The sequence below is a fragment of the Lepidothrix coronata genome, unplaced genomic scaffold (assembly GCF_001604755.1).
Source record: "Lepidothrix coronata isolate B3197 unplaced genomic scaffold, Lepidothrix_coronata-1.0 Scaffold10, whole genome shotgun sequence".
Taxonomy (NCBI): domain Eukaryota; kingdom Metazoa; phylum Chordata; class Aves; order Passeriformes; family Pipridae; genus Lepidothrix; species Lepidothrix coronata.
The window spans coordinates 7,323,007-7,582,766 of NW_016690190.1; the positions used below are offsets into that span (position 1 = coordinate 7,323,007).

At 43.7% G+C, this 259,760-nt stretch overlaps 5 protein-coding genes and 1 long non-coding RNA gene across 24 annotated transcripts in view; 4 read left to right on the forward strand and 2 right to left on the reverse strand.

Annotated features, from left to right (window-relative positions):
* ERC1 (ELKS/RAB6-interacting/CAST family member 1) overlaps nt 1-98,153 on the forward strand; it is a 289,654-nt gene extending 191,501 nt beyond the window's left edge. For 12 of the 14 annotated variants that reach the window (XM_017804631.1, XM_017804640.1, XM_017804634.1 and 9 more), the window contains 4 exons: nt 41,328-41,472; nt 64,266-64,367; nt 81,130-81,318; nt 92,944-98,153. In XM_017804631.1, the coding sequence (XP_017660120.1) occupies nt 41,328-41,472; nt 64,266-64,367; nt 81,130-81,318; nt 92,944-93,081 (574 nt within the window). In that variant the 3' untranslated portion in view covers nt 93,082-98,153. Of the gene's footprint in view, nt 1-41,327; nt 41,473-64,265; nt 64,368-65,927; nt 65,995-81,129; nt 81,319-92,943 lie in introns of those variants that run through there. The other 2 variants (XM_017804644.1, XM_017804645.1) reach the window with 1 other exon arrangement.
* Nucleotides 98,154-115,332: 17,179 nt separating this feature from the next.
* On the forward strand, nt 115,333-172,665 carry LOC108492441. Its single transcript, XR_001873108.1, has 3 exons — nt 115,333-115,372; nt 129,298-129,503; nt 172,637-172,665. It is a non-coding gene; the product is annotated as an uncharacterized LOC108492441 (long non-coding RNA).
* On the reverse strand, nt 147,873-150,923 carry FBXL14 (F-box and leucine rich repeat protein 14). Its single transcript, XM_017804793.1, has one exon. The coding sequence runs from the start codon at nt 150,883-150,885 to the stop codon at nt 149,683-149,685; it is 1,203 nt and encodes a 400-aa protein (XP_017660282.1). The 5' UTR covers nt 150,886-150,923; the 3' UTR covers nt 147,873-149,682.
* A 7-nt stretch (nt 172,666-172,672) lies between the features above and the next one.
* Nucleotides 172,673-189,816, forward strand: WNT5B (Wnt family member 5B). Its single transcript, XM_017804794.1, has 4 exons — nt 172,673-172,767; nt 173,473-173,720; nt 179,867-180,159; nt 188,137-189,816. Exons 1-4 carry the CDS (start codon nt 172,688-172,690, stop codon nt 188,593-188,595), a joined length of 1,080 nt encoding a protein of 359 aa, XP_017660283.1. The 5' UTR covers nt 172,673-172,687; the 3' UTR covers nt 188,596-189,816.
* A 7,860-nt stretch (nt 189,817-197,676) lies between these two features.
* On the forward strand, nt 197,677-242,852 carry ADIPOR2 (adiponectin receptor 2). 6 transcript variants are annotated; one of them, XM_017804776.1, is made up of 9 exons: nt 197,701-197,734; nt 202,605-202,770; nt 219,454-219,692; nt 232,984-233,103; nt 234,941-235,112; nt 235,757-235,943; nt 237,015-237,202; nt 238,399-238,592; nt 240,133-242,852. In XM_017804776.1, exons 3-9 carry the CDS (start codon nt 219,522-219,524, stop codon nt 240,262-240,264), a joined length of 1,164 nt encoding a protein of 387 aa, XP_017660265.1. In that variant the 5' UTR covers nt 197,701-197,734; nt 202,605-202,770; nt 219,454-219,521; the 3' UTR covers nt 240,265-242,852. The 6 variants fall into 6 exon arrangements, with proteins under 6 accessions (XP_017660266.1, XP_017660265.1, XP_017660270.1 ...); XM_017804777.1 differs by lacking the exon at nt 202,605-202,770 and having other exon boundaries at nt 197,677-197,734; nt 240,133-240,828; XM_017804781.1 differs by lacking the exons at nt 197,701-197,734; nt 202,605-202,770 and adding an exon at nt 198,030-198,111 and having other exon boundaries at nt 240,133-240,828.
* An 8,435-nt stretch (nt 242,853-251,287) lies between these two features.
* CACNA2D4 (calcium voltage-gated channel auxiliary subunit alpha2delta 4) overlaps nt 251,288-259,760 on the reverse strand; it is a 130,575-nt gene continuing 122,102 nt past the window's right edge. Inside the window, exons 35-38 of the mRNA XM_017804608.1 lie at nt 255,174-255,291; nt 252,267-252,379; nt 251,877-251,959; nt 251,288-251,433 (exon numbers count right to left, since the gene is read on the reverse strand). Coding sequence (XP_017660097.1) covers nt 251,347-251,433; nt 251,877-251,959; nt 252,267-252,379; nt 255,174-255,291 — 401 coding nt within the window. The 3' untranslated portion in view covers nt 251,288-251,346. The remainder of the gene's footprint in view (nt 251,434-251,876; nt 251,960-252,266; nt 252,380-255,173; nt 255,292-259,760) is intronic.

A 259,760-nucleotide genomic window follows, 5' to 3' on the forward strand; every position in this document is an offset into this window, starting at 1 on the left:
ACTCATGCAATTGCCAAATCTGGAGCAGCGGACACTGCACTTATAGGGAAGGGGAACAGACACTGTGTCTGCATGGAGAGAGGGAATTTTTTATTTTTTTTATTTTTTTTTACTAGACAGGGCTTTTGTTATGGTCAGAAGGACCAGAAGGTTCTTCCTAATCATCTGCTTTAGGATTGAAAAGTCCCAGTTGGAGCATTTCTCAATCTGTTCTTTCAGACCTGGAAAACTGTCCAACAGCCCTTTCCTGAATTATGCCTTCTCTTGCTAATTGCAATTGCTGCTAGCCCTATAATTCAAGGTATGCAGACTTACATAATGTAGTTGGCGCTTCAGAGTTGAATCCTTCATCCTGCTGGCTCACAACAGAAAGATTATTACTTGTCTGAGAATAATTTACTGTCCTCTTGTTTCTTGAAAAATAATCAAGGATATTACAGATGAATAAATTGTTATAATAGAAAATAATTCATGTTTCAAAACCAAGCTGTCAAAAAACATCGTTTGATTTCTTTCGTGACTGTACTTGAGTGGTTTTCTGAATATTTATCACAGTAGTTTCTAATTACATGAATTCATCCCACAGATAGTGTTTCGTTTGATACAGAGTGTAGGCGGCGATCAGAGAGGAACCAGGCCTGTGTAGCTTAATGAGGCTGTTTATTGTATGCCTCCCTTTTTTCATCTCGGACTTGGAAGGCCTGCTGAGAGCTACAGGAGGGCTGCTAATAAAAATAAGATGCCAACCTAGGCAGTGCTATGCAGGAAGACTGTTCACCCGTATCTCTGCTACAGTTTTCTTGCATGATATGACTTACAAGTATCTGGTAGATGGTTGATAAGTCCACGTGTTCATTTTCTGGCTATCAGATGAGAAAAATACAAACACGCACACTCAACACTCACAACTGAAATTAAGTCAGTGGAAGCTGAGGTTGTTTATCTTCTGAAAAGTTCATCTCCTCAGCAATAAAGCAGCATTGTCTGGAGGTATGAAGTTGAAATTGAAAGTAGTCCAAAAGAAACTGATTAATTGACACAGTTTATTTGCCAGAAAAGTCATTTCAGTTGATCCAAGATGAGGTGTGAAGTAATTTCAAACCCTGCAAACAGTTTAACCAAACAAAAATATTTCAGGTTGCATGCACCCGTGGTGAACAGAACCAGAAAAAAAAAGTATCAATAACCATCCAACAATAACTTGTCAGCTCATCAGCAGTTGTCTTCTTGGAAATTAAAGAATTTTTTTTTTGTCATTAAAGAGGTTGTGGTTTATGCATATGGTTTAACAACAGTTCTCCAGAGCAGAAGTGATTCCTGGTTGCAGAAGTGCTTGTATGTTCTATAACAACTATGAACAGTTGTCTCTGTGGTTGGAAATCACTGCATTTGTTGTCAGTGCCACAGAGCAGTAACATGTTAACCTTGCATCTGCAAGGTATGGCTTTCTAGGCCCAACACAAGCTCTTTGTCATACTGAACTGGACTTAAAAGGTCTGTGGTCACTTGGTGTATCAGACCATCACGTGATTGCAGCAGTGGTACCAAAACATCTCCTGTAATTACTTTGTGTGAAATTAAATAAGCTGAAGTCCCACAGGGGGCACTCCGTGTCCATAGGATTCACTGTCTGGGGCAGAGCTGAACAAGTGCATCTGCATCAGTCCCTTTTTTTCTTCTGTTAGCTTAGGTGTTTTCTTTTTTTAAAACTCTTTTGCAGGGCACACAGTGAAAATGAACACACTAATATCCTACTGCTGTTGTTTTGTCCTTTTTAATTTTCAAGCATAAGATATTTAATTACATATGTTTGTTTTAATTCTGTATCATCACCCAGTTAAATTGTTAAAACTTCAGTTGCACTAGTCTGAAATGTTAAAAATAGTAAATTTCTAATTAAGGAACAATACAGACATCACACTTAAATAATTTGAAATAAACTGACCTTGGAACTGCTGTTAATCTCAAATTCTCGCAGAATCCAATAGGAAAGCTGAAATACAGCATGTAGATGTTGTGTGTCTTCTAAGGTTAAAGTTTACTTAAAGACCATAATTTTTATTTTTTTTTTTTGCTAACTCCTCAGTTTTCACTGCAATGAAACATTAGGCTTTTCATAAATGTAGTTGTAGGTCTTGGTTAACCCTCAAATTTGGTGTCTTCTGCTATTATTTTTTTTAATTCAGGTGAATATGTGAGAGAAAGTGTAATCTCCTTTGCACTTTTTTTCTCTTGGCAATTAAGGAATGAAGCCTTTCTGTCAGGAAGGAATTATCCCTTCTGTCCTCCTGCGCTGTCAGTGAGCCTTTGAGCGCTCCGGGACGAGAGTGTTGTGGCAGCATTAGAGACAGCCTGGCATTTCATTTTCAGTGCAACTGATAGTAGAGAGCCTGAATCAGGGAAATAAGCAGAAAAGTTTAACCCATTTTCAGTCAACAGCACTAAACTGGTCGATCAAATGATTCACATAGGTGAGAGAACTGTTGAACTTGAATCTCGAAGTTTCACAGAAAGATGAAACTGCAAAGCAAAGACATGAACCTTTAGCAAAGCCTGTGTAAATAAAGTGCCCCATATGAGCACGCATAGAATTAGGTTGTTGTGGTTTACTCTGATTCTTTAAGTATTGGGAAGTTATATTTATCTTTTATAACTGGTTTGTTGTTACTCTTCACCTGCCTTGAAAAACGTTTTCTTCTGTGGCTTTCTCAGATACTAAAACCTTGGCATGATATGTCACAGTCCTGTTCTGTCTTGTGATAAAACCTCCAGATCTCATTTTATCTCAGATTCTGTGGTCCCTGAGAACAGCCTTGCAGAGAGAAAGTACTATACTATCTTAATGAGCCATGACAGGCCTGGAAGCAAGACCAACTGCTGAAAAGTACACCAGGTGGTGTTAAAGCAGTTTGCTCCACTCTGTAATTTCGAAGTCTATTGATGTTGTAGGGAGGAGTTGGGAACACGAGGTACACTATGCTCTTGTTTCCATGCCTTTACATAGGAGATTTTTTTTTTTCTGGATATGTTTTCCAAGGACTGATTTAAGTGTAAGTGATCCCTTTGGTAGCCTAGTTTTCTAGATGGTGAAAGGAAATTAGACCTCTTTCAAGTGAGAATGTGAAAAATATAGCATGTAGACTCAGTGTTAATAATGCAGAGGTTTTGTCATGTTTTTCTTTTCTTTTAATAGATTGCAGCATTCTCACAGAAATTGCCATGAAAAATATCATCAATAGAGATCTTGGCATATGTACCCAGACTACTAAAATGTATGATTTTTTTTTTAGGCTTACACACTCCTGACACCAGTGAATTAATACCTTTCTTGTCTTTTCTCAGTTTGCTAGTTCCTTACTGCAAACAGTCTTAGAGAGCAGGTGCAGCACAAGATAAAATTTCTTCATGTTCTTTACTACTCAAAGGGTGTTGGTTTGGGAAAAGTTTGTTTTCACCATAACCTGCATGCAGATCATCTTATCTAAAAGAATAAGAAAAATTATGGGTTTTTTTCTAGATCTAATTACTCAGTTAACTCAGTGTTAAACTGGTAGAGGAATAAAGAGCAATGGTTTTATTTTGACTAGTATATAGGACAGTGTGCTTGTAAGATAGCTCTAAGGGCACCAATATACTGTCTTCTGCTAGCTAATTCTGTATGCCTTTACTTTGTATAACTAAATACACTCAGAAGTTCTGTCAGAAGTGAAACTTGATCCGTTCAAGAAAATCTGTGTATTTTTCCCTTGGAATTATGAATCCTCCAGTCCACATTTCTAGAACAACACTTGACAAAAGTAGATTTCCAGGCCATTTTAATTGTTTCTTATATATACTTCTTATGTGCAAGAAGCATAAATATGACTGTGATTTTTGTTTTAAAATATGCAGCCGTATTTTGGCTCACGGTTCATAGCAGTAGTGCATTGCCTATTGCTGGCTGTTCCAGCTGCATCAGTGATTCCTGTCGCCATCCCTAATCCAGCTATAAGATTCTGGGGCTTCCAGGGGTGTTACTGAGCTAAACCAAATCAGGCACTTTTTACTTTCTGTTAAAGTCAAAAGAACCATGAGTTCCTCAGGGTGCTTTTTCCTCTTTTATGAACGTGAACTGTAAGTAGTAATGCATATAAATCAACTCTGTGAGCACTACATATTTCATTAAATAAAGTCAAGTTGTGGGTTAATAGAAGTTGCAAGTGAAAATATTATGGTATCTCATTGCATATATTGTGGATTTAATGTAGTGTGAACAATAGTAGCTTTGAGCCATTGTAAATCCCATCCGGACATCGTCAACATAGTTCAGAATACAAGGAGGGAAATCTCAAAGGTTAGATGTGCTCATATGGCCACTGCATATGCAAGTCATTCTTTTATTGTTTTTAAAATAACACTGTAGCTTTGCAGGATGTAGGTAAGGCAAAGACTAACTTCAGTCTGTTTTCTGGAGTGGAACAGAAATTCTTCTTTTGAAAGTCAGGTCAATTTGCTTTAATCACAGGAATAACCTCTGAAGCAAGTAATTGCTTCCCTACTATCCTGAAGGACAAGTGGGAGTTGGGTAAGAAAAATTGGAAAAAGTTAGTCAAGTTGTGGCATTCCCTACATTCTTTGTCTTTATACTGTATGGAAATATTAATTTTATCTTTTTTTGTTTTTCACCCTCTCCAAACAATACTTTTGAGTTCTTTTAGGCAAAATAAAAAACTATCTTCAAGTCTGTGGAATTTATGCGAAAACTCCATAGCAAGAGGATTTGGGACTTGTTGGTTTGGGTTTGTCTGATGATATCTTGTGTGCAGTGCAACTGCTCACATGGAACCAGAGTTAAAACCATGAAAAATGACCAGAATTGTTTACTTAGAAATCCTAAAAGATGACATTAAGCACTGTAAGTGTCTTTCTTTAAGATGTGATGCTGTCATAGCTATTAAGTCACTTCTCCCCAGTTTATGCAGATTACAGGATAAAGAGAACTGTTTTCCTGGCAGCAGGAGCTGGTACATATAGAATTGTAGGGAAGACTGAAAAATCATTTGACACAATGTTATATTTGGTGTTCCCCAAAGCCCCTTTTATAGCCCTTCCTCAAGCACTAAATATATGGCTATAGCTTTCTGTAGACCTCTAGCACTTTTTCAGTCCTCTGACATTTTCCAGCTTTAAAATTGATGTTGAGTTGAAAAAATAAAGGCTCACACTAGTTTATTTCCAGTATGTAATCTAGGAATCAAGCTTTGCATATGAGATTAAGCTGAATTATATAATTTGTATTTGCTATACAACCTAAGAATCGACTAGTTTGATGATTTAGTTTAATTTCATGAATAAAGATTTAAGGCCACTGATACTGTTATGAAGAGATGACAACTGCAGGTAGCTTTGAGTAGCCAGGGATCATCAGCCAACTTGCAGTTACTAGAAAGGGATTGGAGTAAATGGTCAAAAATATTATTCATAAATGCTTAGAAAATAGTTAAGTGTTAACAGAGAACTTGTTGAGACTAAGTCATGACAAATCAATCAGGTAATACAGTAGTTTTGATCTCAGGAGGATTTTGTAATTGTCTCACAGAACTGTCTCATCAACACAGTAGGGATTATGTTCCAAATTAAATCACTGAAAAGTGAATAAGCAGGTAGCTGGAAAAGAACAATTAGTAATTCCTTGTTGAAATGGAAACCTGTGTTACATGATGTTCTTAGAGGTCTCTCCCAGCTCTGCTGCTGTTCAAATTGTCCATAAATGAAGCAGATGGCAAGGCAAAGCCAAAGGGTGTGTATTGCCAAAATACTATGGTGAGTGTTCAGGCATTTTGGAGAACAAGGTGAAAATTCAAAATTATCTCAATAAAGTGAAGAGGGATTCTAGAGAAGTTTTTACAGACAAACGTATCACAAATACCTGAAATACAGTTGATCATGCTTTAGGGGTAGTTTAGATTAAGTTGAGGATGGAGAGTGTGTTATCTTGCAAGTTTTTGTGATTCTTCAGCACAGGTCGTATACTTTCCTTAATGAACGTCTGCAAGAACCAAAAATGTGTCTTGTAAAAATATATTATATGCTTGAGCTTGTTCTAAGTGTAGTGTGGGTTTGTTTCTCTCTTAATACCATCTTTGGCTTGCAGATTCAATTTCTAAAGAGATATTTTGCTTTTGTAGGTAATTCATGTTGAGTATTCTTCATGCAAAGGAAACTTTTTCTTTATTGCAAGAAATAAACATCATTCAATTTGTTGATTCAAAGTAGCTGCAATGTTCTTCTGCCTTTCAAGCCCTCAGTAGGCAGGAAACCTGAAAGGATTAGGTCTGGTTACATTATAAAGAATGAGAAGGATATCTTCTGTTCTGGAAAAAGGCTTTATGAACTCAGCTAGCTACATTTTCTTCAAAAATAATGCAATCATTAATAGTACTTTGCAGAACTAGTTCTTTTCATTGAAGGATCTTTCATTTTAAAGCCTTCTTTTTTATAAAAATTGAGAAATGCTATTGTTGTTCCTCAAAGAAGTAAACTGAAATGAAAAACATGAAGTGACTCGTTCATCCACGGCCACAGAACTTCAGTGGTGTCAGGAATTAAAATCTGAAGATACTGGTTTGTAGATTTTTTTGTTGTCTTAACTGAGACACAAATGTTTAATAGGAGATGTTGTGCATGTAAGATACATACTTCATTTATTTCTATCTTCTGTCATGTTCCCATACAGATCCTTTCTACATCCTCATTTTTTTCTTTATAATGCTATGTCTATACCTAAAGTTGAGTATTCATTTCTTATCACTTTAGTGCTGTAATTGGAGAGAACCAGTCTGTTCCTTTTTTCTAAGCTGATCTTTGGATTTGTCTTGCTCACTAGTCTCACTGTTACTGAGGGCTTTGGTTTTGACTTTGAAAAACTAGATTAATTTAGCCAGGAGATGTTAATTTAGAAGAAAAACAAATACATTTTTGCCCTGCCTTTAAAAATACGAAACTGGCTTTGGACTGCAATTTCATAGGTTTTATGACAAATGAGGCAAGAAATAAGTTGGCAAACCCCCTATGTCCAAAGTACAGTGGTACAGTGTTGCTCTCTAATTCCCAGCCCCGAAGATCTCAGTAAAGGTCACAAATTAGACAAAGTCAAAATTAATCAACTCTACAATCAAAATACTATTATTAAAACTTTCACTTACTACAAAGAAGCAGTTGTGAAAGAGGCACTGGAGCAAGTTCTTTTGTGCAGTAAGGGAAAATCAACAGCAAGGTGTCAAACAGAAAAATGAAACCCTGCAGGTGAGGCTGTCTTTGGAGCCAGAAGAAACCAGCACTTATGCAGAAATGCAAGTAAGCTGTTGGAGAATGGAAAAGGTGTTTGGTGCTGAGCTGCAGAGTGTGTCAGTGTGGCATTTGGCCCAAACAGAAGAAGCCTGTGGACTAGAGCGATGCACTGGGGTCATGCACAGCCCCTTTGAGCAATGTCTCACCAAGGCTTCACTCCAGTGCTCTCAACTGCTGCAGCTTTGCAACATGGAGCATGGGAGTAGCACTTCCTCTGTGTGGGAAGTTGAGAAGTACAGTCAGGGATGCCTAGAGACACTACAGCTGACAGTGCCTTTATCTTATACATTTTGTGCCCTTGTTTTGGGGAGACAGGGTGCTCCACATGACTTTGTGACATGTATGGATACATCCCAATTGTCTAAAGTACATAATTTATACAGATACTGAATTTCTTGTTTCATTTTATAGGCAAATATGATCTCAATGCAACTTATATACAGTTAAGTGTAAGAAATGCATCTTTTGTTACNTTGTAGACCTTTAACGAAACTAATTTTAGAGGGACAGAAATTGCACTGGGCAACCATATGATTTTCATCTCAGCGGTACAAAAACCATAAAAGCTTTATTCCCACATATGGGAGATGCACTGTCTTTCTTAAGAGATCTCTATTCTACTTTCATTTTCTTTTTACTAACTTAAAATAGTAATGTGGAATTAATATGTAAATTGCATAAAGTTATGTCTTGTGCTTTTTAATGTACACCTACCTTAGCATAGTTCTGGTTACACATTCTTCTGGTACAGAAACTCACATGGGTGCAACGGGCATGAATCACTTGTGTTTTTTGATCTGCCTAGAGTATGGGTCATTTTTATTTTTAAAATAAGTATAATTAATTTTCTGTGGACTCTGATAAGCTCTATAAGTTTCTTAGCAGATTAGGGATTTAATGAAAATTTGATGTATTTGCAAGGTAGGAATACTTGTTTAAGAGCTGTCAGGTTATAGTCTGAGGTGTGAAATAAACCCCTCAACTCTTCTTTCAGAGTTGCTCTACCCCCTGTTCCCACTGCCAAGTCAGTTTTGAAGCAGTTGTGCATAAATCAGCAGACCATCATCAGGAAATGCCTGCCTGGTAAAGGTGGAAAATTTGACTCCTCATGACCGACAGTCACAGATTCTCAGTTAAACTTCCATTCCCATCTTCTGTACTGATACGGTGGGTCTGGAGCACGAACTGTAAAGGGCAAAATCTGCCTTTTTCAGTTGTGCTATTCCCAAGGAAATCCTACAGGTCTTAGAAAAAGTCTTTTTAAAATATTAACTGAAGGAACACAAAAAAAAGGTCACATTCCTCTTTGGAATTCATGCACTGCAAATTTTTCTATTTTATGTCTTAGCTGTGTGTTTTGATTTGAGGTAAGAGTTAGGATAGCCTAGTGGAAGTATTTCATTACCTAACTTCCAGCTGAGGTTGGTGGCAGTCTGCTGGGATTTGGAAATACACACCTACATCTTTAATGAACAAGAGGAGTTTGCTGATCCAAATGGGTTACAATAACTTGTCTCCACATGACCTTAAGATCCTTCTAGGAATAGATTTTTTTTTTTTAATTATGCAGCCTTCTGTAGTTTCAATTTATGCTCTGGTCCTCAGTTCTCATTATAATACTTCACATTGCATAACACTTTCCACCTATGAATGTTAAAGCAGTTACAAATAGCATGCTAATTTTCAAAATATTCCTCTGAAAAAAAATAAGTGTTTATCTTATTTAGGGATAAGGGAAACTCAGCACAGAAAAATTTAAATGGCATGAAAAAATCATCTGGGTTGTTTGTTGTGGAGTGACTTATAGACCATGCTCAAGTCATTTGATGATGGGAACTGTATCTTGCACTGTAATACAAGAGTTCATTTGCTAGGAAATGAGGTAATTTTTTTTTGGCCATAAATACAGTTTATATTCCATTGCAAATTAATAAAGGGCAGTTATTAAAATATTGTTTAAAGGGCAATGTTAAAATTAATTTTCTTGTTCATGAAAGAAAATTGTTTTGAATAGGACAGAGACCAGGAGATACACAATTAGGTTCTTTCTCATCTTCTTGGTTTCTCAAGTCTTCATTTTCTTCTCTTTGGTTGGTTTGTCTTCAGAATCTTGATCTCTGCCTACCAGTGATGATCTCTGATTTACCTTTGACTCCAAGAAACATTTTTTAAGACTTCCACCATTCTACACACAGGATATATGTTGGATAAGAAAGGAGCTCGTTTCCAGCTCTGAGACACATGTTGATGATTTCGTTGTTGGTTCCAAGGAGAATAGCACTGTGTTGTCTAAACCTAGGAGTCTATTGCCACTTCTGGTGCACTAGATTATCCCAGTGGGCTTCCAAGTGCCTCTTTCAGAGAGGCATGGATCTTCCATATATTCTGTGTCACACTGCTGGCCTCCTGTATTTTGTATCCTAGGACAGCTCATGTGGCATTAGATACCATTATTTGGGCAATGGAATCCCAGAGCAGGCACCAAGAACAACTGAATCGTCACAGTTCCCATCATCATCAGAGAGACAAGCCTTCAGTCTGGTCAGGGAGCTTCTCAGCATCACTTCAGCATCACTCAGCATACATTCAGCATCACTTCAAGATGACTTCTTATCTCTCAAAATTTGACACTGTAAATACACTCTGCGCTGTAAGACCTCATAGTTTACGTTGAACTTCTGGCTCTAAAGAGTCATATTCTCAGTCAAGGTCCTCTGCTTCTTATTCAGGAACACAGTGCTTCCCAGGCTCGTTGGGATTAGGAGTCATTGTCTCCATGACGTTTCAGATCATGTACTTTCCTATAAGCATTGAAATGATTAGTTCCAAAACACTTGCAGTTGAGCCAATTCCACACCATAGGTTAGTCATAATCACTGAGGCTGAAAGGATCTTAATAATGAGTTGTTTCTTTTTCATATTGAATAATTTATTCCTAAAACATTGCTAGTTTCTAACTCTTTCACTGTCTACTTTGAGGATACTGCAGTGTCTTTGATAGTTCATTCCATGGCCGAATTATGTACTTGAAAAAAACCCAACAAAAAACTCCACAGCAATGTTTTGTCCTTATGTAATTTAAGTATGTTTTTATTTAGCAAAGAGCAATAGATTCCTAATGTAATTCTAATATTTTTTTTCTGGTTTTGCTAGATAATTTTGCTGTCCTTGATTGTCTTCTAACTGAAAATTCAGAAAATTATAACAGCCACATGCACAAATATTTTGCAACTCTGTTTCACAGTTACAATAAACTCAGCTGTTTTTGTCTTTTTGACTGTTACTGTTGTCGTCCTTAAGTAAAAGCTGGCTTTGAATGAGTTTTTCAATAATTGCTAAACTTTTTAGTTGTCCTTAGAGGTGTTTGGGAGTGACTTCTGGTTTCATTGGCCAATTGCCAAAACAGTCTTTCTCTGGCTCACACAAGGCTGGCTGTTCTGTTATTTCATACCACCATCTAATCCTGCAAATTTTGGTCTGTGTTATCTAAGGAGCAAAATTGTAAATTTTAACAAATGAGAAGTGGAAAGCCAGTTCTGTGAAGGAAGATGTGCACTAAATGCATTGTGTTAGTTAATAATTGGGCTGTTATTATATGTATTCCTCATTTATAACTGTTAAAGTTGTCAGTTACAAATGTAAATGTAAAAACTTGGAGAGATTTGTCCTAAAATTTGTGTGTATGGCTTATAAATGAAAAAACAAAATGCTAAAAGAAGGGCACACTTTTCTTGTCAAAGATGCAAGGACAGGATGGTGTTTATACTGTTTAATCAAGCATAATTGTAAAGTGGTAAAACTATTTTTTTTAAAGCTTTGTTTTTCGTATCATGCTTATCAACCTTTCCTGGGTTCAGGAAACTGGTTTTGTGTAGGTCCTGGGGTAAACAGGAGGTATTGTTTACATAATACAGAGCAAGATGCTAATTGACTTTCATTTCTCTTCTTTATTATCTTGCTCCTTACAAGATTTTATATGCATCTAGAAAAGGCACAGAAGAGAGAAGCTGCAATCACACAAGTAAGACTTCTGAGGTTAAAATAACCTGGTTGAGAGGAGAATGATTAAGCTGCATTGATGCTCCTAAATTTATACCATGTGCTAATCAGAGCCACCATTTCAGAATTTTTCGCAAGCTTACACTTTGGTTTTGCAGATGCACTATCATTTTGTTACTACTCTTTGACTTTGTTCCTGTTTGTCTTTCCTTTTTTAAAAGTAAGATGCTACAGAATGGCAAGACTGAAAGTAGTTGTTCCGAATGGCATTTGTAATTTTTTCTGGGTGTGTAATTTTACCTTAGCCAAGTCACTTTATAAAGTTTCCAAACTCTAAAATTAATATACAACTACTTTTTCTTGCATATTTTTCTCATAACTCAATGAAAGTTTTCTTTAAGCCTATAAGTATGTAAAACTATTTGAGAGGCCAGAGCACTATAATGCTGTTTCTTTGTTTGTGTCTTCTTATAGCAGGAATACAAAATCATGCAGACAATCTAAAAAAAAAGTCATTCTCTTTAAAATGTACTCAGCTGTTGTCTACCCAGTTGTTAGGTCTTATTGAAATAGATGAATATGAAAATAACAGAAGAGTTCCTCTTGATATTATGATTCAGTAAAATCCCCTTTAAGAAGCATTTTAAGCTTCTCAGGGAATTTCTGGTTCTACCTGAGTGTATGAGTGAAACTGTGCTCTGCAATCTGCAGGCAAAGACTGAACATACATTCTTGGGTACATGAGGAGCTGTGGTCTGACTGCAGAGCAGGCTGAGGTACCAACCCATCTGGTCCTGCTCCCCTCTCCCAGGTCCTCCTTATGCTGTATCTGGCGATCACAGAACTCCACTGAACTAATTCAGGACACTAACCTAGCAATAAAATGTTCACATTTTTCTGAAGTTAGTTTTCTGCTGGCTTAGTGCACTGAGGTGGCAATCCATAAGTCTCAGACAACACAAGGCAAGGTTTGAAACTTATGTCTGGTGTTCTGGGAAGGAGATGACTGTGACAGTAAGCTGTTAGATTGGCCTGAACTACAACTTTAGTTGCAAAACCAAAAGCCACCCTTGCCTTCTGGTCTTCATTCATACCTTGGGTAATGTGATGAAATCTTAATGTTTAACAAACTTGCCCTTACTTTACAATCCGTTCCCCTTCAGCTTTCCCTCTTTGATAGAAGGTCTGTCCTACTCCTAATGTGAGAGTCCCACAGCCTTTGGCCTGCTGCCTCCCTTATCAGCAGAGCATCTGAGATGCACAGTGGTGTTTTCTGTTAAGGATCTGAGCTGCAATCCCCCTATCATTCTGTGTCTTGTCAGTCATTCCTTGTTCTGAGTTGAGTGGGTTGATTAGACTGATTAAAGTAAGTGTCTGGATTGAGAGGGTTAAAGAGCATCCATCTGTTCTGGATTTACTGCTGCTTCGGTGGAGGCGGGAGGGCCAGGAATTAGTGAGTGGCTTAGTCCAGTTCTCTCTGCTGGCAGCTGACAGGAGCACTGATGAGGTGATAATGAACTAAAAAGTCTGCCCTGTTGGCTGGGTGGGAAAAGGACCCAGACTGGGCAAGTCTAACCCCCATCCTTGCCAAGATTTTCACATTTTAATAGAATCCATCTAAGGCAAAATTAACAGGTATACGTTCCTGGACAAATTTCAGTGTCGTAACTTATCGCCGGTAGATGCGAAAGAAATATGTATTGTGATACTTGCAGCAGGGCAGCTCTTTAGGGTTCAGGCACAAGACAGCCCAGTCAAATAGTGATAGTGGCAGAAACAAGAATGTTTATCAAATGCACAATAAGATGTAACTTCTTTTAAAATACTTTCTGAAGTTCTGCAGAACATACCTCGTCTATTTTAGTTCTGACCTTTGGTGGCACTTATTAACATTTTTGACCCTAACAATTAATCCTTGAAATATTCAAATCGGGATTTGAGATACATCCTAAGGGCGTTGTTTCGTGTTTTCCTTCATTGCTTCAGGTGCTACAAAGCATTATTTTACTTACTTCTTCTTTAAACCTCTGTCTTTCATCAGAAAATATTCCAGATTCCCTGTAACCTCACAATATTTTACTTTTGACGCAAGTCCAGCTAATGCCAAGCATGAGTGTTCATTATATGTATGTGCTAACACAGTATGGATATACTAGCATGTCAAGGTGTAAGAAGCACTTCAAGCTGGTTGGATAGCTGAGGAATACAGTGTAGGCACTCAATGGGCTTCTTAAACTGACATATGGTGTTCTTCTCAACTTACTTGTTGCTGACAGACTTAATAAAGGTTCGAGATTTTACAGGCCTTTAATTTGTAAAGAGTCTGCAGAGAGTATGAAATATCTTAGCAAGAGTTTGTCGGTTTTGTGGAAAACAATACAGAGTTTTGCAAGCTGGGTTAGAAGCTGTTTATTCCGCAGTCGAAGTGTTTGGAAGGCAGCTTCACTCATAGAGGGGAAACCTCTCTGACCTTTGTGCAGAACATTGAGGGGGAAGATCATGACCCCAGAGTCTCCAGTGGCTGTTGATTGAAACCTTGTGTTTCAAGAAATAAATGTTTAAGAACACTTCCTTGTAAGGCCTGGGCTGCATACACAGCCTTTTTTTTTTATAGCATTTTAACTGTTTTGGTAAAAGGTGTTTCTTCCCCTACCCCCCTTCTGGTCCTAACAAAAAGGGCTAAGTCAGCACAATCGTTAGGGAGACCCTTAGACTGAATGCAATTTTGTCATTATAACTATGACTTAAATTGATACAGATTCTTTTCCTGAGCCCATAGGCCCAAACTGTCTCTGCATAAGTATGTCTGTGTGACTATAACAATGTCTGCATTCATGGGGGTGCCTACGTCAATTGCAGTGATATATTTTGGAGGTACAAACCAATCCAGAAAGGAAAAATTAGTAAATTCAGCCTTCACAACTGCAATGGGTGGGATTGGATGTGTCAGGGATGTTGGGGACCATGTAAAAACCTTATAAAAGCTTAATTTGCTTGTTTAATTGTTAGCAGTCAGAAGGATTGAAGCAAATATTTTCGTACCATTTATTTGATGTCTCTACATGTGCTTCTATTCACAGGAAGAAGTTCAGGAATTTCTGAAAGTCTTACTTCATCTGCATTGTTCACATAGACTTTTAGCAATGTTAGGAAAACATGGGAATGCAAATAATCCTGCTTATACAGTCAGAGCAACTAACCACTTTCAGATTACATCTGTCCTTTCTTAATTGGCAAACTGTTCTTCTTTGTTGGTTGTCCCAGGGCCCATCATATGGTATAGTCTGGGCTCTAACAACTTTCTTTGCTGCTGAAGGAATCCCTCATTTCACAGTGGCTGGTTCGGAAGGTGAGTGTTGTGATTCACGAGAGGAAGGAATTATTTTTAATCTGATATATCTGGACTAGGTACCAAGCAGTTGGCATAATGGGCTGTTATTTATGACCAGCAAAAAACAGAAATTAGTCCCTTTTATGCACATTACGGTTGTAGTTCATAGTTTTCAAATTAATTAAAATTAATATATCTGTTTTCTCATTCTTTTATTTTGGGAGATAGGGTATTTGTTCAAAATGTACCCCATTTAGGATAAAATGAGATGTGGTTGATAACTGCCCAGTGATAAATCTCAAAAAGTAATCTGTCCACTTGAACCCCTTCCTCAAGAGTCTTGCTCAAATAAACCCATTTGCTTGTTGGTGATCTATACCTATTATTCATGTCTAAAATACAAACCATTTTGATACAGAGGACACAAAAGAAATTTTTGCCATAGTAAATCAACTGTTCCTGTACATTTCGAAACGATACTGATGTCATCTTGATCGCATTATCTTTATGAGTCTTGTCTTCTCCCTTTTCTCATGTTGTCTTTGGAGAAGCAGACTCTGGAAACTGGAACAACTACATAAAAAAATCAAAAGTGATCTCCAGATTTCTTCTATGGGCATAAAGACAATCAGTTTTATCTTCTATCTAGTGTCTCTTTCTGTTTTCAGTATTTTGTGGGTTTATAGCCTTCAGGTAAGGTCTTCTAATTTTGGGGAGAATTAGGAGAGTTGTATATTATAACAAAAAATTTAAGTACAAAACCGATCTTGATTAAAAGTATCTCTTAGCATTCTAGGTAGCAAGTTATATTGATGAGTACTCCCAAACTTTCACAGCCCAGATTTAGCTTCCCATATTTTTTCTCTCAAGGAAACCTGAATGCACTGGTTTTAAACTTGATTATGCATTAGAAAATAACAAGTGATTATCTACCCAGAAATCATTTTTCATTCAGTCCTTTTTTTTTTCCCCACCCTTGCCTTTTTTTGTTGACTATACTCACAAGTCAGGGTGTGTCAGAGTTGCTAATCCTGCACAGTAACCATTCTAATCTGCTCTGGTTTCCTACTGCTGTTTCATGGATGTTTCTCTCCTGGAAGATCATCCTCAAAAACCAAGGTGGCTGCTTGTCCACAGGAAGTACATGAATAGTGTGAGAGCATATTTCGTGGCATCATGTAGAGCTAAAGGGAAGCACTTTAGCCTAGGGAACGTTTCCTTTCAAACAAGGCTGTACAGAAACTTATTTGGCTCTTCCAGGGCTTTATTGATATTGCTGCCATTGTGATTAAGTTTCTTGGTGTGGCTGATTATAGTGATGGCCCAGAGCCAAAATCAGTGTTGCTTTTGGCTGAGTAGGAAAAAAGCATGGAAATATTTTTGGCAGAAAAAAAAAAAAAGGAGTACTTGTTAGAACTGAAAAGTTGATTGTTGTGTCCTTGTGTCATATTAGAAATGAAGCTAATTTTTTAACACCATTGTCTTCAGTATGTTTCATGGCAGAGGTGCTGGGTGAGGCAGCATTTAGAGAATAACATTTCCTTGCTGAATACATAGAGGGGGTAAAAAGTAAACTGTCTGATTGCACTTCCCTGCTTTGGCTCATTGCTTCTTGGAAGTTTCATTTTGGAGAGCAGGTGCCTCTGATCTTCCTTGCGGGATCAGCTGCATCTTGCTTGATCCAAGTGCAGTTCTCCTTCTCTGACAGGGTGCATGGTGACAGTTCTTTCCCTTCTTCACCTTCCATGATGCTCATGACTGCAGTCAGTCTCTTTTTATAAAAGCTGATCCTTTTCTCCTCCAACCTGAAAAGTTAAGGAAGTCCACTTCTGAGCCCCAGTTCATAGCTAGAACCAACAGCTTTAAATGCCACCTCTGGGATGTGACTGTGCAAGCTTACTTCCACTGAGACTTTACCTTCTCATATTAAAACTATATTTCTAAGCTAGTCTTGGAACATAAAAAACATGTCTATGGTGGGCTATCTTTGGCTAAGGGCCAAACTCCCACCCAGCTGCTCATTCATTCACCCTCCTTGATACAACAGGAGAAGAAAATAGGATGAGAAGGCTTATGCATCATGATAAAGACAGGGAGATTGCTGACTGCTTACTGTCATGGGCAAAACAAACTCACCTTGGGGAAAATTATTGTATTGCCAATTGGAAAAGGTTTGGGTAGTGAGAAACTAAGTCAAACAATAAAACAGCACCTTTCCAGGTTTTGCCCTTTCTAAAATATGTTTTCCCAGGGATGACAGCAGCTTGGCTGAGGGGCTGAGCTGTGTCTTGCAGTGGATCCATTGGAACCATCAAGAACTGGCTGTGTCCAGCACAGGGCAGCCCTGGTCTCTTCTCCCAGAGGCGCCTGCAATTCCTCCACTGACAACACCTCATCATGGACACTCAATAGAGCATCAAAATTTTTTTTTTTATTATTTCTTCATGGGGGATGTTATGACAGCATAACAATGCTTACTAATGCACTACTGTGCCACTTACTGAGTGAAAAAGAATGTTTTCTTCATGGGAAGAAGGAATTTATTCATCACGTTGGGTTTTAACTCTTGCACAGATGTGGACCAGGCTGCTGGTACAGGAGGTCAGGACTACATGAGGAGGCTGTACTCTTCTGCTAAGTGTAGTATATATAAAACATGTTTAAAACACGTAAAAGCACTTCTTCATGCAGCAGGTACTGAGGCGTTGTGGCCACAGAGAAGTCTGTGCTGTAGAGACGGTGTCAGCAGGATCAAATGTGGCTTAAACAGATTCATGGACAATAGGTCCATAAGTGGATATTAGAATGAGATTAGACAGGGATGTGCTCTATAATGTCCTTAATACTATAATTCTCAGTGCTGGCAGAATATGAGGTGAACAGACCAATAGGCTGCAGTATAGATTATAATAGAACTGAAAAAGTGCAATCAAGAGAAAACATGGCAGTGAGGTGTGAAAGGCTGCAATTCCAAAATGTATTCTGGAGAACACTGGGGAATTTTAAAAGACTGTGTTTTTCAAAAACAAAATCATTATATGTTTTCTCTTTTTGGTGCCCAGATTAACTAACACCAATATAAAGAATGCCAAAAATATCTAAAGAGGAATATAACAGATGAGAAGAGAACCAGAGATGCAGGTAATGAGGGAAAATCAACCTGTTTAAGGAACAGGAACTGAATATTAGTCAGCAGAATAGTTTTAGACTGTGAAAGAAAATGTCGTGTTACATGATGTGAAGTTAACAAATACAAAGAGACCAAATTCATGGGACAGCTGGAGTTACATCCCTGTACTGAAATTAAGGAGGCAGCATTGAGCCCAAATGAATTTGGAGTCAGTGACATGGTTCAAGGAAGATGCTGAGAAAATCCTGGAGTGATTTTCTGAAAAGACAAGTGGCAGAATTCTCTTTCTCCCATAGGTGAGTGTGGGATAACACTAAAAATCTACAAATATTTTTGTCATATGGCTTTAATCTTTTTTCTCTTAATGCCTCTTTCTACAATGCTTCTGTATATTATCAAGTGTCAAAGTGGATCAGATCTAAGTGGTTAGTTGGAGTTGAGATTGCTTCAATTACCCTGATTGCTAGTGAAAACAGCAAGATTTGATTGGAGGAAGCAGATTTGGAGTTGTTTCATAAGTGCCTACAAACAGCTTTTAAGAAGTTTGATCACACAGGGATTCTTTGCAAGCTAAAAATTATGTTTGCTTCAGGTTTCCCTATAATGGAAATATCTGTTTGATTGCCTTTTGCTACAATTGCAATCACTGTTTTCATTCCTCATTATTGTAACTTTATCGTGCTTTACCTCAGATTTTTCCATTAATTTCAGGAAATAAGAGCCTCACATGGTAATGCTTGTGAGTGAAGCCTGGTCCTTGGAATCCTGATGTTTGAACTTTATGGATTAGAATTGTTGACTCACAGCAATCAGGTTCACTCTTGTTGTGTCTGACGGGGAACAGAGGGGACTAAGCCAAAACCAGAGCCCCCACAGTAAGGGCATTAGTCCTGTCTTTTCCAAAGTGAATGGTTTCCCTTCTAAACAGTCTCTGGAAAGAAGCTTAGTAATTCCTTAGGGAGGCAAGTTATAAAACTTGAGATGCAGATATTTAAATCCTATGAGCCAGCCAGCAGTAGTGGAATTGGCTGTCAGAACTTGTAAAAATCTCAACCAATCTCTTTTATTGTCTTGTGGCTACAGCATTGAGGCATCTCAGCTTTTGCAGGGTGAACTTTCCCCACTGTATCCTGTTTGCTACTGTTTATGTGTATGCAAAAGACAATGTGAGTTATGTCTAAAAGCAGCATCTTTAGGGTGATGAAGTTTATCACAGACGTCCTTTCATCTGCTGAAATGTAATAACATGAGAATTTATATCCGTGACACCAGAGGGGCTACAGAATTGACTCGAACCCAACCTTGGATTTATTCAATTTTAATCCTTAAAATAAGTGGTGCTGCAGGCAGTATTTCAGATGCTTATATACAGTATTTTGAGCTGTGTAATTTTCACTGAAAGTTGTTGAACATATGGAAGAATTTCCATTTGCATGCCAGTTAAGAGTTCTAGAGTGTTTGGGAAGTATTACCTCTCTGGTAGCATATGAAACTAGATTATTCAAGAAGTTCATAAGAAAAGTTCTCCTACCTGCTGTTCCCCATCTTATGCATGATGTTACCACAACTTGGAGTATAATATGACACTAACTAGAAATATCCTTCCTAATCACAAACTGAAACTCAAGGAGAGTAGTTCTAAACTGGTAAAACTCCCTATCTTGTGCATCAAGCCTCAGAAAATCTTTTTCCATTCAAACTATGGATGCTAGTCTGGTTCTAGTTAGAATTCTGTTGTCTTAGACAGCAGACTAATTTCTGGAAGTCTTCTGATAGCCACAGTGGGTTGAATAGGAATTTGTACTGCACTTGAAAGTGATTATTTGGTTGTATGTGATGGCAAGGGAGTGAACTTGGTGAACTTATTAAAGAAGAGTAAGAAAGGAATAGACAGAAAAATCAGTATGGGTGGCAGCCATTTTGATGATAAGATATCAATTCAATCATTCATGTGGTCCACCTTTTCATGCAGTAACCAGGATATCCCTAGAGAGCCACTTGAAGTATCTTGTTATTTGTTTTGAGATACACAAAAATCCTGAATACTGTAGTTTCTTGGCATGTAATATAAGGTCTTGATCTGATTGTGTCTGCATTATATAAATGTATTTGATTTTGGAACATTAAACCCGTAGCCCTCAGCTCCTATGCCAGTTCAGGAATCAGTTGTAGACTTTCAATTTCACACATATTGGTGTTATTATCGATGATGGAAACGATGTTACCCTGGTAACTTCAGTTAAGTTTGGAACTTCATATAGAAGGAGGCAGAATGATAAGTTTTAATAGTGTTGTTACCCCTTGATTCAAGAAGAAAAATGTTTGCATGCAGGTTAGCTGGAAGAAAAACAAATTCTAGCACAGAAATCAACATGTTAGACTATTGTTCTTCAAAATGTCCTCAAAACTATCTGATTCTGTATTTATAACTGGATCAATTTCTTCTGTTGAGTTGCACTTGCAGTACAGAGTCTCCTGTCCTATTGCAAAAATGTCCTTTGTCATTTACAAAGTCCTCTACACTGACTGATAAGTTGACTGCCCTTCAGGTCTTCCATCTTTACAGTGCCATTAGCTCCAAATTTTGTCAGTGCCTGGTTTTGCTCATCACAACAGTCCAGGCTCACCTATGTGGTATTTCAGAGGCCATTCATGATCCCTCTGGAACTGGATGGAACAGCTTGCATTATCCAGTTGTGGTCACCGTGGTTTGAGACAAATGAGGAAGTTGAAGGCTTAATCCTTAAGAATCAATCGATAAAACAATGTTTAATCTAGAAAATAATCCTGAGGAACAGGATATTTCCGGTGGCAATTCCTTGTATCTGATGTATTTGTTTTCACAGTGCAGAGGACTAACTTTCAAACCTCACCTTTGGTTGGACGTGCAAAGGAGATTTTGCAGAAGTTCACTTGTGCTTTTACCTTTTTTTAAATGCAAAACTGTCTTCTGTACTTTCTTAAAGTGGAAAGCATTTTGTTGACCTGATATGAGCTTGTTTAATGACATAAAGATCATAAAGGCAGCATTAAGAGAAAAAAAAAACAAAATACTTAAAATAGGTTAACATGACATGAGGAACTTTGTTGAGTATTGCCAGTAAAGATCCTCAGTTTTATATTTCCTTCTGCATAGGTAATGAAAAGTCAACCTAGAATACATCATATAGCCTGATTACTCCCGTAGCTGTCCTACAGTGTGGGTTTGAAGGTTCTGAGACTGAAAATTTCACCGTTCCTGGGCATCGTTATAGAAGATTGATTGCTGTCAATACAGTGATCATTACCCTGTCCTCCCTCTGTCGTCATTCAGTTCTCACACTGTACAAGCTGCTGCAGTCAGTTGTGTGCAATTGCCTGCTTTAGATGTGCATCCTCAGGAGCATTTGTGGGCTGTGGTTCCCACTTCTACAGGTAGATCATTTCACGGCCATAGTTTTAATTCCTGAAAGTGGGAACAGAACAAATTCTCTCCTGCTCTCCTGCTGATTCATGTGTTCCTCCATTTTGTTGCCCAGCACTGATTCCATTATAAGGTGCATGGCTTTCCTCATTAGCTGCGAAGGGAACCTGTGCGTGTCATTCTGGGTGGTGAATTCTACTTAAGGAGCAAGTGCCTGGTTTGAGGCAATGCTGAGAGTTATAGCATAAATAAGTGCCTTTTCAAGTGGCCAGAGAGCTTGCTGAAGGCCTTTGACATGATGTCTGCTCCACAGGTGCATTCCCAGAGTGCTGTATAATGACCATTAGCTTGAAAGAAATACTGTAACAGTATTAGCTTTGTATTTTTCAGGGTGTTGTAAAAAATCATTAAATTAGTTAATCAGTATTAAGTCTCAGAACTTGTTACATCATCCCAGTGCATTCTTAGAATTTTTATTAAAATCACTTCAATGCTGAAGCTTTGTTACCAATTTAATACTTTTTCCTAAATGGTCATGAAATGTTATTACTTATTGTTTGTACTATTTGAGCTATCCCTGTAATTAACCCTTGTCATACCCTCTGTAGTCTTTAGATGTATCAGTTACTGCTAAAATAAGTAGGTGCACTCTAGTAGGGACATGTGCTGCACTGGATTTAACAAAGTGTTTGGTTTTAGTTAAGACATTTAATGTACATTTTAAGACTTCACAATTAACCTTTGTCAAATATAATAATAATAGTAATAATTGAAGGCATTTCTGGTTTGAGAAAAACAAAAATATCTTAAATGCTTGCAGAGGGTTTTTTGTAAAAATGCTTATATGAAGGTGCCTGGGAAATGAGGAGCAACAGAGCCCCACTTCTCCATGTTTCAGCCTGAAGAGAAGTTTGATGGCAAAATTCCAAACCCCTAAAACCCTGGGACTTCAAGTAAGCGTTGACATTGATGTAACCTGAGCAGTACAAATGAAGTTGCTTTAATACTGTGGATGTTCAGGAGCAATGAATGCTAATGGAAAATACAGAAGTGCAGATAATGTACAGGAAGAGCCATTATGGATTTGCTTCACCAAGTCCTTCCTAAAGGGGTCTGTAAGGGGCTGCTGTGGTCCTTGATGACTTATATCTGCATTGACTTCTTAACCACGCTGTAGAGGTAGGAAGTTGTAAGTCACAGCCTAAACATACAACTAATGCCTTCTGCCACTTTAAAGGTCTGCAAAGAGTTTCTTTAATTGCAAAAGATGGCTGAAGCCTCTCTCTGCTACATGCCCCTAATTTCCTTCCTTTTTCCCTCATGCCAACTCCACGTGCTATCCCCCTCTCCCAGCCCCGACACTTCTGTGTGCGGCTTCGTGTGAGAAGTGTTTTTATAGAGTTCACATGCTCAGGTGTCTGGAACCTGCACAGGCTCAGCCTGTGTACAGATCCAGTGGATGATCTCATGATGTGGTTTGAATAGGCTCTGTGTGGTCAGAGCTGCTGCCGACACCTGAGGGAACCGGATCTGTCTGTCCACATTACCTACACAGAGCAGTCTGGATTTAGAATTGGCATGATGTGTGAAGATGGAGCTTCTCAAAGCTCTTGTGCATGGGAGAAGCCTCAGAAGCTCACTGAGATAGCACTGGGTGCAGGGTGTACTGAAAGAGAGACATTTCTGTGGCATGGGAATGGTGTCACTGCGTTGACAACCACACTCAAGGCACAGCTGAGCCACATTCTGTACTGATAACACCTCTGTGTTTGGTTCTTGAACTGATTCATGTTCCTTGCATGAATGGTAATAACTCCTTCCTAGTGCCTACTTCCCTTTCAAGGACAGGAATTCTCTTTGAGAAATTAAATGCTCTCAAGAGCATTTTAATGAAATCCAAGTTTTGTCTCTGAGTCATCAATTTTGCTCTGTCTCTCAGCCATCATCCTTATACTCCTCCCCAGAAACCCACTAACTAATCAACTTAGCATTGGGCATTCTGAAATGTTTGCTGAGAAAACAGCTCTGTTTTGACAGACAGCAATTATAGCACCTGGGCTATAGGCAGACTTTACAGCTCTTCTGGGGATCTCTTATGAATAGTCACCATGAGGCCAGCACAGCCCTGTGCAAACAAGCTTTGTAACCAAATTGAACTGAAAACCCCCCTTCTTTTCTACCCTCACCCTCCCCTCCCAAAAATAATGAATAGCATGAACATTCCTCTATTACTTATTCTGAATCTGAAAAAGTTCTTACACTTTATAAGAAAATGCTGTTTAGATTTAGGGGGGGTTACTGTCTTAATCAGATGTGCTTGTTTGAAGTCCCATATATGGAGGGGGGTGTGTCATACAAACTCATTTTACATTGTTGGATTTGAATTTGTTTTTTCGTAATTGGAGAACTCTGCAGAATGGATGAGAGCTCAGAGTGATTCAAGAACATGAAAAATTAAGAAGAGTGTGTTAATATAAACACAGCTTTTGTCTGTGTCCTTTGGGGAGGCAAATTGTCTGACACTGTTTCTCATGGTTAAATTGCTCATCATTCATAAATCATGTTTTTTAAGTAAGCAATGCACTGTCTGAGGTCACACAGTCAGTCCTCTGAGTCTGCCCCATTTGAGTCTGTCTTGGAGAACCTGGGGTATCTTCTCAACTGCCATTTTTTTTTTCTTCCATTGCTTTGGTTTATGCCTACATCACTCATTGCTCTGAAAGGGTTTAATAGAAACTAAAAGTTCTCCTGTAGGTAGCATTCTTTCACTCTTTTCAGCAGTCTGCACTAGAGAAAAAGGAAAAGTCTACAACTAGGTAGCTAATTCAAGACATCAAAAATAGTAAAATGCTAATTTAAACAAAATAATATTGACTAGCTGTATTAATGAAAAACTGCCATTAACTTAAATGTTGTAAAGCTGTTATGGTGTGAGAGCCTTCTGGGTCTAAAACATTCTTTTTTCCCAGAGAGGCTTTTGGGCCATTACTCTCAGAAGTATTTTCTGTAGGCTGGAGTAGGTTATATTTAGTGTGTCTACTTTATTGGTGCTTCGAGAGCCAACTCTCCTGCTCTATTTTTAAACGAACTGCTTCAAAATCTTTTGCAGCGAGGTGTACAAGACCGAAAATGTAAATGACTGACTTTGCTGTGAAGAAGGTGTCTGTTCCAGTCAGGTTGTTATTGCTTTCCTCCCCTCAGAGTGACCTCTTCTATGAACATGCACTGGCCTCTGTCACCGTGCTGACGGGGAAGAGGGGCTTTCATCCCTGTCTGAACACACTGTTCCCTTTGCAGCCAGACGAAAAGGCGCTGATCTCTCTGAGGGGCACAGTGACAGCTCTGGAGCCACATGAAAGTTAGAGGTGTTAATCCCCTCACCATGGCTTGTGGTAGACTTTGGTTACCATGCTACGCCTCAGGTAACGCTTTCACAGGATGTGCTTGTCTGGAGGGGAGCAAAAAAAGGTTCCCTTGGTATTTGCTGTAACCTAAAAGCATCACCTGGCAAAGCTGGAGTTTGGCACATTACTGGGCTTTTCATGGCATCCCTGGCATGTTGCACAAACGAGCTCTCGGGTCTGGATACCACAAATGGATGTCTTGATGGGCACAGGTGTGATACAGTTAGCTTTAAATAGAAGATTATATAGAATAGCACCTTCAAGTGGAGAGGACAGAGATGTTTCTCATTTCTACAGTATTCTGCTTAGTTACCTGTGTCTTTCTTTTGTCCCTATCATACCAGTAAGTAAAAAAAGCAAGATGCGTGAGAGGAAAAAAGAAAGGCTTATATTTGCTTTTGCTTCTTTACTTTGTTTGGCATTGAAATCATGTTAATGGAACATTACTTGTCAGATTTTTTGAAATAGGATTCTAGTTGAAACCTAAAAATCAAAACTTGCTTTTTCACTCCACCCTTGAAGCCACTCTATGTCACAGTTAAGCACTTTGCTACAAATAATTAGCCAAAAATTCTTAGGGAACTGCCAATGCTAATTTCTGTTTTATCTGAAGATAATTTTGCTAAGCAACTTAATGTGCTGTCCTGCTGTAGTCCCTGAATGTCTTGAGGTCTTGAAGGTCTTGAAGATGAAATGAAATAGGGGTTCTTTGACCAAACCTATATATGTTCATTTAATAGAAGACCAAGAGAGCATAAAGCATCCCCACAAGGAGATAGGGTTATAACTACATTTCTCAACCTCTGGAAATTTCACTTTGCAACCTTAAAATGTTTGGAGTTTTTTTATTAAGGATGATTTTATGTGTCCTTTTAGGTAGATAGATGAAATGTTGAAAGTTTTTTGGAAATATTCGTTAAATATTTAAAGCCATTTAGAAGGAAGTGGGAATCTTAATACAGCTCTTACTGTATGAAGTCAATGGGAATTTTGTCTTTGGCTTCAGAGAGGATACCATTTGTATTTGCTAAGGTGGTGAAATGACCTCTGTTTTTTTCTTAATGCTAGCATTCAAATTATTAAAAACTTGTTCAATTATAAAAAAATTGCTGTTTTCTATTGATAGAAAAATAGCCACCGTAATTAGAACTACTAGAAAAACAAAGTCAAGCAAGACCTATTCCTTTCTTTTTTCTTCAGTTCATTGAGCCACTTGAGGTATTTTCAGCATGCCTAAAATAGTTTTACTGGTTTGTGACATCCTTGATTATTAATTTTGATCACACAGGATTTGAGCAGAAATGGTTTTGCCTTTATTCTTAGCAAGTCACTGTGACATTCCACATCTCTCTTTACAATGTAAGAAACTGCTGGAGAAGTTATCCATGTGTTGGGGGTGGCACACCAAGGTTTCTGATATCTAAGAACACTAAGAGAAATTGACTGAAGGGAATTTTGGCTCTGTGAAAGTTTAATAAATACTGGAATTCTGGTGAAATTCTAGAAGTTATGGAAATGCTAAAGTTCTGGAAGTGTTGCAGAATAACAGGCAGGATGGCTAACGTGCTATGAATTGATTAACTGTTACAGTTCATGAGCAGAGTGATGAATAAGCTGATAAATTTCTCTGATAACATAAAGAATAGGCTTTTAATTAATACCAGTCAAATGTGTATGTGTAAGATGTGTAATGTCAAAAACATGTTTATATGATTCCTTGATTGTCTCTAAAGTTTGGTTAAAACAAAAAAACCTTGTTAAGTATAAGTAATTTCTTGCATTAAGTATAATTAGTCTTCTGTAAACGACAAATTCCCAACATTATCATAGAATGGTTTGGGTTGGATCCCTGAACGATCATCTGGTTCCAACCCCTCTGCCATGGACAGGAACACCTTCCACTAGACCAGGTTGCTCAGAGCCCCATCTGACCTGGCCTTGAACACTTCCAGGGATGGGGCATCCACAACTGGGCAACCTGTTCCAGTGCCTCACCACCCTCACAGTCAAGAATTTCTTCCTAATCTCTAATCTAATTCAATCCTCTTTCAGTTTAAAGCCATTCCCCCCTTGTCCTATCAATACGTGCCTTTGTCAAAAGTCCCTCAATGTTACGTATTAACACTGTATAGACAGTGTGCTTAAAGTGAGCATTATGTGTGAGCATTTTCCAGTCACAGTTAAAACTGAACTGTGATAATTATTTTTGTGCTTAGTAGATTTTGGTGCTTGGCTTGATGCTAATAATCGTTTTGTCAATGAGCTGGAAGAAGTATGAAATGACAGTGAATGGAACCTGCAGGTGATACAGAAAATGGCACGGTGTTCCCTAATGGTGAGAGCAGACGTGTAGGGCAATTTAAATTGCTTCCTAATATGAACTCATTTACACTAAGTGCGTCTGAACATTAAGCATATAAATCAGAACAATATGGAATCTATTGTACACTATTTTGAAAGGAGTGACTTGGAAAAGATTTAGCAATGTTATGGAAAAAAGTGGTGTGATGTTGGCCACAGAAGGACTTTGGCTACGTAAAAATAGGATTAATGTGCACGAATAGAATGAGGGGTTTACTTCTGTTTTATAGGATAATTGATACAGTTGTCACAAGACTGTATAGTTCTAATATCTAGAAAATGAAATAATAGTAATATTAAAACACTTTATTCCAGTAGAGACAGTCATAACAAGGATCATTATCCAGAAACTGAGGACAGAAAAGTTAGAATTAGAAAGATGTATGACTGTGGCAGGGAAAATTATTAACCACAGGGACAGACTCACAAGGATAGCAGCCAGTTCCTCATGGCTTTCAGTCACAAGTAGATGTCCTTTCCTGAGCCCCCCTGAATAAATTATTGGCTTCAATGGGAACAACTGGATACAATATAAGTATTTGTTCTGTACAGAAAATCAGACTGGATAAAATCAATAAACCTTGACGCTGCCTGCTGTAGGCTCTGAAACAATCCACAAAAGTGGAGATCCTCTAAGTAGCATAAAACAAAAAAAAATTAGCAGGTGGAAGAAGTTACTTTCCACATAACTGTTTTTACTTGTAGGAAAAGTAATCATGAAACAAATAGCTTCAGGAGGGTTCATCCTGGATAAATCTCTGGGTTAACTGCTACTTACATCTGTTTTACCAATCCTTTTCTTTTCCTCTTTCCTTATCTAGATTTTTTTTTTTTTACTTTGGACAGTTCAATAGCATTCTTAACTTCAAGTGTTTGATGAATTCTCACGTAAATTTTCCTCAAACTTGCTCTCCTTCATCTCTTTCTCATATGTTCTTGTCCTCTGAACTTCTTTCAGGTGTGTCTGTGTTTTCCACGAAGCAGCTTCCAAAGGACATGCTACCTTATTATGGCTGTAGTTTATTGCTATAGTTTTGAGATTTGAAAGAACTTTGAAGAGTGAAAATAATCAGGATTGCTTCCACTGTTTGCAGAATGATTGTACAGAATGACTTATTGTCAGCAAAGTTGTAGGAAAGTCTTCCCTTCTGCCAGTAAATGCTCAAAATGAAGCTTCCTTCCCTTTTCTTATTCATGCTTGTCGTTGTTGACTGATACATACTGAAAAAAATACATACCCAAGTGAAACTTTTGTTTTGGTGATCCATTATGGGTCTGAAGGAGGCAAAGCAAGTTTTTCTTTTGTCCTGTTTTGTGTGAACATGGGAAGCCTCCATTTGAAGAGTGTCCTGTTGCTTCCAAGGAGAACAGCAGAAGTGCAGTCAGCACATGCCTCACCTTTACCTGAGGGACAACTAGAATAGCAGGCAGTCATGGCAGGTTGTGTTCCTCTACAGCCTGGAAGGTCTGTGTGATGTAAGTGTTTAGAGAGATAAGATTCCCAGAGTATTTAGAGCAGAAAAGACCCACTGCTTTGTTTCATGGCTTAAAATGAGTTCTCTTTTGTTCTTTCTCCTGAAAACATAACCTGTGGTGTAAGAGCAACATTACTTTTAGCTGAGTGAGAGTTCTCAGGAGTCTAACAATGCCGTCATCTCTGTCACCACCTCAGTTTCTTTCCAGATGCCAAACCCAAAACTCAGATCACAGTCCTTGATCACAGTGAGAACATCCATATTACAGCCTAAATTGCATGTCAGTTTCTTCAGCTTGGGAAAAAAAAAAAAAAGGCAAAAAAACCTGTTTTTGGTGAAGGATCTGCTTGCAGACAGAGAAACCAATGAGTTCCCTTTCAACTCCCGCGTTGCCTTAACGTTTCGAGTCAAACATTTACAGCACAGGAGAGACCTAAAAGCTAAAATGGAACGAAAAACAACAGATGGAGAATATTTATTTCTTGGGTGGGGAGCTATGGCTGAAGAATAGGATTATATGAGTATGCTGCCTGCGTGGTGTTGTCAGTGCAGTAATGTGTTGCAGAAGGAGGGTTTCTGAGGGTGGTATTTGGCGTTAAAGGCAGCAGGGCCCGGGCAGCGCGGGCCCTCGAGGAGAGGCGGCGGTGGGGCCGAGGCCTATTGTTTCTGTAAGCGGTTGCAGGGCTGTCCAGGTGTCCTGATTTAAAGGCTGCTCCTTGAGACAGGAAATTGTATCTTGTTCTGAGGTTTACTGTAATAAAGTACATAGTCCTGGGGGAATGTGCTGCTGGGCCCATGAATCACTTTATGGGCTGGCTGTTCTGACCTCAGCCCTGTGATTTATTCACGCCATACCGCAGCAGGAATGGCAAAAATGTAACCGGCGCATGGTCTTCCCAGCCTCCCCCTTTCCAGCCCAGATGGGCCTTTAACTGGGAGGCTGCCATAAATCCATAAATGCAGGTTTGCTCAGGGCTGGCAGCTCCACTTGTCCTGCCCGAGAGCTCTCTGCTGTGCGTCTGCTGGGCATTTGGTGGTAGGGGAATCCTCTCGCTCCTCAGGTGTTTCCTTTGTAGTTTTGTGGCCTCATAGTTTCTTGTGTGTAGAAGTGAAGAGTCTCAGTGTACATTTGGTGCTCCTAGCAAAAATAAGGCATCTTGAACTGTGCAAGTTTTTGGTAATCCCTTTTTTTCCTTTAAGCTAAAAATAAACAACAAAAAAAAAGGATACCCTACTGTTTTCAGCTCAGGATGTCACTCTTTTACGGTGACAGACTTGCCAGATGTACCCTTAAGTAAATAGTAGCATTTGCATTTACAGAGGCAGTTAAATGATGTGCTTTTGTTTGAACCACAAATGACAGGCATGAAGAGTAGATCCTGACTCTCAACTCCACTAAGCCATGTTTCTATTTCAATTGACAGTGTTCATTTACATGTTTTGCATTTAGCAGTTGTTAGTTTTAAAAATCTAACACTTTTCTTTGGTGGTGGTCTTTCCATCTCAGTCTTTAAAACATTTATTCTGCATGAAGCATCCTTATGTTTTCCTGACGTTGTGCAAAATACCTATTTCTTTTGGATAGTTTTAGGATTAAAAGTTGTCCACGTCACTCATGTTCACGCTGCCTCACAGTTATTTTCTGCCCCTCTTCCCTGTGAATATCCATACAATTAAGTGTAAGTCTCTACTGTATACTCTTCCCGTGAATTTGTCTGGTTTAATCTAATTGTTTTAAATAGTTTAGACATTATAGGGAACTGACAGAAAGAACCTTTAATTTTTCTTTTAATTAGTTTGTAAATAGTACTGTTAGCTGTAACCTGTTTAGCAGTCCTCTTCCTTGCAACACGCTTAAATTTTTGCCTTGACCTTCTCATCCTGAAGTCAGCCAGGGAAAATATGCACAATTTTTCCATCAAGTAGATAAAATTTAAACATCTTGAAATTTAGCAAGAAACTTTTTTGCACACAAGTCTCAACAACTAAGTAGATGCCAAATGATACTTCTTAACAATTAAAGGGCAACTATACCAAAATAAGCAAGAGATTACTTAGAAGAAGGTAGGAGAACTTCCACTGATCTATAGTATAGGCAGGTTTTCATGAGAGCCGTTTTTTTGTATGATACAAACTGGTTTAAGTCTGTTTCTTCTGTTTCATATCCTTGAAATTGGAGAGGTTTTACTTTTTCTGAGATTAGAGTTATATCTGTAAATTTACGTGTGATCATGTTTCTTCAATAAAGCAGTTTACTTGGCATTTTTGTTTAAACTACAGGATAAACACAGCTTCAAATTTGCTCAGTTGAAGAGGTGTTGGTAGCTAGAATGTGCTAAAATGAGGTTTTTCCAATTCCCTCACATATGAATGACTTCCTCTCTCACCTTCTATGTGTTTCTTAAGGTTCACGCACCCTGGGTCTCATTACAAAACAGACAATGACAGCTTACTTTGAGATTGTTGAGTTTCTCTTTATTTTAATAAAACTCTTTGAATCTCTGCAAGAAAAAGGCTTTGCATACCATTATGTTTAGCAGGGATCTGATAATAAAGGGTTGTCAAGGGTCTGTTTGCATGGTTTAGATCAGACTTAAAAGTGCTTGCTCTGGAGCAACTGAATGTTTTGAAGCATACAGCTCTGGTTTCATCTCAAGAAGAACAGGGACTGGATAGAGATAAAAACAGAAAAGAAGGCAGTAGGATGCTCCTTACTTACTGTAGAATGCCAGTTCCTTCAAACATCTGGAAAATTATCTTCAGAGCTTATCAGAAAATACTGTAGTGCCCATTCAAACAAATCTTCTGTACTCAGAGGCTGCAAGTAGCTACACCTGCTTTCAGACCCGGATTTGAAAAAGGAAATTAAAGGAAACGTCTCAGGCCCCTTCTGCCACAATTACCGAACTAAATATATCCAAATTTTATCCATAGCCCCTGACACCTGCTCCATTCCTGTCCTCAACCCTTTCAACAACTCCTACTTGCTAAGAAACACTTTTTTGGCACTACTTAAGTAGCAGTCATTGGAGCTACCAGGATCAGGAGGCAGAGCAATGCCTCAGTGTTTAAGGAAGCTGCATCCAGCCTCTTTTCCCCCTGATGCTGCTATTCCTGTCATTATCCAGACACTTGGCATTTCTTATGCTCTCCTTTTAATCCATCTCCTGGGCAGCAGCAGCAACCAGAGAAGACTGAAATACAGGTAGTAAGCATCAGGGTTAGGATAGAATAGAGATCAGCATTAGTGCTGCTGTTTTACTACCACTGTCTTTGCAGAATTAATGTAAACAGTCCCATATACTGTGTCTGACTTTATAAGAAATATATCTCTTTAGAAATCAGACAGAGTGGTTCTAGAAGAGAGGCTTGGACAATCGTACTAAAGAACCCTCAGAGAAGAGAGAGTAGGAACTCTCTCTTAGGTGAGACACATCCAGGCTGGTAATTAGATAGACAATAAATGATTAAAGCAATCCATAACTCCAGCAAGAAAAATTGTTGAAATGCAGAGGAAAATTGAGATGTTTGTAAAAGAACAACAAAATGAAGTAGCTCTACGCATTTGGTGTGTAACATGAAACCAGATGTCACAGGGATAACAGCAGTTAAGGGGAAATAGAATAATATTCACAGCTGGAATGTGGGTACAAGTGGTTCAGGAAGGCTAAAAATGAAAGTACAGCTGGTGTATGTTAATGATACTAGAGATTCTGAGGAAATAAAAAAGTGATAGCATAAATTATAGCATTGCTTTGAGTGAAAATAACATAAGGATAATAAAAGGGGTTATACAAAGAGAATGGATGGTATCCTGCTATGGATTTTAGGTGTAGAGTTGTGGTAGATGTAAATAATAATGGAGAAATGTGGTTTTGTAGGAGATGTCTATTTATTGGATACAAATCAGAGAAACTGCTGGGCTTGTTAACTCAATAATTACTAGATCACCACAGGGTAATGTTGGTGTAAGACTTCAGGACTGTAATAAGTGTTGATGATACTAGAGAAGAAGTCATCACCAAAACCAACTTCAACTGTAGTGACCACAAATTAAGAAAACTTATATTTAAATAAAAAAACTATGCTAAAAAAGTAAAGTTTTCAGTTTCAAAGTAATACACTGAAAAATTGAGACTATTAGGTGGCAAGTAAATTGGACAGAAGGACTCAGATTCAAGTGTAGAGAAAGTAGGGAATTTATTTAAATCAAAAGTCCAAAACTATAAGGACTTTGCATCCAAAACAAAGGGAGAAAAGTTTAAGAAAGAGTTACAAAGCCGTGTATCTGCGTCCAAAAGGGAATTAGCAGCAACCTTAAAAAGTGGTCAAGAAAAAGAGACATTTCTGGGAAGCAGATATTACAGGAATAAAGTGAGAATTAGAGCTTCCAAAAGAAATAAAAATAAATAATAAACATTTTATAGCCACTGATACAATCCCTGATCAGGAAAAGAAGTGGAATCACAATATACTGAGGATAGGAATAGTATGAATATGGCCCCAGAATTAAATAAATGCCTTTGCCTTGGTTTCCGATGGGCAGTAGATAAAATATAAATAAAGGCAAGTATAATCACCTGTCAGAATGACTCTGTCAAGCATCGAAATGAGGCAGATGCAGAAGTTAGATAAATTATACTAACCAGAAATAAAAGTCATAATAGTCATTTAGAGGGAGGTAGATTGTCAGTTTGATTTGAGTATAAATATTGGATAGTTTTCATAAAACAACTATGTTACAAATCGTGACTTGAGTTTTTACACGATGAGGAACCACAATAAGACTGCACTATTGCTGTCATCATTTTGGTGATGTAACTGAAATTTCTTTCTGCCGTCCTTCACCTGGGTCTGATTCACAAAGGCATAAAGACAATTGTTTTCCCTCTAGTAATTGTGGTTGTTTGGTATGTTATAATCCATGTGAATTCCATGATTCACTTTCCATTCTTACATTTTGGCATCGCTGGCTGTGGCAACTAAGGGTTTGACACTGTCACGGCATCATGAAGAACTGCAGTTCCTCTCAGGATAAGCAACCTGTGGTCAGATTTGGGTTCCTCATGTTTATTCAGGGCTGGGTTTTAACTGACTCGCCAGGCTGCAGGGATACACAGTGCAGCACAGTGGTGCCGGCACCAGGGACGGGGCAGGAACCTGAAAATGGGAGGGCAGAACCATCTCTTTCAGCAAGAGCCTGTCTTGTGTCAGCTTAAACTGATTGTGAAACCACACGCTAACCTAAAGCTCAACCTGTACTTGACCATGTCCCAGGAAAAGAAATTAGAGCTGCCTTTCTTATAAGGCCATTTTTCAAAATCTGGTGGATGTATTCTGGTGGCCTGTATTGCCTGGATGAAAAGCATGCCTTAAATTTGTGCTCTATTCGCACTGCTCTTGAACTGCAGATGAAGAAAGAACGCCAGTTTCAGGACTCCCTTCTCAGAAAAGCCAGCTCTGTGGAACTCAAGAGCCTTGTAAGTACTTCTGTCTCTCATCCAGCTTCGGCACCAAGGGCCGGTAAAACAAGGAAAGTTGTCTTAAAAAAATGCTACGTTTTATAGGGACAGATCTCCCTTAACATCAGGTGCCAGGATTGAAAGTTCCTTCTAAAATGTGCCATCTTCAAGAACTTTCACTCTTCACAGGCAAGTAGGTAAGGCTCGTGTACTATCGGTTTGGCAGCTGTGATATGCAGCAGCCACTTTTTCACTGAAGGAATTCATCAATAAAAATTGTTCAGGAAATTAGTAGTGGGTTTGAAAGTTCCTCTGCGAAAGCCTTAGATTTTTTTTTTCCTGGATATGCTGGCAGACACAGTAGGACTGTAGTGCAATTCTGAGTGCTCAGAGCTGAGACATGAGCTAGGCTAGGAATTGCAAATTTTTACCTCAGGTGCCAAAGTGGTAAAATTAAAATGGAAAGCTTAACTCAAAGAAGGGCTAAAACATTGATGTGAGAGGTAATATAAAATATTTATAGGACTACTTGTGATTTTATCAAACATGTTGAGGGAAAGGACTTTGAAAGGCATTGCTTATTGATTATAGTAAGGATCGATGCTTCTGTGATCCTAGACAATTAGGATGTTAATGTGTGTAGGAAAATATATTATTGGTTTTGGGGTTTTTTTTAACAAGGACAGTACAAGTGGTAATGCTTCCTGTGTCTGAAATTAGTGCTGATTATTATCACATCATTCATACAGTGGAAAATTAAAGGGGCATCACTTCTGTGACTACACAACTATATTCCCAAAGACTTTGTATTTTTATCTTGTTTTCCCATTGTGGTCACATGTATGCAATGGCATTAAAAAGGTGTATATTCAGGAGGCTTCAATTTGCTGATGGCAAAAAACCACTTGTTTTCATCTCACTTGTTTTGTTTGAATTTTTTCTTTTTTAGTAGCTGTGAGAGTGTAGATCAGGAGTGAGAAAGACTGCTGATATGCCATCCAGGCCAGGCAAAGGAAACATGCAGATTCAAGGACAGGAATGGAAGGAGTGTGGTATTATCCCTTTAGACTGAAGGTGTAAGTCTGTGTTTGGGAAATTAATTTGCAGCCTGAGATTTGATTATTCCCAGCTGTAATTAAAAGGGTAGGTAGTACCTATTGCCAAGTTACATTTTTTTCCCACTCTCTTGCAGCAAGGGGTTGCTACTGTTTCTTTTGGATAAAAGTTTGCTCACTTTGGGATACTTTGAGATGCATTTTAAACACTGCAGAAATTACAGGCAGTGCAGAATTTGGCAACTTGCTTATTAAGTGAGGTACTGGTCTGTTAGCACCATGAAATGTCATTCACTGGTCTGACTGCCAATATTTTTCAAGGTTACTTTTAAGAACCAAATCATGATACCCAGAGCAATGTGAGGACTGTCTCCTCCCTGCGAGTACTGACAGGATGGTGGCTGGTAATGCCAGGATCTCAGGGTGATGGAAACTAGAATTTACTCTCCATATGGTTCAGAGCAGTTAGAGTTTCTTAATTTTCTGAAGGTGTTCTATAACCAGCAAAAAAGGTTGAGTTTGGAACTACCACTGCAGTGGCAGACATAGTTTATGACAAAAAGGATGATGCTGGCGCCAGGGGACCTGTCCCATTGGATCAGCGGCTTGGTGTGTTTTATTAATAATTACTTTTTAAGGGTTTATTAAGTGTGACCCACCCAAACACTGTCATTCTACCAAACCCATGAAATTACTAAATACCATGTCCTAATGCTTTTATGTTCTAAGCTGTCGCCCGTCTGTCTGGATCTCATAATGCTGCAGTACTGCATCTGAAACTCTTTGCCTACTAGTTCTTTGTGTTGTTGTCACATCATGGGAGGGTTTTTAATTAATCTGCAAATAATATAGTTCTTCTTGTAATGGTGATTCACCAGGGTAACTTTTACAAATGTCTGTGATAGAAAAGCATTAAAAGCTTTTATCAGCCTTTTCTGTAGGCTGTGAGTAAATGCAGTGGGCAAAAATCAGACAGCTGAAACAAGTGCCAGTTCTTTCATTCTGATGCCCTTACTGTGAGTCAACAGTTTATGAAACAGGAGAAAATTTCCATGTGTACTAAAGGCACAATAGCCACAATTACAGTTCATTTTAAAATGCCAGGTTGAAAATGCTGGCAGGTTAGTCATCCCTCACAGAAGAGCAACAGTCTCTGTTGAAGGAACTGACTGGATTCCTGTGAGATTATAGCTACCTGAGCTCTTCAAATTTGTGTTGGACTCTTTAAATGTTGTAGTTTAATGCCAGTCAGAAGGAAAACAGATTTGATCTCTATAATTCAGCTAGGCCTGATGGAATTATCCCAGTTCCTCTGTGACATTAAAATCAAAGCTGCTGCTGATCTCAATATTGCTTTTATATTATCTCATACACGCTTTCAGAAATACTCCACAAAGGAAGAAATCTCATACTTTGAAATAAAATGTTATAGAACAATGTATTTATAACATTTCTACATGGACCATGTGTTCTCTCTGGCATATGTAAACATATTCTTTTAATGAATATGTATAGTTTTGATGTTTTGAGGCATCATTAATTCAGCACTGTTTGCAGCCCTGTTATTCTTTCTAATTATACAGCTGATAAATATTCCAGTGTTATAACCCTGAGAACAGTACTGCAAGGTAAAAAATTGCTTTCTGTTGTGTTTTACCAAATGGATTCCTCTCCTTCTCTAGGAAGGAGCTGTGAAGGAATTACGTAGTCTCCTGAAACTGAGTGCTGTAGAAACCGATTTGAAAACATCTTGATTCTATTAGTATTTGTAAGCCAGAGGACAAAATTGGCTACCCTGGTAGTTAAAACATTTTTAGTGTTGTGGATGAACCTTTTTTATTACTACTTATTGAATTTACCCTGCTACAGCTTATTATCCAGGAATCCAGCATATTAGTCTTGCAGTGCTGAGGGTTACTGAGTAGTTAGAAAGTCTCATGTCCCCATTTGCAGAAATATGTGGTGGTTCACCAAAGAGGAAAAAGAGGAATGAAACAAGACTGGTGTGTGCAGTACTCCCAGGAGATGTGTTATGGTTTTCACCACACTGCACACTGGGGTCTTTTGGTGCTAGTGGGAGTTGGTAACTGAATCTATATGAGCTGTAGTTCCTTATTTTCTGGGTTCATTCAAATACTTGGTCACTCAAACTACCAAATCACTTATTTATCCTCACCCAAGCCATACAAGAAATCTCATCTGTGCTGTGCATGTCTTTTTTTCTAGGGCCTCTGTAAGCACATGTATGAGATCAAAGTACTCCAGAGGCAGCTCTACTGACATATAACTATTCTGTAGCCATCTATTTAAAAAGGCAAACCCATCTTTCTTTGCATTATTTTGTTAAGATTGCAAACAGAACAAATATGTTGATAATCATCTTCAGATTATATCTACCACTGTCTCTTAAGAATTGAACCTACTGGTCTTAGTACAGCTCCAGTCTGTATTGATCATGATCCACATTCACTGAAAGGCTTCAGCTTAAATAGAAGGAAAAAAATAAATCCTCCTCTTTTTATCCAGTTTGGAGTTAATCTTGAACCTGTTTTCAATAGATTTTTCTACGCTATTTCCATTTCAGGTTTCCTTTGGTAATATTCAGTCTGTTATAAAGTCTGCTTACCTCTTGTGAGCTTTCACACAGCTCAGTTCGGCCTACAGAACCTGCCCAAATGGAGAGAGAAATAGGCAGTTTTCTCCTGCTGAGTTGATGTTGCCACAGCTACACTACTACCAGCACCTGAAATGCCTGAACTAACTTAAGTGAGCTGTGTCTGTTTAGTGACTCTGGCATCAGCCAGCATTTTAAAAGATCAACCACCTTGGGTTGTGCAGCAAGTATGTGTTTTGCCTGCCTATGAGAACATTTCAGGACCCCCAGTTTCGTGAACCGAAGACAAGCAGTTTGCTGAAGAAGTTAAGCCTGTACCACTGACTGAACCTCTGTGACTGACTGCAGCACTGCTGACAGATAGGTTTGTTCACATGCTACTAGCACCATTCACACAGCAGCCCATTTTCTCCTTCTTGCCACCTCATCTGTCTTACAGCATGTTCTTCTGGTCTCCCCGGGGATAACAGCTCTCAAGAAAGGAAACAAGTCACTTTTGTAGTGCTCTTCAGTCACAAACCTTGTCTTTTGCTTGGTGATGTTTGCTTTTTGTGATCTTTTAGAATCATTTTGGCAGTTCCAACCTCTGTTGAGAACAACAGCACGCCATTACAGATAGAGCTGACAGCAACACTTGCACTTCTCCCATATGAAACAGTATACAGTTAGCTTGCAGAATTCAAAATGCAGCTACAATGCCCTTATCACGTCACATTTTTCTTTCTTTTGTTCAAACTCCATCTTGTTTCAGTTCTAAAAAACAATCAGAAAGCCTTTCACCTTTCACCCCACTTCTTGACCAGCACCCCTGTCTCACTTTTCTAAGGCGTGCTGGCAAAAATTTTTCCACAAAAAAAAAAAAGTTATGGACTGTTATCCATATCTCATTTTCCTGGCCTTGAGGTTTTCATTTAAGAAGCAGAGATGGGCAACAAAGGATTTGATTGCAGAAGGTATATGCCTTATGTGCTATTTGAGCACCTCCAATTTCCATACCAGAGTAATGGCCATAGAGATAGTGTTACTGAGATATTCTTGGCTCTGGTCCTGAATCATCAGCAAGGATTGTGGGTTTACTATTAAAAGAATAAGTGTTTCTTTAGAATCAAAACAGATTACTCTAAAGCAAGTGAAAATGACCAGAGCTCCAAGCCAGCCTGTCTTTCCCAGGATACCGATAGCTAGAAAAAAGCAGAGGTCATGGATCATGTTCTGTCACTTCACTCTATTGGTATTTTTCATGTTTCAGGCAGACATCCAAAATTGTACACTTTTCCACAAAGCAAAAGCAACAGAAACAAAATGGCAATAATAACACATCCACTAACCATCATTCCCACACCTACAATCTTGACACTGCAACTGGGAATCTGATGTGCACCTTTTCCTTTCTTCTTCTCTTTGCCTCCATGAAGTAATTAGAATATTTGTATTTCTTCATAGGATAAATGTATTTAGAATATCTTTCTATTATTCTCAAGTATCTGAAGAAATTTGCTTAACTTTGTGGTATTACATTTTGAAAGACAAGGAATAATTTAAGGAGCTAGTTTTTCTAGATATGATCTAGACAGGATCCAAGTACTCTCTAAACTGGATCTGTGAGATTTTTGATACGCTGGTAATTCATTTAAAGCAAGCTAACTCTGTTAGCATGTACAAGAGACATCTGTGTAAACCCGGAGAGAAATTCCACCTAAAGAAAGTCCATTGCGTGAGTCCATTCTGCTGTCAGATGATGAACAATTTATCTGTTGAAACACACCTGATTCTTTCTCATTTTTTGATACAGTGGCTTCATTTGGGATCCTGATAATAAACTTCTTTGTATTGATTGCTGCAGCAAAACTTAGGCTATGGTTGAAGTGACTGAGGAGACAAGGAGAGATCACGTCTTAGCAATTTTATTCTTATGCTCTAGTTTCTTCTGCTGTCCAGTGATAGAGGTCTTAAGGTTTCACTCATAAATATTTCTAGGGGCTCAGTCACTGACTGGGATAAGAAGAAAGCCAGGTCTTACACTGGTCACTCTCTTCTGACCTAAACCTGGAATATGTGAGAAAAAGTCTTTCTTCCATCCCAGCTGTTGCTCATCTGAAAGTAATCATCATCACTCGTGGGTGAATTTTCACCCATTGTCGTAGCAAACCTTCACACCTTTCGAGTGACAGCAGTAGTAGTATTTTTTATCAACTATAGAAAATGACAGGAGCTTATTAAATGTGGTGTCTAACTCATGCAACTCTCAGAGATCAACAGCCTCAGCACCTGTGGTTTCTGCTCCAGGGCTGTGTAGACAGCGTGCCTTTCACAGAACTGTGGGCAGAAGTGCTGGGCTGGTTACTGCCAGGCTGGGTTATAAGGTTATAGCCCTGAGCTGCTCCTCAGAGGCTACTGTTGTCTCAGATCTTTCAGCAGGGTGGCACATGTAGTTCTTTCCTGATACCATTCTATTAGAATGCTTTTCTTGCATCTTTAATGAAAGACTTCAGTGTGAAGGCAATGTTATTAGTACAATAATTGCTACTAACATGATTAGCAGAATTGTTTTAGCACATTCGATTATTTTTTTTAAATCATTCTCTGAGATTATCAATATTAACATGCTTTTGTTTATAAACTACAGCATATAAAATTTTTTATTCGTTGGGAATTTGAATTTTTTGCTGATTTACCTGTATTTTCAACTGAATTTTTAGGTGAAAGGTAGATAGGAAACCTGTAATATTCAGTTTGTCTTTCATCATCACTGCTGCATGATGTCATCTGTCACACCACCACCACCATAAATGGTTAGGACTTCATTTTGTTCCTTCTTTGTGATGTGATGAGAGGTGGGACAAGCCACCCCTACCCTACTGGGCAATAAGGGCAAAGTTTGCTTTTATGTCCTCTTGCACATCCTGCACTAGATGGAGGTGAGAAGTAAGGTCAAAGGACGTACATAGTTGTTTTCCCTAACACAGAGCAATCCTCTGAGTTCATTTAAGAACTGTTGATTTATGATCAGGGTAATTATCTCTGTCTCCTTTCTTCCCAGTATCTATAAAATATTTCTGAATTTTATTTGTAAGAGTTTTCTTTCTCTTTTGAAAAAGTGTGACAAGGTTGGTTTTCCAGAGCTAGTTATTATAGTGCTTGGGGCTCAAGATCTTGCTACAGAATGTTATTTATTGGTTGTTCACAAGAAAAGTCAAAGAATAGTTCAAGCATCCTTGAAGGCATCTATTTCAGCATATGTTATGTAGCACAAAAATGTCACCATTTCCTTCTGGGAATATACTGTATTGTTCAAGAGATTTCAGTAAAATTGTCACATGCCACCTTTCTAAAATAGCTGCACGAATAGACAGTATAACCTAATGTAATTTAACACAGAAGTCATGATTCACCCAGTATTTGTGGGTGTGTTCTCATAATCTGTTCTGGAAATGCTTAGAACGTTATAGAGAATGAAAGTGTTCAGCCAAAGCAATAGTTAATGTTAGTTATTAAAAACTGAGAAGCTGAGTGTAGAATAAGAACATATTTTTATATGGTTTTCTTATCCTATAAGCAACTATGTGATATCAGCACAGTCATTTAGGGGGAGGTGGGTGGGTCTTGCCTTCCTTTTCCACCAAGGGACATATAACTGTGACAAATGTATTTACTGCTGCTTTTCAGAGTTGCACACTGGTACAGCATCACAGTTCAACACTTTGTAAAGGCTTCCTCTCCATTTTGGAGGATAATAATGTCATTTGTTTGGTTTTGGTTTTCAGACAAGAAGCCCTTCTTGCTGCCATTAGTGAAAAAGATGCCAATATTGCTCTGCTAGAGCTTTCATCCTCTAAGAAGAAGACCCAAGATGAAGTGGCTGCACTGAAACGAGAGAAGGACCGACTCGTGCAACAGCTCAAGCAGCAGGTGGGTAGAGGAGGGCTGGAAAGAAACCGGTTAATAATCTGATGTAGGATTATCATCTTGATTTATGGAACTAATAACGTATAATCCTGTCGTATGTTGAGATAGAAAGTGCATAAACAACGATTTCTAACTAGCTACAGGTCACAAAGTCTGTGAAGCATAGTAGAGAAAGAAGAGGACTCAACATTGAGGGAAGTTTCTTTCTGTCCCCGAGTAGTAAATGTGGGATAGAATGTATAGGAAATTGTGAATGAAGAGAACATTGGCTGTTATCCTCTACAGGCACAAATAATCACAGATTGAGGGAAAAGTAATGATCCTTCTCTTAGTGGTTTGTATTTGCCTTGTTGGTGAAGAAACATAGATGGAAGAAGATTCTTCTTGCTGTACAGCTCAAATATGAACGTGTTAAGCCACACAGTCTCTGCTGTGATTTTTAATCTGTGACAGGAGCACCATATGGGAATGCCAGCTCCTGGAGTAGACTTTGGGAGGTCTCGTGCTTGTGAGGAGATTGGTCTTTTGCTATTTCTGGCTTCTCCCATTTCTAAGATATTTTTGTGTTGGCATAACAATTAGAAAAAGTATAATTCTATTCAGGCATTTAATACCGTACTTCAGTATTGAATGCAATGTGAAAAATATATTGCCAGTAAAACACAGAGAAAGCAAAAGGCATCCCTGGCAATAAGAGATTTAGGATCTGAAAAGATCTGTGTAGATTTTTCACTTCAGCACTTCTAGTGTTTTTTTCTGAGTTATTCCCTTGCCACATTCCTTGTAATAGCACATATGCTGCTGCCAATCCAGTATCAACTTCTTCAGTGCCACCATTTCTATCTTCATAAAGTTTTATGTGCAACATTTCATCTGTCAACCAGATGATTTCTGCTGCTGTCAAAGAATGTAAGACAAAAACAGGTCTGCTTTATGATAAGAGATTTCTCTGCTTCTTCCTTAGGAAACACAAGTAGGTTATTGGCCATATTGTTTAAGGTAACAATTATATATGGTTTAATTGAAGAATAGTAGTTTTGGAATTTTTTATACCAGCTTCAGAATGAGCAAGAAGTATGGGTTACAGTCTTGTATTATTTACTTCTGAGCAAGAGTTGTAATTGCTTTTGCTGGTCAGCCAGATGATCTTCTACTAAAACAGGATTCATAAGTGCTCACAGAAATGTAAAGTACTTGTTTTCTTCATGTAATTGTCTGTCGCTGTAGCAGCCTTAATATATGTTACCACTCATTTGAAGAGAAATTAAAACTTTATTCTTAGTTCTTGTTGACCTAAGTTTAATGCAGGTGTTTTCATGCCCCTTGCCCTTTCCAGTTTCCTTCTGATTATCCTTTGTTGGTAGATGGAACAATCTTTAGTACTTTGTGGTGAGTTTTTTCCTGCTGAAAATTTGTGTGTATTTAGTGTATTAAGGTTGTGCTTATCTGTAATGACTTAGGTTTCAGTTAAGTGATTTTTTAAACATTGTTATGGTTCATATCATTATCTTTCAGTGCTATATATGTAGTATAACATCAAAGGTATTCTCCAATGCATCCTCAGTTCCCAAGGCAGGATATATGTTTACATGTAAACAATCTAAACTATATAATTAAAAAATACCTGAGAAATATTTATGTGACCAAATAGAGATTTGACACATCCTCACTAAATTCTATCCTACATTTTAAGGATGTGTCATCTTTTATCCTTTTTTATGTACAGCTTTCAATACATTGAAGGGAAAACTCTACAAAGATGTTTATAATAGGACAATAATAGTCACCACCCCTGTAAGTTTCAGGGAATCTGAAGTCCCATTTGTTTTTTTTTCAGTACCAGTAGTTTTGGTATGTACTTTTCTGCACAAACTCAAATCACAGCAACTTTGACAGTTCCGGAAATAGGAGATGGGTCAGAAGAGAAGGTGATGAGATTTTACAGTATCCTCATTACTGATGTAGTCAAGGGGAATCTCATTTTTCTACATGCTTTGCAAATATTCTGTGTATTTGGCCCTAGCAGTCCTCTTCAGTTTTTACAGGTCACCAGCCTCATATTTTCCACCAAAACAGCTATGCTGCTTCATCAACTTAGGCTTTCTCTACATGGACCCTTTTCTGCATCTTGAGAACAAGGGTCCATCTGTGTTTGCCGGCTCCACAGAACCGTATCACATTTCAGGAACTTCCTAAAGGTTCAGCTGTAATTCTTAAATTTAGAGTTGAAATTGTGAATGAAAAAATCTTTCAGACTTGCACATATTGAACACAGCTGTTCAAAAAAAGGCAAGTGATGCCACTAATCAAGATATTCTGGAAGACTTTGAAAAGCAGTTCTGGAACCCAAAAAGTTTATTCAACCATTCAGATCCAGAGCTGTGAGCCTGACCTCGCTAATCTCTGTTTCAGGACTGTTGAGCTCCCTGATAAGTATTTGGTGTTTCCATCCATCCCAGTACTAGGAAATGCTTAGACTTTGTGGTGGGAAAGCAGCTCTTTCAGTTGGCGGGCAGACACAGTTGACTAAAAGATTCCCATTTCCACGTACGTAGGATGCAAATAGAAATGCTGAGCAATATCGGAAGGGGGTGGTTTGTGGGAAGAGTTATGCATGCTGTGGTACCATAGGTCTGATTGCTGAATCTCACTGCAAACTGGAAAGAGCTTCTGACATAGACAGTGCTTTAGGAAAGCAATTTTCTGACTATGCTGCAACAGTGAGTGTGAATGGATCCGAGCATGTAGGATAGAATTTGGATTATGCCTTTTCATTGCTTGTGCTGCTTACTATTGACTAACTTGCTGTTAATTGCCCTTTCTTAGAGTATAGAAAGATATAACACTCTCACAAAACAAAAACTTCTAATAATTTCAGGTGATTTTTATTTATTTGAAAATATTGGCAAAGACACAGATTCATCAAGGAAAGGTTGCAAGGATTCTGGAGGATGCTGTGGCATTCCTCACTGTAACTCTCCTTTCTCCTTTCCCAACACTGTCACGTTCCCGGTCACTCACAGGGCAAGGGCACTGCTGCAAAAGAGAGAGAAGGAGTCCTGCCAAAGACATTTTGGTTCTTTAATTTCTCTAAGTATGTGCATTAAAGTTTGGATGAAGAGAGGCATTTTGGAAAGAGGATATGGCATCAATGTTGTTTTAATTTAGAGTTTCTAGGCTCTGAATTGCAGGAATGTGCCTCAATATAGAGACCATTTCCTAATGAGGCACTCGGCATTGACCAGGCTCTCCAGTAAATGGAGCTGCCTGTTTCATATTGGTTGTCAGTTTGTGTGAGGGATTTCCTCTATCATTGGAAAGGCAGGCCGATTGCAGGGCGAGGGTCACCAGCTAATGTGGTCCCAATTTACTTCCTCCCGGGGTACTTTGTCTCCGTGGGTAGTTCATGGAGAAGCAGTGGTTGGGAGGCTGCTTCACCAGAGGGGGCCGGGGCTGATGCAAGAGAGCAGAGCTGGAGGTTGTCTAACCAGGTCCAGATGTCGCGCGGCGAGCGCCAGCCCGCGCACTCGGGTTGTGCGCCCTGGAGGAGCCCCCGCCATGTGTGTCACACTGGAATTCACAGGGGCCCAAGGAGCCTGGGCCTGCTTTGTGGCAGCACATCCACCGCTCATCTGTTAGAAAGTAGCCTGTTTGCCATTTATTCCTTCCCTTGTCAAGCTAAGTTTTAAGGATCGGGATATATTTATTGCAGCGGAGCAAAGCACTGCTCTTCAACTTTGAGTGGTAAAGGGAAGGCATATCTGAATGGGCTGAGGTTTTCCTGTCTGTGGGCTTTGAGCCTTAAACGCTTGGGGTTTTCTGCTAAGAGCTGTTTGTAGCAAAGGCTGTCATTTTCTGTATTTGTATAGTGGGGGCACAGTCTAGCAGTAGTCTAGCTCAGTGGGGGCCTGACTTGACCAGTATCTCTAGGCACTGCCATGCCATAAATGCAAAGTAATGGTCTTAAAATTTTTAGGAGGCTCTGAGCAGTATTAGTGTCTGTTTTCTGAGAGCATGGAGCATTATTCAAATGAATTGTTTGTAAATCACCGTATTCACTTGTAATATTATATAATATTTCATAATTATTATGGGTTCTTTTATAATAGCAGGAGTTACCAGGAACTAGCTTGGCTCAGTGTTGTTGATGACAGGATATCAAAATTTTCATTTTAAGTGGTGCGACTTCAGGTTAGATTAGTACTGGGTACATTTTTATTATGCTGCCTTTTCCTAAATAAAAGTTATTTTCAGATCAGTTCCTCAGTCCTTTATGAACATGTTGAGTTTTCATCCTATACTTCAGCATGCTCACAGAACCAACTAACATAAGCTTTCTCCACGTATTTCATGAACATATATTTCCATCTATCATGCAAACTGTTGGTGAAAAATACTGAATAGTAATGAGCTCTGTGGAACCCACTTGATTTATCCAGTTACACGTGTACACTGTTCTTAAAGACTGTAAGTGAAGGAGACCTTCAGTCTTGGGAAGTCTTTTCTATGACTTGTCTGTCTATCATTTTATGTAATCTGTAGTGTTACTTACTGCAATTCAAGATCATTCCTATTTTTTCTATGTCTTATGGGAAAAAAAGGCTTTCATGTTCTTGCCATAGACACACTTGCTGTTTGTTTACACTAGACTTAGTGAAAAGAGTTCCTTTCTTTTTTAGAGAAGGGAGATAAGAAACCTCCTGCTATTGGAAGTGTGGGTTATGTAGTCAGCTTGCTTGCCTTTCAGAGGAATCTTTAATACCTGTCATTCCCTTCTACTTCTATATCCTCATCAAGATTGTTCCTTCCTCTGTGGGCCAGCATGAATTTGAGAGACTGTTATTTACCATTCCCACAAATGGAGAGGAATTATTTGGCGATGGCTTGTAATAATAATAATATATTATTAACAATATATAATATATATTTTATCTAGCCATGCAAGTGCCCAAGCTGTTTTCCCTGTGCTATTTTGTGCCTCTTCCCTATAGGACTTTGACTGACTTTATGAAGCCAAGGTACTGCAAAGACTGGTTTTCCAAGTAAATGTGGTTCATGGGATCATGGGAAAAAGGAAAGAATTTTAGATTCCAGAGTAGCTTCTACCTCCAAAAATGCTATTTTCCCACTGTTACTTGCTTCCCTGGAAACCCTGCACACTGACACCTGACATTCCTCTGCTGTGAACTTTTCCAAAGTGAAGTTCCACTAGTTGGAGTCATTTCTGTTTATAACAAGAGAATGTAAAACAGGTCAAAGGAGACTGACAGGCAAGCATTTTCCTCTTACTGCCATGAAGCTGTATGAGCATGACCACACTGCTGGCAGTTTTTATTACCACCCTGCCTGATGAAATAATACAGATTGAGAGAGGCATTCAGTTAGCTCTTTGCTTGCCCTGATTTGAAACCATGTCTGATGAGAGTGATCACCCTATTAGCAAGCAAATTTCTTCTTCAGATGACATGGATACAATCACTGCAGGTAATTGCTAAATGCGGTGCTGTTTCTTCTGTAACAGAACCACTGTTGTTCTCTAAGAAGTCTCAGCAGTGTGACAGTCCCCTCTGAAATTCAGTGAGGGGAGGTTTCTCCCAAACCAGGAGGCAACTTGGCAAGTTTAGGAAGATTTATGTAAGTTGTCTTGAGGGTAGTGGTGTTGGCTTTTTTATAGATGAGAAAGAAAAGTTAATATTTGAAATGAGTGATGAGATTCAAGGCACTTGGATCCATCTTTGTTTATTGATCTCTTCACCACAGTACCCATACTTGCACTAGCAAGAGTCCAAATAGATGCAAAAGTGGGGAAGGAAAACCTGTGCAATAAGAAAGTAAAGAACAGGCAGATGAGTTCTAAGGGATCATGTTTAAGGGATCATGATTTCTGCATGTATTGGTTAGAACAGAAGGCACGCTGTGAATTCTGGTGTTCTCTGGATGCCAGGTTAACCTATTTGAAACAGCTACAGATTAATGCACTTTACCAGAAACTTTTCAAGGAAGAGTGAAACATTTCAAGAACTATAATCACTTATAGGGGTCTTGTTACATAAACAGTGCACTCACAGCCTCATTTGTATACTGTGTGATCTGTAGAGTCAGTGTGAAGTCATCTTTTTTCAGATTCTTGTACCACCACTATCTGGAGGGTCAATTGCAACTTTTCAATTACTGACTTTGATATACAAAAGTGCCAAAATATGTAGTTTTTATGGTATATTCTTAGCTGTACTAACAGGGTAGCTGGCATATATGTGAGCAGGCCAAAGTTGGGGAAATCACTCTGTACACTTCCTATTCAGGAAGCTGTTGGACTAGAAACAGAAGAAACTTCTGGCCGAAGTGAATATATATTCACTAATTGGCTCTCATCAAGCATTGCCAGCTGTCAAATTTAAGCATCGTGGCTTTTGTCGAAGGCCTGTAATCCACCTAGATTATCAATCACAGCGTTGCTTGTTTTGCCAGGCTTTGCTCCTCAGTAATTGTTTCTGTCAAGGGGGAAGTTTCTGCCAGGAGCAGACCCCAGCACCCTGACAGCAGCCGAGCAGGCACAGAAAGCAAGGCTTTGTCATGCCCTTGAGCAGCGCTTCCTGAACAGAGCACAAGAAGTCCTTGCAGATTAAAAGAAAGCACCTTCTCCCTGCCATGTGTTCCAGACTTTTTTCCCATCATTTTTAATCATCTGTTAGCGCAGTAACAGCACTCAGTGCAGCGTCAGCAGTCTTTTTGGGGGCAGCATTTCGCTTCTCTGTGGTATTACTTATACTCCCATTCCCCTCTCCCTCCTCCTTTTACCTTTACCCTTTGCCTCTGGTGTGACTAAATAATAATGTATGTTCAGGTGAGCGCTTTGCTGTCGCTGGCCTCACAGTGCCAGCCTGTTGGCTCTGCTGTAAACAGCCGTGTCTGCTTTCTGCTTGTGCCTTCACTCATTTCTCAGCCTGTTCTTTTTGGGGTATTGCAGTGGCAGCTATGGAGGTTTGCTTGAAGGGGAAGGTGTTTTGCCTCACTGACAGAGTGCGCTTTAAGATTTATAAAAGTACTGTGAAACTCAGATGATGATACAGTATCTGCTACCATTTCTTTCTAGACATTTGTAACATTTTAAAAAATACTCTGTGGACTAATCCCAAGTTTGTCCTCAAATCCAAGTTTGTTTCAAAAGCCTGTTTCATTCTATTAGAAATATTCCTCTGTTTATTGAATATATTAAGATTTTCATATTCTAGTTTTACTGCTTTTTAATTGACTAGAAGTTTGCACAAATAAGTTTAAATTAATTGGATAATTGTCAACAGCATCTAGGGCCACATATACAGTAGCTCTCATTCAAGGCTTATGAACTCCTGTAGTAAGTCATTTAGACAACATTGTCTCTGACTAGAAAATCAGGATTGCTGGACAAGTCTAGGTTAGCAGCTGAGAGACCCTGTGTCCCATTTTTGTAAGTGACCAACTTGATGGAGATGGATATCAGATAAGATTGTTAAACCTACACTGGAAGAATCAGGCTTGTTAGCAGTATTAAAGAGTTAAGAATACTCAGTAAGCTTGGGTTTCTTCAGAAGAGTGCACTAGGATGTCTGATTTGAGGCCTGAAAAATAATCATTCCTTTGTCTGCAAGTAGTATTTCTGGACATTAGTGCAGTGTAAAAATAGTCACTGTCATTTCACATCACAGTTGTACCATACTACAGTGGTTTACTGTAGTTATCGTGACACAAATCACTGATCTGATACACAATGTTTTTCAGTTAAATAAAGAGAATATATTAGAGCAGGTCTGTATAATGCACACATCGTACAGAGTATCTATGTAATTAATTCTATTTCTTCTTTGCTACAAAGTTTATGTTGAGAACAGTTACCCTCCCTCAGTTTCTGACAGTCTCTGTGTTAGTTGATGAGTCATGAGATAGATTCAAAAGCTCAGAAAGAGTGGTCTGAACAGCTCAAGATTGACAAAATAGTTGTTCATTCAAAGAATACAGTTATGGTTGCATCTTCTTTTGCTTAACTTCTGTGGTTTGTGGGGTAGTTGGGAAGGACCCATACATGACTGCTCCCTATTTGTTGTCCAGTGTCAGGATGTGCCTCAGGGGTAAAACATCTGAGACTCTCTGACCATCGGTCCTTGTGGCTGGGTTGGTTTGGCATCACTCTATTGGTATTTGAATTGATGATGTCTGAAGGATGACTGGAAAACAGAGTGATTTTATGATTACATTTAAATCTTGTCATTTAGACCCATTGTTTAGGGAACTCTGAAGTGTTGGTAACAGGGAGGATTCCACTTAAACATGTAAATATGTAAAAATTCTTGATGAAATAAACCCATGAATATATTTTTTTTGGGAAGAAGCAGCAATTTCACACCAAAATTTCAGATACAGGAAGGTTTTGAATTACTTGTTTGAATTCAGTAAAAATACCAGTAACCATCCTTACTGGTATTTCATTGATTGGATGCAGGTTTTTCTATACTAAATTACTCCTGTTCATTTGAGCTGTTTTACCTGACACACTGACAATTGTCTAGGAGACACCTGTCCCTTTACCTCAACTTCATTCAAAATGTGCTAACTTGGTACAATATGCTTATCTCTTCCTGCATTTGTTGGTATTATTCCCCAGGGAACACACAACACACTGAACAGTTTCATGCTGATGCTATAAAGTAGACTTTATTTGTGGTTACTTGCCTTTGGATGAAAAGGTTAACAAACCTGTGACATCAACAACTATCTTATATAAAAAGCAATTCACATATTGGTAGTCAGTAGAAGTGTAGTGGCAGAAAGCTGAAAGGCATTCTACCAGCTTTAATATTGGTTTTAATTTGTGTAAGGTCTGTAACTGGTGAGGTGATAGATGATTCAAGGTGTGTTCCAGAAATGTGTAAAGGAGAAAGTGAAGTCAGAGATATGAGGTGACTGATTGGGTTCATAAACCAAATATGTAGAAGGTTTCAAGTAGATTACAGATTAACAGTTGTATGACTTAATGTGTTAGTGATGTGTTCTTTACTTGAAGGGGGAATGATGGAAAGAATAGAAATACGTAATGAAAATTAATGATCTATAAGATAGAATATATTGCATATTTGTGATTTTACTGTGTTATTTTGGGAGTAACATAATAAATCAGTGCTTTTTTTGCTCAAGAAGAGAAAAATGCATAGTCTACAAAAGAGAATTTTAATCCCCACCATCTTAAAAATTGATAATGGAAAAAATTAAGTCTCGACTGTATGGAATGAACTTCAGCTTCAGTAAACAGTGAACTGTTGATGAACAGTAATCTCAGGTATTTTTGAATACTGAAATACCTCTCAGTCTGCAGATATTTTTCTTATCCACTGTATTAAGCTCCTTAAATTCTGAAAATCGTTTCCCTATTTGAAACAGTCTGAGCCTACTCCAGTAAACCAAATCTCAGCGTAATGAATATGTATTGCAGGGGAAAATAGAAGTTTCATCTTGCAGTTGGAAATCTAAGATATATGCTGTCAATTAGGACTAGTTTCTTGATAATAACCCTTCCCTAATTTACATAGCAAGCTGTGGAAATTGCTAGGGCAGTATAGCAGCTTTGTCAAAAGGAGGCATAGATTTATGAAATTAAGCATCAGTTACTTGCATTAGCTTCTGCAAATGGATGGGTGCTGGTGGCTGCAGACTGCCCTCAGTTCTGGTAAATTCATGGTGGTGTGTTCTGAAGAATCCAAGTCTTAGAAAATTTACTATTCATGTTTTGGTGCTGAACAAGTGATGCCTTTTACTCCTTAATAAGTACGTGATGTTTTTCTCTAGCCCTTTTCTAAGATGAAAAAATATTCAGAACCAGAGAAAAGCTGCGCAGATTTTCCCTGGGGGTCATGGGTTTTGCCGCTTGACATTTGTGAATGTAGGGAGGGGATGGAGATTTTTCTGCTGGCTGCTAACTTGGGAAGCTGTGAGGAGTCTGGAAACAGCTGCCAACTCTGAAAGGTACAAGATGAGAAAGTTGATACTGATGGAGGTTCTGCTTCCAGTCCCTCCCTTGAATGAGAGTCTGGAGATGATGCTGTCAAGTCCGAGTTAATGATTTTGGCAGATCACCTTTCGGGCAGTTGTGTTCAACTGTCTCTGAGCAGACCTGCATTGGACACAAAATAAAGGAATGGTTGCTGTGTGTCCTTTCAGGGATTAGTACAAAATTGTCCATGAAGGCAAAGTAAGTCTCAAACTCAGCTATCAGAAGATTGCAGTATGATTTTACTTAGCATAATCTAACATTTATCATGGGGATATAAGATCAATTTCCTGATCAGGTACCCTCAGTTATAAATACAAGTAATTTACCTTTACAATAACATGTTGCACAATTTTAGGTTGTCAACAGTACAGGTAAATGTTAGTCTCTCAACTTCTGTAAAGCTTTAATCTCCAAATATGCGTTAAACTCTGATCACAGTACTGATGCCTGGGAGAAGTAATGGTCTTTTATGCTGAATACAGCCTTGGTTAAGGGGTAGCTATTTTATTAGAGGTTTTGTTCTCTTTGTTTGAGTACTTTACAGTCACAGAACCTAGTCTTTTGTTCTCTTTCTTTCTGTTTGCCACCAATGCCCATCTGTCTTAGTGTGAATACAAATATTTCCTGTAGTTGAGTAAACAAAACATAAATGGAGTTCTCACAGCTAACTCCAGACAAGTTCTTTTCAGGGTCTGAACAACCTAGGTATCTCTTGTTTTTTAAGCGGATTTTTATTGTGGAGGAGGGGAGTTTAACTTTTTAAAACATTCATTTTCACTGTTGTACCACTCTTAATCCTTTTAATAATTTAAGAAATTACTCTTCTCCCTTTTTTCATCTTAACATGAATTATAACCATAATTTCTGATGCCAAGCCAGTGTGCCCTCCATCTCCTAAACACTAGAAGATGTAATCTTGGCTTCGCCTCCTTTATTACAGCTAGCAACCCAAACTTCTGCCAACTGCTAACATTAATGGTGTTGAAAAAATAATAAAAGCAATATAATGATCCTTAAGAACACACACATACATAAGTTGTTTAAAACTTGGAAGCCTGCAGAGGTTTATTTGCTCTGTGGAAATAATAAGGACTATATCTTCTCATTTTAGGTTTTTTTTCTTTTTTTTTTTTTCCTAAGGGGAAATATATTTATTTATACATAGAGATCTTCAGTTTGTGCACCTTTCAAGTGTCTTCTTCACAAAAATTTTAGTGGTTCTGTAGCACAGATGGAATTTTTTAAGACTTTTTTCTAAGCTTTACAGTGTGCTTTACAGTGCCCATTGGGTGGGCCTCTGTTCATATGTAATGTCATCATCTAATGTAAGTCACAGAAAAACAACAGATTAGGAATAGAGCAGGCGAAGATGGGAATACTGTCTGGAATGCAGACACCTTAGAGAAATTCATCTGGCCAAGCTGGCACATCTCCACACATTGTGTGCCATGAATTTTGTAGAAAGGACAAGAATTTCTTTTCTTAGTAAGAATAATTTCGTAACGAATGCAGCAGAAAAACGAAATGGTTTTTCAGTCTTTCCAGCTTAGTATCTAAGCTTTGACACAGATTGAATAGGAAAAATCAACTTCTGCTGGAAGAACAAGAAAAGAAAGTGTTTTATTGTAGTCCTCCTTGCTTGTGTGCTGCGTGCAAGAGCAGGGAGAATGGATAAGAATCATCTGTCCAACTCTGTACTGCACATGTGCTGCTGTGTGCTTGGGTAGGAATCCTGCCTCTGTGGACCAAACACAGGGACAGTGAGGATGGACAGGAATCCTGTGTCTGCAGACCACACGCACAGATGGTGTGGACAGACAGGAATGTAATGTCTGTGTGTTTGTATGGATATTATGAGGCAAGGCTCTTCTAGGTGGATGTCAACCCTAGTAATTGGCCATACAGAAAAAATTCTTAACTTTAATTTAGTTTGGGGTAGCAAAGCTCTGTTGGTTGTCAAAGGAAATGCCCTTTCAACTCTTCCCTCCAGCAGTTACCATGCAAGATTTTGCCTAGATTCAAAGATGAAAGAAAGGCACAAAAAGAATAATACTGGGTTTCTTTTTCTTTTATATGCAGCAGCTTTTAAAATTATTTTGAGATCAAGCATAAATAGTCTTGAGGTTTCATTGTATGTTTTTTTAAACAGTTGCTATCAACACTGTTTATATCATGTAGACACAGACACATTCGTGTATATACCCAGAGCTGGGCTCTGGGTAGTTACAGACAGTCTGTTGAGATGATACTGAGCAGCTCACATCACTTTAGCATCTAGGAATTTGTATCTGTACATAACTACTTTTTTTGCCAAGAACAGCATGTATAGAGGGGAGGGGGTTTTGCTATTAACAACTTTTTGAAGCTGCAGGCAAATGCAATTGAAGTGATGAGTCACGTAACAATAAAAATATGTAACAATAAAAGAGCTGTGGTCAAAACACTGGTAGGTACCTTCCAAAAATAAAAATTGCTGGATAAAGGAATGCTTTTACTATATTTGTTGTAAAGACACAATCACAATAGACAAAGATTGGAAAACTTCCAAATCATGTCAGCTAGGAAAGGTGTATGTAGATACACATGAGCAGATGGCCTACAAGTGATATTGCTGAACCAGGGAATCATGACTAGGTTTCAAGATTTTACAGTAGGATGCATCTTATATGTAAATTCCTAAATGAGATTTTTGCCAATGGGTTTTCATAGGTACCACTGAACTGAGAAACTTCCTTGTTTCAGACTAGGAGAAAAGCTGAGACAAAGGCAGAGTGATTGAAGTGGTTGTGTTATACAGGCAGCTTTGTGAAGCAAATGCAAGTGGATTTATTTTGGAAAGGAGAACCAAACAGAATAACAAAGGAAAGGGGGACAGAGTAGGGTAAGATGAGCAGAGTGTGGAGTGAAGCTGAAGTGAAAAGCGAAGGAGAAATTTCAAGTGAAGAGTCATAACAAAGCAGGAGTCCCATCAAGATGTCAAACAAAGGTTGTTCTGTTTTTGATAAAAATATTTGCTTGTTCTATAGGATATGATATAGGTAGTTGAAGGGTTTTGCCTTCAAGTTTTTTTAATAGATTTTGTAAGACTAACCTTATCTGTAGTACTTAGTGTTGATGCTTAAATTGTGCAAGTTTAATGTAATCACAGAATCATTAATATATTGGAATGTGTTTCCAACCGCAGCATAACCTGAGATACCTTCTACATTTTGCTTTGTAAAACACGTGTCACCAACCTATCAAAGTTTTTAGGAAGAGTTGGTACTCCAAAGTACATTTCAGCTAATTTTTTCCTCACTGCTTTTTTGTCTTTGCTTTTCTATCATTTGGTAAAATATAAGATGAAATTTTTAGCTTGGGTCCACAAACGCACCGTGAGAAGGGAAAAATGAGAAAGAGGGAAGCACAATCAGGAGTTTTTAACAGTTTGGGTAATGAGGACCATGGCAAAGACTGGTATTTCATTTTGCATTATTATAGAAGTAGCATTTCATTTTTTTCTCCAAGTGAGTTGTCATTGGTGGTATGTATTGAAGTAGGTTAAAGAGACAATAAACTGTATACATTAAACATTCAGCAGACACATGAACTAAACATGAGAGGCTTGCTCCTGTTCACTTCAGAATTCTTAGCAGTTCAGCCTCCCAGAATCTTAAAGAAAGGCACGTACCACAGTATCAGAAAATTCCACTTCTGTGCAACATTTAATGCAAGGATATATTGGGAATCCAAATTCTTACAAGTCAAACAAAACATGCTAGTTTGGACTCCTCCAAAAAAAGAGTTTAAATGACAGCACTATCCATCTGCTTAGCTGAGCTGTAGTTCCCATCCAGTAACTTTTCAATTTATTGACCATTTTCAACCAAATTTGACAGAGGGAAAGAAGTCTCAAAGATTGTGTAATTTATAGGAACTTAATTAACATCCACAGCTGGGTAGAGGCGAAAAAAGCCCAAAGTACAGCTCCCACACAGGGAAAGGCAAGAAGAATTGAGCCGTGATATATTTTGTTTGGCTGTAGCATACACATATGGCTGGCCATTCAGAACATACATACTTTCACACTGGTCCCAGCTGACTCTTGCCTGGAGACACCATGGGGGAGGCAGGCTGGAGAAAGAGATTATTATAGGGTTGAAGGCCATGGTTAGAAGATGGAGAATACAAATCCAAAGCACGCAGATTTCATTAGCCAGGATAAAAATGGGTAATAAAGTGGACTCATATGCTCTTCAAGGGTAGCCATGCTGTCTGCAAAAGAAATCAGTTCTTCACTGATTAAAGAAGTAGTTAAGACAGCACAATAGACTGAGAGTGGATGTAGCAGCATAATTTAGCAAAAAAGCTGATTGTTGTTAAACTAATTTAAATAAATGAGTCTTTTCTGTTTTCAGGGCATGTGGCAGTAAAGGATACTGATCTTATTCTCTTCTGCAGTCAGGCTCTGCTCTGACATGGTGTGAAACTAAGACTTGCCCTAACGAACTGCACCATAGGGCAGGCTCATAACACAAAAAATACTTACCTGCTTACTTTAAACCTAGAGTATAGAGGTTTTAGATGCTCAATACTGGAATGTGAATATAACCAGATCTCTTATTCTGTCTTAAGAATTAAAACAGCAGCTCATTTTGTTTGCTGTTGTGTCTTCAGACCAATTTCAGTAAATAATTTCTTGGGTTGTCTGCTGTGGGAGGGATCCAGGATTCTTTGAGGCTGTTTTCATGGGTTACCATTTGTCCTGTTGATCCTGCCTGAAAGGGACTTTTTGATTCATAGGCAATCCATTCAGTATAAATCAGGTATTTACAGTATGGTGGTGAATGTTCTCAGACTCCAACCCTTGCTCAGACATCTTTGAGATACAGAAAAAAGTATATTTCTGCCTAAGACCCTTACATGTAGTGGAAAGATGCCAAAGAAGAAACATACTTAGTTTGCTCCTGAGTAGTTAACCATGAGAGGAGATTATTTTTTTTTTTTTTTTTTTTTTCTTTGAAACCTGTGACTGGGCAGATTCCAGCTCTTGAGATACAGAAAAAAGTATATTTCTGCCTAAGACCCTTACATGTAGTGGAAAGATGCCAAAGAAGAAACATACTTAGTTTGCTCCTGAGTAGTTAACCATGAGAGGAGATTATTTTTTTTTTTTTTTTTTGTTTCCTTTGAAACCTGTGACTGGGCAGATTCCAGCTCTTGTGAAACAAGTAATTGAGAAAGGCAGTTCTATTACTACTGATCAGTCAGCCTTAAACGCAGCTTGAGGTATCTCTAAAGAGAGCAAAACAGAGCTAAAGGAGCATATACTTAAATGTTCATATGGTGTAACACAAAAAGGAGTCCCAAACACTGATCTGATTGGGATTATTTTTTTTGTGTGTCACTGGTTTTCTGTATAGAGGAATCAGAGCAATAGATTTCAATAAACTTTATTACTGGGCAATTCCATAGTTAGTTATTTGTTCATCTCCTAAGGAACTAAGTTCCAAGAGACAGTACAGGGAAAATTTCAGTTGAAAATTTATTTTTCAATCCCATCCACATATGTCTACATATGTCAAGTCTCAGAGAAAATGCCATATCTAGATGATCTGCCTCCTTTTGTTTAGTTCAAAGGTTTTTTGAATACGAATTCTCCAGAATGCAATTCCTCGGTAATTATCGCTCATGGGGAGATGAACAGAAAAACGAAATCTTTAAACACAGAAATTAGCTGAGCTGATAAAGTCTTTCGCTTTATAATGTAATGCTGTTGTAACACTGCCAACAGCCAATGCAGAAGCCAGTATCTCAGGTAGAATCTGTTAAGTCCTTCAGGCTTTGACAAACCCCAGCAGCTGCACATGTTCTTTGTTGGGCTCACAAAAACCCAGGCTCCAGGACGTACAGAACTCTGGTAACAGGAATGGTTTTCATTTCTCTGCAGCTGAACATTGTACTGTTTGCTGCTAGTAGAGAAATCTCAGTTGTTAATCTTAACCATAGCCAAAATGAAAGCCAAACCTAACTAACCATGTGTCTTTTAAACCTTACAAACAAAAGTGACAACTCAGCATGTATCATCTCTTTACAAATTTGAAAAATATCTCTCAGATTATTAAATATCGTGAATGGGAAGGGGGCATAGAGTAAAACACTTGAAACAATCTTTCAGAGTCCCAATGCTCAAGGTATGTTTAGATATATTCAAGATAGTTATGCAGGGCATCATATTCTAATAACAGGCAAGGAGGAATTATTCTTTCTGTATTTCTGACAGCCAGATTCGGGCAGGAAGGTGATTTGACATTTGCAGGGATTATGGCTCACTGCAGGTTTTTAACAAATAGAAAAGAACTATCTGAAAGTCTTTGCAATTATATAATTTTCAGAGATACTGAATTTGGCACACACTTAGGAAGAAAAATCACCCTAGTTTCTTCATTATTTTTCTCTGTTATTAGTGATAAAAATGTTTCCAAACTGTTGCTTCTGCATGTGTGTGCTTCCAGTGAAACATTCAACTCAGATTGAAATGAGATGACTCCTTTAACTTGCTGACACTCTGCCTCCACCACATACCCATTTGTCACAAGTACAGTCATTATATTAATATTTACTTAATGTGGGGCTTTTAAAACTCTACATTAAAGGATTAATAAAGCTTGTTTAGACTGGTTAGCAAAACCAGAAATTACCCCATGCAAATATTCTACAGAAAATGAGAAAGTAGTCTCTGATATCATGATCTGTGCTGTGTTTCATGGTGGAGCAACCAATTTGATGCAAACTCTTTGAATAAGTTACTGCAATGAACGTATGAAGCAGACTAGATTAATAGAGAGAATGCACAGCTTATGAGCTGTTATCTGCTGTTTATTAGAAAGCTTGTCCAGAGATACAGAAATGTGTGATCCCTATGAATAAAACTTGGTTTCAAAAACTTGCCAGGGTAATGGTTACCAGAACACTAGCTGTCCTGCAGAAATGCTTAAGAAAGGTATGTACTCTCATTATAACATACAACTTTGTGCAAGCTTTCAAATAAAAACATTCTGTAAAATATATTATAAACAATGTCTGTAGTTTAACCTGTGGGTTTCAAATTTATATGTGGAATTCCACAATAAAGAGTTTGTCAGACCTGGACAGCACTCCTCTAGGTTTTACCAGCTATGTTCCAGAATATGTCTCTGACTCTCCCCTACAATTTGTGGATCAGCATCAGTTCTGTTTTGTCTCATGTAATAATTTAGCTGTGATAAAATCTATTAATTTGGTCTTTAGGATTGAGGTGTACAAACAAGCCACCAATATAGCCTGCAGGGAACAGAAAATAACTTGCTCTTAAGAACCTACAGGTGAGAGCGTGCTTTGAATCGGTACATCCATGAATGAGGAACTTAGTGATTCTTTAAAAACTCACTATGGCTACAGTTTAGGCAGCTCAAATAGTGTACGTGTGCAGTTTGCAATGAAAGTTTTCAGGTGTTAGTTCTGTTAGAAACAGTCTACTCTGTGGCAATTTCCTTGTTTACCCAAACGTTTAGGCAGAAGTAAACTGTATGGTACCGAGAAAAAAAGTGATGAAAATATAGTGAAATCGCTGCAGGACCACGAAACAACCAAACAGAGCATGTTTAAAAGAAGTCCTGATAATTCACATTCATGATTAAAACAAGTTTATCTCTCATTTTCCCCAGGTGCTTTTTTCTCGTGGTATAACTGCCTGCTGTAGCAAGGGATTGGGAAGAAGACAGACTTAAATAATGAAAAGAAGCAAGAAAGACATTAAAAATAAGTGTTTTAGAGAGACAGAAGTATAATTGCAGAAGTTCAGGGGTGGGGCAGGGAAAAGGAGGGATGGGCAAGACCTGATAGTTCTAGAGTATAGTCTGACATATAACCAGGGGAAGTTTGGGTTTTTTTAGATACGTTACCCTTGCAAATGTTATGCTTTAGACCTGCAGTTCATAGACTCTGGTCTGCAGACTTCTTGTGGCAAGTTCTCCACAGTCATTCCTGGCTTTCAGTTAGGAGCTTGAGAGTGTGCAATGGCTCTTTAGTAATTTTGAGAACTGGCACCAGTCTCAAGGGTTTGGGACTGTTCTTTTGCACGGTGATTAATGGCAGTAAAAAAGAGCATTGTTAGGGGCTTTGACAAGTTGTGGGGTTTTTAAAAACAGTATAATTGGAGGGCCAGGAGTAAGGTTATGAAATCTGTCAAAAAAAAAAATTAAGAAACCTGAACAGAGATCAGGAAACCTATTGAGTTTGTAGAGTTTTATCCTGCTTTTTTCATTCCAGCATTTTTTCTTCAAGTCCATGAAGAAGGTACCTGTAATGGCACATTACAGGTATTTTGGAAGCAAAATTTGAATCTGACATCCGGTTCTTACCACTACTGGTCCTGCTTACAGCTCTGGAGGTTTTAGACAAAAGCACTCGTGACACAACCGATTTTTCTGCACTGCTCATTTATTTTCTCACAGGACACAGTGGTTAAACCACTTTTTTGTTCATGCTTTTTACAGTGATGTAGAAATGTTTGCCCTAGGATCTGAGCCATAACCTCATGAGGTGGGAGAGGATTGTATAATAGTGCCATGACAAAGCAGTTCAGGACTGCAGGATGTTGGAGTGGTTCCCCACAGTAAAGTAAACGTTTTGTTTTTAAATCATTGCAACAGCCATTTGCTCTAGAAATTTCCATGCTTTTGAACATTTTTTCTTCTGTAGAGGAGCAATAGGAGAGAAACTCAATTCAGGTATTTACAGTTATTTTTAAAATTTCCAATTAAAATCCATCCAGTCCTAAGCAGAAGCTTTTTATTTCCATGTTTGACACTAAAAGAATTATAAAAATATTATAATATCATATATTTTATTTGCAACACTGCTTGTAATTTAGATGTTGGGAAATATTTCTTCGTGGTATCCATCTGGAGATAAACTGCTTTTCTTCCATCTCTTGAGTTTTGCCTAATTCCAGTGATACATATATAAATTATTTCCGATAGTGAAATAACAATACTGATTTTGGTGTTTTCTTGCCAAGACTTGTTTATCACAAACATGCACTGTTAAATTAACAGCAGCAACAGTGAAAGGTCAGGTTGAGTTAAAGGGGGAGTTTAGGAAATGTCCTCTAAGGTGAACAGATCCCATAGAATTCTTATCATCAGAGTGCTGCAGAGATTGTTCTGAGTTGAAATGTTCGAAGGGCTGTAATGGAACAAAGCAACGAAATCATATTTGGCAAGTAGGAGGAATTTTGGAACTTATCTCCCTCTTAATTTGAAAACTCCGACTTTAATAGCTATAAAATTACCTGAAGATGAAAACCTGAAATAATAGGGATTGCAGCATATTTTAGGTTGGAGTGGACCTCTGTGTCCAACCACCTGCTAAGAGCGTCACTAACTTGGGCAGCTTGCTCAAGGCTTTGTCCAGTCACCTTTTAGTATGAACAAAGACAGGGATGCCACAGTCTCTTGGCAGCCTGTTCTGGTGTTTGATCTGCCTCATTATGAAAACAATTTTTCTTATCTCTAATGAGACTTTTTTGTGTTCCAGTTAACAACCATCATCTCTTGTCCTCTCCCTTCCAGGAAGTGTGGTTTCATCTTCTCTATTTCCTTCTGTCAAGTAATTTAGAAAAGCCTCCTCTTTTTGAGGCTAAACCAGACCAATTCCATCAGCCTCTTCTCAAACCTCCTGCCAAGTATTAATAGTAGGTTATTCTACTTGAAGTTAAGTGACAGAAGTGTTCAACCTCTTCAATTTGACCTCCGAATTTTCTTGGGGGATACTTGTGTTTTTTGCTGACCAGACCCAACCCATAGGGAGGTGTGTTGCCTCCCTGGGGCCCACAGAAGGGACATCACCAAAAAACTTCCCAGCTTGGTACAGCACAATGATTATTATGCACTCCTGGTTTTCCAAGTAGGCAGCAATGAAGTCCCAACAAGAAGGCTAAGGGCAGTCAAGAGGGTGCTCAGGGCTTTGGGACAACTGGTCAAGGGATCTGGAGCACAAGCCGTGTTCTCTGCTGCCCTGCTAATTGCAGGGCGTGATGGGGCAAGAAACAGGAAAATCGTGCAGATGAACACCTGGCTTTGGGACTGGTATAAACAGCAAAACTTTGTGGGTTTTGATCATGGGACAGTTTATACAACAATGACAACAAATGCAGTCCACGTGTCTTAAAGGGGAAAAGGGATCTTAGCTTAGGACTTAGAAGGGTTATTGAGAGAACCTTAAACTAGATTTGAAGGGGGACAGGGGCATCACCAAACTCGAGAGAGATAAAATGTGGGAAGGGACCTGCTGAAAAGCAGCTCTGAGGAGAGGGACCTGGGGGTGCCGGTGGACAATAAGCTGTCTATGAGCCAGCAGTGTGCCCTTGTGACCAAGAAGGCCAAGGATATCCTGGGGTACATTAGGAAGAGCATTGTCAGCAGGTCAGGAGAGGTGATCCTGCTCCTCAGCCGTGGTGAGGCCACATCTGGAGTGCTCTGTCCAGTTCTGGGCTCCTCAGTACAACAGAGACAAGGAGCTCCTGGAGAGACTCCAGTGGAGAGCAACAAAGATGATTAAGGGACTGGAGAATCTCTCTTACGAGGAAGGCTGAGGGAGCTGGGTCTGTTCAGCCTTGAGAAGAGACTACTGAGAGGGGTCCTCATCAGTGTCTATCGGTATCCAAAGGGAAAGTGTCAAAAGGACAGAGGCAGGCGCTTCTTGGTGGTGCTGAGTAATAGCACAAGAGGCAACAGGCAGAAGGTGATGCACAGAAAGTTCCACCTGAACAGGAAGAACTTCTTTACTCTGCGGATGACTGTGCTCTGGAACAGATTGCCCAGAGAGGTTGTGGAGTCTCCCTCATTGGAGATATTCTAGAACCATCTGGATGCAATCCTGTGCCCTGTGCTCTAGGATGACCCTGCTTGAGCAGGGAGGTTGGACCAGGTGACCCACTGTGGTCCCTTCAAACCTGACCCATTCTATGATTCTTTGAAATATTTAGGTCTTTATGTTCTTTATATTCTTCTCTTCCTGTATGAGCTAACATAGGGCTTTTTTCATGCAATACCATAAAACATGCTGCCTCTCTCTGGGAAGAGTTACTTTTTCTCTCAGGAAAGTTAATGTGCTGTGCTAACATTCTGCTGAACATCTGGTCTTCAATAGATTTTTTTCCACACACATGCTGAAAGTCATGTAAGGATTTATTATTTATTATCAAAACCAAAAATTTCCAAAGAAATGTGAAATCATTTAAAATCAGTTCTTCTCATTGCAAAGAAGAAACTGTTGAAGAGACAACCTTAAATATAATAAAATAATAAATATGAAGGAAGTGCCTTTACAATAAACTGATTGTTTAAGGATTAATGTAGCATGTTTCAAGTAGTGATTTATGAATGATGAGTCAGACTTGGAATTCAAAACTTGTTTGACAAAGCAGAGCAAACAATATAAAAATTTTGCATGATTAAATTGCTTATTGCTTAAGCTCAATTTACTATTAGCTTTTGTTAAATTAATCCAAAATAAAATCAAATCCAGATTCTCTGAATAGAGTCAAGTAGAATCTGCATTCTCTAGCCTCGAGATGCTCATTAAAATTAGGGTTTTCAGTGAGAAACCATGGAGTTACAAAGGGATTGAATCAACAGTTGGCATTTTTACTGTGAGGTTTGAGCTTTCATTTTAAGACATTTAATTTTAGTGCATGTCTGATGATTTCATATGTCTAGCTGTATGTAATTTACTGTATATCATCTCTAACATAGGTCTGGCTAGCCTTTTTATTTCCTTGGAATACAAGGATTTCACAAAGCTCAAAATGAGGGCTTTGTCTGCCCTCTGAGAAGTGCTGTCACTCCATTTTGGGTCTGCTCCAGGTGTGATTTCCCAGTGGCACTGGCACCCAGCTAACGTGAAGGGAAGCAGCTCTTTGCTTTGCAAGACCCTCACCCAGCTCTTCCATGTCCTTTCTAGGCTACTCACAGAGTATCACTGCTGCCTGAATGGCCTTTGTAAGGCCTACTGGGGAAGTGGGACATTTTCCAGGAGTATTTCTTTCCTTATTTCTGTGGAGGTGTGTTTATAGGTGCTTGGGGACCTCATTTCAGGATAGAATGTTAAAAGGGCTTTATCTCACTAACACTCTCCTTTGCAGACACAACCATGTAGTATATTTTCATGTTCGTTGCAATTGCTTGCCTAGGATGGTATTGTTAAGGTAAAGCGTTCCATTTATTCTTACACAATTCATTTCATATTGTGTGTTTTTAAAAATTATATATCTTCTGGAACTTGAAGTCTTCCAAGAAGTTGAAGAAAACTTAAGAAACTTGTTTCACATTTTGCTAATTCTTTACTTGACTGTGTTCAGGTTTTAATTTATAAATCTTCATTGTGTCACTTTTTCTTCCCAAAGATTTATTTATTAACTTTGTAATTTTCTCACAGGATGGGTTTTGTATAATTCACATTTTACTGGCCAGTCATTTCTTGTACAACACAAGTTTTAGTAGGCACAAGTCAGATAAGCCATTAAATTGCAAAACTAATTTAGCCTCAAAGTGAACTGTGTGTAATGTGTCTCCCAGTTTTTACAAATCCTCTACAGTAATTCAACTGATGTTTTATGCATGTGTCTTATATTTTTCCATGTATGGATTTTGGATATGCAGAATAGTATAAGTACCCTGTTCTCTTTAGTCCCTGTGATCACATGAGAGAGAAGGTAGACTGAGATTCTTTCTTTTTTGTTTTTTTTTCACAGACTCAGAACCGTATGAAGCTAATGGCTGACAACTATGAGGATGACCACCTCAAATCCTCATCCCATTCCAACCAAACCAACCACAAGCCCTCCCCTGACCAGGTAATGTCTCTCTTCTTTTGTTTTTTAGGTCATTTTTACTATGAGGGCTGATTATTTTGAGTCATATGTAGTTTTCCCTGACCCGCTTGCAGTACCTTGGAACAAAAATAATATTCTGGAGTGCAGTTATGAAGCAGAAATAGATGTTGCTGTCGTGTTGCCTTTGTTGAAAACTCCTGAAATGTGAGTTGGTACTGGTTCCCAGTACCAACCTGTTATTAAATGGGTGGAGAAGAGGGAGCACACTGAAAAGGAGGAGAAAAACATTACTTTCTTAAAACGCGAGACTCAAGTCCTGTCTGACATACTCAGATTTTAGTAGCTCAGGTTTACTGCTTGAGTGTGTGGAGTGTCCAGGACTGTTTCTTGTCTTCAGTAGCAGGAAATCATGCTCCAGGATCAGCTTTCTGATCTATGGATTGTATATGAGCAGTTCCCTTCATTTCCCATGAGGAAATCCCGGCCTCGGTGCCAAATGAGCACAGACTGCTCCCTCACAAACTCAATGGGCCGTGAACTGAAGGAAAATCAATTTACCATCTCCAAAGCAGTGAGGAGCCTCCTGTGTCATTTAGAAAGCACAGCCATGTGCGTGATAACTATCAGAGAGATTAACCATCCCTTGGGTAGCACAGAAAATGCCAACATAATTACATATCCCATGTCGTAATCTCATCCATTCTGGTTTAATTAAAATATTAGTGATCATTAATCACTGCCTTAATGAAGTGAAGGCATGTTTGGTGCTCCTCTTTGCCCTCTGACTCATCTAGACATTGTTGAGGTCTGAAGGGAGGCATCTCAGTCTAGACCTTTAAGCGCCAACCTAGTGATACACAGAAATCATGGGTAAGATACAAGAGGAAAATGACAAAAAACAATTGCATATTCACCCTGCAAAAAATAGATCTTTAAAAATCTCCTTTGATGTCTGCATCAGAAGACAATAAGGAGTGTATACAAAGAAATAAACAGAAAAATTCTCATTTTCAAAGCAGCTTTCTTTTGCATCTTGATTTAATACCTTCCTCAACTGGCTTGAATTTTTTACAGTGTTTTTGGAAAATGTTGGTGTTACCTTTTTCAGGAGAGGGAAATTGCTAATACTGCAAATTAAATAGATTCCTTAATCTTAATTTGATATGAATGTTAGACAGCTGAAGCCATGTCCAGAATGTAACTGTATTACATGCTTGCAAATGAATGCAGCATAGCATTCACAGATGAAATGAAAAGATAAAATGTAAAAGAGAAATGAAGTTTAAACATTTACGGAAATTCTTGCGAAGACCTTGCAGGGGAGGGCAACAGGGAGGAGAGGGGGTGGGAGGAGGGTCTGATTGCACTTTCCCTTTGCATAGGGGCATTTCAAAAGCTGACAAAGCCTACAAGAGAGCAAAGAAAGCTGTACCTCAAGGTAGCTCAGAATATTGCATAAGGAATTAAATGCTTTGTACTACTATTTGTACTTACCTATGTGCTTTAAATACTAACCAACTCTTTATTTCATTCCCATGCTGCTCTGGGGCTTTCCTCCCATTGCCACCTCTGCACCTCTAGGATGAGGAGGAGGGTATTTGGGCATAACCAGTCAGATGCTCTTAGTTCAGCCATTTTGTTCAGAACGGTGAGAATCAACTTCTCTTGCCAATAGAAAAGTTTCCGACAGTCGCTCCCACATCTCGCTCCCGTGTGCTTTGTGAAACCTGGCTGTGCTCCTTCCCCCTTGCTTGGACAGTCTCTGCATGAGGGTGTTTCTCGTGTGTTTATGTGTAGTTTGTGATTTTCCTCTTCTAATCACCATATCATTGTTTCACGATGTTGTGGGGAGAACTTTCCAGGGCATGTAATTGAGTTTCTGTGCAAAGCAAACTCTTAATGCGGACGAGAGAACAGGAAATGTCTCTCATATCATTTATCATTGACTTCATGGAGGAAATGTTTTCAGTCGGATTCTTTTTCAAAGCAGTTTGCACTGTAGCCAAATCTATGTATGCTTTTTCGATTCTGGTTTGTAAAGAATTTGCTCAGAGATAATGTTCCTCCTGAAGATAATGTTCCTCCTGAAGGTTTTAAGCATGTTAAGATCTGCGGCTGAGATTGCTGCCATGCATGCTGACCTAACCAGTCACAGATATTTATCAGCTCACAACAGATGATTCTTGATATGGACTACGAATATAAATTGTCTATAAATTTGAAGGCAAAGAGGAATATCCCCTTAACCTTCCTCTCTCCTTTCCATCTCCCTCATTCTTTCAAAACAATGGGGGAGAAGTTGGTAGCTGTTTTTCATTTAAAGTACATTTTGTTTCTCTATGTCAACGTCCACAATTTTCTCTTTTCTGCTGTCAAATTGTCCCCGTGACAACTCCCATTTCCAGAAGAGAGGGCACTACACAGGGCAGAGCCCTTCTCCTCACGCCTGTTCTCTAGCTAAGAAAACATCCTGCACTGACCAGGAGCCTTGATATAGAGCTTAAAAGTCAAATACCCATTATTAGGCTACCGTACATAGGATTCATTTATGCCTTGGAGTATTAGTTTTAAAGCAGAATACATTTCTCTGAAGTAATTAAAGTATTTTAAAGGACAAAAATGCAATAACAGTATTTTAAAAATTTATATGAAACTTTTTCTTTCTTCACTTATACTTTCAAGAAAAAATATTTCACATTTTTTCGCACAATATGATTTTTTCCTACTAGTTACTTGAAAGAAAACTTCTGAAAATTTCTGTGGAAATCTTGGACTCTTGCATTTTGGAAAATTTTTTCCTTTATGTTAGATTTGTAAAACATTCATGAAAGAATAAGGCACTCTCATCTCTTCACACTTGCTCAATTAACTACAGACTTACATGTCTGTCTGACTGTATAGATCAAATCCCTTTTTTCAAGTCAACCATCTGAAAAATTTAATCCAACTATGACAGTGTCAAACTTGAATTTCATGCCTTGGGGTTTCAACTGAGAAAATCTCTTTAGTGGAAAAATTGATAAAATGCTTCATTAATTTACACTCGCTGTTGATTTCACATTCTTTTTGAATCACCACTCTTGCAATGGTTGTGTGTTAGTGTATGTTGTTAAAAGTTTTAGAGGTAATGCTTGTAAAAGATCAGCTGAAGCACAGCAATTAAACAGGAAAGATCAGGTAAGTAAATGAATGAAAAGGAAGAGGACACTCACTATGAAGGTAGGAATGATTCTGATTTTCCTTCTAGAGCAAACATGGAGTTTGTGAGGAAAACACTGATAGAAAGATCCTTCTCTTTTCCTCTCCCACCTGCAGGTACATTTATGAATGCAAATGTGCTAAGAATATGGTTTCTATTAGTTTACTGAATTAATGGGTGGGTGACATTAAATACAGCTTATCTCTCTACTTGGAGGCATTTTCCTCAGGAAAGCATGTTACAGAGTATCCTAGTCAAAATAATGAGTCAGCCAGCATCCTTGCCTTACATGCATCTCATCTGAGAAACTTGTCAGCGTCAAGATTGTCTTGCATACATCAACAGGGAAAGTATAAAGGTGATTGATGCGTCCCAAGCCATTTATTCCCAACAGAGTACCTGTTTTTACCATGATATTCCATGTGCATTGAAAAAAAAAAGTCCTTATTCTCTTTGTAAAAGCTAAGGTAATGTAAGTTACAGAGTCCCTAACTTAAATTTACGTGCTAAATTAAAATTTACATATTACAATGATAAAAAAGTAACTAATAGCAAAAGACTTGGCAATAAGTTTATTTTTTAGAGTTCCTTTAGGTCTGTGAATACAATCACCTCTGGTCGATACTGAAGATGAAATGGAGACGAGAAAACTATGTACAGTAGCAAACTACATTATTTTATTTTTATGTTTTAGGGTTTAAGGCTTTTCCCCTCCAGCATTCCAGAATTGACTGAATTTAATATTTAATTATGCCAGTTGTGTACATGGCAGCATTATCAGATAGATCTCCCCTGAAATGGAGCACTGTTCCTAAACATATGAACCTTTCCTGTAGTTCCAGAGAATGGTAGCTTACATTTCAGTTTATAATTCAATGTAAATACCATCTTTCATCCTGAAATAGTCTTTCCTAGCCTTTTTCTCTAGGCTTGTTTCCTTGCTGTGTGAATTTCTTATGACTCCTTTTATTCCCCAGATGGAGCTCTATCCTCCTCTATACCCAAGCGTGTTCCAGTGTGATTTCACATGAGGATGCTCCTTTGTCTTTCTCAGATGCTAAAATGGTCTGGCCAATATCTTAAATAGTTATTACTCACTGTTTTTGAGAATAATATGAATTTACACTTTATGAGGTCTCATACATGCAGAAGGGTATGTGTGTATGCACATGTATCTCCTCTGTAAATCTGTACCATGCCTGTGCCATATGGGGGAAGGAGAAGCAAAGCTTCCATACATAAATGTCTCAGTTCATCTAGTTTTCTTGTGAAGCACAGCTGTGCTACCTACGATGGGAGAAAGTGTGGGTGTGGTTCAGAGATCTGCTTGATTCACCCCTGCCCATCAGAAATGAGGAGGGCCACTCTTGTTGAATGGGTGTGGGGGGCACAGGGTCACAACAAACGGTTGGAAGAGTGAAAGATCAATCAAATGGAAGGGCCCAGGGAAAAGCAAGGACAGAATTGAAGTGCTAAGGGCAAGAACAGAGGAAGAGCAAAACTGAAATCCTGAGAACTGAGAGTTTAATCCTGGTATGTAATGTATACATACCACTTGTGTGTTTTTAAGTATGCATGCTGTTGTATTTTTCTTCCTATCTTCCATGGCTCTAGCTTGCAGTAAGGGTTGAATCCTAGTAGATGCTGTCATTAGACAAGCTTTTTGAACTCACTCTGTGGAAGCATTTTTTTATTAACAGCTGTGAACAAGTCCTGAAGTCACTGATACTCCTGCTAAAGAGCAAAGCATTTAGTTTTTCTTGAATTCCAGGAACAAAATCTGAAAATTAATATTATGCTTATTAGAGTAACAGTGGAATGGTCAAAGAGCTAGTGTGGAACTGGAGTGCCTAAAAATAGGGATATTTCAAGATGATGAAGATATTGGCAGGTTCCTATTACTGTAAAAATATTGCAAGACAAAAAGCCTCTTCTTTGTGACATTTTTCTTTAATACTTGAGTTTGACAAATTTTAACACAGAAGGAGTAGGTATTGTGGGTTGAGAACTGAAGACACTAGCAGAATTTGAGATTTCTCTTAAGATTTCAGAGGTGGAAAGAGGGAGAAAGTCATTACAGGAAAATATTTGACTCATTTTTAAGACCTGAAAAAACAGTCAATTCAAATAAATTTCCTACACTCCTTGTCAAAACCAGTGTAAATTATAGTTTGCAACATCACCAGATTACAAGTATGTATTGTCTACCAAGGGCTACATTTTTAATGTTGTAATTTGAGTTTGCCGAGAGTTTTTCTGTAGACGAGTCATCTAAATCTAAAAACTGAAATAGAGGGAAAGCCATCAATATGAAGAAAGTTTAACAGATTCAGTTTGAATTTTTTAACTATAGTTTTTAATCAAGAGCGTCTAATATTCTGAAGGACATAATTAATGAATATATTGTTTCCAAAACCAGTTTAATTCTAAATAACCATTTGTGATTTTTAAAGGGTAATGGAGCTTGAATGACATTCCTGTGTTGCATGTTTTAGAACAAGGGTATTAAACAGGATTCCTGTAAGAATGATAGAAACAATTAAATCTCACAGAGAAGTTGATACTAGTAGATGTATGCAAAACCCAACTGAATGGTCAGGGTTGTAAGCCATGTGTTTCCAACTTGTATCTGCAGAGCAATGTTGTCTCACCCCTAGGAATGCCCAGAAGGAGCATTCACAATTTCCTTTCTGTTGTGTAGGAGGTATTTCTTACTCCATTCTACAGCTAAAAGGAAATACACAGTGAGTGGACACCCAGTCAGCCAGTGTTCATGGCTATTCAAACAGATTTAGAGGAAAGTGCCAGAAATAGGTGACAGGTAGCAACATGAAGAACTGTAACTACTATGATGGGAGAGTAAGAGTGATAGAAATAATGCCGGTAAGGGCAGGACATCTCAGGACTTAATTTAACCTTTGCCACAGCTGTTAAACCCCATGAATTTTTCCTTTTGATCACTACAGCACTGAAAATGTCTATGCTTTGGGACATTTGAGAAGAACATTGATTTTTTTTTTCTACATTATTTGATGCTTGGATTCATATACTGAAGTAAATATCTTTTTCATGGTGAGTTCCATGTTCAAATGCTTACACAGGCATCCATTCACTACATAAATGTGATCTTTTCTCCACAGGACACATTTTATGCTTGCAGCATGTAGAGAATTGCTCATCCTACTGTCATACTTTTTAGGTTCTCAGTATTGTCACTTATTACACTGTGACCTCATAAGCCTTTTGAATAAATTTATTTTCAATATGGTCTTTTTAATTGTTAGACCATGCAGAATAGTCAAAAACACCAAGCTTTCGTGCCTGGCTCGTATTACAATGTAATTTACTGGACACACTACTAGACCACAGTTCAGAAGATAAATTCTTTCCTGGCATCATCTCCAACCACTCACTTGTTCTCTTTCTTCCTGTCTCAAATTCTCTAATTGTAAAATGAGCTGAAGTTTTTGTAGAAGTGGAAGTTGGCTTGGGAAAAGTGCTATATAAGTGCTAGGTACTATTATTGCACAATATTCTGAAATAGTCTTGTTAAAGTGATATGATAGTGATTCTAATGCCTCATGTTGAATTTTTTCCCAGAATTATGTTAGATTTGTATTTGACTCTATTAATACTTGCTTTTTTTTTTCCTTCCAAGATCCTTTTCCCTCCCGAAAAAAAGGGAAAATAATCCATATGTTAAACATTTCAAGGAGCTGACGTTCCAGCATGCTGAACAAAGCTCTTTAGACCACTGTCTCTTGTTCTTTATTGTGATCTTTTGTCGTCTGAAGGGTCATTTATTCCCCTCTCTAAAAATCTACAGACTAATTGTGTAGTGCGTAATAATGGTATAACATGTTCATTACAGTTCTTCATCCAGATGTGTAAAAGCATTGTGAAAGTGCCTTAGAGACATACCCTGTGCAAAATTTTAAGGCAGCCATGTGAAATAACCTTACTTTACTTAAACATTATCATTTGTCCTGACTGAGAGTTAAGATGCCAGATTTGTTTTGTCATCCTGGTGACAGCCAGGGCTCCTCACTTCCATTTTTCAGATGGGGAACCCTATAGTAAGAACCCTAACAGGATGAGCTCAAATAAGATGATGTAACTAGTTAATCCTTGCAAGAGCAGCACTTTGAATACAGTTGTTCCAGTTAATCACAGGACCTCATTTCCATCCCTGCTTTTCTGGACCTCTGCTTATGTGGGCATCATCATAAGCCATGAAACTGAAAGTCTCCTGTGCCATCAAGTTCAGGTAAGGAGACACGAAGGGTTCGTGGATTGCCAGTTGCTGCTCTGAGGAAGTGCAGTTCAAAATCCTGCTTTGGCTATCATACAGTTATCTGTGCTTTTCAAGCCTTTTCAAACTTTGCCATTTTTCAGAGAATAACCTTTACTTCTTTGGTTGTAGTAATTCTGATTAGGGGAGAGCCTTTTGTAGTGACCTGCTCACTTTAGTGTAACAATCCTGTCATGGTGGAGTGAACAACTGAAGTAATACTTAATATTTTACTTTATGATTAATCTTCTACCATTCCATTTTGGAAACCGTGCCTTTCCAACTTCTCTCTTCCTTTATACCCGTATTGGCATGACATCTTTTACCCAATAAATGCTGTTAGACTGGGATGGGCCAGCCTAGAGAAAAATGCTGTCCTTAAGATGATGTCAACATCTGCTCCTGGTCTTTTCACTCTACTGGGGAACAATTCTGCTGCTATTATTTTGCTATTTAGTAACTAATGTATCTTAGAAGAGTGTATTCTCTGTCCAAGAATTTAATATCTATGAACACAAAAGAACTGATCTTGATACACTGTTCATCTTCTTTCTGATCCCAGAATGATAAGACTAAGATTTCCAGATGGAATTTTGTAATCTGCAGCTCTGGGATGAATTAAGCACTCACAACAGAGGTGTAGCTGGACTGTATCACTGTCTTCGTATTATTCTTACAGATCAAAGAAGAACACAAATAGATACTTACATTCTAAAACATTCAAAACAGATGGCTGGTTTCTTTTTGTACAGATTTGTGCTTTTCAGCAAAACAATTGCAAAAAGGCCATCATTCATTTCTGCCAAATGAGATTATGCCAGGTCTGTGTCTTATTTTCTCTTTTGATTTGCAGCTGAATATGATCTCCTACGAGTGGCTTGGTCTTTTTAGCAAGTAGGAATTCTGCACTCAGACATTATTGTTTCTGGCCACTTCCAGGACAGTTGTTGCTTGCATCTTGTGTGATAGTCTGTACTATCTCCCAATTACTTTACCATTTAGATTTCTTGCAGTGCTCATCCATACCCCAGAATGCAATCATGCAAGGTCAGAAGCTTCTACAAACTGTGAACACACTGCTGGTGACAGGAAGGAGAGGGAAGCTGAGCCCTGGCACTCATGGACAGGATAGAGACAGAAGAGGAATAGCTGCAGCCAGGCCCTGTTAGTTGTCAGTTAGGAGGAAAGAAACTGAGGGAGAGGGGAGATGAAGAATATTAGAAAAAGAATCAAGCCCAAACCTGCTTTCCAACTATTAACTATGAAAATAAGCTCAAGAGAAATGTGCCTAAAATAAAAATTTATAGGGGCAAGTAGCCAATCCAGATGCTATATTTTCCTGGCTGGTAAAGTTCATAATAAATGATGGAGATGTCAGGATTTACAGTTCCAACTCATAGTAGGCTCACCACAGGCAGTCCAGCTACATCTGATTGTTTAATGTAACTTTTAGATAAGAACTTATATATATGTATGTGTGCATGTGTGTGTTTATTTGTGGGATTTTGCATTTGAACATAGAGCAAACAACTCTAAAAAGAACTCCTAAAGACAGATAAACCAGGTGTTTGGTGGCTTCATGTGGCTTTGCTTTGAAAGTATCTTTTATCAGGTAGGGAGCTGCAACAGCAGAATGAAGACCCAGTGTTAGAGAATGACAAGACCAAGATTCCTATCACCTGCAGACAGGGAGGTTATAGTTCATCTGAACAGGAAAAGCACTGATTGTGTTCTCTGGTAGACTACTTAAGAAATACCTTCTGCTTTCCATTAGCAATGGAACAGACACAGGGAGACAGAAGAACATAGTCCCTGATGCATAAGCATTCCCATGGACACAGTCTCACAGTGCATGTGTTCTGCTTTCAAACAAAAGCATGTTAGCCACTGTTTCCTTTTATCCTTTGTAATGGGAATAAGCAATAGACAAAATACAGCACAGCAAGAGATGTGTTTGCTTTCTTGTTCACTGTTGTGTGGATAACAAGTGCTAGAAAACTTGAATGGATTAAAAATATAAACAGGTTGTTCTTACTTATTCTCAAGCTGCTACGTGCTTGTAGAGAAGGAATCAGCATAAAATCTAATGGATTCTGTGAAATCAAAACTTGCCTAACTACACCTGCAGAAGTTTGATCAGGAGAATGTTATTTAAATCCACAGTGTCATGTACAAGCTGCAAATAGTTATTAAACTATTTGTACTTGCTGTGGGAATACTTTTTTTCTCTTGATAATATTATCATTGTCATTATCATAAGTCTGACTTTCTATAGAATTTAATTTACTCTTCCAAATTTTAACCTGGTAACTAACATAACTTACAGGAACAAAATGCTCAAATGAAGGAGATTTTAATATATTGAAGATTTTAGGTTCTCTTAGGTCATCCTGTTTTGCTCCAGAACTAAGCTTCTGGGTTGCTGGATTCCAAAGAGATTCTGAAGATAGAAGAAAACTTAGAGAAATAAAACAGCTTTTCAGTTTCTATGTTCTGATCTCATCTTGCATTTAAGCCACAGATTCCTCTCCTGTGTCTCAGCTGGGGAACAGGAATATGGGCTGTTAGAGAGGAAAGAGATGTGAGGTGTGCACAGACACCCCCTTCAGCTCTGCTGAGGTACCTCGTTCCTGAACGTTCATCTACAGTAGTCCCTGCTATTCCTCACGTGACTCCCCTCAAGCATTTGCTCCACAGCCCATGTAAGCAAAAGTTGCCAGTGTCATGAAAAACCACTTCTGGATTTGTTATGTATAAAAATATTTTAGAAGTACTTGCTCATTTTCGGTGCTTTAGGAATCCTACCAACCCACTGCAATTCTTTGCTTCACCTACATGATGGGGAAAAGGTTTTATTCAAACAGAGGGAACTAATGAGAAAACTACTTTCCCTGGTTTGTGTTTTCTCTGTTCTTTTTTTCTGGTCTGGATTTTTCCCAAGGTGAAGAGGGTGAACTCTGGAAATCATTAATCCATGGGATTTGTTCATGGCGTATAAAAATTTCTAAAATAATTTGCTATATAAAAATGATTTCCTAATTGATTCTGTCAGAAGGGAACTGAGCAAGACAGCTCTGTCAAAATAGCCAGAATCTCTTTCAGCTCCTCACATATGTTGTTTTGTTTTGGTTTATGAGGAAAAAGTTATGAAAGTTAGGTTTAAATCTTTTTTTTTTCTTTAAAACAAATCTAGAGAAAATTAAGCCTGTCCCTCCTCTTTTGTGTTGTGGTCTTCTGAAGAAACCAAGTATCTCTGTGCATCAGTGAACTGAGCTGAACTGAACTGAGGTCAGGATGTGTCTTTTTGAGAACTTTCTTCTGTTTCCATTTAAAATAATGAAGGGAAGACATCAGTGATAAATTGCTCTGAATTTGGGAAAGCTTTGCACATTCTGAGCCAAATTCATGCCTCATAAAACTCCATTGCGTTCAATGGTTACAAGATTATTGTAGTTGAGCCCTCGTGTTTGTTGCCAAGTAAACACAAATGGTCTGAGCAAGAAGGCCTAATTTCATCTGCCATGCAAATACTTCCAGACTGTGTCACTCGGTATCTTTAGTTTATTTCCATATCTCCCAATATAAGATATTTATCTATATAGGCAAAATTTTCTTGTCTGGCAATATCTATAATAAAACCCAGATACAAGGAGGTATCTGAGGATCCACTATGATGCATTCCATCTTTTGTTAAATTTGTCAGGTCCTCTTGGAATAATTTCTTTTTAGAAAAAAAAAAGGTGCCTACACAGTTTTTGTGCTCATCTTCTCTTATATAATGGTAGTTTGGGAAACAGGTTCTGTTGGGTAGCGTAGTTGCATCTGTGTGTAACAAAAATTTGAAAATAATTTTCCACACTCACATGAAAGATGTGATTGAGAGGAGATAAAGGGCTACCTCCATTTAACTTGTTTTCCAAGTATATTTGTTACGTTCAGTCTGACATTCTGAGGAGATGTTTGGTGACATTTTGGGTTTATGGTTGAATTTTTTTCAGAATTCCATATTTATTTGTGCCTTTGCAGGATCTGCAATGTAGACTCATAGTCTATAGAGCAGGCTAGCAAGCTAAGTCATTTTTCAAATAAATTCCTTGAAAAGTTTCAGATTCACTCCATCTCCACTTCTTGGTAACACTCTCGATACAAAACCACCATCATTTTGACCTTGTGTTGTTTACTTTGACACCTGAGATTACTTGTCTGTTTTATTTTATTTTCTTCCTGATATAGCTGTTTTTACAGGGATTCTTTTTCTAAAATATTTAGAGATTAATGGGTAAGTTAAGAAAAAGATACTGAAATTTTTGATTGCAAAAAAAAGACTACTTGTCTGCATCACTCTGCCCGTTAGTGAGTATATACATGCAGAGTACATACACTCTAAGGGCAAGCAGGGTAGTCAAGCTAATAGGGGAGTATGACAGCAGTCCTGCCAGTGCCAAATGGCAGGATATGGAAACTTGTATTGCCATTGCTGTGTCAAGAAGTTGTTATTTTCTCCTCCTTTTTTGCTTTCTCAGAGAAATCACAGGCATGTATCTGTAAGAAAAAGATTATTGATGTTGATCCACAAAGAACATGCACATTTATGCATGATTCTGATGACTAAGGCAAGCTGTGTAAGGAGATAACTTTTACAAGGTCAGCTGATGTAGTTGTGAAAACAAACAGGCTTTTAGAGGTGCCTGTAAGACTTTACTCAAAATGGGAGCTGCAGATTTTTTGTTAAGTAGAAATTTAGAAGGTATTCTCTGAAATTAGTAAAGTTAATTACTTGGTTGTGCGAAAGAAAAGTGATTGCCTCCTTCAGAGAAGAAGAGAATGTTAGCAGGGAGAAAGGTGAGCAGGTCATTAACCCTTCTGCCTGGAGAACCCATAATTTAAAGCTGGTGGTTGTGGTGAATTACACATTGATTAAACCCATACTTTATTCTGCAGACGATTATGGATAGTCGGTATCGTGTTTCTGTCCTATCAACAGTGCTGCACTTATACCACCCATTCACTGGTTTCCTTTTTCATGTAACCACCTGTGTGGTTTTGTATATTTATGATAGACACTGCTCAGCCAAACTTTTGGACACCGCAGTCTCCGTATGGGAGAGAGGTGTATTCATCTTTCACAGTCAAAGTGACCAAACATTTAGATAGGTCTCTCCAGCTACGTTCAGTTACAAGTACCTCTTCTTATCTATACAGTGTGTATATACATATTTATATGCAGAGACTTAGCATAAAAAAACTTTTAAATGCAGTTACCCGTATTTCAGCTGACCATTGTACTACAATAGCAGGTCTACCTCTGAAGAAGCAGTATAATTTCATTCTAAAGCTTTTTTGCCCCAATGAGTTGTAAAACTGCAGTTAGGTTCCCATTTCTCATGCTCAAAGATTTTTAAAAAAAATCTACAAAATTTATAAAAAAAAAAAAAAGAATATGTTGTTTCCAAGTTGAATGTGTTTTGGAGTATGTTCCCAGATGTCTTTATTAGTTGGCTGAGATGGCTTGGGTTTGTATCAGAGATTTGTCAGGCATTTCATGTTTCTCCCTCAGAGTTGTAGTGATTGCCTTTTTTAGTGAAACAGACTGTCAGACTTAACTGGCCATTAGCAATATTCTGAACTTGAGGGTACATTAAGCAGACTTCATTCCATGCATTGATGAGGATGGCCTAAACCTATCAGGGCAATTAATGAATCAGGGCCGCTTTAGAAGATATTCCTGGGTTTGGTCTGTTTACCCATTGCTTTCCTAGAAAGCTCTACAGCTCTGAGCAGATCATGAGAACGCGATGTGGTTTATGAATCCAGCACTGCCCTGCTTTTCCACTTAGCAAATGCTCTTACACCCTCTTGAGATAAGGCAGTGGCAGCTCTGCTGTGTGGGAAGCACAGTGCCTCTTGCTAAGTGGCTAGTTCATATTAGATATGGCAGGAACGCAGATATAAGGGCACTTCCTACTTGACTGACAGTGTTTAATGGATCCCAAGTGAGAGGAATGATTGCTCTGTGAACAGCTTTGGGAAGGATGCAAGTTAAGAACTTTCACACGCCTCATTTGGCCTGTTTCCAGCTTGAGGTAAGGGGGAAGGGTAAAGGAGGAATGTGTTTCGAAAGGGGATTTATTTCTGAGCGATCAGATGCAACTGTTGTATGAAAATCTTCCATCTTTACTTGCTAGATAGGTCTGCTTTCTTTTTATCAGTGAGGGTTTCTGTTCACAAAGAATGACCAAAAGGGTTGGCAGGTTGGCAGGTCAGATTCTTTTCAGACTGGAATCTGCACATCTGATGGATATTCAATAGATTGTGGTATCTAAAAAGAGTACAAAGCAGCTACTACATTGATGGGACAGCTAGTTATTAGATGTTGACTACTGCTTTTGCACATTTTCATTCTATAGAAAACTAGTTTTTTAAGATGTGATATTCCATCACTCTACCCTCTGTGGGCAAATCAAATAGTAAGAAAGATAGGAAAGACATTAGTTCAATTAGAAGCATCACTGGTTTTCACCTGCACAGTCAGTACACTTTCAGATCATAATCTTCATAACAAATAAGAAATTGAGGTAAATAGTGCAAATTCAGTAAATAACCAAAGCTGATGGATATAATTGGCTAAATACAGTTTTGCTGGGTAATGGAAGTGAAATGTAACTGTGTTGATGCTGTTAAAATATCCCTTTCTATTGCCCTGTGTACAGGAGAGCAGAGTATTCTGCCCTGCTGCAGTTTGCAGTCACTGAACCGTAGAATGGGTCAGGCTGGAAGGGACCACAGTGGGTCATCTGGTCCAACCTCCCTGCTCCAGCAGTGTCATCCCAGAGCACACAGCTCAGGTTCTGGAATATCCAGTTGAGGGAAACCCCACAGCCTCTCTGGGCAATCTGTTCCAGTGCATGGTCACTTGCACAATAAGGAAGTTCTTCCTCCTGTTCAGATGGAACTCCCTGTGCATCACTTTTTACCTGTTGCCTCTTGGCCTATTACTTGGCACCACCAAACAGAGCCTGGGTCCAGCATCTTGACACCCTCCCTTCAGATAGTGATAGACACTGATGAGGTCTCCTCTCAGTTGTCTCTTCTGAACAGGCCCAGCTCCCTCAACCTTTTCTTGTAAGAGGGATGCTCCAGTCCCTTAATCAGTTTTGTTGCAGGACCTGCCCCAGGAGCTCCATATGTCTCTTGTACTGAGGAGCCAGAACTGGACAGAGCACTCCAGATGTGGCCTCACTAGGGGTGACTAGAGGGGCAGGATCACCTCCCTCAACCTGCTGGCAATGCTCTTCCTAATGCACCCAGGATACCCTTGGCCTTCTTGGCCATAAGGACGCACTGCTGGCTCATGGACAGCTTGTTGTCCAGCAGGATCCCCTGCTGCTGCTTTCCAGCAGGTCAGCCCTCAGCCTGTACTGATGGATGGGGTTATTCTTCCCCAGATGAAGGACCCTGCCTTTGCTGAATTTTAGACAGTTCTTCTCTGCCCACTTCCCCAGCCCATTGAGGTCCTTCTGAAGGGCTGCACAGCCCTCTGGGGTATCAGCCACTCCTCCCAGCTTTGTGTCATCAGTGAACTTGCTGAGGAGGCATCTGCCCCTTCATCCAAATCACTGATGAATTAGTTGAGATGCTGGGACTAGTATTGAACCTTGGTGGACACCACTAGTGGCAGGCCTCCAACTGTGCCACTGATCACAGCCCTTTGGCATCTGCTGTTCAGCCAGTTCTCAATCCACCTTGCTGTCCACTCATCCCATCCTCATATAACAAGCCATTATTTTGATGTGTGTGTTTGTATCTGCAAACAGAGGTTGCCCCAAGGCTGCAGGTAGCACTAGGGTTTTTAATAAAGCACGTGAGGTCATTCTGTCTGAGGGTTTCTTGCCTGTCTCCTCTACCATGGGTGCCCTGTGGCTTTTGGTAGGCACTGGCACCCTCATGTTCTGGTGTAGGCTCCTGAGCACAGCTAAGTTCAGCAGGACAAGGAGCCTGACATTAGTTAGCTGCTTAGCCATGCCTCCCAGATCCTCAAACTCTACAGAAATTAATCCATGTAGAACAGTGTTGGAATCTAAATAAGTGAGCCCTGACCGCCTTATTAAAAGGGGTCAAAGCCAGGGTCTCTGTTGAAAGTAATGCCAGCACCCTGTTTCTGTTGACTCAGAGATTATCTCACTCCTTATTCATTAGCAGGGTCAGAGGTGTCCTATTGGAAAGATATCCCCGACCCACTAACAAACAACAGGTGCAGCCTCTGCCTGGGAACACAAAGAGAAGTTGCCAGTACTTTGACAAGGCTTTCCAGCTCTCCTTGCCCATGTACATCAGTACCTGTAGCTTCAGCACCTCATTTTATGGAAGGGAGGCACTAAGCCCAGTTCTTCTTAATTTTTCATCAGTTTTAAACCTTGGAGTTTTGCTTTACTGCGTTTTTGAATATATGCCCACAAACATCTATAACAATGTGAAGCAGTATTCTTGTGGGAGGTCATAGCAAAGGATGCCCAGGATGTATTTATGCACTTGAGCTCTTTGTTTTTGTGAAAAGATGAAAAAGGGTTCTTCGGATACTTTTTATGGGAACTGGATGACTCCAGTTTGGATTGCATTGAGGAATAAGGATTAGATTCAGATTGGGTAAAGTATAGTGAAATAAAATAGTACTTTAATAAAGTCCTTTGGTTTTAGTTTTTTAGTCTATTGTATAGAATCTGGCTTGCATTATAAAAGTCATTGCCTTTTCAAAACTACAGAAGACTATATTTTAACTATATAAAAGACTATTAAAAGTTATATTTTAACTGTTGCTATCCAGTTTCTTGGCATAATTTGAAATTACTCTGTTTAGACCATGTTTATTGCATACTTAATTTACAATTAAATATTTGTTGGCAAAACTAGCTAAAAATCTGTATTGCCATTGCATTGGTTGTGGACTGCCACTCTTTATCAGAAGAGTTATTTTTTGGTGAAGTAGTTGACTAAAGCACTGTTGGATATCAGTAATGCATCCAATTTAATATCATTTCATTTTTCACCCCTATAATTGTTGTTTCCTGTACTAATCACACAACTGTCGTCACCACACCCCTTCCCCAGGGTCCTTGTTTTTTTCTGCTTCAGCTGGCTGGTTGGTAGGTTAAGGGCTAAGAGTATAGGGGGAAGGGGGATGTTCAAGTTTCTTCCAGTATGAAGCTGAACAAGATTGTAACTTAGACACTGATCTTTCCCTTCACTGCTGCTTGGGTCTCAGACTGTTCCTCACTGTGTCTGTTCTCTTATTTCAGATAATTCAGCCCCTCTTAGAACTTGATCAGAATCGCAGCAAGTTGAAGTTGTACATTGGACATCTGATAGCCCTCTGCCATGACCGTGACCCCCTGATTCTGCGTGGACTCACCCCGCCTGCTTCCTACCACCTGGACGATGACCAGGCAGCTTGGGAGAAAGAGCTGCAGAAGATGACCCAGGAGCAGGTGAGTTTGTGGTCTGAAGTTCTGAACAAGGGCCTGAACTGTTGATGTGGTCTTACTGATGTGCCACACCAAAATGCTGTGAAACCTCTGGGTAGGTGGTGAAAACAGGTAACAAAGGTCAACTCTTCGGCTGATAAAAGGAGTCGGTAATTTTTTTAATCATTGCCATTTAACATTTATTATGGAATTTCATCTCTTCCTTTATCTGTACTTGAGACCATACAGCTACACACTTATGGGAGATCAAACTGCAAGATACCACTATTGTCATGTTTTAACTGTTAACAAATTTTAGCTGCTCTTTATAATTGAATGTAGTCATCGGGATCTTAAATCTTATTTTAATTTCATAGACCATTTATATTTCAATTGGCACATTTTTATGAGTCACTTTATATAAATGAATACAGTGTCCTTGCCTTCCGTTACAGTATATTCTGCCAGTAATTTTTACTGCTTACCACCTTACCTGGATACCTAAATCAAGATTTGGACTCAGTGTGCTACATGTGATACACCCATGCTTATGTACACACACAGTGACTTCAGAAACCCAACCCCATATTTCCAAGAGATTTGGAATATGGAACTGAAATGGTTTAATAACAGTTTGTCTGATGAAGTCTCCACAAGAGACTGTCAATCTAGTTATAAATCAGATACTGAAATAATCTTCTCCAAGGTCTGAGGATGTCTTGCCTTCCTTAATGCCTTTATTGGCAGTTTTTATCTCTTGGTTTTAGACTATAGTTCACCATTCCCTAAAACCCTACAATTCCTAATTCTTTCCTAATTTCTCTTTTCAATTTTTTTATTTTACTGTTGTACTCCTGTGTTACTGAATGCCTTTTTTTTTTTTGAGTTAAACTACTACAAGGAGCTTGCACCTCAACTAAATGTGACTAGTTTTGTCTTTTTGACCATGATTTTGGATTATAATGCCAATTCTTTCACTATTTACTTTTATATGTCTTATACCAAACTCTATCCAGTGTGCACACAAACTAGTGTAATGCCTATGTAGTTAAAAGGGGATTTGTGGGTCAGTGAACACTATCTTGAGCCCGTCTGAAACAGTTCAGCTCTGGTTTTCTTCTTTTGTGATGTTAAAGCTAATTTCCTTGAACTTTCAACTCAAGACTGAATTTTCATTCAAAAATTGGAGAGAGCAGCCAAATTGCAGGAAGCCAACAGGAGCATGTCTAAAAATTCAGAAAGAAGAGCAGACCTCTGGAGATAAATAAGCCTGTAACAGGGCTGAGATGGTACAGGACAGTCATTCTTTCTCTTTGTACCTGTCTTCATACATTTATTTGATTCAGCATGTGCTGTGTGCCTCAGTCCATATCTACATTTCCCTCTTATAGGCATGGCACATTCCTTTTCCCTGCAGAGCCTCTTGGGTTCTGTAATCATTGATACAGAATTAAAAGTTCATCGGTGTAATGCAATGCCATCTTTCTTTAATAAAGAGGTACAGCTCCTATGTTATAAATCAAAACATGAGGCATACTGTTTTGAACCACCTTCTCTGTCAGGGTGGGATAAAGCAGTGGGTGACAAAACCTGTGGCACATATGGGAGGCACCTCTGAAAACAGGAGTAAAGGCTGGATATGGGCAAAGTTTGGATATCCCTGAAATAAATTGCCTTTTTAGTTATAGCTGTGATGGTCTTTGTATATAATCAAGATCTGTGTGGATAGGTGATGTTTGCTATTTGATCAAGAGATGTAGGTAAAGAAAATAGGAAGGGCTTTCTTTGTCGAGTTCTTCTGAATAGCCAGCCCAGAACAGCAACTGTTTTTTCCAGTTCTTTGTACTGGTCTAATAAAAGATAATATTTCCCATTAAAACTTTGCTAGTGCATTAACAACATTTATGGGTTACACAGTAAAGAAAGCATTGTGAAAAATTGTGAGAAAAAAGAATTGCCTAAGTTGTCCTGGAGAAGAGAAAAAAATTATTTTTCTGTCCTTTCACATTATTGTCCTAACCCTGCCTTGCTGTCACCACAGTTGTTTAAAGTTACTACTCCAGTTGAGATTCCCATGCATACAACTGAAATAAAATGTAGCTGTCTCTTCTGCTTTCCCATACTCACTTGGATTGTATTTAAGGAACTTCAGTTGAAAAACACAAATTAATGATATATTTCAATTTACAAAGCAGATTTTTCGTTTAAGTCATGGAGCTTTTCTGTTTCTAACTGCAGAATTTCCTTTGTGCTTAAAGTATTCCCATGGGGGGTGGGAATCAGTTCTCCAGATTCGCAGAAGCCCATCACGGAATACCCATTTTACATCTTTGGAATTTTAATGAGTTTTGTAAATTACTTCAAATCCGATGCATTAAATTCAGTCCTGTCCCTTCTAATATGATCTTCTGTAGATAATGCTTCACAAGACTCAGTGGGAAAAAATTAATCCTCTTGAATGTTAAGAAGTGCTAACATGATTAGGGAGGATACATTTAGCTGAGCACCAATAACATTTAAGAACGATGCCAATGTATCCACTTCTCACCAATGAGACTATTTAGTATGGTTTGGTTGTTTTGGGGTTTTTCTATAAATAGGTGAGAATTCATTTTCATACTGCTGCTTTTGGAGCTGTGATTTCCTACTGCAGCAACTTTGACTGACAAAGGTTGGTCTTGCTGCGTTTCACCACTGCCAATATACTCTGTAGGTCTCTCATACCTGCTGGGGAGGCTCAGGTACAAATAGCAGAAGTTTTCTGTGGCTTCTTTTAGTAGGTACAACTAGTATATGAAGTTAGATGTAAGCTTGTCACTCTTCCAGCAATCCACAGTGACTCACAGAAACTAGTGTACAAATAGTCGTTGGAAAAGTATCTGCCAGCATCAACACCATATGCCACATAAATAACTTTGTGAAGTCTCAAAGTTTGACTGATAGCTGGTGCCTCTTATGTAAAATAGTATCTTTAAGCTGCCATTAAGGTCAGTGATAGTCCTGAGTGACTTCAATTGATTGTAATCAAAATATAGGGACAAGAAGCTAAATCATTCTTTGTTGGCATTTTATCAAAGACATTTTGTAAGGGTAACTTACTGTAGTAAAATTTTGGTCCATTTGTAATGAAGGCCTGAAACCAGTACTTAGGAGTATATGGTGTCTCAAAACCTAATCTAAAATAGCACACTAGTCCAATTTGTGGACAATAAAGAACCTGAAGTGCTTAGAACCATGTCATTAAGTTATTCCAATGGTGGAAAATATCCCTTTTAGTCAGTTCTGACCCAATGTCCCCAAATAAGTAGCCAGTACCGTTTCTGAAACTGTCCTCCTTCAACCAGTTCATGTCCTATTCGACTTTTCATATTAAAAAACTGAAGTTACCACAAGGAAGGAAGAATGTTCCAAATCTCGACACCAAGAAATAAAAATTCCATTCATTCATTACGAGTAATTGCATTATCCTAGCAATTTCTATTAAATGCAATATTTTCTTTCACTTTGTCCTAAAGGTATCATTATGGTAATATTCTTGAGCTCTGTAGAACTACTGCTACGTTTCATGTTTCAGATAGTTGCCTCTAAGTCCGGGATTTTATTCCTGTATTAAAGGAAATTACATTAAGAACATAATTATATGGTCCACGTTTTTATTTATAGTTTGAGCTTTGTTTTGCTCTTATCTTTACAAAGGAAAAGAATGGAGTAGAAACAGGAATTTGCTGAAAAATGTCATTTCAGTGTGTCAGAGGTGGTGTACTGTGCTGTGGTGGAAAGGCAGCAGTGTGAGAAAGTAAAAAGAAACAACAAAACAGAGCAACAACATATTAGAAGCAGTCAACAGTGTTTGTTTTGTTAATAGTTTATGGACTATTAGAAATGTTTCTTACTGCTCTAAATCCATCTTCAAAATGTGCAGAACATCATAATATGGAGAGCTTCTTATTTTCAGTAGGTCCTGCAGGGATGTTCTGAAAAACACCACTTCTTCCAACAGCAGAGGACCTATACAATTAAGATAACTTTTTTAACCCAAGGAATAGGAGGCATTTTTCTCCCTGGCTCCCTGCCATCAGTGGCTCTTTCCAGCCATATCCAGCATGTCCTGACTTCATCCAGGCTGCTGGTTGTCCTACCAGTTTCTGCTGGCCTCCAAACTCCATTTTTTTTCCCCACACAATCAGTCTGTCCCTCTTTCCCTAGAAGTGTTTCTGGCATCATTTGTGCTGTGACCTGGACGTGGACAGCAGCCTTTAAGACATGGGCAGATGCATTTCCATGAGATGCTCTCTCAGAAGTCACCTGCTCTGGGAGTGTCTCACCCCTCTACCAACACAGTGTTGCACCTGTGGCTGCTTCGCTGTGAGTTACTAAGAGAGGCACTTCTGAAAAATCTTTATCATCATAGAAGAGCCTTTGTAGTGCAGAAAGGTTGTCTTCCCTCTCCCTGTGTACCAGCTTCAGGCAAAGAACAGACCTTCTAGAGATTCCTACTTACTAATCCTCTCCCAAGAAATCAGGAATGTCTTTTCTGCTCAGCTGCTCGAAGCAGAGGAAGGAAAAAGGTGATAATGTCACCTCACTGTATCAATCAGAAGCTGCTGTATAAGCTAAATAGTCATGGCTTCTTTCCAAGGAGCATAATTTACATTGCACATAATTCACATTTCACTCTCAGCAAAGTGATGTTCATCTTTTCGTATGAAAGGACACCAAAGTGCATATATGTAGCTGTCAAATTTCATTTTAAAATTGCATATTTGCTTGCTAAATTTCGAAAATATTGAAAACATATTTTGATCTGTTATACAAGCAATATTGTTAGTGGAATAAGCTTTACTCTAAATTACAAATGGCAATGTTATAAGGCTCCTGTCTGCTTCTTTATTCGGATCCCACTTGTGTTCTTACTTCTGTATCGTCTATAAGAAATTACTCAACTTACTTAGTTTCTGTAAAGAAATTTCTCTGATATATTTTGCATTTAGTCATTCTAAATTACTCTATTACTTCAATTTTACCCTGTCTTCCTTCTCTGACTGCTCTTCCATCAACTTGTTATCTTCCCCACCTGATTTATGTCATTTATTTTTAATTTGTAATCTTATGGGAATGCATAATGTATTTTAAAGTTAAACAGTCCCCTTCTGGTCTCTGTTAGAAATTAGAAGTAATAATTACAACCATTTATATCCTTCTTTGCGTGCAAATGTATTTCCTGAGTTTAGTGGAGAAAGTAATGTATATAGAAACTCTCTAAAATTTTTACATTTTATAGTACTTTAAACTTTTATATTTAATCTTTTGCGTGAGGATGAGAACTTGGGATCAGTGCCATAGTTCTTAAATACTGATTAAAGTCACAAACATTATCTTTAAGTTGACCGTGTCCATAAAGCCATAACATTATTCATTTTTATTTGTGCATGAAATTGCTAGTTTTAATTAAAATATATACTATCAATCAGTATCTTTAACTATTCCTGACTTGAGAAGAGATATAAATTGAAAAACATTGGTTTCGGGACATGCTCAAGTGTTGTGTATGTCTGTGTGGTGTCTCAAAAAATTAATGTGGCCTCATTTCAAGCAGTTCCTACAAGCAGATGATGTAGCAGCCTGAGCTATTACCTTGTTTTTTCAAGGGCAGCTCACCTCTCCATATGTTTTGCTACTAGTAACAAGTTCTGTTACACTGGTCCTTGTTCTGACACCGTGGTCCTTGTGAAAGCTGGTGCTGAGCTCCTGCTGTGGATTCTGCTTGGCTTTTTATTTTCTTTCCAGTTAGCAATAGTTAGTGATAATGATTGATAGGATATATTTTCATTAAAATTAGCAATTCCATGCACAAATAAAAATGGGTAAAGTTACGGCATTGTGGATACGGCCAACTTATGGAGTACTTGAATAGTACTCCCAGCCTTGTCCTTTCTTCTCTGTTTTGCACCTTGCAGGTACGAGACCGTAAATGCCCACCAGTCCTCTGTCCTAGCTGTTTAAAAGTTTTTCCAAAACTCATCAGCTAGGGCATATAGGAGAGCTATTTAAGATTTGCTTTGTAGACAGGTGAATTTTCCCTGTGTTGGGTACTGCCTTGACTAAACAGGCAGAAGGCCCTGTGGGGATGTGGAGCCCCAGTTCATCAGCAGAGAAAGCAAGCAGCAAAGTACAGGCCCAGCACGAAGGGTGCAGCACAGAGTAATCCTGGCAGTGTCAAGCAATCTGGCTTCGGGAGAATAAACTGGCACAGTGCATTGCAGTTGAAATGAGGAGAAGCAGCCATCATTTAGGTTGGAAAAGACCTCTAAGATCATCAAGGGCAACCATTAACCCAACACTGCCAACCCTACCGCTAAACCATGTCCCTAAGTGCCACATCTACACGTCTTTTAAATGTGGTACATGTAATAGTTGCTATTTGTTCTGCTCAGCCACAAAATAACAACATTCTGTACTCTTATAGCAGCATTAATTTTCAGTGTATAATGTACAGCAGAATTTACATGAACAGCAAATTGTCCTCTGACTGTGAAATGATTGCTGCTGTTGCTGGAGGATGGACGTATTGCCTGCAAGTGCCAGATTTGCAGAAAAACTTCTCCAGTGAAATGCTAACTATAACTTACAGGGATTGATTTTACTCCTTCCCATTTAAATAATCTTGAAATTCCTTCCTTACCAAGGAAATAATAAGATTTCTGCTGTTCACAGAGCTTAGAGATGCTCAGAAATGCAGGATAAATCCCATGTGCAGAGCTATTTCAAATATATGGTACAAGAGCCCTCAGCAAACTTTTTGAGGGTTTTTTGTCAAAATTGGTTGCAAAATCTAATCAAATATATTTAAATATATTTAAAACATACTTTTAAAGTTTGCATTATTTAAAAAGACAAGACTGTTTCATTTGAAATCTTAGTTTAATTTTTAAATGCATGTTTTTTAAATATTTTGAAACAGCTAGCATGAAAACAAAATTTCCAGATAGAGCAGAAATATTAAAGGGTTTACATTTTTTTTTCTTTTTTGTTTCTAAAGCTTGTCAGACTGCATTTCTGTATTCTGAACCCTTTCTTTTGACCATTTGATAGGTATGCAGTTGACAAATAAAGGTTTATGTATAATTGGTTCTCACTACTTCAAACATACGTATTTACACTGGTTAGTCTTGGTAGATGCAAAAGCTTTTGTCCATTTGCCTGAGATACAGTGAAGTTTAACTTATTTTGAGACAAAACAAAGGTTAAGATTAAATCAGTTTAATTTCTTATTTCTGTTACATTAAGCTCTAAATGTATTTTTCAGACTAACCATAACCTGATTGAGAAACACTTAAGCTTTGGAGAAACATAGTTCCATATCCCAGTATTGTAGCCTAATAGAAGTCCACCCCTTAACATTGTTTTTGTGCTGCTCTACAAGCATATCATATTCTGAATTCAGTTTTTCTGCCCTTAGCTTGTGTTTGCCTTTATTCATCAGTGTTTTTGTGGAATTGTTAACAAGAGAAAAATCCCACTGGGGAGTAAACCTTCTCCATATAAATAAATTTTAAAGGATCTTAGCTTAATGTTGCCTTGTTTATGTTATGGAATAAGCAAAGGCCACAAAAGTTCTGTGGAGCAGCACCACGATTCATCTGGTGTGCATATAAAACCATAGCATCCTATTTCTTAACTATGAAGTTGTCTCCTCTCTAAATGTCAGCTACTCTTTAAATAAGTTCTGAAATATCTTGCAACAGAAAAGCTAAATTCATGTTGAATTGTTAGGGATTTTTTTTCACTGATGGAGTTTAACTATAAAAGGAAAAGTATTCCTATCATGACTTGCTCTAAACCCAGGAAGGAAGGCAGCAGTGTTGAAAAGTGTCTGAATCTGTGGCAGATTATCTGCAAGCTTTCATTCCCCTGAGATGCTGAAGGTCCTTTCTGTTCTTCTGTCCAAAGATAAATACTGTGAAGCACTTCTGGGGTCCTTGCTATCCTTTTCTTTCTGAGCTGTCTATTTTTACTTGCCTTCAACTAGACAAACATCTCTGGCCTTTCCTTCTCTTTTTTGGTCATTTCTGTGAGACAAGTGAATGAATTTCCTCATATCCTCAGCCGAAAATACCTGCAAAAAAGGACTGTTGGCACTCCTTTATTTTCATAGAAAAATGGCATGGGGAAGATAACACCATTTCTGTTTGCACTCGCAAGAAGAAAATCTAGGAAACCAGGAGCAGACCTGCATAATACCTTTAAAGAAACTTCCCTAAAATTTGGAACTAAAATTCGCCGAACATCCAGGTGAATCAAGTTATACCGTTGAGAACTGGATGTTCCCCATTAAGGCCCTTGCCTGAATGAGGACTGATGTGTGCTGCTCACAGCTGTTTCTGAGAGGAATGACGTAAATGGAGATGACATATAGGATCTAGAAATGCTGCCACCAGCCATATAGTCAATTAAGATGTCTTTGTCGAAGCAGAAATCACATTATTAAACCTAGATGTTCTGAAGCTAGCAAACTCAAGGCTACCATTGCTACTTTTTTCCAGGACATTTCATCACAGACATCTGCCAGCCAGCTGTGTAGACTTTCTGTCTGTGCTAATTTGCAAAGTATTGTTGCTGGCCTTCAGCATTCAGAGCCATCTCCTTTTGGGCTCTTGATGGTCAAAAATTCATTTCTTGGAAGTATTTTCTTCCTCTAAGTTGGTTGCTTTTGTTTGATTTCATTTGATTTATTAGCTTTGGCATGGGCTTATTTTGTTGGGTTTATCTTGATTTTATAAGGCATCTTATAAATACAGAAGTGCTGACCAGTACAGCAAGAAACCAAGATTTCACTGACATTGAAGTACTGCCCTGCTGAAGACAACATCCTGCAGGATTCTTCCTTGTTCACCAACCTCCTTTCAGTTTCAGAGGTTAATCTCTTAGAGGTGCTTTTATATTTGATTAATTTAATTGTTTTGTCCTTTCCTGGAGCTTCACCTGGAGGATTTGGCTGAAAGGCCAGGAGGAGGGATGCTGGCTGGGCAGGTGGTGATGGTGCAGGACCTCTGCTTTCCCTGCTAACACTGCCCTCTCCTGGTTCTCCTCCTGCGGACCGAGAGCTCAGGACCCTTGCAGGTGCCAGATAAGAAAAGGAGAATTACACTGTAGGCTGCTTCTCCCATTGCCTCCTCTCTCCCAACCTCCATGGCCTCCCACCCTTCTGATGAATGGCACTGTGAAATCTTTGCCCTGGCCCAGGAAGCCACAAGGCAGCCCTGTCTCAGAGTTGAAGGCTCAAACCATGAACGCACCAGCAGTGAGGTGGTTTGCAGGCTGCCTGGATTGCTGGGATTTCACCAGGCTGAGCAACCTGAAACTCAGAGGTAGTCCCTGAATCCCAGTCTCCTGGCTTTTAATATCCAACACTGCTCCTAGCTGGCTTTTCTGACTCTTTCAATCTTGCTTGCTGACTGGACCTCTCCTAGGCTTATCCATCCATTGCAAATTTCTGACTAATAACTCTGCCAGGCTGTTGGAACCAGGCTAATCACCTATCCACAGCGTGCCATTTCTGAACCATTATGGGTTACTGCCGAATTCCCCCCCTTCTCCCCCGGGAGCCCTTACAGAGCCCGGAGTGCTCCCCTCCCTCTCGTTTTCCCCACTTCCCCGGCTCATGTCACTCCGCAGAGCGGGATCAGGTTGCTCTTGCATTGTGATTCTTGGCAGGAGCCCCTCTCGGGTTCATGTGGCTGCGCTGTGAGTACTGCAGCCAGTAGGAACAAAGCACATAAGAACACATTAAACCAACATTTAGCACGCAAAGCCCAAATAATTTACTATATGCTACCCTGCCTAGTAAAGGGAACAGTGTAGCAGGCTCACCCTTTTAATTTCCTTTCTCGCACTTTTGTCTATAGAAGTCTGTACCATAACTTCCTTAAAAAGCATTTATGTTTATTCTGTAGTCGTTCTTAGGCTGTTTGTTTTTATGCAGTATTTCTTGCAGAAACAATCTACTGTGCTTTGCTCGATACCATCACTAAACAGAGATGTACTGTTGTATCTGCTTAGAATTTTAATTGTAGAAATCTGACCTTTGCCACTGCATTGTGCTCTTACAGTGGTAAAATGATCCCTGTTGAGCTGCTGCCTGATAGTTCTGTCCTTTTAAAACCTACATTGAGCAGTGTAACACAAGTGCAAAACACAGATCAAGAAATGTGTATACTGATGAACAGTTATCCTTTCAGGCATGAAAACTGCCAGTTTGACATTTTTTCTTTGTCATATATTAACACAGTAGAGTTCCAATACAAATATTAATCAGTTAGGAATAAGAAATGTTGCAGAACTGACAGATAATATTAAAGTGGAAAAAAATTAAAAGAAGGTTCAAATAAGATAAGGTTACAGCTGCTCAAAATGACAAAGGACTTTGGATGCAGAAGCTTGGAATAAACTTCAGAATCCGCCTAAGTGTATATACCTTCTAATATATATGTTTGTCATATATTCATAGGGAATATACTTTGTTAGAAGAAAATCTTATGACTGAAAAAATAAAGGATTTTTGATATATAGTAATGAAAGGGCTGTCTACTTGGAGGCTTATCCAACCTATCTATCTATCCTTATCATCTGGTCTGGTAAGAGGTGGTGTTCTCCTTGTTCCTAGATCCTTAGACCACTGTGAGTACAGTAATCCCTTAAATGCTTGCACAAATTACAGCATTACTTGGGATTTTACGCAGTTCACAGGCCAACATGGACTTTATCAATTGCTGGGCAGATAAACAGGTTGCTGAAGGCAGATGTTTCCTGCTCTTTATTAAGTCTCTGTGGGCCCCTAATTCTGGCAATGGCATCAGGCTCAGAGCTAAAAGCTGTGTTTGCATATATTGCAGTATGTTGTGTGACATGGTTTGTAACACCACTTGTTGGGGAAACTGTTTATAAACTGTGGGCTGAGTGAATAATATAAAGTTTAAAATTTCATGTCCTGTTACGAGCCAAATGATCTGAAAATGAATGATCCAACAGGAAATGCAGAGTTAGTAAACAAAAATTGTGTATGTTCCACTGCAATTGTGTATAGTCATTTTATGACTGAGCTAGGACAGACAGTCTCTGAAAATTAGTAATTCCACAGAAAAATTAGAATTCTGGTTAACTCTGAGTGTATTCTGTATAATTATGTAACATTCCCATTGATTTTGTATAAGAAATAATCCTGAAGTAATGACCTATGAAACATCCTGTTGTTCATGAATAGAAGTCAAATTATTTAAAGTAATATACTAACAAACTGCTGTATTGCTTCTGAAATATGGTTGCTTTTAGAAAAACGTTCACAGAGGAAGTTTTTCTCATATTTGTCATAGTACTGTGTATTCAGGAGTAGTTAAGGTGGTTAGTTTTCCCATGTGGACATGGCCTTAACTGGGAAGGTCACAAACCTGGTCCCATAGAATGAAAAAGTGAACTAAAGAGGGTCCCCAAGGGAAGATGCTGATCCTGGAAGTGCCCAGAGTGTTACACCTCTACCAGCTCCCTTTCTAAAAGTGGTGTTTTATCTTAGAGCTGAGCCTGCTGGCCAGGTCTGTGATACAGTGGCCCCACTGAATAGCAGGGAATGACCATGCCTCTGTGTGTTTCTTGCAGCTTCATGATGAGCTGGAAAAGGGGGAGAAGGAGAGCGCGGAGCTGCAGGAGTTTGCCAATGCCATCTTACAGCAGATAGCGGATCACTGCCCTGACATCCTGGAGCAAGTCGTCAACACGCTCGAGGAGTCGTCGTGACCTCGGCCACCAGCCCCACTGGAGCAGCACACCAGTGGCCAAGCCCAGTCAGCCCAAGGAGCCGTAAGAGCGGAGAGCAGCGTGAAAGACAGAAAACGGAATTGAAACTTCTGGTGCACCTTTTACAAAGAAAACAAAAGCAAAAAGAAAAAAAAAAAAAAACTCTAAAAAACTACACGCTCTCTAGGTTCTTCCAGCCCATGATTAATTAGTCATTTCTGCATTCATCTGCTCACTGCCTTTCTGCTTTAGAATCCGATTCCCCGTTGACTTTGTTGATGGTGACTTTGGGATAAAGCTAAGCAGAGCTCTTCCAAGTCTACTGAGCAAAGCAGAGGGGATCCACTGGACACAAGCAGCTTTAGTTCTCCATGAGGTCTCAGAAGGATAGCCCTTGCCTTTCATTCATATGTTGCTTTTTTCATTCTTTCTTTCTTTTTTTTTTTTTTTTGTTTTCATAAAAGCTGAAAGCCTGAGTTTCATAGTGCTAAAACCAAACCTGAGTGTGCTCTGATTATGGCTCGGGACTGGCCAGCATCAGGTAGCTAGCTCGGGTCTCGCTGCCTGTCTCAATGTTCCTTATGTTCTTAAATAACAGAGAGAGGAAAGGAAAGTTTCCCTACTTGTTCCTGTTAGTCATTTCATCTAGCAGCTGGGAAACAAGGTAGGCGTACTGGTACTTTCTGTTTACTTAACTTGGATTTTTATTGTTCACTGGTCTGATTCTGACGTGCTAGGTAGGGCATTTATTAAGGTAACTGTTTTCATCTGTTGATTTTTGGGGGGGATTTAGATGAGGTTTCTCATCAGAAGCCTGTGTCTCCTAAGTTCTTATTTTACAGAGAGTTCTCTCCCTTCAAGCAGGTGTGGTCAACATATCAGCTCCCAGCTTCAAATTGTATAGTTTGTCCACTGCCAATTTTTCAGGCCATAGTTTTGTGAACATTAGCTGTCATCAGAGTAGTCTTAGGTTTTGTAAATGAGAGAATTGCATCATTCAGCTTAAAAGTATAATTTTAAAGCTAAGTTAGGTAAATCAGTAACATAGTTCTTACTATAATTATAATTTAATTTATTTTGGTTTAGCATAGGTTGACAAGGAATGAGTTTGAGTTCAGAGCAATAACCCATTCTTATGAGAGGATCATCTCTGCTGGAGTTGGCACCCAGCTGAGTAGATAGGTGTAAAATCACAGCTTTACTTAAACCAGTGCAATTCTTATATGTATATGAGAGGCCTTAGTCTTATTCCCATCCATCTTTGACACTCATTAAAGCCCCTGCTGATAGGTAATATGACCTGAAATACCAGGTCAGTTTGTCATTGTGGTACCAAGTCAGAATCCTATTTTGTGAGTAGGACTTGGGTGTTCATTCTTGGACTATGCATTAATGGGGAGACACGTTTTTTTTCCTGGCCACCAGTGGTTATGTGTGTCTGGGGGCATCTGCAGGACAGAACCCTTTAACACGTCCCCATGTGCTCCTTAAAGGAGTTGTTCCCCTTTGCCTGTCTCATATTACTTAAGAGAACAAGGGGAGGGTGGAAGGAGACCAAATATCAACACAGCAGTGGAAGAAATCTTGGTTTTCTAGTCACTAGCTAATTATGAACCCTCTCAGTAAACCTCCCATTCAGAGTCTGCAGTTTAATTCCATATGACTTACTACATTTTGAGCTTAATCACTAAACTGTTATGCTAAGGAAAATGTTCCAGGCCCTTTCAGGAAGACTACATTTCTTATGTCTTTCAAATCCACAGCACAGCTCCCCTGTAGGTCTTTCACTCCTTATTTTTGTCTTTAGAAGTGACCAATTGCTTCCAATAGAAAGGAAATCAACAAAAGTTTGAGTAAGGGAAGATGTACCCTGTATTTTTTTCCAAACAAGCACTGAAAATTGGGCAAAACTGAAACCTTATATACCTGTAGACTCTATTGAAAAATAACTGATTTAAAATAAATCACATCCCAATTGATTTAACTGTAATGATTCAGCAGAAAGTACTGGACCCATAGCCATGGTGTCTACTAGGAAGAAATATGTAAGTCTCCAGAAAGGGGTGATTCACACCTCTTCCATGTTTTGAACTGCCAGTGCTTTGCAAGTCAGCCTGTGTCTCAAGCTTTTTATTTTTTTGTCGTGGCTGAGGAGAGTAATGGGAACCTGAATGTGTGGATGGGGGGAGCACCGGAAGGCGTGCAGACAGTGACTGTACTTACGGCTGAGCCGTGCCTCGTCCCAGATCCACCCCTTCGGTCCCATTATTTGAGTCAGCACGTTTCGATAGGAGCTGTTGTTTTGAAATCTTTCCTCTTGCTTTTTCTTCATCACCCCTAATTACTCACTCGAGGAATTTAATGCCGCCTGTAAAAGCATCAGAGCCATCAGCCAAACATCATCGGGCCACCGCCACCCCTCCTGACTATCTCATTAACTTATATGGTCAAATCTCCAGCTGCCCTGGTTCCCTGCTGTAAAACAATCCTTCCTCTGTGAGAAGCTGTGGAATTTCTCTTATCGATGGTTCAAATGACTCCTGCTTGTAAACCTCTTACTGAGATGTTCCTTGATAACGTTCCTGCTGCAGGCAGGGACAGGGGGAGGGGATGGGAACAGGAACGAGGGGCGGTCGCTTTGGGCTGTTATTTCAATTCCCTTGCTTTACTGCAGTGTCCTCACATCACAGGGAAGTGCTGGTTCTGCATCTCTAACTCAGTTGGTGGCTGTGTTTCTATAGTTCAAAGTGCCCCAGCCAAAGGCACAGTGCTGTCATGGCAGCGTGTGCAGGATCCGTGCGTCGGCAGCCAGGTGAAGCTCACTGTTTACACATCTCCCGGCCTCTTCCCAGAGAGGATTTGTCAAGCCTGGCTAGTTTTCACACTGGCCATTTGGTCCTTTATCTCCCAGCCACACACCTGCTGTTCCTCCCATCTGGATTGTTGGGCCTTTGTGATTTTTCTCGTTAACCACTGTTATCTTCTAGATCTTCTGGGCTTCCCATCTTAAACATTGATCTTAGACCTCTACAAAGTGCTTTCAGGGAGAGAGCAGATCTCATTTAGGAACAGTCTTGATCCGACTTGATCTCCACTGAACCATTTCAGGTAATCTCTCTGATCCTGTGTCGACAGAGATCTTGAGGTGAATAGCTTGAGGAACTTTGGGATTTGGGAGGTGCTGCTGGCCACGATTTAATGGCGAATGTGGCCACTGCAAGCTTTTTCCTTTCACTCGTATGGAGTGCTGCACCATTGGCCTTAGGGCAACAAAGGGATTTTATTATCATAACCCACCGTGGGATTGCGTGTCGGTCACGTGGCAGAATGGCCACATGTGTGCATACACTGCAATGCTCATCCAGTTGCCTAACCCACCACTACTCTTTTAAGATCTAATACCCAAGTGTCAGCAGCCAGGCAGATGCAGACAGTTTTCCAGCACAGCAGTCCTGCAGTGCAGCAGCCCTAGGAAATCAGGGGCCCTTCCCAGGGGCCCTTGGGAAACTTGCTTTTTCTTCTCCTGTTGAATGAAGTTCCATTTTCTATGGGAGCTGAGAAAGTTTTAATTGCTTTAATATTACTTTTTTTTCTTCCAGTCTGTCATTTGTAGAGAAACTGAGAGACGTAAGGACACGAGGAGCTGTCTGTAGAAAGTTAAATAGGTCATTTTACCAGGGTTTGGGCTAAAAAATAACTGAAGCCTGAAGCCCACGTAAAGTGTAAAAGCTGACACCACTACCATGCTTGTTCATGATATCCATAAGTCCAAGTCCATATTTGCCTCTGAATCCAGCCTCATGTAAAACACTAAAAGGACATTACAACACTAGAATTGCAGGGTGAGGACATGAGCACTGTTTGCAATTGGAAGAAGAATTGCCTGGCATGCTCCCAAACGAAGCTCTAAGCTTCTGGTATTCTCTCTCTCTCTCTCTCATTTTGACTGCCTTTAACCAGCTTTCCCTCCATAAAATGCCAAACCCTCTTTGGAGTATCCAGTTTTTGCCAAGTCCTGGGGACAGAAGGTAAAAGGCCGACATGATGCACGGAGCTGCGTGTGCCGTTTCTGGTTGCACGGCTGGAATATCCCTTCTCTAGCAAATTTTCTGGTACTTTGGGGCTCTCAGGAATTTGCACAAGGGAGCATAAATGTCATAAATCTTGTAGGCATAACCTTGGCTTTTTGAACCAAAGGGGCATCTCTTTTCATTTGCCCTGTAATTCCCACCCATTCTGCTGCTAGTGCTCAATTTGTTGGGAAATTTCTACATCTGATAAAGGTTGACAGGGTTGAGTCCCCACTCCTGTACTAATTGCCAATCGTTGCCACTGAAGGGGTCTTTACAAAGGACCAGAGTCACGCACTGATACCATTTTAAAGCAAAAATTTCACTACGTAAGTAACACATATGACTCAAATGACTCCAATGAAATGCAAAAGGGAAACAGTACAATCAAGGCATCTGATATTTAAAGGAAGCCTCCACTCAGCTCGACGTCCGCACTGGAAGAGGGAAGCGGAGAGGATGCAGAATGCTGTGGATAACTAACACTGCCCCAGCGAAGCCGGCAGGGTGGGAGGGTCAGGCACGGGGCATCACGCTTGGCAAGGCCAGCTCTGCTGACCCCTCTCGTCAGCGTGGTGAGGAAAAGGAGGGTCAGGGGGGGTTTTTAAACAAAATAATGTTTTTAATTGTTTTTTCCACGTAAATGGAAGGAACTTTACGCAACAGCAGATCCTTCTGAACAAAATGGCTGTGTCCGCTGACTATTTTTAAAAAAAAAAAAAAAAAAAAGAGGAAAAACTGTTTCAAAAGTTTTTAGTGTCAAAAGCATAAACACAGAAATCCTGACTTTTTCCAGTGTGTGTGGTGAGTGCTGTAACCTTGTCATCAGTATCTCTCCTGACTTTTTCAGGGGTGTTTTTTTCCTGTTTTGTTTTCTGCTTGTCGATATTGTCTGTGTGGTCCTAAGGCTGGGGCAGTTACCAACAATGTGTGTCTGTTGTCGGATTGAAAAAAAAAAAAAAAGATAGTAGTAGAACTGAAAAAGATGTGTTTTAAAAAAAATATATAAAAATAAATTTCATTAAAAGGAATTCAAGTAAAGAAGCAACAAAGCCATGACTCCTCCTCTCGGGATTGTACGGAAAAGGATTTGTGGGCTTATAATTATAACCAGTTGCCTTTCACAGGCTTTTGAGGTCCAAGGCTTCTTGGCCTCTTAGGAAACAAACCCTGTATAAATTTCTGCTTTCCCAGGTATATACTGTACACGTGTAAGACAGAAATGGGCAGAATGAAACAGTATTTTGGAAATCAATCTTTTCTAGTAACAGTTATCAACACCAGAGGCGTCCCTTAAGATAAGAACCGCCGATGTAAATGGGCCAAATGCTTTGGCCAAATTTTCCTTTTTTTCCATTGCACCCATTGATACCAGGGACCACAAGCAAGTGCAGATCAGCTGGGGAAGGTAGTTCTGTGTAGATCCATTATTGAAGTTGTATTTCTTTGCGTCCGGTGTTGGTCACGTACCTGCAGCAGGTTATGAGGCAGGAAAGGACTAGCAGCCACCTTCTGCTCTGGCTGCATCAAAGACTTGCATTGCTTAAAAGGAGGTTGGATGAGGTTAAACTGACATGTAACATTAACAAAAAACCCAACACAAGTCGCTTTACCTATGAGACTGGGTAAAGAATTTCATTAAGTGAATGTACTTTTAATATCAAACTTACCATGTGCTATTTGTCCCCATTTTGCACTTTTAGTTCAGGTCTTAAAAATCAAGTCAATTGGTTTTGCTTTTAAGTAGGTATCCATGCTTTAGGTTCCTGGTGCTTTGGTGGGTTTTTTTGTTCAAAAGGTTGGGTTTTTTTCATTTGGAAACTGGCAAAAAATAGATATACTCAAAACCAAATTTGAAGCAAACTTTTACGAGTAGACATTGTAGACATCTTCCCAGCTCTCCGTGGACAAGGCCAAGTCCTCCCTGCCTGCCCAGGGGTGGCTGTGTTTGGCCCCTACTTACACACACATTACAGTATATCTGGGGAGGCTTTAGTGTAAGATGCCTTTATTTGTTCAGATGCTGAAGGAGGATGAATCCAACGGGACCATGAACAGGGGAATCATTTCTGTGCTAGCCCAACATGCTGCTCCAAGCCCACTAAACAGTAAATTGCCGTTTCCCTCCAGGTCGGTAAATGAGGAGAGCCGCACGCGGGGTTCACAAATTGTTTGTGGAGTTAAAAAATAATTCTGTGGGGTGCTCCATCCACTCCACAGACAGGGATCCCTCATTTGCTTTGGAAGAGATGTGTTGCACTTTAGTGGAGGGGGAGACAGGCTTTGGGGACGGGATCTAGCGTACTTGAATTCCTTTTTGAAATAACAGCAGCGGGAGACATTGATGTCCGTGATGCAAGTGCGCACGCTGCCTTCAACTTGTATGTGTTTTATTGCTGGAGTCATGTTACTGACAGGATAATGAAATTGCAAAGAAAATGTGTTATATTCAACTTTGCCTTGATAATATAAACACTTTGTTCATTTTTTTTCTTCTTTTTTATTCACAGACTAAGTTCATCAGGAAATTATAAAATTATTTAAAAATTCTGTCCTGTGTCTTCATTTCGGTGTATCTTGCATGGTGTCCTCTCCTGCATGCCCAGGATGGGAGGGCAGGTAGGAGAGCCAGGTGGCTGAGTGGCTGTTCCCTGAGACCAAGCTTGAGGTCCCATTTGAGGCCAGTGGAACAACCCTGCTGGGGGTTTTGGCTGCACCACGTGCCTGGTGATGCTCGTGGACACAGCTGGGGCTGCCTGCGAGGTGAAGGTGAGGGACTGTCAATCATAGGAGTGTCCTGGGTATCCCAGGACCTCACAGGTCAGGTAAGCGGAGATAAAACAACTGCATTTACAGTCAGTTGTTCCCTTTGTCTCTCTCCTGCCTGTTTTCCAAGTCAGTGTGACCTAAACGCTGCTAACAAGTGACTGAATTCCAGATGTGCATCCAGTGTTAAGTCAATGTTGGGGTCACATCTTGCAGAGTAATATGCCTGGAAAACCTTGCTGTGTAAAGACCAGCAAGACTGTCCTACTGAGCATGTTCCCAGTGAAACCTGGACACAGGTTTCTCCTATCCCTCGGGAGCAAAGGAGAGTCACAGCTTCATGACTTAAGATGAGCTTTGCTCCCTGCAACGCTGAAGGAAATGGGCTCTACCCAGCATCCAGTCTCCAGATGCATTTTGAGGACATGGGAAATTGCCTGAATAATGTCACTATAAAAATCTCATTTTTCTGGCGTTTTTAACTGTTCTAAAGAGAATAGCATTGCAACACTGGGTCCCACTGGTAGAACAATGTCCATGCTAAACACACTCCACCAGATTCTCCGCAGCTATCCTGAAGCCCTGACACAGCAGACCTCCCCAAGTTGGGACACTTTCTAACCAGTTTCTCTCAAAACCTCTCAGTTTCTTTCTCCTTTTGTCTGTCTGTGCAGCCAGTTTTTCTCTGCGCTTTCTTGCTGGCTGTTTCTCTCCTGCATTCTGTAGATTTGTCATTTCAGAGGCTCTTAAGATCCTGACTTCTTGTTTCAGTGCAAGTGACTACATGTGTAACGGGAACAGGCGTCCTGATTTCAGTGCCTGGACGTTCCTTTCCCTCTGCTTGTTGGATTTCAGTCACTTGGGCTTCAATCAGGCATGTGTGGAAAAGGATACATGGGGATTAAGGGTCTCGGGAGCTTAAGGAAGAGTCCGTCAGCCTTTTGGTTCCCAGTCTGGTTTATGTTCTCTGGAGCCTCTTTGGCTGAGGAGGGGATTCATGATTCCTGTCAGGCCAGGGTGTGCCTGGCTTTTGCAGCACAGTCCAGATCAACTGAATGAAACCACATGCCACATAAATTTAACCAGTTACTGTAGGAAAAGGTATCTGTCAGTCTGAAAATGGCACAAATGCCGTTTCTGAGTGACTTGTCCTTTTGGAAGAGGAGGACGAGTGAAAGGGCAAGAGTCACAGTGACTGCCAGGGACAGCACATCTGCAGGGAGAGCAGCACATCTGCAGGAGAGCTGAGCTGAGCTGCTGCAGCCCACGCTGGCTCTTGCTGTGTTGCAGTGCCGTATCCCCGAGGCTGACTCACATTTTGGATGGCCCATAACAATAACAGTGTTCGCGCTAAAAAGAGAAGATGCCAAATCCCTTTTGTGCGTTATCAGGTTACATTTTATGCATTGTGCAGTAAAACACAAGGCATCTGAACAGAATTGTCTGTGTTGACTGCAGCTACTGTGACACAGAACAGGCAAGGCAGCAGTGGAAACTGCGAACGGTCAGCCCTGGGATCAAGCACACAGAAATTTAAAATGTTTTCCTTTGCAGATAAGTTCCTAGGTGTGTGCTGAGCCCTGTGTTACCCAGGCTCCTGATTAAACATGGACCTTCCGCAGCACTCTAGTCAGGATGACTTTGGAAAACCTGCTTTTCTAAATTACGCCAGTCAGAGAAACTCAGCTGAAACCACATCAGCAATCCACCAGGAAGAGCAGCATATTTAGGATCTCCTATTTCTGACAGGATCTGCTGCACTGGTGCTGCACAGATGCCTCCTGCGTATGTGGCTTGATGCTACAGGGGTGCATCAGCTGTGCCAAAGATTACCCAAAACAGTAGTTACAAACTAATTGCCTGTGCTAATGATCTGTATAGGACTAATGACCTTTAGACTGGGACTTGGAGGTATCAAGTAGCCACTCTTCTCACTGGGCTTCAGGATGTTTAGAAATCTTGGGCAAATGGCCAAAGTCCTCTTTCTTTACTGTCTTTAAAAACCCTCATAAAGTTATCTGCTTATCAAGCAAACAGAGCCATACACCTTGTGTTGGTGGACCTTATTTCTGAATATCCTGCTGATGTATTATAAAACGTAGGTGGAACAGCTGGGACCAGCTTGGGCGTAGCTGTGGGGTTACAGCAAGTGATTCTCTGGGTGTGGGCTTTAAATCCATCTGGTTTTAAGTACATGAGCAGTAGCTTTTCCCAGTGTTTGCAACTGCAAACATTAAAACTGTTCTAGAAGAATGACTAAGAAGTTAAATATTTAGGCCCAGGTACTGCAGCCCATTTGTGTGAAGTTGTCACTTACTTCAGTGGGAGTTCATCTCCAGGAATCTCTATGGACACAAACCTTGTGACAAGGCAAGTTAATAAACATTTGGTTTCTTTATGTATTGTTAAAAAGGATGGGTGGCTGCTGTAGCTCAAAACCCCTCCTAGAAAGATTTTTGTACAGCTTGAATAAACCCTTCATTTTCTGTAAGGGCACACCATTTTGGGGAACCACAAGTCTTGGAATATATATGAACGCTCTTAACCTCTCATGTAATGCATAGAAACTGTTTTTAGCTTTAAACAGTGTATCATCTTGTAGCCCAATGTACTGAAGTGCATGTGTACATGTATCTCTGTGTGTCTGTGCCCATCTGTGTGATAATACATAAATATATATAGCTGCACACTGGAAACCATGTTTCAAGAGTACTAAGCTTGCAATGCCAAAGGTGTGGAAATTAGAAAATCTTCATGACTTCCTGCCTAATGTGTCCATGATGCAATTTTCAGTGATGTATTTATGTAACTATTTTTTTGCCAGATCTTTCCTTCATTAAGTGTGCGGGATGAATTGATTTCTTCAAATCAATAATTGCATAAAGCCTAGCTGCCATCCATCCTTCTGCCAAGACCACCAGTTCTCTGTCACAAGCCTCTCATTACTGTGGTTCTTTAAACTGTCCCTCACCTTAGTGACAGCTTAGATATCAAGAAGGCTGCTCCCATTTGTCCTTTTGCTCCCTGGGCACGCAGGCACTTCCCCGTGCGATACATCTTTGAGCTTCAACTGCCCCTACTTATTTCTGAAGGGTTTGATAATCAAAATCTTCACCTAGCAAAGAAGAGTTCTGTTTCTTCAGCCACGTAGCTGAACATTAACTATGATCAGACACTGTAGACTGTGTGAGGTTTGTTAGGAATTCAAAGACTTAGAGGGAGATTGGTTCGACATTAAAATGGAGGTAGCGATGTTCTTCCTCTGTTCTGCCTTATCATCTACAAAACACATTGACTTTCTCAGCCAGGTCATTCCTGGCAGCAACACAAATCTTTCACGAAGTCCTGTATAAAATAATTGAGACTGTCTGACAGCTGGACTGACTGACATGTCACAGAAGGGGCACATGTTTGCACACATTCATAGGCTGCAGTTGCAAAGAGCTTCAAGATGCTACATCAGGTACTGAGTGGCTTAGAGGATGTGTAATACCTGCACACTGGATTTGAAGACTGAGTGCAAAGTGCAGAAGGAGGTAAGTTTGATTTCCACATCTCATTTTTTTTTGTCCCAATGTGACTTCAATCAGCAGTACATGCCATTTGTGTATGATTTAATTAATTTAGCATTGGTAGTTACTGTGAGGGGGGTGGGGGGGGTGGTAGTCATTAAAGTTTGAGAAAGCACCTTCTAAGGATATTTTGAACTGTTGCCAGTTTTGCTGATATCTTTCATTGCTCTAAAGTAGCATATTTTGGCTTCAGGTGTGTTTTCCCAAACCAAGTGGTGACTGTGTAAGGTTGTTTTCAGAGGAAGCCAGAGCTCAGCAGTAGCAAGGCAGGAGCAGCCAGGGAATTCTGTATGCCCATGACACCCACCAAAGGCAAGGAGGTTCAGCTGTTGGTAGTACAGTACCAGCAATGGGTGTCTCCACTGCTGCTCTCTCTCCCGATCTGACACAGTGCTGAGTGACCTCTGCTCTATAATTTTGACTCTGTCAAGGAGTTTATTTGGGGAGCTACTCTCCTGTGCATAAATCCAGCAGAATGATGCTTGTACAGGATATCCTCCTTACTTTTTTTTTTATTTATTTTTTGTTTAAACAGTTTTTAGCAGAATGCAGCTGAAGTAGTAACCAAACTATTAATGGGTTCGTGCAGAGCTTGGCTCTGTTCCCAAGATGCCTCTTTACCACGGTGAATACTCGCATTTTTACAGACTCTTGGGGCTCCAGAGATGTAAAGTGAACTAGAATAAGTGGGAATTCATGCTGGTATCTTGATTGTCTGCATAGGAGGGGGCTCTACAACAGTATATTGTATGGAAAACCAAGAATCTCCACTGAGGATGATGTATGACTATGGCAAGGTCTTTCTGCTACTCAGCAAGGAAGGAGAGGACAATGGTAGCTGGCAGCTACCGATCAGCTGACACTTGACTTAGATTTGTGTTGGGCTAAGGGCATGCATCCTGCCAATTGCCAAGGCTCAGCTAACTTGCAGCACTCTGTTAAGCAGTAGTAACTCCATGGCTCTCATTGTCTCTTCAGATGACAAACCAGCAAAATGCTTTAAGGCAGTAGTGCCCAATTTTTCAGAACTGTCAACTTTATGTGTGTCTCAGAAAGCAGCACCCATTTTTGTTTTCTTTATTTTTTAATTCAAAACTGTTACAAACGAGGGGGTTTCTGGTTACTGTGGACAGCCCCCCGTTATCTAACAGGAGTGGCAAACACAGGAACTGCTCCCCCAAAGCACATGGTGCTGCTGGTCCTTCAAGAGGAGATGGTGGGAATTAAGTGCTCAATCCACTCTATCTCCTGCGAACTCCTTTGTGACCATTTCTAATACAATATTGTAAGGTGCTTATTTTTCCTGCCCCAGTGATATGAGAAATGTGAGACACTGTCTTGAGGACAGATAAAGAAAATAAAAGAAACTCTTTCCCCTTGTGCATTCAAAATCCTCCATCGCTGCAATGATATTGCATACCACAGATTGTGCTTCCTACCAGTGCCCTCTGAAGGATCCTCTCCTCCTAGTTTGGCAGCCACACAACACCTTGAATTCAAAACAGATCCCTTACTAGACCCTGGGGGAACCCTGAGGAAATGACAAAACTGGGATTTGTCAGCAAAATATAACGCAAGTTCACAGTTTCCATTGGGAATCCATCTCCACAGCTGTCCCTGGGGTGGCAGGCAGGGATTAATGTCTTCAAACACCCACTCACTGTTTCTGACCCATGGTTCCTCCTGGACCTGAGGAGGGGTTTGGATGCTCACCCAGCCCATGAGCCTGGTGTGCCAGGGAGAGGCAGCGACTGCTGGCTTTGCACTGAGCTGCAGGAACAAACACTTTGCCAAATGGTGGATGTTGGAGATGTGGTGAACCTCATCTCCGTGCACTGTAAGGATCAGTGGCAGCCATTTCAGTCTATCCCAGTAGCCCAAGCCAGACACAATGATTTTGAGGTGGCAGTGAAAGGCTGCTCCTCGCCCTTATGGTTGGAGGCTTTAATTTGACCCCTTTGTTAATGAAGTGATGACTCCTGAAAACAAGAGCAGTAACACAGTTGTTTATGCTCATCTGTCAGAAGAGCAGATCAAAGCTATCTATAGAGCTGCAGACAAATATTACCACGGATGACCCAGAGGCTTCCTTCGCGTGCAGTGACAGACTGGAGCATGACTTCACAGGGAAACCAGTCTTAGATCCATGCAGCGAAGTCACCCGGCCTAACGCTGACCCAGAGCTTTCCTCTGCCTTTGCTTACAGCTGAAGAGTGACAGGGGTTGGAGACGATGACGCCAACTTTCCCTGGGTTTGTTTTTCTGGTAAGAGGGCTTGTTCAGCACAACAGTATCACTTATGCTCCTCGTTAGTTGTGCAATCTTACGATGATATCTGGGCAAGTTCAGACAGGACAGAGGCCTTTGGGCTGTGCCGCTGTGGGGTGTGTTGCCGCCTGGCGCTGTGCAGCGAGGGTGTCATGGATCATTTGGGAACAGTGATATGGCCATCACTTCTTGCCCAGCTTGGAACCAAACCTGACCTGACCCCTGCTGTCTGGGTACCTTGAAGTACATCATCACTGTAGCACCAACTCCACTAACTAACACCTTCTCAACAAGGAAGAGCCGAGGAAATGAAAGAAAATACACAGAGCAAAACAGCCAAAGATGATGCCAAAGGCCAGCTCCTTCCTTGCCTTCAGTAGAGCTCTGTCAGCATCTACCAGCTGCAGTTCAGGCCTCTAAAAGGAGTACTGACACCTAGAGGTTTAGGTGCCACGTGCTTGGGAAGGTTCCCATAACTCACGCACAATGGGTGACGTGGTCTCCCCCAAAGCCCAATTTGATCTCCTCACTAAGAACCACAAGAGGCAGATCTGGGCACGCTGCACCACAGAAAAGCTCGTTTGCTCTCCAGATATCCCTGTGCCCAATGTTATTCATGCCACTATAAAAGGGATTATATACAAGCCGTATCTTGAAAGCTGTCGAACACAACGTTACAATCTTCCATGACTTTTTTTTTTCTTCCAAACACGGCCCCTGAAGCCCTGTGATGGAAAGAAGGTCCTCATCTACATTTACAAAAAAGAAAAAAAAAGAATTCCAGCTCCCATTGCTGGAGGGAAATATAGAAAAATGTAGCTTCAGTGAACACTAAAGGCTCAGAAACAAGAATGAAATCCGCAAAAAATGCCTCCCAGAGTGAGCAAATTCTTTTTGGGGTATGAATCATAGTGTCTTCAGTTTTTGTGGGTTTTTGGTTTTGGGGGGTTTTTTGCTTTGGGTTTTTTAGGGAATTTTTCTTTGGTTTTTGCAGGTGTGTATAATTACGATCCCAGGATGTGTTGAAGCATTTAGTAATTTGGCATAACTTCAGATGCCACAAGTAGTGTTAGCAGGTAGGTGCTCTGCACATCCTGGAAAATCAGTGTCTCAAGCTGAGATTCAGAGTCATCACTTAAGGATGTCAACCACAGAAAATGCAGAACACATACACAATTACACTTAAATTATATGGAGGAACTCTTATGTCTTTAATTTTACCTATGCAAGAGTACACGACAGGATCCTGAGCTAGAACTCATTGCTTTATATGTCTTTAGTTTCTTGCATATGTGGATACATACAGACACACACACACTTTTTCCATGAACAAGACTTTGAAGTGTGCCAAGGGCTGCTTGTGCTGTGGGAGCATCAGTATCTGTGTGCATTCCTTTGCTGGGTGGCAGAGCACCAATTCAACACAACATCCGAGTGCCTCAGAAGAAAACCATATATTGCCACATGGTCTCTTCCCTCTTTGTATCCTGTGACTGCACCGGTGCTTTGGTTATTATACTTTCCATCTCTGCCCACTTTGTTTTAATGCTGATGTTTGTGTAAGCCCATATATTACCAGTGCTATATATATATATATTTGTTTAGAAGCCACAGTGTCTAAGGATTGTATTTGTGTTCCTTCAGCTCACACAGTAAAGGCAAGACTATTAAGCAAAGGCTTTTGTCATCAAAGGGCACATTGGAGCCTATGAAACACGGTGGTTTTCATACAAAGGCTTTATTGTCATCAGGTTGGTTTGCAGGAGGACGTGCGAGCAGCACAGCCAGGAGCTGCAGAGCCTCGCTGACACTCTTCAGCTTGTCCCTGAGATTTGTGGGACTCAGAAATAAAAGCAGGAAATGTGCTGTGGCTTCACTAGCTGTAAATAGTGACCGTCCCCAGTCGGTGTGACATCCCTCCCAGGACAGCGTCTGCGTCCAGGCAGTGGCACCAGCAATCACATGCCTGGCAGACATACGTTGTATCATATATATAACTCTCCCTGCCTGCTGCCCTAATCCTCCCTTTGCCGCCCTCCAGACCCAGCATCTCTGTCTCACCCTCCTGCTCTGTGCAGCGATGTTCCCAACCCCATCCAACCTCTGCCCCCTGCCTCAGCTCCCAGGTGGCAGGGTGGCACTGGTGGCACTGGTGGCACTGGTGGCACTGGTGACAGGGCGGCACTGGTCGCACCCTCCCGGCTTGGCGTCTCAGCACATTTCATTTCCTTCCCTTGCTGCCTGCCAGGCCACAGAGCGTGTGCCACCCGCCCCAGCAGGCAGCTGCGTCACCTGTGTGTCCCCAGCAGGGCGTCGGGCTGGCCCTGCAGCCGGGAGTGCCCAAGCCAGCAGTGATGCAGGGAGGCACCGAGCAAGCTCAAGGAGAGGTTCTCACCTCGGGTTTGGGTTTTGGGGGGCTCTACCCTTCATGCCCACCTGCAGTGGTGCCTGTGGGGCCAGGCAGGGGAGAGGAGGCTCAACCCTCTTCGTCCATCCTCTGCCTCTTCCCACTGGCATGAACCCACCCGTCTGCATGGTCCACGGGAAAGCTGGATGTAACACTGGAATTGTTTGTTTCCTCCTTTAGCTGAAGTTGCTGTGCAGTGTAAATCCCAGTGGTTATCAGGAGAATAATGCCCTTTCACCTCAGCAGTGCTAGATCCAGCCAGAGGCCTGTCTTCCTTTCGAAGAAAGAAATTATGTAAGAATGTTTGAGCAAGTGAAGAAAGAAATTACAAAGGGAGATGATCAGAAAGAGGGGGGGAGAGAGAAAAGATGAAGGAAGGAAGGAAGGAAGGATGGGAGGGAGGGAGGCAGGGAGGGAGGAAGGAAGGAAGAAAGGAAAGCAAGGAAGGAAAAACTAGATGAGAGATTACATTAATAAATTAGGATACGTATAGTGGAATGGGGTGCAGTCTTAGCATTGGCTGGGATTCCTCTGGTGCCAGCCTGGGGAAGGGGCTCTGCTGCAGCACAGCATGGAGGGGCACTTCCACACCAGTACCCCCTGAGCAGCCACAGGAGAAGGGGATGCTGGGGCTCCTCTGTCTCTGGCAGATCCCAGTTAGAGCCTTGTGTGCACTTTCGGAGACATCTTCTTGACAGGTTTGTGGGACTTCAGCATCACTCCACTAATCCAGAGGGAGAGGGCTGGCAGGGTGACCATCCCCTTCGGACTGTGGGGGGCAGGAATTTGGGTTTCATCATTCCCTGACAGTCAGGCATTGAGGGGACCCCTCTGACGCAGCTCCAGCACTGTGGCATCAGTGCCCCAGCCTGGCTGTGCCCTGGGGTTGCCAGTGGGCAGGGGTGCCCTGTCGCCTGTCGTGCACCCCACTCTGCACACAAACACACACACACACAAAGGCACTGGGCCTGCACACCCAAGTGCTGCTGGCCCTGGTGAAGCCCATCACATGGTTGCTATCACAGACCGTGTTTAGTTACTCTGTGGAGCTCGTTACCACAGGAAGCAGGGGAGGCCAAGAATTAAGGCTTTAGAACAGGATCGAATGGACAATAAGAATATCCAGAGTTGTCATAATTCATGCCGATAAAAATTTTGGAAAGGATGTACAACTCTTCGCCTTGGGGTTTAAGCCAAGTAGAAGAGACCAAGAGACTTGGTCTGAGAGGAGGGGAGTCAGGGGCAGATTACCTCACTGTCTGGCTATGGCCATGGCCCTGCACCTCCCTGAACCACACAGCCATGGCCACTAGCAGTGGCAAGGCACAGGGCTTAGGACCCTGGGCTGGCCCCAGGTGCGTCTCGTGTCCCCCTTGCCCAGCAGTGCCATGGGGCCAGGTGATGCTTATCTGTCCACGGGATGGAGGGATAGGGGAGCTCTCCCAGCTCCATGCGACAAAATCCAACAGGGTCCTGGTCCATACCCACGCCATCGCTGGGATGCGGGGCAGCGACCCCCACACCGGCCTGTGGTTGGGGCCGTCCCTGATCCCTGCCAGCCAGCAGTGAGGGCTGGTGGGACTCCTGTGGGAGGCTGGTCCTGCCCTGGTCACACGAGCAGGGGCTCCTGGTGGGGGGCCGCCGAGGGGGGCAGTTACAGTTTAACCTGCTCAGCCCACAGAGCCCGCTGCCGGGAGTGCCTGTCTAATGATTAAAGCGCTAAATGAGGAGGCATGAACTCTGCGTGCTCTCCCCAGCCCCGCTACCACGTTACGGGGAGCCAGGCAAGCCAGGGCTTCACCCCACCGCAGCCACCGGGTCAGCCTGGTTACTGCTGCGTCCTTTCAATCCTTGTGTCTTCACAAGGGTTTCTCATTATTTGATTTCTTGCTGTTCTAAACCCAGTAAATGGCTCGGCTCACTCCTTTGTTCAAGGACTGTGGAGAAAGAGAAAGGAGTCGCAAGGAGGAGGGCTGCAGCCGTAGGAGATCTGCGGTAGGAGAGCTGTACTATGATCCCCCCTCTACCCCGTGGACCTCGACATTCAGGAATGCAGCTCCAGTCACTGAATCCCTTGTGGGCTTCCCAGATCCGCATTTTGGAGGACCAGGAGGGGAGAGGCAAACCAGACAGAGGGTAACGTGTAACCACTGCATGTGAAGAGGTATCCTGCCTCTGGCAGGGCTGCACACATCAGCCAGCATTGCAGGCTGTCTCCATCTGACCTCTGGAGCAGCCCTCCCAGCCAGCAGCACCATCCAGATGGGGAGATCAGTCCCAGCGACCCTACCAGTGCATCACTGAGGTGAGGAAAGGCTTTTGCACATCATACAGTTGCTGCACCGCCCTCTGTGCCCTGAGCTGGCAGAGGGCAAGAGCGTGCTTGGAGATGTCCACCTCCAAAGGCAGCAACTGCTGCCCACCCCGTGGAGCCCCTATCTGGCTCCTGTCTCTTCTCAGCAGGGTGTCCCTGAATCCAGGATGCATTTTACTTGGTGATGTCAGGCCAGATGAATCCTGGTTTAATTGACCGTGGGTGAAATCGTGCTTCGATGGTTAATGTTATACTTGGGGCTGGGAAAACTACTGCAAAATCATAGCAATTAGAGCTGGAAATGATTCAAGTCATCTAATTTATTTCCTCTCCCCTCCTCGTTGTCTCTCCCTGGGACCGGAGCAGTGAGGTTCCCAACAATACGTCTCCCTCTGCATTGTCCAGTCCTGTCTCCCTGACTCAAGGAGCGGAGCATCCACGTGTCCCTGGGGAGACGATTCTACCGCTTGAAAGACGTCAACATTAGAAAATGTTTCAGAAGTTTAGCCTATATTTCCTTTTGTGGAGTGCCACAAATTCTCAGGTCATGAGCTTTATGCCTCAAGGAAACTGGCTGCTTCCCACGAGGGCAGCGGCTGGGAATAAGGCGGTGGTTTCCTTTGGTGTTTGCAGGGGCAGGTAGAGAATGTGGGGGTGGGTCAATGAAGGTTTTCACACCTGCGAGGCAGGTCAGATCAGGTAGCTTGTCTGGAATGAGCCCTCCTTTGGCAGGAGCTCAAGATTATTTTTTTTTTCCTCATTTCCAGATTTTTATTCCATGAATTCCACCTTGACTCATAACAATCTCACTGCTAGAAATGTGTCTTGTTCCTCACAAATTCACTCCTTTTGGCTTGCTTCTGCTACTGCTAGTAATCCCACCATAGGAGTATGGGGCAAGTGGTAATTAAAGGACAAAAGAAGGTCCACCTCAATGAAAGAAGCATAGTGAGTACTGCTTCTCCTTGAAAGCTGTCACAGAATAGGCATCATCTCTGCCTTGGCTCTGCCCTGCGTGCAGAGAGGACACAGGACCAGCTGACCAGAGGGAACCTTATTGTGCAGATGCAACAGGGATGGAAGAAACTCCACAAGATATCAGAGCTTATGAGCACCACAGAAATGCTAGACTGGGCTACATCTACTCTAAGAAGAGTTGGAGCCACATGGCAGAGTTTCTAGTGATGAGGTCTCCTGTTTCTGAATATATTCTGCAGGGTCGTGCCCTTAACTGAGAGGGACTTCTATTCCTCATACATTTTAAATTGCCCTTCTCCACTGCAAAGTGAGCTGAGTATTTCCACACCTCAAACAGTTTGAGCACTTCCCCACCCTCTTCCTGCTCCCCAGCAGCAGAGACCAGTGAGGTGAGTGACACAACATCCATTACTGTAGCAGGAGAGAAAGAGTAGCGTGAGGACACCTGGAGCCATAGGAATGTTTCAGTGAGATGAAGTAAAACAGCTTGTGTTGTCCAGGGCATGGGTTAAGTTACCTCTTGCAATTGATCAGAAGTAACATCTTCCTTGGGTGTGCTGTGACAGTGTCTGCCCCCAATACTAGTCACATCCGAGATTCTAGTCATGGACCAGAGTCCACATCCTGCCCAGCTCCAGTTGAGGGGACTGCTCATTATTAAATCAGTGAGACTTAATCATACTGGGACATCTTCTGAAGAACATACGGACAACACCTTTGGCAGCTGAGGCTAGACAGGAGCCCCTCCTACTGGCAGCTGTTGCCCCTCCTTCCCGATGCCTAGTGAGGATCACCCCTGGCTGGATACAAGTGCCCTTTTCTCATCCGCCCTGCTCTGTGGATGGAGGAACAGCTTCAACGGACAAAAACTATGGAATGACATTCATAGGACGGTGTTTTGATGGAAGATAAAGCAATCTTGCAGGGAAAACTAGAAGAAAAGCAGGCAACCAACTTTTTTCCTTCCAAAAAAGAAGAAAAACACCAAAGATAGTTCAGTAGAGAGGGCAAAGTGAAGTAAAGCAGCAGGTGGTCTCCTGTTGTCACCCACCCATGCCAACACCATGACCAACTCGTTCTGTGGGTTTTTGTCCTCAGCACTGGCAGCAGTGCCAGGTCTTCCCCTTTGTGAGACACACACCTCTGAGATGGGCCATGCACCTCGTTACTGCTGGCTGAGGATGTCTCACCTCCTCTCCAGCTCTTCAAGCGGTAAGCCAGGGAACCACCCTCACCCAATTTTTGAGGTGCATAACCCCAGCCCTCCTTCCTGCTCTCCCGGGCACCCAGCACCACCTGACACACACATATGTACCTCCCAATAGCTCTTCTTTTCCCAACAAAGAAGGAGTGGAGACATCAAGGATGGATTAAAGCTGCAGGAAGTCCCATCTTCCTCACGGACTATGCTGAAGCCAGCATGGTCTTTCAATCATCTAGTATCTTTTTTGAATAATCCCCATGGCTCATAGCTGGAGGTTTTAGGGAGCACACGTATCCAGTCCTGCCCATCTGTCTCTGCTGGTGGTCCTACAGTGTGTCTGCCTTCCCCTTCTGCTCCCTCTAACCCTGATGTCGGACACCGTCTTGAGGTGTGAAGCAGTGCCAGCCCCAGGAGAATTCCTGTAAGGACCAATGAGAATCTCTGGCCTAATGACTCGCTGTGGCCAGCTGTGCCTCACAGCACCCAAAGTGGAAAAGTGTGTTACTCAACAGACCAAGCAATTTGTTACCAAGTCTCAGTTCTGTGACACTCCACACCTCCAGGTCCTCAGGAGGGGACCCTGCTGTCTTCTGGGTCCCCAAAGGAGCACCTTGCTCCTCCCCTCTGCAGCCTTAAGGTGCAAGTTCGGCAGACAAGCAGAGAACAAGAGCCCATATGGTAAACAGGCTTTACCTTGGAGCAAAAAAGCTGGCACCTAAAATTTCCTGCAGCCAGCTGCAATTTCAAGACTTCCTTTGCCCTCTAATTAGTTGGTATTTGCTGTACCAACTATTATCTTTCTAGTTATATAGCACTGAGGACAATGGCTCCTTATTTCCTGCCACAAACACTGGGTTACTATTTACCTCCAGCTGTACCTCCTCTATCTCCTATCCCCATTAAAAGAAAGTATCATTAATGACTACAGTGATGGGAAACACTGTTGCAGTTGGCCATAAATTAAGGATCCTTCAATTACTCGTAGTGTGTAGCCTGTATTCAAACACGTAGCTGCTCCTCTAAAAGTGCTCACGTGAGTATTTACGCTCCGAATCCAAAGGGATGCTCAGAGCTGTTTGAAACAAGGTGCTCACGTAGGGGTCTGTGCCTCAAGCTGCACTGTGTCCCAAGCCAGTACAAATTTGAGGTATTCCAAGGGGGAAAACGCTTTCCTCGTGTAATTCTGTTTGGATCCTTATATGTGAGAGTCTGTTTAGGTGTAAGAGCAGCAAGGTGCTCTTTGCACCACATGTGAGGCTCTGCAGCTCCTGCTGCAGAGGGACTTTGGATGCCTGACAGTGTGGGGCCCGAAGATGGGGATCTGGACACAACAAGTGTAACTTCTGGCTTTGTTGGCTGCTGCAGAGCTGTCACCAAGCTCAGAGGCCAGACAAGTAAATCCTGTCTCCATGTACTGAGATGCCCAGCAATCCTGGGGGCTAGGCACCGCTTTCAGTTACACCAACATAAATTTGCAGTGATCCTGCTAATGCCTGTGCAGCTACTCCCTACTTCTGCCAGGAAAAGTGAGAACAGGGTCTGGCTGTGAATCTGTGAAGTTTTATGGGAAGAGGGGTGGGGGAGATCCTCCAGTGTGATTCCTGGTGTTGCAGGCAAGGGATGGATGTGCTTGTTGAGAGCCAGCCCCATCAAGAGCTTCACGCACTGTCTCCTCTGCCAAACTTTGCCAGCCTATTTTAACAGCATCCCTGAACCAGGCTTTGCCTCATTCACACCTTCATTGCAACCCGGCCCCCCACACGCATGGGAGACAGACGCCAAAAATCGCTGCTCGGATGAAGCAGTAGGTCACCAGGTCAAAATCCCTCCGCTGGCGGGAGCCAGGAACCGCGCTAACGTACCGGAGGGGTTTTGGCTCCCAGCACGTTGGCCCCGGGGCAGAAGCCACATGAGCAGGGTGCCCGTGGTGCCCCCCCAACGAGAAGGGAAGGGCACGGAGCTGTCGGCAGCTCGGGGCGGTTGGAGCGGGCTGGACACTTAGAGCCGGTGGGGCCGGGCAGCCAGGGAGGGAGCACCGCAGGGATGCGCTGGGAGCGACCCACGAGTGACTGAGCGTCCCTGCGGGGGCTGCGCTGCCGGGGCGGCAGGGACCGGAGGGCTACAGGGGCCGGAGGGAGGGAGCCAGCCCGGTCGCCTTCAGCGTACGAGACGGCAGCGTTCCTTCCCCGTCGTCCTCTCCGCTCGCCGGCACGGGCCCCCCCCGACGGCAGCGGGTCCGCAGCTCGCCCCCGGGCCAGCCCCCCGCCCGCCCCATCCCCGGGCCGCCTCGCCCCCTCCAGCGAGCCCCATCCCGGCGGCGGCGGCGGTGCCCGCGGCGGGGCGGGCGCAGGGCGCGGGGGGCGGGCGCGGGGCGGGGGGAGGCGGGGCGGAGGCGGCCGGAGCCCCCGGGATCCGCCGGCACCTCCCGGGCCCGGCACTCGCCGCCGCCGCCAACTTCGGCCGGGAGGTCGCCCTCGGTGCCGCCGTTCGCGGAGCCCAGCGCCGCCGCGGCGACGGGGAGGGCAGCGCCGGCAGCCTCCCCCCGCTCCCTTCTCGCAGCCGGCGGGGGGCTCGGCCCGGGGCGGCGGCCCCCGGGGCAGGTGCGTCCCCTCGCGGTCTCCGGACGCCGCGACGCCGCGGAGCCCCGCGCCCGCCGCGCCCGCCCGCTCACCTGCCGCCGCCGCCCGGGGACGCGGCGCCCGGGAGATGCAGGTAGGAGGCGGCCCCGGCCCGCGGTGGCGGGAGGGCGGCGGCGGGAGGAGAAGGAGGAGGCCGGGGGGCGGGAGGTGTTTTTCCGCGCCGGGCGGTGCGGACCCCCGCGCTCGTCTCGTCCCGGGGCCGGACGCCTCCGCCGGGCGGCCCCCGAAGGGGCGGGAGGCAGCGCGGGCAGTGCCGGGGGTCTCTCAGTTCTCGCAGCGCGGGAGACACGGCAGCGTTTCGCCGCCGACCCCGGGCGGCGCGGCCCGGAGGCGCCCCCGGCCCGTCACGGCCGCCGGTCGGGGCGGGGCAGGGCAGGGGCTGCGGGGGTCGCGGGGATCGGGCGGTCCGGGCTGCGCGGAGCCCCCGCGGCGGACGGCCCCGACCGCGGGCAGGGGCTGTCGGGGGGCCCCCGGGTGAGCCCTCCCGCCACACGGAGCAGCGGAGGGGCGACCGGAGCGCTGGAATACGGCCGGCTGCGGGGTGGCCCCGGGGTGGCCTTGGTGGAGTTGCTGCGGTGGGAGAGACCTGCTGTGACAGGACAGACGCTGCCGGGGCGTAAGAGGTCACCCTCCGGCAGTAGGGATGTTGCTGGGGTGCGAGGGATGCTCCTCTGGGGTGGCAGACACTGTGCTGGTGAAACAGATGTTCCTCAGGCATGACAGACATGAGTTCAGCAAAGCAGATGTTACTCCAGTAAGATGGACGTTACTTGGGGCACAGGGATGTTACTTTCGGATGAGGACCCTTTCCCTGAGCGTTAGCACAGCTGCTTTCCAGAGAGCACCCAAGCCCCCAGCCCACACTGTCCTTCTCTCTCACGTGCCTGTGGTGTGGCACAGGCCATGGCATGTGGAGTGGGAAAGGGTGCTTGTGCGCATGGAAACACAGATGAGTAGTAATGGTGTTCCCGGTTTCACAGTACCAGGGCACAAGCATCCCAGTTATGTCTGTAAGAAACACGCTGTTTTATGAAACTTGGGGTTTTTTTTCTGGGAATTACAGTGCAATACTTCCCTTAGTGATAGGGGTAAAATAACTTCCCCAAACATATTTTTGTGTGCTGTCATACACTTGGTTGCCTCATGGTTTTGGTAGTTTTCCTCTGCCATCAGGTGAATGTCTCTGTCAGTCTCTCTATCCAACTTTCATCTTCCTCTTAATTCCCTGCTTCCTGCACCCACATACTCACCTGTTCATCTTTGGGATTGTGGTGCTTTCTCTGACAGAGCTGTTCCACACATACATACCAGCACTTTTGTTCTTGCTTCAGTTTCTTCCTAGCCAAAAACTTGGGTTGCTTGTGCATCGCATTCCTTGTGTGCACCTGCACGTTTCCAGTGTAATCTGCTGTACTCCACATCACCTGCACGTGCAGGCTGTCTTTTGCATGGATGCTTCCTCCTCTGCCTATGTGTGAGGAGCTCTTTCCTATTGCCCTTTGTTTGGGCTTTTGTGTCCACACAGCCTCGGGCACACACATACAAAGGGCACACAAGGTATCTCTCTCCTTTGCACTCACCTTCATCTCTCTGTCCCTTCAGAGCCTGCCTGGTGCATGCAGGTTTCTAATGCCTTCCTCACCTTCCCCTAAGGTTTAGACCAACACTCAAGTGTAAGCCTGTCATTGTCCTTCCTTCCCGTGTTTGCTGCTGGGCATTGACATGTGAGCTGAAGGGATCACTTTTTCTGGTGGTGGGAGGTTTCACCTGCAGGTGCCTGTCTTCTGTCACACAGATGCTGTTGAGAACCAAGTTGGATATGTGCTCTTCTTTCCAGAAGAGAAAGAAGTGGGCTTTCTTGAAGTTGGCTAGAGAGACACTTTTCTTAAACCTGTGCATGTCCTGTGCATGGACACCTGGGTTTATCCAACATGAAGGTTGGGCACTGCAGGGATTCAGGTGGAATGTTTTTTACCCCAAGTGTCCAATGTGAGGGATTAGTTGCCGTATGTGCAGTGAAGCTAGCCTAAGTACTCAGGTTTTTTCCTTCTTTTTTAAAGAAATTTGCTGAGTATATGGAGAGAAAAGTGTGAGGCTGAGCTGCCAGTGTGGGGTAGGAGGCAGAGCTGGGGAAGTAAGCTGGCCCTGTTCCAGCTGTGGGTTTTCTCTGTTCACAGGCTCTGTCACTCACGTTTCTGTGCCCAGGATTGTCTGTGAGAGATTTCTTCCTTTTGGAAAGGAGTCTCTCCCTAGCTCCTTCACTATTAGCACTCCTCTCCTCTTGGTAGCTGTAAGCTGTAAGCCCCTCCGTCCTTTGCCTTGTTTCTAGTGCATGTACAATGAAAATGTACATGTGACTGACCTCTGTTTAGGAAAGCTAAAGCTGAAGTCGTGGCTACAGGCTCCCAGCCCTGAGAAGCCTTCTCTCTCAGCCTCTTCCCTCCCAATCTGCCAGAATTCACGACATCAATTGAAAAAAATGGAAGTTTTGAAAAGTCTAGAAAGTTGGGGGGTCCTATTTTTTTTTAAGAAAAATTAACATTCTTGTATAGCAAAGTCTCCAGGAGCTTGGTCTTTTAGGAAGAGATCAAATACCATGAAATTTTTAAAAATTAATAAATCAGTGCAGTCACCTTTAAGCTATTTGTCCCTTTCTCTGGCCCAGTAGGCCTCTCTGTTTCTGGACTGCTTCACATCTTTCGTCTTTTGTCCTGAAGTTGTTGGGTTTGGGTTTCAAGGCGCGCAGGGAAACCAGTTATTCTCTGAAAACTGCATGATTGCTCATTTAAATGAATATAAATTGTTTCTATTCATAAGATCTTTTTTTCTAACAGCTGATCAAAGTTCGAGTGAAAACCATTTCATCATTTCCAAATAAATTGCGCGCACACACACTGAGCATTTTGGAGAGACTTTGAAACACAGAACTTTTAAAATCAGGATGTGCATAGCCAAGGCTTGTTGTTATGTAAGACAGGGCAGTCTGTGATTTCATTCCACTTTTGCATAGAAAGGGACCTTTGCTTGCTGAGGAAAGGCATACAGACTTCATTAAAACTGAAGGCAGCGCAGAGAGGACTCAGGGGAATTTCTGCTGGACTGGAAAAAATCCTTTTCTAATGCGAGATTTAAGGAATGTAGACCTAGGTAGCGTTTCAGAAAGAACATGGTGTGATACCTGAGCGCTTTCAGCAGTTCTGAGGGTGCTCGGAGAGCTTTCTAATTCAGGAGAGAGAACTTAAGGCATGTGGCTGGGCATTTAAGCTCTGTTAGAAACAGGCGGTGTTTTTAACAGCAGGGTGATTAACCATCTGAACAAACGACCAAAGGCAACCTTAGCTCCTCCAGCTCTTAAAATCTTCAAATAAAGACTGGGTGTCTTTTTAGAAGAGGCTCTTTACTGAAGTTCTTGGGCTCACTGCAGAGGTAACTGGCTGAGACCATATGGACAGAATTAGAGACCAGCCCAGACCCTGTGATCCGCCGCCCCCTTCCAAGCTCTGGCTTAGGCCTTGGTGAAGCTTACACAAGCCTTCCCCTGCTCTGCCTGAGGTGGAGCGACGGGGTCACTGAGAGCGGATTGTGGCTTTTCAGCACAGCAGTACCCACCAAGTGGGGATGCTCTCGTGTGCCTTGTCAGTGCACATCCGTGCTCTGTGGGAGCGCTTTGTGAGGGGAGCCCGTTGTGGGGGGCAGTCTTGTGTGAGTGTGGGGATGCTTCCCTTGTCCTTGGGAGCTGTAAAATGGGCAGTGAGCTTTAATGGCTTGCTGTGGGGCTGCAGGCAGTGCGGGGAAAGGAGTGCTGTGTGTCTCTTCCAGGTCTCGGGGCCTGGATGACTCAAGATAGAGTTTGGCTGAGTTTACAGGACCAGCTCCTTGTTCTTGCTTCTTTTATCCTTTTTTTGCCTTCAGAAAGGGAGCTCATCAGGGCTCTGACACCCAAATGGCTACACTGGTGCTGTGGCCCCTGTGTTTCTCATTGGGTTTTCCCTGGTATGTTTCCTTTGCAAGGTCCCACTGCACCATGTGTAGCCAGGACTTGCATCTCTCCTCAGGCTGCAGAGTCCTCCATGCTTCTCTCAACAGCTTTCCTGCTTCCTGGGGACTTTGCCTGGCAGGCAGATGCTTAGAGCAAATGATGGGGGAAAAATGCCCTTGTGATTGGGTGCTCCCAACCCACTTGCCCCCAACAGCCCTATTCTGAGGTGCCCCATCCCCACGGTGTTTTTTTTGAAGGATCCTCCCCAGGGCCTGGCAGCAGCAGACGGTGAGGGCTGTGTGAACCCCATCTCTTCCCCTCAGTATGTTTACCTGTCTAAATTTAACTCCCCAGCCGGCTTCATCCATCCTAAGCCGACCTGTTCTCTTGTGGCTGAGCTGTGGGTCTGGCTCCTGCTGCAGCGTTTCCTGGCTGCCTTGGGCTGGTGGTTTGCTGCTCGCTCCCTCTCTCAGGGGGATGCTGGCTCTTTTGAGGTCCTGGACAAGCCAGTTCTCCCTCTTGAAGGTTTTATTTTTAAATCTGGTTGCACAGCCCTCAGGACTGGAGGGTCCCTTGTTGTCTCATCTCTGGTTGCTGAGTGTTTACTCCACAGCAGGCTTCAGGAAATCTCCCCTTGTCCCGCTACAGCCCACAGTTGTTTTCCTTCTGGCTGTGGTTGCTCCCAAACAGAGATCAGGCATGCTGAGTTGCTCCCTGGCCAGCTCTAAAGGGACAGTGCCTCTTTCTGCTCCCTTAGGGATCCCAGCAGTGGGGTCAGTAGGTGACACCCTGTGAAGGCATCTTCGTTATTTCGCTTTGTTCAGAGCTGGGCTTCCCCAAGCTGGCTTTTGTCTGAGTTTATTTGATAAATGAGTGATGTGCCCTCTGCTTCACAGGAGCTGGAGAAAGGGAGAAGCAGAGGAGAGGGAATGCTCCTGTTTCTGGACAGAATTTGCTTTCTTTAGTGTTTCCGAGTTTGGGACAGTAAATATGGCCCAACCTGGCAGCCTTCTTCATCTAAATAAAACCATCGAGATCAAACCATTCATGTCCTGCAAGAGACCCCTAATTGATCTCTGCCTTTCTGGGCATGCCTGCTGTGCCATGTAGCTAATGCTGTGGTCTACCACATGAGAGAGATGGTTTGAATCCTGGCCTCCTCTGCCACTCTTTGAGCTAACCCGGTGGCCTTGTGCTTAATACTCTCATATTCAGAGGAAAGGTAGTGAAGGCCAGGGTTTTCAGCAATGACTGGTGATTTGGGGTATCCAACTTGAAACGCTGTCAAAGGTCCCATTTTCCCCCCCCCCCCCCCAAGGTTCAGCTATTTCGGCTACTTGGGTAGGCTTGGTTACTCAAAATGACTAGTCTGTTATGCAAAGATTAATCTCGGGATCTGGAGCAAAACAAAATGAGATAAATCAATGCACAACATACCAGGGATACTTGAATGAGTCTTCCTAGAGTGGGAATCGTTTTGTGGCCAGAGAGCTCATGGTACTGTTGCGTGCAGGGATTTCTAAAGAGTTCTTGGGTTAGATTAATTTGTGGTTTAAAGTAGCTCATGGGAAAGGCTCAAAGGGTTTGATAGTTTTTCTATTAGGGAAAGAAAAGGAGAGCAACATAGTATCTTTGTATATATATAGAGAGATATCTCTGAATACATATGAAGTTTAAGTCTTGGTTTGAAGGATTTGAGGGAAAACACGTTTTCTGTAAAGTCTCCCATCTTGGAGGTGAAGGAGGCTGAAGTGGCTCAGTGAAACATGTGTCTTGGGCTTGTTTTTTTCCATCATTAAGGTCAGAGGGTTAACAAAACTCATAGGAATACTAATATTTCAGTGGTCTCCCTAAATTTATCTTCCTTCTCCAGTTGTTCTGTATTTAGCTTCTTGGCTGGTTTAGTATCATTGTTTCACTGAGTCCTGAAGCATTGTAGCACCTCTCTTATGGATAAGCTGGAGCTCTAAAGCAAATTAAATGAGAATCTCTCTTGCTTAGCTGTGAAAATGTTTCTGAGCTTTGTTACTCATCACAGTGTCGAGAGAAACATATGAGCCCAAATATGTCTTCATTAATGGAACACTTTTCAGAAAAAATAATTTTGTCATTGTTGGGTTCATTTCTCCCTGAGGTGTTCCTAAGTCTTCTGAAATTGTCTCTAATCATAAAAAATTTATACTGTACAAAAGAAAATTAAGTTCCTTTTTTTCATCCTCTTTTTACAGATATAGCTATTCTGCAGGTTTCTTTATTATATTCTGTGGCCCAGATTTGTTAATAATTACTCTAATTATTGGGTCTGGCAGCATGTCAGGGTTTTGTTTAGTAAATATTTTGTCACTATCATCTCTGTGTCACAGCTTGAAAGGTTTGTAGTATTCTATGGGTGTTATCACTGTCAGTTCTGCCCAGTTTTGCATCTCTGAAAACTAACTGAAGCTTTACACTCTTGCATTGAGACGATGCCGATATTCATGGGGTAGTTCCGTTACTCCACATGGTGTACTGGAAGCTTCTGGTTTTGGACCAAAATGTCAGCTCTTGCTCCAGTGCATGGTGTGTACAAACCAGATTTCTCACCCACATCTGCAGCCCTGTGGGTGGCTGCAGCTGTTATTCCACCTGCGGAGATTTCACAGCCTGCCATACAGGTAGAGCGGAGTGAGTGCCTGTGAATTATGACCAATTACCTGTCCCAATTTCTTTTCTGTTTTTATAACTAGTCCCCATTTCCACCTATTCTTAACAAGCTGTTTGGGAGTTCTGCCAATATACAAAATGAACTTCCAATAATTTTTTATTAATGGCAAGGAAGTTTTCAGCTGGGTAAGCTTGGTAAGTGCAGCACTGTTTTTTTTTAAGTTTTTACTGAAGCTGCATGGGCTCTTTCAGCATCTCTGCCTTTCTCCAAGAAGCCTGCACAATCCTGAAAGGCTTGAGAGTTGCTTGTCTCTTCCATAGCATGGTGAGAAGACCTAGGAGTGGGTCTGTATTTCTGCGTGACAGCTGCACCTCAGTGGTATAAAACCCCATTTTTGTAATAACCAAAACTTTTACCCACAAGGCATATAAATCTTCTTTATCTTCTAAGAAAATGGTGCCAATTAGGTCAGACTCACACACCAGGAAAAATTTACTGTCTCAATTTGTCTGCTTATGTTAGGCTGTGTCTGTAGCAGTGCTGGGCTTTTCTGCCTGTGCAGCTCTGACACCTTTCCAAAGCCCATGAAAGAAGCATTTCTGCAGGCACAGCTGTGCCCATGTGGCCATCTTTGTCAGCACAACAGTGTTCACCAGGGTGTTGGGAGGCACGTGTTTTTATTATATTTTGTTTTCACTCAATGAACTAAAAAAATTTTTGTGGGGTAACCTTGATAGTCTGGACCAGGCCCTGCTTATAGAGGCCAGGTAATGCTTCTAAGTCAAGCATAAAAGCAAGCTAGAAGCAACAGGAAAAGTGGTTGCGTTTAGACAGAGTTAGTTAACACAAACTAAGCCTTACTTTAGCCTATGGACAAGGCTGAAATAGGAAATGTATTTTAAATACATTAGAGAGAAGGTTCTGTCAGTTTGTTGCCGCTTTTGATAAACCTGAGCGAGATGTGAGCTGGCAAACCTCATGCAGTTGATTCCAAGCCAAGCAGATGGAAGGCGACCATCACAGCATGGCTCTGAGCAGGCATGGAAAGCTTTGCCTGTTACCTGTACCAATTCCTGCACCTCCCTACGGCAACAAGGAGGATTATCCTCTTATTTCACAGCTGGTCCAGTAACTCATTCTTCCTCCTGGTAAAAGAGGTGGTGATCTTCACAAAGCCCAAAACCTTTAGGTTTAGGATTATCCAGCAGACCTGTGTGCAAGTGAATGTGTATGCTGGACTGTAGGGTATTCTGGGAGCCGGAGCAGGGATAGGGGATGTCTGGTCCTGTGGAAATTGTGGCTCATTCACATGTTGGGACAGGTGTCAGAGGCTGCCAGGGGGTGGTCATAGCTTTCTAAACTAAGCCTGGGATTGAAAGAGCTCAAAAGCAGCACCCATTCCCAAATTATAGACTGACATCCAGAAGGTTCATCAATCTAACAGGTGCTGGTCTGACGTCGAAAGCTGCAGTCACTTGAATACGATCAGTTCTCCCTTTGGTACTCAGGCAAATGTTGCTGGTCTGCTCAGTCAACAGTTTTGACTCCACCTAAACACATTTTACATTTCCCTTCAGCTCCTCTGTCCAAATGTATGGGAGCCTTTGACTTTTAACACCAACATCGTCACATCAAATTCACCACTTTATGCTGCCGCTTTTGCCCTGGTAGGGCTTTTTCTTGGCATAGCTCAGCACTGTGCTGAGTGGATCTTCCAGACCAGCTTGATGACTGGCAGTCTGAGGTCCTGCATCTGTGACTAGTCCCTGTAAATTGATGTGCTCTGTGGTTGTGGTGCTGTGCAGACTTGCATGTTCACAGCCATTGTCCCTTGGGTCTGAAGCAGCGCGTTAGTGATGGAGTGGCCTTTTCAGTCAAAGTTTACAACCTTGTGTTTGGGATATACTGCTTTCTCATTGTCCTTGCTTCCACAGAAAGCTCTGGCTGGTTATTTCTGCACAGGGCAGAGGTTCCTGGTAGTTGTACATCTGCCTAAAGATGTCTTCAGAAATTTTAAAGATGTCTCCAGATTACTGGAGTTGGAATTAGGCTTTTGTTTGTGAGGTTGTTTTTTTTTTCTGCAGAGAAATAATATTCACTATTGAATAATATTCAATAATTTAGTGTTTTCAGAGGCCCATTTACCTTTTCCTTTCCAAGATTTTGCAAAACCAACCTTTGGATAGAGATCTCTAATCTTGCATGCAGATGAAGGGATGCTGCTTTGGAGGGCGTCCAGGAGTATCTGCAGACCCCACTCCTCATCTGTGTGCAGAATGAGTTTCTGTTTCTCTACTACTCATCTGACACCATGGACCACTTCTCTAACTTAAAGTATGGAATTACTCTGTAATATTTCAGGTTTCTAAAAAAGTCTGGGTGCAGGTGTATTCCTGAACTTCTAAAGGGAACCTCCAGTGTTGATGGGATAAGCCCATTGCAGACATCCAAATGCTTGGAGCAAATGTCCAGTCCTCAAGCAGCAAAACAAGCACTGAGCTGGTAAAATGAAAAAGCTCTCATAAGCAAACATGGTGTGTTCTAAATTGAAATTTTCAGAAGAAAAACGTATTTTTCCATAGTGGTGTTTCAAAACCTAATGATTTCTGTTTCCGCTTGACATTCAGACTTAAATGTCCTCTAAGCCTTTCTTGTACATGGGGTGACATTAGCCTTCTTCCAGTCCTCTGGGATGTCCTAAAATCTCCATAACTGGTCAAAGGTTATGGAGAGCAGCCTCTCAGTGACATCAGCCAGCTCTCCTAACATCCTTGGTAGATTATGTGAGGGCCCATACATTTTTACAGTGCTGGTAGACAGAGAAAATTCTGGTAAAACATTTCAAATGTTTTGTTTCTGTCAATAATATCTTCCCCCCCGCCCCTGCCTTTTCATATCAAAAAGAGTTTGGAATTGGTTGTAGTATGAAATAGTATAATATTTTGACCTTTCATCCCTATTTGGGATGCAGGCAAATGCTGAAATCCCAGCCCTTCTTGGGGAACAGAGATTCCATTCTCTGACCAGATCCACAAAAGTATATTTCCACTGGTTTTGCTGGCTGGCTACTTCAATACTTTGTCTGTGATGACTTGTAATTCACTGCAGATTGAATCTGTGGTGTGTCCACATGGCTGGTCTGGAGAGGCTGAGGGCAGTTAATCTTTCTTGCTCTGTGTTGTGCTTTCAAATTAATATCCAGATTTCTTTCCGAAGATAAATTTTCCTTCCAAACCAGCATTTGGTAGTGCACTGCACAGCTGCCTGATACATGTTCCATGCACAAATGAGGATTCTGGTGCTCTCTCAGTCTAGCTACAGGCTGTTATATGAAATGAGGATGTTTTAAAATTTGAGACAGCTTCTTGGTCGTCTATTGTTTGCAATCTCACAGACTGCCATATATCTTTCTCCTCAGAAGTTACTTTTTCCCCTTCCCACCATTGTGGGGAGCTTTTTCCTGCCGGGCTCTGTGCAGTGTGTCTCTGAAGCAGTTTTATGGTGTTCCCCAGAAGCATGCTTTTGTCAGGCTGCCTCAAAGAGTAATCCAGGGAAAAGTCTCTGAAGCAAGAAACATCCTTTTCTGTCTGGCTTTGAGGTGTTATCTCCCCTCTTCCAAAATGCAGTTGGCTCCCTCTACAACCCTAAGCTGTTTTGTTTGGAGCGAAGAGAGCTCAGAAAATCAAGGGAGGCCACACACATAAACAACTGTGTGTGAAATCAATTAATCTAAACGAGCAGGAGACATATTCTTGAAGGAGAAAAGACTGGTTCTCACAGAAACCTCCCTTGTGTATGGCACTGGCGGGACTGTTACAAACATTACATCACTGGAACAGTGATGAGCTAGGTGAGTATTTTAAACTTTTTGGCTAGTATTGGCCAATATTTAGAGGAAGACTGGCGTTTGATTGTGTTGGAAGAGCATTCCACACTCTTTGTGACTATTTTAACAAGTGATTTTTATTACAGAAATGCTCACAGATACAGTGGTAGTGGGCTAAAGCGAGCACTGTTGAAGGGACCTGAATTTTGGCATCTTAACTTCAAATATTTGCCTGATAAATTTGGTTCCAGGCATTGCACTCACCCAGTCAGGGATAAGAAGCTATGCCTGTCATTCTTAAGTGTTTGAGTAATAGATACTGTCAGCATTACGTACACAAGCAACCTATAGGATAGGAATTACTTGCAGGAGTTTCTGTAAACAATTTTATACCTCAAATTAGGGAAAAATCTTGTATTGCTTTTTATAACAATCTGATAAGAAAAAGAGGTTTCCTCAAGTTGTTTGTTATGGACTGTTATTTGTCTCTGCGGTTGCAGGACTGTGAAAGGGGATACCGATGTCCAGGGATTTCTAAACCTGGTTAGCTCTTGGTCACACAGAGCAGCAGTGCCCAACTCTCCCACAGGAGGAGGGTTACTCATGTCTCAGCACGCTGTGGTCCTCTGCTTTACAGTGCCCAAGGGTCAGTAATTACGATCGTATCCCAGTTTCACTCTGCATCTCTTTAAATAATGGTCTCCTCTCGGCCGGGGCAGCGAGAACACGAGCAAAAAGCTGTGCTTGGCTCTCTTGGCTGAGGGAAGGACATGGAAATGAGGACTTGAGAGAGCACTCTTCATGGGAAAGGAGCAAAAGACTGGGGAATCTAGGAGACAGCTACTCCACTCAACCTCTTAAATTGTCAAGGAGAGGATGGAGCAGTGCAACTCTGAGAAATCAAAAGTCTCTGTGCTCGTAGTGTTACTCAGAATAAAGTCTTATCATGGCCACGAACCTTCTCTGGCTCTACATTAACTCCTATTTGGGAGTGGGGAAAATGGTAAGAGAAATTGTTTTGTGTTTTGCACTGAGGGCTCCTTAATGAATCACACTCTGCTTAGGCCAGCTCTGAGCTGAAAGTTCATCCTGTAGAGCAAGAAGTTCCCAAAGACTTGACCTAAAACCAGCTGTGTTAGGGAAAGCAGGCTGGGGGTCTTGATGGGTTACTCCTGTTCATGCAACCTCGTTGTTATGTTTTTCTGTGATTTCTTGATTCATTTCTGGTATAGAATGGATTTTTTTACTGATTTGAGAAGAAAAGGAAGTCTTTTATGACTAAGACTTCAGTGTGTAAGTTATTTTCAGTTGAGACCAGGAGATTGTGCAGCATGGAAGCCAAGAAGATGCCTTGTGTTCCTGTGTGGCAGCTGAGAGCTCTTCTGAGGAAGGCAGAAAGCCCTCCCTGTGGCTTTCTGGGGGAAGAGATTCATCACCCCATACGACCAGCTGGTACCAAAACCCTGGCTGGTGGATGCTTCTGAGTAGCCACTACCTTTTGTCGTTTTTATCACATTAATTTGGCTTATTTGCTCTCTGATTTGATGAGGCTGAGAAGAGATCTCAGGAGATCCCAGGCCCTCAGGGCAAAACCTCGGCTTCCTAGAGCTGTGTTCATTTTCCAACCCTCCCACAGCCCTGGGGTGACCCACCCTGGAGTCATGTCTCAGGGGAGGTGTCTGCTGGAATACACCAAGTCATTTGCAAGTTAGCTGTCTACACACTGCTGAAAATCACCTCCCTCGGGCACTTTTCTAGATCCCAAATCTTCGGGCACCCAAATATCACTGTTCAAGTGGGTTATTTTCCTCTAGTCTCACACCTGTGAAAGGAGAGTCCCAGAATGTTCATACGTCCACGATGCTTGTGTGGTGCTTACACCATTTTCTCTCACAAGCCTTTGGAGAAAGGGTAGATACTGATCTCACCTGCTACATTCTCCTCTGGCACTGGGATGGAAATACAAAGAACACTCAACCACACAAATAAATTAAACTGCTAATTTCCAGGACCTAATTACAAGTCTTGGGTTTGCCGCCTGACCTGAAAATAAAACTCCTCTTCCGAAGTTTCCTTGTTTGGGGGGTTTGTTTGTTTGTTTGTGTTCTTTTAAACAAAGCAAGTAAATGAGCCACTCTGCTGAGTAGGAGAGGATGGTTTGCCTGGTTTGTTTTCCTGTATTCCTCCTTGGGTTCTGCTCAGCCAGTTGTGCCCCACGCTGAGCTTTGGGAGGGGCATACAGGGCTAAATATATCTGCACTGCCGGTGAAATGCAGTATGGGGTGCTGCGTCATTTGGTGGAGTTTACTTGGAAACTGAAGTGGGAAGCCAGCTTTTATTTTCAGCCTTGGGTCAGATGCATTGGTCAGTTGTCTCACCCAGATTTTTAGTCTCGATCAGGAGTTTGTCCTTGAGAGACAGACATAAAACCTACTCTCTAATTGCAGCAACAAAATCACACTGGGGCAACCGTACTTTTCTCGTTCAGCAACCAGATTTACAGTCTGAGAGCTTCTTCGGATAGGTTACCTTTAAAACAGAAAAAAAAGTCATAGCTCAAATATCATGGCTTAATGAGTAGAGGAGCTGGTGTGATGCTGTGAGCTCTAAATATATCAGAAAGAACTCCAGCACTGGCAGCACACTGACAACTGGAGTCCTTGGGCTTTCACTTATGTTGGAACAGAAATGTATACCTCCAAGAAATGTGCAAGGAACAGATGCAACTTGGTGACTAAAAGAGGACTTTGGTTTTGCAATTTCTAGTTCAGCTTTTTGGCTTGTCTTCCTCTGCCGTTTCTGCTATTGCAGTGGGAGTTATTCCATGGAAAAGGAAGGTATTCCCACAGCGTGGAAATGCTGAAGGGTGGACACAGCTCAAGGCAGCCCACCTGAGCCCCCTCTAGTCTCTGCCACACACAAGCAACAGCAGCAGGGCAAGTGTGGCCATGTTGGTTACACAAACCTGCTGGGGATCCTCCAGGACTTAATCAGGCAAAGGAGTGGGTGGAAACCCTTGCTCTTTCTCCATGAGCTATCCAGGATCTCCTGCCTGCACATCTAACATACTGCAGTCACATCTCTGGCTGTTTAATACACTTTTAAATCTTCATCTTTATGCCTTTCTAAGGGAGGGGAACACCAGTGTTGCTATGTGCTTGTCTTACTGTAAAAGGAGGTAAGAAAGCTTTTCAGTTTAAGATTTTTTATTTATCTAACGGGATAAGAATGATGGAAATCAATTTCTGTCTTGTGCTTTATGGTGCCCAGCACACTGAGGCCTCTGAATATTCCTTCAGCACAAGCCACACATTGCAGACCGAAGCCATACAGCTTTGCTGGCAGAGAGTTCTTGGCATGCTGGAATCCTGGTCTACAGTGAGGAATCCGAAGGCTCCAGGATATGAACTTAATGTTAATGACTATAAAATATTCCATATTTCTCTTGGAGGATTCATTTATGGGGGTGAGGGCTGGGAACTGGGATTTATGGAGGTAACCCAGGCTCTGTCCCTTCTGTTAAGCCTGAGTGGCTCCTTTCCTTCATAGGTTTCAGCTGGGTACTGATGGGTGTGAGCAGCAGAGAGTGCAGAGGATTACCATTGCCATTTGAACCTGCCCAGGTGTAGTGCATCTTCTCTGTAACTCAGGACTGTGAGAGAGCAGATGGGAAGTACTTTTCTTTAGCTTCCCCTGTGAGCTCTACATCTGGTCGCGCTTTTTCAACTGTGCCGTGGTTCCTAGGAAGGTGAAAGGTAAGTGAACAATCCTAACAGATACTGTAGAAGTTTGGTAGCTTTGTATCTCCTTGGCTTTCCTGTACTTTGTTGCTTGGTGTTTTACATCTGCAAAATTATCTGTTCCCTACATCTTCGCTTCCGTTGGTACCGCCACCTCAGCCCTGAGGAGCTGGTGCAGCTTCTGTAGCTGGGATTACCTGGTTTCTGTGGTGGTGTGGTTGGGCTCAGGGAAGGTTTTTTTTCTAGCAGAAGTAGGCAAAATTAACAAATAACTGTCCCACAGCAGCGTGCTCCAGCTGCTGTATCAAATGCTGTGGCATAGACTGAGTACTCATGGCTTTTATTCAACTGTTATGTGAAAAGTAGGTGCTGTTTGCACAATGTGCCAAAAAAATACCTCTCGCTGTTAGATGAGGAGGTGCTGGATGGAAGTGTGTGTCTCACTTCAGATTATTAACTAAACCATAATAGCATGTAATTAACCATTCAGAAGTAAGAGCTGCTCCAGCGTGACGTTTGTTCCCTTCCTTCTTTCCCCCTTAAGCTCTTCTCCCTATGACTGTTATCCCTATGGATCACCTCCTGGCCAGGCATTCTGGCCATCTCATATCAGTGGGCAGGTTCCAGCCTAAGTGGTTTTGAAGAGCATTTGTGGCCTTGCCTAGAATTTAGCTGTGGAAGGTGATGAAATTTGCTGGATTGGTCACTGTCCCTGCACAGAGGGCAGGTTGTGTGATCCTGAGTGCTCATGAGGACAGTAAGTGGTTTTGCCCTTCGATAATGCTGCTGGTGCTCAAGCTGGAGTTTCTCAGAGTTACTCTGGGAATGCTGAAGGTATTTGGTGTGTGTTTCAGTATGTCAGTGTTCCCAGTCCCTAGATCCAGCCTGCAAAGGGCAGCTGATCTTGAGATACTGAGTTCCCAAACTGCAGGTTCCCAGTCTCCTCTGCAGGGTGATGGCACCAGAGGCTGTGCTGGGCAGGAAAAATGTGCACCCCTCCACCAGTTCTGCTCCTTGTTGCAAGTGTGAATGTAAAGCAGCAGCCTCTGCTCTCCCTTTGGCTTCTACAAGGGCCTCTCCTTTTGGCGTCATTGAGAGAACAGCTGATGGGTTCAGGGCTCCAGTTTTGGGGAGCAGCCCGGACTTAGAGCAGCAATTCATTCAGCCATCCCAGCCAAAGCAACTGTGGTCTTCCCTGCCATCAGTGGGCAGACTGCAAGGGCATGGGGCAAGAAGGGAAAAGGATTGGGAAGAGCAGGGACAGAAAAGGAAATTACCAGGGAGAGAGGATGTGGTACCCCAGCTGTGATACCGCACATGGGAGGGAAGATTTGATCACTCACCTCCCAGTATTGACACTGCTGTGCTGGTGAGCCTGGCACAAAAATCTCACGTAACTAATGGGCAGTGGTGTGCGTGGAAGGAGATGGAGGGGATGTGGTGACACAGAAGATTAACCCCACTGCCGTGAGCTTTTCTCTGTTGGCATCTATCTCCTGTTCTGCATTTTCTCACCCTTGCTTAGTTAAGGGCTATTAGTTCCCAAATAAATCCTGTGCACTGTTCATATTCTGTGTAGGAAAGCTGCAAAGAAATCCCATACCTGCAGAAAACAAAGTAGGAGATAACTATTTTTTTTAATTCCTCAGTGATTACTGAGCCACTGTTGCAGGAAAGAAAAAAAAAAGAAAAAAAAAATAGACAGTTGTATCATGGGAAAAATGATCTTTCTTGTAGGATATAAAACTTTGAGTCTGACCAGTGAAGGTCTCCTGATACTGATGCTAATCCTGCACAGGTTTGGCTGTGCAGTACTTACGTAAAACACGTGACAATTCCTTCTGTAGTTTCAGTAGAAATTTCTCATTTCCTAAACAAGCGTGCTGTGTTCCTGCGTCCTGTTAAGCCTCTGCTGTGTACTGCCCCAGCAGCCCTGCCTTAACAGCTCGGCTGGTTTGCTGGGTGGTTTGGAGCCTTTTGATGGAAGGTGCTATTTAATTATCAGCGGTGTTATGTTCCCGGAGCTCGCTACATGAAAGCAAAATACCGGCAGTCTGTAATTAATCTAAGCTAATGTGCCACTGTTTACACTCCATCTCCGAAACCAGACAGATGTAAGAAGACACCCAGCCTTCATCTGGGATCCTCCCAGGTTATTTCTGAGCTATCTTTGGAGAACTGCAGCGAGCGTATCTACCCACCCCGCGAGTGCCTCAGAAATGAGTACCTTTAACTTTTCTCGGGAATGAGTGGGAGACTTTGTTTCCTAGCAGGGAGCAGGGTTAATGCCTTTTCGTTTGTGTTACCGCAGCTGACGCTGGCTGGCATGGCACGGGAGCACATAACTCCTCCAGCAGTCATGAATTTTGCAGTGTGAAAGGGTCTGAGGTAATAAGCCCTGCTTCCTCCATCTCTCCCCTCACTTTGGTTGAGCAGGAGGCTGCTGGCAACAGGGATGTGTGGGATCTCTTTGGTGGGAAGACGAGTGATTCTCTGGGACTCCGGTCTTTAAAAATAAAATATCGTGCGTTCATTTCCGATCGCTCTGCTACAAATATTTAACAGAACAAGGTGATGAAAATGCCTAGAGGTGTGGAAAGACTGAAAAGATTATGTATCCTTCGTTAGAGTGAAGAGTAATAAAAAGCAATATGACAGAAGTATATAAACTTAGAAGTACAGAGAAGTAAACCAGGCATTCCTGTGTATACTTTTACATAATACAAGGTTTCCAATGAAATTGAAATAAAACATCTGACACATGTGAAACTTATTTTTTTTTGGTTACTGCACATAAATAATTGAGACTGAGAACACAGTAAAATACAGAAAGGATTAGATATATGGATAAAAATCTTACGTGCAGTTTATTAGTTTTATTCTAGCTGGTTTAGAAGGTTTGAGTCTTCCTGCTCCTGGACAGTCTTCCAGCTGCAGCTGGTTAAATGCTCTTCCTGGCCCCATAAAACTCTAATACCCTCCTTTGAAACATCTGACAGCGGACACTAGCTTAGAGGAGTCATTGCCTAAGCCTTGCATTCCCGAATGTCTCTGCATTGAATGATTGCTATAAACCTGGCTGGGATCAGAGGTGACCACAGCTTTCTAATCACCTGAAGGCTGAGATGTAGAATATGAGGATGCTGTTGTTACCCTCACGGACTGTAGATTCAAGATGACAGTTACCCATCCGTCAAACCACCATCCCAGGTGTCTGAACAACCTCTTTGATAGTCATCCACTCCAGTGTTATGGTGGTTAGGTGACCTCTGCAGGTCTGAGCCGCAGCAGGAAATGTTACACCATCAGAGCCTGTGCAGCTCCATCCTCTTGGGGAACAAGGCATTTTAGGTGTTTCATTGGCACTTTTTTTCAGCAATATGTTTCATTCAGTCCAAGCGAATTGTAAGCAGCTTAGTCACGTGGGGAAGACTTCTGTTGGGTTTGACTTTTCCTTGTTATGACTTTGAGCTCTGATTGTTTTCAGTGAACACTGATTTATCCCCTTGGGAATAAATGCTGGTGCAGAGTAGAATCCTCCACAGCACACTGGGCACATTGTATGCTGGGGCATCCGAGGGATACCCAGGACAGGCTCCCTGCTTCTACAGCCCAGCATTTTGCTGGTTGATCAGAGTTAGCCTGCTAGCATTGCTGGAGAGAATTAAAAATTGTAATATCCAGCAGAGGGTGCTCAAAAACAGATATCCCGAGTAATCGAGTACTGCTGTACCTCTGCACTCCAGTTCTCTGGCAGCTGAGCTCCAGTTTTTGGTGGCTGTGGCTGCACTGGCAGGCAGAGTGGGCCGGGAAGAGCGGACCTGGAGGGTGAACAGTTGGTGCTGAAGACATGGCACCCATGCACTAGCACTGTGGGGTGGGGGAGTGTTATTTTGGATGAGTTTTTGTCTGACCCCATGGTTGTGGAGGAGGAACATGAGGTATCCTCCTCAAGCACAGTCTGCTGTGCAGTTTCATCCAGACAGAATCCAAATTGCAAGCTCTAAGGCTGCTCAAAGTTGCAAACCACTGCATGGGTAGTGGGATGGGTGGGGGACTTGCTTCAGAAGTGAATCCCTATTTGATCTACAGTACCAGTGTTCTCATGGCTGTCTCTGAGTTGGTAGTGGTCAGGTTTGCTGTTGAGTCCCTGTCACTTCTGTCAAGCTGATCCTTTTTGCCATGCAGGTGGGTGCAGAATACTTTGGCTGCTCTCTGTTCAAGGCAGTTTCTGGCCTCTGAGTTTTGAACTGAACTGAAATTCTCCAAGTGCACCTCACTCAGTTTGATCAGATTTTTTTCTTGTCCAAACTGCAAGGTACAAAGCAAAACTGTAGCTTGGTCCCAACTGTGTTCAGAAAGCCCACAAACTTTTTGATGAACCCGGGATGAATTTTTGTGCCCAGATCCAGGTGTATTTTTCATGTGTTTTTCAGACTGTGTGTTGTAAATGTCACATTGCTCCAAAATGGAGTCCCCAGAGCATGTGATCAGAGCACTGGGATTAGGAAAGAAGAGGAGGAATTTTCTTCAGGTAATTACAGGCAGCTGAGTTGCCTGTGGGGAAAAAAATCCTGCTGATGCTCAGCATCTTTAGAGAATTTACTGTAGAGTAGGCATCACTTGAACTCTGTGTCCAAGGGGGAAATACCTGTCGGGTCCATAACCCAAGGCACTCTTGGATTGAAGAAAGATCATAGGTCATGATTATATCGAATGCAAAGACTTCACTTCTTTCCTTATAAATCTCCCTTATTTTCCCTAATGCCTTTTCTACTGAAAATATCCCAGAATGTTTAATCAGCGTACCTAATTAATAGCACCGTCTCATCTTTATAGCACTCTCTTATATGGTTTTTTTCACCAGTATCTCTCAATGCATTTTACAGAAGAGATTCCTCTCATGATCTCCCTTTTGCACATGGGGTAACCAAGGGAGAGAAGGTGGAAGAGGCATGCTTAGGTTATGCAGCCAGCCAAAGGTGGGGTCAGCAATAAAATTCCAGGTTCTTAGTTCAGGGCTCTGCTGGAACTGTTCCTCCAACCATCGAAGTGCGTTTAGGGCTGGATCAAACACAGGAGCCATTGAAACAATTCAGGACAGAAAGTGGAGGAAGGCAGAGATGTAATTATGCACATGGGGAGCGGTCACGTAGCCAAATGCCAGTGTTTGTGAACAGCGACATGTTGTCTTTAACAACCACAAGTGTGGTCAGGCACCCATTTATTTCCTCTGAGAGACAACGCGCCGAGCAGGTCAGCGCCCTCCGGCACGATGCTGAAACACTGGGGCAGTGTTGACTCAGAGGAAGGAGCTCCACTGCCTGAGTCACCCACATCACTTCCTGAGGGACCCTGGTTTCCCCGGGACCCAGCGCTGCCATCCTGCTGAGATCAGATGAAATCATGACCTGAAGTGGTCTGGCTGCAGTTAAATATAAAGAGATACTGAAAAAAACACATCTCGCTCTAAGGGCTAGAAGGGTGTTGGGTTTCGGCGGGTCTTTTTAATGTTTTTATCTGGAATTAATAGATGCACACACACAGAAAAAAAAAAAAGAAAAAAAAAGAAGCCTTCTTTAATGAACTTAGTAATAATAGTATGGTTTAAAAGTACTTGTTTAGCCAATGCTGACTATATGCTTACACAGCTACCTCTGGCCTGGGAAAGATTGAAACCACAATGGCTAAGTATAGAGGCCTCTAAAATATCTTCATATATACAGTGCCTGAATACACAAACAGAACTGGTCTCTCTTCTGTCTACAGGAGCAATATTTTCCATAGAATTTATATTGACAGAGGTTTTTCCCCTGGAGTTATACATATTTATTAAAATAAAATTCCTCCAGAACTGCATCCATGTGCTGAACCCCTTTCCATGGCCACCTTCACTTTTCATTCCGTGGTGTAGCAGACTCCTGACTAGGGATATTTTTGGGGGTTCTTTTCTTTGTTGTTTTGCGTGTGTTGTTTTGGGTTTTTTCTTTTGTTTTTCAAGAAAGGTGGAACCAATCCCAGGGTTTCAGCCTTAGCTTTTGAGAATAGCTAGTGCATGAAGGAGAGATGTTCCCATCCTTGAAGTGTGGTAGGATCCATGGACTAAGTGACCAGAGCTGTGTTAGATGCTGGGCGTGCCAAGGTGCATTTGCCTCTGTAAAGAAAGCTTGTCTGTGTGCAGTGTGACACTTGCTGCTGGGATAAATTCCTCTTTGCATTTAGTGCTTTGTAACAAGCCTGTTTACTGGAGTGTCAATCTGTGTCTCTCTTGGAGCCTGACCCCTGACTTCTCTGTGTGCCTCCTTTTAAGTCTTCGACTTAAACTGCTTGCAGTTTTTGGGTAATTGTGGGCAAAGCAGTTTTTCTGTTCCTCCTCTGTGAGTGCGATACCTCAAATATGTCCTGCCAATTCCCAGCTGTGGGCTAGTTTTGCACCGACACAACATATTATTGGTAAATGACAGATTTCTCTGAGCTGGGGTTGGCACGCCTCACTTTGCACGTAGCTGTAGGCAGTGCGTGACATTGTCCTGGTGGGAGCCAGGAGGTGGTAGGAGTGGCACACAGAATGCATGCCCAAATTATGTGCTTCAGGGAGCAACACCTGGTTTATGAGACGTGCAGATGTTGCGTAGGTGGTCCTCAGGCACTTGTAGATTTGCCTATCATTTCTACTGTGATTATCTGTCCTGGCTCTGGATCCTTTGCTGGCACTCCAGCAACCCTGGAAAACCCCCAGCTTTCATAATAATAAGAACTGCTTCCTTTTTGGAAACAGCAGCTTCTTTAAATGTTTGTAATGATATGCAGCTGAACATATAGACAATTCTTTCAACACCGAGCCCCTGTCTGACACAACACAGCTCGAGTGCAGTAATTTCAGACAGTAATTCAGACATATTTTGAAACTCTTCTGTCTACAAGGCCTGTTCTTCAGGGAAATGGCATGGAGGGAACAGAAATGAACATATGCTGGGACTTCCTCAGGCCTTGTTGGGAGGCTCTGACAGATTTCCTGTGCTGTGCCCTGGGCACGGGAATGTCAGTGATTATGTTAGAAACTTCTCTGATGACGTCCGTGCAGAGGTCTTGAGTACTTTTTTGAACTTCCAAAAATAAGTGTGTCTATTCTCAGAGCTGCATAATACTCTCAGTTTAAGCACGAAGCAGCTGAGATGCAGAGGGGTGGCAGGACTTGCCTGGAGTCATGTGGTGAGCCTGGAACAGAATCCACTCCGTTGTTTTTCATGAGAGGTACAAGTCACCAGAAGCTCCCACGGTGCTCTGGGACATCTGAGTACCTGGAGTTTTAGAAATTCAAGCCATTTGCTTGCCTCACTCCAGTGTGGCTGATGCCCATTGCCTTGCATATCTAGACACGAGGGCAATGCTCTGTGTGGGACGTGGAGCTGTAATTTCCTGGATGAGTAACACTATTTCTGTGCTGCACTATAGCTCAGCACTTCTGTTCTGCTGCTCTAGCAATGAGCCTGGAGCTGAAATTGTGTCCCAAAATTAGCAGTGATACTGCAAGTAGGAAACAAGTACCTACTTGTACCCCATATCTGTGAGTACAGTGACAGCAGAACTGCTCCTCTGAGAGCTGGAAAGAGATTTTTGTTTTTCACTCTGTTCATGATGTGGGACATCCTGTACTGGTGTCAGAGTTGACAAGAGCCCATGAAGTTCAAAGGTCTGTAATGCTCATGCTAGCATAGCTTTGGTGCACTGTTCAGCTTGAACAGGAGTGGTTCCAGTTGTCATGGCCTGTCAGTACCCTCTTTTTACTTGCATTGTAAAGTTGTGCTAGAAAGAATAAGATCATTCTACTGTGTGCAGCTGCCTGTGAAACGCTGGTTATCTTCAGTCTTACTGAGCAGATCCCTTGTGTCTCCATCAGTGGCCCCTGGATAGGGGACAGAAATAAAGTCCCTGTTGACTCTTTTGGTGAATGCTGCTGTTAGATCAAGGGGTGTGAGAGAACAACTGTAAGGAGGATAAAGGAGTGGGGCTGGCAGGGATCTATAAAGTAGTGGAAGTGCTGAGACAGAGTTATCTGTAAGTCTTAGGGAGCTTTAACAATTTACAAGTGTCAAGTTGTATCTTTATTATAATATATACCATAAAGATATTGTAATAATGTAAAATATAAAATCTTTGTAACAGCCCCGGTGAGCAAATCGCTTTACGTTGTTGGGATCCTGGTTTCAACTCTTGCAGGGTACAAACATTTGTGAGGATAACAATGGTTTCCAGAAGTGTTTATCATGTGTCTAGAAATCCACCTGTACAATGCAGCATGATAACTGGGCTCTTCACAAGGCAGATGCTGCATAGAGGTGGAGTTGAACCATGTTGCATCTGAGGTGTCTCTGCAGGAGTGTGAGGACTCAGGGAAAGAAGTGTTTGTCCAGGCCATGAGAGGTTGCCTGAAACACAAAACTCTTTTCTGTTGCCACTTGTAGAAAGCATTAAAAACATGGCTTAGTCTGGAGGAAAAAGTAAAATATCTGAGGTGGATAGGGAGAAATATTATTAGAAGTAAACTGGAAGTGGTTGAGTAAAAAGGCTTCAGGCTATGTGCTTTTAGGGAGGGTTTTAGGAACAGGTAAGATAAACCCTTGTCAGGAATGATCCAAGTATATTTGATCCTGCCTCTGTGCAGAATTTGGATGGTGATCTCTGAAAGACTACAGTGTTTCAGTGATACTGTAAGTAGGGCTTTCCAAGGTTATCTGTGGACAGCAGACTGTGTATAAACAGAAAGACTTGGGACTCCAAGAGCAAAGCTCACTGATGGTACTCAGGAACAGCAGGCTGGGGAAAAGATTTTCTTCCTTGGAAGTAGTAAAAGAGGACTCCTGTGGCACTATGCACAGTGCTCAGTTTATTAGAGTGAGAAACTGGAGCTGGACCTGACTCTTCACCTGATTTCTAGTGCCACTAGTGAATCACACAGGTCACATCCTATGTGACTAGTTACTGGCAATTCTGCATTCCTTACCTTTGGATGCCGAAGTTCTCAATCTGTCTTGGACAGCAGACTCATCTATTTTGTGGGAGTTAGACATGTAGAGAGTATTTTAAAGCACATTAGCTTAATAAGCAATTTTAAGCAGGTCAGGCCATTTGTCATTTACCTTGCTGTCCTAAAACTCTGACAACAGTGTCCGTGTTTTCAGAGAGAATTGGGTAGAGAGGAGCAAAAAACTGATCCAAGAAAAAAAAATCAAAACAAAACCAAATGACATTTAAGCAGCATTCAGAATTGCAAAATCAAAATCCCCAGCTTAGGCACCACCTAGCTCCTGGAGGCATCGTAATTCCACACATGCCTCATTTGACTTTTTCTCTGAGTTTGTCTGAGGGTTTTTTTTTAAATTATTTTTATTTTAATGCCCCTTGGGTGCTGAGTGTTTTACTTACATGCCTGCCCAAAATTGATGAGTCTGATCACGATCCAGAAAGCAAGCGCCCTGGCTCCCGAGCCTCCCCAGGTGCTTTCAGAGCACACCCAGCACACACGCACGCCATAAGGGAGAAAACCCAGTGGCAGCTGCCCCTTTCTTCTGAAACATCTTATATAGCAGCCGAATGGTTGGAAAGCTCAGGGATCAAAACCCGTTTCTCTGTCTTGACCAACGGGTGCTTTATGCCACACGCCGAGAGGCCTGTGGTCTATAGCCATTGCTTTCTTCATGTACTTCCTTCCTTGCTCCGAGTCTGGAATAATCATCCACACCCTAGCATGGTTTATTTGGGGATAGTGAAGAGTAGCCCTTTTTCATGGCCCTTGTCTGAGGCCCAATGGTTAGTGCCTTCTCCAGGAGGGATACGTTTGAAGTGCCACGAAGGGAGACCGGGATTAAAGCAGGTCATCTTCTTCCTTAGGCTGCTGGGGAAGCAGGGAACACCGCTGCTTCCTCTGGGTCTGGCTCACTTGCTGTTAGGCAAGTGGGAGCACGGCAGTTGGGTGGTAGAGGAGAAGCACCTGATTTCAGGTCACGTGTGAGCACGGGCAGTTCCCGGCAGCTCCGAGCAAGGTACGGAGCTCCCCAGGCATGAGGGCCAGCAGCGCTTCTCCTCTGGCCTGCCCATGCTAAATGTGCTGACAGTAAGTGGCTCTGTGCCCAGTAAGGAGTTGTTTTGGATCCTTAGTGGTGTTTGACTGTTCTCAGAGGCCGCAACAGCACCAAGGACCCTAACGCCAGGATCCACCCTTGGAGCAAAGCCCTTAAAAGCTGGGTGTTACAGCGCGCACGTCTTCGGCGCCAAGTGTTTTTTGGAGCTTGCTGCAAGTAACTTGTGTAAGACCTCCTGCATAATGGCTTTGCACAGCCAAAGCCCAGCCTGTCCAGTGGACCTCATCCCTCCTGGCTCCTTGGTTTTTCAGTTCCCTGAGGCTCGCGGGACTGGAATTTCTTGCTTTTTCTCAGACTTTTCTTTAAAAAAAAAAAAAAAAAATCTTGTAGTGTTACTTCTGTGGAAAAGCACTTCTGTTTCTTGCATGCTGCTGGAGTGGGACTCATCTAACCTGGAGTCTGGGATCTGTCCTATAAGAGAGAGGAGGCAAGCTGCCCAACCGAGCCCTGGTTTTGCTGGATCCAGCTGCGGTGGTTTAGGTTTCTGGCTGAGTCCGTCTGAAAGCGGCACAGAGCAAAGCACAAAGAGAGGGAGGGTCGTAAGTACCCCCATTCTCTCCTGATAATCCCTTAAAAAATAATTGCAGGCCTAAACCTCTGGCCTCCAGCAAATTTTCCACTCGATTAGAGGCTTTTGTGAAGCTGGGGAAAGGGACACGCAGACTTGCACATTGTGCCGCTGCCCGAAACTTCCAGCTGGGATTTTTTCCATCAAAAGGGGATTTTAGTAAAACCATTATAAGGGGCTTAGTCACAGAAAAGCAGTTGAGCTGAGACAGGGGTAGATTAGCTTTAACATGCTTGTTTTTGGCACTAGGGACAGGGTGGAAGTTACACCCAGGCGCTCACATGCAGCCTCCCCCTGTCTCGCTGACTCCCTGGCAGGTGTGGGCAGGAGATGATGTCCCCCACAGTGTTCCCCCCGATGTCCCCCCGGCATGCTGCATTTGAAACCAGTGGAGGTGAGGGCAAGGGAGAGGGCAGCCCGGGCACAAGTCCTCGCGCCATGTGGTCTGGGCCCGGAGATCGAAAGTCGCTGTCACTTGATTGGCCTTTGGTGTGGTCTGGGCAAGTCTGTGCTAATGGACAGGTGCCTCTTGGGAAGGGAATGCATGAGGGGAGACAGCATTTGCAGCCTTAGGGACCGTGTAGTGCCCGTGGCTTTGATCCGCATGGGTGGTCCCCGAGCCTCGCTGCAGGGACAGTCGTGGTGAAGATGTAGCTGGAGCAGCTGGGAGAGCTGCAACCCGAGCCCTACCTGTTGTTGTGACGGGACTTCAGGGCTGTCAGGGCGGCGCTTTCTGTCAGCTCCGTGTTTGTTCGGTGAGACTCGCTGCTGCCTGAAATAAAAGCCATGACGGCTGGAGAGTCTGCACAGGGAGAGATGGATGGCTTGTTGGAGGGGCTCCTGCTGCTGGGAGCTCTTCCGCAGCCCACGCTCGTACACCAGCACTTCTGGGGCCCTGGGTGGCACAGCCTGCCGTGGGAAGAGTAGGAAGATGTCCTCTGTGCTTAGTGTTTCTCTGTCCTGACTCTGCCTCTCCAGGGCTACCTTAGGCTGGAAAACTCATTTCCGTTTTTGCTGCTCCAAGTGACAAAAACCAGCAGGACTGGAGATGGCAGAGCTTGACGCCAGGCACTGTTTGGCCACGCGCGGCTCTGGGACAAAGCCTTAGTCAAGTTGCTTCCACCTCTCTTTCCCATTAATGCTGATGTTTCTCTTTCTGACGTCTGTGTGTGTAATGAGCCTGCAGAAGGTAATTATTAATTCTCTAAATTATAAGGTATAGTTGCTTCTGAAAAAGACATCATCACTGTATCTGTAGCAGCAGTGTGAGAACTGGATAAAAAAAGACTGTTCAAGTTTATGTATTAAAAAGGACATGTGCATACAGCTCCAGATACCTTAATCAGTGCAGAGGTACTCAGTGGAGTATCTGTGCCAACAACATAGCAAAGACCCGCACAACAAAACTGAAATAAAACAATCCAGGCATTAGTTTAAGTTTGGTCCTGCTCCATTACCATTCTCACACTTGCATGCTTTTAAAAAACCAAATAAACAAAATAATTTTCTTGGTGTCAAGTTATAGGTGTCAAGAGATGCAGACTTCAGGCTGAAGTGCTAAGTCTAGGATGGATGTTTTCCAGAAGGCAGCCTGTTAGGCTGGGACGTGAAGTTCTCACACAACAGTGGGGTGCATTGATGCACATCCCAACATAAGAAGGACAGGGATCTGTTGGAGTGAGTCCAGAGGAGGACCATGGAGATGATCAGAGGGCTAGAGCAGTTCTGTGAAGACAGGCTGAGGGAGTTGGGGTTGTTTAGCCTGGAGAAGAGCAGGCTCCAGGGAGACCTTAGAGCACCTCCCAGTACCTAAAAGGGTCACAAGAGAGCTGGAGAGTGACTTTTTACAAAGACGTGTAGTGACAGGACAAAGGGTGATGGCTGTAAACTGAAAGAGGGTGGTTTTAGATTAGGTATCAGAAATATTCTTTACTATGAGGGTGGTGAGGCACTGGAACAGATTGTCCAGAGAAGCTGTGGATGTCCCACCCCTGGAAGTGTTCAAGGCCAGGTTGGACGGGGCTTTAAGCAACCACCTTCTAGTGGAAGGTGTTTCTGCCCATGGCAGGGGGGTTTGAACGAAATGACCTTTAAGGTCCTTTCCAACCCAGACCATTCAGTGGTTCTGTGACTGGTCCAGCTACACCAAGTGTGGCTTCCTGTTTTGGTTTATGGTGCAAACCTGTGGGACCCTTCACCACCAGCAAATACTGATGGTGGTGATGATGAGCAGCAGTAGAGTTCGCCATCCCTTGGTACCTTCCACCTCGGCCACACCGATGGGTGTCACGTCCGCACAGCCGTGGTCCAGGGTTGCCAAACGGGACCCTCTCATCCATCCATCCATCCATCCATCCATCCCATTTCTCACCCCTCCCACTTGACGCCCCAGCTGACCCCCCTTCCCCTGAGGCAGCACAGGTACCCTGGCGCGGACCTCTCGCGGCGCAGCAAGCCGGTGGAAAGCCTCTGATTTCAGGGAATAACCGCGCGAGGTCGCGGGGGTCGGCGGGGCCGCACTCGGCGGGCAATGCTGCCGCCTGCCGGGGCGGCGCCGCCGCTGCAGGCGGGACCCCGGGGCGCGGCGGGACGGCCGGCGGGACCGGGAGCTGCCGCCGGCTCCGCCGCTCCCGGCAGCAGCGGGGATGGGGATGCTCCACCCAGCCCGTGCGCTCGCGGAAGCCCCGCCGGTGTCACGGGCAGCGGTGTTGTCGCCGCCGGGTTTCGCTGGGTGTGGGGTAGACGGGCAGCCCCAGGGATCTCGCGGTGCCCGTCACCTCCGGTCCATTCGCACAGGGGTTGGTGGTGCGTGGGGGGCTTTAACTAAGCAGATGGAGGTTTGCCAGAGCTGAGAGTCAGGCTCCAGGAGCCTGGAGGAGCAGGGGAAACCAGCTCACCTGTGCCACGACAGCCTTAGGAGACTTCTACCCAATGTGTGGCAGGAGGAGTTTATAACACTGAAGGATGCACCTGGTTCATGCTGAAGCTGGGGTGCCAGTTAATGCCACTGTGGCTGTCACAAAGGGAGATAATGGCAGGGATTTATTGGCATTTCAGCTCACTGAACAAGCAGAGAGCCTGCTGGCTGCAGAGCTGTTATCGGTGTGTCCGTGTGGTGCTGTCTGTATGTGCCAACTGCCGCGCCCCTGAAATTACCCAGGGGTTGTAAAGCTGGAACATTTTGGGGGAGAAAGGTGAAGGAAAGGGAGGAAGAGGACAAGGCTTAGATGAAATTTGTTTGGGGTTTTGTTATTTTTTTTTTTAAAGGTGGGAGGGGAAATTGCTTAATCGTGAAATCACTAGACTGTGCCTGGAGAAACAAGACTCAGAGGAAGGAAAATAACTAGGAGGAGTTGCCATTCCTAGATCTGAGTTAGTTTCTGTAGCAGAATGTGAGTTTGGTTTATGTCTCAGTAACCCTCTCATGTGGAAATACTTACTAAGGGCATGTGTCCAGGCCCTGGTATTAAACTTTTGACACCTTTTCCAAGACACACTGAGGATTTTAGGAAATTTTTTAGGAAAATCCCATTTCCATTCATCTTTCTCTTGCAGGGGCAGATCAGATTTGGATTTTTCAAAATCTCGATCGTGTCTTTTTCAGTTTGGGCTGTCACTGAGATAATGCATTTGGTAGATTTAATTAAAGAAGGGGGAAAAACACTAGCATTCCTGCCAAACGTGGCTGGAGTCTAAGTTCTGGCACAGGAGCCTGATGAACCCTCTCCAGCTCTTTCTTTCGTGCAGCTTGGGGCTGGGGAATTGAGCAGGACGGCCTTGCTGGCTGGCCACGGTGGGGAGTGTCCTGCAGCTCAGCCAGCAGCTCTGGCGTGGGGCCTCACTGGTGTGCTGAGGGGTCCTCACATCCAGTCCACACCACCCAGTTGAGCTTATCCATTTATCTTTTTCCTCCACAGAAGGCACTCGTAAAGAGCTGCTGGCTAAAAGAGCGGCATTTAAGGTGGAGGAGGCAGAGAGAAAACAAAAAAAGGTCGAGTTTGCTTTAGAAGCATCCCACGTATGTACATAGGGAGGCTGCAGGATCCAAGGGACATCTACCCTTGGGCTGTTAATGGCAGCCTGTGCTAACTTCTAGCTTTTGGCTTCAAAAACTGTGGGTGTTTTGACCACCCAGCTCTCATTTTAACCCTTCCCTGACCTCCAAAGGGCAGGTTCAATAGTAAGCTCTGTACTGTCTAGCACAGAGATCACCTCTGGTCGTAGCACAGGCCCCAGGTGGTTTGCCTGACAGCTGCCCCGTGACCCCGTTATTTATTACCGGCGAAACAAAGGACCCCAGAATCACCATGACAAACTGATTCAGTTGAACCCACAGCGTGGAGTGGGATGGTATAAAATGTATAAATCTGTCATGCATGGACCTCCCATGTGCTAGTCCAAGGGCAGTAGGACCCAGGTGGAGCCTGCTTTTCCTTCCTGTCTCCCAGGGAGAGGAGCCAGCCATGGATCTGGCCAGGGGAGCAGCTGCTGCAGCAGAGCAGGGACCCCCATGCACATGCAGGACTTCACTGCAGCTGCTGCCCCTCAGTCCCTGGCCACCTCCTCTCCTGATCAGTCACTTCATCCCTCCTTCACATGGCTCCTGCTCTGCTCTCTGTCACCACCTCTTGAGCATGGCCCCTCTGTTCCCCAGAGCCGCTGGTCCATAAAGCAGGTCCCTAGTTCATCCTCCATACCCTGGCTTGTGCAGCTGTAGGTGAGGGACTCTGCTGCCCCAGCCAAGCATGGCTGGGAGGGAGGGATGGGAGCTCTTCTGCTGGGCACAGCAGTGAAGGCTGGCACCAAAGCCACTACTGGGGCACTGTGGGTTCACTGACACAGACAGACTTCCAGCTCGTTTCCAAGTAGCAGGGTGTTTTTTATGGTTTTCTACCCCAGTTGCCAGCTGAGTCACATTCAAAAATTCAAGAGTGGTCAGAGAGTGGAAGTTTCCTTGTTATGCTGAGCAGTTTATGTGGTAATTGGTCAATGGTTGCTGGCCTGTATCTGTCTCGAGGTGCTGTCACACTGGTGCATGAGAGGAAGGTATGAGGAACACTTGCTCCATCTACGGGAATTGCCCAGTGCTGGGCTTCGGGGAGGCTTTGGTTTCGGCAGCTTCCTTTGGCTTGGGTTCCCCTTAAAGAGGATGTCAGGCCATCTGGGCAATGCTTTTGGTTTGGTGTTTTATATAAGTCGGGAGAAGAAGTTTGGGGGATTTTTTAGGGAAAAAAAAATACTGTCCTAGTTCTGATCACAAAGCTTATGAGCACATATGTTATATTTAGATATAGATGTCCCACCGTTATCCGTGTGAACATGGGCCTTATTAAGGAGATGCTGTTTTCACTCAAACCCAGCAGAACCAAACTACCTTATGAGAGGTTTCTCACTCCCCGTCCTTGGCTGGGACTGCTGCCGACCCCAGGAACAATTATGTTTTCAGCTGTTATTGGAACCTGATCTGGAATTCCCATTGTTTATAACATTTACATAGACGCTCTTTTTCCATCAAGATGTTACTGTAAACTCTTTTCTTAACGCAGGAAAGGCAGACCCCATACCTCCCTCCAAGTAGAGGAAGATGGATATAGTGTCAGGCTCAATTAGATCCAATTGTGGTGGCTTTCCCTAAAGCGAACAATGCATCTTTTGTGATGGACTCCCAGCAGAAAGCTTGGAAGTCTTGGAAAGGAGGGAATGAAACAAAGTCCAAACCCTGAGATAGTCCAGGTCCTTAGGATGCAGAGGAGATGGTGTTTCTTTTTAAGAGGGCCAGAGTCAGGCACTATTTTCCCCTTCGAAATGTGGCACTGATATAAAAGAGGTGAGGTGGTTAGGGCTGGCAACAAAAGAGTATGTCCAGTCCAGCCTCAGCCAAAATACCTGTGGAGGCAGAGGCTGAGCACCCAGGGCAGGCCCGGGCACGGAGAGGACCTGCTTTGGTAGGGCATCCAACCCACCTGGAGCAGCACCAGGCCAGGGCTGCTGGAGCGGGGGAACAAAGTGGCCTGCTCAGTGCTGGAAGTGCTTAAAATGCAAATGTACAGGAACTTCAGACCATCCCCCTCCCTCCTCCTCGGCGCGGAGGAAAGCAGCTTAAATACAGCCAGGCCTGGAGAGGAATGTTAAAAAGAGGGGAAGAATCGCCCTCCTCCTTTCCATAGGGACCCGGGCCCGGCCAGATTGAGTATGCATGACTGAGCAAGCAAGCAAGGACAGCTCCTCTTTTAACTTTCCTGAACAATGGCTCCGGCTTCTTCCACCATTTCGCATTCCCCCTCCTTCGAGGCAGGAAGGGGGCAGCGGGCGAGCAAGCCCCGCCGCCGGGCTGGGGGGGACGGGCTTTGTCGCTGCCCTATAAACACCGCTTAAGCTCCATCTCCAACAACAATAAAACACCCCACGTCGTGGAGGCTAAAAAGGGACCCCACCGGGTTAAAAGTCATACGTTGAGGAGAAAGATTATGGTATAGGACAAAGGACACCTTAGATTATTCAAACTTTTTTTTTTTTTTTTAACACGGTCCCACTTTACTTTCTTTTTAATCTTTGCCTGGGCAGTGGAAATCAACCAAGATATTTCAGATTTCCCAGGTCCACAAGGGCACAGGTTTTTGGTGATTGTCACTGCTGGGAAATGTTTTTATTGGATGGGTCTTCCATCCAGGGAGGGCCTCAATTTAAATTAGTAAAAAACCCTCTACCATACCATCTACCTGGAGCTTAAAAAAAAATTAAGAAACACAGCCCTTCTTCCCCCACTCACAAATGTCTGCCTCTATCTCTGAGCAGTCGATTCAGCTGCTAGAAAGCTTCAGCACTTTTGGTTTGTATGACCTCAAACTCAGCTGACGCTTCACACCAATAAGCAGCTGAACTGGGTTTGTCCCCAGGGATGCTGCCAAGCACCCTCGCAGACAAGGCTGGTCCTGCCAAACCCCTTCCTTACAAACTCTTCATGATGATGTTACTCAACATCCTGCACAGGAGGCACCAGGCTCCCTTCCTTCCTTCTCCTCCTCCATCCCTCACAAGATCAAGCGCCCCGAACTCCCACCCTCAGCCACAAGGCTGTACTTACCAAACCCAACAGATACAGATACACATCTTTAAAAAGCACAGACAACACAGATACGGCTTTTTTTTTTTTTTCAAAAACATACTTCATATTTCCTCTTTTATTATATAAATATGTTTAACCTTTTACTGTAAGAATATAAAATGTTTTAAGAGGATCTTTGTTATTTTTTTTATACAAATTCACAAACAGTACAATTAATCCATAGGGGTCTCTGGGTTTGCGTTAACTCCATGGTCTGGCCTGTTACTGTGGAGGATTTGAGATTTGGAACAGATGAGCAAAAAAAAAGCCAAGATATTTAAAAACAAAACAAAAAACCAAAAACAACCCCCAAACTTGCTCTTCCTCTTTAAAATAATAATTAAAAAATAATCTAAAGACCCAGCTCAATTTTATTGACAGAACAGAGATAAGACAGATGAACTTCAGTCTCCTCCCCTTCACATTGCAGCCTCAGGGCCTGTAGGCCAGCTCTGCTCCTCTCCACCTACAAACAGGAAGGCTGGCATAGTGACCTTTTGTAGGTGGTTTAGGAGGGGAAGGGAAAGCATTTGCATATATCCATATATATAACTTTTTTTTTTTTTTAGACAAACTTGCATTTTACACATTTCTGTTAACAGTAGCCCAATCCTCAGCGTGGATTCTCATGTTACATGTTTGTGCTAGAAGAGTAAAAATGCAGAAGCACAGTTTGGGTCCCCAGTCCCCAGTGAAGAGGGAGGGAGAGGCACAACCAGAATGTGAAGGTGGGACACAGTAGGGTTAGCCTGAAAACAAAAATGAAAAAAAGGGGGAGGGTGGGGGGAGGAGGGGCAAAAAGAAGAACAAACCCAAGGGGCATTATTCCAGTCTAGGCACAAAAATGTTTCAGTCTCAAAATCTCTTTCCTGTAAGAATTCCAGGGCTTTTGAGGAGGGGGAAAAAAAAAAAAGTAACAAATTAAAACGAGGTAGCCAGACATCATATATATATTTATATATATAGAATATATTCAGCAGAAAAAAAATGTACTTAAAAATCCACAAGAACAGCAACTTCATATGTCTTTAAAAATAAAACCATGTAAGAAAATGAATACTGTAAAGGGGAGAATGAGTGAACTGGGATCAGTTACAGGATGTAAGCAAGGGATAGATGGGAGAGTAAGAGGCTGTTTTTGTAGCAGTAATTTTTTTTATGCATTTCAAAATAAAAACAGGTCACAGTATCTCAAATGAAGCAGAAATGAAGCTGGAGATTTTTCCTTAAGTTCCCTGGGTAGAAAGGAGCTAAAAACCCCTTCTACCTGCTCACCCCCAATCCAAAGAGGAATGGATATGTAGCTGGATATGTCTATCCCTGTTGCCAAGAAGAAGGAGGGGAGAAAAGGAGAGAATGATGAAAGGGAAGACAAGTCTCGGTAACTCTCAGTGTCCCCCAGTGCACGGGAAGGCTTAAGAGATTGGGGCCTGTGTCCAGTCCCCACAGAGACAAGAGAAGGAGGAAATGGCATCTTCATCTCCAGTAGAGAGAGAGATGGGGAGAGAGAATGGAGTGCCTAGGTTTTTCCATTAACCACAGTGCAGGATGACATGGAAACATACTGACAAAAGGAGAGGCTGTAGCTACCGCTAATCTCAGTGCAGTGGAGAACTGGAATAGTGGGAGGTTGTATCCACCCACAGCAGAGAATAACATGGAGACTGAAAACAGATTTAAAAGGAAAAAAAAAAAAATCAATGTACCTAGGGAGCAGTATTTCTGTCACAAATGTGTGGACAGGGGAGGGGGGCAAGCACAGAGGTGGAATGGTCGTTTTACCAAAAGCTGTATCTGTGCCCAGCCCAGGAGGACTGGGTGGCTGGGGACACAAGTGTAGCTAGGAAGCCTTTTCTGCTGTTATTATTTTTTGTTCCCATCTCCATTCCCACTCTCCTTTATAAAAACCAAAAATAACCTATTCTGAATACATGGCAGAACAAGGGTCTGTCTTTATCCATCCGTAGTGCGCGAGGGGATGGAATGAGGGAGTGGGGATAAAGAGGGGTGTCTCTAGCCCCAGTGCATAAGTGTCGGCTTCTACCTCTTCCGCAGGGAAGGATGCTGTGGGAAGGGAGAGCTCTGTCTCCCCAGCGTGGAGCTTGAGGCATGACCTGGAAAATGGATAGGTGCTTTCTCTCTCTCCTCCGGCTCCCCCTTCCTCCTCCTCCTCCACAGCAAGGGTAGGCAGGCAGCACAGAAGGGTCGAGGATATACTCTCTTTCTCTGTGTTCCCCCCTGCGGTGCCAGAGTGCGTGGGTAGCATGACTCTGTGCGTGCCCCCCTCTCTCTTTCTCTCCTCCTCTGCAGCAGTCAGTCAGTCAGTCAGTCAGCGAGTCCCTCCAGAGGAGATGGAGGTCTCGGGGCGCCCTCCTCGTCTCACCTGACCTTCTCACTCTCAGTCATTTCCCAAAGTCCCAGGTTGAGCACCTTGAGGCAGGGCAGCTGGGTGATGCGCTCCAAGCCCCGCTTGGTGATGCGGGTGCAGCCGTAGAGGTCGATGCCCGTGAGCTGGCTGAGGTGTTCGGCGATGAGCTCCAGGCCCTTGTCGGTGATGCGGACGCACTGGCCGATGTTGAGGGTGCGCAGCCCGTGCATCTGCCGCACCATGCGGTTGATGCCCTCGTCGCTAATGTGGCAGGAGCAGAGGGAGAGGGAGCGCAGCCCGTCCAGGCCCTGTGCGATGTAGGCCAGGCTCTGGTCCCCCACCTTGTCACAGAAGGAGACGTCGAGGCCGGACAGCCGCAGGCTGCCCATGGCCAGGTGCATGATGCCTGTGTCGCTGATGTTGTCGCAGGAGCGCAGGTTGAGGCTGCGCAGGCTGCTCATGTGCGACAGGTGCAGCAGCCCCGCGTCCGAGATGCCCCCGCAGAAGCTGAGGTTGAGCTGGCGGAGGCGGCCCAGCCCGCGGGCCAGGTGCTTGAGCGAGAGGTCGCTGAGCTTCTGGCAGTCCTGCAGCGTGAGCTGCTCCAGGCCCAGGCAGCCCTCGGCCGCGCTGCGCGTCATGCCCGCCAGGTGCCCGATGCCCACGTCGGAGAGGTGCCGGCAGGAGCGCAGGTTGAGGCTCTTGAGGCGCTGCAGGCCCCAGGCGATTAGCAGGAGGCCAGTGTTGGTGATGTTGCTGCAGCCCCCCAACTCGAGCACCTCCAGGCCCTTGAGGTACTGGGCGATGCGGCCCAGGCTGCTGTCCGTGATCTGCTTGCAGAGGCTCAGGTTGAGCGAGCGCAGGGAGCTGATCTCCGCCACGAAGGCGTGGCTCAGCCCGTTGTCGGTGAGGTTGTAGCAGCCGCTGAGGTTGAGGCTCTCGATGTCCGCCATGCCCTGGACCACGTAGCTCAGGCTGCGCCGCAGCGACAGGATCTGCACCCGCCGGATGCCCCGCGCCGCCAGGCTGGGGAAGAGCGAGGGGTTGGCGCGGCGCAGGTGCAGCTTGGCCTCCACGCCCCGCCACACCGAGCGGTGGTAGGCGGCGTCCCGCCAGGCCGTGCACACCTGCGCCGCGCGGCCCTTGTCGCGCACCTCCAGGTACCCGAAGATCATGGCGAGCAGCTCGGGGAACAGGCACGAGATGTGCGTTTCCATCGCGCGCCCGGCCGCCCCCGCCGCGCCGCTGCCCCCTCGCCGCCGGGCCCGGCCCGCTTCCGCCCGGGGCCCGCCCGCCTTCCGCTCCGCGCCGCGCTCCTCCTGCCTCCTGCCGCCGCCGCCGCCCTCACATCGCCGGCGCGGGCGGCGCGGGAGACGCTGCTGCGCGACCGCCGGCCCGGCCCCGCCGCCTCTACCGCCGCGCCGGGCGGGCCGCGCCGCTGCCGCCGCCGCGCTGCTGCCGCGGCCGCGCCGCCCCGCGCCGCATCCCGGCGGGCGCGCCCCGGCGGCGGCCCCCGCGCCCCGTGCCCAGCGCCGGCCGCCGAGCCCCGCCGCCGCCGCCGCCTCCTCCCTTTGTCTCCGCGCCGCCGCCGCTCACAGCCCGCGGCCCCGCGCCGCCCGCATCCCGCGCCGGCGGTGAGGCAGCGAGGGCAGGGGTGGCGCGGCCCGGCCCGGCCCGGCCCGCCCGCCGCCGGTACCGACTGCGCCGCTCCGGGCCCGCCCGCTCCGCTCCGCGCCGCGCGCTGCTGGGCCCGGCGCCGCTCCGGCCCGCGGGAGGGGGGAGGCGCGGCCAGGCGGGGGGGGAGGAGGCAGCGAGGGAGGAGGCGGCGCTGGGCCGGGCCTGTTCCCCCCCGCCCGCACCCCCCCCCGCGCCGCTTGCGCAATGGTACGGTCCGGAACACTGCGAGCCGTCGCCCTGGAAACAGCGCGGCCCGCGCGCGGCGCCCCCGCCGTGCCCGCGGCGCGGCCCCGAACGGCCGCTGGGGGCGCCCCCGGGGCCGCCCCGGGCACCGGGCGGGGCCGGCTGGGGCGGCCTCCCTGCTCGGGCTGGGCCGTGTCTGAGCGCATCCTGCGGGATTGTGTCCAGGCGGCTCTGGAATATCCAGTAAAGGAAACTCTATCTCTCTTGGGCAGTCTGTTCCAGTGCATGGTGGTCGCCCGCACAGTAAAGAAGTTCTTCCTCTTGTTCAGGTGGAACTTCCTGTGCTTCAGTTTCTGCCCGTTGCCTCTTGTCCCGCTGCTTGGCACTACTGCAAAGAGCCTGGCTGTGTCCTCTTGACGCTCTCCCTTCAGATACTTATGGTCATTGATGAGGTTCCCTCTCAGTCATCTCTTGTCAAAGCTGAACAGGCCCAGCTCAGTCTTTTCTTGTAAGAGATACTCCAGTCCCTTAATCAATTTTGTAGCTCTCTGCTGAACCCACTCCAGGAGCTCTATGTTTCTCTTGTCCTGAGGAGCCCAGACCTGGACACAGCACTCCAGATGTGGCCTCACAAGGGCTGAGCAGAGGGGCAGGATCACCTCCCTCAACCTGCTGGCAATGCTCTTCCTAATGTGTTACTAATCCTAATTCCCGACCCCCTTCCCGCCTGGTCAGTGCAGAGGAGCCACAGTGGCTCTGCATTGTCACCCATGGGTGACAGGTCCCCACCAGGGCAGGGATGGAAGGGCCACAGACAGCAGCCTGGCTTCACAGAATCATTTGGGATGAAAAAGACCTCTGAGATCGAGTCCAACCTTTGGACCAAACACCTCCACTAAGTGCCGTGTCCAGTCTTTCCTTAAACACCACCAGGGATGGTGACTCCACCGCCTCCCTCGGCAGTTCATTCCAATGTCTAATCACTCTTTGCTGTGAAAAAATTCCTTCTAATGTCCAGCCTGAACCTCTCTTGGCACAGCTTGAAACTTCAGCTCAGTCTCTCACCATGCTCCCTCACTCCACCCTGTGAGCTCCCGGTGTCTGCCACCAGCCCACCTCCACATAGGGGTTTGCCAAGGGCTGTGTTTGGCTGCCTGATAATCCCTCAAACTCTCTGGAAGCCCTGGGCCCTGTGAGGAGGGACAGGGGCTCATGCAGATGTGGGAGGTGCCAAGGGGAAAGCAGACCACTTCCTTGCCCTTGCCCTCTGCTGTGGTCTGCGGCATGGCCTTGAGGCAGTGTAATAGCCTTGAGGACCAAAATTTGGGAACCCTCTGTCCAGGTATGCCTGCAGGAACAATAGGGGCATGGCTGTAAATAGCTCAGAGATCTAGGTAACTGCCAAGGTTGCCATCTATCTCTGTGTGGACCATTTTAGGGCGTCTGTAATGGTAAATGGAAAATCTGAAAATGGCTTTCGTCTAATGTCCTCCTTGAACTAGCCCTGAAAATAGTTGAAGTCCTTACATAAACCAAGCAATTTCCAGTGATTTGCAGCAATTTCAAGAAAGAATGTTTGAAAACCACGTTTCCTGTGTGTCTCTAGCCTCGTGTAATGGTAACTGTGCACATCTCAACGCTGGGCAGTATTGTGGCAGTGTTAAAAATGGGTTAAGTTCCAGGTTAAGTACCAGAGATCAGGTAAGGCTTTGCAAAAGAGCAGAACTGCCCCTCTGTGCCAGAGGGCTGTAAAGAAAAAATAAAGTTCACATTTGTTCAACACGACAGGGCACGTTTTTAATACTGTTTGGATTATTAAAATACTGCACAAATCAGCCTAGTTACTGATGTGTTTGCTGTAGCGAGGCTTTCACTAACCTGATGGAATAGGCTCTATTTTAATCATCATCTAAATTTATCCACTACATAAATGCCCATGGCTCCATCTTCATGTACAAATTCCATATTAGTAGACCCCATTGACTATTTAGAGGTTAAACGTTTAGATTTCATTCTGCTTCTTTCTTTCCTTCTTGCTTTAAGTCAGAGGCAAGGCGAGTTGAAGGACTCTGAGGCCCTGATCCTGCAATAAGATCCCCATGCATATAAAGCATCACTATCGACATCAGACTGTGGTTTGGCAATGCAGAAAAGCCAGCAGTGCAGCTCCTATTATTGGCTCAAAAATGGGGTGGCCACATGATGTGAAGCGCTGACCTGGTATTCATTCACCCTGCCTGCTCAAGTTAATTCAAGCAGTTTTTGACAGGTTAACTTTTTACTAGCAGACTTTATGCCGGCTCAGGTGTCCCTGCACGCAGCCCCAGCCAGATCAGGTATCGTCTGCACCCCTGTGGCTGGCGTACGGCCAGCGCAGAATTGGCGTTGGCTCCGCATCGTGCGCTCTGGCTCATTCAGCAGAAGCCCGATCACATGCCTTGGCCCAATCCTGACCAAATTTCTACTCCTGGGTGATCCAGCAATGTGTAGACCCAGTTTTAGTGATTGTAGGAGCTGCAGTCCCCACACAGGACTGTGCAGTGTCAGCCAGTGTGAGTTATCTTTGTGGCATTATTTATGTAGTTTCGTGCTGTCGGAGGGTTGGTTAACCATCGAGTTCGTAAGAAGAAGATAAGGGGCAGTAGATTTTTCTGAGCAGCTGCACTGCAGGCCGGCTGTGCTCAGACCAGTCGTAGACCATCGCAGTCGAAAAGGAGAATTTCCAAAAGTGAGGAGCGGGTGAAAGGTGCAGCATCTCATGGGCTTGCCTTGGCAGGGACTGCTCCTCTGAAGGCGGTGGGATAACAGGAAGGCTGAGTCCAGTAGACATCAGGCAACGTGTGAAGGAAATGTGGTACAAAAGTAGTGTTGGTGTATCTTATGATTGTTGCATTACTCATAACTGGCAAAGCTACAAGCAAGTTATACAAGTCATTCTGAAAGAGTGCTAATGAAGTCTTTCACCATATTATCCCAAACTTAACTGCAGAATCCTACCATGGAAATAATGCGGTATTTCCTCCCTCTAAGCCTTTCGCTTTCAAACCGCCTTTGAAGGAGGGCAGGGAAAGGCACTCTCTTCAAGGCATAAAAGCTTACCTGAAACACTTTTTTCTTTGTGCCTTCAAGTGCCTGTTGGGTGTAACTGGCAAAGGTTGGAAATAGATGATGCATTTCCTGGGGACCCTGAAGTTCTCTTTCTCACACATTGTATACTTAGAGCATATGTAATTTCTTGTGAACAATTAAGATTTACATGTTAAGTGGAACAGCCTGGAATTTGGACTCATAATCCTAATCTACTGTGGGGTCGATTTGAGGGGGAAGGGGGAGGGGGCGCAGAAATTATTATTCTAGTAGATTTTTATTTCCCAATTGAAGTGACAGATGTTTGGAAACAAAGGTTTAGAAAGACAAAGTAAAAGTGCATGAAAAGGGCCAATTTGTCACATGGTTGTTCAGTTGACTTTGTGTTTCCAGGAGTAAGGAAATATGTGCCATGTTTTTGATGATCTCATATATATAAATAGGAGGTGGTAATCACCATGCGATAAACTGCGTTTTATTAAAAAATCCCTGCCTGTCTCATGTACACTCTGATGGCTGATCCGTCCCCCTGGAACCGTCTCTAGCATTCCAGCCCTTTAAGCAGCTCCCAACAGCCGCTTTCTCTTTTTGAAACCACTTGCCAGAGAAATGTTTCGTTCTTTTTTTCCCCCAATTACACCGGTGTTCAGCGGGGGCCGGACGGTTTTGCTTGGCAGGGGTTCAGGAAGATCCACATAACTCACTCATGGCTTCTGCGATTGCAGGAGATTCCTGCTGATAAAGCTGCGCTGTTGTCTATCCTGTATCTTTTATTGTGTGGTTGGGCATAACATCCACCAGGTCCCTCTGCAGCTCCCATCTCAGCCTGTCCCTGTTTGTTACTTTTCCCTATCCATTTGCAGGGTAACTTTTGGCTCAAATTGATCATTTAACGGATAACAGAATCCTTCCCTATCCTTCCGTTTCTTCTGCCACCCTACTCCATGTGCTTTCTGCATTTTCATGGCTTCAGCTGCGGAATGGAAAACCTGTGAATTTACCCACAGGAATCTTTTTAGCCTTTGGCTTTTTTTTTTGGCCTATGGGCGGTGGTCACTGAGAACGCAGAATAGAAATGACACAAAAACCCTTGGACAGTAAAGCCTATGCCCTGCTAACCCTTTTCCCTCTTTTGATCCATTTAACCTTAAATTAATTCCTAAAGTAAAGTATTTTCATTTAAAACAGTGGTGCTTTACTTCCCAACCTTTGAAAAAAGCAAGGCATGAATGGCTTCAGCCTCCCTCATCAGTTGCAGAGGCTGCAGGCTGGTGCCTTTTGGGGTGTAGCCTGACACAATCCCTTAGCTAATTTCCTGTGACTGGCTGGTGTTGGGTTTTCAGCTCTTTTGTCCAGCCCACCACTACATTACTTCTCAGTTTAAAGTCTTTCAACACAGTATAAGCTACAGTGGGAAAATTTCTCCTCTCCAAAAATGCAGCTGGTTCAATGAGTAGTTCAGCTAATGCTGGTGTGGAACTGGTTCAAAGTCTAATGATAGGATCATAGAATGGCTTGGGTGGGAAGGGACCTTGAAGATCATTTAGTTCCATCCCCTCTGCTGTGTACAGGGACACCTCCCACTAGACCAGGTTGCTCAGATGCAGCCACACTTCAGGGGGCTAACGGTTGTCCTTCACAAGTTGGTTTCCAGACCTTCTTCATCAGATTTGAAGGGTATCCACAAAAATCAGCTAAGTCTCATGCAACCCGTGGTCTTAAACTGGGTTTAAAGTTGGTTGGTCTTAAACTGGGTTTAAAGTTGGTTTAGTGGAACTTTCTTCAAAGTCAGTATGGGGAATGCTTTTTTCTTTTTGTGTATGAATGAGACCAAAAGGGTCCTTTTGGGCCTGTGTCAGTAGGACATGGGATAATGGTTTTAAACTGAAGGAGTCAGTTTAGATTAGATACAAGGAAGAAGTTTTTTACAATGAGGGTGGTGAAACAATGGAACAGGTTTCCCAGAGGGCTGGTAGATACTGCATCCCTGGAAACATTCAGGGTCAGGTTGTATAGGGCTCTGAGCAACCTGGTCTAGTTGAAGATGTCCCCACTTATTGCAGGGAGATTGGACTAGATGGCCTTTAAGGTCCCTTCCAGCCCAAACTGTTCAATGATTCTGTGATTTTGCATTGGTGACACCTAAGCCACCATCTTCTGACATGGCTCAGCAAAATGAGGGTGCCAACTTGTGGAGAGAACATGCTGCTCATCAGAGTTTTGCACTGACTGGACTCCTGACTACTACTGAAAAGCTTTTCTGGGCTTAGGAAGGTGTCAGAGAAGCTGCCCTGGGGTGTTTTAGAGGTTCCTTTTCTTCTTGAACGTAAAACAAAAATGATCCCCATGAACCTTTCTGTAAATACAACGAGTAATTACATGACAGAGATCTCTATTAACAGTTACACATCTAAGTGTAGGCAGAATGGATGTGTAATGTGCATATTTATATGCATATACACATATCTGTGCACACCCATACACACATATATAAATCAGCATAGGGAATGGATTCCCTTTGGAATTCATCTTGGTTGTGATATTTTTATTTTTTTTTACCAGAGATTATAAAGAAAATGTAACTAATCTGAGGGTCATTTGCAAATTGTAACCTGTTGAGCTTTGTTGTGAAGATTAGGTCACTATGAAGCTTTCCTTAAAAAAATGGTGGGGTTTTTGTACTTTGCAGGTATCTTGTCTCTGATAGGTGCTACAGGATTATGTGGTTCAACCTGCACAAAGTAATTCTCATCTGCCGTGTATTTCCTGGTGTCAGGGATGGTTTATTCAAAATACAGTGTACTGTGAATATGTGGTTGGGTGCCGAGGCAAAATTCAGAGCTGATGTCTCAGTGCAGACTCCAGCTATAAATTTGAGCCTTTGGGATTTGGGTATTTTCTTCAGGTCTTAATTTTACTTGTCAGTCAATAGCTGACGAGAACATAACTATGCTGAAATGAGGAGGACCGGTCACAGGATGTAAAGCGTGGGAGGTCTGGATTATGTTCCCAGTTTTGCCATTAAATTGGCCAGCAACTGTTGCTGCTGTAACAGATTGAACCAAGCATAAATGAAAGGATTGCTTAGAGAATCAAAGCAATATATTATTGTCCAGACAACTGCCCTCGGATGCCATGTGCCTGTCATGCACATGCTCTTGTGGGGCAGGACTGTCTGTGCTGAGAGCAAGGCACTTGGGCCCCTGCCCGCGGGCGATTCTCTGACTCGGCCGTGCATGTCATGCCCTTCGTGGCTTATGCAGAGCTTGGTACTCAATGGTTAAAATCATCAAAGGGAAAGTGCTCTGGGAGGGCAGGATGTAAAACCTCAAACCTTAGTGCTTGCAGTTCACTGCATTGGGTGCTATTTCAGGTTTTAAGCTTTGTCATTTCTTTATTAGCAGCACCAAAGAAGATCGAGATGGCAGAAAATATCTGATGCAATCGTTATTATTAAAAGCAGTGGCACAAAAACAAAGAGACCTTTCAGGTGGTAATTGCTTTCATAAGCCATTCCTGGGGATTGAACTCTGAGACCTCTACAACTTGATCCAAAAGGGGCAGCCCCTGCAGTCACAGCAGAAACATGTGTGTCTGACATGCTGTGTGGTACCTGTTACAGCAGCAGCTCTGTGAAATCTTCCTTTGTAACAGCTGTTTAGTCCAAAACCCAGCAGAGGTGGATGGATGCTCTGTGTGTGTAGCTCCACTGACAGCCAGCACACTGAGCCTGGGATGGAGGAGATATTCTGAGGTTTGGCTGAGGCTGGAGAAAAGTGGGTGCAGCCTCCCCTCTGCCAAAGGCTTCCATGCAGTCAGGGCAGATGTAGCAATACTGGTCAGCTTGTGAGTAAGGGTTATTTGGCTATCAGCAAAGCTTCTTGTTGTCCTCGCTGTCTGAAGCTGCAAGGAAGATAAGGCATCAGTACCTGGGTGTATCCATCTCCAGTCAAGCCTTGCATGGGGCCCCAGGGATGAGGTCCAGGGACAAAATTCATATATTCTTTTGATAGTGAGAGTGAGAGGTAACCTCACAAGAAGGTAAACTCAGCTTGGGGAGGATACAGATGTTTTTTAAAACACAAGATTTTTATACCCATGGATTACCACAATGTTACTTTTAACTATTAACTCCTCCCTTTCTGGCCTGTGGCCACCAGCACATTTTCAGATAGTAAATAGCATTCTAAAATTGGCAGTTCCTTGAATTGGACAAAGTTATGTCACCTGCCCTATGAGCATCGGCTCCAAAGTAAGTTCTTGGAGGAAAACTGAAAAATTGTGCAGTACTGTTTTGGAAACATGCTGTGAAAATCAGATTCACAGTTAGAGCCCAGCAAAACTACAGGTGAGAATTGGAAAATGCAGTTTTATAAAGAAGGCAGGCTAAAGGTACAAAATACAATTTTATACTTTGTGGAGGATTTTGATTGCTTCTGGCCAAAGGAAGACTACTGTAACATATTATTCCTAGAAATAACAGTGCAGAAAACTGTTGGTGCTAAATTCTCCTGATTTTCTGAAAGTTATCTGGTGCAACTAGTGGATGCACAGAAAAGTGGTGGCAAAGGGAGGTGCCTTTCAGAGACTGCTTGTGTTCTTGCTTCTGTTCTTGGGTACATGAGGACACTCTTAAACCCCATTCAAACAGCCAAATTTACCAACATGTGTTATCTACCTGTGCACGACAAAAATCTTGAAAATCCTCTCTGGAATTGTGGGGTTAAAATTAAGGGCAGACACAAACAGGGTAGGAAGAAAGTATAGAGTTCACCAGGTCGGAGGTGAAAATATAAATTGGTAAAAACAAGATCTGTGTTTGACGATAGTTCTTTCAACTTCACTGTTCATTAAAAAAAAAATAAATAAACCTTTCCCTACAGTATCATGTAAATTAATCTTCTCTGTGACCAGACCCTGTCATGTACAATGAGAACACAACTTTTTTAAATTCAGATGGTTCCAAATTTTTTAAAAAATGTGCGTGCACAGAAAAAAAATGTAAGCTAGAAATATTGCTTTTACTCCTGCTTTTTTTTCTTTCCCCAGCATATATGCTGACTAAATTATGTGGAAAAGCCTCTTTCTTTCCACTGTTTCACCCTTGAGATCTAGTATTTTCCTACTCTTGTTCCACACTTTTTGCCAGCAGTCCTGATCTGTATTCTTTAGGTTCCTTTTGGAACAGTGAGTCCTTTCGTAAGAAGATTATTCCTTGATGCACTGAAGCAGGAAACATAAACAAAAGTCTTCAGATGTATTGAGACCTCTGAAATTATTTATAGAATGACAATTGTTACCGGGATATGGGAAACAACAGGTAACTAAATAATACTCCTTTGCATACCTGTAGCACCTCTCCTTGGGCAAAACGAGATGTCTGTCCTGTAATCGTGTAACACCTGGAGCTTTGCAGCATTTTGGGTTGCTTTGCAGGTTTTAGCCCTGTTGCATCCGTGATGAAACTGAGTCCCAAAATGTGTGTTTTTCATGGATGGGAAGTTAGTACCTGCAGCTTAACTTTGTTTGAAATCCTGGATGTTTGGGCTCATGCTGTCTCACGCTAGGTGCCCAGAAGTATAGGCATGAAATCGGTTTTTGGAAACTGAGAGCTGAATGACTTTCCAGCGTCACATGCTGGGTTTGTTGCAGGGCCAGGAATACAGCCCAGATCTCCTGGCTCCCTACCCACTCCCTGAACGGCAAGGCCAGTCCTCAGCTCTGTTTCAAGGGATCCTAGAGAGCACTGGCATTTTAGCAAGTCAGCTGGCAACTTTGCAGTGTTTTGTTTAGAATGGTTCACATTCTTCCATCTAATTCCCACACTGAAAATTTCCAGCTTCCTATTTTCCCTGAGCTGTCCCAGCAAGACATATTGAATATGCAGATGTGATGGCACACACTCACACATGTGCTTTTCCTGAAGCAACCCCTCAAAGTTTGTTCTGGATGTTTGTTTTACTCTGGTTCCTATAATCCCCAAAGTGACATTAAACAGATTTTTTTGTTTAACCTTTGTATGAAACACTCTCTCTCCCTTTATTTGTATGGATATGTGGTTTTAGTTACATTTTGTTGCATTCCCCCCTTGTGTGTGGAGGAGACACTATGTAAATGAAAACATATTATAATTATCACACACCACGCACAAATGTCTCCTCAGACATCTCCCGTACATGCCTTCTCTAGAACATATTTTTGAACGTGCACGTCACTGGATTTTCAAACCCATTCATGTAGTAAATAACTGCTTTCACTCTGGGAGTGTTCAGCAACATGAGGGCTGTTCACTCAAAGTCTTGGAAATCCACCTCAAAGGCAACTGAAATTGTGACCGAGAGCAGGAGTAGGAGCCTTGGTAGCCCATTTCCTAATGATGAATCTCTCGGTGCAAAACTGGTGCCGGGCTTGACCGAGGAACTGCACGCTATCAGCACGAGTGAGGCAAAGACAATGAAAAAGCTGGCTCCTGCTTCAAGTGAGGAAGTTATTTTGCTGGAACAGCATAAATCCTTAATAGGATTTCTTGCTTTCCCTGCAGTATGGAGACTCAGGCAATTCCCTCTTTCCTCCTACACCTTGCCCACTGCAGGGATGGGTGCACATATCCTCATGCACCAGCCCTCTGAGGTCCACACCTGCAAGCAAGCACATAACCCATCTGTGCTATGCAGCACATGCTTCCCTCCTGCATGAAGAGCAATCCCTATCTTCTCTGCAAATACACTGGGGATTTTTTTTGCAGGACAAACACATTTTTCATTGCAAGAACTTTGTATTTGTCCAAAAAAGCAAAGATTGCATTCCAGATGTACATCTGTTCCACCTACAGAAATCCCTTAGTCCTGTCTAGTCAACTTACTCAATAGCATATTGCCAGAGAGAATAAATATGTTCAAGGTAATGGGGAAAGAATCTCTTTGGATTGTAGCATAAAATAGATAATTTAAATTTTCTCTATCTGAGTGGTAGTTGGAAGAACTTAACCCCCTGGATTTCTCCCCCTGGGTATTTGTTTTCCCTTTAACTTCAAGGGAAGAATAAACATACTTTTTTTTTTGAAAGAAAGCTATCTCCTATAGACTGTTCTCTTGAGTTTGGTAAGTTCTGCCTGAGGTTTAGTGTGAACATGCACTTAATAATAACTGTATTTACGTGTTTTCACCAAAGGATCTTTAAATGCATTAGAGCCTGTAACATACCATAGTGTCCACAGGCAAAATCACAATACTGGTCCTGAAATAAATTTAGCTCCCCCAGCAGATGAAGGAACTGAATTTCAGAGTCTCAGTCAGTTATGACCAAAACGAGATGGGTAAGCAAATCAGCAGCGGTGCTGGGAAGACAAGGTCCCGACCTGAGCCCTTGCTGCAGTCACCAGACACAGGGTCAGATCCCCACCTCGCCTAGATCAGCAGAGCTCCAGACTGTGGAGCTGTGAGGACTGTTCGTGCCAAACTGTCGGCTCCGTACGTGCTCCTCGCTGGAAATGCCAACGCAGAGCAATTTAAGTGCCACCCGTTATACGGCCAAAGAATGCCATTAGCATAAAGGTGCGAGCAGGGAGGGGAGGCAGGCTGGCCCTGCAGGGCACCTGGCCTGATGTCCACCCCGTGCCCAGGGCAAAGTTTGGCCACAGGAGAGGCTAAAGCACTGCTTGCTTCCAAGGAAAACACCCTTCCCTCTGATAAATTAGCATGTGATCATACACATACCCGAATTTTCACCAGGAATGAGAATCACTCAGTAGATACTTGTTTCCTTCTTCAGGTGTGATTCTGAGACCTGGTGACAATCTCACGCCATCTGACGCTGTAGGTGTGTGATCATTCAAAGATGACATCAACCCACAGTTGCGTCAAAAGAAGCAAGTCCTGCCGTTCCCCAGCTCTTGATAACAAACTGGATTGAAAAACTGGTTGGCATTAGAAGTCAGAATATCCAAGTGCCTTTGCAGGATCATCATGATCTGAATCGGGTAGACTTATCCAGCCCAGCTGCACCTGCAATGGGAATGGTGACTTTTAAATCCATATTTAAAGGGCTGCAAAATGTGGGTACTACCATCTGGGCTCTCAGAACAGCTTAGGGGCAAATTCTCAGTTGTCACTCATTCCTGGGCTTGTACACTACTTTCTGAGTAGATGAGGTGTTAGATAAGCACCTACATTTTCCAGATAATTTAACCCCTTGGAGTTATGTTCCTGGTGGTTACAACATTTTTCATGTCAAAAGCAGGAAAGGAAAAACACTGTTTTCCACAGGCACCTCTGAAATCTGATTCCTTGTTTTGAAGCCTTGGTGTGGGCTGAGCTCTTTGGAGGATGAGGTCCCCACCGGTGGAGTGCAGGATGTGCTCAGAAAGCCTCGCCATGGGTGGAAAGCAGGTCTGGTGACAGCTTGCACTGGCTGTGTTGATGTAAAGCAAGTTTTGATTTTCGTTAGCCCTGCTGGGCAAGCAGAGCTGTGGGAGGAGGAGATGGATGCTATTCTAGTGTCTGTACCACCAGCAAAAATGTCACATTAGAGTTCGTGTTGAGGAGAGAAGCAGGAAAAAAGTGTAGCTTTTTTTGGAAAGCTTTTGGATAGCTTTGGCAGTTAAAATATCTATATAATATGCTTTGAAAACTGAGGCAAATTCTAAGTCAGTGAAAATGAATAAATTTAAGTAAAGTGCACTGGCAGTTTCAGTTACTTTTCTAGGGTATTTGGTTTTTTCTTTCTGCTCAGGGAAGGATTTACAAAGCAGCAAATGCTAGCACAAATACTGGAAACCTCATCTGTTACAAACCAGGTTGTTTTACACAGAGACATCTTTCAAACTAATGCTTTGTTATGAATTTTTTAAGACTTAGATTTAATTTGTTTTTTCTTTTTACTACCATGTTCCTGCCCTTCAGGCCACGCCCTGATAACACAGGGGCTTTGGCAGCATCACAGCTTTGTGTAGTTCCTGTCCAGGAGGCTGATGTTCACCCTCTGTGCAGTTGTGCCCTCAGCCTGTGGTAGTGAGCTGTGAAGTTTAATTTTGAATCTTTTTAACTCCTTATATAATCTTTTTAACTACTTATATTGTCAGTGGGCTGCACCTTGAAAGAGCAGTGTCCTGAGGCACAGGGCTGAGCCCCCAGGGAGGGAGAGAATGGTCTTTATTACCCTGGTAATGCTGCCAGCAGAACCATATTGTCAGATTCCAGCTTCAACTTTGGTATCCTGAGCTTTAAGGGACAAACTGGCACATGAACAAATGGCCATGAGCTGACCATGAATAAATTTTGACTGAAAATTAGAGAAAGAGTCACAGCTTTTGGCATGGTAAGATGCCAGACAGAGTAGGGACCCCAAATAAACCAAGGCTTTCAAGATGCTCCCTGAGCTTACATATGGTACCATACGATGTGTCACTGAAAAGAGGCACAACGCCTTCTTCCTGATATTAGACCTTATCAACTTAGAAAGAAAAAAAATGCAGTGATTTAACTGAACAGTCCAGTTAAATGAATGTAGATCTTAATTTCAAAGGCTTTACTTTTGGTTTAAAGGGTAACTAACCTACACAATACTGATATACTGATAGGACTCTTCCAAATTATTTTGCATGGATGGACATGTTGCTGAAAATTTATATCTGGAAGCTCTTTATTTAAGTAGGTAATAATGTTATAATACCAGTCAAGATCTAAATTAGGATACCTTTATTTTCTGCAGTTAAAATTCCACATATGTGATTGGTGCTAGAATAAAGCTGAGATATAAAATGATCTTCTTTTTGGTACAAATGTATATGCAATCTATTCCCCAGACAGTTTGAACAGGTTTAGCTTAAATCTGTTGCATCCAGAATTAACAGGAAATTCCTTCACTGAAGCATGACAATATAAAAGATAAGTTCTGAAATTGGTTAAATCAGTGTAATCTTCTGACATAGCCAGGGATTTATTTATAGTGGTTCAACCTTTTATATATATATATATTTTAATATTCAAACACAGTAAGAAGGCTTGAAAAATATTTTTTCTATAGTTTGGAAACTTTTTGTGAAAACTATGAAGCTGATACAATTGATACACTGGTGCCTTATTCCCAAAATGTTTTGTACTTAAATCCACTGTATTTGAGCAGGAACAACACTTAACTGATGGCAGAAGTATTTGATGGTTGAAAGAACTGAAAAAAGCAAGTAGATTTAAAAAATAAGTATACTTGCTTTCAGGCATCTGGTTTAATTCTTTGCTGAATGGAGGTAAATCTGCACCACAGATTTAATGTTTTGAGCCTGTTACTCAGCCCATCCTGCATTTCTCTTTCTCTTTCTGTGAGGGAAAAATAGTGGCTGTTAGTGTTGTGAGGTCTAACGTATGGGTTTATGTGCTTGCTTTGCAATCCTAGAGTGGAGGAAGAGCTGGTCATTAATATTATCTTCATAAGACTGGACTTTATAAGAACATCTTTGAAGAGTCTGTCAGGAAGGAGAGAAATTATAATAAATTTGGATTAGTTCCAATGGCTTAGTATTTCCTTTGGAAATGTATGTGTCAAGCTCTGCTGGCAATGATTTAACTGACAGGAGGCTATTGATCCAGTTCAGTCTGACACCAGTCCCTGTGACCTACACTGAGGAGCTTAATGTCCAAGACAGGGCAGTAACCACGCATCTCCCTGCTTCCCCTGGTCATTCACTCCTGGAGAGTTAAGAACCACTGCAGCAGCAGCTTAACTGTATTTTAAATATTTGATTTTCTTTGCCAGTTGATGTAATTATTACAGAGCGTGGAACAAACTAGAAGGAATATATATATTCGGAGCAAAAATGAGGCCTGTGAGATGCAGAGACATAAATCTTCTCGGTTTGGAATGACTCCACTGGGACTGGGGGAGCTAGACACCCCTTTAGGGAGGATGAAGGGTGCTCTGTGCTTTGCGAGATCAGAGTGAAGAAGAGAACACTTAAAGTCATCCAGCTGTTTCCATCCCCTGGTCTGTTGTTAAATCTCTGCAGAGGAGTTGCTTTGACTTGGATTGCCTTTCACTGCCTCCTTGCTCACGCTGTCGGAGAACTTTGTGCTTTTATCCTTCCTAACCTTCAAGGAGGGCTGGTGTACGTGCTTGTAATAATCTGGGTCCAGAGTTCTCAGGCAAATCCTGCAGCCAGCATCAGCTCTCCAGCAGGACAAGGGCTGCCCTCCTGTCACTGCTAGGGGGATCTGTGGCACGGTCAGCTACAGCAGGTAACAAACCAGCTCCCAGGAAAACAAATAAAGGAGGGATGTACGTTCTCCTTTCCACTTTTCTCATGTCTTATTCCCCTCTAGGATGGTTAATCCTCTGTGTAAACTTAACCTTTTGGGAAGGTGTTAGCTAGATGGCCTTAAGGGTTGGAGTCTTTCATTCTTAGAAACCCGTGATGTTGGGGGAGCAGCAGTGTGAGCTTCCTAATCCTTCCTGGGCTTGTGTTTCAACCTGCCCCCCCCGGCTCCTTCAAGGGGGCCTGGGGAACAGTTTCTGAAGATGAAATTGTTAGTGCAATTGAAGGAGATGGAGTGTCTGTTTGGCAAGTAAGCTGTGACATGGTGGGCATCTTAAATAAGCCACTGGACAGTCAGCAGAGGATAATGTTTGATACTTTTTTCAAGTATATATATATAGTGATTTGTTAGATTATGATTACACATAGTGAAGCTGATCTAATTTCTTGTGGGACCTTCCCATATAAATAAAGGAGGTAAAAAGGTTTCAGTTTGTGATTATGGATGATTTGCTGCAGCCCCAGAAATCCTGGTATTCTAGTAGTCGTGGGAACAAGAAGTGCAAAATTTGGGCTAGACATGTCCCAGTTCAGGGCTCTGGCTCTCAGCTGAGGTTGCCAACATGCAAATAGAGTTCTCATGGAAAAGGGAACTGGATGGCTTGGATCTGTCCATGGGAATATCATAAATATGGAGAGTTTCCAGACAACTGCATACCTGCAGGGATGGGTCTATGTTGCTTCTTAATTTTGAAAAATCAAAATCAATTTTGTTTCAGCACATGCAGCTTCTGCAGGTGCTCCACTGGTTGCTGCTGAGTCTCTTGCACTTTTGTTTGGGATATCTTGTGCTGGTCTCAGTGGACCAGGTTGGCTCAACACTGGGATTTAATCTGCAGTAAGAGTACAACTACCATTGAATCCCCTTGAGAGGGAGGAGATCATATTCTGGTTTATCTTTGGAGTTTGCTTGTTTTCTTGTAGGGGGTGAGATGGTCTTGCCCCAGGTGAGCTCATTGCCTGTTGTGAAATATTGTGGTGAAAATGACAATGTTCATAAGGCTTTAAATATATCTTTCATTTATGAGAAGCTGTTTTATTCATAGAATCACTATTCTTTATACCTACTCTGGTTTTAAATGAAAATATTGTGTTTTAAGTGAAAATATTTAGTATATGGCCTTTTTTGTTGTCTAATACTTCTGCTTTACTTGCAACCTCCCTCCATGCTTGCTCTCCTTGGTGAGGCACTTCAGGGACAGCTGTCACTGGGTCTGCTGAGACTGGCAGGTATATCTTGGCATTTGCTGCACTACATGCCCTGGTGACAGTGAGGCTGGATGTCATTGGCCAGGGGAGTCATGGAAAAATGAAAGGGGAAGGTAGTGGTGAAAGGAAATCTGGATCTGTCAGCGGGGGTGACAGGTGATGAGATGCAGAAAAAGGTAGTGCATGAGCACATCAGGAGATAAAACCGAGTCTGTAAGTACCAAAAGAAACAAGCAGGATGTGAGCAGGAATAATCTGCCCTTCCAACGGAGACAGACAGTGCGTAACAATTCAATGAGGCAAGGCAATGTTAAGACAAAAGGGGCAGACATGAGAGACTGATGTGCTGGGATACTTTGAGAAGGTTTTGTTACACCTTCTGTAACACCCCAGCTGGGTCTGGACCTGTGGAGGTGGCTCCAGTTGCAGGTTAAGTAATAATTGCAATACAAATAAATTAACACATTTAGATCTGGGAAGGTTGACACCAGTACGGCAACATGGCGGTACGGTGCTGAGAGAGGGACAGGTTGGCAGCGGGGGAGCAGCACAGAACCAGACAAGTCAGGGAGTGGTGAGATAAAAGATGATTTAGGTTTCTGTGTGAAGACTGCAATTTAGCTTCAAGTGATTGTGATTTCTTTTTTCTTTTCTTTTTTTTTTTTTTTTTTTTTTAATCTACACTCCCTCTAAAACTGGTTCAGCTGAATGGGCAAGTATGTGATTTTAATGAGATTCCTGAAATCTTAGGAAGAACTATGGTTAAAACCAAGCCAGGCTGCCAGAAGCAGATGTATAGCAGGATGTTATGATACATCTCTTGGTGCTGTCAACAGCAGGCCCATGGCACAGAACCAAAGGGCAGGGATTCCCTTTCGAGCAGCACATGGAAACCCTCCTTCCCGGGTGTGCTCATTTTGGCTGGAGTGGAGTTAATTTTCATCACAGTAGCTGGTATGGGGCTGTGTTTTGGATTTGTGCTGAAAACAGTGTTGGTAACTCAGGGATGTTTTGGTTATTGCTGAGCAGGTTTCCACAGAGTCAAGGCCTTCTCTGCCTCTCACCCCACATAGGCTGGGGGTACACAAGGAGTTGGGAGGGGACAAAGCCAGGACAGCTGATCCCAAATGACCCAAGGGATACCCCAGACCATATGATGTTGTGCTCAGCAATGCAGGCTGGGGGAAGAATGAAGAAGAGGGGACATTTGAGTTGTGGCATCTGACATCCCAAGTAACCCAAGTAACATGTGATAGACCGCTGCTTCCCTGGAGGTGGTTGAACAGCTGCCTGCCCATGGGAAGTGGTGTATGAATTCCATGTTTCACTTTGCCCATGTTGTTTTGATTGCTTTGGCTTTACCTATTAAGCTGTCTTTATCTGAACCCATGGGTTTTCTCTTTTCTGATTGTCTCCCCCATCCCACCGGGGGAGAGTGAACGAGAGGGTGTGTGGTGCTTAGTTGCCGGCTGGGGTTAAACCATGACACTGGGCAATGCATCTCTACTGGCTCCTTAAGCAAAGGAGACTCTGCTTCAGTGGGTATTTTTCACATCTTGAGTGTCTTATGTCAGAGAGAGCAGTATATACTTCTGGATGCACTGGACATTGCAAGGCATTAAAAACAAGCATTGAACTACAGTTGAGTTGCAAGAATAAACAGGAACTTGAAAGACGCTCTTGATCATTACAGGAAGAATGTATGTCCAGTTCTCCCCAGCCTGGGAGAAACCAGAAAAGTTGCAGAAATGAGGATCACTGGAGTTATGTGGAAGACACATTTCCTTTCAACACTCCTTATAGCACTTGATAAGGATCTGTGTCACACTTGGGGACATCCCAAATTTTTGAAAAACAATAAGGGTAGGACAAGGAATTTACATGAGTAACTCTCCTTTTCTCATTTACCAGGGCTGTCTTCCAGCCAGGGTTCAAATTTTTTCACGGTCTGCCAAATCTTTGCAAATGATCTCATGGACATGACCTCCCTTTCTTGGAGTCTTGCAGCTTCCCTCCAGCAAACACGGCAGGGACGGTATTGGGAAAGCGGTGATAGCTCTCCAACTGCTTTGCTGTGACTTTGGAAACTGGATGTGTAAATTTATGCTTCGTGCACAGTTGTCACCTCTGAAAAGTGAACAAAGGCAAACACAGGTACTAATTTTAGGCAGCCAGCCAACACAGTAGACAGTTGCCTAGGGCAGCAGACTGTTGAATGCAGCAGAATGCCAAGGCTGTACGAAGATGCAGACTTGCTGCTGCTGTGCTCCCCTCTGAGAAGGGAGCATTAGACATGAATCTGAGGGTTGAGATTCATGTCCCGTTTTCAAGCAACAGCTTACTGTTTAGCCCAGGTGATCCTCAGCACTGTGTGCAAGCATCAGACATGCAGTGCTCAAGCCAGTGTCCAATTCTGCTGTTTGAGTGATCCACACCCACTGGAAGGGGGGGGGGAAGGGGCTTTTTTCCACAAGAAGCAAGAGCAACCCCTGATTTTAGAGTTCTTTCTACTGCTCTTTCATCCCCTAGTGTAGCAGAAGTGGTCTGAGCTGGTGTGAGTGGGCTGCTGCAGGGGAGGGATGGTTTGGGGTGGGAGTCACTTGAGTGGTGAAGGGTAGACAGGAGTGATGGCCAGGAAGGGTGGCCTGTGGTGAGGTTGGGCTCTCCTACCTCATACTGCACTGACTCTCTTCATCCCAGCCCACCAGCAGCCCTGCTCCACCCCACCTCTCATCCTCACAAAATTTCACTGACTTCTCCCACCCAGCCCTGCTTTGGCAAACAACCTCACAAAGCTGTTTGAACCAGCCCTGCAGTTGGGCTTAAAAAATAACCCAGGCTTTTTATTTACAAAATCAAAAACTTGCTTTCAAGATTTTGGGGGCAAGTAGAAACAGGCGCAAGGAAAAGGGATAGACTGTATTCTTCGGACCACCAGCCAAGTGCTTTGCAGCTTTCGGTCTGGAAGTTGCTGGCTGAGGCTAAATCCCTCCAGCAATGCCTCACCTGCTATTATCACTTTATCTGAAGTCATAAACACAGCCAGTGAAGAAATAATTTCCAACACCTTAAAAAGGACTCGCTTCCATAATTCACATCTGAGCTCAGTGGCAGTCGCTTTCACCAGCAGCAGATTTTGGGTAGAATTCAGAGTTTCGGACCTTTCCTGATGAAGCAGCTCCTTTAGTTGCTGCCTTTGACAGGATATTAGGTTGGCTGGATAAGCGATCTTATCCCATACGGCAATACTTATGTCTCATGTTTCAAAATAAGATCATTGCCTTGCTTGTGCCTGTTGGCAGTCAGGTTGCTACTAGCAGTGTTCACAACACGTTGCTGTTGTTAATCATCGGCTGCCTGTGCATATTAATACTTAAAATGAGATATTTAATTAATTAATGCCGTGTGTTTCTGACCCAAGTTTCACGTGAGCGTCTCCCAGGCTGGAAAGGTTTTTGTTTCCACCATGCCGCAGTGCCGGTGATGGACCACCAGTGCAGCACGGCATGGTGCTGTGTCCGTGTTGTCCCATGGAGTGCTGCGACGGTGCACATGTGCTTGGAGAAGCTCACACAAACACGGACATTGACATCACCTGTATTTGTGGAACTGCCTCATCGGCTGGTGCTGTCTCACATTCCTGGCTGGGAGAGGCACCCGGGCGGCTCGCCATGGTTTACTCCTTTCTCAGAATCCGCGAGGAGACTTGCTGAGGGCAAAGCTTGGAGATGCACTTCTCCCATCATGTCATCTATTTACATGGTGCATGCCTTGTGTGTGTGTGTGTGTGTGTGTGTGTGTGAGACAGCATGGGCTTTTATTTTTTTCCCCCTGCCCTAGTTCTTCCTTCTGGCTGTGGTGAGATGGAAAGGTGGGAGGCTCTCATCTCTGCCAGCGAAAAGGTTTTCTGTATCTGAGGCTGGCTTGGAAATTCTTTAGGTGACATCACACCATGTCTGTGCAGACTCATTGTTTGTCATGGAAAAGCCATTCATCCATACACAACTTCCTTCCTCCCCAGACTCACGGAGATAAACTTTCCATTCTGTCTATTCCCTATAGAAACAGACCCAAAACATGTATGCGTGGCTACACACACATACACCTCGGCATCCCTCCGTCAGGCTCAGGGCTGTGGGAGGAGGAGAAGGGAGGATATAGAAGATGTGAATAAAGTCACCCTGTTTTCTTCAGACGTGGATCCTGCTGTGCCCAGGCAGTAAAACTCCCCTCACACCGAGGTTCTGGGTCACACAAGGCTTTTTTGTCCCGAGGCTAATTTTGGCACTTGCAGCCCCACATCTGCCTGCCAGGTGAGATGGGCCACCAGCTGCAGGTACAGCACATCTGGATGGGGGAGGAAGCGAAGCGTGCTGCAAACAAACACAGCAAGTCCACCGTGGCGGGTGCGAGGAATTCGATAAAAAATATACTTCAGCGGTCTGAGCTGCCGAGTCTGGTGATTCATGTCTCGGGTGCTGCTCATGAGGCAGACTGAAAGGCTGGGCACTTGCATGTCTTGGACCACGAACACCGTGGCCGCAGCCTGGGGGGGACCTGCAAGTTCAGCCTGCCTTTGGGGAGCCACTGCTGCAGGGCAGAGTTGGGGGGACACCAGGCCTGGTGTGGACACTGTGTGGGGCAGGAGGGGGGGGCATTTTTCCATGGCAGAGAGGTGGAGACCATGTGGCACAGGGTAGGACAGCGGGAAGCCATGTAGAGATGGAGGCAGCAGCAGTGGTGTGGATGGAGTGATAAGGTGGCTGTTTCCCTGCCGTATGAGGGAGGCAGGGTGTGAGGAGCATCTGTTACAAGTACCCGCACAGTGTGGGATGCCTGCGTTTGCCTTCTGCCGGTGTCTCGGGGAGACAGGGCTGAGGAGCTGCCGGTGGGTCGAGTGGGGAAGGGAGAGGTTGTTTGGACAAGAGGAGCCTTTGAAGCTTTTCTCCTGTCCACCTCCCCTGCCCATAAAGCCATTAGACTCCGGTGCCAGCCCTATCTGCGCTCGTCGCTGGCGGCGCGGCCCGGCCGAGCCTCGCAGACCCCCCACCCGGGGCGCGGGGCCGGGTCCGTGGCGTGAGCCCCCTCGGGAGGCCGTTTTGGGGAGGGGGCACAGCTCATTTCCGAGCCGACTCTGCATTACAAAGGCAGCGGGGCCAGCGCGGCGCTTTGATGTGCCCCGCCGGCTCCCGCACACCTGCGGCCGCGGGGTACCCGGCACCGGCGGGCGCGCCCAAGGCGGGGGCGCCCCGAGGGCTCCGGGAGCCCCTCTCGACGCCCGTCGGGGCGAGAACAGCCCCGGGCGGTGCCGGCGGAGCCCCGGCAGCGCGGCCCCTGCCCCGGGGCCGGGGGCGGGCGGGAGGCAGGGCCGCCGCCGGAGCCCCCGGGAGGCGGCGGCCGGGGGAGGGTCCTGCGGGGTGGGAGGGGGCGGCAGCCGGGCTGTGCTCGCCGCGCCCCCGCCGCACGCAGGCCCCGCTCCAGGGCTTCTTCTCGGCACTTCTCCGCAGGGCGCCCCGTCCCGGCGGCCGGCTCGGCGGGGGCTGCCCCCGCAGCCCACCATGACCGGGCCGAGGCTGGCCCTCGCCGCCGCGCTCCTCTGCAGCTGCACCTCGCCGGTGGCCGACGCCAACTCCTGGTGGTAAGTGAGGGGAGCCGGCGGTGCCTTTGTCCGCCCAGGGCCGGGGTCCGGGGACCGTCCGGGGCGGTGCGGCAGCTCCCTGCCCTGCGCTCTCCGCGGGAACTTCCCTGCCTCCCGGGCTTCTTTCGCAGCAGCTCGCTGCTTTCCAGGTTCCCCCCCACCCCTCCCACTGTCCCTGCCCAGTTTCTGGAGACGTGGGACGCAGCCCCTCTCCTTCCAGGCATTTCTGGGCTCCTTTTGTACGGGCTCGCTCAAATGCCGTCCGGGCTTTAGGATGTGGGGAATGCGTAGGGAGTGGATGGGTAAGGTTTCCTACCCGCTGCCAAAAGCCCTGGGAGCAGCCGCGGAGCCCCCTTCTCCTGAAGAGCGGAAAATAGCCTGGCTGGAAGGCAGGCATCGCTCGCTGGCGCTCTGTAAAAAAGCTACTCGCTTTCTTCTGCAGAGAAAGTGCTGAGCTTTCTCTCTGCCCCCTCCCCATCCCGGGTGTCCTCTGTGTTTAAACTCGAGTTACAAACGAGCTGTGTTTCTCCCGCTAGAGCCCTGGAAAAGCCTCGCATCTGGCAGAGCCGTGGAGGGAGGCAGCTGACATGAGAAATGCGCCCGGGCTCCGGGCTGGGCTGGGCTGGGCTGGCGGGGAGAAGTGCCGGGCGCTTCGCGAAGGGGGCCTCTCCCTCCAGACTCCCTGGGATGTTTTTCTCATCGTAGGTCTTTGGCCATGAACCCCATCCAGAGACCTGAGATGTACATCATCGGCGCTCAGCCGGTGTGCAGCCAGCTGCCGGGGCTCTCCCCTGGGCAGCGCAAGCTCTGCCAGCTCTACCAGGAGCACATGGTGTTCATCGGGGAAGGGGCCCGCAGCGCCATCAAGGAGTGCCAGTACCAGTTTCGGCAGCGGCGGTGGAACTGCAGCACGGTGGACAACACCTCCGTCTTTGGGAGGGTCATGAAAATAGGTAGGAACACCTGGTAGAACATTAGTACACCTAGTAGTTAGTGCAGGGAGGTGCTGGGTGCAGGCCGGGTGTCACTCTGCACCTCTCTCCCTTCCTTCAAATACACATGCAGGAGTGAAGAGCCCCATTAGTACCAGCTCCTAAAGCTGCCTTTAACGAGCTTTTCCATTCCCTGGTGTGCTGGTGCTGCCCGCACGCTGCCTGTGCCTGGGCGGGTGGCACCAGTGCACCTGAGCCACACCAGGAGCCAGCGGGGGGCGAGGGGGGACACACTTTCTTTTGGGGGAAGCAGGGGACGGTCAGGAAGAGCGGGGCGTCTTCTGTTTTGAGTGGTTGTTTAAAGGTAGCGAGAGAAGAAGCTGGAGCCAGGAACAATGGCCCCGCGTTATCATTACCAGCATCTTGAGTACCCTGGGACAGGGAATGCAGCCCTGAGAAGTGGGAAATATGGGCTCCCCTGGCGTGGGAGCTCCCCCCCTTCCTTGTACTACCACTTTCTGTGTAAACCTAAGCGATTTTTATAATTCCTGCCCTGCTGGCCCTAAGAGGCACATTGACAGGCCATTGCTGCACTTGAATTGAGGTGTGACCTAGCTACATTGTCCCAGCTCCTTTTGAAATGCAATCATCTGATGGCAAGAAACTGAGAAATCCGGGCTCGTTTTGATGTGTCCGACAGCCAGGACAATAAGGAAAAGGTGTTAAAACAGACACACACACACACACACACACACACACTCACTCTCCACAACCCCTGTCTGAAGAGGTTTTCTTTCCCACCCACAAAGCCAATCATTTACACCGAAGAACCAGCAGTGTTTCTCGGTTGTGAGGTCAAGGAAAACACTTAGCAAGGGATGGAAAAAGACCTTCAGCTCCTGAACCCCTAGCTGCCCCCAGCATTGCTCTCACTTTTTTGGTTTAACTCTGAAAAAAACTGCATAGGCAGCAAGGCACCAAGAGGTGCATCTTTAATACCTCTGGGGCGTCAAGGTGATAGGGCAACAAGTCCTGTGATCCCTTCCATCTGATCCTGAAATTCTTATACGTTATCTTAGAGAACTCTAGGGATATTTCTGCATTTGTTACTCAAATCTTTCAAAATTCCTAATTCAGCCCACCAGAGCCATTCTAATTCTTCCCTTTCTGCCTAGCCCACACCCTAACAATTCTTCTCTGGGGTACTCCCCTGGGAAATGCCATTTCCTGACACATACTTCTAGTTCCTGACACACATCCAAGGCATCTGTGCATCCTTGATCTCTTGCTTTCTGATAGCAAGGGTGGTGGCCACATGGGGCTGCATGCAATCCCAGATTGTTAAAACTTGTGCTTTGGGGTATGAAAACTGAAATTTCAGCCACCAAAGGGAAAGGACAGAAAATAGACCTCCATCTCTCCTTTCTGGTGTCCCTCCCTCACACATAACTTACCCTGAAGAATGGGGTAAATTTCAGATCCCCAAAGAGATACTAGTGACTCCACAAGGATGCAAGAATATAGCAATCTCCCCTTCTGGAGCAAGCCTCATTCTCTTCTTCAGTATCTTCCTGCAACCCTGGGTTGCTCCAGTGGGAGAGTCCACACTTGGAAAAGTAAGGGTGAACTAAGAGAAAGCAAAGATCAGATCTGAAGGATGAGAAGCTGTTAGGAAAGATCAGAGTGTGTACAGGAAGAAGGGATAGTGGAAGTTGGAAGATTTCTCCTCTTTAAAATGAATTTGATCCTATTTGTTTAGATGGGGAGTGGATTTGGGTTTTGATGAAGGCAGGAGGTATTGTGGGTATGTGACAGGTATGACCAGAAGTCCTGCTTGATTTATGTGTGCTGCATGTTTGTTGAGTCCTGTTGTATGTCTCTTAGGAATCTACTGATGGCAGTGTCTGTGGGCCAGGAGTTGCCCACTGTTTAAAAACCTGTCCTAACAGAGTTTTGAAACCATCTCCTTTAGATTCTCTGGGCACTTAGAGTATGTTCAGATGTTTATACTCCAGCACAAGGCAGCACAGCAATAAGAAAACTGTCACCAAAGGTGGCCTGGGGTATTAGGGGATCCATGATTCATCGCTGTTGCCTGTGTCAGTGATAAGCTGCTGTGCTGCCTCAGTTCCACCTCCTGCTTTTGCATTTTTCTACTTTGCAATGAGTCATTGCTTATCATTTCAGCAAATCTATTTTCCACACTGGGGAAGAAGACAAAGCCTTTCAATCTCACGTTGTGTTAGCTATAAAGTCATTCTTCCCTGGGTTCATACTGTGTGTCTGTCTCCTGCTTTCAACTTCTGAGCCCCAAATCTGGACCACAGCCCTTTTTCTGTACTCTGTGCCAACGGCACGAGAAAGGTCTGGAGACCAGAATATCTGCAAGAGTGCACAGGCATGCCAGATTGTTGTGGAGAGGGAGGTGAAAGGCGATAAGAAGGACCCAGAAGGTGTGTAATGTGCCAGCAGCCCTCGGCTGCCCACCCACCGATGCAGGCATGGCATATATTACATGATTTCTTGAGCTGCTCTAGATTGTGAGAGGGGAGGAGAACCTGACCTGGCCAAGTCCAAAGCCTGGGAGATCCTCGCGAGAGCATTCACTCAGAAACCTGGAAGATTAGTTTCCTTTCCCCCTCGCAGAACTTGGCTTGGCTCAGAAACAGGAGACCCAGTCGGTCTGTGTTTAATCATTACACCTTCATTTTCTGTGTTCCACAGAGGTGAGGCAGTCCAATGATACCAAGCTTTTGTAGAGGGATCCACAGCACTGAAGTAGGCTGCTTTTCAGCATTACTTCCTCCTACTGCTTGTGTTGTTAGGAGAGTTGCTCTTACCTTTTAAATGTGGTTTATTCAATAATTATATCTGATGTACAAATATTATTCTTCTGAAGCTACTTCTTGTTCTGTCAATACAGATTTTAGACTGCACATGTGTGTGTGTATATATATATATATATATTATGCATTATATACAGACATTCCTTACTGCTACATTTATGAGGGGGAGAGGACAAGAACACCCCAAAAGGTCATGTTAGAATTTCCTCAGGGGAGGAGAGAACAGATCTCCCTCTGAGTAATCCTAAATGCAAGGCTGGGGTTTCCAGGTTAGTCCAGTCATTTCTGGAGCCAGAGATCTTATCTCTTCAGCCTTTTCAAATGCTAAAAGAAGAAAAAAAAAAAGAGTCATAAAACCAGAGAACAAAGAGAAATATTTTTTTCTTTGTTTTTCTTCGAGATTGGCAAACTTTAGGGTAACGCTTTTTTAAAAAATCAGTTGAAGCTAAATCTTTTTCATCAAAAAAGTTAAACTGACACATTTTTACCATCTTTGTGTCAGTCTCCCCACTGGGTTCGTTCTTCCATTTCCTTCTCGAGCAGCTCCAGGGAAGGGAGCCGTAGGGACCGAGCCCTTGCCTGGGTGCTGCCCACGCCGGATCCCGCCAGTGCCCCCCAAGAGCCGCCGCAGCCCCCAGGTTCCCCGTTCTGCTGCCAGCGGCGGGCGGGCACAGGAGGGCAGCAGAGCTCCGTGGAGCTCCAAGCCGGCGGGCAGAGCCTCCCGGGGCCCGCAGCCCCCGGCGTCGGCCCCGGCAGCCCGGGGTGACTCTGATCCAGCGCTCAGGAGAGCTCAGCAGAGGTGTGGAAAAGGGCAGAACAAATCTGGGAACACTCCAGTCCTGTGAGACGACAGCACAGAGGTGTGGAACTGGAATGAACTGGAATGAGAGGACCAGCAAAAACCCAAATACTTTTCAAAGGCTGGAAGGCACGGCAGGAGAGCAGAGAAAACTTGGGTGTATAAGCCCTCAATTGTCAGCTACAAATTTGGTTTGTATTAACACAGGCTTTTATCACATCTGATCCTGCCTTCCAGGCCAAGCCATGATCTTCCAAACCTACTACCGAAGTCGAGTGAGCACTGTGGTTTGTTCTGCTTTGTGGACAGCACCTGAAAAAAAAACCCATCCTGCTGTGACTTGTTCCAGCCTCTCCCACCACCATCCTCCGGCAGCCTTAAACAACTGGTGCAGATCCAGGGGCTGCACATTGAGTTGTGCTGCTGCAGCTGACAGGTGGAGATGGTTAAAACATGGACAGTAAAAGTGCAAATCCAGTCTGTGCTTTTAGAGATCTCAATCCAGCTGTAAGGATGCTAAGCACCTGGAGTTGTGAGGACTCTGTTGCAAGAGCTGTAACAGCGTGAGGTCCTTTCCTTGCCCGTGAGGTCCTTTCCTTGCCCGTGTTTTAATCTCTATAGACAAGAGAGAGCTCTACTTAACAGGATGTGTCTGCAGGGCTCTCTCTATACAGGCACAGAGGGGTAGGGGCAAAACTGCACATTGGACTGTTATCTTCAAAAAACCATAACGTGCAAAACAAGGTAGATGAGTAAAAGCTTGATTTTTGGTTACTGAAAAACGAACTCCCTTATGGGCCAGTCTCAGCTGAATTACCTTAACTAGGAGTCACTCCTCTCTACCTCTCAGACCAGCGAGGTTTAGGGGAGCATAGTTCTCTCCTTCTGACCTTCTAGTAAGGCCCTCCCTTCTACATTATGCGTCCTGTAGTATTTTATCAGCCTTGTGCTGCACTCCAGAGCAGAAACCGTAGTGTTCGACTCATTTGGGGTGGGGGAATCACAAGTTGTTCTGCAAGGTGGATGCCATTCACAGCCCTGCCTTTGTCTTGGGTCATTACCGCTAAATTGGTGATAAGCTGCTATTAGTTACAGATTGTCCGCAGGTGCAAATTGGAACAAGAGCATACCGAAAGCATCAGCTCAGCCCGGCTGGCACTGAGAGCCTCCTGGGCTGGTGACAAACTAAGTATTCTTGGAAGGTCTGCCCTCTGAAGTCATTCAAATTTGCTTGAGAGGATCTTGCTGGGGTTTGGTGTAAGTAGCTCTTCACAATTAGATTGCTTATTCAAATGAAGCTTTGGCAGTTGTTCTCTTTATCACTGAAAGTTCGGTGATGAACACAATGACTCTGAAGGTGTCGGTTTAGCTTGTTAGACCGTGTGGTGAGAGTGCAGGTGTGGATTGCCTCCTTCTCCTCCTCATTCCCTCTCTACTCCCCCTCTTCAGACCCACAGCGCTCCTGGTGCTTGGCCTCATGCAGTGTTCTGGCTGTGATGGTGCCCCGGTCACATTGGGGCTGAATCACTGCCAGGAATACATAGTTGGAGACCCGATCCAGCTGCTTGGCTCAGATGCTGTGTAGGGCATACATGCCAAGCAGGGCACTCTCTAGTAAACCTCCTAATGGAAAGTCTTTTCATTTATTATCGTTTACATGGGAAAGTTTTACTTGTTCCAGCACTGCGGTTCTGTAGGCATGGGGAGAGCCTGTAGTGTAAAAAGGAGTTTCCTTCAGTTTGTCTCCAAACAATTTTCAGCTGACCTTATGTAAACCAAAATAAGGTCGATGAACTGAGGAGCCCGTGAAGACTGCTTGTCCCAGTTAAATGAAAACCTTTCCAGGTGATAACTGGCTTATCCAGAATGTTTCTTTTGCACAGGCCCAACCTTGTTACTTGTTCTCACTGATTATTGGCAAATGCAGTGGCTAAGGGAGCAGCTGTATTTTCAGCGAGTGAATAACCCTCTTGCTGTTTGAGAGTTTCTTTCAAGTTAAAATGAGAGGATAGATGAAGGGGAAAGAGGCTGAGCAGTTCTTGCCTATGGTGTTGCTATTTCTTTTGGCGAAGGCCTGCAGTTCCCAGGGCTCTTAAATGTTCAAACATAGGTGTAATAAAAATAATAACCCTGGAGGAGCAGCACCTACAAGCGATGGAGAACATGATTTTCTAAAGAACATTGCTCTAGGAATCTCAGACCCTTCCCTGGTGCATGTCAGATAATCAGATTTGGGTTTGATCCTGGTTACGCAGAAACTGCCAGCTCTGGACAGTCAGTTGACTGGAGCTGTTACAAGTGAAATGAAAACAAAACTGGGATGCAGGCATGTGTTAGGGCAGTCCCCCTCCTCCAGAGCAGGATGGTGCCCTTGCTCTTGAGCATCGTATTCTTGTGAATTTTGTGCGCCTTATCAGAGCACCCCATATCCTACTGCCCAGGCCCTGCTCCTCACTGTGTGCTGCATGTTCAATGAGGTCTGTCTGCCTGTGGTTAATTTGTCTGTCTCACCCCTCTGGCAGGGAGCAGAGAGACCGCCTTCACCTACGCTGTCAGTGCCGCCGGGGTGGTGAACGCCATCAGCCGGGCCTGCCGTGAGGGAGAGCTCTCCAGCTGTGGCTGCAGCCGCACGGCACGGCCCAAGGACTTGCCCCGAGACTGGCTGTGGGGCGGCTGCGGCGATAACGTGGAGTACGGATATCGTTTCGCCAAGGAATTCGTGGATGCCAAGGAGAGGGAGAAGAACTACGTGAGAGGTTCAGAGGAGCAGGCCCGCATGCTGATGAACTTGCAGAACAACGAGGCCGGTCGCAGGGTAAGACGGATGCTGACCCTTTCTTTTTTCTCGGAGCAGAGTCAGAAGGCTGGAGGTAGCTGGATACCAAATTAGTTGGAGGTGTGATGAGGGATAGTCCAGTGATGCCCCCATAAGAGTGTATGCTCACGTTTTCTGCATTTTTCAGAATATTACAGACAATATTGACAATGATATATTCCAGTTTTAATGTCAGGCTTCCACTGCCAGCTAAAGCCAGTGAATTTTGGGGTCTGTTGAGACACTGTATGGCACACGTGCAGACATGAAAGCCCTTTCCAAATAAACTAGGTGCTGTTATGGCCCATTTTTAAAGTTAATGTCTCAGAAATGAGCTTCCCAGAGCTCTGGAAGTGACAGGCTGGTGAAAAGAATAATATTTTGGCATCTGGAGTTCTCTTCTCCTACCATCATTTAGATTTTTGGGAACATAAGGCCAGAAGCAAACATTGAATCAGGCTACCTGGCTATTTCTGGAACTTAGGCCTGGCTCAGTTGCCTTGCTATTGGGCAAAATAAATAATTTGCATCTAGGTGACAAATATTTCCTGAGAAGATTCACAGTTGTGATCTGGAGACCCCTAGGGATGGAGAATCCATCACTTCACTTTGTAGTATGGTACCATCATTAATCACCCTGTTTCAATGCTGTACCTCATTATCATTTGAATTTATCTGGCACCAGCTTCTAATCAGTTCTTTTTCTGACTTTTATAGCTAAATCCAAAAGCCTCTTAGTAATCAGAATTTCCTCTGCATGCAAGTATTTATCTACTGTAATTTATTCACCATTCTTTCTTGACAAACTAGATAGAGCACTGAAAGCTCTCTCACTTTCAGAGGTTCTCATCAGCCATCAAATCATTTCCCTGTCAATTTAGTGTACCCTTTCCATTTTTCCCATACCCTTTTTGTACGCATTCAGTGTATGCACTTTTGCTTTTTTATCACAATTGCTTTGTCTGTGATTAATAGCCCGGAAGGTGTAGCATCCTTCATATGTGGTACAGCCACGTAATCCCTCCTCTTTCCAAAAGTAGAACAGGAATACTTACTTCAACGTTTGTGCATTTTCCCCAGGGTGTTTTAAGATTTTATCATTCTTCTGTAGAAGTAAGCTTGTCTAAGGTTAATTTTATTTCTAATGCACGTTAAAAAATCCTATTAAGCGTACTTAGTCTTGCTCTTTTGCACATTCTTAACTAATAGCCTTAGTTTCCTTATCAATTTTCTGCCCTTTCTTGCTTCTAATTATTACTGAATTATCTTTCCCTCTCGCATGGATGTTTGTCTTTTCTGCATGTAATTTCAACTTCATTTTGCCACCAAAGATGATGTGCTCTGTTTTTTTGATTGTGAAATCAGTGTGTCAGGTTGAAGCATTGCGAGTATTCCACGGTTCTTTTGAAAAATCAAATTGTGGTAAATTTGCAGTAGGTAAAAAAACAGACTTGAAAGCTGTAGAACTCGGTAGGTTTTGCTTTGGGATTGTTTTGGTTTTTTGGCTTGGAAGGGCAGAGGGTCTGCATTTGCTTAGAAATGGAGGGTGTAGTGGAGTAGTAGCCTGAACATGACATTCTTTTCTGCATTACTTGCTTTGCACATCTTAGATGTCTGGAGTCATGAACTTGGATTACTACAAAAAAATACTCTGCCTAAAATAGGGAGTGATTACTACAAAAAAATACTCTGCCTAAAATAGGGAGTGAGTATGTTATGAGACTTTAACAGCCAGCCCTATTGCCTTGAAGGATCCAGGGACAGAATATGGCCAATAGTCTGAGGTGCCAGTTGAACTGCAGTAACATTTGTATTAGAAGATCAGGTCAGAAGATGCTTGCTCCATGCCACGGGTAAAATACTGCCTGTCATGTTATTCTTGTTATATAGGCAAGATTCTTGCTGAGCTGTGATTTCAGGTGATGCTACAGAGGAAAAAAGCTTTGTCCTGCTTTAGGGACAGAGTTAAAGGCTGTTATTTCCTGCCTTTACTACAGTGCAGAAAGTTGTTTAAATTGTGCTACAGTACCTCGTTTCTTTGGACTCTGTAGACAAGCTCTCAAGGCCATTTCTGTGTCTCCAGTTAACCCAGGACCTGGACAAAAGCTTTCCAAAGGGGCCAGCAAAAGACAGTGTTATTTCAGGGTTGAGTTTTGTAGACTCTGTAGAACAGATGGCTGTAGAAAATAACCTTAGATTAAATGAACACAAGTCATTTTAGATTAAATTAAATGGTAGTATGAACCAGTGTGTAATTAAGCTTGTGGATTTCAAAAAAACTCTGATAAACTAAGGGAGCCGGTTAATAAGCTGAGCCGAGGAACTCAATGTGGAAGAGGTCTGGAACTTTTTCAAGTCAAAGATGCTAAAGCCATTACAGTTCTGCATGCCAAGCAAGAGGAAAAAGCTTATAGGAAGAATATCCAGACCTCACTGAATGAATAACTGCCACTGAGAAGCTGTTAGGAATAGACTAAGAGCCTACTAAGAATGGGGGAAGAAAAAAACAACTGATAGCAAATAAATAATGAAAAGCTCTGTCTTAGAGGTCAAGAAGTGTAAAGATGAAGTGAGAACAGTAAAAATCCCGCTGAGTCGGACCTTGCAAAGGTTAGTAAAATAAACAGCAAAATTTTTTTAAACTTTGCAGACTGGGGGAGATTGGAAGAAAGGAGACATAGTCAATGAGGATGGGGCTGAGTCTAAAGGCAGAGAAGTTTTGGTCCCAAAAGTAAGTGAGCGCTTTACCTGGGGCTTCCAAGTTGGAGTGCGGGACATTGCTCATGGAGAGGGATGCTGTGTGTCTGCTGCACAGTGGAGATGTCTCTTTCTGTCCTCAACACTTCTGCTTAGCAGGAATAAGTACTTGAAGTGTAGATTTTTAAATACCTCTGGGACTGTATTTTTTGGGGGAAGCCAGGCAGGGCAGGGTGCCACAGGGGCAGGCAAGGTCTACCAGAGCAGGCTGATGGTGCTGGCACCCTGTGGGAGTGAGGAAGGCACAAGGAGGCAGCTATAAAGTTCAGACAGGTAGAGGAAGAGGAGTTGAGCAGCAAGTACTGAGGTTTGAGCCATTGGACTTGACATGGGTGGGATGGTGCAGGGGGCTGCTAAGGAAGCAGAGTTTGGGATCGGGCCAGATCACTCAGATGAGAGTCAAGTGGCTGCAAAGGGTTGGAAGAGGGAAGGGCTCTGGAGAAATTGTGGCTGGGGCTTTGGGGTGGATTGAGTGGATGAGTATTTAGGGGTAGTGAGGAATGGAGATACTGGGATTGGGAAAGGAGATGAATATGAAAGGATGGAGATCTCAGAGCCATCTCAGGTCTCATCTCCAGATCCTTTCAGAGACTCTGAGATTGCATTGCTGCATGTTCCAGGATTTTCTGGTCAGGCTGGTATTTGGCCAGTACAGGACAGCCTTTCCTCTTGGCTTTTAAAAGCATATTAGCACGGGAGCAAAGGAGAAAGGCTGGAGATGGAAATTTTTGCCACTAAGGTAGATGCAAAACTCAGGTAGCATAAACCTCTCAAGTCTCAGGGAGTGCTCACTTTCTTTCTTGGCACTCTGAAAGAGATGGCACCTGTGATCTTGGCTTCATTTACAAGTGGACCTGGGAGAAAGGATATCTCAGAGAAACAGGCAAAATGGGAAATAATTTGAGAACATTTTTTGCAAAGATTGATCAAACAGTCATTTAGTAGAATATGACCGATCTCCTAAAAAGCAGACTAGGTCCGATAGGTCTCATTTATCTGAAACATTTAAGGTATTTCCCACATGGAAAATTCTTTGTTAAATTGGGAAATATAAGGAAAAATGCAGCAGCTATGAGATGGACAAGAAACTGGTTCAAGGAAAGATATCAGTATATTGTGAGAGGATGTATCTTGATCTTAACAGAGCTTGTTTAGCAGAGCTCATCAAGGACTTGCCTGAATATTTTTGTTTCTCAGCCTCAACACAAGCATTAGGCTGATGAAATTTGATGATGATGCAAAGGTGGCAGAGGAGAATCTGAATTTTGTAGCAGCTAATGACATCCAGTAAAACAACATTAAGACCATCATTTGAGGCCTTGTAGGAAATTTGGTTTTAGTAATTAGGAAATGGGTCTGCAGTCAGCTGCAGATGTAATGTGGCTCAGAAGGTGGTAAATATCCTATAACATACTAGGGAAAGCCTATTTATAAAACATGAGGGAATACTAATGCCATTGTATTAAGCTCTTGTGAGGCCCCACAATATTGTATGTTCTCATATTCCCAAGTAAAATGACCTCAGACTAGAAAAGGCTTGTTATGGCTGACCCAAGGGATAGGAATCTTTTCTTAAGAAAGTGGGCTAGACCAGCTTGCCATATTTAGCCTACTAAAGTGAAAGTTAAGAGAGGATGTGACTGGTGTCTGTGTTCATGGGAGAAATAATATGGGAGGAAAAGTACTCTTTAAGCAAAAGGCCAATTTGGCACAATAGCAAATGGGCATAAAGTGAATACATTTAGACTGGAAATCAGAAAAAGATATTTTATCATTGCAATAGTGATCAGAATAATGGTGGCTGGAAACCTAATTGCTTTTAAAAGGGCACTGTATGCATTTAGGGAAAATGTTATTTGAAGCAGTGCCTACAATAGCAAGAGATCATACTTAATAACCAAGGAGGTTCTGTCTAGTCCTGCATTCCTAAACTTCTGAGATTCTGATTTTGGAAGTAGGAAGGTGCGTATGTAAGTCATACTCCTAAAAGTTGATGCTGAAGGAAAGGAGTACTGGAGACACAGCAGTGAGCACTACAGAGTGACCACCAGGTGCCATCCCACTACAGCCTTGCCCTGCTTTCCCAGCCGGTGTTTCAGTTGATACCTTCTGATTTATGGGCAGATTTTTGGCATGTCCCTTCACTCAGTTTCCTGTGAGTGAGAAAGTTCTCCTTGAACCCTGAGGAGCTCTGGTGGCAGGAGAGAAGATTGTCCCTTCTCTTCATGGTTCTCAAGAGGAGGAGGGGATCAGAGGCCTTTTATCTTTCAGGCAGTCCTGACCCCATCACCCCTTCAGTCCACATTGGAGTCCTTGTGGTGGCTTCTGGCTTTATTGCTCTTGTTTGTTTATCTTTGGCTGTTATCTCAATATGTCCTTTCCTTCCATCTGTCTTTTTCTTCCAATTGGTCTCCATTACCCTCTCTTATTTCCCCCATTCCTTATCTGTCACTGTGTCTGGCAGACTGGGATGGTCAGTCCTTCCATGCTGTTTACCCAGTCAGCATATGGCAGGCCTCAGTCATCAGTCACTCGAGTCAGTGCCATAAGAGCCTGGAAGGGGGTCTGGCTAATTGACCACAGAGGAATTACCCATTAATCCTCTTCCTGTTCCCATTCTTGCAAGAAAAGAATTGGAAGAGAACTTGGGCTTATGGGAAGGGGCTCTAAGCCTTTCCATTAGAGGCATTTTCAACCTGTTTAAGTGGCATGGCCATCGATCAGTTCCTGCCCTCAGAACTGCATGTGGGGTCTGTTATTCTTTACCTTGACCTGAGCCTGGTCAGAGAGGAATTCTCCAATTTCCTCTGCTTTCTCCCCATCCGAGCAGCAAAGGGGGAGAGTGTAGAGTCATTTAGCAGCTGAAGCTATGGTTACCTCCACGGGACATTGGTGGTGGGAGCTGTGGGGGCTGAGTGGCGCCATCCTTACCTGTGATAACTGGTAGCATTCTGTTCCCCAGCACAGCTACTACCCACATGGGCCAGATGTTTTGAGCATCAATTGCTTAAAGCCAAGACGGAGTGAACTCAGTCCCATGACATTAACTGAGAGGGATTGAGTTGCAGTGTTTTTCTAAAGGAACAAAGCCTAGGATTAGGAAGAATCATAATACTTTATAAAAACACTTGCAAGGGCAAGGGAGGCACAAGTGGCCTGGGATTTGACAGAACCGTAACCAAAAAGTGCTAACACAAGCTTATAACAAGCAGGCTGGCAATGCAGTGAGGATATAGTAAGTGTCTGGTGCGCGGGAAATTCAGCTGTAGCTCTGTCTGGTTACAGTACAACAGGAATCCTTAAGTGACGGTGTGGTTGGTCCTCTGCAGTTGTAGTTTGATCCCAGAGAAGTGCTTAACTCCCAGCTTGTTACAGCTGTTACATTGCGCTGTAAGGTTGTGCCGTGAGGGATTGCTTCAGTAAATTGAGCTCTGAGGAGGGCAACTAAAGGTTTTCTGTTTTAGGGACTCACTCCATTGACTTTCTCAGGAGCTGGATTGACCTCCATGTGATTTAGCCATTAAGCCAAATTGAATCTTCACTAGCTGTCAAAAGCACTAGACCTTAGTTAGGCCAGGAGCAACCAGTTGTTGTAGGAGAACTCTGACCTCTTGCTGCTGGTCCAGAACGTAGTCACAGGCAGATGGTTTTGCTTGCACTATGCTCAATTGCCTTAACCACCTAGTCCTTGGCATGTGAAAGCAGAGAGCTGTGAAGCTTTCTTCTGTCAGTGAGTGAGGCAGAAAAGAAACCTCTGTGTCCGGCTGCTTTTTTTTCAGCAGAAAACCTGGCTAGGAGACATGTTGCCATCTCCTGAGTACCCTATTTTTTTCCCACGTTCCTTGATCTCCCCCACCAAATACAGCTGGTCGCAATTTTGCAGCTGATGCCAAACACCTTTGCTTGGCGTGTGGGATCTGGCAAAGGCACGGCAGGATGCTGGATGGTCTTGGGAGAGCAGATGTGACCCTGCTGGTGAGAGGATGAGGAGCAAGGGCTGGGGGGGTCAGCCCCTATAAAATGGAGCAGCTCTGATGGTTTGGGGATGCCGGCTCTTTGCTTTGCAAGCTCTGTCAGTGCCTGAGAGCTGACAGGATCTCACATAGCATGCAGTTTTGTACCTGTCTCTGGAATTGATCTAAAGAACAAACACAACTTGCATTTCAGTTTATTTTCCATGGTTTTCAGCTTTGTTACTGTGGAATATTTTTCAGTATTTCACTCTGCTCCCAGCTAGCGTGAGGAGGAGGAGAGTAACCCCCATCTGTCTCTCTTTACATGTTGTACTTGCTCTGCTGAGGGTTTAATGCTCACTGCCCTGAATTTTCAAGACTCTTTGCTAACTTTGATGCCGGGTTTTCAGGGGTATGATGCATTTACAGCCCCTGCAGGCTCCTGAAAACGTAGCTGAAAGCGTCTGGGAAAAGACAGCACCGGAAAGCTTGCCTTTGCTGTTAAAATCTAGGCTTTTCTGCCTGGCGACAGCCCTGCTGGTGGAGGGAGACGTGTGGGCACAAGATGGCGCAGGTCCGCAGCCAGGGCTCCCAGCTCAGCCCTGCTGCTCCAGCAGGGCGCCTGGTTAACATCTCCAGCAGAGCTAAACTGCTCCATTCCAGGGTGGATGTGCCCATCTTTGGCACCACCACCCCTGCCTGCTCCTCTCTGGACGCTGCTCCTGGACGAACTCCTCTCAGCAGGCATGAAGGGAAAGGGTGTGGGTCTGTGGATTTGTTTCCAAAGGATGCAGATGTATCCCTACAAGTGATAGCCTTGGTTCCTGGGGCGTATGGTAGGAAATGGGCTGGTTCCCAGGTGTTCCCTTTCCGCAGCACTGAAGGGAAAAACATGCCACACTGCTGTGGTCTGTGAGATGGGGAATTTCCAGAGTCCACCCTAAGAGCACTCTTCCTTTTTTTTTTTTTCCTTCTCATGACCCTGCTATCAAGCCAGCAGTCTGCCAGAGGGAAAGCAGGTGGGGCGAGGAAGCCGTGTTTGCTGGCAATGTGACCAGAAATAGAAATGTTTAGGGAACAGGAACATAGCAGTCGCAACAGGGAGATGAGAAGACCTTTGTCTCTTCTGAAGGGCAAAACAACAGAAATTGCGGGGTAATCAAAGCAGTTCTGAAAGCGCGATGAATTCATTGTACTCAAGCCAGCTGCCAGTGCAGCAGGAATAAACTAAACGCAGCTCTGCCTGATTGCATTTCTTTTCCCACAGGCCGTGTACAAGCTGGCAGACGTGGCCTGCAAGTGCCACGGTGTGTCGGGCTCCTGCAGCCTCAAGACCTGCTGGCTGCAGCTGGCTGACTTCCGCAAGGTGGGCGACCTGCTGAAGGAGAAGTATGACAGCGCCGCTGCCATGAGGATCAGCCGCAAGGGGAAGCTGGAGCTGGTGAACAACCGGTTCAACGTGCCGACGCAAGAGGACCTGGTCTACGTTGACCCCAGCCCGGACTATTGCCTGCGCAACGAGACCACCGGCTCTCTGGGCACCCAGGGCCGGCTGTGCAACAAGACCTCAGAGGGCATGGATGGGTGTGAGCTGATGTGCTGCGGACGGGGCTATGACCAGTTCAAGAGCGTCCAGGTGGAGCGTTGCCACTGCAAGTTCCATTGGTGCTGTTATGTCAAGTGTAAAAAGTGCACAGAGATCGTTGACCAGTATGTCTGTAAATGAAAGGAGCCACCAAAGCAACAAATCTATATTATATAAATCTATATAAATATATTTTATATTTGTATAAATAAACAGATGATGATAATAATTAAAGAAGCTTATTTAAGAGACATTTTGGTTTTGAAATCTCCCCCATCAGGCCAACTGGTTTGACATTCCGCCAGTTCTGCTGGGGAGTTTGTCTTTGGGTGCATCTCCCCTAGGATTGTTTCAGTCAGGGTGAAGAGGCTGAGGAGGTGCTGGCAAAGCACACAAGCACACACTATTTCATTACAGAAAGAAAGCCAGGAAGAAGAAGAAGAGTGGGTTCTTCCTGCTCTCTCATCAGTAAATCTCAGCATTTTGCATAGTTACTGCACATCGGAAATTACAGCCAAACGTGGGTGAGTCCTAGTTATTTGAGTTTCAAACCCTGCACTGGGGAATTTGGAACCAATTCTTGGTCTGTCTAAAGGGCTTTGTCACACCAGAAGGAAGGTTAGCCAAGGCTCCCTTACCCCAGTATGACTTAAAATCCACAGTCCTGTAAACCATTCCTGGATGCTCCCCAGACCACAACGGGGTGGAGGAAGGTTTACCACCATCTGTTGTGAAGAAGGAAGGTGCAGCCTGTGGCTAACCAGCGCACAGCCTGGGAGTCCCTATGGAGACAGCACCTCTTTTGTACCACCTGGGCCAAGGGAAATCTGTCCAGCTCAGACTACATGGCTCTGTGTGTGAGGGAAATTTTTTTTCTTTTCCTTTCAATCTTGTGCTGAAACTGAATTTGTCAATACAGAAGAAAAGCTGCCGCTGCCCGGGGATATTTGCAAAGTATATTTTGTCAGTAGAAAGAAGCATTGTGCACAGACACGTGCACATGACTGCATAAGCACTCCTCGTACCACTGCCGGTTTTTCCTCTTTGAAGTGGATGCAGGTGGTCACCTTGTTCAGCCCCATTAAATCCTCCTCACCGCCATGCCAGTCGTATAGTTTCTCTTTAACATTAAACACCCCTCAGTGACATTTCTTTCCCTCTCTTGCTTGTGTGTATATGTGTGGTTTTGTTTTATTCTTTTGGTGACGTGCCTTTTATTTTGCTGCTCTGTATTTCAGAGTCCAGGGGCCATGCTCTTTGCTGGCATAAGCTCACCACAGATAACGTTTGCTCCCAGAATGTGGGTGTCTTTTCTGTGGTTTTTTTTCTGTGTTTTTTTCCCTTGGTAATAAAAGACTATAATAAAATTGTACTGGGGCAGAAGGCATTACCAAAGTCTGCTAATCAGTCTTACCACATTGGGATTGCAGTAGAATCCAATTCATAAAGCAGGGAACAAATGCTGTTTCTAGCACATTTCCTGTGCCTCTCAGCATCTGCAGAGTTCATTTGCAGTCAGAACAATCAAGAGGAGCCAGTTCCCAAAATTTAAGGGGTTGCTAATATACATCCCCTTTGTTACTGACATTCCAAGGGTGTTGTTTTTTTTCCCTATAAATTTTAAAATGCGCAAAATATGCCAATAAGCAAAGAGCCAGTTGTGAAGATTATTATTTTTATATTAAACTTCTGTTTCTTATAAAACATTGCAGTTTTACAGATTCCACCATTTCAACCACCAGAGAAGAATTTATATGTACCTTTCGTACTTCAAATATTTGAGGACTCCAGAAAAGCACAAGGAAGAAAAATTATGCTTAATAATTAGGAGCTGTTGTTTTTTTAAACCAATGTGTCCAGTTTTTATTTTATTTTTTTTAATCCAACAGGCAATATATTTGCTGGCATCCCAGAATGCATTTTTTTGGAATATAAACAGTGGCCTAGATTTATTTTATTATATAAAATCCGAAGCCAGTGGTATTGTAATTCAAAGTAACGGAAATAGTTTTCCATGCATGGAAAAAATGTGAGTGCAGTGGCCTGATCCAACTCCCATTAAACTTCAGTGGGAGCTGGACTGAGCCCAAGATTGGATCAAATGTGTGAGCTATTCACTCCTGGGATACTATATGTTTCTAGCCCAGTAATAAAACTTGCTCTACCTCGGATACATCTAAAAAAGACCTTTCCTCCCACCACCCCCACCTAATGTTCTTGTCCATCCTTATTGCATCAGTGCTTAAAGGTGTTGGCTGTTTGTATATGACACCCTCAGGTATTGTTAATGTGCCTAACAATTCAAAATTACTTCATTTGGCCTTTCAGATAAAGACCACACATTTAAGGGAGTCACAACTCTCCTTGCGGTTTGGCACCACAATAAATTCTGTGGGTGTAAACAACTTTGGGAGCAGAAAAGTTGGCATTGCTAGGGCTACTATTTATCTGGGTGTCCTTGGATATGTCCTTCTTTTTCCACCTAAAATGTCTGTATGGAAAAGAGATGTTTTTTGGCCTTTTGTCCCAGCACTCCAGACCTCTGGCAGCCTGGTTGGAGCCAGCAGTTCCTATTGGACTGGGACCATATAGTGATAGGAGAGAAGTGACCATTAGATTTCCTTCCTCCTTCTTTTTTTATAAGACCTAGGTTTCAGTATTGTAGATTTTCTGGGAATTTTGTATCCAAAAACTTGATCCCACTAAACTGTAGCTTAAAACTTAATTTCTATGGCGCCCACTCATAAAAGATCCTCCTTAGGGTGGTAGTAAGTATAAAATAAGAACACAGCCAGATTGGCTTGATGCAAAGCCAAAAGAAGTCAAACAGAAAACTGCAGCAGAACTGCTCCTTTACTATGAAAGTTAAAAAGTGTTGGATTTTAAAAGTTGTGCCTTTTTAGATGCAAAAAGTGGTAGAGGGGTGCGGGGCTGGGGAGCTAAGCTTGATTCTGAGCTCTGCCGATTATCTGCTTTGTAATCTTCCACAAATTACTTAATTTCCTTGCATTTTAGCCTCCAGCCTCCTTCTGTATAAAATTAGGAGCAGAATACCTCCTTTTTCTGTAAAGCTTTTTGAGAAATATGTCTGATAAAGAAGGTAATTGAAGGCCTACCCTCTATGCTCATTAACTCTGGCAGGCAGACAGCTGTATCCCCATTGTGCTGGGACACGCTCAATTCGGGACAAAGAGGCTCAGCGGCACCTCGGAGGGTCAGATGCTCAGAGGTGGTTGCTGGGGGGCTCAGCAGGAGCCTCGGAGGGTCTGTAGCAGCAAAGCCCTACTCTGGCACAATGGTGGAGGAAAGACGGTGCTACAAAAGAGGGGTCAACTCGGGGCTTGTTTATTTATGGGTATTGAATGTCTTGTAGCTAGGGTAACGCTTAGGGAGGTTAGCCTGGTCTCTGAATCAAATACCTGCCTCCTCAAATTCTGTTTGCAATTTCATATGGATAAGATATTCACACAATACACTATTATTTAGTGTGTGCTGGTTACTGGCTGCCACATGCCAACCCTGAAGTCGCTGCACTTCAAGGCTGATAGAAATGACCACCCTTAAGTCATGTAAAACTCAAATATTTTGGACTTAAAGGCACTGTGCAAACACACTGTTATTGCAAGTCAGTGAACATCGGCTCCTAAACGGAGCAGAACAGGATGCAAATCTGTCAGCATTTCCCAACTGGCCCGTACCACCTAAGCTATAATGCGAATGAATGAGGCCTTAGTATGCTCTGCTGCAAGGTAAGCTAAACAGTAGCTGATCCCTGAACAGAAACTTTCATTTGATATTAATTATGGTAAAAAGATATGGCAGGGTTGTGAGAAAATTTAAATGAACCTTTTATCACTGCTGAACTTAAGGCCATTTGCATCATTTGGAGGCTTCCATTCTTTGTGTCCAAAAAGTCTGTGCCTACCCAGAGCTCAGTGTAACACAGCAACTGCTGCCTTTTGCAATTCAGGAAATAAGCTGAACCCAGACCAGCAGTGTGAGTGTAACTTATACTTTCTATATAGACCCAAGTTTTGTAGCCCTGGTAAAACACAAATGAAGCAGATCTTGTTCAGTCATATAAAATCAAACATGCAAGGGTCTCTCTGTGCTCACTTGACCCCATCCAGGGAGAAGCCTAGTAGGTTTAAATTACACTGTGGGAGCAATTCCTAATCACCTGTGGCTACAGAAATATAGACAGTATTTTCATCTGCTGACACAGACACAGAATATCCCAAAGAGACCTTGGGAAATACTTTCCAGTGACTAAAGGGCATTTCTCAAGTATCTGTCACAAGGTTTTTCCAGAACCAGCTGCTTATATGGTCATTAACTTTCATTTAGCTTTTGTTTAACTACAGTTGAGTTTAAGTAGTTTTTAGCAGATAGTCTGTGCAATCAAGTTCACTGAAGGGCAGGCTCTGAAGGAACCGTCATACAACTGACAGCAGATGTGAACATAATACCAAATCGCCTTCTCGAAGGTAAACTCTGGCCAATCCCTGGGACCCAGAGATGCATCCCATGTCCTTGGTCCTGATGTGCATCCTGGCCATATCCTGACTGCCTGCTAGGGCAGTGCGGGCACCGATGCCCTGTGTGCAAAGGCTGATGGATACAGAGACTGTTGAGTGGGTAGCCTGTCCCAGCTCCAGTGTAGATAGGTGGTGGCTTTGAGACTGGGCCACATTGTGAGCATACCAGCTCTGAAGTCTAAATATAACCAGCCTCAGAGATAACCAAAGATAAGATTTCTGTGCCCAACAGAACACATACCAAAAAGGACAAGAAGAATCACAATCAGCAGTTAAAAATCCCCAAATAACAATAATAAACCCCCCCAGTATAATCCAGTGATCACAGCATGCTCATGCCTTCATCTGTTTTCTCCTGCAGGGTCTGAAGCTGATACTACACTCTCTTGTTTCTTAGCTCTGATTAAATGACAGCTGAAATCTATTTTTTTGCATTAGAATTCAAAAAGGCATGACCTACTTGGTAGCATTTCCTCAGAGACAGAAAGAGAGAAAGGGGGGGAACAAACAGGGTCAGGAGTTCTCCCTGTGAGCAGTGATAGAATGCAGCAGCCGTAAAAAGAAGTACTAAATATTGCCCTGTGACACTGAAGTTGGACACCTGCCCTAAGTGTCACAGTTACCTCTCCACACTGCCTGCCCAGTGCAAGCTGGCTCTGATGGCCCCGCGGTACCGGCAGCAGCTCCATCCCTTTGGAATGTGGTGGCTGCAGCAAGCACCAGTCTTCAGCAGCATGACAGAGTATGTGTTGAGGGTGAGGCCCTCGGTGATTTGGGCGGGGAGAACTCTGATAAGGAAGGAAATGCAAAGAGAATGCGCAGGCACCACTTTACTGGGAGGCAGGGAGATAGCAGTACCTCCCCGGGCCCTTTCCCTGTCCGCTGCCCCATAGTGGCAGCCATCCTGGGGAATTCAGAAGGGAGCCGCTCAGGTATGTTTGCCAGTAGAGATGAAGCAGTTTAAAGGCTTTCAGCAATAAGGCATATGCTGGGGGGGAAAAAAAAAGAAAAAAGAAAAAAAGACCAGGTTCTTCCTTGCCCTTAGGGCAGTTTTGTTCTGAATCATTATTTGTCTTATGGGTCTTCCTGGAGTGCCATATAGCTGTGTCAGTCCTTCACACGACTCCAAGAGCATTGTGATCACGTGGGATGGGCAGGATGAGGCATTACCTTGCAAGGACACATTACAATCCTGCCTTTCGGGGGAAAAAAATAAAAATATGTGGGGTAGACCCAGTGTCACAGTCACTCTGCTGGATCTAATCATAGCCCTGTCCTGTCCACAGCCCCAAGGAGCTGCACAAGTACTTAGCCATTGCCTTTCTTGGGCTGAGCAAACATTTAGACCAGTCTTTTAGAGTGGCAGCCCTCTGCAATTCACTGTGATGATTCTGGCCAGTTTCATTTACCACAGGCAAATTTGTTTTCTCTTGCTTGGGAACAACAACAGGGTGAACCTGTAATGACCTGCCATCTTCCACAAATCACAGGGCTATGTATGTAGGACAAAAACATTCTGAGATGGAATTAAGGCAATGAACATTTTATGAATGCTACAAGTTCTAGGAATTATCTATAAATGTCCAGGCTGTACACAGCTCAGTGTTTGAAAATGTATCTTGCTGAATGCTTTGCCTCATATGGCGAAGCACAGCTTTTTCTTTTTGATTTCCAGGCTCTTGAACCAGAATAAACTACCCTAATTGCTTTTATTTATTATTTATTGAAACAGTATTCCTATCTCAATTTCCCTCTTTATTGGCTGAGTACATGTTAAGTTATGGTGACAGGAAATGACAGATAAAAATGACATGCAGTTTTTACATATATTTTTCGTCAGTGGGGCTCAAAATATTTTAAAATCGTTAGCGCCATTTTACAGAAGAAATCCTGAAAGACAGGGCAGGAAATACTTCATCCAACAGGCACAGGGTGGAGCTGGAGCAGCCACTGCAGCTGCTGCTCTCCCTGCTGCTGCCCAACGGCTGCCAAAGTACATTTTGATTGATGAGAGAAACCGTAAGTACATGTAATAGTACAACTGTGATCTTCAGTAACTATCTTGCTCCCTCTGCAATATAAAAACTTTCATGAATATACGAGATGGGACATATTTTAAAGGAGACAATAGGGAATCATAACTTTATTAATGAAGTTTTAAGGAACTGGCAGTATGTATCTAATGTTTGTTGGTATTAGGGATCAAAAAACCTCAAATATTTAATTTATAGGGATAATTTTGCTTCCATTAACTATTTCATTCGCAGTCACTGGCTTGAGCTAAAATCTTTGGGTGTGGGGATGTGTACTGATTGGAGTGTAGCTCAGCAAAGCACTGAAGTGCATAGAGCCACACAAGTTACAGACAGACAGGCTCTCCAAATCACCCAGTTGTTCTCCTTGGCAATTGCTAAGATTGTCCTCTAAAAGTGTGGTGTTCCTGTAGTGTTTTGACTAGTCTCACTGTAAAACATGCAGGTGTAGGGTTTCCAACATTTTCCCTGGGGACATTATTTCTTGAGGTGAAATCTCCACGTTGCATAGGTTTTCCTGCTGCTCTGCCTACACTTCCCATTCCTTAACAGGGGAAGTTCTTGTTCTCGTCAGTGTTCCCCCTCTGCGCCTCTACACCAGACACAGGCCTTGTCACATGAGCCAGGCTTCCCAATTGCCTGCAGCGACATCAGGCCTGGAAACACCATCTGGTTTTCATAATCTTTCTGGCATTGCACTGGCCGTGGCCTCCCCCCTGGTGCTGTGCCCTGGAGCACGGAGGTCAGTCCCGAACACTAAACCCTGGTCTAGTGGGGCCTCTTCCCACCTCAACTGTGGGCCTGTGGCAGCTGCCCTGGACACCAGGGATGCTTCACACCACAGAATCACAGCATCACAGAATGGGTCAGGTTGGAAGGGACCACAGTGGGTCATCTGGTCCCACCCCCCTGCTCAAGCAGGGCCATCCCTGAGCACATGCCACAGGATTGTGTCCAGATAGTTCTGGAATATCTCCGATGAGGGAAACTCCATAACCTCTCTGGGCAATCTGTTCCAGTGAGTGGTCACCTGCACAGTCAAAAAGCTCTTTCTCCTCCGGTGGAACGTTCTGTGCATCAGTTTCTGCCTGTTGCCTCTTGTCCTATTGCTTGGCCGAGAAGAGACTGGCTCCATCTTCTTGGTACCCTCCCACCGTTAGATACTTAAAGACATTGATGAGTCCTCCTCTCAATTGTCACTGCTAATGTAAAAAAACAGATTTCAACTGTAATTTAAACAGAACTTAGAAACAAGAGATTATAGTAACAGCTTCAGGCCCTGCAGGAGAAGACTGAAGGATGGAGGGCATGAGCATGCTGTGATCATTGGATTATACTGGGGTTTTTTATTATTGTTATTTGGGAATTTTTAACTGCTAATCATGATTCTTCTTGTCCTTTCTGGTACTTATTCTGTTGGGCACCTTTCCCCCAGTGAATTTCGCAGTGTCCGGATGGCTCTGAGCTGTCACCGCAGATGGCCCCCCTTGGCCACAGAAGCACTGCGTGGCCCAGGGGTTTCCCATGACACCGATTTCAGTAGGAGAGGGTGACGCTCTGCTGCCTTCTCAGGAAGCAGTGTCACAGGGGAACCCCCCGCCAGGCCCGGAGCCCGTTGCTGGGAGCTGGAAACTCCACTGTTCCCTAATAATATTTGCTGACCCCCCTCCGTTCTTTGGCCACAATAACCCCCTGCAGTGCTACAGGCTGGGGGCAGAGTGGCTGGAAAGTAGCTCAGTGGAGAAGGACCTGGGGGTGCTGGTCACCAGCAGCTGAACATGTGCCCAGGTGGTCAAGCAGGCCAATGGCATCCCGGCTTGTGTCAGGAATAGCGCAGCCATCACTACCAGGGCAGTGATTGTCCCTCTGTACTCGGCACTGGTGAGGCCACACCTGGAGTACTGTGTCTGGTTGGGCCCCTCAACTCAAGGAGGACATCTTAGTCTTGGAATGAGTCCAGAGAAAGGCAAAGAAGCTGATGAAGGATCTGGAGCAGCTGAGGGAGCTGGTGGGGTTTAGCTGGGAGAAAAGGAGGCTCAGGGGGTCCTTGTCACTCTTTACAACTCTCTGAAAGGAGTGTGTCGCCAAGTGGGGGTCAGGCTCTTCTCCCGGGTAACAAATGGCAGGACAAGAGGACATAGTTTTCAGCTGCGCCAGGGGAGGTTTAGGTTGGACATTAGGAAGAATTTCTTCACAGCAAGGGTGATTAGACATTTGAACGGACTGCCCAGGGAGGTGGTGGAGTCACCATCCCTGGAGGTGTTTAAGGAAAGACTGGACGTGGCACTTAGTGCCATGGTCTAGCTGGCGTGGCCGTGTCCGGTCAAAGGTTGGACTCGATGACCTCAGAGATCATTTCTAACCTAACTGACTCTGCGCTTCTATTCCCAGGACGGAAGGCAGATAACGCACCGCCCCCGCACCCCCGCTCCCGGTGCGCCTGCGCGGCCGCGGTGGCTCCTCCTCCCTGCCATCCCATCCCATCCCTCCCTTCCCTTCCCTCCCTTCCAGGCCCGGGCCGGGCTCTCTCCGCGTCCTTCCGGCCCCGGGCGCGCAGCCGCGGCGGCGCCTCCCGCATTGGCGGCGGCGGCCTCGTGCGATGGTGACGCCGTAGGGCCGGGGGAGGCGGCGGCCGGGCCGGGCGGGCGGCGGCGGCAGCGGCGGCCGCGGGACGGGGGCGGCGGCAGCAGCTCCGCCGGCCGTGGGCAGGTGAGAGCGAGCGCAGGGGGAGCCGCGGCCCCCGCTCCGCGCCGCGGGGGCTACGCGGGCCCGGCCCGGCCGCCCGCGGGGCCGGGGGTCGCCGCCGGGGCGAGCACCCGGTCGGGGGGCGGCGGGGGGACCCCCGCGGTGTGGGGGCAGCGCTGCGGGGTCCCGGCGCTGCCCGGCGGGGCGGGGGGGCCGCGGGAGGGCGGCGGCGGCGCTGCCCTGGCCCGGCCGTGTCTGGGCCCTGCGGGCGGGTGTGCGGGGCGGGAGCGAGCGGAGCCCGCGGGCGGGGAGTTCGCTCGGGGCACGGAGGAGAGCTCGGGAATTGCCGGCTGGAGGAGGCTTTGGGCCAGGGGAGCGCTGTTAAGTGGGTCAAGAGCACCGTAAGTGGGTCTTGTTTATAGTCTTCCGTGCACTTGTTGCTCGCCAGGGCAGGGAGGTCTGCTGCTGCTCCTGAAATCTTTCTACAGAGACAATAAAAATAATAACGCCTCCGCTTGCACAATATGGGAGCCTTATTGGGCAAGCAGAGCAGTCTCTGTCTCTCAGAGTCTCTGTCTCTCAGTGTTTTCAAGTGAATGTGTGTATAAACACTTGAACTACCAACAGTAGATAATGCGAATATTCTGTACCGCAGTTTGGATATTCTCACGTTGTTGTTTGGGTAACCACAATTTGGATATTCTCAAGTGGCAGCGGAATAAACTTTTTAAAAAGTTGGTTTTTATTTTTTTTAATTTTTTTTTTTTTCCCTGAGAGAGTCAGACATTCATCTCTTGCTTGCTTAGGCTGAACAACAAAGACGTTTAAACATATGGTAATCGCCCAGAAGACAAAGAAGATGTGACAGCTGTTGTTCTTACTGGGCTTTTGCAGCAGTGTTTCTTTTTGTGTCTGTTTTAGCCTTACAAGTCAGTTGATTTTGTGGCTTTAGTAGTTGTGTGGGCAATTGTTTTGGGAAAAACGTTAATATTAAATTATAACTTTTTTTGACATACAGACTTTGTCACCTTGTGTATGTAAACTATCATGCACCTGTTACATAGCAGAAAAGCTTTTAGATATTACTCCTTGTTTAAGGGCACTTTCTGTTCTTTGTGCAGCACTGAAGTTCTTCAGGCGGTTGAATTGTCTTGTGTATCACAACCATGTTGCGTATTTTTTAAAATGGACCAGGTTTTACTAAACTGGCCAGGCCCTCTGGGCAAACCCTTCGTGGTATAATCTGGTTTTCAAGACCTGAGGCCTTTAAAGTGTAATTTAAACTCTTGTTTTCACTCCCTTGCTGTAGTCAGTGCCGGGCAGTATTAAATTTCTGGTTCCATCTTGGCTGTGGTCTTCACAGGTCTGTTCTGGAAGTCGCTGAAGAGCTGTGCACTGCACAGCCCTCTTTCTCAGCACTGTGGTAAAAATCCTCTGCTTTCAGAGGCCTTTTTTGTAGTAGATCAGTGTCGAGGTGCTTTTTTTCTGCAGAACCTTAGTGAGACTGCTACAAATTCGGTGGCAGCTGCTGTAACAGAGGAAAATATGTTTGTGATCGACAGAAGTAGGTTGTTGTGTCATGAAATTATGGATGCAGCACGGCCATAAAACCCAGCCTGTTTTCCTTGTTATCTTTGGCTATGAGCTAATATTATTTATATGAGAAAGGAAGTGATTGTGTTTTGAGTTTGTTTTTCCTTTTCCCATAGGGGTACAAACCAGCTCCAGTTATGAAGATTTTATGCTGTGGTTCTTGCATTATTATGTCTAAACTTCATCTGTCCCGTGGCACTTAATCCAGTACGAAGACTATGAGTATGTGTTAGCAGGCAACTTAAAAGAAGTTCATTGTTGTGTGGGAAGTGTAATATTAGTTGATAAAATACGGAAATGATTCCCTTGCCGGAGCTTACAAATAAATATGGCTGTGAATAAGGTTGTTGGCAGCTTTGCAGTGAAAACCATGCAGAATAGTTACTAACGTGGAAAACTGAATCCGAGTTAGTGATGGAGGAGCTAAAAGCTGCATCCTAGCTCAGTCCAGGTTTTCAAAATGATGCTTTCTGAGTGTAAATCAGATATGAGAACGTAATCTGGTGTGAAGGGCAAGAGCGTATTTTTGGCATACTTAAGCAAAAGCTTTCATGGTGAAAATTCCTTCAGCAGATTCTCATGTATTGTATGTGTATTCTCAGACATAAATACAAAATGTGTTGGGTATACGAGCTTAAATTGTATCAGGTCTTCAAGAGAGCCAGACACAAACAAAGGTATTTCCCTGACCCCCCCACAGCCCCAGTCTTTGCACCGATGGAGTTGTATTAGTGCTGTTGGACTGGTGACATTACCACTAGTTTGCTAAAGTGGCTAGTGAGCAGTGATTTTTGGCAACGTGGGTGAGATTCAGACTTGGAGCCTGACTCCTGGATACAGGCTTAAAGGGCTAGGGTTTGAAAAGCCTCTGCTTGCTCTAGGCAAGCGTTTCTGCTGATTTGTCATGAAGGAAAATTAATGGGAATTGGCAGGGCATGTAATGCCAGTGATTTTAATGCTTGGCTCTCTGCTATCTCATGTCTTCAGTTGCATGTTCAAGGAGCTGTGTCAAGCATTCATGTACGAAAGATACTCAATATTAGGCACTAAAAATTTTGCAAGTTTTACAGGTTTCTGGTTGCATAACCACATTGTCCAAGACACTGTGCAAAGCAACAAGGCCCGCTTTCGTCAGTGGAGATGCTGTTTGTGCATGAGGAAAATCTTGATAAGGAAACTTCAGGAGATCGCTGGATTATTAGGATGCCATCAGCAATTCAAATCCTTGAATAGAGGTAGTTCTGAAATGGAAATAGCAGTTTTGAGTATTTATGATTTGAAAGTGTTTGTGTCTGAGTCATTCAGTGAATTTTCTGACAGACGGTGTTGGTAGATTTGAAAAGATAATGGTAGCGATTATGGAAAAGTATTTGGGACAGTGTTTAGGGGGAAGACTATTAATTTAAATTGTATTGTTTTCTGGTAGAACTTGTTTTAAATGCTGTTTCCTTTGTATTGACATATAAGACATTGTATTTCAGTGAGTTGTGCTTAATGTGGTGACTGCCTGCCTCTGCTATTTAAAGCAATATGTTTGTCAAGACAAGTTCAACAAAGAAGCTGGTTTTCAAAAATTCAGAATATGGAGACAAATAAGATACTAGTTCTGATTCTTCAGAAAACTGTTTCTGAAAACATTTTTTAACTTTCATTTGTTTATTTGAATATGCTCCTGCTACTGGAACATTTTACTTTTGAAGTAGGATGCTGCAGATCAGTATGTAAACTAGTAAGAAGCAGGAGGTGAGTTGTTTTTGTTTAGTTCCTGTTGCAGAGCTGTGAAGTGAATGACCTGCCTTCTGTGTGACAGAGTGAGAGATTCAGACTTCTGTCATGTAACTGTAAAACTGAACAGCAGTTTAACTTGCCCAGTGATTTTCTGGAAAGTTTGTCGCAATGGTTTGACATAAAAATGTAATCTTTATCTTAGTCCACTTTGAAGGTGGACCTCAAGGTTTCCTTTCAGGACATGGTGACAGACTTTCTGTTTACAGAGGACTGTTCACCATGCTGGGATGTGGTAGGTGGTGTGGTGATAAGCAGACAGCCTCTCTTAGGAAAGGAGGTGCCACAGCTTCTGCTGCTGCTTGATTTGAGAAGTAGCAGAGAACTTGAAGTGAGTTGGCAAAATTAAGGTGTTTAGAAATTTGGAGAGCAAATATTACATGTTTAATTCTATTTTGCATTCTGATTTAACATGATTTTCAATTATAACCTCTTTGGAATTTTCAGGACCTCATGGAAATACCTTTGTATTTCACTGTTTTTTGTTCAGTGGCATCTGTCTGAGTTATGATGCGGTCACAGTAGGAAAAAAATTACTGTCCAGGTTTTGTTTGGTTTCTTTTTTTTAGATTAATGATATCTTGATGGCAGTTTTATTTGTTGTTGCACATAGCCATAATTACTCATGTACTCTGGAGCTGCAGATCTCTGCTGCTCTGTTAGTGGAGGAAAGGGTCTCTTTTTCTGACCAGGCAGGATTCTTTGGACTTCTGTGAACTGTGTATGTGTGACAGTGAATGTTTTTGGACTTCTCAGGGCTGCCTTGTGGTTAAATTGATTGCATAAAGGTGCCTTGAAATGCATAGGCAGATATAAGGTTCCCAGGACACGTAATTGTCAGCGTAGAAAAATCTGCTGCATGGTTCAGATGGATTTCAATAGCTGTGAAAATGCTGGGATGTGCCAGCTGCTGTAGCGCTCTGTGAACAGGACTAATTAAGCCCTTGTGAGAAGAGAAAATAGTCAGGCACTATTTACAGGAAGAAAGTGTTGGAACAGGCAGAGCTGTAATCATTGGCTCTGAGGTACCTTTAGACAGCAGTAGGCAAGAGAGTAGACAATTTACTTGCGGAATGGGTTGAAAGTCAAGTGTGAATGCTTACAATGGCTATTGCAGTGTTCTGCCAGCACGGCTAAGTACATTGCACACTTCTGTTGAGACCTGCTACAGGAAAGGCTACTTCCCTTTTTTGCCCTATTGTGTTCTCTTCTGTCTGGCAGTATTTTACCTCAAAGCGGTTAATGTTCATGTTTCTCATGCAATGCTGAAAACCAAACTATATTAGATATAGATGTCATAAATGTTGCTTGCCTTTGAATGGGTCCTGTAAAAGTCTAGCTGTCTGCTAAAGTGAATGGTTGTTTTTCCAATTTTAAGCTTTTCTATTATCATCTGAATGTATTCAAAGACAAGGTGCAACTAGGCTGTCTTACCTTAAGTACACCAAAACCATTTCTCATATCTGTTCATCCAATTTTCCTCCTTCTCAACCAAATTAAATGCTCTTTTCCCTAGTGTGCATGGTTCCATCTGCTTAGAGGATTGCAGAGACTACCATTCCTGATTTGAAGACAAGATCAATTGTGCTGCTCTGTTTAGGTCTAGAGGATGACACTTTATGTGCCACGGATTTCCTTAGGAGATCATCACTGGATGTGTTAAGCCGTTCTACAGCTTTTAGGTAAGGGTCTTTTTAGTGGTAGGAACCTTTAGTGGGCTTTTCTGTGCTTTAATGACAGCATTCTGGCAAGGTTCCCGCTTTAGCTCCTTACTGATGGATGTTTTTGGCTTGTCAAGTTTGATTTTTCTCTAAGTGCTGTCTCAAGTGTGTTTTAATAAACTGGGTGCTTATGGATATTTGAATAAACAGGCTGTTCTGGAGGGAACAAGCCATGGGCCTTCTTGCTGTATGAAACATTTTCTTTAGACTTTGTTAAAGACCCTTATTTGTGCTCCCTTGGTTTCTTGTGCAAACTACTTGGTGGGTGATAGCAGGATTTGGGAACTGTAACCATGATAAGGACTTCAAGATCACACTGTCTGTACATTGTTTCTGAGTTTTTATTAAATGCAGAACTTGTGATGAAAACGGAATAATTGAATTGAGGCAGTAAAAGCTGCCTTCTGAGAGCAAATACCAACTCTAGGTTCTTAGATTAAATCTGAATGGTAAAATTCCTTCAGCTGGTGGTAAAATTCCTAAAGTTAATCTTTAACTCCTGATTATACTACAAATAAATCCATATCTCCCACTCTGCAGTGGGAGCTGTTTTAAAAAGCAGTGCAAAGATAAGTGTAGCTGAGACTGACTGTGCTCTCAATCCTGAGAGTACTGGCAAGATTTTAGCTGCAAGGAAAGGGATTTTAGCATTTGGAACAAGGAAGAGGATGGCTAGTGGGACTTGGGATGAAGAGCCATTGAACATGCATTTTGGCATCTCTCAGCTGACAGCTTAGGTGTGCATTTGTTATGAAGAACCCTGCATGGCATTTCCTGGTGGGCTGCTCCTGGGATTTAGTGGTTGCCATTCCCTGGTGTAAACTGAAGGATTTACTTTTTCTGTTTTCTTTCCTAATGTTTTAATTTATATCTTGGTCTCTGTGACTGGTGGAATTCGTGGGCATGTATTACTTAAAGAAATACTAGTGCTGTGGGGATAAGTTAGTGGTGGTGGAATCTGGTACATTTTGATGTTATGGGATAACACAACCAATTTGCACATGAAGAACAGTGTGCTTTGCAAGTTGTGATAGTTAAAGCAATTATTTGTGTCTGTGTATTCCCTAGAATAGCATATGGCATTGCAAGGCTGGTAACAGTGATATTCTGCTCTTCTCAATATTAATCCTTTAGGCAAATAATTTTTTGTTTTAATGGAACATGACTGTAGAAATAAAAGTAAGAGCCTATTCATAATTTTTATTAAACTATCTATGTGACAAAGTGCCAGCTACTGGCTTTCTGCCTGCTGTACCTTCAGCAGGGAACAAAATGGTTTATTTTCTGAGGTGAGTGTTCTGAGAGTTGAGAAAAGCACAACAAAGTCAACAGAAGCTTTACTTAGTAGTTTTCTGACCTTTATGTATTCCAAGCTAAAAGGAGGATGCTGAAAAAGGCTTCTGTCATGGTTATCTTAATGTCCATGGTTAAGTGCAACTGCTCTTTGACTTCCTGCTCTGTGACATTTTAATAATTGGCAACTGTATGAGTTCTGCAGCATTACAGAAATAGTTCAATAATAGGTGTGTGATAAAATTCCTTTTCTTTTTGTGAGCTTCACTAATGCAGCAAAGGAAGTTGCTAGGTAGCTTAGGCTTGATTTGTAAGATATTTCTCAAGGGGCAATTTTCAAATACGTTTTTGGTATGGAAGATGGATACTGAATTTAAATGGAAATACTATATTATTTAAATATAAATATATATACCTGATAAGTATGAATTATTCGTTTTACTCCTGTGAAGGACATAAAGAAATAGTTTTTGGTGGTGTGTTTATTTATTCTCATTTCAAATCATCCCCCAGAAACAGAGTGTAATTTGCAAAAGCCTCCTTTTCTTTCTGTTAGGATTTTTCAAAGGTGATCTGGCATTCTTATACCACCTTGGACTGTAAAGAAAGAACATCAGTAGTAAAATCTTAAAACTTTCTGGGTTACAAAAATCCAATGTTTCATTCAGTAGGAAGTGACCTGTTGCTAAAATAATTGGAGATGTGTATTGGTTTTAGCTGCTGTGTCTGTAAAACTCTTTAATTTGGCCTTAAACCCACGCTCTGGAGTTCAAAGGCGGGATGTTGCCTGTATTCTGCCTTGAAGGAAAACTCGGTTTCAAGTGAAGCTTATCCTTGATAGAAGCAAGAGAAGCTTGACCAAGTTTCATTGCATAAATGCTTCTGTCCCAAACATCAAGCTGGCGCGTGACGCTGTTGAAAGTGCCAGTTGTGTCAACTGATTTGGAAGGGCTCCAGTACTGGGGTCAGTGTGGGGAAAGGGAGATTGTACCAAAAAAAAATCTCAAAGACTCGGATAATGTCTGGGTGGATGTAACAGTCCAGCTCTGCATGGCTGTGGGTAACCAGGGCCTGCTTTGGGTTTGGAGCAGCAGAGTTTTAAGATGCTCTTGGGAAGGTGGTACAAGATGTTCTCAGAAGGACGTTAGTTTTTCGTTCCTCCGTGTAAGCCCTTTCCAGCTGACTTTTTCTGCGTTGGTTAACCGGATCAAACAGCCCCTTGTTACACATCACAGTAAAGTCACTGTGAGAAACAAAGCGTGATTACAGAACCCATGACTGTTTTCCTCTGAAAACTCATGTCTTGGCTCTGTTTCAATAGTTCATTATTATGTAAGTGCCTGAGGGCTTATCTGCTTGCAAGACTCACATGAGTGTTTTCTGTAGACTAAGGTCATCCTTGAAAAGGTACAATTCCACATTCCTGTTCTTTTAGCAGTAAGTATGATGTGTCCAGTAGTTCTTGTACCACCACCTGAAATCTTTCTGCATTTTGAGAGAATTCATCCTATGTAGACATTAAAACTCCCTTGAAACTTGATACTTCCTTCTTGGAGATCCTGTTTTGAATTAACAGATAATTTGAATGCTTTCTCATTTCAAGCCAAAGGGACTCGTGAATTGGGCAGTAATCAAAGTAATGTCTTTGTAATAAATGAACAGTTTATAAGCATATTATTTGTTACAACATTCAAAGTCACAGGTAACAGTGGTGGTATTTGAGGTTGACCAAAGCATAGTTGCATAATTCCTGTCGTAGAATGACATTTAGTCACACTAATGATGGAGCAATTGAGAATTACTGGCACTTAAAATTAATTACCAGGCAAACATAAAAAGGAAAGGTGGAGGATGTGCTCATTACTGCTGCTTCCATTGGAGACTGCTGCTTCAGGGGATGTGACAGAGGTAATAGAGCTGTACCAGCATATTCTGCTGATGGTGATCCAGTTGCTAAGCAAAAATGCAGGATGTGTTTGTTAAAACTGCTTCTCTTCAGTGATTGTCCAACTGCCTTTATTCGTCTTTGAACTTTTGATTTGGTTGTACTGAAAATCTTGGATCATCTGGTAAGTTGTCTAGGGAATTGGTTATATTAGGAAGCAAGTGGTCTGTTAGTGAAAACCAGTTCTGCTTTGTGTTGGAAATGTTGAATAAGGAGGCCGTACAACTGGGAGGTTTTAAACTGTTGGGAATAACACTTCGTGTAGAAGTATTAGCAGCACTTACTGTGCATAATGTAGTATGTGTGTTGTTTGAACCAGATTTTCTGCCTTGTGTACTACTTGCAGTATGGATTAAGTAGGTTGTATAACGTACAAGCCTTCCCTCCTCCACTGGAGTGCAGTGAATGCCAGTTTGAAGCTGTCATGCTAGTGCTGTGTGCTTTACAACTCCAGTGACACAGGATCCCAAGATAAACACAGCCTTCATTTAGTGACATTTTTAGGCTTTAACAGCACGCTCTGGAGTGAAGCAGAGAAAATGGCAATGGATTACAGGAAAAGTCTTCTGCATTCCTTGCTGTTTTCATGCTGTAAAATTTATGTCATAGAGGATCTCTCCCAAGCTCTGATTTCAAACTCCCATGTGGACCAAAAGCAACATTTTATGTGGCTTGACAAAGGTCCCTTTTCACTAACTTTAAGTGACCTGAGGCAGATTAACGTGCAGATTAATGTATTTGACAGTAATAAATCAGCTTTAACAAGTACCGAGGCAGAGATTTGTTTGGCAGAGGGTTTGGATAAGATACGGTATCTGGAGTTACGTTGAACATTTATAGGGGATGATATCCGAGACGGTTGAAAAATTTTCTGCTGTGTTAGATTTTGTACTGATGCATCTTTGTGCAATTTAGCTGTAACTATGTGGAGTTTTATTTAAGTCAAAGTTGTTATCTTGGTGAGCCAGCCTATAAAAATGGAAGGATTCTAGTTTAAATGGAATGCTTGCATTTTGTCATCCCCTGTAAATGTTTACAAGTTGCTGTATAGGACACATACTCTAAGGAGTTTTGTTCCCTCTCTGCATAAATTTATTATCTAATTTTAAGTTCACTTGGAGAAACAGCTTTCATGTTGATTACACATCTTTCTTTTAGGAAAGATGTAAGCTTCCCAAACTTGAATACAAACATCAAGAACCAGTGACAAAATTGAGATGAGAGAAATTGCTCTGTGCTTCCTCACAGGTAGCACAGCTGTTTATCTGAGAGCAGTTACAAATTAGCGTTAGGAATACTTGGGGGTTTTTTGGGAATATTATTTTAGTGGTTAAAATAACTGCTGTGTGTTACTCCATGGGGAAGGTACAAGATCTGTTTGTTTAACTGCTCTGTGGTGTTTCTCAGTACTGAGGCTTACAAGAAATTTGTACATTTGTGAAATGACGTGACAGTGTGACGAGCTTGGCTTCCAAATTGGAGTTCATAGTTCAGGTGAGGGCTGGTTATGTGCAGGAGAATATAAACCAGAGAGACAGGATTTAAACAAGTCATTCTTTTCCCCTTCAGGAGGGAAACTGTAGCAGTGCATAAAATAATTGGTAAGACTGGCTTTTGGGATGTTTCTTTATGCGGGTTTTTTTTTCAGGTTTGTGAGTTTGGTTTATTTTGTGTATGGGGTTTTTTTGTTTGTTTAGGGGTTTTTTTTCCCAGTTTTTTTTTAAATCTTTGCTCTTACTGTTCTGACTTTTGTCAGTGAAAATCAGTGGCATCAAACTGCTCTATGACAGTTTAAACACCATCCATGAAGAAATTAAAAATCATAGTAGTAAACAGATTTTATCTAATCTGTACATAAGAACAAAATTTGGGGCACGCTGAGTGTTTTGATTTCCTTGAGCCTCTGGAAAAAGGCAAGGTAATTTCATTGAAACTTGAAATTACAGAGCAGCTATAACATAAACCAGTCAAACTAGAAATCCCTCTGGCTCAGGATTCTGCCTTTATTGTGGAGTTGCTGCTTAAGCTTCTGCCCCCCCAAGGCTCTTTGACCACCCCCTTGTGTGTGATGCACTGTGTGATATCTGCCCAGTCTGCCTCCAAGCCCTGCTCCAGACACAGCTTCATGTTCCTGGGCTCCACTTGCTCAGTTTTCTTGCCCCTGTGTCTCAGCTGTGCACAGTGACAAGACCTACCTGAAGTAGAGAGACCAGGAAGCTCTTGTTTGCTTGTGCCCAGCAGATTCTGTGTGTCACTGGTGCTGAGTTGGTGGGTAGTGAGAGTTGTGCTATGGGCCTGTTCATGGCAGGGTTCACTTGACGTGTCCCCCTTGCTGCAGAATGAAATCCTGACATGCATATGCCACCTGGCCAGGTTGCAGCACCTTTTTACTGAGGCTTTGACTCTGCTTTGTCCCTGACCTTTCTATTTATAACCTTTGAGTCTGAAGCCTGGCCAAGCTGCAGGACCACCTACCAGTCTCAGGCAAGCTGACCATTCAGGGGAGGAGGAAACTTGGCAGCCGTAGGGTTTTTCTGTCCCCTTGTCCTCTTATGTAAGTCGCTGGCTGGAGCATCTCAGGGTAGTGCCTGCTGGCTTGTGGGATGCCTTTGGGGAGTTACTGGTGTTGGTGGGGTGCTTTGCCTGGTGTCCCTGGGAACCTTTCTGTTTCAACCCTCATCCTTTCTTCTGTGCAGTTTTTAGTTTTCTGCCTCGTAATAATTTGACTTCCTTCCTGTTTGGGTTTGTTGGTTTTTTTTTTTTTCTGTCCTTCCTCAGAGAGAACTCTAAGGATTTTAGTAAGGATGTCCATTCCCTAGGAAGAAAATAGCTTCTAAGCATGAATGTGCAAGCGGTATATGCTAGATGTTATTCAGGGTCTTCTAGAGCTAGAGGTGGCTTCATGTGCTTAACATGATTTGATGAATTTATCCTGTGCATTTGTCCACTTTCCCCGTGAATCCTCATCCTGTAGCAAGAAGTTCCAAGGTTTGCTTGTTTGCTTTATCAAAACCAAATTCTTTTCGTGTGTGCGTTTGCCATCTGCTAACTCTGTGACCTTACCTTGGTTGATGGTCAGTGGTTGGTATCTTCACTTTTTCTTGTTGTTGTTTGGGGTGGTGCTGCTGTTGTAGACTTGAAGATGAGGAAACCTTGTGCTGTGTTGAAATCTTAACTGCAATTTAGAGTGATCGACCCTGGTTTTACATCAAACTTTCTTTGCTATCACAGAGGAAACCCTCTCTCAAATAATTTAGTAGATGTGTGAAATGGGATGTAAGGCTTCTGAACTCTTACAGATTGACTAGCACATGATAAAAATAGATTTCAGATTTTGTATTTCATAAATGCGGGACTTGTTCACTTCTTACTTGTTTCCTTAGCTACAGTTGCTTGCTTATCTACTCAGGCCAGGACTTGCCTGGTTATCTGGGCAAGTTGGTTGTCCTTCAAGGTTTTACTTCTGCTTTTTCTTACATACTAAATTCACAACACTGATTGTTGATTTTTGTTATGACTTACAACCTGACATTGTCTGCTTTTTTCCCCAAAAATCACGTCTGCCTCTACTGTGCTGTCAATACTGGAAGAACCTTTCATGCTTTTCCTAACAGTGTACCTGGGGGTTTTACAAGTGGATAAGGCAGTGTTTATGCTCTGTTTAGAACTGACACCCTGTCTAGAGTTCTCAGCTGGGTTTCCAAGTACATCTTTGGCATACAAATTAGTGGTTGGCTTCTACATGTAGCACTTTGTCTCTGCTGAGAAGCTTGGCCTGTGTTTTCTGTCTGTGCACATCAGATGAATCTGAAGAGCTGTGTTGCATCTCGGTCACAGCCATTGATACAATAATTTGTCTTTGCATCAAAATTACATTAGATAGCTTATTTTTCTTACAGAATGAGAACAAACTTATACTAGAATGAGATCCTTTATTTGCTAATTCCATTGACAGTAAATGTTGTGTCAGCATAAGGTATTTTTTCTTCTTTCCAGAATAGTTTGCCAGAGTAGTTTTACACTATTAACACCCCTTACAGATGCAGTTGTGTTACGGTGAGAGTACTTTCAGTGAGTATTTGAAAACTAGGACAAATAACTATTCAGTAGTTTGCTGACCCAGTTCTTGCTTTCTGCTCCTGTTCCTCCTGTCTGGGCCCTTGTCCAGGAAATCAGCTGAAATTCCTACCCTTCCTACTCTTAAGATCGAATGCTTATCAGCTTGGCCATGTTTCCTTCCTGTTTTCAGGGTTTCTTAAAGAAATGGTATCTCTTCTGTGATGTCTAGAGCTTCTTTCTGCAAAACAGAAACTGCAGACAGTGACTGCTTAGCTCCATGTTTGTGTTTAAGTGCTGTTTTAGGATTGTATAAAGGTGTGTGAAAGGCCCTTTGGTACAAAACAACAGTGACCGGGTCACCCCAGCACAGAGTTCCCTCTCAAGGGAGAGAACATTGCCGGTTCAGGCAGCTCATTTAGTTGCTTGTCTTGGGGCTGCTTCAGAGCTTGTTATTATATTGTGATTTTCCTGTAACACTTTAAAGACAACAATGCTCTTCAGAGTTGAAAAATAGGAGAAGGAATGGAACACTCCATGCATGCTGTTACATTCTTGTGTATGGGCAAAGAGGGAGTACCCTTTGTACATGTGTCTGTTTATGAAAGTAACGTGTGAGTAAGTAAAGCCAAGACTTTATTGTTAGTATAATAGAAATCCTAACAGACTCAATTTTTCTTTAACAGTTAAGTCTAGACTAATGATTCTTAAGAGAAATGTTGCAGTCAGAGTACTTACATACAGGAAAATGTTGCCAAGCACAGCTAAAATTGTAACACACAAACTTTTTGGTTCCTGCCCTTCAGGTGGGGTTACTTTTACCCTTCCATTGCTTTGGGTCTTTAAGTCAGCAGCGTTGGACTACTGGAGAGGATCATGGGAGGTTGTCAGCCTTGGGAGTTGTTTGTTTGGAGGAGTATGATGTTGATTTTGCCCATTTCTTCTTCTTCCCTCTAGGAGGAAGAATGCATTCAGTAAGGGATATTAAGTCATGCAAAACATCTAACATGTAAATTAACATGAACCAAGTTTATGGTCTTAAACTGTTTCAAGCCTGTTTTGAGTTTAAGCTACATCCCTGCTTAAAGGGCTTGCATGTGTACTGATGATAATTTTGGTTCTTGAAATTTTAGCATTACTCTCATAAGTAGACTGTGGGTCTTTTGCCATCTCTCCTTAGTTATGGGACAGTAGAAAGTAAAAGATTAACTTAACATTTCTACTTTTGAACTGCATCAGTGGTGTATTATGATAGCAATGTCTGATACTAGGTCTTGTTTCAGAATTCAAGATGATTTCAAACAGCGTTACCAGGAAGCATGCTTATATGAGAGTGGCACTAATTGGTAAAGGAGACTAAAAGTTCACTTCAGCTTTTCTTAACTCTCAACAATATTTATCTTTTAAACCCCAAATTATTCTCTGGCTATTGCATTAAGGAAGTTAAGTAATTAATAAGTAGCTTTACCTGGTTTTATATAGAACTTCAGCCATTTGACTGAATTTGCTTCTGACTGACATAAATTTGATGCAGTCTAATTGTGGTGGATCTGCCTCTTTTGCTTGAGTTTTGGTGGGTAAAAAAAAGAATCTGAAAGATGACGCATCACTTTTTTGGTCTTAGACTGATACAGTTCTATGATGTGGATGTTGGTTATTTCTACAATGTTGTTGTGGCATTTTTGCTACGGAAAAGTACCAAATTCATTGTGGCTTTTGAGGAGGGGGATATATGCTGATATATGACAACTGAAAAAGTGTCATTGCTGAGGGTAAGTAAAGTAGTAACTTTGCTTTGTTCTTATTTTTTACAAATATGGGAATGCAAACATTTTGTAGACCAAACCTGTCAGCCACAAAATGAAACACTGATGAGCAAGCTCACAACCTCAGGAATAAAATTCAGCAAGATTATCAGTAAAACTAGAAAGCAGGCGTCCAAAAACTGGGAGGAGTGACAGCTTTTTGCAACCAGGCCTCTGAGATCCTCTCTGCTCTATTAAAATCAGTAATCTTGGTAAGGTACCTGGTTTGCTATGCCAGGTGTGGCCTGCAGCTGGTCAACAAGTCATAATAAAGGCCATGGTGTGTACATATATAACAATTAAAGGCCAGGCCCAACAGATAACTGTCAGTTTTTAGCAGGTTAGGAAAATACTGCCTATAAAATATGTGGAGTTAAAATTTTGGGGGTGGGGTGCTGCCCTTTGTCACGTCCTCCATGTCCACAGTGCTTGAGTTTGCTTGTTTGATGGCATTTGCGTCTTTCATGGCAAATGACGATCTTATTCTCCTCCCTGGGTTAGTGTTTTTCCAGACTGTCACCTGGAATGGGTTGTGACAAACATCAGAGTGCCTCTGGGTGGAGGGGCAGCCGTGAGGAGTGGGACTCTTTGCTGCCCGAACAGGGGAGAGTGGGGCTGCCCCCTCTTGGCACCAGCCAGCCCTTAAAATCTGCACTGTGGCGGCATCTAAGGAAAGAGGTGTCCGAGCAGGCCAGTAAGAAGCGCTGCAGGCAACTGTCGGAATGATTTGCTGCTTGAAGTTTGCAGCCTGAAACGTATTTCTCTTCTGGTTTTAAAAGCACAGTGGTAGTGTTTGTTTTTGTAGGGTTGCTCCAGGCCTTGGAGCGCTTTCTTGAGTTATAAAAGATCTCGGTTCAGTTTTTACAGATTCAGACTTGGCTTTTGTAGGAGTTGTTGTTGTACCTGCCAGGGTGGAGGAATGTTTGCTCTCTGAATCGCTATCTTGATGTCCTTGACATTCCCATGCAAAGATCCTCTGTGTAGAGGGGCTAAATGAATGTAGCCTCAGTTCAGTGGTCTAGCTCTGGGTTTCACTGCCTGCACCAAATACTTAGGTTTCTTCATCTTCACGCAGCGTTTTGTGAATTGGATGTCCTTGAGGCAGTAACTAAAAGGATGCATTCTAAATTTTCACTTAAGAGGAAAGTGATGTTTAATTTCAGTCTTTCACTTTTAGACAGTCTGTGATCCAAAGTGTTACTAACGAAAAAGAGCTGCATCTTTTTGTTGTTGGCAACCATGAAGTAGCATGGTGCGAGTAGCCTGCCATAGAAATAAAATCATAAAAGGGCAAAAGATGGAACGTTCCTCACTTGGAGAAACTGAGCTGTTTATTGAAAAATTAAGAAAAAGCAAGTTTTCCAGGTCTGGTCTGTGGATATTTGTGGAATGTGATGCGAAAAGGATTGGAACTTCTGTTCTTAGTTTTGTATTGCTTTTGCGACAGTTCTCTTGGTTTTGGTTTATTAAAGACTAAAACTAATTTACAGCGGTTATGCAGTCTGTAACAACCGGACATTGTGCACTGGGGGTGGGCCAACCTCTTACATAACGCTTAACCCAGTTACAAAACTGGGGGCCAATTTGCGGTACAAATTGGACAAATGTTGTAACAATGTAATGGGATCCTCTGAAATGGAAGCGTTTTGCTAATGTAGGCAGGCTGCCGGCTTGTTCCCTTTCTTTGGACCCAAATGCATCAGAATGTGCTTGATTGTTTGCCTCTGCAGCCTGCTGTGAAATAGCTTAGTCTGAAACGTCCAGTGACAGTTTACAAGTTACAAAGACAGCTTTTTGGCCACTGACCCTCTGCGGGAGCCTAAGCTTTGTTTTGTAGATGCCTCTTTATCTAGGGAAATTACATCGAGAAAAGAGGTGCTGGATTACTTCCTCATTGTTCCTCATTGTTAAAGATGACCTCCAAAGAATTTTTACAGCCTGATTCATACTTTTCCTTCAGCGTACAGAAAACAAGGTCTTCTGTGAGGTTTTCCTCCTCCTTCCTTTCATACATACCCTTGTTTGCTTTGTTTTTGACTGTAGTTTTAGAGAATATTTGGAATGTTAACTGTGGATGTTTAACTCCTAAATTGAAAAAGACAGCTCAACTGTTTAAGACTCTAAGTAAAAAAAAAAAAAAAGAAAAGAGATCCCTTATTTCAAGTTATATTCTTGAATCTTTCAGTATTAATGTTTTGTTAACTTTTTGTCTGTGGCCTGCTGATATAGGACAATTCACAGATTACTTAAAATGTCTGGATTTCTTATCTCCTTTGCTTTGCTGTGTGCATAATGAAAAAAACAGCCAACAAGTAGATCCCCCATGCAGGTACCAGGTGACCACGGGTCAGCTGGACCACATGTGTGGGTGTCACTCAATGTGGAATTTAACTCGTGTAACACAGGAGTGTAGATAACACTCTTCTTCTTTCCCTTACACGCACCCTGTGCACCTGCACACCTGTGCTGGTGTGTACCTGATTTCCCCTGTATGAATCAGGGTGGTCAAAAAAAGCCCACCTCTTCCCCAGGAAAACCCAAAGCACAAAATCCAACACCTTGCCAGCAGATCACAGCTGAGCATCAGTGTCGGTGGTGGGGACTAAGGGAACCAGATGGGTGATAAGATGATGCCATTGTCACCTAAGTCAAGCTTTTGTGTGATGTTACTGAATGCTGTTGGTGTTACTGTACCATTTGTGAGGGACTACTTGTGACAGAACCTCCCTACCAGAAGATAATAAAATACAATGTGCCAAGAAAGCTACATTTAACTTAGTATACTGTATTTGTCAAGATAGCCAGAATCCACTGTTTCATAGGCACAACATTCCCTATCACCCTATATAAGCAGTGTTCTTGTCACAAACAATTTGCCCATGGGTTGTACTGGAAGTGCTTTCTTTGCATTTTGTAGCTGTGCTAACAGTTCTGGAAGTGGAGTTGTGCCTGTTTTGTTACTAAGGCCTCATCTGAACAGCTTTGGCTTTGGTGAAGTGATTGAGCCCATCAGTGGTCTACTGTTCAGTCACCTTTGCCGTTCCTCTGGCCTGGTTGTAGTCACCTGGTGATGCCACTGTGGCTGTCATGGTACATGGACACGGGCAAGGCAAAGTTTGTAGACTGAAAGAGTGCCTCTTACAAGATATTTCAGGCACTCAAGCCCTTCATTAAGCATTAATGAACGTTGAGAGAAATGTAGAGCCTGAAATGGTCACAATGGCCCTTTGTTGTTTTGATAACAGGTTAGGGAGAATGGGCTGATCTTATGAAGTGTATACATTGCTTATGCTGCTTTAATGGATGCTTTGGAAGAGGATTGGCAAGGAAGGAGCCTGCAGTGAGTGCCATTGCCCACCTGTTCAGAAAAGTTTCCGTCAGAAAGGCGGCTGAGAGGGGAGTGTAGGGGGATGCAATTTTCATTCTTCCTCCAAATACCAGCTATAGACAGAATGAAATACCTTTCAAGGGATCATTCTTGTGCTGCTTATAGAAAAGAACACACTGACAAGAGTTGAATACTGCAGAGATTGCTTTGCTTAGGGGTAGTGGGAGGTAGTCTGACCATCCGGGACTGTTTTATCCTAAAAAGAGAGTGACAGATCTTTTAGATGTGCTCACACACTGTTAGTGTGCTTTCTTTGGTTTGCTACCATGTGACATCATTTAGCTTAGATTGTAAACCAGTCCTTGTGCCAGGTGAATCCTGGGAGGTTAGAAGGGCTGTAGTGCTTATCATGGGGAATATCTTACAAAGAATAATAGCATTATCCCTGGTGCTTAAGTTTGTGTCTTTCCTTGTCATCTGGAGGAGCGAAGCAGTGTCCTAAATATGCTGCAGTTATGGATGTTGACTCCTGTGACATTGCACAATTGCAGTGAGCTGCTGAGATAGTATTGCCTTCTGATTCTGTTTTTGGAAAGATGGCAGGTGTCTGTCTCCAGCCTCAAACTGGCCCTGACTGTCCTCGCTGTGGGGCTGACTGCTGCTGAACTGGGATGGAGGCAGCAGCTGAGGCTGCTGTGGGGGGTGTGGTGGCATGGCAGCAGCATATTGAGTCGAATAAGGGAGTGCCTCATTTTGTGTTTATGGTTGTATTAATCTGGTAAGTCCTTTCTAAAAGCTGACTTAGCATTTAGAAATTTTCTACCTTAAAAAAAAAAGTCCCAAACACAGCAAACCAAGTTCTGTAGATGCTTTTCTCAGCTTATTTTAAGCACATCAGGAACTCACTGATTCATCTGGATGCTGATATTATGCTTATTATGTATGCAGTCATTAAGTAGATTTTAAATTGTACATGGCAACTTCCTCTTTAAATGGCAGCTAATTTTAATGAAACCTTTAGTTTGCATGCTACAAAAAAAAGTTAAAGGACTTCATATATGAGATTTGTAATCTCAGTGAAACACAAAACAATATTTTCCAAGACCTCAAGTGTTCTGTAGCTTTCCATTTTCTAGTTTTTGTTTTCACGAGCTACAGTCTTAGAGAGAATGGGGCAATAAGTCTCTTTACAATGTTTCAGCCATCGAATTCTGTCTAGATGCTACTGACCATACTTTACTATCTTTTAGTTTGCTTACCTTTGCATGCTGTTTTAGGGCAAGCACATTTAGTGCTAAGAGGATCCTGCATAAATGAGAACCTGGAAACGTTGTAGTTCATTGAACAATTCCACTGTCATTTCAAGAAACAGCAACTTTTATTTCTGCAGAGCTCGTAAGTTCAGCTCCTCTGCTGAATGCAAGTCTGACTCTCTGGAGGTGAAATGCATCTTTTATTTTTAACCTTAGTGATTGCTTGGCAGCAAGTGCTAGCGAAGTAAGTCTTCAAGGCCTGATTTAAAAGTCTCTTGGCATTCTTGTATCTTCTTGTGTTAGCAGAACCTTTCGCAACCATCTTGGCCAAATGCAGTTAAGCCTGTTGTGTGGTTGTTACTGTGTCTCAGGGCATTGCTCTCACAGTGTCATAGAGGTGATGTAAGGACAGGCTATTAGGCAATTTGGTTGGTAACACAGCACAAAGTGGCAACTGTATTGCTTAAAGCTGGTAGAAAGAAGAACTAGTAAAACTTGCCGGTTCAACGTCTAATGCAAAATTGCACAATCCCTGAAGCTAACTAGGGCTGTTCCAACTAACTACCTCTTTGAAATGTTGTATGGAATATCAGGGTGTGTGCCTGTGTGTGTGTTTAACTGTTGTTTATGAACAGCTGCTCTGCTTGCTTGCATTTTTTTGGTTTTTGCTACAGCTTCAAATTGGTACAGGGGACTTGATGTGGTCTAAGACCAGCTGGCAACTAAGCCCCACGCAGCCACTCACTCACTCACTCTGCCCCAGTGGGATGAATCAGAGAATCAGAGGAGTAAAAGAGAACCTGTGGGTTGAGATAAAGACAGTTTAATAAGTGGATACAAGCAAAACCAACCAAGGAATTTGCTCACCACTTCCCATGGGCAGGCAGGTGTTCAGCCATCCCCAGGAAAGCAGGGCTCTGTCACACATAACGGACATTTGGGAAGAAAATGAGCTCTACCCCAGCCAAACCAGCACTGCACTGAAATTAGTCTCCTATAGGTTGCCTTTTAAATTAAGATGCCCGTCGTTTCAAACTGTAGTTGTTGTTGCATACTCTTTTCTTTTTTAGATCAGTTTTGCCAAATGGCAGTGTGATTGTCTTCATGTTTTGTGCATAAAAATAGAATTGTTACTTGGCTGCTTGAAATATGACAAAAGCAATCAAGATTTCAGCAGTTCTATGGCTTTCTAAATATTTTTTTCTTGCTCTTAAAATCTTGCTCAACTTCTTCATTGAGCTTCCTGTGTAATGCTGTTAAACCTCATTTTAATTCTCCTGTGACTCTTGTGTTTACCAGGTAAACAGCTGTGGCCATTTTAGATGTTACTTCTCAGGTGGAGGTTGCTGACCCTGTAGTGAAGGTAGCAGGAAGGTGGGCACACCATCTGCTCTGCTGTCGTGTTGTCAGCACACCATCTTGGGTGATTAAAGCTGTGTGCCATGCTGAACTCGGACAACTTGAGCTATCATTTAGCTCTGCAGAGTCTGTTACCTGCTCATTAGCAGCTCTCTCCTCTGAGGATTGCCAGGCTGCTGAGGGGATATAATATTGCAAAATGCTGCAGCAAAATTAACTATAGCCCATTTGTCACAGCTGAGAATTATCTTGCAGTGATCATATGTAAATGAAATTAGTTCCTGTAAGGACAGAATACACTGTTTATTGGCTTTTTGGAAGTGACATTTTATTATAAGACTGCCAATATCAATTCCCCATCTTATATTTTTAATTTTCTCTCCTACATTATGACAAATTTCAGCATCTTTATTGGGCACTAAAATTCCAATTTAATTATGCATCCTGGCAAGTTAAAACTTGTTAGATGGATTATCCTAATGTTATGTGTTAGTCACATCTGAGTACTTAGATGCTACAGTAATAAGAGTGACACCAAGTGATTAGTGCAAAACGAATAGATTCTCATTCAAAGTGATTCTGAAGCCTCAGCTGAGGCTTCATTCTGATAATTTGCTCTGATGCTTTCTGGCACTCAGATTGCCAAGTTCGTTGGTGTTGTGCCTCCCAAGGCTACCAGTGTCCAGCAGGCATCTCTTGGCTGACTATTGAAGAGATACACAGTGATGTACAAGACAAAGGGGTAACCAATAATACCCTTGGAGGAGAGCTCAGAATAACTGTTGTCATTAATTTTCTGCAAATATAATCGCATCTTTAGCATTTTGAGATAAATTTACCCTGAATCCTTTTTGCAGTGTTGTAAGTCTAAAATATAGTGACTTTTCTGAGTAGAAGTCTTGGGTTATGGTTTTCTGGGGGAATTGCCTGTGTCTCGTTGCTCTGATGGAATGAATGGTGTTTAAATCTGTCTGCTCTAATTCACTGCACAAGTAAAGGTACAAGCCTATTGCCAGCAGTGATTGTGAGCATGTTAATTTAGGCAAGGGAAGCTTAATTGCTCTGTGTACTACTGCCCTCCTTGCAGCCTGTCTAAAATTAGTTGCTGCATGAGCTCTGCTTGCTTGCTATTACCTGAGCAGCTGTACCAGTACTTAACGACCTACTTCTGGTGAATCCTAGCCCAGATGATTGAGCTTGGCTGTGAGCTTCATACCTGCGAAAAGCTGATAATTACAGAGTACTTGTGATAAGTAGTTTATTTCTAAGTAGTATTAACAGCTTGGTGTTTGCAGCTTTGTAAAAATAAAAATAATTTCTAAAAGAATTGCAAATTTTTAAAAGAAAGTTCTATGAAGCTCACTTTCTATCATCTTTCCAAGTTGTGTTTAACTTATGTTAGGGTATGAAAGTGTTAGTGGTCTCAAGATGAGAACTCGTCCAGCGGTTTAGAAATCTGTGTAATTGATCCCGTGGGAGTTTTGGCACATAGAAAAGCAGTTGTGGTAACTGTTCGGTAGCTTTTGAGCATGCTCTTCTTCCAGCCAACTTTTGCACACTTCTTTTTAAACTTCAGTCGACTTATATAAAGTGTTTGTCTTTCAGAGCCAACACGTAGTCAGCCAAACTGAACCAAGAGGAAAGAGAATATTTGAGAAGGCTCCCAGCATCTCATGAACGAACTAACGGAACTCGATAATGCTGGTTCTCCAGAGCCAGGTCTACGGCTCAGAAGAGGACACATGTCTGACCCTGCAACAACACAGGAGGCAGCCTTCGAGGAGGACAGCTCTCAACAGAGGCTTCTTTTAGAGGAGCCACCTCTGTCTTCTGATCAGGAAAATGTAAGTTTTATGTGATTACCTGCTAGGTTTGCTGGGAAGAGTGAGTTGTGACATAAGTGCTCCTTAACCCTCAGAAAGGTGGACCGTGAGCCTACAGCCTTTTAATGCCTGCTAAATAATTGTAATAATACCAGGAAGATTCCAGAAATACTCAGTTGAATGTATGGGAGCTTGAGTGACAAGACTGGGCATAACTAATTTTACAACCTCAAAGAAATAGGATTTGTGCTGATTTGTTCTCTGCTGAGATGCTGCTCATATGAAAAGATTTTTGTTCTGGAACTTTCAGTTAATTACAATTGAAAGGGGAAGATGTATTGACTTTGGCTGAATGTAATCAGAACCTTGACTAATTGCTATAATTTTGGAGATTAGGACAGAAAAATCTGTTTGCAAGCATTGTTGTTGGAAGAATGGCCATACTGGATTAGGCCAAACATCCATAGTGTACAATATCCTGTCTCTGGACAGCAGCCAGTTAACAGATTTATAAGGAAGTGTACAAGGGTGGGGAAGCACATTGGGTTACTTCCCTAGAACACTCTCCCAGTCTTTAGCAGTTGGTGGCTCACAGATTTTCTGAGCCAGTGTCAGTGTCTTAAAATTTTTGGTGCAGGAGCCTCTGTAAATTTGAGCAGCCACAACATCCTGTGGAAAGGTGTTCCACAGCTTAATTAGGTGTTACACAAAGATAATGTCCAAGCACTGGACTACAGTACCTTCTGGTTAGAGAGTTCCAGAACTGTAATTAATGCTTCTCCCAGGATATGTTCAGATGGATATCAGCACAGTTAAGTGGAAGAGGCATTCATCTCAGGCTCACTATTAAATTTATCATGGATTAATGACTTTACTGTATCAGCTCAGTCACAGCAACTGTGTGGTTTTAGCCAGCAGCAAAAACATGCCGGTGCTACTTAGTGTATGTTGGGCTGTGGCTGTAATTGCATTTGCCACAAATTCTGAGTATGTGCATGGACCACTGTCATGGGTCAGCTGACATGAGAACCTGTATGAGCCTGTCTTAACTTGATGAGTTTGAGCTCTTACAGAATTTAGTTTCAAGTGTTCTTGTAATGAGAAGTCAGAACAGATAACTATGGCTAGTAAGCTAAGCCAGTGGACTGTAAGTTGTACAGTTCTTTAGGACGTTGTCAGTGTATCATGATAACAGGAAATACCCAGAGTCTTTTTCCATTCTGTGGAAGGTTGTGAAGCACGTGTATGAGGTGCAAAGTCTTGGCCAATATTTGAATTCTATAATGTTATAAAAAGAGTAGTTAAACTGTGCCGTCACGTATTTCGAACACACATTTATCTGACCGTGTTCAGGATCATCTGTTTGAAGGATGTTTTCATTCTCATCTCTGACTTTCCTGGTTGATTAATGTGAGTTATGTGCTACCTGTAGGTGGAATAGCCCAAAGTAAAAGCCCATAATTGATTATGGTCTTAAATTCTTTCTGTACATTTGCTTAACTAAACAGAAATTACCCGGATGAGTCAAAGTGTTTAATTTTAAAATTTTGGAAATAAAATGGTTTGAACACTTTCATTCTCTGTTTCAGGCATTCTTAGCATATGTTATGTTTGGGGTTTTTTATTTGTTTTCTCTAATTTGTATAACAGAAGTATGTGTTTCTTGTGTTTTGGCTCACTAGAAGTACTTAGTTTTCTTGTGTTTGATGTCTTTTCTTTTTCCTGGTCTTCTGAAATGCTGTCACAGAAATTTGTTGTTGCCATTTGGACCTTGCTGTTCTGTGTTGATCTGCATCACTTTCTCTGCCTTATATGGCTTCCTGCTTTTTTGATATTTTTTCAGCCTTTCATTCCTGTCCTCTGTGATTTCTTCTTTTTTAATAGTGTGATGTATTTAAATTATTTTTCATCATAAAAGGCTGAATAATTGATGCTTCTGATGGATCATCCCCAAACGCTCTGCTGTCAAAATTACCAATATTATCTTGCCAAATGGCCTTTATTATGTGATATTCTGCAGTGTTCTAAATAATCTGGAAAAAACATTACACTCTACATCTTCCTCTGTCTTGTGTAAGCCTCAGCACAGCTGTTACTCAACTGTCAGCTGGGATTCACTCCTTTGCTCCGCTGTCCATTCTGGCTGTGTGCAACTGCCTCAGCAGAGATGACTTAATTAGTTCAAAAGCATGATTCTCCTCTGCTTTTGACGAGGTTCATGTTTAGATAACGGTAATGTAAGGTTATTGTTCTTGGCTAGATGGCAGTAGTACTCAGCCACTCAAGCTAAACGTAGCCTTATGAAAGGACTCAAGTGGTGCCCACTACATTAGTATTCCAGAGGCTAAATGTGACCACAGAGCAGCTGATGGTAGCAATTCCAGTGCTGGATAAGGGAGGTGGATGAGAGCTGTACAGTGTCTTGGTGGAAGAACCACCATCATCATTTAATGTGCTTTTAAGTGCTTCTACTTAGGAAAAGCTAGTATCATAATATAGATGTATTCTAATAGATACAACACTTCCCAAAAATGTACTGGGCCTAAGACTTGAGGTATGAGTGTAAAAAATGTGTATATTTCTATCCTGCATAGGATGTAATATGCCCTCATAATATTGCATTGTTTACTTTTCCTGTCACCTCCTATTACCCTACTTATATCATTGCAGCTCCTTTATTTATATAAAATCTTCCCCAAATTTTCCTATACAAGATTGCTTTCCCTGCTTTCTGCTCCACTTGTAGGAGTAAGCAGTCTGAGCTCTTAAGAGATAGTAGTTGAATTTGATGAATTATTTTAACAGTCTTTTCTAAAGAGGTGGAAGCATGCCATTGTGTTCAGAATTATTTTCCATCTCCCTCACAGCTTGCATTGTATACTGTGTATTTCTGATTTTGATGGGCCAGTATTGTTCCCCATTAGTAATAATGCATTTTTTGTGGAAAGAAAATGGGAATGATATTAAGAATTAAAATTTACTCCTAAAAGTTTTTTTTTTGTTTTTGAGGCCTTTGACCCTGGCACCAGTGACTTACCTGGGAGGTTGCATAGCTGTGAACTAAAAATTACATTACTTTCTGTAAATAGTGACATTCACTGAATACATGCAGCAAAGATTTACTAGCCATATTGAACATGCTTATTCAAAATAATAATAAAACAGCTGCATCCTTCTGCCAGTTTTACAATGATTCTTACCAGAGGATAAAATTAATATCCTTTTACATTCAAACCCCTCAGTCGGTATTTTATCCCATAATTCTCAGCCCTCTCCTAGAGTGCATATGTGTACATAAATTATCCCCTCTTCCAAGTACCTGTTCCGAAGAATAGATACACATCTTACTATTTTGTTTAAGCGTGCAGTTGAAGTAGTGGCAGGTGAGTGGTGAAACTTGTGTGACTTGGAGAAATAGCGACCATTTGTCTGCACGTTAAGCATTTGGTGGTGAGAAAAGGATCAGACAAGCTGCATAGTTCTTGTTCTTTCGGCAGCTTAAACTTTTTTTCCTTTTTCTGGTTTGCCTGTGCTGTGTATGTGCTGATAAGGCGTTTTTCAGCAGGTGCTTCCCTCCTGTAGCATGCTGGATTGCCTTGCCTTTGGGACAACATTCTTTCTTCTGTCCTGGAGTTTCTGTGTCTTAACTGCCTTTGTAATTCCAGCAGTGATAGTTCCTGAAGAAATCTCTCTTACTGTGGCTTTGTTAAGCTGACACAATCAAATGCATGTGACTTCTCACAATGTGATGAATGGGCTCTTTATGCAGCCCTGAAACCCTGTGCTTGACTCTTTCCTTTTGTACTTTAACCGGTCAGTGACTGGGAGGTAAACAAAAGAACCATTTTTTTTTTTACCTTTATTTCAGTCATCGGGTTTTCCTGTGCTTGGGTGATGATTCCTTTTATCTTTCATGTAGTTGAGCTGTGTAGTGCAGTTGTCCTGTGTGGCACCAAAATGTGCCCATAAAGTGGAGGCCTGTTGCTTTAAAGTGTTTGAAAACCTACAGCAGGGGTTTGGGAGGAGATCTGTGTCGTGCTTAAGTCGTCTGAATGGGCAGTAGAAATTTGGGTAAATACTTGTCCGGATTGCTTCTCAGGGAGCATGGGCTTGACTTCAAGTGGAACTTAGCTGACCTCTGACAGATTTCATGGTGTCTCCATGTACCTACAGGAGTCTTTCTCGAGTGTAAATACCAAAGGGACTTGAAGGAGGAAGGCAGAAGGATGTAACAGAATTTCAGGTACAAAACAGAATTTTTAGGGTAATTGAAGGTGAGCAAATGACTTCAGTCATTTGTGTCATAGAACTTAAGGCCTTTTCTGTTACGGAAGTGTGTATGTATTATCTGCAAAAGCAGACTACAGAAATACTTTTGGTATTGACAGAAAGGTGCATGTAAATAAATGAAATTGTCAACTTCTCTTTATGGTACATGCCATTGGAGTGAAAGATTGAGGTGTTAAGTCTTGAAGGTCAAAGGTAGACATTTCAGTCTTTCTGAAGCTGATATTTATAAATTCTGATTGCCTGAAATTTTATCCTTTTATAGATCTACTTGCAAGTTTCTTGCTCGGTTTGAAACCATTTAGCTTTATTTTCAGTCTGATATTTTCCTATTGGTACTTTAAAATTATGATTAAAAACTTGGCATCTGCTTCTGTATTTTCCTTCTTCTTGCATTGCATTGCAGGTTTTGTTAGCAGAGGCTGTCTTCTGAGAGTGAATGGGAGAGGCCTGGAAAAATAACGTTTGAGGTCCCACTTTGCTTTTGTTTTAAAGCAGATTATGTTCAAAATTTGTTGTTCTGTAGATTTCTTTACCACATCTTTTCCTCCATTTCTGCAACTCTTGGGAAGGAGTGTTATTTCTTTAAAAGCATGCGAGCTGACAATATACTTCAAATCAAAAGATCTCAACATCTGAATTTATCCTTCACTTGCTGTTCTAAGCACTGGAAGTAATATGTATTTTACTCAGACTGCCAGTCACTGAAGTAAGTGCTTGACTAGTAAATATGCCCTTTTTTGGTTTTTGTACAGCAAAGCATTTTTGGATACACAGAGCAGGATATCTCCAAGTATTCCCACTGAAACAGTACAAAGACACGTGATACCTTTTTGGAGATGGTTTCCAGGCTCCAGAGGCTTGAGTTGGTCAGATGCTGATGGATCCTGCACTGACAGTTGATGTGCCTGGGTTATTAACAGACTTTAAGAGCTTGAAAGTCTGTAGAAAAGACAAAAACTAGTGACCTAATCAACCATGAGTAGGCAGTGCCCAGGAGGCTGGTAACGTGTGCGAATTGGCCACGTCTCTCTGCTCTGTCTCCCAGAAAACTCTCATTGAGTTAACAAGAAGCTTGTCATAGGTTATGGCTTGTTGAGTTGCAGCTGGGTTCAACTGTCTCCTATTAGTGTGGAGTTTCAGCTCTTTGGGAGGGGAAGTGTTGGTACTCCAGGGTTTGCTGCCTGCCAGCAGGTTTTGTAACCATTGCCTGCTGTGCTGTGTTTTGAAACTGGGAGAGGGAGGGAGTAGTTTTGTTTATTGTTCACTGGCACAACTGTTTCCCTGGACAAGGGTTAGATTCCATGGGCTTTGCCTTTGTTCTCCTGGAGATCATATCTGTCTGATTTCGGCAGCACCGGGGGAGCATGTTGGCCTTTCACAGTGATAAAAGAGGAAACACTGTTGTACTGGTGGGTTAGCTTGCATCTTCCTCCAACTGCTTTAGATTGATTGACTCTGCTCTGATGTTAAGTTCAGCAGTACACTTTGTCTCCCTTTGTTTATTTTTTTAACAGAGCATTTATTTTTCCGTAAGCCCAGCATGTTTGTTTTCTTTTCCTGCTGTCAGGATTAACAATGGCAGAGGAGCAGGAAAAGGCACACGAGTCTCTTTTGCAGTAGAAGCGATTTCTACAGGCTCTCCCCCAAAGGGTACTGATGAGCACATGTGGGCATTGAGGCCTTTGGCCCTTGTCAAATACTGGGCATTGACAGAAAATCAGTAGTTGCTACTGCTCAGAGATTCAACAGAGCCTTTTCATCTGAAGATATTTAACAAGGGAGCGAGTTCTAATAAGAGTGTGTTAGCAAGGGTGCTGAAACCAAAATGTGACTTTGTCCTAGGACTGTTTGCTACATGAGTTTTGAATGCTAGTGCTTGTTTTTAATGAGTGCCAGCAAGCAGTCACCCATGACTAGTTGTATAAAGCTGTTTCCAAGTGCTATGTTAAATGGACTGTATCTTTTATAAGGTGACCTACAAAGGAAAAATACTAAACTCCAGGAACCTCCCAGTACTTAACATTTTGACCAGCAGGCTGAGAGGGTTTTTGGCACAGTGCTAATGAAAGACTTTGTTTGGTCCAGTGACAGCAAACCCAGCTTCGCACACCCTGCTTAGAGGGTGAATATAGTTAGCCTTTTTGGTAACTGTGGCGTGGCTGTGTTTACAAAAGGCTGTCAGAATGTGAATTCTAAAGGACAAAGCTGTTATTTTAGAATATATGCAGAAGTTTGGGGAAGTCGGGGAAAGTTTTATGGTGCTGTTCATTTCCAGTTAAGTTCTTCCAATCCAAAGAACATAAGCTGATGAAATTCTGAAAATTGTGCAACAGGCATTCAGGAGAAGTGGTGTGGCAGGACAGCACCTATTGCTGCTTCCCCCTTACGAAACGCTGGCTAATAAAGGTCACTTGACAGAATGGGCACAGAGGAATTGCTAAAAAAAAGCAATCTGGGGAGCTGAAAAGGATGATATGGGACTGTAATTAGAAAAATAACATTTTTATATTATAGCCTTGAACGTATCTTGGCCATTATGCTGAATGCTCTCGAGTTACTGAGTCTGGCACGCTGCCCCAAGGAACATTAAATGACTTGAATGTCATGTTAAACAGTGTTAATCATTCATCTGATGAGATCAAGATAAACAAGAGCAAAAACTCCAAGTCATGTCTAGACTTTGTGACTTCAGTTTAATGTGAGGGATAACAGTGGTATTGTAAATGCAGCAACATATGTTTTCTGACTTGCATTTTAAGAAGAGAATAGTGTATAAGTACCGTGCCATATAATATCCCATGACTCAGTGTTAGTCAAGACATTTGGGTTTTCTGAGCTATCTTGCCTGTGTTACAGTGATGTAACAACAATGTATTCCTACCAAGGCAGAGAGTTTTGTCAGGACACATGTAAAGAAGAGAGTGAAGGAGTGATGTCAGCAGCTGAAGGAAGCAGCAAGAATATTAGAACAGATTCAGACTGCATCATGCTTTGGAAATTCCTGTGATGGTAGGTTTAGGCCACTGGTGACATCTTGATGGTGAATTGGCATCACAAACAATTGAACTTTGAGACATGGGAGTTCATTAACTCCAGAGCTTAATACTACATAGGTATGTGCATGGTCAGTTAGGCTCTTGGGTAACTGAGTAATGACTGTCTGAAAAGGAACTCTAAACCAGAAGACTTCTGCCCTTTCTGGGGTTTAGGAGAGTTTTATTACAGTTGTCCTGGTTTTGACTGGAGTAGAGTTAATTTTCTTCCTGGTAGCTGCTACAGTGCTGTGTTTTGGGTTTAGTATGTGAATAACATTGATAACACACTGATATTTTAGTGGTTGCTGAGTAGTGCTTACCTGAAGTCAAGGACTTTTCAGTGTCCCCTGCTCTGCCAGTGAGGAGAGGCACAAGGGGCTGGGAGGGAGGGTGGCCAGGACAGCTGACCTGAACTGTCCAAAGGGATATTCCATACCACAGAATGTCACACCCAGTATATAAACTGGAGGGAGTTGGCTGGGAGCTGCCCATCACTGCTGGGAAATGGGCTGGGCATCAGTCAGTGGGCAGTGAGCAATTGCATTGTGCAACACTTACCTGTCTTGGGGTTTATTCCTCTCTCTCTCCTTTTTATTGTTATTATTACAATAATATTTTACTTTTTTTCAACTGCTCTTATATCAACCCATGGGTTTTACCTTTTTTCTGATTCTTCTCCCTATCCCAGTGTGAAGGCAGGCAGAGTGACCAGGTGGCTCTGTGGCACTTCGTTTCCATCTGGGATTAAACTATGACATGGTGTTACTGCTTCATGTGTGCACTTCTTCAAATACCATGCATGCAAACCCAAAAAACTGTTAAATTTCAGAAAGAGCAGCCCTGAAAGCTGTAAGAAGTTTTGAGAATACATTAGTCTGTTGAAGTATTCATCAGTTTAACTTTCCTTAATCCATGCCTAGCTGGGTTCTTAGGCTCCTTGGTAAATTATGAATGCTACTAAGGGGAGGGCTGTAGATCATTTGACATCCAGCTGACGTGTGTTGAAGAGAAACTTGGCCTTGCACGTGTTCCACAGAATATATTCTGTGGTGGATCTCAGTAAAATGGGAGCTGATGCTCTCTTTGTTTCTGTTGCACTAACTTGAGCTCCTGAAATCCCCTGGTTGTCTGCACCAGATTTCTTATCTAATAGGAGGGTCACCTAGCAAAAAAAGTGTGTAATTTCTTCGAGATTAGTATTGGATCAGCTAATCAACCCAGGGATCAGAGGGGTCCCAGTGTCAGTGTAAAAAAAGTGGAGGCAAAGGAGAAGAGGACCACTTCTGATAGGATAAACTTCTTAGGTAGCTTCATTCAGATTTGATTTATGTTTCAGTTTGCACTGTCTAACGAACACAGAGATATGACACTTTCTGAAGTAATGAACCAGAACTTGCTTGTCACTTGTGCAAACAGCACATGTGCAAACTCCGAAACTTTCTAGAAATCTTTAAACTGACATCAAGAAACTACAAACCTCAAGAAAATAAACTTTTGCTGATCGAAGTCCAGAGAACACAACTTTTGAGAAAGTGGGAAAAGTGTTTCTGGACTCTTATTCTTCAATTGTGACTTGACTTCTGACAGACTTTCTAATAGTAAAGACATTATTAAACAGCGTGTCTGTTAACAGATTTGAGAGTGATAGTACAGAAACTGTTAACCTATGTGAGAAGGATAAGCTGTTGTAGTAGACAAGAGAAGTATAGAGCAGGTTTTACTAGAGCAGATTTTACTGCACTTTTCTCTGTAACAGGATCTTTGGCTATGTGATCTGACATTTTTGGACTGTATTCAGGCAACAAATTCTTGTAGTAAATGTAAACTTTTTTTTACCTTCTGTGCCGTTGCTATAAAAGAATGAGATTTTGTTCCTAATCTTATTTAATGATAGGCACTGTGCAATTGAGCTCTTGGATTTCTTGCTCTTGTTTGCTCTGGGTGCTCTAAGTCTTGGTTTTGGTATCAAACCTTTTTGATCCTACCAACATATGCTCTGAAATTCCTGTTTAGATAATGTGTTGCCTAGTTCTCAGTACAAAATGAATATAATAGTGTGATTTCTCCTGCTTTCTTTTACATCCTTGTCTATCACTGTTATCACAAAAGAAACAGTAAAGCTTCACAAAATAAAGTGGATATGGATAAACCAGTAAAGCTGTTTTCCTCTGGCCACTTTCACTTGTCCTTCAGATTTGATTTATTCTCTGGTACCATTACTCAACTTAGGCTGTGCTTATATGTCTGTTGTGTAATTTCCATCTCATTAGGTATCTGTACTGGTTTTCAGTAGCTTTAACACACTGTGAATTTGCCAAGGGAGTAGGATTAAAACTGGAATTTGGCATTTCTATGGAATTAGGAGTCCAGAGCCATTGGAGCATAAGTATCCAGAATTACAGATACTATCCACGATTTCTTATTTGTGTGAATGACCGATTGTACACCTTGCTGCATGTGTGCAAGAGAAAAATGATAGCTGATGATTGCAGCAACTTTGCTTGTTACAAAGAAATGAGGGGCTTTCTTTAAAGATACTCTAAAATGCCCTGAAAACTTCACAGAATTATTTAGTCAAAATTTGCAACACTTATAAAAGAAATAGAGTAAATTAGGTGACATAAAAGGAAACATTAGCTGGGTGAAAATCCTTTTGGCCTGTGCTCTGGATACTACAAAGTCAAAAGTTATTCTTGAAAGCACTTGATTCCAGATATACCATACCTCCTTAAAAATGGAGTATCAGAGTTTTCTTCTGGGCTCTCATTTCTTGCATGCTCTTAAGCAAGTGGTACTATTTACCCAATATGTTTTTCGGTTTAAAGTGTGATTCTGTGGCCAGGACTTAGAAATAGTTGAAAACAGGTCCTAAAGCAAATGCTTGCTTACGTTGTTATGGTCTGGAATTATCGTTGAATTTCTGACACGATCAGCCAAAGAGGAGAGAATGTGGGAATCCTAAGATAAGAAGGAACGTGTCACAGAAGAAATTTTACAATATGCCTTCTGAACAGAAGAGTGGTATTCTTTCCTTTCAGTCACTGTCTGAAGAACTGAAGGTCAGCAGACCCCTTCAGTTTTCCAAAGGAAAGCTGGTACTGGTGTTGCCCTGCACTGTAGATGTCTGGCTTTCCAGAAGCACAATTTACTGTTCTTTCCAATGAGATGTTACGGGAAGGAGTCGAGAGAGGACAGACGTTCCAGAATGGACCTTATTTTGTCTCCTTAGTGTGGAAAGGACTAAGAAGCTGAGCTTTAGTTTTTTTCCTTGAATGCTAATTTTGCAGTTTAATGGCAGGAAGGAGATAGTAAAATCAATTCCATTTTCTGGCAGTCATCTGGACTGTGTATATGATATGAATTCCTTTTATCACTAGAAGAAGCTCAGTAATGATTTGTTTGTAGGCACATTGCCAAAATGCAAAGATTTTGGACTAGTTCATAAATAGCTGTGCTCTTCAAGCTTTACAGTCTGTTCAAATTTAAACCTTCCCATCATTCTAGAAATGGGAGTATGTGCAGAGGGGGAAATGAACATTTTTTGGCTTTGAGTCACTGGGCAGACTGCAATGAATACAGGCTTTGATTCCATAAGGGACCTTTTTTCCCTTCAGTCCACCAAGTTTTGTAAATTGAGGATTACTAACTTGTTCACCCCATTTGAGCTGGTTATTGTGTGGTGCTGGGGGAGGGAATTCTAGGGTAGCTAAAAGGCATAGCAGTGCTTTTTTGTCAATGCATTGGAACTGAAACACCAGCCTTGCTTTTCCCTAAGGTGTGCCCTTGGAAATGGAAGGTTTCTTTGGTTTCTAAGATTGTGCAGACTATCATGAGCATCTTATGCAGACCTCCATGGCAGGGGACTTGGACTAGTTGATCTTTAAGGCTCCCTTCCCACCCAAACCATTCTGTGTTTCTGTGACCTTGAGTTAATTATTTATAATATTGAAAACTGAGAATCCTAACCAGAGAGCACCATTAATAGAAAAAGCCAGTAAAATTAACAGTGTGGTAAATAATGTGAGTGAATGTTGTTGAGTCAGAATGAAACTGAATTTGTTTTTTATCCCTATGCCTAACAGGGACTGTGCCTATTTTAGAAGGATATTAAACCTATTTGCATCTTGGTGTTGCCTGATGCCTTTCTCAATAGAACTAATGGGATAATCTAGGCAGAGTGTATTTAATACTGTCTTAAACTGCTGTAGAATCTGGTTAGAGCTGATCAATATTTATATCAGTCAATGCTATAAAATACAAAATATTGCTCAGAGAGGGTGTTCACTGGCATGATAAATGAAGGTGAGTAGGCAGTACGAGGGATGTGGTTTGTCTACAAAGATTTGTTTAGTCAATTAAGTTTTCCTAGTGTGGACAAATGTAAGGTCATATGAAAAATGCAAGGGATCTATACTATGTATTACCAGAAATTGCATTCTTGATAAGCAGAAATGGGTCAAGAACTATTTGATGGTGGGACCTCTTTGAAAGATGGAGCTTCAGTGGCTACTGCAAGCCTCGGGCACAAAAGCAGGTATTAGCATGTCATTTCTCTCTCAGAAAAGCGAAAAATATTGAGGACTCTACATAGCTCACTGTAAGCAGGAAGAAGTCTCCTTTTATTTATTAAAAACCTAAAATTTTAAGCAGCTTATTCAGTTAACTTGTTGACGGAAGTAGTTAATAAGGCTTTACTCTAAGGAGAGAGCTGTAAAGTGGGACAAATGCACAGCCACATCTGAACTCTGACTCAGAGTTCGGGGCATTAACCTGGACATTACTGCTACTAATTTGTAGGTAAGGTATGAGAGGTTATGCACCACATTCTCAGTCACTTTGGATGGCATTATTGATACAGAATCTTGAGTTTAAAGTTGTTAGCCTTGATAGGAGGGAAAAAGAGTGTTTTGGGAAATATGGAGGAGGCCAGTCTTCGTACGGATTGTGGAGCTTTCTGGGTCATGAGGTGAGTGGCAGCTCTCTGCATTAAGTCTGAAGGGTACAAAAAGCTCATTCTCTTTTTTCCAGCTTTCTCAAATTTGTTTACCTTGGAAGCTGAAGTGTTGAATGGAGTCTCTGATGGGCCATGAGCATTGTAGTAAGCAAACAGGAATGTAGGACTTCTGTGGCCCCCTTGCTTTTTTCCTAAATGGGAAGCTAGAGTGTATCATAATATGTAGATGATGTGATAAGTCACCATAGGGTAGGAAACTACCAAACCTCATTTCTGTAAATTTGTTAGTGATCTGTACCAGCTTGATGTCCCATCTCAGCGGATTCTTTTAGCTTTTCTTTTTGTGATTTTTGTGGTGCACCTTGGGGATATGGGTGTTTCTCTTTATCTGAATTTTGCTTAAAACTGATGTCTGTTGCTGCTTTTCTTTGTTAACTTGCCTTTGTCTAACTGGCAGAAGTTTTATGCTAGTTTCTGAAATACCTTGAAAATCAAACAAATGAGTGAGTGTTTGTTACTGGATTATGAGCTGAATAGAAGCGTCAGTTAAACAGAATATCTTCAGATTTGGGCTGAAAGTTGAGGTGAAACATTTATAACAAGGTAAATGGCTTCTTCTCCTCGACTTACCTTTTATTACCCTAAAATGCCAAATATGTTATAGAGGCATTAACACCGACATAGTGTTATTGAAACATAAAATGGGGAGTAATCCTTCCCTAGAGGTGGGTAGGCTGCAAGCCTCAGACTCCATATCTGGGCTTTAATGAAGCGTAACTTGCAGAAGAACACTGCTTGCTTCCAAACCTGGTGAGAACACATGCAGAATGGATTAGACGTGTGAGTCGTTCTCAGATACCTCAGAATGTAATAATTTTTTTGCTTGTTCTTTTGAATTCCCCTCCTCGGTGCTGTACAAGGAAAGACTTCTTTATTTGCCAAGACCTCAAATCATAGTTTTGTATGGAAAACAATATTACTTTTCTCTATTCATCTTTCTACAAAGCATTTTCTGTTTTCTTTCCCCCCCCAGTGTTCTGAGGATTGCAAACACAATGATGAGTCACCTCAAGAAGACGAAGGGTTTATGGGTATGTCGCCTCTTCTACAAGCCCACCATGCTATGGAGAGAATGGAAGAATTTGTGTGTAAGGTAAGGGCATGTGGAAACTGCTGAAGTGGTTTCCTTTTTTAGGAAGCTCCACGGGCAGCAGGCTATACTTGCAGCATCTGTGCTGCTGATGTAAGGAAGAGGAGGAGGTACACACGGTCCCTGAATGAGCATCTCGTGTTCTAACTAGCAATACTACAGTGCCTCAGGATCTCAGTCTGTCATACATGATTAAATTGTAAAGCATGGAACAATAGGGATTACAAATGAGACTCTAAAGCTGATCATGCGACTCAGGTGCATCTCCTTGAGAAACACCTGTGAGTGCAAAGCAGAATAAAAGCCTTCTGGTTCAAGGCACTTCAATTTACAAGGTCATTTTGTCCAGATTTCGTCAGACTTGCAAATATTTTGCTTTTCCAGCAGTATTTGCATCCATTGTAGAATAAGCTTTGTCCCTGACTTGAAAACAATGCTGTATTAAAACCATATCTAAGTAAATCCATTGTAGGTTTTGTAATTGTTGACCTTGGCTCAATTTTTGCACTTTTGAGAGCCATGGGGCTGTATCAGTCTCTGGCTGTCCTTCCTTGCTGAAAGGAATGCTGCCTCTTCATACATCGGTTCCTGCTGTTTTTATGAACTGTTTTTGATGTTTTTACAGAGGGACTGTAGTTACTTGGTGGTCTTTTGTGTGGAGGTTTTGTTGTTGTTTTGTTTGGGGGTTTTTTAACTGTGCATCTTTTCCTCTTTTAAAACATTTTGCAGAGTGGATTGTGTAAAATGAATTCCCTCCTTCTGTTTCTACCTCAATTCACATTTTTGGTTCATGAAGTAAACCAGTTATTTTCTTGTTTAATGTATTTAAGAACCCAGTCTTGAACTGGGTTGGTTATTCTGAATGGCTTTGTTTCGCTTCCATGCATGAGTGTGGAGAATTGATTTAAAAACTCTGGGCTCTTGTTGTTGAAACTGAAATAAGAATGTAGCCTTTTAAACTCAGTGTTTCAGGAATCTTCAGCCCTGCTCCTGTAATTCTAGCCAGACGGCAGATCCAAGGAACACTGCAGAAACAGCCCCGGTACATAAAGCAGTTCCCTGATCCCCCTCTGCTTGGCAGTGCTGCTTCTGACGCCCAGCTGAAGACTCCGTGTGTCTTGTGTTACCAAAGCAGTGCTAAGGACATCTGTGCACACTTATTTCATGGGGAACCAGCTGCAGGAATAGCTGTGTGCACATGCACTCCCTCCCTGTTTAAAGAAGAAATCTGATGGAATTGAGTCACCAACCGGTTACCTTAACTGATCTGTTACCATTTCTTTTGTGAGCGTGGGAGCATTTTTCCCCCAGCCTGAATAAGTTGTTGGATACTTGCTGCTGGGCTCTTGCCCCTTCATGCTTTCTGGCCCCAATTAGTGCTGATGATGGGTAGCTTTTTTTGCTGGACTGCCCCAAATGCTAGCAGATATGTAGTCAGGTTGGCTTGTGGTGGAGGAATGGGCTTGTTTATTTCTTTGAAAGAACTAGGTGTAGGCTTCTTCACTTAAATGGAAAAGATGACCTGTAAAATAACAAATTAAATTAAATGTTTTCCCTTCATTAACAGTAAGAAAAGCCCAATAGCCTTCCTGTTCAATGAAATGCGAAGGTATTTCTTTCTCTAGCAGTGCAGGTCAGCTTCATAATGATAGTTTTGAATAGGGAACAGTGACTAAACCATTATTTTTCAACTGTAGAGCCTTTTCCCCAGAGATGTCCCATCAGCTCTTTTCTGTTTACTGTACTCATGGAGTAGCACTCTTACTAATATGGGTTTTCTTTGGCCATGCATTGCTGGCACTCGATTTGCTGCATTTAACTAAAATCTTTTAACTTCTAGGTATGGGAGGGCCGATGGAGAGTCATTCCCCATGATGTTCTGCCTGACTGGCTGAAGGACAATGACTACCTGTTGCATGGACACAGACCACCCATGCCTTCCTTCCGGGCTTGTTTCAAGAGTATCTTCAGAATACATACAGAGACTGGTAACATCTGGACACATCTTCTAGGTATTGTCAGCTTGCTCTAATCTAATGCCAATTGGTTTCATTGCTCTCAAAGAAAGAGAGCAAGATAGAAAGGGGTGTGATGTTGATCAACATTATTGTTCCACTAGTAACCTGTTAAATTAGCAGGTTGGTATCCCTCTCCTAATTTTATCCCACCAGAGTTGGATAGGACTTCCTTAATCATATAATACAAACAAATGCATTAAAAATTGCCTAATTGTTGATAAATTACTAGTACGTACTTTTTTCCCTGAGTGTGTAGGTGTTAACTGAGATCACATTTCTTACCACAAGAACATACTTATGTTGCAGCTTCTGTGACCAGTTTCAGCTTGTGAGAAGCCTCGAAGGGGAAGGGTTTCTTTTAACTTTGCCCTTCTCTTTCTACATTTTGCAACAGATATTTTGTTGTTATAGTTGTCGGGCATCTTGCTAAACAAGTGAAAATACAGGGTCTGTCCAAGTCTGAGACAGAGCTGTGGTTGGAATGTGTAACTTAAAGTAGGGCAGCACTCAACTCTGCATGTGCTGCTGGCTGTCAGGCAACTCCTGTGTTTACTGGTCCTATACATTACAGTCATGCTTTTAAAGAAAAGCTTTCAGTATGCATGAACTTGACACCTCTCTGCCTTGCTGTTTTTCAGGATGTGTGTTCTTCCTCTGTCTGGGAATCTTCTACATGTTCCGGCCAAACATGTCCTTTGTAGCACCTGTGCAGGAGAAGGTGGTCGTTGGATTGTTCTTCTTGGGAGCCATACTCTGCCTCTCCTTCTCATGGCTCTTCCACACAGTTTATTGCCACTCAGAAGGTGTTTCCCGGCTCTTCTCCAAGTAAGTGCCTAAGGAACAGGGTAGGCCAAATAGGAAACAGGTGGGAAAACAGGGCTGGGATTTGTGCCTGGAGCCCCAGTGTGGGAGTTGTTCATTTCATGACTGCATGTACTTTGGAACAGAGTCGAGCAGAGATTTAATGCAGCTTCTTCTAATTATAGTTTGTTTCAGCATGAGTTTTTGTGCTGTCATTTTAGTCTTAAAACTCCATCATTTTCTGCTATTTGGCAGGCATGTGCTTGCATCTTGCTGCTGTAAGTAATATACCTTGAGCTTAGTTGCTGGACTTTGAATTTTTAATGCAACTGTCACTTCTCATCATTTCAACTATTCTGACTAACTTTTAGTCTTAAACTTACATAAGACAGTTCCACAATGTGTATCAAGATGTCTTGACCTTTTGGTTTTACTTCACGTTCTTTTTTGGCTGGCTGCTTAAATATCTCGTATTTCCTAAGATTACTCAAGCTAGATTCTGTAATCCGCAAGACCACCTTTAAAGTAACCCAGCTGTTAAAGTCCCCTACTGAAAAATTAACTCCACCAACTTCTGTAGGAGTGTTTTGTCAGGATGGGGTAAAAAGCAGTGGCTGTGGATTTCCTTTTTCACACTGGTGTATAGAAAAACAGCGTGGTTGAAAAATTGCAACGCTTTTCCTCTGTGCTCACTTAAGCTGGTGCATAACTCACTGATGCTTGTCAGATACTGAAGTGTTTGCACTGGCTGTGCTCTCAGAACATACTGTGTGGCCTGTGTTTAGGGGGCTCTTGTGCTGCTTTTTACCTCATCTGAAACTCAAATTTGAGTTTACCTCAAATTTGGTCTAAAGGTTGCTGAAGGTATTGCTGATGACTGTCCAAAAATGGCCTTACTGGCTGTCTGCCAAGGGAGTCCATTACTACAGGAGGGCATTGGTGGAAGAGTTGCCATCAGGAATTAAGCTGCAATAGCAAGAGTAATTTAGTTTTGCAGTGAGAAGTAGACAGTTGGCCTACTAAAGAAGGGCGTGTGGGTGAGAGGATTTCCAAAAGTTTGCATTTCTTACGAAACTGATTTTTGTTTCCTTCTAGGCTGGATTATTCTGGCATTGCACTTCTCATAATGGGCAGCTTTGTACCATGGCTGTACTACTCCTTCTACTGCAACCCTCAGCCTTGCTTCATCTACTTGATTGTGATTTGTGTCCTGGGCATCGCAGCCATAATCGTCTCACAATGGGACATGTTTGCCACCCCTGAATACCGGGGTGTAAGGGCAGGTAAGACCTCGAGTTAACTGCCTTTCCTCCTTCCTACTTGCCACTTGGAGAAACCATCTTGGGAAGACTTAAGAGAGCTTAATTTTATAGAGACCTAATATTTTTAGATTGGGAGCTCGATGGGTTTGCTTTCAGCATATGTTTTATAGCCAGCTGGATGCACAGACAAGGGCTAGTGCCAGTCCTGGAAGTGCATTCCTGAAATGGACAGTAACACATGCAATAGGAAAGGTAGTGCAAAGTATTTCTAGCTGTATCCAGCAGCTTTGCTCCCAAAAAACGACTGACTGCTTGGTGTGTGTATGTGTACTTCTACTGTTTGTCTTGGTTTGATAACACTAGGCTCAGACACTAGCAAATCATTGGATGACTGAACTAATCTGAATGATTTGCCTGGATAAAATACGTAGTTAAGACAAAAACTATTTTTTCTCTTTATCAAAAGAACAAAACCAGATTTGGTTTCACATTTCGAGGTAGGAAAAAAGAGAAAGCTTAGGGGGCAACTGTGGAATGTGCTGGGTTGAATAGTAATATTTCTTGTTTCTTAACCTGCACATGCTGTCTACAGTAAATCTAGATTTCCTGGACAAGTTATGGGTGTACCTTCAGAGAGATCAGCTTTCCAAACTTAAAATCTCTGCATGGGTCATGAATATCCCCCCCACGCCCTCTTTTTTTACAAGTTTTCTGTACTTGCTGCTAAAATCTAAACAAATAAACCATGTTTCTCTTACACGGCAGATCAGATGAGCGCAGTTGCCCCTTTTCTGTTTCCTAGGACTGCTTGTGCAGTGTATGATAAACAACCTCTTTGTTGTTTCTCCTTGTCTTGCTCTTGAGCGATGATGGTGAAGTGAGGCACAGTCTGCGTGGTCTCAGTTCCCTCTACAGGCCAAGAGCAGTAACTGGCCTCACGTACACTGAAGCTGGCAGGAGCAATCAGTACATGAAATATTTTGGCTATCTGCTGGAACATATAGCTGAGTAGCTTCTGGTATATGAAGGAAGCCTGTGCATTCTTTAGCTTCCTTTCCAATAAGTCTCTTCTGGGCACCTCCAGCTTCAAGAGCTGTCACCTTTCTGGTGCTTTGGCAAATACTGAGTTTTCCTTGTGTAGCTTTTGTGTTTTCATTGTGTCCCTTTACCGCCACTGTGCTCAAACCTGACTCTCCCACATTTTCTTTACCTCCCAGGAGTATTTCTAGGTCTGGGTCTTAGTGGGGTAATTCCCACTCTGCACTTTGTCATCTCTGAGGGGCTCCTGAAAGCAGCCACAATGGGGCAGATAGGCTGGCTGGCACTCATGGCATGCCTGTACATCACTGGTGCTGCACTATATGCTGCCCGCATCCCGGAGAGATTCTTCCCTGGCAAGTGTGACATCTGGGTGAGTCTACAGCATGGCTGGATGAGGAGACCAATGTGAAAGCTGGTTCCCCTTGAGGCTGAAGGATGTTGTGTCAGTGTTTTCTTATTGCAAATATCAAACTGCTGCACCAGAAGCAATAGGTCTTCAAGGGCCAAATAACTGTGGGCTCTCCGAGCCTGGCTTTCCTGGTACCTCTCTTCCTGAGTTGTCACAATCTGGCTGGTCTGAGGTAACTGCTGGTGTGCAAATCCACCCCAGCACATGTACTAGGCAGCTTTAACAAATGGCCAAACAACTCTGTGAACGTGTGTGTGTGTGTGTGTGTGTGTGTGTGTGTTGAGGATCCTACAAACACACATCTTGCTTCTGTGCAGAATAGTACATGGTTATTTTGCTGATGTTCAGTGTGTTCTCTGGGATCTTCACCAGGTCTGGCTCCTCATCTTGTGCAGCCAGTGAAAATACTGGACTTTGAAGGGATCTCTGGCCTAGGAGAAGGGAAAGTGGGGTGAGCAAGTGGGTGGGTGGGGGAGACTTGATATGAGGGAAAGAATGATGAAGACTGGAGGACAAATACATGGGGAAGATGTAAAGAAAGAAATAGAAAGAAACAAGAGTAGACATGAGGGGGAGGTGGACGTTTAGAAGGCCACTGTACTTCCACTAGCATAGTTAAGGCCCCTAGGGGCTAGAAGTGAGAATAAGGCTTGAGTTGTTTGAGTGACTTTTGCACAGCACCAGTTTGCTTGGTTTGTTTAAATGGCCAAAGAAAGCATTGCTGCTATGATGAGCTAGGCTCCAAAAGCACTGGTGTACCACCAACTCTTTTCCAAGCTTTCCATGAAGCCTGCAAACACACGTTTGTAGAAATATTTCAAAAGCATTGTCCATATTGGTACGACTTCCCTCAAACAGGGGCGTGCTTTGTCATGTAGCTCCCTCATGGTTTTCATTCTGCTGTACTATAATCAATAACATGCTGGGCATTCATTCAGAACATTTAGTTGTTCTAGGTTTTAATATAATACCTTTTTTTTCTGTTCTGTTTTGCTGTGGTAGAGAAGTAAAATAACAGCATTGAAAATCCATTTGGTAAAACTTATGCCTGTGACCAGAGCAGAGTTTGTACCTGTTATCTGTATGAGAGAGACCTTTTTATCAATAAATCAGCAGCGTATCTTGTGAAGGAACTAATTTTAAAAGCGTCCTGCTTAAGCCTTTTGCCTAAGGCTTTGAAATCATCACTGTCCCTTCACAAAGAAGAGTTGTAGCACTTATGTACTATATTTGTTTATTGACCAGCCGGTTAAGGTGGCTCTGGAGGGAAGGGGGTATGTTTGTGTGTGTGTGTGTGTGTGTGTGTAGAATTCGATTATTTGGCTAATGATAGGAGAGGGATGAGCTTTAACACACAACTTGGAGAACTCTGCAGCTCGTGGTGTGAGGGTACTGCTCCCTGTCACTGTGTACTTCAGCGGAGTGTGTGGCTTTTTGGGAGGCAGGGTCGCGCTGGAGCCCGCAGCGCCCCGGCTGAACAGGAGTGTTTTCTCTCCCGCAGTTCCACTCCCATCAGCTGTTCCACGTCTTTGTAGTGGCTGGCGCCTTCGTGCACTTCCACGGAGTTTCGAACCTCCAGGAGTTCCGTTTCACGGTTGGAGGAGGCTGCACAGAGGAAGATGGGATGCAGTAGAACCAGCCTTCAGCCCGAGACCGTAACCAAAACAGCCGCCGGCGCGGTGAAGCATACAGGCTAGCAAAAGGAATACCTAAGAAGAATCCACGTTTCAGCTGATGAGGCATGGAGCTTCATGGGGATTCTGACTAACCAAGATAAAATTCTATACCTCAAGCAATGGAATAAATCAATTTGAAGACCGGGAAATTCTGAAACCCTAATTTATTCTTGGGATCTACAGATTGAGCTACAGAGGACCCTTTCCAAATCGGCTTCTGTTCAATGCCATATTTATTTGTAGAATTGGGGAGGGATAGCTTAGCAGTTTCTGTTTTTTTAAAAAAAGAAAAAAAAAATCAAGGTTAAATTTATATCCTCTTGGAGGGTTCGGGCGTTGATTTTAGATGCTCTTTTGGGAGAAAAACAAATTGTAAATAAGATTTCTAACTTTCTGTTTAAATAAAATTTATATAAATGTTTTAAACAATGGGTGGGGGGAAAAGGGTTTTTGTAAAGAATGCAACATGCAAGTACCACACACTGTTTCAATTTTGCACAAAAATGATTGCAGGAGGACCAGGTAAAATTCCCAGGAGTGAAGCACGTTGGCCCTGCAGATTTGCCTGGTGGCCAGCATGCCCTGGGCAATGTGGGGTCCTGGCCAGCACTTGGAGTAGGCTCAGTACATGTACACAAGGGTTGTGAAGGCTGGATTAGTCACGTTGTCATCCAGGTCACAGTGTGAGCAAAGGTATTTACTCCAGTAACTCAAAGGATACATCCCAAGTGTGTGGGACAGCTGCCTTCCAAGCTTGCTTGGCGTGTGTAGTTGTGGGTGATGGATCTTACAGTTAGTTGTTTTGGTTCTCATCATATGGATTGGAGCATAATGGGATAACTGCACATGAAATGGCAAACAGTCCAACTCCATCAGTGCCTGCCTAAACCCAAAGGCCCCCATTGAGAAGTTGGTTGCCATTTGCTTTGTTTGATCTGAAGAAATGATGGTAATAGGCTTGTCAGAAGATAGTTGAGCATGTGAGGGGAAACAGAGGTGGAGTTAAGATGGACTGGAAAGAGGAAGCTGTGTGCTCCAGGACTTGGAGTTAACAGTTACTGCAGACCTCAAGCACATTACCTTCTCGTGTGTCAGGCTCCATATGCCAAGGGAGTTTGCAGGTTTTTCTTTTTAAGAGGAGTAAATCCACAACCAGCCCAGTGCAGTTCCTTTTTTTTTTTTTTTTTTAAATCACCTCACATCCTTCCCATCTGTGCTTTAGCAATGGGACTAATGGGACTGCTGGTATTTCTAAACCTAAAACTGAGAGTTCAGCTGGATTGCTGTGGAGCAGACGCACCTCCTATATAAGGGGAGGCCTATACCCTTCTCTTATGTAATTGATGTAGCTTGATCTTTGGAGCCCAGTCAGAAGCCAGACTGAAGGAGAATCTTTGGAGTTGTAAGATGAAACTTGAACGTTTTGTTTGTTATGGCACAGATATTGCTTGGAGTCTTTAGCTGGAAATTCAGAGCAATTACCTCTCTCACAGATGAGTTAAACAGCTCATAACATGCTGTATTTCACAAGGAAGGAAGGTAAGGGGTGGTTGATTGGTGTGTGGGTTTTCTTTTGTTGTTGAGGTTTGGGGTTTTTTTAGACTCCTGCAAGTTTCAGTTTTCATCCTTCAAGAGGAAGATACAGATTGCAAAGATCTTCCCATACCGTGGATGCCACGGAGTGTGTTTTGGGGAGTTGCTTAGTCAGATAGAAGCAGAATGCCTTCCTAAAGTTGACTGGATATTAAGCTTCTCCCCTTGAATGGAGTAAAGCCTCTGAGAGCAAGGTCAGCTGCAAAAAGAGGTGCTGCAGCAGAGCCTGCAAGTTTAGGGGGACAGGTTCTCAGTAGGATCATGACACTGGATGCCTGTAGGGCTGGAAGTGGTTTGTCACAGGTCTGTGTGGTACTTATATGAAGTAAAGAGCAGTATTAACTTGGATGTAAGGGCTAAATGGCACTGGAGGAAGTGTGCTGGTGTCTGAGAAAAGCGTGGTACATATCAGAATCAGAGCTGTCTGTAAGGTGCTTTGGGATACCTCTGAACAGTACCAGCAGAAGCGACAGTCTCCATCCTGGATCATCCCACGTTCACTCCTTGAAGGGTGATTGTAACCTGGTCCTACACAGCACAGAACTATTACAAAAACACAGTACTCCACCTGCTATTCTTAACCCAGTCAGTCTCTCCGTTCAAGAAGTTTGTGTGTTCCAATAAAAACAACCTAGCTGTGCACTTTTCTGTAGCTTTTGCTGAGAACTCTTCCCAGGTTGGCACCTGAATGCCTTACTCTCAGCAGTCAGAGGCTTGCTTGCTCTGTGTGCAGGTTATTGCCATAGAATAGTTAGGACCTACAGCTTCTTTCCTTCCCCATTAAATAGTGGCCTTGTTCAGTATATTTCTTTTTAAAAATTGCTTACTGTTGGAAGCAATGAAGCACATTCTGGGGTTTTGATGGCTGGGGACTCTGGTGATGGTTCCATATAAGATGGGATCTTATTACTTGCTGTATTCTTAACTTCTGCTAATAAAAGAACCAAATGGATTATTGTCTAGTTTGGGTCTTTCTGTGCTGTGTGTGAAGCTTGAAAGAGTCACTCTTGCTTTCTTCCTTCCCAGTGCATACCAGCCAGGTTTGTAGGTAAGAGACTTCTGTTGGTGCAGAAACCAAACTGATGCCCAAAGGCCCGTTCCCACGCGGTTGGGGCTTGCTGTGTGCCTCCTCTGGCAAAAGCCAGCAGGTGGGAAGTTTGTGCAGCTGGAACAGTAGTTCTGCCGTGTGGCATTCACATCAAGTGTGTGCCTGGTCTTGCTCTAAGATTTCGGTGCTGTCTGGTGCAGTTAAACATCGTGGCCGACAGAGCCTGGACTGTGCTGCCTCTTCCTTACGGTGCTGATCTCCAAGGAGATTTTTTATTCAGAAGTCCAGACTGTGATGCCCAATGGAGTTGCTGGTTTTATAGTATGGGGCCAGTGGTGGTGTGAGGGAAGGCGTTGAGTGTGTCTGGTTCTACCACTGCATGGAGCTGCTTGTCATAAGGATTCCCGACGTACATTTATTCCAGACTGGCAGAGAACGATAGGCCTGGGACGGTCTGCTCAGTTTTCACCTCTGCCATATTTTAAAAGTAACATGAGGAACGAAGTGGGATTGGTGTTACTGCCAAGTTTGGTCTTTCATTGTGGAGAGCTCTGCTGAACCCATGGTGTAGAGTGAGGGCATAAAGCAGCAGTGTGGTCTTGGGGCTGGCTATCCTCGGTCAGGACTCTCCAAGCTTTCAAAGCTGGGCTGGCTATAATTTCAAAAATTACCTTTTTTTTTTTTTTAGAGATAAAAATTTTTAGTGGCTCAGTTTTCAAGTTCCTGGTCTTGCAGATTTCAGAGCAGACTGTCCCCTTCCTCATTCCAAGGTTTAAAAGGGCTTAACAGTTACCAATGTGTCTTGGGTGTCACATGACAACAGGCAGAAAAGGGAAAGGAACAGGCTGGCCAGGTGGAGAATGGGTGAAATGTGTTCAAAAGAGCAGAAACTGTGATTTATGGACAGCACTGGAAAGCCAAAGGTGAAGAAGCACTGGGAGATGAGCATTTGCAAGGAGAAAAATAAGCGAGAGGGACCAAGGGTGCAAAGAAGAGCTTGGCGGGGCGAGGAGGGTGAGTGCTGGAGACCTTGGTGGTTGTGGGCAAAATATTAGGTGAGTTGAGATTGAGACATTCAGGAGACGTGGATTCAAATTCTTCATGTAAAGGAAATGCCTCCTATCCTGCACCCCCTATAAAGGATTGACCATCTTCTCCTGGTATGCAGGCTTAGGGACTGGCAGGAGCGGGAGGGAGGGGGGTTTGTCTGGGAAGGGAGTGGGGCTGGTGCTGACCAGAACAACCCTGTGCCAGACTGCCTTCTGCTCTGTCATTGCTGTTCCTCAGCTGTCAGCAAACATCTGGGAACTGCCTGGGCAAGATACGCCTAATCCTCCTCTTGTGTTGGCTCACACCAAGTCTGGGCATCCGCAGCTGAGCTGTGGTTTTTGTCAGTTGCTTGACTCAGGATACGTGTTTTGCAGTGACTTTGTAAGAGAGACAGCTCTTGTAAATGACCTCGACGGCTTGAGGTCTCAGGATGGAGTATTATTGTTTTATTTTCTTTTTTTATGAAAAGCAAATTCAAGGAATGGTGGAGAATGTTGGCATCAGATTTCACACAAATGTCACTAAAAGTAGCTTCCACGTTTGAATGTGAATTAGGCTTATTCTCTTTTCAGAAAGCAGAGTGATACTTAAAAGTCTTCTGGGCAGGCTAAAATTGTGTGTCCTACCTCCTCTGCATGTAGTTGTGGTCATGCTCTACCCTCTCCCAAGAATCACTTGCTTCATTGGTTGCCAAGTATCCTGAGTACGGATTAAAGTGCTGCAATCAAGGTGAGTGTCTAAGGCCATTGCCTAACTTTTTAAGGAGCTGGAAGTAAATGAAGCATATGATTAGGATGGAGGAGCTGAGTTCAGTTTGGTTGAAGCTATTTGAGGCTTCCCTGCAAAACTGAGTTCTTTTTCCCTTTTTTTTAACCCTGCCTCCTGTGTGGCATCAAAGCAACTTGTTTGGACTAAACCCTCCTTCTCCTCAGGGCTTTTGTGTCTGTCTGGGTTGCCCAAGCTGAAGCTCTCCAGGCTGATTTCCAGGAGTGCTGAGCACTGATGTGGTTTCAGTGAAGTTTCTTAAAAAGATCAGCTCCTTGGAGAGGACATGTGTTAATTCCTAGGTGTGTATTGTTCTGGAAGGAAAAATACTGGCCTTGAGCTCACAGCAGCATCGAGCGTGTCCCACCTGATCATCTTCAGCTACTTTAACGATGAGCAAAGTAGGAAAAATGCTGGAGGAAACTGCCAAACATCATGTGGGCAGCTGCTGCAAGTGGATTGCAGTGCAACCAGTTCCTTGTTCACCACTGCTGGGAAGGTAAGTTCCTTGGGGAGGGATGGTGGGATGCGAGCCTAGCGCCCCGTGTGTGTGCAGGGGGATGGTTTTCCAGCTTGGTCTTATTGTAGAATCACAGAATGGCTTGGGTTGGAAGGGACCTTTAAAGATCATCTCGTTCTAACCCCCTGCCATAAGCAAAGGGCACTTTCTACCAGACCAGGCTGCTCAAAGCCCCATCCAGCCTGGGCTTGAGCACTTTCAGGGATGGGGCATCCACAACTTCTCTGGGCAACCTGTGCCAGTGTCTCACCACGCTCATAGTGAAGAAATTTCCTGGTATTTCCAGGAGCTTTACCTTTGCCTTTCTCTGGTAAAATTCATGTTTAAACAACTGAGATATTACTGTTTCTGAGCTGAGAGATGTTTTCACTGGAGATTCACCATGATTCTGTTTTTGTTAGCAGCCTCATCTCTGTAGTGGTACAACAGGGCACGGAGGCACTTCACAGTTGGCGTAAAATCTGAACCAGTCTAGTTGTAAATGAGATGGGAAAATCATTGGCCTGGCTGGGTTCCCAGAGCAATGGTGTGTTTCCCTTACAGAGGCAAATGACACCCCAGCCACTTCCAGTAGCTGTCTTTGCTTTCACCTCCAACTGTGCCGAACCTGTGCCTGTGGTTTGGGGTTTGCCTTGGCGTGGCTGAAGCCAAGCTCCCCCGGGCTGCAGGAGCTGTTCCCTGTGTCTGAGGCCAGGCTGCGGGGCCGGTGGGCGGCCAGAGCTGCTCGCTGTGGCACAGGCAGACTGGGAATGTGGGGTGGCATCTGCTGCTGGGACAGGAAGCCATCCCCCCGGGAGAGAGCAGCTGCTGCCACCACCTCCTTGCCGGCTCCTGGCCACTGTGGCCAGCTTGGGGCTCTGCCCTGGCTCTGGCTCAGCTCCCCCACCCTGCTGTCTGCAGGGGCAGCCAGGCTGGGGTTGCTGCCTTTGCCAGGGAGCCTCCTGCCAGCTTTTAAAGCAATACTGTGTCCCTCAGGGCCGGGCAGGAGGGGGTGACAGCATGCTCTGGCCCTGCTGCCAGGGCCTGAAGAAAGTCACTGCTGGCTGAAACTCAGAGAAGCAAGAGCAGCCTGGGGCTTTGGCCAGTGTGTGACTTACACTGTCAGCACACCCACTGTCACTGGTGTGGGGGCTTCCCCAGCAGCTCCCTGTCCCTTTTCCTGCCGCCTATGAGACAAACCCTTGGTGCAATGGTGGCCTCCAAGAAGGCTGGCAGCCCCCTGCCACTATCCCTGCAGTTTGAGGAGGGCTGAGGAAGCACCCGTGCACATCCCTGTGCAACGCAGGCGCTGCTCCTCATAATGCTGGTGGAAAGGACAGCAGCAGCTGCCTGGCCCTGGAGGAGCCAAACAGGTATAAAGACAGGGCTTGGTGCCCAGCCCTTGCTTGCTGCCAGCAGGGGCCTGCCTGGGGAAAGGCAGGGTGCCAGGGCTCCCAAAATTTGAGGCAGCAGCAGCAAGCAAAGCAGGAAGAGCTGATGAAATTTCCTGCAGGGCCTGGGAGGTATTTGCTGAAGAAACGTGCTTGGTGGCGTTCGAGTGGGGCCATTACCTTTGGCATCACGCGCTGATGAGGAGCCGCGTGGCTGCGGCTGAGGTCACGGGAGGCAGTGACAGAGAGGTTTGCCTGAGCCACAGAAGGTGTAAAGGCTCCTGTCAGGGGTAGGCAGAGGTGGTGTAGGGAAACCTGTAGCTGTGGCAGAGGCCTGGGAAACAGGAGAGCTCCCTAACGCCCAAGGGGGACAGGAGCAGCCACCGCCCTCAGTGAGGGCCTGGCTGGTGATGGAGTCGTTCATCACATGGGAATTTGATGCTTCTTCCCCACTTAGCACAAAAGTGTGCTGCTTCAGGCTGCCCTCAGCCCCCTCCCCTACAAGCAGAGGCCTGAGAGAGCCCAGGGTTTCCGTTCTGATGGTGCCAGTGGGCTTTATCAGCTGAAAAAGGATCCTGGAAAGTACTCTGTGGGGCTCGAGTTTGAGGTGTGCATAAAACCAAGGAAGACTGTGGTACTGATTCTTCACTATGGCAGAGATGGGCAACCTTAACCCACTTGGAGCATGCAGCTCCTCACTAGGACTGCTGCTATCCCTAGCCTGGGATGTGCCAGGCTCTAAGTATAAGCCAACTCAGGCCAGCCTGCTTTTGTGCCCGATCTCAACTGCAAACAGCTGCTGTAAATCCAGGGCTGATTTTCCTACTATTTTGTAGGGTGAAGTCATCCCTGTCTGGCCACACTTGAAGGTCTAGTCATGAGCCTGCTGTGTCCCAAGGCATGAGTCAAGGGAGGGCACGTGTGCGCAACACCGTGCAAGGTGTGTGTCCCTGCCTGCGGCTCGGACGCCCTCACTGCCCACCGCAGTGTTTGGGGGAGATCCAGGGTTACCTCAGCCTGCAGCGGGGTGTTTCTGAAGCCTGCAAGGAGTGCAATGAAGAGAATTCAGGTCCCTTCCCAGCTCCCTGTCCCCCTGCCTGTGAGGAAATTGGCTGCAGATTTAGGGCTTGTGAAGCCCCTGGTCCGTGTGGCAGCCAGATGTGGCTGGGTGGGTCTGATGGACACCCCTGGCTGCAGAGCACCACTTGTGAGCTTTCTTCCCTCCAGTCTTGCCCTGACAGAATAAACCCTGATGCCTACACTTTGTGTGCTTACAGGGATGGACAGGGTCTTGCAGGAGGGACAGCTGTGATTTATGTGCTGTACCAGGATGGCAGTGGGGTGCTGCTCAGCCGGAAGTAAGAGACGGCTCCTCTCACAGCTGCTCTGCTGCTGGTCAGATCCTCTGGTCTCAGCTCACTGTTTGCTTTTGCTGACCTATTTTCATCTGCTGTGCCCAGCACATGGCTGAAGAAGTTGGGAGCTAGGGCAGCTGCTCTTCCTGGGGATTTTTCTCTCGCTGTAGGGCCATGAGTCACTATCTCTGTCAGAGCATGAAATGGAATTTGCTTAACCCCACGTTGGAGACCAGAAATGGGTAGGTTTGCTTATGGTCTGCTTTGCTGCCAAAAAAAAAAAAAAATAATAAAAGAAGCCATTTGCCTTCCAAGGCTCAGACAACACCTAGGTGCAGCTCATCCCACTGTGGATCAGCAGCACTGTGGGAAGGGCTCTGTTTGCCTCCTAATAAACAGCTAACACAAACCTCATGTACAGAAGCAGGAGCCACTTCCCTCTGGAGACATGCCTGGCCTTTAGTTGCCATCCTGTTTGACCCTGTGAGGGCTGGAGGAGGCTGCACAGGCGGGTGGGTTGTGATCTGTGGCACTGGGGTCACACAGGCTGAGGTGAGTGCTTGGCATCCACTGCCTGGCCTGGCAGGGCCCATCTGAACTGGCCAGCCAAGCCCACAGCCTGGCCCCTGCTGCTTGAGGGTGCACTGGGAAGCACCAGCAGCTTTGGGAACAGCACCTTTTCCTTTAGCCACGTGCACCCCAGCGCTGGAGCAGGGGAAGACGTCTGTCCTGCTGCCCACTGTGGTGTGCCATCGGGGTGAGTGACTCCACAGCCTGATTCCTGGTGTGTGGTTGAGTTTTAAGTCAGGGCAAACCTTTGCCCTTATTTCTCAGCTTAAGAAATAATCCAGTTCTCACCCCTGTCCCATTCCCTCCACTTACAACCTATGCACAAACTCGCTGAGCCAACTAAACCAGGTGTACTTCACATCTTCACTCTCTCAGTGCAGGTATCTTACAGGGCTCATGTTTATTTTGGATTTATGCACCTGAAATCAAGAATGGTTCATATGCAGCGGGGCAATGTGTATTTATATATCCTCTTTAAGCTGAGTGGATATGGGACTGCTAATCCTTTCTGACAGGAAGGTCATCCTTGAGAGTGGTGCCCTGGGAGGGCAGGCACGTGGAGCTGGGGGAACTGTGCCAGCCGGCGGGGGATGCCCTGAGCCAGTGGCTCCTCCATCTGTGAACAGCTCCTGGTTCCTCGGCCTTGACAGCAGCCCCTTTTCCCTCTGTGCTGCCTTCATCTTCCTTGGCTGCTTCTGGCTCTGATAAGGTCACTGCATCTGAAGCCTGGAGACCATCTCCCTCTCCAGTTTTACTTCCAGTACTGCAGTCGTTCCTCTCTTTGCTGTAACACCGCCTCCAGCAAGGCAAAACCCCCACAGCAGGACCTCTGAGGTCCTGAAAAGTCTCCAGCAGGACCTGGTTGTGACTGATACTGTGCCCTTCGTGTCAGGTGAGATGGGTGACAAAGAGGGACAGCATCCATACTGTCCCTAGCACACCTGAGGTGTATTTGTGGGCTCCTGCTTGTGCAGGAAAGGGAACAGACCTGGCATGAGGATAAAACCCTTTCCCAGAAAACTCCTCTTTGCAGCAGCTGCACGAGTCCAGCCCTGGTGGCGGTGGCTGTGGAAGTGGGTGGCCTGTTGGGCTTGGAGAGGAGCCCCACAGGTCCCCATGGCAGGCACATGTGCAGGACAGTGTTGTGGGCAGTGCTCATCAGGCAATGAGTGAGGAGGGTGTGGGCCCTTGTCCTGAAGGAGGTGGAAGCTTTCTGGGATGAGCCACTTGGTGCTCTGGGGGCCTGGAGTGGTGCAGGAGGCTCCCAAAGGGGCCCACCTGGCAGAGGAGGCCAGGGCAAGGTTCTGCTTTGCTGGTCTACCAGCCTGCTCCCCTGGGGCCACCATGGCTTACCCATGGGTGCTGGGGTGGCTACAGATGGGGAGGGGGCAGAGCTCAAGGAGAGCCCCTGTTTCATCTGTAGCCATAGGCTGTGGCATCCCCACCCCTGGTACATTCTCTGCCAGTGCTGGGACCCCCACCTCTCCTCAGAGTGACAGAGGGCTGTGGGTGCAGCCAGCGGGTTCACAGTGTGCTGCATGGCCAGAGGCTCTTCTTCCTGTAGCTCCAGCAAAAAACAGCAGCACAGTGATCAGGAGCACTTCCTGGCGCCCCTGTGAGTTGCTGGCAAGTCCCTGATGGCCAGGCCACTGCAGCTGAGTCCTGCCACCCACACCCTGTCCCCACAGGTTTCTGGGGTGTAGTGTAGGGCTGTGATTACCACCAAACATGCTGAAGCTGTAGTATCTATTTAGAATATGTCATATATTTGTTTTTAATGAGATGGTATGGAGCAGTTCATACAAAAAAAAAAAAAAGAAACATGGGTGCTCCCCACCCGTTGTCCATAAAGCTCTGTAAGAAATGGCCCATGCCCAGCAGCCAGGAATGCCAGGCTCAGGGCAGGGAACACCCAAGGGCAGCTGCAGTGAGCAGGGCAGTGCTGCTCCAAGGGGAAAAGTGCCTGTTTTGTAGCTGCTTCTGCACTGAAGATAGCAGGTAGCAGGAAACATACCTTCTTTTTTGGTGGGTCATACAAAACCCCTTTCCCAGAGGTAAGTCCACATCTAGACAAGAATCTGGATGCTGTTCTAGCAGGGTTAGGAGGGTTCTCCTTGGCAGAGTTGGCATAGCTGCAGCTAACTAGTCAAGCAGTGCTACCTCCCATTGTCCAGCTGCATGTTAAGTTGGTGCAGTTCAGGTCAGGCGCCGTGTCCTACCCCCGGGGTCATGGCTGAGGACCACCCCCAAGACCAGGAGATGCTGCCTCTCTGCTGGGAACCACTAAGGGCCCTGTTCTGGCAGGGCTGTGCCTGGGCTGCTCCAGACCCGGGTGCTCAAAGTCCTGGTGGCTCCCACTGAGGGACAGGCAGACACTGTTCGCTGCCCCTGCTGCTCTCCTAAGTCCAGATCTGCCCCTCTGGGCCCTCTGCCCCCTGTACCCCAAGTGGCTCCGTGGGAGTCAGGTGAAATGCTGGCCGTGCTGATGACCTCGGCCTTCCCGAGGGCTGGAAGGAGCCACTCGGGAGGTGCCGTGCCAGGATCTGACCCTGCTGGTTCTCGCACAGGCCTTTTGCTGACAGGTTTTCAAGGAGGGAGCAGCTTCCACCGTGGGCACCGTGATGGACCTTGTGTGAAGGACACACCAGGGAGTCGCAGGGGGTGTCCCAGAGTGGGTTGCATTCCCATCTCCTCCCGTCCCACCGCTCCGGCCGGTGGCAGCTCCGTCCCCCCGGGTCTGTGCCGTGTAAGACGCGTGGCAGGCGGGGTCACCGCAGGAGCAGCACCAGCGGCAGGAGCAGCAGCGTCGGCGAGACGGAGATCTCAGCAGCGCCACCACAGTCTTGGGCGTTTTCCTGGGAGATGGGAGAGAAGGGGTCAGCCTGCTCACTGCCGGGGCGGCTGCAGGTGGAGGGAAAGGATCCCACCCGTCACCTTTGGGAAGGGGAGCAATGCCTGTGGCCAAAAGGAAAGAGGCAAAGGAAGGGACTGGTTTGAGCAGCCGCCTGCAAGTTTGCACTTGCCTCCTCGGCTCCTAGTGGTGGGGGAGGTTGCTCCTGACCCTCTGGTGTCTGAGCTCAAGACCTTCCCAGGTGGTATTAATGTAGGAGGGTCCTCCTGCTAGGAAGCCCCTCAGGGATTCACATGGCTGTGTCTGGGTCCAGCCAGCAGGATGGGCATGTGATATACCCGATGCGAGGGTGCAGGAGAAGACATTTGTGCATGGGTAACAGGCATGCCCACGGTGAAATTCAGCTGTGTGCCCTCCCTCCCTCTCTCCCATGCTACCCCGGGGTACCTCAGGGTGGAATGCATGGCAGGTGTCCGGCCGCCGTCGCAGCTTCTGGGACCGCATCCGTTCACACTTCACTGAAGCGTTATGTGCGAGGCTGTTAAGGACAACGGCAGCAGCAGGCAGGGAAAAAGGGGATGAACACAGCACAGAGATACAGGGCCCGGATGCAAGTTTGTACAGGTGTAACTGCACGACCTGAGAGACAGAGCAGGGAGGTCAAGGGAAAGGCAGGTCACCCTGCATGGGCTGGAGATTTTTCCAAGCTGTCCCACAAGTTGGGTTGTACCCTCTACCCCCACGGCAATTGCACCAGAAGCGCATTTTCCACCCTAGCAAATATGAAGATGAAGGGGCCTGTGGAGCTGTGCATCCCTGCTGGATGTGGAAGGATATATTTGACCTCTTTTGGGTCCATTGGGACAGGTGGGAAGATGCTGCAATCACAGACAGCATCCGTGACGAGGAGCAGGAGATTACTGCTGACGATCTGCTGTGCCACAAACATCCTGCAAGAGAAGAGCAGATAAAGAAAGCACATCCTTCCAGCTACAACACCAGAGCTGCATTGCCTGAACCACAGCAAAGAAAACAGAGATCATCAGAAACAGGATGTCAGTCATGGAAGGCAGGAGAGACCCAGGGAGCAGATGTACACGGGGGGGAAGTGGCGCTGGCACACCCTTTTGGCCTCAGAAAACTGAACTGGCTCACATTTACAACTCCGTGCTAGGCACAAAAGCCAAAATCGAACCCAAAACCCAACCAACCAACCAAACCCAACACAAGATGGGGCAGAACATCACAGCAGATGACATTGAGAAAGCCTGGTTTCGTCTGGAGGTACGTCAGTGCCCATTTAACATACATTTATGTGTATGCTCATACTATGCAAGGATGTCTGTATTATGTGGTCCTGCGAGGAGCAGTGCTTTGCTAAATTTCATGTCAGCGGAGAGAGACATAGAGGATCCCAGCAGCACCCTGTGTTACATCGGTGTGATGGGACCGACCAACCGATGCTCGAAAATCGCACGGCTTTGCTTTGCAGCCACAGTTTCGCCTGCCCCTTCCCCTCCCTGTCGGACAAGCAGGCTGTGACTTGCGGTGACGAGCACAGGCACGTGCCTGTGGTGATGTCTCTGGATGGAAGCGTTTGCCCGAGGACGTGCACGTGAGGGCTGAGCCGGCAGGCAGTGCAGGCATTGAGTGGGCAGGGCAGGACGAGGGCAGGACGTGTGTTGGCTGAGTGCAGGGTTTTCTGCATGAGTGCTGTGCACGTGGGGGTGTGTGGGCAGCTCGGATGTGCCTCTGTGCTCACGAGGCTGCATGTGCCTGTGACTGAGGGTCTGTGCACTGGCACGTGCACATCAGTCACATGGGGTGCGTGTCCAAGCACACAGATGCCGGTGCCACCACAAGGTACTGTACATGTCTGGGCATCTCAGCAACCTGCCCAATGCCTTGCAGCCATCACGTGTCATTCACCAGCACAGAGGCTGCAGCCACCCAAAGCAAGGCTGAGCTGCCCACGCTGCCATCCCCCTCTGCTTGCTGGCAGGGAGCTGGCAAGCTGTCCTGGAGCTGCTGGGCACAGGGAAGGCTGGGGATGTCGGGCTCAGTGTGCCTGCACTGGTGGCAGGGCTACAGTGGTTCTGTACACTCCCAGTCCTGCTGAACACCGCTCGGCCAAGGGAGAGGGCTTCTGGATTACAAATACAGGTTTGTGAGGATGTGCCCACTGCACTGTCCAACCTGGCTGTGCTGGAGGAGCACCCTGTCTCCATGGTTATTCACTACCTTGTCTCGCTGCCCTCTAGCCCCCGGGGATCTCTGTGTTCCCTTTCAGAGGTGTTGAAGGTTGCACACTGCAGCTGACCATTTCATTAGTGGCTTTTTCACTAATGACTGCTTTGGGAGCTTTGACAAGCAGGCTTTAACAAATTCAGTAACCAGGACAGAGGTGCTCCATGCACTAATCTGCAAGCCAACTTCTTCCCCAGCATGGAACACCCAGCCTACCCTCACTCCACAAGGAACTACCTGGGCTTGTGGAACGGGATCAGGAAAGCCTGCATGCCTGAGCTAATGCTTCACAGAGCCTGTGACAGGGTGTGTGTGTGTCTCTCCCAAACACCTGCACAAAAGATGCACAAGAGATGCACCTGGGATCCAGAGGCTGCAACCACACCTGTAATTACAAAGGAGCTGAGCACTGTGAAGGACAGGATGCAGCACCTGCTGCTGTGACGCTGGTGAGGTGCTGCCTCCAGCAAGGAGGGGTCAGTCCCAGGCTGTGTTGGTGCAGAGATCTGTGCAGCAAGATATTAACAGGCCAATTTAGGGCAGTCAGCTCCTCTGGATCTGCCCAGAGCTTAATGCCCCTACACAATACCTTGTTGTCACCAAATCTGCAATCTCTTCTGAAACAATGTTTGGCAAAGCCTGGTTTTCCTACAGTCATGCTGACTAGCACAGGCTGTTTTCCTAACCTTTAAGTCTTTCCTGCAGTTGATCCAAGACTGAAGTCAGACCAGGTAGGATTTTTATTTTTTTTTAATGGGAATTCCAGTCAGATCTGTTTGGATGCCTCATGTTAGGAAAAGCTGGACCAGTGGAAATTCATCTTTCTGTCACCTTTCCACACGTGATTGCTGATGGCACTATGGAGCCACTGAAAACAGCCTTTTTCCACAAAGATTTTTCTATCTAACTTTGTACTCTTCCTTCTCTTAAAATGAAAATGGAAAATAAAACAGTGGACTCTTGTTTTCATTTCTTTCAGTTTCACGCTTCTTTTTTTCCCCCCATCCCTGCCTTTTTTTTGTTTGTTTGTTTCTGTAGAAAAACAGAAAAGGGGTAAAAGGAAAAAAAAAAGAAAGGAAAAGGAAAGCCGAAAGCATTGCAAAAAGGAAAATTTTCTAAGAAAACCTTTGCCAGAAACATGAGAAAACAGAAAAAGTTCCTTTCTGAAACCTGTGGAATGGAAATATATATATATATATATTTGAATGCTCTTTTCTTCGTTCTACAGCTACCTCTGCTTATTAACAGATGGTTCTAAATTTTTGTCTCTTTTATCCAGAACAAATAATCTGGTCTCTTCATCTCCTCCCTGTCCAGCACAGCTGTTTAGCTCTGCTCTGCAGCCACAGCTGGAGATACCGTGGTGGCCACGCCATGGGCAAAGCAGCAGGTGACTCTCCTCAGGTTGCTGTCATCGCCAAGGGGCCCTTTGACAAGGCTTGTGTGCCATCCCCCTGGGGGACCCCCCTCAAATGAAAGGGAAGCTGCAGTTCTTACTTTTGGCAGTCTCCACACTCAATCAGCCCGTTGGTCTCCTTGATGGCCGGCTCGTACACGAAAACGGGGTACTCGGTGTCACAGGGCTGCAACATGTCATGTTTCTTGTGCTTGTGAGCTGCGAGGGCAAGGAGACAAGGTGAGATGGGTGAAGGGCAGAGCATCACACAGGAGCTGCCTGCACTGAGATGGAAGCATTTAAAACTGGTGACACAGGCTGGAGGAGCAGCCCTGTGTGCCTGCTACCCCCTCAAGAGTGGCAAAGAGCAGGTGCCTACCAGAGAATAATGGGAAGGAGGTGCTGCACAATGCAGCCAGGCAGTGATCCCTGCTCCCACTAGGTGGTGTGGGAAAACCAGTCTATGTGAGAAATGCACACAATATTGCCACTTGCCTTCCCCCAGCAAGCCCAGACCCTGTTATGCCCAAGCCACAGCTGTGGGACTGCAGTGGCCACAGTACCCCAGGGACCCCCTGCCCGGAAGGAAGGGTCATTTGAGCACTGGTACCCTTCTGTTCAAAGGAGCAGTGGGGTCTGACTGAACCAGCAGCATTAATGAAGTCCCTCCTGCCTAACCCAGCCCTCGTTCACTTTTTTAAACATTGAAACCTGTGACTGGGCTGGTCCTCAGTGCCTGTGCCAAGGGATCTGCCCCTGCGCGAACCCTGTGTGTCCACGGTCAGATTCATCAACTGCTGATCCCTCCTGAGCCCTCTGATGCTTCAGAGCGAGCCCACAGCAGGAAATTTGAGGGGCTGAATATTTGTCACACTAAGAAACCACGGCCAGCAAACAGATCTGGCCTGAGACCACAGGAAAGCAGATGATGGCTCTCAAGGACCAGCAGAGACCCAGCTCAGACACAGCAGTGGCTCCTGGAGGGAGCCATCCACCGCAGAGGCAGGGAGCAGCTGCTCCATCACTCATCAGTCACACTCTGTGGGACTTCCAAACTAATTTGGGGATGAGGGGGAGCTGGACTGCCTTATTAAGCCTCCCTCGAGAAGCAAGAGCATTCTTTCTAGGAGTTCAGCAAAATCTGTCTTGCCTGAAACTGCCGCCTTGGGCCCTTCTGGCAATTATTTTCTGCAGTTGGAGGTAGCAAAGGCAGCTCCTGCCTCTGTAGGACACAGGGGAATGCTGCCGATGGAAACGCCGAGCTTTGTTGCTAGGGCAGAGGTGGCTGCAGCTCAGCCAACAGCACGTATGAGAAATGGTTTCTACATCAGCTTCGGGTCTGAGCACAAAGCCTCACTTCGCAGCCCCCCTCGCACACAACAGCCACAGGCAGCCCTGCCGGGGGGAGGTGGGTGGGGACCAGCAGGGAAGAGGGTCCTCCGGATGGAGAGGGCGCCCACTTTACCCCGTGCAGCAGAAGCGCCGAAGATTTATAGAAAAATGCAGCATCATGGGTTTTAATCAGCAAATGTATGTTAAGAAGGCACCAAGAGGGCACCATGATTCCGATGGGTAATTTGCATCACTGTAGAACCCTCGCTGGGAGCAATGGTCTCCTTCCCCCCCGATGCTGCCAGAGCACGCAGACAGCAGCAGGCACCACCCGGTGGAGCTTGCCGTCTAAACAATGTGGATTAAATGAGAGGGAGAAAAAATGGATGATTTTCTCTGATTTTTCTCTCAGGAACTCCAGCCCAATTTCCCCTCTAAAGCCCTTCCCGGGTGAATATAATGGGTATTCAAGCCCTTCCCTGCAGTACAGAGTCCTCGGTAGGTTTTTTTGTGCTTTTCTTCTGAACTCTCGAAAAACAGTGCTCATGAGGCAGCCCCTTAAAATCCTCCCAGACTGTGGGACCCACCTGTCGGTCTCATGGTTAGGTTAATTTTACACAGATCCAAAAGCACAGAGAGCACGATTTCAGCATGGTGCCTTGTTTTGTATTCACTTTGGATTTACACTGAATTAATCAACTAAACTCCTCATTTCAGGGGCTGGCAGCACCTCTGCCCTCAGCCAGGAGCTGCCTGGCTGTGCTCTGTCACCATTTGCCGTCCCTCTGTGCGAACCCCACACCGCAGAAGCACAGAAAAGCCTCTCCCGTTTTTTGCTAATGGAGAATGCCTCTGTCACAGGGAACAAGTAGTCCTGAGGAGATTTGGGATGAGCAGAAGAAGACCCTGTTCCTGAGGCGAATTTCAAAGGCTTAGACATTTCCGATGGAACATGCAAAATATCAATGTTTGTGTTGTAAGGAGAGAAGCTGCAAATGCTTTCTACCTCAGACCACCTCCAGGACTGGTAACTATTCTGGCCAGTAAAGTCCCTAAACTAAGACCAAAGGAGTGCGAGGAACAGAGCGGGAACCCTTTCAGCCCTAATTCACTGTAGCTGAGGCCAGGAAAGCAGCCCCAAACCCTGGAACAGGTGGCCAGGCTAGTCTGGACTGGGAACAGACCTCAAGGACATGCTTGTGGCAAGGCCACACTGGTCTTTCAGCCACAAACCATCGAAGTCCTGTTGTGTTACCCCTGGATTTGCAGCACTGTCACTGCAGCCCAGCTGTTGGCAATGGACTGTGCCATTCTTGCTCAGAAGAGTGATGACCGCAAAGGTGACCTGATAAAGTTGGGGCAAACTGCTAGCAGGAATTTAGAGTATTGCTCATGTCAGGAGTGGCAAAGGGTCCTGACATAACAGGGATTTCATCCAGGACCTCAGTTTTTCCCTGTCCCTGGTAAAGAATGACATCCTTCTCTAGCTCCAGCTTCCTGTTATAATATCATCAAAGCAGATGGAGCTACAGTAATATAAAATACAGTGCTGTGAAGGACGGGGTGGAGGGAGGGAGTGAAAGAGACCATCGTCTTGGAAAATACAGAATGGAAGTCGATCTCAGGCCTCCCAGCCTCAACCAGCAATGAATGAGGGATGTCATGCTGGTCTTGGTGGGCTTGGAGAATGGCCTTGGGCCTCAAGGGGAATTAAAGAGACTGCATGTCCATACCTGGACAGCACTGTTTGCTGGCCTGACCTGCACACATGGGCAAGAGCTCTGGACACAGGACTAGAGAGCCAACACTTGGTCAGTAATTCTGGGTTGAACGACGCCGTGGTGGCACTCACAGGAGCAGCGTGTGCAGTGGGAAGTGCACCAGGTCTGGTTCCTTCAGAGGCACTTTTGCCTCTGGCATTATGGGCTGTGTCAGTCTCAGAAGGGGCATTTCTGGTTGAGTCTTTCATGACCCTTTGCAATTTGAGCTGCTCTGGGTTAACTTCATCGTGTGCACCAAGCTGTATTTTTAAACTCTGCTAAATATTGAGAAGTGCCCGGCACAGACAATCCTTACTCGGATTTTTTTGGAACAAGCTGAATGAAAAGAAGCCACTTCAAAATCTCCTAACTTCTGCACAGAGACAAGACCCATGACAGAGATTATACTTAAGCCTACTGCCACTTAATTCTCTTGGAAGCAACGCAGTTGCAGCAGTACTGAGAAGTTGTAGTATGTACATCAGCAGCAAAACGCTTGGGCTGAGCCTCTCAATGCACATGCTGGACATCAAAATGTTATCAGCGCCCTGAGAGTCTGGTGGTCAGGGATTAGTAAACAGCCAGCGGAGCTGATAACATATTGCAAACTTTATAGCAAAGAGTGAGTTAATTCCAGGCTGTCGTTGCTACCATCTGCACTTCCAGAAAGCCTTTGTCAGACATTTGGCAACCAATCCTTCTGAGCAGCAAAGGCAGCTGCCGTGCCTTGTTATGAACTATAGAGCCCAGATTGTGAACTCTTTCCCACCAGCATAAATCACGCGCCCGAGTCAGTGGATTTACTCTGGGACACGAGACAAAATCTACCACTTAGTTACCAATATAAAACACAGAATCTGATCAATTATCTTGTAAAATATCCTCTGTGTACATTACCATGCAGTAAAAAAAGGAAACTTTTATGATTTACAGAATTCTAGAAATAGTCCTTTCTAGGCTGCATGCCTTGGCTGGAAGTATTTTTGGCCTAATTAAAAGCTTTCAAACCTGGTGATGTTCATAAAAGCAGAAGCCCTTACAAACACAGAAAGAAATTAAGATGCTGAGAACAGTGAAAAATCTACGGCAGCAAACATGTCTTCTCACCCCCTCTGATAAGCAGATTTGTATGATGAGTGCAGTCTGAATATATCATGCCCATTTTCCAACAGCAAGTCTCACCTTCCCAGGAAACAAGAGAACTCAGGAAGCAGAAATAGGCTCAGTGCTGCAGAGCCAGAAGTACACAGTCAGGCAAGGGTGAGCATTAGAACCCTGATCATTAATTCCCCTGCACATAACCCGGAAAAAATGTGTGCTCAATTTCTCTCTCACAAAATGTCTCCTTCGCTTCATATTTTTTGCATACACCAGCCTTGGCATGCAGTCAAGAAAATGTTAACAACTCTGGCAAAAATCTACAGCCCCTTCTTAACAACATGTGCAATCCATTTCTTCCAGCCCCAATAGTATTCTTCCACCCCGCTACTCCCACACACACATGGACACTCATTTTTTTATCTGTAGACACCCTCTCCTTCTCTTCCTCTTCTTCATACAGTAAAATGCATTCCAACTGTCTCTATTTCTCTATCT

Coding starts and splice junctions, on each gene's coding strand:
- FBXL14 (XM_017804793.1), bottom strand. CDS start 150,885: ATGGAAACGCACATCTCGTGCCTGTTCCCCGAGCTGCTCGCCATGATC.
- WNT5B (XM_017804794.1), top strand. CDS start 172,688: ATGACCGGGCCGAGGCTGGCCCTCGCCGCCGCGCTCCTCTGCAGCTGC. Junction 173,721..179,866: donor TGGGAGGGTCATGAAAATAG/GTAGGAACACCT, acceptor CCCCTCTGGCAG/GGAGCAGAGAGACCGCCTTC. Junction 180,160..188,136: donor ACAACGAGGCCGGTCGCAGG/GTAAGACGGATG, acceptor CTTTTCCCACAG/GCCGTGTACAAGCTGGCAGA.
- ADIPOR2 (XM_017804777.1), top strand. CDS start 219,522: ATGAACGAACTAACGGAACTCGATAATGCTGGTTCTCCAGAGCCAGGT. Junction 219,693..232,983: donor TGTCTTCTGATCAGGAAAAT/GTAAGTTTTATG, acceptor TTCCCCCCCCAG/TGTTCTGAGGATTGCAAACA. Junction 238,593..240,132: donor CTGGCAAGTGTGACATCTGG/GTGAGTCTACAG, acceptor TCTCTCCCGCAG/TTCCACTCCCATCAGCTGTT.